The sequence below is a fragment of the Bufo bufo genome, chromosome 10 (assembly GCF_905171765.1).
Source record: "Bufo bufo chromosome 10, aBufBuf1.1, whole genome shotgun sequence".
In the NCBI taxonomy this organism is placed as follows: Eukaryota; Metazoa; Chordata; class Amphibia; order Anura; family Bufonidae; genus Bufo; species Bufo bufo.
The window spans coordinates 9761586-10009481 of record NC_053398.1 but is presented as its reverse complement, the minus strand read 5'-3'; the positions used below and the strand labels follow the sequence as shown (position 1 = coordinate 10009481).

The following is a 247896-nucleotide window of genomic DNA, read 5'->3' as shown; positions in this document are numbered from 1 at the left end:
TGTTCTATTGAATTAAGCTTTGCTTCCCTGCTGTCATGGGCGTGCACAGATCTTAGAGGGCCCCATAACAAAACTTGGTATCGCCCACTCAGTATCCCAGTACACGTGTGTCAATCAATCCCAGGCAATGCAGAATGTAAACTTCAACACCCCAGATTCCTGATGAATTTTCATATTTTTTATTTTTTTATTTTATTAAGTTTTATTAAGTTAAAGAAATTTTGATTTAAAACAACTTTATTCAGCTTTTATGTCACAAAGAGTGGAACAGGTGTTTCATAAATATAGCACTCAATTTGAACAGCATATTTACAGTGTATTCACTACAGACAACTGGCATAAAGACATTGATAAATATCCTGCTTCCCATCTATTGCAAAGCTGGATGCCTGATGCCACCACTAGGGGGAGCTCAGTGCATAGGAATTTATACAATTAGCTGTATGCAATGGGAGCAGTAATAATTTGCATTAGGCTCCTGCTAGTGGTGGCTGCATCATGAAAATGCAATTTTTTCATGTCCATAAGAAAAGAAGCAGTTCAGGGAGGGGATTATGATCTGATTACATTAGTTGTTGGTTGTAAAGCAGCTATTTGGTTAGCACTGGGGTCTAGGGGGTGCACATTCCAGCAGGGTAACATCTGCCCTAGTGGATGCTTTTCAGTAGGTAAACATGCATGAACAAATGTCTTGTGTCATTCTGTGCTGGTCAATATTGTTGGCCCCATTGTTTACAGTGCTGCGCATCTCCTGTGAAACTACAGGTTGCTTTATGCTAAACACATGTGTTAGGAGATCACAGCACATAGTGTGTGTACATGCAGGCCTGCAGCCGGGATACACACTTGTATATGATGAAGCTTTCTAAGGTCGGCCACGCTACCCATGCACATTCTTGATGCGTTATTGCACAGTTATCATGGATTATGTTACTGCTGCCTCCTGTGTGGGCCCGTCTCATATAATGATTACTTGAACAAAAAAGAACTGTCTGCTCAATGTCAGTGTGAGGCCCCTTCTAGGAAACAAAAGGTCACTGGTTGTAGCCATTCTTCTAATGTTAGTGAAACTGCGTGTTTGTTATGTGCCTGAGGTGTAGGTGTGCACATTCACCATCTCATCACTTCAGGCCGATATGGAGAACATTCACAGGGTTCCAGGAAGCTGAGATATGGGGAGGTGAGGAGTCGGTTAATAGCTCCTCATATTGCATAATACTCCAAAGTGAAAAAAGGGAGGATCCATCCAAGGCTTTAGTAAGTTACATCTAATAAAAGTACACCTTCTCAGCATAAAAACGCGCTGGTAGTAGTGTGAAATCATAACTGAGAAGTGGTACATTTATTGGATAGAACTTTAAAACAGCCTTGGATTTTACATGCACATTGAATCCTCCCCATTTTAGACTATGGATTATTGCTGAATCCATTCATGTGGGTGAGCTGTTTTTTTTCTTTGTTTCAGACATCCGATGATGATAAGCTGATCAAAGGATTTCCTTCGAACAGTACAGTAAGATTCAAGGTGATCAGCTTTAATCTGTGGCAGCAATGTGTAATTTCCCTACAGCACTCCCACAGGAGAAATGAAGTATTACACCTTTCCCTTTGTTAACTGAAACTTTTCTAATAGGGTGTATGCAAGTTGGTTAACTAAACCAGCCGATCCTTTTAAGGTTTGAAAAACAAGACAAATTGACCCTTTTCCCCAGAGCCACATCTGTACAATCTAACCTGGAAGGCACATACATTTTTTTCTCTTTTGGGTTATCCTAATGCCCTAGGGATGGCTAATCCTATACATATCCCTAATGTTATATCCTAGAGACGTGCGGCTTCAGCGCTTCTTCAGGTCACATGGTATCACTCAATTATGAGCGTGTGGTTTCACTTTGGTACTAGAAGGGCGGGGAAGGGGGTTGAGCAAAAAGTAATAAAAAATGCAAGTTTCTAGGCGACGTGTGCATCAGGTAGATACCCGTAGGGTTGTACCAGGAAGTGATGTGGACAGAATTTAGTCAGTAACCTCTGTGTGGTGACGGTGGGAACCAGTATTACCTTTGCTGGCACTGCTTGTGTTTGCAGCACATTCTTTTCAGCTGTAGGGGCTCAGATACAAACCTGTTCCTCTAGTGTTCCTCTTAGTGTACGGTTCATTTCTCAAAAGCCAGACTGTGTTTTCTGACTGAATCCCAATCTAAATATTTTTAAAGTTTTTTTTTTTTTTTCTTAATTCAAGTGATTTACAATGCGTTCAGAAAGTCTTCAGCTCTTTTCAGCTTTTTTTCCCATTTTGCTGACTGCAGGTGAGACTTTTATGGTATATCGACAGGAGTGCGGTACAGGCAGGTCCCACCACAGGTCCCTTTCTCCCATAGAAGTAAATCAAGAGAGCCACACGTGTGGAACCACCTCTCATACACTGCAGTAGGCAAATGAAGCCTTGTTCTCGTCTGACTGGGACACATTTACTGCAGTGTCTGCACCTGTTTTCAGGAGTAAAAAGCTGTTTTAGACAGTCTATTTTTTAAAGAGGACCTGTCGCCTCTCCAGACATGCCCTTTTTAATACCTATATGTGTTCCCCGTGTAATAACGATTCTGGAGCATCTGCTCTTATGACTCTGTGTTGTGCCATTCCTTTATTATTTCTGCTAGAAGCTATGAATGACTTGCTAGCAGTCTGTAGTAAGGGTACAGAGGGGTGTTACCAGTTTGGGGTGTCTCCCTGCACAGCCTGACAATGGCAGCACTGACTGGTTAGAGTCAGACTGTGCAGGGACACACCTCCAACTAGGTAACACCCCTCTGTACCCTTACTACAGACTGCTAGCAAGTCATTCATAACTTCTAGCAGAAATAATAAAGGAATGGCACAACATAGAGTCATAAGAGCAGATGCTCCAGAATTGTTATTAAATGGGAAACTCATGTAGCTAGTAAAACAGACGTGTCAGGAGTGGGAACAGGTCCAAGTTTCATTTACCAACTCATTTTGTGCCTATTTAGGAGGCATTTGTGCCTTGTTCGTTTAATTCTTATTTTGAGACAAATTTTGGAGTTGTCTTGTGCCTTCTCTCCGAAGTATTTATGTTGGTGCGCCTTTTTTTGCACCTGAATTGGCCGCATAAACAGTTTTATTTCTATTCCACCCCTGACCAGGCTTAGGGCTCATGCACACGAACATATTTTCTTTCCGTGCCCATTAAGTTTTTTTGACTTTTTTTCTGGTCATTTGCGCAATTTTTTCATGCACAAACCAACGAGACAAGTCTTAGCGAATATGAACATGTCTTACAAGAAAACGAGCACTAGAGGTTAGACTTAAACCAAATACAATTAAACTGATTTATTAAGGGATAATACATTTGGGGCAATTTAATAACAGGCATTTCAAATACACCAGTCTTTTTTTCCTCCTAAAAATGGCGAGCTTAATAAATGTGTCCCATGTGTGTCCATCTGACTTTTATGGCATAGAAAAGTCAGAGATGGGAATACCCCTTTAAATGATGGTTGCGTGATTTTGCAGGTTTACCCTATGGTTGCTTTATGGGAATGCACATGTCAGATTTGAAAAATTGGGCTCCAGCATTTGGTCCAAACTGGATGTCGCTTGAAGGGGTTAATGAGGTTGGCGCCTTTTTGTTTTGTTTTGTAAATCCCCCACCCTGGCCAGACCTGCAAAGAGAAGCACACTTACATGCTCAAAGCCACTGCTGGGTCCGGGCTCCTTCACTCCCCGGCCTACACCAGTCTTAATCCCCCTGCACCGAGCACCAGAAAGACCCTGCCTCTTTTCTCATCACTATTTTTTTTTGAAATGCAAGAAGTGCAAAGAGTTGCAAGTTTTGGCACAAATAGGACATGTGCCGTAAATTGCGTCCTTTTTATGTCACAATAGTGACGTGAAAGCTTTAATAAATCTACCCCAATGTGTTTCATGAGATGGCGTCTGTGAAAAATGACACAAAACAACTCTGTGATGACTGTAATGTAAAGTTGTGCTTGATATGACGATACTCTAACTGTAACACACTGCTTGTCCAGGTAAATGCAGTGCTAAAGAAACTGTAGCCTAAGTTACTGAGTGGATTAGTTTAGGTGTGCCCCTGGAGGTCAAGGTGTCTCATGTGAAGTGGGGTCACAGTAACCCCATGAGTATCTACTGTGCTAATAACAAACAACTTAGCTATGTGCTTGCAGATTCTGAAAACTGATTAGTCTGTCAATATTGTGGATGTTGTTGTATTATCACGTCCTGTAGATTTTTTGATTGCCAGACGGCAAATCTTGACGAGGAAGGTAAGTTGTAAGTGATAGCATATATAACTTTTATATCGATAATAGAACAAAGCTTACTATATAGATACAGTAGCAGAACCAAGCTTACTTTATAATTATGGTAGCAGAACCAAGCTTACTGTATAGATACTGTAGCAAAACCAAGCTTACTGTGTAGTTACAGTAGAAGAACCAAGCTTACTGTATAGATACTATAGAAGAACCAAGCTTACTGTATAGATACTGTAGCAAAACCAAGCTTTGTAGTTACAGTAGAAGAACCAAGCTTACTGTATAGATACTGTTGAAGAACCAAGCTTACTGTATAGATACTGTAGCAAAACCAAGCTTACTGTGTAGTTACAGTAGAAGAACCAAGCTTACTGTATAGATACTGTAGCAAAACCAAGCTTACTGTATAGATGCTATAGAAGAACCAAGCTTACTGTATAGATACTGTAGCAAAACCACACTTACTGTGTAGATACGGTAGAAGAACCAAGCTTACTGTATAGATACTGTAGCAAAACCAAGCTTTCTTTGTAGTTACAGTAGAAGAACCAAGCTTACTGTATAGATACTGTTGAAGAACCAAGCTTACTGTATAGATACTGTAGCAAAACCAAGCTTACTGTGTAGTTACAGTAGAAGAACCAAGCTTACTGTATAGATACTGTTGAAGAACCAGGCTTACTGTATAGATACTGTAGCAAAACCAAGCTTACTGTGTAGTTACAGTAGAAGAACCAAGCTTACTGTATAGATACTATAGAAGAACCAAGCTTACTGTATAGATACTGTAGCAAAACCAAGCTTACTGTATAGATGCTATAGAAGAACCAAGCTTACTGTATAGATACTGTAGCAAAACCACACTTACTGTGTAGATACGGTAGAAGAACCAAGCTTACTGTATAGATACTGTAGCAAAACCAAGCTTTGTGTAGTTACAGTAGAAGAACCAAGCTTACTGTATAGATACTATAGAAGAACCAAGCTTACTGTATAGATACTGTAGCAAAACCAAGCTTACTGTATAGATGCTATGGAAGAACCAAGCTTACTGTATAGATACTGTAGCAAAACCACACTTACTGTGTAGTTACAGTAGAAGAACCAAGCTTACTGTATAGATACTGTAGCAAAACCAAGCTTTGTGTAGTTACAGTAGAAGAACCAAGCTTACTGTATAGATACTATAGAAGAACCAAGCTTACTGTATAGATACTGTAGCAAAACCAAGCTTACTGTATAGATACTGTAGCAAAACCAAGCTTACTGTGTAGTAACAGTAGAAGAACCAAGCTTACTGTATAGATACTGTAGCAAAACCAAGCTTACTGTGTAGTTACAGTAGAAGAACCAAGCTTACTGTATAGATACTATAAAAGAACCAAGCTTACTGTATAGATACTATAGAAGAACCAAGCTTACTGTGTAGATACGGTAGAAGAACCAAGCTTACTGTGTAGATACGGTAGAAGAACCAAGCTTACTGTATAGATACTATAGAAGAACCAAGCTTACTGTGTAGATACGGTAGAAGAACCAAGCTTACTGTGTAGATACGGTAGAAGAACCAAGCTTACTGTGTAGATACGGTAGAAGAACCAAGCTTACTGTATAGATACTATAGAAGAACCAAGCTTACTGTGTAGATACGGTAGAAGAACCAAGCTTACTGTATAGATACACTGATGAGGAGCAACACCCCGAAACAGCTGTCTGTGGATGGATAACTGACTTAGGTCTTCCCCGTGACATCCTTAAAGCTTGTAAAAGAGCGGGATCTTGACATAGGGGCCACTTAATATGGTGGATTTGGTGATCTCTGTAATGGGGACACCCCTTTGCTTTGTTTTCCTTTCTTTGAGGGATATCTGGCTTTCACTGTGTTGAAGACCCATAACTGGGGCTCCATGGTTATTTTGCATATTACTGTATAGATACGGTAGAAGAACCAAGCTCCCTGTATAGATACTGTTGAAGAACCAAGCTTACTGTATAGATACGGTAGAAGAACCAAGCTTACTGTATAGATACGGTAGAAGAACCAAGCTTACTGTATAGATACGGTAGAAGAACCAAGCTTACTGAACAGATACAGTAGCAAAACCAAGCTTACTGTTAAAGTATCTACTTACACCCTCAGCCCATTTCTAATGGATATGGAGTCTTTTAAGATGGTGGGGTTGGCATATAGAGTAATTCACTGTTAAAGGGGTTGGCTCACTTCAGCAAATGGCATTAATCATGTAGATAAAGTTAATACAAGACACTTACTAACGTATTATCCATATTGCCTCCTTTGCTGGCTTCATTCATTTTTCCATCCATCATACACTTCTTGTTTCCATGGTTACGACCACCCTACAATCCAGCAGCGGTGGTTTTGCTTGGACACTATAAGAAAATGCGCCAGCATCTCTGGTGCCCGGGACTGTAGGAGCTTACATGGGCATGCATGCGCAGCAGCTCCTGTCCCGGCCTCCTCGTATCTGCGCTGCAGTGGTGGTCATAACCCCTGGAAACAAGCCATGTATAATGAGATGGAAAAATGTATCCAGCCAGCGAAGGAGGCAATATGGACAATCAAAATACATCTGTAAGTGCCTTGTATTAACAGTCTACATGATAAATGTCATTTGCTGAAGTGTGACAACCCCGTCAAGTCTGGATACATATTCTGAAAAACTCATTTCAGACGAGTCTGTAATGGAGATAGCAATGTAACAGCAGCCGGTTGGCCTGAATAATTCACTTGTACAACCTACAGGTTATTGTGAACATGTGACACTTAAAAGGGTCAATATGACGGAATGAGTATCGTTTGAATTTTCATATAATCATTGAATTTAAGAAATTATCATCACATGTAATAGCGTGCAGAGATCGAATGACGACCAATAAAAGTCGTTAGACAAATCTGCCTGACAGAGTAGTCAGTAGTCGTACCTACATCACCTCGTCTAATCGGAAATCTGCCAGTCATTAGCAGTGAAAATGCTCCAAAGATGAACGAGTGACAATCACAGTAACGAGCAAACAGGAAAAAATATGTAGTGATAATTGTTTTATGTGATCAGACATCTTTTGAAAGCTGACGACTCGCTGGATTGCCACACGTTAATGAAATATCTGCCCAGCTAATAGGGTAGCTGTAGCGGATAACTCATATGTCTCTATATTTGGGTAAGTCTAACATTTGGAAAAGGGTGTGGATTGTCGGAGTTGGGGGAGAAAAGGGTGGGCTTCCAACTCCACTTGCTCCAGTAAGCGTTTTGAGCTGACTCATTAGGAGCCACCTAGGTGAGCTCTTTAAAAGGGTTATCCAGGACTACAAAAAGATGGCTGCGTTCTTCCACAAACAGTACCACAGTTACCCTTAGGGTACTTTCACACTTGCGTTTTTCTTTTCCGGCATAGAGTTCCGTCCTAGGGGCTCTATACCGGAAAAGAACTGATCAGTTTTATCCCCATGCATTCTGAATGGAGAGCAATCCGTTCAGGATGCATCAGGACGTCTTCAGTTCAGTCTTTTTGACTGATCAGGCAAAAGATAAAACCGCAGCATGCTACGGTTTTATCCATGGCTCCATTTAGGAGCAGGAGAATTCGAAAGGACGGATTCGGCACATAACTGAGCCGAACGGAACTTAAGGACCCCATAGACTATAATGGGGTCCCTTAGGTTTTCGCTCATAAGAAGATTTTGGAGCAGAGACAAAAGTAGTGCATGCAGGACTTTTGTCTCCGCTCAAAAATCTTTCTCTGAGCGGAAACCTAACGGACTCCATTATAGTCTATGGGGTCCTTAGGTTCCGTTCTGCACAGTTATGTGCCGAATCTGTCCTTTCCGTTCTCCTGCTCCTAAAAGGCTAAACGATGATGTGAACAAAGTCTTAGATGGTGTGGCGCTGTTTTTGGAAGAAAGGAGCCATCTTTTTGTAGTCCTGGAGAACATCTTTGTGAGGTGTCAGCCTCTCGGACATGGCAGAAGAGCAGCACCGAGAGCCTGTGGAGGCCATCAACAGTTGTGGTGTGGACATGTGTCTGTGTGTTATATTGAGGGGCTAGATATTAGGCCTTCACCTGTATAGTTAATGGCCAGAAGGCCTAGGGTTTATTTAGTATGGCTGTTGTGATTTGCGTTTTCTGGCTGGGGTCTGTCTAAACCGAAATCCTATGTGGGTATGTAAATTCTTCATGTCTTAACCCAGATGATGGTGATCCCTGTGAGGAAATTAACCCCCAAGTTGTCACAACAAAAACTGAAAAAGTGGAAAAAGTACTTGTCATGAAAATAAGATGGGGACACAAGGAATTTCTGTTGTAGGTGGATGCTAATGTGACTATCCCCTTACAGCTCGCTCTAAGTAGATGGGTCCGCATCTGTGATGCAGAATGCCCACGGAATGGTGCTTGTGTATTGCGGATCCGCAAATGCGGTCCGCAATACGGCCACAATTTTAGATGTGACTTTGTAAACTGTGGTTTTGCCACAACTGTGAAAACAGCAGATTTGAGGGGTTTAGTTGCATTCACAGTATTTAACTTTTTCTGAGATTTTTTGGATTGTGAGATACAAAGAATAATTTCTGACTGAGCAAATATTTAAGGCATACAACAGAGCAGGTCTGGCAATGCAGTGAGTCCCCGTGGGAGCCGGTGTAGAGGATGGGAGTGGTAGTGGTACTGATGTAGTGTAGGTGTAGTGTCATGGTGTCCTACCTCAGGCCATCACTCCCTGGGACCTGTTGCAGTGAAAGTTGTACTGAAGAATGAGGCCAGAATTGAACCTAACAAAGTCCTTTTACTAAGTGCAACAAAGAACTTGCAAACACAAACAGTAGCAGCAGGCTTTAGTGCAATTCTCTTCTGGCTTCAGCAAGGATATTGAGGCAGATTGCTTGGTGGTGATTCAGCACTTAGATGATACTGGCTTAGTGGTAGTTTTGTGAGGAGGGTGTCTTTTTACTGTTTTTCCTCCTTTCACAGCAGGGTCAACAGAAGCTGAATGTAGCAGGTCCCTCTGCTGTCTTTGATTCCAAGACTCCACTTGAGTCCTACTTCAGTTCTGGGGAATGGGTGCTCTAGAAGCTGCTTTCCTCCCCGACAGTCGGCTGTTCGCTCAGTGAAGGAGACATGCTGCGTTCTCCTTCACAGTATGAGGACGAGGGATCGCTATTGCGATTACTCGTCCCTATACAGAATCAGAAGGGTGGGCTTCCAGCTTGTGCTGTCTAAACAGCGATCTGCTGCCCAGAAACGATGATTGGTGGTGCCTGCACGAACGACAGGGTCACTCGATGTACGAGGCTTTCACTTGTTCGTTGGGTGATCGGCAGCACATTTAGACGGGCAGATTGTCAGGAACGAGTATTCACAGGAACATTAATTCCCTATAATCTGCCCGATTGTTCAGCAATGTAAATCCACCTTTACTCTCCTCCCGACCAGCCCCACCCTTGGCAGGAAGTCAGACGAGCCCACTCCTACCAAAGGGAAGAGGAATGGAATTGTAAGTTCCATTCCTGTTAACGAACATTGCCAACCATACTCCATCTGTTGGTGTATCAAGTGTATAACATGTCATTACATTCATATTGCATAAGAAATATGTAAAACACAGTAAACAAGGACAAAATAGTAATTCCCTCCCCCATAACTCTGGGGTATTACAGAAAGATTCTGAGAACACAAGTTTATTTACTTTTTTGTCGTCCTGTGATGAGCTACATATCTCCAGAAACATGAAGAAAAAAAACAAAGCATTCGAGGAGCACCCTGAAAATTGTCAAGCGAGTTGGGCTTCCAGGTATGCTTTAAGGTGCATTCACACGACCGTAGTTTTGGTCTGCATCCAATCCACATTTTTTGCAGATTGCATGCGGACCCATTCATTTCAATGGGTCCACACAAAATGTGGACTGGACTGGACCGCACACCGTTCCATAGCCCGGCAAAAAAGATAGAACATGTTCTATTCTTGTCCATTTTGCGGGCAAGGATAGGCATTGTTACAATGGATGCAACACTGATATCATCCGTATTTTTTGACAATCCGTGTTTTGCGGACCGCAAAATACATATGGACGGACGTTTGAAAGAGGCCTTGTATGGTTAAGTGTGACAAACAGAAATATAAAACGGATCAGTTAAGAAACTTGAAGGCATTTGGGGGCATTTTTTATCATTGTATTTTACTCACTTTGGGCTAGAAATCATTATTGTTAACAGCTTTCACTTCAGTGTATCTGCAAATCATTGCTTTCTGCTTTATACTGTATCCATCAAGGAGCTGCTCTGACAGCACATTATGTAGCCCTTATCACTGGACTCCTGACAGGTTATAAATAGGGATGAGCGAACCCAGACCACACTGTTTAGGTTCGTACCGAACATTATGGTGTCCGGGTACCTGAACCTGGACTTTGGTGCGCAAATCCGTGTTCGTGTTTGGAGTTCAAATAAAGCTTGTTGAAATGCCACAGCGCCAATCAACAAGTGTTTAAGCTGTGGGCACTTGGAAGCCATCACAGTCATGCCTAGTATTGGCATGTCTGTGATTGGCCGGCGCACCATGTGATCCTGCATGCATAAATGCTGGATCACGTAGTGCGCCGCCATTCTGCTCTGGCAAGTGTAGGGACAGGACACTGCTGCACTGAGGGACAGTGTTTGGTTTTTATTTTTTTTTAAGAAGTCTGTGGGTGACCTGTAGGCATTTTTGGTTGGTGCAATACAAGACCTTTGCACCAGTGACACAGAAATACAATACTTAATCGTGCTTTTCAGTATGAGAGTGACCTGTAGTCATTTTTGGTTGGTGCAATATTACTCCTTTGCACCAGTAACGGGAAAAAACGGCCAGTAAACTGGGAAAAAAAAACGTCTGTGTGCAGGAGGCCTTACTGTAATAGGAGAGTTAATCAGTCTGATTCTTGTGTTGGGGACACACAGACATTTTTTTTGGGTTCCAAATTCCACCGTTGCATCCGTCTTACTGTAATAGGAGAGTTAATCAGTCTCTTAATTGTGTTGGTGACCTATAGCAATTTTTTGGGGTGCAAAACACTTCATTTGCACCCGTGACACAGAAATACAATTGTTCGTCTGTCAGCCTGGTGGTGTGCAACAACGGGCGAAATCTCGTAGCAGTTCTGGGCCTAGCCGGTTTAACACACATTCTTTGCCTGGAGCATGTGCTGAATTTGGTGGTGCAGAGGTTCCTGAAGAATTACCCCGATATGTCAGAGCTGCTGCAGAAAGTGCAGGCCGTTTGTGCACGCGTTCGGCATTCTCACCCTCTGCTGCTCGCCTGTCTGCGCTGCAGCGTAACTTCTGCCTTTCCGCTCACAGTCTCAAATGCGACCAATCCACCAGGTGGAACTCCACCTTGCACATGCTGGAAAGACTGTGCGAGCAGCAGCAGGCCATAGTGGAGTTTCAGCTGCAGCACGCACGGGTCAGTCGCTCTGCGGAACAGCACCACTTCACCACCAGCGAGTGGGCCTCCATGCGGGACATGTGTGCCGTGTTGCGCTTTTTCGAGCACCCCACCAACATGGCCAGCGCCGATGACACCGTCCTCAGCGTCTTAAAATCAGAGCGATTCAAGAAATTATAGAAAATTGAATTTTTCCAAGTTTTCTGTAATTTTGGGATTTTTTTTTAATAAATAAAGGTAAACATATTGACTCAAATTTTCCACTAACACGAGAAAACAATCTCAGAATCGCTTGGATAAGTAAAAGCGTTCCACAGTTATTACCATATAAAATTAAACATGTCAGATTTGCAAAATGTGGCTTGGTCCCTATGGTGAAAACTGACTTGGTCTTGAAAGGGTTAAAAAAAAATGCAGCATTTCAGTGAAAACATAGGGGGAGAGTTATCAAGGATGGCATTTCCTAGACCAGTCTTGATCCCCTGTGCGTTGGCAAGAAATGCGCCTGATCTGTGGCCCTCCATTCACCATACACTTAAAGAGGACCTTTCACTAGTTTAAAAACTAAAAACTAACTATATCAGTGGGCAGAGCGGCGCCCAGGGGTCCCCCTGCACTTACTATTATGTCTGGGCGCCGCTCCGTTCGCCCGGTATAGGCTCCGGTGTCTGCAGCTCCCTGGGACTCCCAGGCTATGAGCTGTGCGCTACGATTGGCCAGCGCTGCAGCAAGGGACAACCCTAATACAAAAACTCCGCCCCCAGTACAACAGAGGGATCTGCAGACACCGGAGCCTATACCGGGCGTACGGAGCGGCGCCCAGACATACTAGTAAGTGCAGGGGGACCCCTGGGCGCCGCTCTGCCCACTGATATAGTTCGTTTTTAGTTTTTAAACTAGTGAAAGGTCCTCTTTAAATCTGTGCCAGCTATGGGATGTTTTAGACTTGAGCTATAATTTATACCAGTTCCTGGCATAAATTATAGTAAATCCAGTGGGACGTTGAGGGTCTGCCCCTCCTGCTAAACCCTGCCCCTTTTATAGTCACTTTAAAAAAAGTGATGAGAAGCGCAAAAAGTTGTAAATATGGTGTGCTACATAATTTGTGACTTTTGTGGCGTAAAAGCCTTTATAAATCTCTCCCGTAGTTTAAAAATGTGCAAGGAATGAGCAGATGAATCCAGACACAGAGAATTCAGTGTGTGGCTTCTGCCCAATTTGACTTGATTGACATTTTTTTGCCTGCTCTGGATGTCCAGTTCTTGGGGTGGGGTACCTTAGGAAATGAGAGCACTGGGCAGTTTGCAATATATTGTTGAAAGCGTCGCAAAAGTGAGGTCAGCTGGACAGTAATGGCAGAGGACCACACTCAGCCCACTACTTTAAATGGGGCTTTCCAGTAATATATGTGGAGCACATGTCCTTAGGATTGGCCAAAAATGTGTGACCATATGGGGCGTGACCTCAGCCTCTTACCAATCAGCAGGACAATGGGGTTGTGCGCTTCTTAAATGTTACAGCAGGACATCTATACATGCAGCTGTGCCAACTAACTGCAGCACTGCATCACTAACCAGGTCATCCATGTGTTTTCCCACCTCCAATATTTAGCCTCTAATTAAAAGTGCCCAAATGTATGTCTCTATGTTTGCAATCTGTAAAACTCCATTTGTTGCAAAACTACCACTATCTGCATTCTCTAACAATCCGGTGACCTTAGTGGGTGATGAAAGCCATATTTTTTTTAAATCTGGGTGAAAGGACACATTGTAAGGGACGAGATCTTTGCAAAAAAAAAACTTTTACACCCGACTCTGTGGCACTCAGCCCTTGCAGGACAGAAATTGTTGATCTGACCAGTTTCACACGAGCATCATATTGGTGCATTTGTGCACCCATGTTACAGTGAGACTGCAATTCTAATGACCCGCAGCATAGGGATCTTTGGGTCATTATACCCGCAATCAGTCTGTGACTTGCAGCCAGAACACGAGTGCACGAATACGCCTATATTGTGCTCGTATGCAACTGGCCTAAGGGATATTGGGACTTGTTTGGGTCAGGACATAACTGCGTTCCCAGTATGAGACCAGTCTACAGTATCCCATTCAGTAGCAGAGCATGCTGAATATTATTAAATTAATCTTCTATATTCCACACATATAAATATACAAATGTTGTAGTCAAAACATGGCAAAGTCCATATAGAAAGTCCAATTCACGGAGGCAGAAGCACGTCACTGTGCTACCACAACGTTTGGGGCATGATCAATGTGCTTCTCAACGTGAATAAGCACAGTAACATGCTTTTGTCTGCCTCCGTGAACTGGACTTTGATATGTTTTAACTACAACACTTTTATATTTATATGTGTGGTATAATTTACTAATATCCAGCATGCTCTGCTACTGATTGGCATGTGTTGGAAGTTTTCAAGAGAACCTCTGAGCTACGCTATAGCCGATTATGGCGCACTATATGTGGAATCCTTTACCAGTACCATACCAGTATATCCGAAATTCCAGAATGTTACAGGAGCAGAAGGCAGAACCTCCATAGGCAATGATGAGACTCTTAGTTATAGCATCAAGTTAGCATTTTATGCAGAAAGTTTTCAGTGAATTCTATATTTTCTATGACCTTCTGATAATCCAGAACAGCCTGGAACCCTTCAAGCCCTGTTAGATGCTGACTAAAGGACATAGCAGAATAGACACACCACAGCTATAGGAGCACATAGATATATTTTATTATTGTAAGTATCTCTAAATACACAGAATGTGACAAATGCATACATATTAAGACAAGAGATTGTGAGAAAGACACTCCATTTTAGGCACCATGTGAATAACCAATGTACTAGTAATTCCTTTGAATCAGATTAAAAAGAGGAAAAATCAAAAAGGGAATAAAGGAAAGCAAAGGAAAATTAAAATGGTGCCCCCTGGTCTTCCTACCGTTACAAAACAAGACTGTGCCATTCCTCTTCTATTCACTGTAGTAGAAGGCTAGCATGACTTTCTGGCTGGATCCCACCCCCCACATTGCTGTAGTAAGACTAGCCATAACAGGGCCCCTCTCTGCTTATGGGCCCCATGATAGCTACATGAACATCCTCTCTAGCACCTTTGTAAGTAAGATTAGGTTTTTAATTGCAATGCAAATTTCTTGACACAGAAAATAAAAATATTCATTATGGATAATATAATAAGAGACACTTCATTACATAAACGTGACCAATAACCAGCTTAAAGTAAGACATTGCACGTCCTAAGGATCATGGGCATTAATACATTCAGCTGATTAGCAGGATTAGGTTGTTAGATCTGGGAGTTGTCCATTGCACCCTTCAGCTGCAAAGTATTATAACTGAAACAACAGCAATGTTGCCCTGTATCTTGTACTATAGACTCAAGGATTGTCCCAGTGATGTGTGCAGTGATATTTCATCGGGAAACTGCACATTTCAACGATTTCCTGAGATCTATATAGACTGTAAAACACGTTGTGTAAAGTGTAATCTGTATTTGCACAGCAAAAGTGAATGTTAGCTTTTGCATTTACCATTTCCACCACTAGGTGGAGCTTTTGAGTATTGTACTACTCTTACATGAATAAAAAGGCAGGACCTACTTCTGTTAATAGCACATCATGTGGCCAGTCTTGGTATTGCATGCAAAGTTTGTTACTTGTAATAGTAGAACGTTATCTCTACTTTTGTCAGTAGAAGTCTATGCATCTCAGTTCTATTAAAGTAAATCAAACTCTTGTCATAACAACATGTACAGTGGATATAAAAAGTCTACACACCCCTGTTAAAATGTCAGGTTTCTGTGATGTAAAAAAATGAGACAAAGATAAATAATTTCAGAACTTTTTCCACCTTTATTGTGACCTATAAACTGTACAACTCAATTGAAAAACAAACTGAAGTCTTTTAGGTAGAGGGAAGAAAAAATATAAAAATAAAATAATATGGTTGCATTAGTGTGCACACCCTTAAACTAATACTCAGGCCTCTTTCACACTTGCGTTGTCCGGTTCCGTTGTGTACTCCATTTGCCGGAAGTGCCCGCCGGATCCGTAACAACGCAAGTGAACTGAAAGCATTTGAAGACGGATCCGTCTTCAAAATGCGTTCAGTGTTACTATGGCAGCCAGGACGCTATTAAAGTCCTGGTTGCCATAGTAGTAGTGGGGAGCGGGGGAGCAGTATACTTACCGTCCGTGCGGCTCCTGGGGCGCTCCAGAATGACGTCAGAGCGCCCCATGCGATCACGTCATCCATGCGCGTGGGGCGCCCTGACGTCACTCTGAAGCGCCCCGGGAGCCGCACGGACGGTAAGTATACTGCTCCCCCGCTCCCCACTACACTTTACCATGGCAAACAGGACTTTAGCATCCTTGCAGCCATGGTAACCATTCAGAAAAAGCTAAACGTCGGATCCGGTAATGCGCCGAAATGACGTTTAGCTTAAGGCCGGATCCGGATTAATGCCTTTCAATGGGCATTAATTCCGGATCCGGCCTTGCGGCAAGTGTTCAGGATTTTTGGCCGGAGCAAAAAGCGCAGCATGCTGCGGTATTTTCTCCGGCCAAAAAACGTTCCGGTCCTGAACTGAAGACCTCCTGATGCATCCTGAACCGATTTCTCTCCATTCAGAATGCATGGGGATAATCCTGATCAGGATTCTTCCGGCATAGAGCCCCGACGACGGAACTCTATGCCGGAACAGAACAACGCAAGTGTGAAAGAGCCCTTAGTTGAAGCATCTTTTGATTTTATTCCAGCACTCAGTCTTTTTGGGTATGGGTCTATCAGCATGGCACATTTTTACTTGGCAGGTTTCGCCCACTCTTCTTTGCAAAAACCCTCCAAATCTGTCAGATTGCGAGGGCATCTCCTGGGCACAGCCCTCTTCAGATCACCCCACAGATTGTCAATCGGATTCAGGTCTGGGCTCTGGCTGGGCCATTCCAAAACTTTAATCTTCTGGTGAAGCCATTCCTTGGTTGATTTGGATGTATGCTTTGGGTCGTTGTCATGCTGAAAGATGAAGTTCCTCTTCATGTTCAGCTTTCTAGCAGAAGCCTGAAGGTTTTGTGCCAATATTGACTGGTATTTGGAACTGTTCAGAATTCCCTCTAAGGTTAACTAAGGCCCCAGTTCCAGCTGAAGAAGAACAGCCCCTTGGCACGATGCTGCCACCACCAGGCTTCACTGTGGGGATGGGGTTCTTTTGATGATGTGCAGTGTTGTTTTTGTGCCAAACATATCTTTTGGAATTATGGCCAAAAAGTTCCACCTTGGTTTCATCAGACCATAACACCTTTTCCCACATGCTTTTGGGAGACTTCAAATGTTTTTGCAGAATGTCGCCTGGCTTGGATGTTTTTCTTGGTAAGAATAGGCTTTCGTCTTGCCGCTCTACCCCATAGCCCAGACATATGAAGAATACAGGAGATTGTTGTCACATGGACCACACGGCCAGGACTTGCCAGATATTCCTGCAGCTCCTTTAATGTTGCTGTCGGCCTCTTGGTCGCCTCCCAGACCAGTTTTTTTCTCGTCTTTTCATCAGTTTTGGAGGGACGTCCAGTTCTTGGTGATGTCACTGTTGTGTCATATGTTCTCCACTTGATGATGACGGTCTCCACTGTGCTCCATGGTAGATCTAATGCCTTGGAGATTCTCTTGTCCCCTTCTCCTGACTGATACCTTCTAACAATGAGACCCCTCTGATGCTTTGGAAGCTCTCTGTGGACCGTGGCTTCTGCTGTGGGATGCGACTAAGAACATTTCAGGAAAGACCAACTAGAGCGGCTGAGCTTTATCTGGGGTTAATCAGAGGCACTTTACATGATGGCCGGTGTATGCTGACTCCTATCTAACAGGATTGTGAATGTGATTGCTTAATTCTGAACACAGCTACATCCCCAGTTATAAGAGGGTGTGCACACTTATGCAACCACATTATTTTTTTGTTTTGTTTTCTTCCCTCCATCTAAAAGATTTCAGTTTGTTTTTCCATTGAGTTGTACAGTTTATAGGTCACAATAAAGGTGGAAAAAGTTCTGAAATGATTTATCTTTGTCTCATTTCTTTTCAGCACAGAAACCTGACATTTTAACAGGGGTGTGTAGACTTTTTATATCCACTGTATATATGGAAATCTGTGAGCTAAGTTTGGAAAGTAAGTATCTTTACCTTTCATCCAACCAGTCACTGAGGATTTCGGATTAGGGTACTTTCACACTAGCGTTTTCCTTTTCCGGTATTGAGTTCCGTCTTAGGGGCTCAATACCGGGAAAAAACTGATAAGTTTTATCCTAATGCATTCTGAATGGAGAGCAGTCCGTTCAGTATGCATCAGGATGTCTTCAGTTCAGTCACTGTACGGTTTTTGGACAGAGAAAATACTGCAGCATGCATTAATGCCTAAGTGTTCCGAAAAAACGGATCCGGTTTTGCGGTCTGCGCATGCGCAGACCTTTAAAAATGGGAAAAACATAAATACTTTATCAGTTTTTTCTGGATGAAAACCGGAGAGACGGATCCGGTATTGCAATACATTGGTGAGATGTATCCGGATCTGTCTACAAATGGTATCCGTTTGCATACAGATTGCCGGATCCGGCATGCAGTTCCGGATTTCCTGCCGGAATCCAGCAACGCTAGTGTGAAAGTACCCGTAGGCACTACCATTTAATGTACCTGCCATAAAGACATGTTATATATGATTGTTGATAGAAGAGAGTCCATAAATGCTTCCCCCGACACTGTCATAGCAGCTATTGCAGCTACCATGGTTGAGTACTACCGTAGTTTTGTAAGTCCATATGTAGTTAGCTCCCTCTAGTGGTGGCTGTAGGTAGTCAGAATTATATGAATTATGCAGTAAGATAAACAGAGCTCCCTTACATAGATATTTTCTGGAATTATTCAATGCAGAATTTTGGGCCTAAAATCAGAATGGGGGGAGCTTGTACATTTACCACCTTTCTCAGTGGTGAAAGTCGGCCCCTCTGAGCTTTGGGTTGGGCCTTATCATTTCTGTGTCAGAAGATAGACAAAAGTGAAGGTTGAAGGATATCTAGTTCATGGCGCAACTCGCTCACCAAGTTGGTGATGCTCTGGGTGTATGGATTGTATTTCAGTCCAAATGGTCTCTTAATGGTCTTTAAGACGATACATGTTGTCAAGTTGAAAAAAATCCCCAAGTTGTTAAGTCCTTCTATATATACACACAGCAGCAGACCAACCGCTATGTAAGAGACAGCCTCGCCTGTGAAAATCTACGATATTTGCACATCTCGCATTCACTCTCCTATAGATAATCAATTCTGCTACCACTTATTCATTTACAAAAATAAATCTCTGGACAATTGTGTTACATTCAAGTGCTAGGATATACATAAATAATATTCCTTAAAGAAGCGTAAAGAACAAAACAGTTCTCTCAGATTGTCAGGCTTGACCTTCGGTTTCCAGGATCGTTCGGTCAGACACCAAGCTGCTTGTTCATCTTATTCAGAGCGTCGCTGACGATATCTAGTTCATGGCGCAACTCGCTCACCAAGTTGGTGATGCTCTGGGTGTCTTTAAGGATCTGCACACTTTGGGTGTATGGATTGTATTTCAGTCCAAATGGTCTCTTAATGGTCTTTGCAAACTCCCTGTTGGTAGAAAATAATAGGCATGTTATCTCCCTGTAGAAGGTACCATTCTCTGCTGTCTCACACATAGTGGTGTCAGAGACATTGGCTTGTCTTGAGCTTACCTCATTTTTTCTTTGGCTTCTTCAAAACTTTCAGAGTAAAAGTATACCTCCTGGAAGGAGGTAATGATACACTCCTGAGTGCAGGTTACCATAGGATCAAAAGGCTTTACATTGGCATTCCCTGAGACCGAGTGCTACAAAAAAAAAGTGCAAAACACAAATATATTTAATACATCTGCATATCATCTAACACTGGACATTATAAGCTAATGTATTTTCATATCTAAAGTATTAACAGGCACTCGATCATCATCAGGAATTGTACCAAAAACAGATATTTAATAAAATATAAATAAGTCCAATATCAGCACAATCATCCAGACATTGTATTATATTGTGTAAAATGCAACTTAAAAATACAAATTAAAAAATAGTAAAGTATAAAAAGAGAAATAAAAATATAATAAATTATACAGAGATCAGTTATGTGTTTACCCGTCCAACTCAATGACAAGCAGATGTGTCTGTCACCGAGGAAGCCAGGAACACACCCTGATCAGTGTATATACATGTATTAGAATCCAAGGAAAGGAAGTGTAGTATAAACCTAATCTGTGCCAGGAGTATACAGATCGAATTGAAAATGTCCTTTGTATCGCTAGAAAAATGTCACTTTATCATGATTTCATTCCATTTTCCTATTCATGTCCATGATTATATACGATGGATAATAACTTGATTCAAATGTTTATAAGTAATTTTATTTATGAGTCAATAATGAATCGTATTTTAGACGATATATAATGGGTCCAATTTCATTCATAAATCAACGCACGTGATTCTAATGTATTCTGTAGCGTTAAGAAAACACATCTCATTTGCAATTTGTAACTTATTAAATATAGACTGCATTAAACACTTTTACCAGTAGGTGGCAATGTAGCATATTACACTGTTGGTGTGTAACCGAAAGTGTTTTGCACTCTGCATGTCATGAATGTGTTCTATTTTAACAGCACTCCATGTGGCCAGGCATGGTATTGCAGGTCATATTTGTTCAGTGGTTTAGTATGATACAGTAATTATTCTTCTAGAATTATAGTGTGTCAGATATTACAATTTACTGCTGTCTAATCCCCTGGCTGCATCTCAACAAATAGTGTGCTTTGTTCTCCTTCCATTTTGAACATTGCATGGAAACTTACTTTGAGTTCACTTATGGAAGAGAGCAATCCAGCTCCGTACACCTTCAGCATTCCCTCTTGCTTGCACAAACCGAATTCCACTGTGAAAAAGTAGCACTACGAAAATAAAAAATCAATAAAAACGTGGTGAAGAAAACAGCCATTTATGTCGTTGGTCTCCCTTCTACACAGTGTGGCTGATCTTGCTACCTATTGAAATACACCAAAAGACCTGAGGATGGCATGCAATGTATTGATAGTCAATAGTCAATAATAATAATGTGTATACAATGTAACATGTAAGGATGTATATTGTTAGGTCAGCCAGAAATGATCACTGCTTTGGTTTGGACTTTTACAATATAGAATGATTCTATTAGATCCATATACTCACTGCTAGCATACCAATATCTAAAACATATATGCATTATATTTCTTGTGTGTCTAAATTTTCTGCCTTACATTTTTCGGTGTCTAAACTTTTTAAACGGAATGCATTAAATAGCTCTGTGAGTTATAAGTGCATGCCCCTTTAATTAGCAATATTCCCCCACCCAGAGGATCTAGTGGATCACTCATAGCAAAACTAAAATACTGTATTGTGTCCAGTGCAGGGCCTGCAGGCAATGCCAGACACATGGATTCAGAGAAAACCAAAGAGAGAATCCCTGCGGCACGATCATCCCCTATGGCCCTGCACTAGGCATGGCACAGTGTATCAGTTTTGCATTGAGTGTTTTTTAAAGGGAACCTGTCACCTCCAAAAACCATCCCAAGCCGCCAGCAGTACCTGACAGTAGCCAGCAGCGTGTTTCCGACGATAATTTTCTTCCTGAAGGCCAATGCGGCTAAAGCTCAGAAAACGTTCTTTTATCCCCTACCGGCGCGCTTCTCTAGTCATGCTTGAAGTCAAGGGGGGCAGCGGCCTCCTTGCTTCAAGTCAAGATAACCACGCCCCCTTCACTGTGACTGACAGCGCTTATGCAGAGAGTTCGGCAAAGCCAGCCAAACTGCCGGCTGTCAATCACAGCGTAGGGGCAGGGAAGGGGGTGTGGTTATCTTGACTACCATGACTAGAGAAGCGCGCCGGCAGGGGATAAAAGAACATTTTCTAAGCTTCAGCCGCATCGGCCTTCAGGAAGAAAGTTATCGTCGGAAACACGCTGCTGGCTACTGTCAGGTACTGCTGGCGGCTTGGGATGGTTTTTGGAGGTGACAGGTTCCCTTTAACCCCTTAAGGAACAGGCCATTTTTTGCAAATCTGACCACTGTCCCTTTAAGTGCTGATAACTTTAAAACGCTTTGACTTATCCAGGCCATTCTGAGATTGTTTTTTCGTCACATATTATACTTCATGACACTGGTAAAATGAAGTAAAAAAAAAATCTTTTTTATTTATAAAAAAATACAAAATTTACCCAAAATTTTTAAAATATTGCAAATTTCCAAGTTTCAATTTCTCTACTTCTATAATACATAGTAATACCTCCAAAAATAGTTATTACTTTACATTCCCCATATGTCTACTTCATGTTTGGATCATTTTGGGAATGATATTTTATTTTTTGGGGATGTTACAAGGCTTAGAAGTTTAGAAGCAAATCTTGAAATTTTTCAGAAATTTTCAAAAACCCAATTTTTATGGACCAGTTTAGGTCTGAAGTCACTTTGCGAGGCTTACATAATAGAAACCACCCAAAATGACCCCATTCTATAAACTACACCCCTCAAGGTATTCAAAACTGATTTTGCAAACTTTGTTAACCCTTTAGGTGTTCCACAACAATTAATGGAAAATAGAGATACAATTTCAAAATTTCACTTTTTTGGCAGATTTTCCATTTTAATAATTTTTTTACAGTTACAAAGCAAGGGTTAACAGCCAAACCAAACTCAATATTTATGTCCCTGATTCTGTACTTTACAGATACACCCCATATGTGGTTGTAAACCGCTGTACGGGCACACGGCAGGGGGCGCAGAAGGAAAGGAATGCCATACGGTTTTTGGAAGGCAGGTTTTGCTGGACTGTTTTTTTTTACATGTCCCATTTGAAGCCCCCCTGATGCAACCCTAGAGTAGAAACTCCAAAAAAGTGACCCCATTCTATAAACTACACCCCTCAAGGTATTCAAAACAGATTTTACAAACGTCGTTAACCCTTTAGGTGTTCCACAAGAGTTATTGGCAAATGGAGATGAAATTTCAGAATTTCAATTTTTGGGCAAATTTTCCATTTTAATCCATTTTTCCCAGTAACAAAGCAAGGGTTAACAGCCAAACAAAACTCAATATTTATGGCCCTAATTCTGTAGTTTACAGAAACACCCCATATGTGGTCGTAAACAGCTGTACGGGCACACGGCAGGGCGAAGAAGGAAAGGAATGCCATATGGTTTTTGGAAGGCAGATTTTGCAGGACTGGTTTTTTTGACACCATGTCCCATTTGAAGCCCCCCTGATGCACCCCTAGAGTAGAAACTCCAAAAAAGTGGCCCCATTTTAGAAACTACGGGATAGGGTGGCAGTATTGTTGGTACTAGTTTGGGGTACATATGATTTTTGGTTGCTCTATATTACACTTTTTTTGAGGCAAGATAACAAGAAATAGCTTTTTTGGCACCGTTTTTATTTTTTGTTATTTACAACATTCATCTGACAGGTTAGATCATGTGATATTTTTATAGACCAGGTTGTCACGGATGCGGCGGTACCTAATATGTATACTTTTTTTTATTTATGTAAGTTTTACACAATGATTTCATTTTTGAAGCAAAAAAAATCATGTTTTAGTGTTTCCATAGTCTGAGAGACATAATTTTTTCAGTTTTTGGGCGATTACCTTGGGTAGGGTAGGATTTTTGCGGAATGAGATGACGGTTTTATTGGCACTATTTTGGGGTGCGTGTGACTTTTTGATCGCTTGCTATTACACTTTTTGTGATGTAAGGTGACAAAAAATGGCTTATTTAGCACAGTTTTAAAAAATTTTTTTTTACAGAGTTCATCTGAGGGGTTAGGTCATGTGATATTTTTATAGAGCCGGTCGATACGGATGCGGCGATATTAATAATATGTATACTTTTTTTTAATTTATGTAAGTTTTACACAATAATATAATTTCTGAACCAAAAAAAAAATCATGTTTTAGTGTCTCCATATTTTGAGAGCCATAGTTTTTTCAGTTTTTGGGCGATTATCTTAAGTAGGGTCTCATTTTTTGCAGGATGAGATGACGGATTGATTGGCACTATTTTGGGGTGCATATGACTTTTTGATCGCTTGCTATTACATTTTTTGTGATGTAAGGTATGCTCAACCTGCAGCCCTCCAGCTGTTGCAAAACTACAACTCCCAGTATGCCAGAACAGCCTACAGTTATCAGCCTACAGCAGGGCATTGTGGGAGTTTTACAACAGCTGGAGGGCCGCAGGTTGAGCATGCCTGTTCTACATAGTAGTGGTGGTGGAGGGAATTACAGCTCCTTCTCCCTTTAAGAGAATGGGATGAAAAATTGCAGTTATTCTGCACAACCACTATGGATTTCTGGTTCCTTTTATGGCACATGCGCTAATTACGTCTCCTTATTATTGTGCTTTAATCTATACGTACGGTAGCCAGTTTCTGAACAGCTTCATCCGATGCCCCTAAAGATGCCAGGCCAATTTCTTGGGAAAACTGTGCAAAACTTGGTTCAGCCAGAAGAGGAACATGTCCAAGGAGCTCATGGCAAGTGTCACTAAAAGCAACATCAAAGACATCAAGGTTGATACATTGTGCATATTAATTGCAATATGTTTAGGTTTGATACATAGAAGTAAAAGAGGAGGTAGAGAATCCCTACTGAGCAGGTGGACACATGAAGGGGAGGGACACATATAAGACGTGGCCTACTGCTCTGTGAAACAGTACTGTCTACAGAGGGGTCTCTGGTTAGGCTGATATGCATATTTTTCCCATGGAGCATTGCTTGAAAATAAGGGTACTTTCACACTAGCGTTTTTCTTTTCCGGCACTGAGTTTCGTCATAGGGGCTCAATACCGGAAAAGAACTGATCAGTTTAGAAATCCGTTCAGGATGTCATCAGTTCAGCCACTGTACGGCATTTTGGACGGAGGAAATACCGCAGCATGTTGCGGTATTATCTCCGTCCAAAATTCCGGATCAGTTGCCGGCATTAATTTACATTGAAATGTATTAAAAATACCGCAATGCCGGATCCGTCTTTTGCAGACTGGAGAGACGGATCCGTTCTTGCAATGCATTTTTAAGACTAATCCGCATCCGGATCCGTCTACAAATGCTGTCCATTTGCATGCAGATTGCTGGATCCGGCGATGGAACTGCTTGCTGGATCACTCTGCCGCAAGTGTGAAAGTACCCTAAGTCTCCATACCCCGCTGATTCTCTTCAATGAGTCAGTACCCCCCTCTTCTAATCTTTTCTCCCATAGCTTCCCTTATTTCTTCCTGTCATCATGTACCGGTAATTGTGAGATAAAAAAACAAACATCTGTATATTTTCCAGAAACAGCGCCACTCTCGTACACTGGCAGAGTCTGGTATTGCAGTGTTTAAGTGCATGAAACCAAGCTGTATTTCCAAGCCATTTCTGGCAAAAGGAATGCAGATCCTTATTTCTTCTAAATATGTTTTTTTTGGGTTTTTTTTAATAATTATTTAGTCATTATTTTTAATATTGTTTTAACCCAAGGTGAATGGTAACTTGGGATCTTCAACTTTCTAATACACTTTGCTTGTCAATTCTTCTTAAATTTAAATTTCTCTGCTTTCTGGCAGAATGGAAACCGTTTTGTTCCAGTTTAGTAGCTGACCATATCAGTGTAGGTAAGTGCATTCAGCCCATATCCCAGGACTGGACAGAGATTTGTTTTGGAGGTAGGATTGTGTAGACTGTATAGGATCGTATGGCCAAGCTCACACTGTATAAATTCTACAACAAAATCCTTAAAGGGATTGTCCCATGAAAAAAAAGTGTTTATAATTAAATCCGGCCCATAAATTATGAACATTTTGTGTTTATACACACAGAATCTATGGCCAAATCAACATGTAACACTACCATATGTGAGTCTACTATGGATTTGTGGCCAAAGCAAAAAATAAAAGTAATGTCGGAACTTATCCTAACAGATCCATCAGCTGGACTAGGCCAGACAATCTAATCAATTCTGTTTCACTTTAAAAAACTCCCATTGTGCCAGAAAGCAAACATCTAAAAGTTGCATATTTTGCTGCACACCATGTTGTGCCATTCTCGCCACTTTCGACAGCGGGTGAGAGAATGGTTGCTGTGAGTAGGTGAAGATCAGAGTTATAAATAAAAAAAAGTTGCAAATTTTTGTGCCTGAACTTTAAAGGCCAGAAAACTGGTGGAAATGTTTTATAAATTATTACAGTGTTAGAAACTGCATATTTACTTACGGTTCTGGGGTATACAGGGGGTCAGAACTATGTCTCACATATTGGGTGCAGTGGAAGACCCGAAATGCTAAGCCAGCCAAGAAATCTCTAGGCGATAAATAGCCAGCAACAGGGCGGATTGTAAATCCCGAGTGCTCTGCAAAAAATAAATAAAAAAGATTGACCTAATGTCCCAATTCCCAAAGCTAGACTGACTGCATTACTATGGAGCACTGCAGGTGGTTCCTAGGCCCCTGACACGTTGGCCCCAGGCTGGTGCTGATTCCAAATAACCAACGACAAGCATTATTTGCACAACTTTAACTGCAAGGTAATTAGTGAGTGACCAGATAGCACACAAAATCCCTGTGTCAGTCTCTGTACCGCCTTATAGTGCACCATGAAGCCAAAATATTTTGACTTGCTGTACTGTGCCCACAACTAATATTTTAACTTGCTGTTACACCTGCTGTACACTAGGGGGAATATAACCATAAATATCATTCAGCTGCAAAACAGAAATGCGTTAATTATTCTAAAAACGTAATAACTGGTGACTGGCTCTGTTTATTACCCTAAAATCCTGATTAATTCTTTACCTTTAAGAAATCTTGAAACATCTTCTAGTTGGGGAATATTGTCTTCCCGGTATCCACAGTGTTTGACTAGTAGAGGAAGGTTCTTCAGATACTCTCGGCAGGCATGGGTTTGGTATAATTTATTCAGCTCTCGAAAAACCGTGCCCCAAGTCTTCACCTCCTCTTCAGTAAATTCAATATGAGGTATTGGATCCCCACTGTAAAAGATTGACAATTGCTATGTAAGTTGCTATCATAGAAACATTTATTTAATATAGATCCATATAGTGCACTGTAAAACAATGTTGGTGTCAGAAGGGGGACAATACTGCTGCCAGTGGTTCTGATGTTGGTGTCAGAAGGGGGACAATACTGCTGCCAGTGGTTCTGCTATGTGGTATTTGTTTGCTGCTTCTAAGAAGGGATGTTTTGACGCATTGTGGTATTTGACATTGCTAGGGCATATGATACCCACTGCAAGGGTGCATTTTGTTGGCGCTAGCTGCATGGTGGTATTTGATATCCTTCACTATGGATTGACTAATAAAGCTAAGTAGAAAACGTTTGAGAAGCCTTGATTTACTGGGTTTATAACCATGTCATACACCTGACCCAGTGCATACGATTACATATTTAAGGAAGCTGTCAGGGGCATGATTAAATGCAGAAAGATTTGCTGCAGCCTTCATTATTTTTCATTATCTTTCTGCAATATGGGGGGTGGGAGATGATATTGTATGAAGGCTGGTCAGGTTTATATGCCAAAGCTGCTTTTGAATCTGTCTGGCCCTGCAGTAAAGTCAGCCACAGCAATGGTAATTCATTTTCACGAATAAAGTAGAGACCCCCCTAAAGGTAGTCTGTCACCAGGGAATACACTGTCACACCAGGCACAACACCTTGTAGGGCTAGGTCAGCTGCATGCAGTGAAATCTTTCAATCAGCAATCTGTTGCTTCATTCTGGAGAAAACGTTCTTCTAATCCATATGCAAATGAGCAGTCAAGTGCGCCAAAGACAAACCTGAGCCACTCGGCGCACTCTTGCTCCTCCTGCTTTCTCTGACAGCCCCTCCCTCTCCATCTTGACTGGCAGAGTCAGGATCCTGTATGGTCATCTCACCGTCTCATCAATCATGAAGCAGAGGAGGGGGCTGGCAGAGGAAGCAGGAGGGGCAAGGGAGCACAGAGTGGTTTGTGCCCGCCCTTGGTGCACTTGACTGCTCATTTGCATATTGATTCAAAGTCCTTCTCTAGAATGACATAACAACTCAATAAGTGAAATATATCGTTATACTGTAGTTAGCTGAGCTAGCCCTCCAAGGCAGTGTGCCTGGTGTAACATTTGCTGGTGACAGATTCCCTTTAACCATTGTCTGGAGAGTGGGGTCAGCGTGCATAGAAAGCAGAGCATCGCCCTCCTCTCTGCCAGCACTAGCCCTGCACTTTGGCATCTGAGTTCTAGAAAACTGCCGCAAAACAGTGAGTGAAAGACCGCTGAAATTGGTGGTCCCTAGAGAGGGCGGCAGTATGGAGCAGACAGGTTGCCGTTGATAAGCAATCCGTTACGAGGCTGTGTACGTACTATCTGTAGTTCATTGCCACATCTGCAAAGTACTTCCTCCTCCTGCGATACACGTTGTCCTTGAAACCCTAAGAAGAAAAAATGTAAAGAATCTTTTAATGCATGATTCGCCGGCTCTACTTCTTCTCCTCTTCATCTTGGGGTTCCTCAGGGTTCAGTCCTAGGTCCCCTCCTGTTTTCTCTCTACATATCCCCTATTGGACAGACTATCAGCAGATTTGGTTTTCAGTACCATCTCTATACTGATGACAACCAACTATATACTTCATCCCGTGACATCACAGCCGCAGTACTGCAGAACAGTGATTGTCTGTCCGCTGTCTCTGACATCATGTCTTCTCTCTACTTGAAACTGGATCTCTTAAAAGCTGAACCCATTGTCTTTCCCCCATCTAGTAACCCATCTGAAACTGATAATTCAATCTTGGTCTGTGGTACTATCATAACTCCAGGGCAGCACACAAGTTGTCTCAGGGTTATGTTTGACTCAGATCTTCCCATTTTCAATCACCTGCACACTCGTGTCATCTGCACCTCAAGAACATCTCTAGAATCTGTCCTTGGAAACGGCCCAAACTCTTGTTGCTTTGATTCATTCTCGTCTTGACCACTCATTACTAATCGGTCTTCTCATTACTAAACTCTCCCCCTTCTGTCTGTCCTACATGCAGCAGCCATGGTCATCTATCTGTCCACCCAGTACACCGATGCCTCTATCCTGTGCCAGTCACTTCACTGGTTGCCCCTCCACCACAGAATACAGTTCCCACTCCTCACCCACAAAACTGTCCACACTGCTGCACCTCCGTACATCTCCCTCATTTCTATCTACCACATCACTCACACTCTCTACAGGGCTGCACCTCCGTACATCTCCCTCATTTCTGTCTATCACATCACTCACACTCTCTACAGTGCTGCACCTCCATACATCTCCTCCCTCATTTCTGTCTATCACATCACTCACACTCTCTACAGGGCTGCACCTCCGTACATCTCCCTCATTTCTGTCTACCACATCACTCACACTCTCTACAGGGCTGCACCTCCATACATCTCCCTCATTTCTGTCTATCACATCACTCACACTCTCTACAGGGCTGCACCTCCGTACATCTCCTCCCTCATTTCTGTCTATCACATCACTCACACCCTCTACAGGGCTGCACCTCCGTACATCTCTTGCCTCATTTCTGTCTATCACATCACTCACACTCTCTACAGGGCTGCACCTCCGTACATCTCCTCCTTCATTTCTGTCTATCACATTACTCACACTCTCTACAGGGCTGCACCTCCGTACATCTCCTCCTTCATTTCTGTCTATCACATCACTCACACTCACTACAGGGCTGCACCTCCATACATCTCCTCCCTCATTTCTGTCTATCACATCACTCACACTCTCTACAGTGCTGCACCTCTGTACATCTCCTCCCTCATTTCTGTCTATCACATCACTCACACTCTCTATAGTGCTGCACCTCTGTACATCTCCTCCCTCATTTCTGTCTACCACATCACTCACACTCTCTACAGGGCTGCACCTCCGTACATCTCCTCCCTCATTTCTGTCTATCACATCACTCACACTCTCTACAGTGCTGCACCTCCGTACATCTCCTCCTTCATTTCTGTCTATCACATCACTCACACTCTCTACAGTGCTGCACCTCCGTACATCTCCTCCCTCATTTCTGTCTATCACATCACTCACACTCTCTACAGGGCTGCACCTCCGTACATCTCCTCCCTCATTTCTGTCTATCACAATACTCACACTCTCTACAGTGCTGCACCTCCGTACATCTCCTCCCTCATTTCTGTCTATCACATCACTCACACTCTCTATAGTGCTGCACCTCCGTACATCTCCTCCCTCATTTCTGTCTACCACCTCACTCACACTCTCTATAGTGCTGCACCTCTGTACATCTCCTCCCTCATTTCTGTCTACCACATCACTCACACTCTCTACAGGGCTGCACCTCCGTACATCTCCTCCCTCATTTCTGTCTATCACATCACTCACACTCTCTACAGTGCTGCACCTCCGTACATCTCCTCCTTCATTTCTGTCTATCACATCACTCACACTCTCTACAGTGCTGCACCTCCGTACATCTCCTCCCTCATTTCTGTCTATCACATCACTCACACTCTCTACAGGGCTGCACCTCCGTACATCTCCTCCCTCATTTCTGTCTACCACATCACTCACACTCTCTACAGGGCTGCACCTCCGTACATCTCCTCCCTCATTTCTGTCTACCACATCACTCACACTCTCTACAGGGCTGCACCTCCGTACATCTCCTCCCTCATTTCTGTCTATCACAATACTCACACTCTACAGTGCTGCACCTCCGTACATCTCCTCCCTCATTTCTGTCTATCACATCACTCACACTCTCTACAGGGCTGCACCTCCGTACATCTCCTCCCTCATTTCTGTCTACCACATCACTCACACTCTCTACAGGGCTGCACCTCCGTACATCTCCTCCCTCATTTCTGTCTACCACATCACTCACACTCTCTACAGGGCTGCACCTCCGTACATCTCCTCCCTCATTTCTGTCTATCACAATACTCACACTCTCTACAGGGCTGCACCTCTGTACATCTCCTCCCTCATTTCTGTCTACCACCTCACTCACACTCTCTACAGGGCTGCACCTCTGTACATCTCCTCCCTCATTTCTGTCTACCACCTCACTCACACTCTCTACAGTGCTGCACCTCCGTACATCTCCTCCTTCATTTCTGTCTATCACATCACTCACACTCTCTACAGTGCTGCACCTCTGTACATCTCCTCCTTCATTTCTGTCTATCACATCACTCACACTCTCTACAGGGCTGCACCTCCGTACATCTCCTCCCTCATTTCTGTCTATCACATCACTCACACTCTCTATAGTGCTGCACCTCCGTACATCTCCTCCCTCATTTCTGTCTATCACATCACTCACACTCTCTACAGTGCTGCACCTCTGTACATCTCCTCCCTCATTTCTGTCTACCACATCACTCACACTCTCTACAGGGCTGCTCCTCCATACATCTCTTCCCTCATTTCTGTCTATCACATCACTCACACTCTCTACAGTGCTGCACCTCCGTACATCTCCTCCTTCATTTCTGTCTACCACATCACTCACACTCTCTACAGGGCTGCACCTCCATACATCTCCTCCCTCATTTCTGTCTACCACATCACTCTCACTCTCTACAGTGCTGCACCTCCGTACATCTCCTCCCTCATTTCTGTCTATCACAATACTCACACTCTCTACAGGGCTGCACCTCCGTACATCTCCTCCCTCATTTCTGTCTATCACATCACTCACACTCTCTACAGGGCTGCACCTCCGTACATCTCCTCCCTCATTTCTGTCTATCACATCACTCACACTCTCTATAGTGCTGCACCTCCGTACATCTCCTCCCTCATTTCTGTCTATCACATCACTCACACTCTCTACAGGGCTGCACCTCCGTACATCTCCTCCTTCATTTCTGTCTATCACATCACTCACACTCTCTATAGTGCTGCACCTCCGTACATCTCCTCCTTCATTTCTGTCTATCACATCACTCACACTCTCTACAGGGCTGCACCTCCGTACATCTCCTCCCTCATTTCTGTCTACCACATCACTCACACTCTCTATAGTGCTGCACCTCCGTACATCTCCTCCCTCATTTCTGTCTATCACATCACTCACACTCTCTACAGGGCTGCACCTCCGTACATCTCCTCCTTCATTTCTGTCTACCACATCACTCACACTCTCTACAGGGCTGCACCTCCGTACATCTCCTCCTTCATTTCTGTCTATCACATCACTCACACTCTCTACAGGGCTGCACCTCCGTACATCTCCTCCTTCATTTCTGTCTATCACATCACTCACACTCTCTACAGTGCTGCACCTCTGTACATCTCCTCCTTCATTTCTGTCTATCACATCACTCACACTCTCTACAGGGCTGCACCTCCGTACATCTCCTCCCTCATTTCTGTCTATCACATCACTCACACTCTCTATAGTGCTGCACCTCCGTACATCTCCTCCTTCATTTCTGTCTATCACATCACTCACACTCTCTACAGGGCTGCACCTCCGTACATCTCCTCCTTCATTTCTGTCTATCACATCACTCACACTCTCTACAGGGCTGCACCTCCGTACATCTCCTCCTTCATTTCTGTCTATCACATCACTCACACTCTCTACAGGGCTGCACCTCCGTACATCTCCTCCCTCATTTCTGTCTATCACATCACTCACACTCTCTATAGTGCTGCACCTCTGTACATCTCCTCCCTCATTTCTGTCTACCACATCACTCACACTCTCTACAGTGCTGCACCTCCGTACATCTCCTCCTTCATTTCTGTCTACCACATCACTCACACTCTCTACAGGGCTGCACCTCCATACATCTCTTCCCTCATTTCTGTCTATCACATCACTCACACTCTCTACAGTGCTGCACCTCCGTACATCTCCCTCATTTCTGTCTATCACATCACTCACACTCTCTACAGGGCTGCACCTCCGTACATCTCCTCCTTCATTTCTGTCTATCACATCACTCACACTCTCTACAGTGCTGCACCTCTGTACATCTCCTCCTTCATTTCTGTCTATCACATCACTCACACTCTCTACAGGGCTGCACCTCCGTACATCTCCTCCCTCATTTCTGTCTATCACATCACTCACACTCTCTATAGTGCTGCACCTCCGTACATCTCCTCCCTCATTTCTGTCTACCACATCACTCACACTCTCTATAGTGCTGCACCTCCGTACATCTCCTCCCTCATTTCTGTCTATCACATCACTCACACCCTCTACAGGGCTGCACCTCCGTACATCTCTTGCCTCATTTCTGTCTATCACATCACTCACACTCTCTACAGGGCTGCACCTCCGTACATCTCCTCCTTCATTTCTGTCTATCACATCACTCACACTCTCTACAGGGCTGCACCTCCGTACATCTCCTCCTTCATTTCTGTCTATCACATCACTCACACTCTCTACAGGGCTGCACCTCCGTACATCTCCTCCCTCATTTCTGTCTATCACATCACTCACACTCTCTATAGTGCTGCACCTCCGTACATCTCCTCCTTCATTTCTGTCTATCACATCACTCACACTCTCTACAGGGCTGCACCTCCGTACATCTCCTCCCTCATTTCTGTCTATCACATCACTCACACTCTCTACAGGGCTGCACCTCCGTACATCTCCTCCTTCATTTCTGTCTATCACATCACTCACACTCTCTACAGTGCTGCACCTCTGTACATCTCCTCCTTCATTTCTGTCTATCACATCACTCACACTCTCTACAGGGCTGCACCTCCGTACATCTCCTCCCTCATTTCTGTCTATCACATCACTCACACTCTCTACAGTGCTGCACCTCCGTACATCTCCTCCTTCATTTCTGTCTACCACATCACTCACACTCTCTACAGGGCTGCACCTCCATACATCTCTTCCCTCATTTCTGTCTATCACATCACTCACACTCTCTACAGGGCTGCACCTCCGTACATCTCCTCCCTCATTTCTGTCTACCACATCACTCACACTCTCTACAGTGCTGCACCTCTGTACATCTCCTCCCTCATTTCTGTCTAGCACATCACTCACACTCTCTACAGTGCTGCACCTCCGTACATCTCCTCCCTCATTTCTGTCTACCACATCACTCACACTCTCTACAGGGCTGCACCTCCATACATCTCCTCCCTCATTTCTGTCTATCACAATACTCACACTCTCTACAGTGCTGCACCTCCGTACATCTCCTCCCTCATTTCTGTCTACCACATCACTCTCACTCTCTACAGTGCTGCACCTCCGTACATCTCCTCCCTCATTTCTGTCTACCACATCACTCACACTCTCTACAGTGCTGCACCTCCGTACATCTCCTCCTTCATTTCTGTCTACCACATCACTCACACTCTCTACAGGGCTGCACCTCCATACATCTCCTCCCTCATTTCTGTCTATCACAATACTCACACTCTCTACAGTGCTGCACCTCCGTACATCTCCTCCCTCATTTCTGTCTACCACATCACTCTCACTCTCTACAGTGCTGCACCTCCGTACATCTCCTCCCTCATTTCTGTCTATCACATCACTCACACTCTCTACAGGGCTGCACCTCCGTACATCTCCTCCCTCATTTCTGTCTATCACATCACTCACACTCTCTACAGGGCTGCACCTCCGTACATCTCCTCCCTCATTTCTGTCTATCACATCACTCACACTCTCTATAGTGCTGCACCTCCGTACATCTCCTCCCTCATTTCTGTCTATCACATCACTCACACTCTCTACAGGGCTGCACCTCCGTACATCTCCTCCCTCATTTCTGTCTATCACATCACTCACACTCTCTATAGTGCTGCACCTCCGTACATCTCCTCCTTCATTTCTGTCTACCACATCACTCACACTCTCTACAGGGCTGCACCTCCGTACATCTCCTCCTTCATTTCTGTCTATCACATCACTCACACTCTCTACAGGGCTGCACCTCCGTACATCTCCTCCTTCATTTCTGTCTATCACATCACTCACACTCTCTACAGGGCTGCACCTCCATACATCTCCTCCCTCATTTCGGTCTATCACATCACTCACACTCTCTATAGTGCTGCACCTCCGTACATCTCCTCACTCATTTCTGTCTATCACATCACTCACACTCTCTACAGGGCTGCACCTCCGTACATCGCCTCACTCATTTCTGTGTACCACAATACTCTCACTTTCCGTTCTGGCAATGATCTAAGATTAACATCCTCCATAATTCAAACCTCTCACTTCCGTCTTCAAGACTTTTCTCAAGCTGCACCCGCTCTCTGGAATTTACTGAACGGACATTCAAGGTAATTCACAACTTTATTAGCCTTAAATGTTCCTTATTCAGGCAAACTTATCACATTCTTTAAACTGACTCTTGCCTGATTACCGCCCCCCCCCCCCATTCTTCAGCACTGAATGCCATCATCCATCAGTAATCCCCACACTTAATGCACTAGCTCATTCAGCTCCATTCGCACTGCTGTATTTAGTACAAAGATAGATGGACCACTATAGAATTTTTTTTTATCTGTTGTGACACTGTAGGGGTCAGCCCCTAGAATACTGTTCTTTGCACAGATATCTGCAATATTGTGTTTTGTGATGTCTTATTTCAGCCACTAGAGGCCGCTGTGAAGATGGATCTCCTCCTTTGAAGTTGGTTGTGAATGTTATTTGAAAATGATCATTATCAGTGACACAATTGTTCACTGTAAGTGATAGTATTATAACTTTATTAAACTTCCTCTGACTATAGGGTTAGTGGCCCTTTAAGAGTTGAAACATTGTTTCAGCACTGTTACTTACAGGGTGATCCGCATCCAGGTCGGATCCGTACATCAGCACTCTGTTTGCCGATTTATCCAGATCGGAGATTTTAATGGGAAACCAAGGAACACTTTCCATATCTGCAAAAAACAAAACTAGATTATTTCTTCAAAATAATATATTCGCTGCCAGTGATTGGCTGCAGTGGTCACATGTCCACATCAAAATACTAGAGAGACAGACGGGGACCCGAGAAGCAGCAGCACGCGGGTGGTGGGTACTATGAATAATACTCAACTTGTTATTTTACACCATTTTAAGCTTTTAGGATACAAAAATCATGGGACTGGACAACCCCTTCAAGGGGGGGGGGGAAGTGACATCACCCTCACCATATAAAGTTTTTAAGTTCTTTGTGGAGATACATATAAGTGTCAGGAGTTTAAAGGGAAGTATCACAAGGCAAACCTGATACAATGTGTTACACCTAGAACTGAGGGGGCGGAGCATGACATAGGGATTCAAAGCACACCCAAGAGAGAGTCGCTGCTTCCTCTCAGGCCTTGAACTAGACACAATTGCTTGGAGTTATCCTTTAACAAAAAAAGGAGGGATCACCGGAAATTATTTCCAGATTTTGCTACTTAAAGGGGCATGCACATATATATCACACAGGGGCAGCTGGCTCTGTAAATACAGTTGGCTTAGTCAGTGTGATGATTCCAGTTCTTTCTGACTAGGTCCCCCCCCCCCCCATGCTCTTACCATCCTCCTCAACACTGAAGTCCTCCTGCGGGTTCATGGTGATCAGATTGACATGTGGCCTGAGCAGCTGGAAGATCTCATTCAGCTGCTCTCGGTTACTGTCACAGTCCAGGAATATTTCAAACTCCGAATTTCTTTTTGATGTACGAGATTCAATGTGAATGAGATTAACATGTTTCTCCTAAGGAGGAAAACGACAAGTTGTATGACCGATGATATCAACTAGGTAATCGTTTACACTGGCCTAGTTCTTTAAGTGGATTTCTCAATGTTGGTTTTTTTTGGAAATGGACATAAGGCAGTGTATTGGTAATCTGTTCAATAATGAGGAGTCACCTTTCTAAATTGCTAGAGAGATAAAGATTAAAAATTTGTCTTTCTATGCCATGCTGTAACTATCTATCTATCAAAACCTTCCAAGGCAAATGATAAAGAAAAGAAAAAAAGTGAATAAGTAGTGTCTTTTATTTACCACCAATGTGTCCGTTTTCTGAACCGCTACTGCTTCTTTTTATCTAATCCGTCTATTTATCTAATCCCTCTATCTAATCCGTCTGTCTATTTAACTAACCCATCTTTTTATCTAATCCGTCTGTTTATTTTTATCTAATCCATCTATCTATCCATCTAACCAGTTTATCTATTTATCTAATCCGTCTATTTAGCTAATCTGTCTATCTTTTAATCTAATCTAAATAATAATGTAAAATCAATTTGATAAAACTGGACTGGTGAATAAAGAAGCCAGTAACAATCCACATACCTGAAAAAGTTTCAGTGCCTTCACAAGTCCTCCGACTTCATTTTTAATGGAAAATATCACAGTTACTCGGCCCTCCTGCACTGCGTTCTCATTATTCTCTTTGTTGTCTTCACTACTCATGTAATTTGACTTGTTGAGCTGGGAAACACAGAGAAATATGGTATATAATTTGCATATTATTGCATGGGCTGCAGAAATTCAGGAGAAAATGTTTAATTTAAATGCAATGTGCCCAGCTTCAGTGCTTCAGAACTATGGTGACTGGTGAGGGCCCCCTTCCCCTGTACCATGTATTGACGACTACCATGTAAACCATATATTGCAGTGTATACTGTATATTATACCGTCACATCTTTTGCCATCTATTGATGATACTGCTGTCCTCACACAAGGTGGGAGTCCTAGGGCCCACTCACAACAAACAAGCAGCACAGTAGAATTTTTGCAAACCTTTGTTAAATCAAAACCTTGAATATGACTGCAACATGTGAATAAAACACGAGCGCCTCCACAGACATCTAGAGAAAATAACCTGAATATTTGTAGCCCTAACCACCTGACTTTTGGGGTTAGTGGCGCCCTATATATCCACCATTGACTAGCACTCCTCAGTGGTCACTGCACAAATATGTCTAGACTCAGAGATTTACACATCAGACCCAAGTTTCCATCCAGTGCCCTTCTTAAGACGTCTGGAGATGAGGTTTCACTTAATCCCCCAATGGTGAAGGGTTCAGACCCCGCTCTGCCTGGTGGTGATGGCTTCTTCTTCAGTCATGTCGGGGGCTCCTGCATTGGTCTTCAGTTTGTCCAGTAGTCTGTATTCCTGCTCATAAAGGTCTTCTGAGTCTTGTAGTTCTGCCTCCTGACTCTCCAGCAATGAATAGGTCCTTGCATTGATTTCAGATTGTTCCATACCCAGTGGTTACAAGATGCAGCAATACCTGAAGGGCGATATTTATACAGTAGTACTCTGAAAGATGATGAGATTGGGGCGCGGGCCGGCACAATGGGCCCTAAGGGTTAGTATACACCCTGTACAGAATTATTATGCAAATGAGTATTTTGACCACATCATCCTCTTTATGCATGTTGTCTTACTCCAAGCTGTATAGGCTCGAAAGCCTACTACCAATTAAGCATATTAGGTGATGTGCATCTCTGTAATGAGAAGGGGTGTGGTCTAATGACATCAACACCCTATATTAGGTGTGCATAATTATTAGGCAACTTCCTTTCCTTTGGCAAAATGGGTCAAAAGAAGGACTTGACAGGCTCAGAAAAGTCAAAAATAGTGAGATATCTTGCAGAGGGATGCAGCACTCTTAAAATTGCAAAGCTTCTGAAGCGTGATCATCGAACAATCAAGCGTTTCATTCAAAATAGTCAACAGGGTCGCAAGAAGCGTGTGGAAAAATCAAGGCGCAAAATAACTGCCCATGAACTGAGAAAAGTCAAGCGTGCAGCTGCCAAGATGCCACTTGCCACCAGTTTGGCCATATTTCAGAGCTGCAACATCACTGGAGTGCCCAAAAGCACAAGGTGTGCAATACTCAGAGACATGGCCAAGATAAGAAAGGCTGAAAGATGACCACCACTGAACAAGACACACAAGCTGAAACGTCAAGACTGGGCCAAGAAATATCTCAAGACTGATTTTTCTAAGGTTTTATGGACTGATGAAATGAGAGTGAGTCTTGATGGGCCAGATGGATGGGCCCGTGGCTGGATTGGTAAAGGGCAGAGAGCTCCAGTCCGACTCAGACGCCAGCAAGGTGGAGGTGGAGTACTGGTTTGTGCTGGAATCATCAAAGATGAGCTTGTGGGGCCTTTTCGGGTTGAGGATGGAGTCAAGCTCAACTCCCAGTCCTACTGCCAGTTTCTGAAAGACACCTTCTTCAAGCAGTGGTACAGGAAGAAGTCTGCATCCTTCAAGAAAAACATGATTTTCATGCAGGACAATGCTCCATCACACGCGTCCAAGTACTCCACAGCGTGGCTGGCAAGAAAGGGTATAAAAGAAGAAAATCTAATGACATGGCCTCCTTGTTCACCTGATCTGAACCCCATTGAGAACCTGTGGTCCATCATCAAATGTGAGATTTACAAGGAGGGAAAACAGTACACCTCTCTGAACAGTGTCTGGGAGGCTGTGGTTGCTGCTGCACGCAATGTTGATGGTGAACAGATCAAAACACTGACAGAATCCATGGATGGCAGGCTTTTGAGTGTCCTTGCAAAGAAAGGTGGCTATATTGGTCACTGATTTGTTTTTGTTTTGTTTTTGAATGTCAGAAATGTATATTTGCGAATGTTGAGATGTTATATTGGTTTCACTGGTAAAAATAAATAATTGAAATGGGTATATATTTGTTTTTTGTTAAGTTGCGTAATAATTATGCACAGTAATAGTGACCTGCACACACAGATATCCCCCTAAAATAGCTAAAACTAAAAACAAACTAAAAACTACTTCCAAAAATATTCAGGTTTGATATTAATGAGTTTTTTGGGTTCATTTAGAGCATGGTTCTTGTTCAATAATAAAATTAATCCTCAAAAATACAACTTGCGTAATAATTCTGCACTCCCTGTAGTGAAAAACCTGGACCATAAGGTGGGCGAGTGTAATGTCATATAACACAGCAGTGCTTTCAGTGTGTCTGTGTAATGGGATATCTTCATTAATAGTGATGAGCGGCAGGGGCAATATTCAAATTCGTGATATTTCGCAAATTCGAGAATTCGTTATCTCCAGTCATTATTTTCTTGATTGCGTTAAACGGCAATAAAAAAATTCGCATTGCGAAAATTCGCAATCAACACTACTCCTAAAGTCAAAGATATTGCAGCCTTCTCATTGGCCCACAATCAAGAAGCAGGGAGGGATCATGGGTACTGATTAAAAAAAATCTGAAATTACAAATATATATCACTATATTCTAAATATTCTCGAAGTGCCGATATTCGCTATAAAAATTCGCTATTTGAATATTCGTGATCAACACTATTCATTAATAACCAGAGATGTATTATTACACTAATATGATAGACGGATATGAATTAGATGGATATCAGATACAGTAGAGAGATAGATATAAGCTAGATAGATATGAGATGGATGGATATATATGGGATAGATATGGATGGGTATGATATTGATGGATGGATATATGAGATGGATCAATAGATTTATGTATAGATATTAGATAGCTGGATGGAAATAAGAGGATAGATAGATAGATAGATACAACTTGTTTCCTATTCATATGGCCTTTTGTGTATAATTATGTGACCCTTCAGAGATTGTCTTATACCATACCCAATGAGGAGACCTGAGGAGTCTCCACAGAAGGCTTTTATAATTATTTCAGTTAACCGTTTAAAGGTATTAATGACAGAGAACTCTCAATTTTGTTCTTGTAAGGGCTCATTCATACAACCGCGCCATGTTTTTCGGTATGCAAAACGCAGATACCGGCTGTGTGCGTTCTGCATTTTTGCGGAACACACAGGGCCGGCACTAAATCGAAAATGCCTATTCTTGTCCATGATTGCGGGGCCGCGCAACTGAACTACGGATGCAGACATGAAATGAATGGGCCCGCACCAGTTCTGCAAAATTGCGGAATGGATGCGGCCCCATTCATACGATCGTGTTCTGTCTGCTAAACATCCTGTGCTCCAGGCTGATACATTGTAGCAGACTAGCAGAGAGCTGCTCACAGAGCATTGTCTAGACTGGATACTTCTAAGGCCTCATGCACATGACCGTTGTTTTATTCCGTGTCCGTTGCGCCGTTTTTTGTGATTTTCTGCGGACCCGTTGATTTTCAATGGGTCCGTTGAAAGCTCGGCTAATGCACCGTTTGCCATCCGCGTCCGTGATCCGTGGTTCCAGTCCGTCAAAAAAATATAACCTGTCCTATTATTTCTGCGGAACACGGTTCGCGGACCTGTCTTAGACCTTTTTTTTTTTTTCTTCATGTCTGGTGGTCCTCCAAAAATAAAGGAAGACGCACGGAAACAAAAATGGAAACGGATCACGGAACAACAGAACCCCATTTTGCGGAACGGAACACAACAACGGTCGTGTGCATGAGGCCTGAGGCTGAGTTCACATCAGCGTTCAGCCTTTCTGTTCTCCTGCTCCGTTATAGGAGCCGGAGAACGGAAAGGATGGATTTGGCACATAACTGAGCCGAACGGATCCTACGGACCCCATAGACTGTAATGGGATCCGTTAGGTTTCCGCTCAAAGGAAGATTTTTGAAGCGGAGACAAAAGTCCTGCGTGCAGGACTTTTGTCTCCGCCCCAAAATCATCCTCTGAGGCGGAAACATAACGGACCCCATTATAGTCTATGGCAGGGGTCTGCAACCTTTAAGACATAAAGAGCCACTTGGACCCGTTTCCGAAGGGAAAAAAAAACTGGGAGCCGCAAAACCATTGCGACATTTAAAACAAATATAACACTGCATATATTGTTTCTTACCTTAATGCTATATACAGGATCGTGCAGTCAGCTGTCAATCTGAAGAAAAAAAGGACTTTTTCACTTAACAATGTAAAATATATTTTTGCAAATTAATAGCTAATTAAAATATTTAATTTACCTTTACCAGACCACCCCCAATCATGTGCCAGTAATACCAGACCCCCCCAATCATGTGCCAGTAATACCAGACCCCCCTCCAATCATGTGCCAGTAATACCAGACCTCCCCAATCATGTGCCAGTAGTAATACCAGACCCCCCCCCCCCAATCATGTGCCAGTAGTAATACCAGACCCCCCCAAATCATGTGCCAGTAGTAATACCAGACCCCCCCACCCAATCATGTGCCAGTAATTCCAGGGGCCCCCCCAAATTCCCCAATCATGTGCTAGTATAATACCATTATGTGCCAGACTACCAGTTAAATAAATAAATAATTAACACTTATACTTACCTCTTTGGAGTGATGCGATGCAGGCCTCTTCCGGCCTGTGTCCCGACTCCAGCGATGTACGGCTCAGGTGGCGCGATGAAGTCATCGCGCCGCCTACGCCGGCCTCTGATAGGCTGCCGGCCTAGTAGTGCCGGCAGCCTATCAGAGGAACAGGAAAGGGACACACCTCCCTGCCCTGCTCATCCGCACAGCCTCCTTTTGTATCGCTGTCCTGAGGACGGCGATGCAAACAGATCACTATGGAGATGAGCGCTTCCACAATGGAAGCGCTCATCTCAGTGCCTGCCCAGCCGCTGCCGCACAGTGCCTGCCCCGCCGCCGCACACACACTGCTCATGCCCATGCCAGAGCGGCAAAGGTTCAAAAGAGCCGCATGCGGCTCCAGAGCCGCGGGTTGCTGACCACTGGTCTATGGGGTCCGTAGGCTCTGTTATGTGCTGAATCCGTCCTTTCCGTTCTCCTGCTTTTATAATGGAGCAGGAGAACGGAAAGGCTGAACGCTGATGTGCTGAGAGCAGGACTAGCGGGATTACTGCCTTTGAAGGAAAATTCGTGTTCTCATTCACTGAAAGCAAGCAGAGGTTGAGGAATTGAAATGCAATGTCTATTAGGAAGTTGTAGAACTTTTCATTTTACTATAATTCAGCTTTAGTTCCATTAAACCAATTAAAGAAAACCAACAAGTCACCTCTTGTGGAGTGCACGGTCACATCTGTGATAACAATAGCAAACTGAAATCTCTACGTCCTTCTCAGCGCCCGGCCCCTCGCTCTGTCTGTACACTTACAGGGTAATTATCTCCCTCTGATAACGGCTCGCAGTTTGCATTGTCACCGCTAATCATCATCTTGGTATTTATCTGTCATCTGTCCGATTATAGCAAAATATATTTAATAAAATCTCATGAACCATGACAGATGTGCCGGAATAGGATTCACTGTACCAAGCGATATGATCTGGGAATACATCTACAGATGGGTTAGCGGGGGTTAAAAATATGTAGAGATGTTGCAGAGCTGAATTTGTCATATAGCTCTTTGGGATGAGTTGTTCATACTTTGTGATATTGTGGTAAATTAGCTGCAGTCCTAGGCCCGGTGGCGGATGACAATAGGGGCGTTCAGGTTGGCAGCCCCTGGGCGCAGCACCGCTGTGGGGCCCAACACCGACCCGAACGCCCACATACTGCGGAGGGGGAACGGGAGTGCATCGTTTCCTGCCCCGCTGCTAATTACCGCTATAGGCTTCAGGCCTACTAGGCCTGAGGCCTATGCGGCAGTGAAATCCCGACACAGGTGGGCGTGATGACATTATCGCACGCATGTGCCGGGACGCAGCACTGTGACGTGTGCGCGCCTGCCTCTTCCTGCCTTCCTCTGCGAGCAAGCGCCTGGCCCTGGACATAGGTGAGTATTTAGCTTTTAATATTTTTTATTTTTTTATTTCATGTGCCTACTTTGAGGGACATGTGGGGACACACAGGAGGACATATTAGTAAAGAGGGATCGAATACATCGGGGGGAAATTACTATATTGGGGCTTCTGTATGGGGGCAAATTACTATGTGGGGGCAAATTACTATGTGGGACAAACTACCGTGTGGGGGCAAATTACTATGGGGGATTACTATGTGGGGGCAGTGTGGGGGAAATTACTATATTGGGGAGGCACCGTAGGGGCAATTCTATTATTTTTAGGGAAACTATACAGGGATTATTGCCTGGAGCACAATATAGGGTGTTATTACTGGGGGCACTCTAGAGGAAATTATAGCTGTTGTGGACACTATAGGGACATTTGGGGTCATTTATCAAACTGGTGTAAAGTAGAACTGGCTTAGTTGCCCATAGCAACCAATCAGGTTCCACCATTCATTTTGGACAGCTCCTTTGGAAAATGAAAGGTGGAATCAGATTGGTTGCTATGGGCAACTAAGCCAGTTCTACTTTACAGCAGCTTGATAAATGACCCTAATTATGTCTATTAGGGACACTATTTTTTTAGCGGTATAGTACCTGGGACATTGGGGAGCACCACGGGCACAGTATTGGGAGTGGCAGCAGGGTGACACTGTGGGGACACCAGGATGGGGAGGTTAATGGAAAAATTTAGAAATCTAACGTGTCTGTTTAACAAACTCTGTAGAGACGAGATGTGCCGGAAAGAATTTGTCATGGCGGTCTGGGTCTAACGGAGGAGAAGAGGAAAGAGAAGGTCTACATGACAGAAGATGTCACTGAATGTAGGAGGTATGTGGTGCTGTATTCTCCTCCATGTCCTTTTTATTATAATTAGGCCTCATGCACACGACCGTTGTTTTATTCCGTGTCCGTTGTTCCGTTTTTTATGATTTTCTGCGTACCCATTGACTTTCAATGGGTCCGTTGAAAACTCGGCTAATGCACCGTTTGTCATACGCGTCCGTGATCCGTGGTTCCAGTCCGTCAAAAAAATATAACCTGTCCTATTTTTTTCATGGAAAACGGTTCGCGGACCCATTCAAGTCAATGGGACTGTGAAAAAACACGGAGGCACACAAGATTGTCGTCCGCGTCCGTTTTTTCCTATCATTTGCATGGCAAACTTGACTTCGACTTTTCTTTACTTTCCTTCATGTCTCGTGATCCTCCAAAAATAAAGGAAGACAAACGGAAACGGATCACGGAACAACGGAACCCCATTTTGCGGAGCGGAACACAACGGTCGTGTGCATGAGGCCTTATATGTATTTTAAATTTGGCGATCAAATTTTTCTGTTTAGGACCCAATTTGGGGTATTTTTTTTAGTCTGAAGATGTCATATGGCCTAGGAAGAGAGTGTGGCGCTCACGAAGCACTGCAGCCTCTTCATACAAAAAAAAACTAAACTAAAATGGAGGGAGGGGCCCGAGTTGGGTGGACAGCCCTAGGCCTATCATGCACTTAATCCGCCCCTGCCTAGGCCAACCATCAGATTATGCATTGTGATATCAGTGCTGTGCCAAATGACTGACTGAGCCCTGCTACATCAGAAAAGTCAATAAAGCCCAGCAGACGCTGATCCCGTCAAGGAGGGTAAGCGATACTGTTACCAGTTGGATACAATATTGGAACTGGTAAGAGACATTGTTACTTACCTGATACCACTAGCAATACTGCTATCATCTGCCTGGAGCATTCACATGTGCCATATATGCAGCCGGTGTCCTAACTTGGGGTACTTTCACACTTGCGTTATTCTTTTCCGCACTGAGTTCCATCCTAGGGGCTCAATACCGGAAAATAACTTTTCAGTTTTATCCTAATGCATTCTGAATGGAGAGCAATCTGATCAGGATGTTTTCAGTTCAGTCTTTTTGCCTTTTTCAGGATGGAGATAATACCGCAGCATGCTGCAGTTTTATCTCTGTCCAAAATTCCAGAACACTTGCCGGAATGCCGGATCCGGCATTTTTTCCCATTGAAATGCATTAATGCCGGATCCGCCCCAGAGTGTTCTGGCAAAACGGATCCGGCATTGCGGTCTGCGCATGCTCAGGCCGCTAAAAATGTGAAGAAAATAAATGCCGGATCTGTTTTTCCGGATGACACCGGAGAGATGGATCCGGCATTTAAATGCATTTGTCATAAGGATCAGGATCCTTACTTGTCTGACAAATGCCATTAGTTTGCACGCGTTTTGACGGATCCAGCAGGCAGTTCTGGCGATGGAATCCTCTGCCGCAAGTGTGAAAGTAGCCGAAGTGCATTGTGTGCAAATGAATTGTAAATTGCTATACGGTAGTAGCAGGCTGTGCACCGGCATTTGGTAAAATTAGTGCGCATCCCTTCTGCAGTTTCGTATTTTATTTTTATAAGTACCTGATGCGCTTAACATTAATTAATGCTGAGAACACCAGATGGTTATGTACCTGGTCGGTGGCCATGAAGAAGGCTCAGACGGCCCTCTGGGCAATGGTCTACCTGGAGATTTCCCTGTATGGTATATGGCCAATTCACCCCTGCTCCCATCCTTTCTTCTACTGTGCAGACTCCACAACAAGCACTGGGTGTCTGCGCAGTATGAGCATTCCCCCCCTGGCTCCAGTGTCCCATCCTGTATGTGCAGCTGCCAAGTGAGGTGAGCGTGCGCACTGTGAAAGCGCTCGTTTGTCCAGTACAGGCTCAACTCAGACTCTGCACCTGGGGACGAATGGTGTGCACGCTCACTGCACATATAGGACGGGATACTGGAGTCAGGGGAGAATTGCTTATACTGCGCAGATGGAGTCTGCACAGTAGAAGAAAGTATGGGGCACGCAATGGTGGCTTGAAAAGGGAGACAACACTGCCATATCTCAGCGTCATATGTGTGAGCTGTAGCTGCAAAAAAACACCACAGCAAAGAGCAATAGAGCAGAATAGGACTACTTTCACACTCGCGTTTGGTGCGGATCCGTCATGGATCTGCACAGACGGCTCCATTCAGATAATACAACCGTCTGCATCTGTTCAGAACGGATACGTTTGTATTATCTTTAACATAGCCAAGACGGGTCTGTCATGAACACCATTGAAAGTCCATGGAGGACGGATCCGTTTTCTATTGTGCCAGATTGTGTAATAGAAAACGGATCCTCCCCATTGACTTACATTGTGTGCCAGGACGGATCCGTTTGGCTCAGTTTCATCATACGGACTCCAAAACGCCGCAAGCAGCGTTCTGGTGTCCGCCTCCAAAGCGGAACGGAGGCAAACTGATGCATTCTGAGCGGATCCTTTTCCATTCAAAATGCATTAGGCATAACTGATCCGTTTTGGACCGCCGAGCCCTGAACGGATCTCACAAACGGAAAGCCAAAACGCCAGTGTGAAAGTAGCGTAAACAGAATATGGATGGGAGCTACTGAACACATCAGCAACGGCGACTAAAATACAGTGAGGAAAAGAAAAACATTACAAAGTGGCCAACAATAATAAAAAAAAAAACAATGCTGAATTGGTGTTTTAGTTCTTTAACATATATATCTTTAGTTAAAAATTGCAATTTTTTAAAGTTTCCCTTGTTTTTGCATTTATATTTTCACCAGTAAAATACATTTAGCCAAGTGATCTCTAAATCTGTGCAGGGCATAGTAAAAGATACCTCGTAAATATCTGCATCATCGAAACAATTAAATTATAGAGGCAGCAAAGCAGAGTTTGTCATAAGGCATCAGGTAGGAATCGTGGTGATGTCTGTGGTTCTACAGGACTAAATCAGACCTACAGTGAGTTATCACCGTGAACAGAGGAAACAACACACAAGCACTGCTACATCTCCATTCTTCCTCGAGCTGCAATCACACATACAGTTATTTGGTGCAGCTTTTTTGAACCAAAGCCTGAAGTGGATTTGAAAGCAACTAGCAAATAACAAACTTTTTCAGCCTTATGGATCCACTAAAGGCATCATAAGCTCCGTGTGTGATTTTAGCCTTATAAATATTGCTAATAAGTAATACATCAATAATAAATAAAAGTAATACAAACCATGCTTATAAATATAAGGCTTTGAAAATATAGTTTGCAAAAATTCAAAGATTGTTTCTCCGCTTTTCCAGACTACAGGGTGTCTGCTGTGTTCTTACCTCATTATTTATTTGGCCATCCTCACAATTTACGCTCATGGAGTCAAAAGACTTAACTCTGCGAGGTCTGTCTGCTTGGCGGCTATACATGCCTCTGTGGATGCAGCAGAGGGCAGAGTGCTCTGGGCTGGTGTGTAGTGCACGGTCTGGTTAGCACTAGATCTTCTCGTCACACTGAGCCTGACACAAGTATTTATACTGAGAAGGGAGGGGGGATTTACTGTCATAATCTCTTCCAAAAGCAAATGGAAAAAATAGGAGAGATCAACATCAGATATATGACAGAGAGAAATATGAGAGAGACAGAGAGATAGATGTGAGAATAGATGGGACCCATATTATAGTAATTATATTCTTGTACATAAGAGGCGGTATTATAGTAGTTATATTCTTGTACATAGGAGCAGGATTATAGTAGTTATATTCTTGTACATAGGAGCAGTATTATAGTAGTTATATTCTTGTACATAGGAGGCAGTATTATAGTAGTTATATTCTTGTACATAGGAGCAGTACTATAGTAGTTATATTCTTGTACATATGAGCAGTATTATAGTAGTTATATTCTTGTACATAGGAGGCAGTAATATAGTAGTTATATTCTTGTACATAGGAGCAGTATTATAGTAGTTATATTCTTGTACATAGGAGGCAGTATTATAGTAGTTATATTCTTGTACATAGGAGGCAGTATTATAGTAGTTATATTCTTGTACATAGGAGCAGTATTATAGTAGTTATATTCTTGTACATAGGAGCAGTATTATAGTAGTTATATTCTTGTATATAGGAGGCAGTATTATAGTAGTTATATTCTTGTACATAGGAGCAGTATTATAGTAGTTATATTCTTGTACATAGGAGCAGTATTATAGTAGTTATATTCTTGTACATAGGAGGCAGTATTATAGTAGTTATATTCCTGTACATAGGAGCAGTATTATAGTAGTTATATTCTTGTACATAGGAGCAGTATTATAGTAGTTATATTCTTGTACACAGGAGCAGTATTATAGTAGTTATATTCTTGTACATAGGAGCAGTATTATAGTAGTTATATTCTTGTACATAGGAGCAGGATTATAGTAGTTATATACTTGTACATAGGAGCAGTATTATAGTAGTTATATTCTTGTACATAGGAGCAGTATTATAGTAGTTATATTCCTGTACATAGGAGCAGTACTATAGTAGTTATATTCTTGTACATATGAGCAGTATTATAGTAGTTATATTCTTGTACATAGGAGGCAGTATTATAGTAGTTATATTCTTGTACATAGGAGCAGTATTATAGTAGTTATATTCCTGTACATAGGAGCAGTATTATAGTAGTTATATTCTTGTACATAGGAGGCAGTATTATAGTAGTTATATTCTTGTACATAGGAGGCAGTATTATAGTAGTTATATTCTTGTACATAGGAGGCAGTATTATAGTAGTTATATTCTTGTACATAGGAGCAGTATTATAGTAGTTATATTCTTGTACATAGGAGCAGTATTATAGTAGTTATATTCTTGTACATAGGAGGCAGTATTATAGTAGTTATATTCCTGTACATAGGAGCAGTATTATAGTAGTTATATTCTTGTACATAGGAGCAGTATTATAGTAGTTATATTCTTGTACACAGGAGCAGTATTATAGTAGTTATATTCTTGTACATAGGAGGCAGTATTATAGTAGTTATATTCTTGTACATAGGAGCAGTATTATAGTAGTTATATTCTTGTACATAGGAGCAGTATTATAGTAGTTATATTCTTGTATATAGGAGGCAGTATTATAGTAGTTATATTCTTGTACATAGGAGCAGTATTATAGTAGTTATATTCTTGTACATAGGAGCAGTATTATAGTAGTTATATTCTTGTACATAGGAGGCAGTATTATAGTAGTTATATTCCTGTACATAGGAGCAGTACTATAGTAGTTATATTCTTGTACATATGAGCAGTATTATAGTAGTTATATTCTTGTACATAGGAGGCAGTATTATAGTAGTTATATTCTTGTACATAGGAGCAGTATTATAGTAGTTATATTCCTGTACATAGGAGCAGTATTATAGTAGTTATATTCTTGTACATAGGAGGCAGTATTATAGTAGTTATATTCTTGTACATAGGAGGCAGTATTATAGTAGTTATATTCTTGTACATAGGAGGCAGTATTATAGTAGTTATATTCTTGTACATAGGAGCAGTATTATAGTAGTTATATTCTTGTACATAGGAGCAGTATTATAGTAGTTATATTCTTGTACATAGGAGGCAGTATTATAGTAGTTATATTCCTGTACATAGGAGCAGTATTATAGTAGTTATATTCTTGTACATAGGAGCAGTATTATAGTAGTTATATTCTTGTACACAGGAGCAGTATTATAGTAGTTATATTCTTGTACATAGGAGGCAGTATTATAGTAGTTATATTCTTGTACATAGGAGCAGTATTATAGTAGTTATATTCTTGTACATAGGAGCAGTATTATAGTAGTTATATTCTTGTATATAGGAGGCAGTATTATAGTAGTTATATTCTTGTACATAGGAGCAGTATTATAGTAGTTATATTCTTGTACATAGGAGCAGTATTATAGTAGTTATATTCTTGTACATAGGAGGCAGTATTATAGTAGTTATATTCCTGTACTTAGGAGCAGTATTATAGTAGTTATATTCTTGTACATAGGAGCAGTATTATAGTAGTTATATTCTTGTACATAGGAGCAGTATTATAGTAGTTATATTCTTGTACATAGGAGTCAGTATTATAGTAGTTATATTCTTGTACATAGGGAGCAGTATTATAGTAGTTATATTCTTGTACAGAGGAGCAGTATTATAGTAGTTATATTCTTGTACAGAGGAGCAGTATTATAGTAGTTATATTCTTGTACAGAGGAGCAGTATTATAGTAGTTATATTCTTGTACATATGAGCAGTATTATAGTAGTTATATTCTTGTACATAGGAGGCAGTATTATAGTAGTTATATTCTTGTACATAGGAGCAGTATTATAGTAGTTATATTCCTGTACATAGGAGCAGTATTATAGTAGTTATATTCTTGTACATAGGAGGCAGTATTATAGTAGTTATATTCTTGTACATAGGAGGCAGTATTATAGTAGTTATATTCTTGTACATAGGAGGCAGTATTATAGTAGTTATATTCTTGTACATAGGAGCAGTATTATAGTAGTTATATTCTTGTACATAGGAGCAGTATTATAGTAGTTATATTCTTGTATATAGGAGGCAGTATTATAGTAGTTATATTCTTGTACATAGGAGCAGTATTATAGTAGTTATATTCTTGTACATAGGAGCAGTATTATAGTAGTTATATTCTTGTACATAGGAGGCAGTATTATAGTAGTTATATTCCTGTACTTAGGAGCAGTATTATAGTAGTTATATTCTTGTACATAGGAGCAGTATTATAGTAGTTATATTCTTGTACATAGGAGCAGTATTATAGTAGTTATATTCTTGTACATAGGAGGCAGTATTATAGTAGTTATATTCTTGTACATAGGGAGCAGTATTATAGTAGTTATATTCTTGTACAGAGGAGCAGTATTATAGTAGTTATATTCTTGTACAGAGGAGCAGTATTATAGTAGTTATATTCTTGTACAGAGGAGCAGTATTATAGTAGTTATATTCTTGTACAGAGGAGCAGTATTATAGTAGTTATATTCTTGTACATAGGAGGCAGTATTATAGTAGTTATATTCTTGTACATAGGAGGCAGTATTATAGTAGTTATATTCTTGTACATAGGAGCAGTATTATAGTAGTTATATTCTTGTACATAGGAGCAGTATTATAGTAGTTATATTCTTGTACATAGGAGCAGTATTATAGTAGTTATATTCTTGTACATAGGAGGCAGTATTATAGTAGTTATATTCTTGTACATAGGAGGCAGTATTATAGTAGTTATAGTCTTGTACATAGGAGCAGTATTATAGTAGATATATTCTTGTACATATGAGCAGTATTATAGTAGTTATATTCTTGTATATAGGAGCAGTATTATAGTAGTTATATTCTTTGAAAATTCTCTTTTTATTGAAAAGTATATTGAAAATACATACTACAACATTATGCAGTGACATATACAAAGTGGTTGATATCGTACATTGCTTTGAGTATACATAACAGCTTGAAGGACTGTAGATATGGACCTAAACAGAATTCCGTATATAAATAACAGGACAATACTAATTTCCCATTTTTCACATATAGACAGAATAATCATATCCCATTATACAAGTATTATGCAAAGGTTACAGATGCATCTTACCAGTATATAAAGGTCTTGTAGTATAACTGGTGAACATAATGACTCAGAAATAGAGGAAAAAGGGGAGGGGAAGGATATGGGGATAGGGACAAGGAGTAGGAGGGAGGGAAGGATAAAGAGGAATAACCAAAAACAACAATCCATCCATGACACTCGTTCGTATGCAGCATATTAGATATCTAAAGTGCATATTGAATGTATTCATATTCACAGGTATTATTTTGTCAGTGACTCAGACATGGTCTAGAACGTGTACCATTAATGCGCATATATACCCTCTACCCGTGAGCTCATAATGTACCACTACTAGCAGACCCGTGTGCCGTCTGACTATTCGGAGGGTCATCCCTAAACATGAGCCAGGGTGTCCAAAGCTTCACATATTTATTGTGATTCCTGTCCTCCCAACTCGCCAGTTCCTCCATACGACAGATATGGTCCACCTTGTTCAGCCATGCCTCCACAGTGGGGGGTTCTGTACTCAACCAGTGCTGCGGGATGAGCAGCCTTGCCGCCTGGAGTAATTGGGTGGTTAAGCATCTTTTTGAGGGAGAGAAAGAGGGTGTCGGGAGCCACAGGAGCACAAGAGTAGGGGGCACTTCCACAACTACATGTGTTATTTTCTGAATAGTAGATAAGACTCCTTCCCAGAATGGACGGATCCTAGGACAAGACCAGAAGATGTGAGACAGAGTACCTGTGTCTTCCATACACCTCCAGCATTTATCGTCCTGTCTCATACCCCTGATAAACATTTGCTTCGGCGTCATATACCACTGGGTAAGGACCTTGTATGTGTGTTCCTGTATCCTGGTACACCTTGAGAAACCGTGGGAGTGCGCATGTATCCTCATAATGTCAGTCTCATTCAGTTCCACCTCCAGTTCAGCAGCCCAATGCCTCAGATATTGCGGTGTTCCAGGGGAGCGGGGGTTAACCAAAGCCAAGTAACACAGAGAGATCAGTTTACGTGGGATGGACTCAAATGTTAAGAGTTTCTCAAACCAAGACTGTGTAGGTTTATGTCTATTACTCTCTATTAGTGGTCTGGAGACTGAGTTAAGTTCAATCAGTTCCAGAAAATTACACTTTTTTATAAGGTTGTGTAGTGGGTATTGGTCAGATAAGTCACCCGAGGTCGCCCCCAGGAATTCCTCTGTTGTGAACTTGCGTAGTCTATGCCAGGTCGTGGCTATTTGTTTGGCATTTGGCCGTATAGTGAAAGGAAGAAGGTCCGCTGGCATAGATGGAGAGGGGTTATTTAGAAGGTTAAGGCCATTTAACTGTTGAATTACTGAGGCGGTTCCCCTAAGCAGAACTTGCGACCTAAGATTAGAAGTAGTAAGACCCCAGAGGCCCGCCCTCTGGACAGATGAAAGTTGGGCGAGTTCTAAGTCGCATCCCCAAGTCTGGTATTTAGTGGCATGTAGCTGAATCCATCTTTTTAAATGAATCGCCTGATAGTATAGGTGTGCGTCTGGTAACCCAAACCCCCCCGTGCTCCTCCCCTGTATCAGCCTGCTATGGGCCAATCTAGCGGATTTCCCACCCCAAAGGAACGTTCTAAATAGCCTCCTGACCTGGCAAAAGAAGGACATAGGGATAAAAACGGGCAGCATTTGCATCACATAAAGGAGCCTGGGCATGATGAAGGCCTTCAGAAGGTTCTTTCTACCCATCCAAGAGACATATGGGATTTTAAGTGAGTGAAGCTGCTTCTGTATATCATTTAAGAGGGGTTTAAAGTTCAAACTGAAAGTTTGGTCCAAATCTGCTGGTAACTTAATCCCTAGATAGGAAATATGAGAACCCTGCCAGATAAACGGGGTTGTGCCTTTTAAAGAGGAGATCATTTTGCTTGGCGCTGAGACGTTCATCGCCTCTGACTTCGTATAATTAACTTTAAAGTTAGAGATCCTCCCATATAATTCGAAAAGGGATAGAAGATGCGGAAAGGCCTCGACAGGGTTTGTGAGCATGACCAGAAGATCATCCGCATAAGCGGCATTTATAAATTCTACAGAACTATCCCTAATTTTGAGACCCTTTATACCGGGGTGTTCTCTTATAGCTTGCAATAATGTCTCCATTACCATGACGTACAGTGTAGGTGACAGAGGACAGCCCTGACGAGTCCCATTTGTAATCGGGAACGATTGGGATAATGTACCATTTACCCTTATACGTGCACTAGGTTCATGGTAGAGGGACATGATGGCAGTTTGGAATTGCTCTGGAACGCCAAGTTTATGTAGGGTTTTCCTCATGTAGCTCCAGCTTACCCTGTCAAAGGCCTTTTCCGCATCCACACCCAAAAGGACCAGTGAGGCCTTCTCTTTCTTAGCCAATTGCATCGCTGAGAGAACCCTACAGGAGTTCTGATTTCCCTCTCGTCCAGGCACAAACCCGGCTTGGTCCAGGTGAATTAGTTTCGGCAGAAGGGGAGCAAGGCGGGAAGCCATCAACTTGGCCCATACTTTAACGTCTACGTTGAGAAGCGATATCGGCCTATAACTGCCGCATTGGTTAGGGTCTTTACCTGCTTTTGGGAGAATTGTGACCGTCGCTTCCAGGGATTGCCTATGGAGAACAGAACCATTTAATAGGGAATTACACCAAGTGGCCATACGAAGGGTTAGGACAGATGATAATTTTTTATAATACCCCACAGAAAACCCATCAGGTCCAGGGCATTTCCCCATTGGCATAGAGCTCAATATATTTGATATTTCTTCTATTGTGACTGGGGCAAGGAGTTGTTCCCTATCTTTGGTCTCCAGTTTGGGCAGATTGAGGTTCCCCAAGAACTTGTCAGCAGCCTCTTCTATATAAGCTTCTGTGTCGTCATCTGGGCATTTGAGCCCATAAAGCTGACTATAAAACTTATGGAATTCTCTCGCAATATCTGAAGTTTTATGTAATAGCCTGCCATCTTTATCTTTAATTCCAGCTATATAGGAAGCATCTTTTTTCTGTTTAAGGAGCGAAGCCATGAGCCTCGTCCCCTTGTCTCCATGAGCATAAAAACGGAACTGGGCATACTGGTAAGATTTGGCCTGGTGATAGTTAAGGTGATCTTTTAGTTTTTTCCTAGTTAGTGTTAGTTCTTGTTGGGCCTCTATAGTTCTGGATTTTTTGTGCAGAGATTCTAAAGCTGAGATCTTCTCTAGTAATGTATGGAATGTTTTTTGTCTTTCCTTCTTTTTCCGACTACCCAGGGCAATCAGCTCCCCTCTGATGACCGCCTTATGCGTCTCCCAGACAGTAGTGACAGAAACGTCATCCATGGTGCTCTCCTTAAAGAAGTGTTGTAATTTAGCTTCTATGTCTCTCATTCCCTCCACGTCGTCCAGCAGAGTTTCATTTAATCTCCATTGTCGAGATTGCTGAGGTAATTCAGAGAACACCATGGATGTCGTGACAGGAGCATGATCTGATACTGTCATAGGATCAATGGTGGAGTTACTCACCAGTTCAGCGTGAGCGTCAGAGATAAAAATATAGTCTAGCCTGGAATAGACCTTGTGCGGGGCTGAGAAGAACGTGTAATCTAAGTCAGTGGGGTGAGTCAGGCGCCAAGTGTCCAGTAAATGGGCCCCTGCTAGATGCTTATTAATCCTGCCAATAGCCGCTTGAGTCAACTGTGAGGAATGATCTGAAGCGTCTACCAGTGGGTTTAAAGCCACATTAAGATCCCCCCCTATTAAACAAATGCCCTCTGCAAAGGAAGTAAATTTAGTCAATGTAGTCTTCAACCATAGGCCCTGACCCCGGTTAGGACTGTATAGACTTGCTAGTGTTACCAGCACGGTCCCAATTTTACCTTTTACGAACATAAAGCGTCCCTCTGGGTCGGTCAAGGATGAGACAAGGGAGAAGGGAACCCTTTTGGATATGGCAATCCCCGCGCCCCTGGAAGCCTTGGCATGAGAGCTGATGAACCACTGATTAAAGTAGGACTGGGGGAGTTTAGGAACATGGCCGAGCTTAAGGTGCAGCTCTTGGAAAACAGACATCCGTGCGTCTCTTCTTTAGCAGTCTGATCACCTGTGAGCGCTTTTGGGGGGTATTAAAACCCCGTACATTAAATGTAGTGCAGTTAACTGCAGCCATCAGTGTAGTGATATACACATGTGCTTGCATATAATAACATACGTGAGCATGGACAGGGAAACAGGGGGAACAAACAGGGGAACGCCTTGTCTTGGACAAGGTCCTTTGATCCCTTTAGCCAGAATTTTGTTAATAAAAGCAAAATATGTAATCCTGCAAGAAAAAGGGGTTCAAAGGAAATAAGAGAACTCCGTGCGGGAGCACAGGAACCACCGGTGACAAGGTGGGAGCAGGCCGACATAGTGTCAGACAGTACTGCTCCTGGCCACAAATCAGGGTTCCCCACCCCCACAAAGTGTGCTGACATTAGTATACATGTGTGAACATAGCCACTCCTATAACTGCCTGAGAGAATCTGGCTATACATATCAGGGAATCACAGTATACTGTGTGCACCTACTAACTGACAACCTGAGAGAATGCATTACTTATATAACCTCTATGGTAGTCGCCCATAACAACATGAAGTGAATGCAGCTTCCACCCTCCACATAGGGAGCAATGACGTCCTCCATCTTAAATGTGCTCCTATAACATATTGAACATTAACTGAGGAGCTTGCAATCTAACAGCCCACATACAACCTGTGGAGAATGTTCAAGTAATTCTTTGCTTTGCTCCTTTTCTTGATGGCACCTTCGACCATCTGGAACTATCAGGGAGTTCTGGGAGCGGGACGCCAGTGTCCGCCGAGGGCAGCCATGATGGGATATCTTGTGGCGTGATGTTCAGCAGCTCCCATGCCGCCGGCAGATCACTGGGGGTCCAGATCGTGCACCTCTTTCCTTCCCTGGAGAATGTGAGGCCAAATGGAAAAAGCCACTTAAAGGGGATCTTTCTCTGGCGCAGAATCTCGGTGACAGGCCGCAGGATTCTTCTTTTATTCAGGGTTGAAGGCGCGAGATCCTGGAATAGCAGAATCTTGGCTCCATCATGCTTTAGATCTCCCTTCTCCCTGGCCGCTTTAAAAATCGCAGCGGTATCTACGTACCGCAAGAGACCGCAGACCACATCACGAGGGGGTTCTCCCTCCCTGGGTTTAGGTCGCAGAGAGCGATGAATGCGCTCAATTGTGACTGCAGATGCACCTTCAGGGCCCAGCAAGGAGGTGAAAATGGCGGATGCTGCTGCAGGAAGCTCTTCATGTGACACTGCTTCTGGCAAGCCTCTGAAGCGCACATTTTTGCGCCTGCTTCTATTTTCCTGATCTTCAATCAGGGCATATGCATGATCTAGAGAAGACAGGTAAGCAGAGCTGTTATCTCCAATCGCACGGGTGTAATCCAGGATGGCCCCCTGTGTATTTTCAAGCCTCTCCACTCTATGGCCGATGTGCTTAATGTCCTCCTTTATCTCAGTGAGCTCCTGCATAACTGGCTGTATCACTGACAGGAGCGCTTGTTGCAAGAACCTCTTTGAAATGGGTTCAGCAGCTTCAGCCTGCGACCCCTGGGAGCCCTCAGTGGACGGGCTGTCTGCTCTCTCAGCCTCCTCTATGCTGTCATCAGGGTCAGGAGGTGCCATCTTAGGTCTCTCTGTTACTGGAGCTGCAGACCGCTTGTTAAAGTATTTCTCCATCTCAGAGGGACCCCGATCTTGCTTGAGGGGTTCAGGTCTTTCTTTGGGCAGGTATTTGCCGATTTTCCCCATATTTGTGCAGTTAAGAAGCGAAATAAACCACTTTGTGAGGCAAAGAAGAGGAGAGCTCTCCTCACATGCAGCCGATCAGGAAGCTGGTCAAGCTCCGCCCCCTATAGTAGTTATATTCTTTGTCAATTGTCTTTTTATTGAAAAGCATATCAAAAGAGATGTTTACATACATTGATGCACAAATCAGAGTTATTACAGACAAGTCTAAAGCGTACTTTGACAGTATAGTGCATAGTATACATATGACATATATAAAGTGCATGTCTTCAGAGCAAGGTCATCTAGAACCAACTAATTGACATTTGGTGTGTGACCTGATGTAGGTAGGTCAAACAAACATATAAAAAGGGGGGGGAGGATGGGGGATGGGGGGGGGGTGTCCTTAGAACTGGACAGATACGGTCTGAAGCTGTTAAGATAACCTTTGATGATTCCAAAGGGAGAAAGAAGGTTTAGCACCCTCCATTCTCACTAATGTGTCGTTCCTGTCTGGGGGGACATTTTCAAAGTTGTTTGTCTGTTGAAAATTGTTTAAGATGTTGGTGTACCATTCGCATATCTATATGTAATCCAGGGGGCCCATAGCTTTTTGTGCTTCTCATGTGCCCTAAGTTCCCAGCCCGCTAGCTCTTCCATACGATGAACGTGATCTAGTTTGCTTAACCACTGAGAGGTGGTGGGGGGTTCTTTACTCAGCCACTTTTGGGGGATAAGTAGACGGGCAGCTTGAATCAAGTGTATAACAAGTTTGTTCCTTGATGGCGATAGTTCTTTTGTTGGAAGCCATAAAAGAACCAACTCTGGGGTTAATGTCAGGTTAGTGTTTAGAATTTCATTAATGGTCCGAGAGACGTCATCCCAGTATCCTCTTATTTTAGAACAGGACCAAAAAATGTGTAGAAGAGTGCCACTCTCTTCCCCACACCTCCAACACCTGTCATGATCACTGAGACCACTAAGAAATAGTTGTTTGGGGGTGAGGTACCACTGTGTGAGGACCTTATATGAGTGCTCTTGGATCTTCACGCAGCGGGAGAAGCCATGCGAGTGTGCGTGCATACGGAGAGTATCTGTCTCCGAAAAGTTAACCTTAAAGTCATTAGCCCAGGTGTGGACATATTGTGGAGTAATGCGACGTTGTGGTGAGATCAAGGCCAAATATATAGTGGATATCAATTTGCGTTGAGGAGAAGGGGGGGTTGCTAATTTTTCAAACCATGTCGGGGTCATTACACATGACTTCTGAGTAGTTAGTTGTTTCCCAGCAGATTTTATAGTTATTAGGTCTAGAAAGTTAAATGTACTCCAGGCTAAGCTAAGGGGATGTTGATCCGGTAAAGTGCCGTTTACCTTTCCTATAAAGTCAGCTGTGGAGAAATCTCTTAATCTGTGCCAAATCTGCGAGACCTGAGATCCTGGAGGCTGAATCGAGTGTGGTATGAGATCTGCTGGCATTATACTAGGGGGGTTCTGTAGGAGCCCATGTGTCTTGTTGAGCTGTTTAATGACTAGGCTAGTGCCCTTTAAGAGGACATGTGAATGGAGTGATGCATTTGCCTGACCCCATAGGGCTGCTTTCTGTGGTTGGGTGAGCTGCATTAGTTCCAGTTCCGTGCCCAATGTGCGGTAGGCAGGGGAATGAAGCTGCAACCACCTCCTCAGGTGAATAGCCCTGTAATATGTCTGGACGTCCGGCAGTGCTATACCTCCATGACCACGCCCCAGTATCAGCCTCTGGTGAGGAGCCCTAGCCTTCTTGCCGCCCCATAGGTAAGTCATAAAAAGCCTGCGAATCCTTGTAAAATATGAGTTAGGTAAAAATATTGGCAACATCTGTAGTACGTACATAATTTTTGGGAGGACAAACGCTTTTAGTATATTCTTCCTTCCCATCCAAGAGGAATAAGGGAGGCGTAGCGATTGGAGCAGGTTTTGGACCTCTGATATTAGGGGAGTATAATTAAGCCGGAATAAATCTTCCGTGCAGGCGGAAATCCTAACTCCTAGGTAGGAGACACAGGAGGACTGCCATTTAAATGGTGTATTTGATTTCAAAATGGCTATGGAGCTCGCCGGAGCATTAACGTTTAAAGCTTCTGACTTGGTATAATTCATTTTGTAGTTTGATAGCCTACCATACTCTTTAAACAGTGTCAAAAGATGCGGGAAGGCCTCGACCGGGTTAGAAACCATGATCAGTAGATCGTCAGCATATGCCACGTTAATGTATTCTATGGCGTCATTTTCTGTTTTCACACCACGTATATTTACATGGTCTCTAATGGCCTGAAGAAGGGTCTCCATGACCAATATATATAAGGCAGGAGATAGGGGGCAGCCCTGACGTGTCCCGTTGCGAATAGGGAAGGATGGGGACAATGTGCCATTGACCCTGATTCTAGCACTCGGATCCTTGTACAATGACATGACTGCCTCCTGAAATCTCGTCGGGATTCCAAACCTCAGTAGAGTCCTCCTCATAAAGTACCAGCTCACCCGGTCGAAGGCCTTCTCCGCATCCACACTGAGCAGCGCCAAGGGGAGGTTTTTCTTTTTGGCCCACTGTATTGCTGTGATCAACCTACAGGAATTATGATTCCCTTCCCTCCCTGGAACAAAGCCAGATTGGTCAGGGTGGATAAGTTTAGGAAGTAGATTTCCCAGACGTGTCGCCAGAAGTTTGGCCCATATTTTTATATCTACGTTAAGTAACGAGATTGGCCTAAAACTACCGCAGAGAAGGGGATCTTTCCCCGGTTTGGGGAGGATGGTTACCGTGGCCTCCAGTGATTGTTTATGAAGGGTTTCACCATTTAGGAGTGCATTGCACCACGTTACTAGGTGGGGTATTAATATATCTGAGAATTTTTTATAATAGCCCACTGGAAAGCCATCTGGGCCAGGACTTTTACCCATGGGCATAGAGGCTAGTAATTTTTTCACTTCTAGTTCGGTGACTGGCTCTAATAAGGTGTCCCTTTCTTGGGAGGTTATCTGGGGTAGATTGAGGCCTTTCAAAAACAAGTCTGTTGCTTCTGGTATTGATGGATCTGGGTGATTAGGGTCTGACAGGCCGTATAGTTGCTTATAGAATTTTTGAAATTCCTCTGCTATGTCTGCTGTTTTATGCAGCATATTTCCAGTACTGGATTTGATATTGGGTATGAACATGGACTCTTTCCTTTGTTTAATAAGGGAGGACGTCAGTTTAGAACCTTTATCCCCGTGTGAGTAGTGTTTAAATTGGGCATATTGATAGGCCTTTGCGTTTTGAATGTTTAAATGGTCTTTTAGTTGTGATCTTAGTTGGGTCAGTTCAGTCTGGACTTTTATTGCTCTAGACCGTTTATGGACCGCTTCTTTATCTGCTATCTGAACCAAGAGATCGTGTAGGATCTTTTGTTTCTCTTTTTTAACCCTACTACCTAAGGCTATTAACTCTCCCCGGATAACCACCTTGTGCGTCTCCCACAGTGTCGTCTGGGGCATACCTGGTGTCGCATTATCTATAAAGAAGTCCTTTAATTTTTGCTCCAGGATTGAGATATCTGATTGTCTATCTAGCAGCGTCTCGTTTAAGCGCCACTGTCTAACTGAGGCAGGCAAGCTGGAAAATCTGAGGGCAGCAGAGACTGGGGCGTGGTCAGAGACGGACACAACACCTATGTCGGCTGAGTCCACCATATCCACGGCATTACTGGACAGTAGGATATAGTCTAACCTCTTATGTGATTTGTGTGGGGCCGAGAAGAAGGTGAAGTCCCTAGTATCTGGGTGGGCTAGTCGCCAGACGTCCAGCAGATTCATGTCTGATATGTACCTATTGATGCACCCCAGTGCAGATTGGGTCAATTGGGAGGAGCCGTCAGAAGCGTCAATGATAGGATTCAGTGTGACATTGAGGTCTCCCCCAATCAATCCAATCCCCTCCGCAAACAGATCTAGTTTACTTAGTGTAACCTTGATCCATTGTTTCTGGCCACGGTTAGGGCTGTACAAACTAGCGAGTGTGACCTTTTGTGTACCTATGAGGCCTTTCACGAAAATGAAGCGGCCCTCAGGGTCCGTCAGGGTAGATATCAATGTAAATGGTACTTTTCTAGAAATTGCAATACCCACTCCTCTCTTTGCCTTCTCAAAGGCACTGAAATACCAGTGTTGGAAGTATGGGTTCTGAATTTTAGGTACATTTGTTTCTCTAAAATGCAGCTCCTGAAAGAAGCAAATATCTGTGTTGTTCTTTTTTAGCAGACGGATGACCTGAGAGCGCTTTTGTGGGGTATTAAAGCCCCTTACATTATACGTTGTACATTTAATTGACGACATCATTGAGAAAATGGGGTGACTTTGGAACCGGAGAACTCCAGTCAGTCACATCGACCGTATCTAGGGAGTGAACTAGTAACATCACAACTAAAGTTTCTGTCAACATGACAGATAGAACAGTGCAATGACTCCCATGCCAGCAACACTGCAGCAGGTCACTTAGCTGCAGTGAAGCGGGCATGAGCAGCCATTTAATCAGGCACATGTACCAGGTTTGTGCCAAGGTAACCCTGGTAGGTAGGGGGGGTACAAAGTGGAACCATATCTTTATAATGGTGTCCACATTGCGCCACCTGCTGAACTGGTGCGGGATAGCACCTTACATATTATGGTCTAGGTTGAATGCAGTAAAATAACATTGCAAAGCAGAATGTCTGCTCTGCAGATTACAACAAGAACGGGAACAATTCAGGACTCATGACAGACAGGTATACTTGCAGACTTAAGATGTGATATAATCAAGTAAGAACCTGTCCCTCTATGATGTCTGTGGAGAACTTCATCTGAGGTAAGATAACTCCTCTGTATAGTCTCTAGGACTTCAAGTGTCTCTTGATCTGTGCTGGTTCCTCTTCTTCTGTGAGGCTTTAAGCCATCCTGAGGCCTCTGGGAGATCTGGCAGCTGTGTTCCAATCTCTGCAGACGGCAGCCATGATGGCACATCTAGTGGATCTGTTTGCAGCAGCTCCCAGGCCGCCTGGAGATCTTGTGGCAGGCGAATGGTGCAGCACTTCCCATCTACAGCAAATGTGAGGCCGAAGGGGAATAGCCATTTATATGGCACCTTGTGATGGCGCAGATGGTCAGTGAGGGGCCGCAGCGCCCTCCTTTTATTCAATGTGGAGGATGCCAGGTCCTGATAGATGGAGATTTTAGCCCCCTCATATATGATCTCCTTCATATTTCTGGCAGCTTGCATTAAGGCAGCGGTGTCCACATACCTCAGGAGACCGCACACCACGTCCCTGGGGTTCTCTCTCTCTTTTGGCTTCGGCCTGAGCGCTCTGTGGATTCTTTCTATTTGAATCTCGGCCGCTCTGGAGCTTCCCAGGAGCAGGGAGAAGATGGCGCCGGCAGCTTCTGGTAAGCCTTCATGTGGGGTGCTTTCAGGCAGGCCGCGAATCCGGAGGTTTTTCCTCCTGTTCCTGTTCTCTTGATCCTCTATGAGGGAGTATGCAGTGTCCAGTGAGGCTGCCAGAGCCATGGTGTGATTGCTTGCAGCTCTGATGTAATTCGAGATGGACTCCTGGTTACTTTCCAGTGTTTCCACCCTCGTGCCGATATGCTTCAGGTCGGCTTTTATCTCCTGCAGATCTTGTATAACTGGGGCAAGAGCTGCTGATAAAGCCTGCTGCAGGAACTGCCTGGATATCGGGGCAGCACTTTGTGATGTGGGGCCTGCTGTGTGCTCTGCAGCAGCTTCATCTTCTCCCTCCGAATCCCTGCCCCAGTCATCTAGTTCCGGCAGCACCATCTTAGGACCGGCCGGCACAGGAGCTGTAGTTTTCTTGTTGAGATATTTATCCATATCTGAGGCACCGCGCTCCGGTTTGCTGACTTCAGGTTTCTCTCTGGGTATATATCTACCGACTTTTCCCATTCTTGAGCAAATTAGACCGCTGAATTTACCAGTTAGCAGAGTGGTAAGGAGGAGAGCTCTCCTACATGCGTCCTGCTGGGTCTGCCTAGTAGTTATATTCTTGTACATAGGAGCAGTATTATAGTAGTTATAATCTTGTACATAGGAGCAGTATTATAGTAGTTGTATTCTTGTACATAGGAGGCAGTATTATAGTAGTTATATTCTTGTACATAGGAGCAGTATTATAGTAGTTGTATTCTTGTACATAGGAGGCAGTATTATAGTAGTTATATTTTTGTACATAGGAGCAGTATTATAGTAGGTATATTCTTGTACATAGGAGCAGTATTATAGTAGTTATATTCTTGTACATAGGAGCAGTATTATAGCAGTTATATTCTTGTACATAGGAGGCAGTATTATAGTAGTTATATTCTTGTACATAGGAGCAGTATTATAGTAGTTATATTCTTGTACATAGGAGCAGTATTATAGTAGATATATTCTTGTACATAGGAGCAGTATTATAGTAGTTATATTCTTGTACATAGGAGACGGTATTATAGTAGTTATATTCTTGTACATAGGAGCAGTATTATAGTAGTTATATTCTTGTACATAGGAGCAGTATTATAGAAGTTATATTCTTGTACATAGGAGGCAGTATTATAGTAGTTATATTTTTTGTACATAGGAGCAGTATTATAGTAGTTATATTCTTGTACATAGGAGCAGTATTATAGTAGTTATATTCTTGTACATAGGAGCAGTATTATAGTAGTTATATTCTTGTACATAGGAGCAGTATTATAGTAGTTATATTCTTGTACATAGGAGCAGTATTATAGTAGTTATATTCTTGTACATAGGAGCAGTATTATAGTAGTTATATTCTTGTACATAGGAGCAGTATTATAGTAGGTATATTCTTGTACATAGGAGCAGTATTATTAGTAGTTATATACTTGTACATAGGGACAGTATTATAGTAGTTATATTCTTGTACATAGGAGCAGTATTATAGTAGTTATATTCTTGTACATAGGAGCAGTATTATAGTAGTTATATTCTTGTACATAGGAGCAGTATTATAGTAGTTATATTCTTGTACATAGGAGCAGTATTATAGTAGTTATATTCTTGTACATAGGAGCAGCATTATAGTAGTTATATTCTTGTACATAGGAGCAGTATTACAGTAGTTATATTCTTGTACATAGGAGGCAGTATTATAGTAGTTATATTCTTGTACATAGGAGCAGTATTATAGTAGTTATATTCTTGTACATAGGAGCAGTATTATAGTAGTTATATTCTTGTACATAGGAGCAGTATTATAGTAGTTATATTCTTGTACATAGGAGCAGCATTATAGTAGTTATATTCTTGTACATAGGAGCAGTATTACAGTAGTTATATTCTTGTACATAGGAGGCAGTATTATAGTAGTTATATTCTTCTACATAGGAGGCAGTATTATAGTAGTTATATTCTTGTACATAGGAGCAGTATTATAGTAGTTATATTCTTGTACATAGGAGTAGTATTTATAGTAGTTATATTCTTGTACATAGGAGCAGTATTATAGTAGTTATATTCTTGTACATAGGAGCAGTATTATAGTAGTTATATTCTTCTACATAGGAGGCAGTATTATAGTAGTTATATACTTGTACATAGGGACAGTATTATAGTAGTTATATTCTTGTACATAGGAGCAGTATTATAGTAGTTATAATCTTTTCTATAAAGGCCGTATCATAGTACTACTTCTGTTGTCATACAAAGTATATTTCTTAGTAGTGGAATGACTCTTATCTCAAAAGAATAGTAATATTGTAGAGAATATGAAGGATAATGATGGATACATGGTTTCCATTTCTTTGCTTGTGAAGCATTTACACCACACAGTGATATAAGCAGCACAACTGCTCAGCACCTTGTCATTCAGCCTTTACATCCATGTCAGCCGTAGCCCTGTTTCTGCACTCGGCTGTGGCGACCTGAATGGCAGCAGCTGCCTAGATGACAGATAGTCTGAATGCATGGAGCTGTCCCATCTGGGAGGTGCTGAAACCTTTGTAACCACCCACAGGACACAGTCCAGGTGAGCACAGCAGAGGCTGAAACATTTTACCTATATGGGCGAAAGCAGAAGTTTAATACTGGATGCTTATGATGTACTGTATATTAATTACTCTTTTTTAATATGTACTGCAATATTGTAACGGTCTCGTATTTTATTATAAGATCACGTTCCTTGTCCGAGCCACTCGGGTCTGTACATGGACCTCCTCAGCCCCAGTGTAGTGTGTTCAGCGACTGTGGTGGTGAGACAAGTCAAGGGGGGGGGGGGCAACATATGGAGCTGGGCGACTAAATAAAAAAAAACACAGCCAGAGAACCCCTTTAACTTGCAAATCTATAACTAGGATGTAAGTGTGGATTATGACGGCCTGTATTCTGTCCATGGAGCAGCAGGTGCATGTTTGTCACTTTATGGAGTAGTATAATTGTACTACTTATTGTTAAAATGCTAGGACAATCTCGTTCAGACATACTGTATCTGCTAAAATTTCTATTGCAGAGGTGGAAGATGTGGGTTGCAACACTCTAACCCTGCCCAGGGGCCATGCTAGAAGGCAGGAAGCACGCGCACCTGGAAGCATAAATGACAGGAAGCGGTTGGCGCGCCCTCTGATGGGACGCCAGCATGGGATGGAGCACGGAGGCAGTGTGGCCACATCTGGCGGAGAAAGCAGCGGGCAGCGAGGCAGGAGATGCTGGTGACGTGACAGGTGAGACAACGGGATGTAAGGCAGAAGGCCCAGGCCTAACAACCAGTTGTATCTAAGTAAGCTGAAAAGTTGACTATGAACACCAGCTCATTGATATGACTTTATATTAACGGTTTACTTCTATGAAGCAAAGGGATAAGCAATGATAGGCCATTGTACGTATGGTAACAAATGGGCAGTGCAGGGATGTACAATACTACATGAGCCCCTTTAATAGCGCAAGGTTCCTAGCATATAGGTGCCTGACAGCAAAAGCTATAAAAGAGAGGAGCTGCATGAACATGACAAGGGGAGGAATACTCCCAGCAGGACCTTTTCAATAAAGTTAATCAGACATTGTTTTGAAAATTGCCCCCTCAGAGAGGATGTATAAAGAATCAGCAAAACATAAAGAACAAGTATTTAAGACTTAAAAATAACACCCTGCGTGGACGTAGAATCGAAGGGAGTCGGTCAACTCCAAAAGCAATTTTAAAGTATGTATTCTGCCATGTAGAATAGGTGACCTGAAACATAACCATACTTTGTTAGTGAAAATCCGATCCCATAAACCCATGAAATGCTTCTTTTCATGCAGATAAGGTTTTTGGTGCACCTTTGGTCTGCCAGTAACGCAGGAACTCCCACTCTTGTTTGATTGACAGTTTCTTAGATTTCAGAGCAATATCACAGGGAAAACCCGGTGCACTTAAAGGGGTAGTCTCACTTCGGCAAGTAGCATTTATCATGTAGAAAAGGTAATGCCAGGTGCTTACTAATGTATTGGGATTGTCCATATTGCCTTCTTTGCTGGCTAGATTAATATTTCCATCACATTATAACACTGCTTGTATCCATGACCACCCTGCAATCAATCAGCGGTGGTCGTGCTTAAACACTATAGGAAAAATGCGCCAGGCTCTCTAGTGGCCGGGACCGTGGGAGCGCACATAGGCTGGTGCTTGTTCCTATAGAGTGCAAGCACGGCCATTGCTGCTGGATTGCAGGGTGGTTGTAACCATGGAAACTAGCAGTGTATAATGTGATGGAAAAATGAATCCAGCCAGGAAAGAAAGCAATATGGATAATAACAATACATTAGTAAGTGCCTTGTATTAACTTCCTTTACATGTTAAATGCTGTTTGCTGAAGTGAGACAACCCTTTAACAGAGAGAACATCCCCACTGTGCACTAAAAACCGTATTTGCATTCTTAGGAATAGTTATTGTTTGGGCCACGTACGCTACATGGCTGTATTCTTACTTTGGAACAGTTTGTGGCGATAACCAACATTTACAGCATTCAGTTTACCTAGTGCCACCACAAGGGGGAGCTCCCTGTATACTGTGTTCAATGTATAAAGGTATGCAGGTTTGAAGCTCAGCTTTTGGGTTGCCAGTACCCTTTTAATACAAGTCACTTTTTTTTCTGCTGTTATGTGCTGTCCCACTGTCATAATCCATGAGGCTTTCCTGGAAAGAATGACACTGAAGTGCTCAGACATTGTGAATAGTGTTGTATCAATGCACAGCTCTTTGTGACTATGTATCAGGTCAAACAGACGTCAGAGCCCTTTGTCCTGACAAGGAAATGTATCAGAGCAGGAACACAGAATATGTTTGCACACTGAGGTGAACGAACTGTCACTTTATGATCGACACACAATAACCGGGCTCATTTATAAAGGATGTTTTCAATAGTGAAGTTTATATGATGACGTTCGGTGGAACGTGCAGGATATGTTGGGGATGATAGTGATGGTAGTACTAATGTCATGGATAGGACCGGGCACCGATGAGGAGCTTATATTGTGGTATATTACTACAGATTATATATATATTAGTACAGATTTTCATAAACCTCAAATCTCTAATGGGCAACTATGATAAACGAGAATCACAGCGCTGAGGAATTAAAGCGGTTCTCCGATTATATAAAGCATCATTGCTGTGTAAATGAAAAGTTCTACAACTTTTTATTAAATGTTTCATTTCTTCATCATTTGCAAGATATGAGTTTGCTGTTAATGAATGAGAACACTTGTCTACTCAGCTGAAAAGTTGACACATTTGTATCCAGTCTAGATATTGTTTTGTGAGGTAAACACTTCTCTCTGATAGTTTGCAACAATGTATCAGTCTAGAGTCCTAGCTGTTGAAGGGTTTCTACCACCACATTTTCACCTATTTAGCTGTCAGACACTAGCGATCTGCTAGTGTCTGCTCTACCTAACCATGCTATTGTAATCCCTTTCTGTGCAGCGGTTACCCTAAAAAATGTTGTTTTATTGCTATGCTAATGAGCCTCTAGGTGCTATGGGGGCGTCTTTTCAGCACCTCGAGGCTCCGTCCACTCACTATTTCCGCCGCCCAGCGCGCTCCAGCCCGCTCCTCTCCTCTAGATTGACAGCCCACTCGCACCTAGAGGCTCATTAGCATAGCAATAAAACTACGTTTTTTAGGGTAACCGCTGCACAGAAAGAGATTACAATAGCATGGTTAGGTAGAGCAGACACTAGCAGATCGCTAGTGTCTGACAGCTAAATAGGTAAAAATGTGGTGGTAGAAACCCTTTAAGCCTAGTTTCACACTAGCGGCTAAGGGTACTTTCACACTAGCGGCAGGGGACTCCGGCAGGCTGTTCCGGCGGGTGAACAGCCTGTCGGATCCGTGCTGCCGCTAGTGCACTTGTGCCGCCGGAGGTACACTCCGTCCCCATTGACTCTAATGGGGGTGGGGTGGAGTTCCGGCGGCAGCATGGCAACGCACACTGAGAGGGGGTCGGAATAAAAGTACTACATGCAGGACTTTTATTCCGGCCCCTTCTCGGCATGCGCTGCCGTGCTGCCGCCGGAACTCCGCCCCCACCCTCATTATAGTCAATGGTGATGGAACAGCCTGCCGGAGTCCCCTGCCGCTAGTGTGAAAGTATCCTTAGCTCACAGTCTTCTAGATTGGATATACTTCTGAGCTGAGCTACTGCCTCTGAATGTAACACAAGAATGTCTTTATTCACTGATAGCAAATCCATATCTTGTCAATAGGGAAGAACTGAAACATAGAGTACGGTATATTAAAAAGTTGGAGGACTTTAAATGTATAAAGCAGTTAAGCTTTAGAATAGAGGAGTTACTTTCAGGAGGATTTACTTAGATATACCATTCAGTTTGCAGTGTTTTTGGGCAATGCCTCTGAATAGAATACTGTCGACTACACTAGTATATACAGCAAAAAGCAATAGGTACGTACACTGACGTACTGCAACCTAGCAGAGATGAATGAGGACCGATCATACACTGAACTAGATTGGCTCATCTTAGTCATTGGTCACATATTCCTAGAATATGCCACCAATGTTAAATAGGTGGCTAGGACCTCTGGGACCTGCGCCTATCTCCAGAAAGGGACCCCAGAAATGAGCAGAGAGCAGCAGCAAATGCCCGCGCCTCCCTCTATTCATCTCTCTGGAACTGACTGCCGTCCTATACAAGTAAATGGAGCCGTGGCCACGCTTGTGTGGTGTGCTCTCCATTAATTTCTATTGGATTTACGAAAATAGCCGAGCATGCTCGTTCTGCTATTCTCTGACCTCCCATAGAAATGAATGGAGAGCATGCTACACATGTGTGGTGCGCACTCCTTCACTTTGGGGGTCCTGTTATTGACATAGGTGCGGGTCCTACCTATAACTGACACTGGTGGCATATCCTAGCAATATGCCACCAAATGTCAAGATGAGACAACCCCTTTAAAGGGGTTTTCCAAGATTTATCCTCATCAGTATCAGATCTGTGGGGTCCAATTCCTTGTATCCCCATTCAGCTGTTTGAATGGGCTGTTACACTCCGATTAGCTTTGTGACCTCTTCATAGTATACCAAGCACAGCGCCGTGCATTGCATAGTGGATGTGCTTGGTATTGCACCTGAATCCCATTCACTTGAATAGGACTTAGCTGCAGAGACCATGTGACTGATGGGCATGAGGTCACAGCAATTACCTGAGCGCCACTTCAAGGATTTAGGGAAGTCAGACCACCACCAATTTGATACTGATGACCAATCCTGAGGCTAAGTGATCCATATTTAAGGCCCTAAAAAATCCAGTATATATATGTGTGTGTATATATATATATATATATATATATATATATATATATATATTGTAAAGAAAAATTGGGGGTCAGTCAGCACATCCGGTGCGCAGGGGCGCGTTGCCATGGCTGAAAGCACAAAGGCAAAAAAATATACAATGCAACAGCACTCTGCAAACCAAATAAAGTACAATGATGCCAAAATAATAGAAAGTATTTTGGTGCTAATGCTACGCTAATAAATTTGAGATGCTTGGCAAATCATTTTGTACAAAATTATTTGGGCCCGTCTGCCAAACGTCAAGGTGATCTCAGTAAGATGGGAACCTAACACTAAATACCACATTAACTGGTGCCATGCTGGCCTCCATTACATTCAGGGAATGCAGGTTTCTATATATATATATATATATATATATATATATATAATCTACGAATATCACAAACTATATGTCATCAGTTTATGGTGACCCAGTGGAACAGTCGGTCAAAGTATCTCTTTGATGGAGTAACCTGCTCTATGTAAACTATATATTGATGATTTCTTCATGCAATAAGGATACAGATTGTCAGTCCTTCAGTAATGATATCCATCACATTTGACATTCCCACCTTCCATGGCACGTCACGTCACATCTAGGGTTCTGCATTCTAGGAAGACAGGACCTTAAATGAGATTAATTACAGACAGTAAGGATAATCAGAAATGCTGCTCGTCTTATCCTCTGAAGGTCATGAGAAGACTGTAAGAAGCCTTGGTTTTGTAGGGTGAGCACTTTCTAGCCACTTGAAGGGGCAGATTGAAATTACAGTAAAATATATGAGAATAAATCCTTTTACAGACAGGATTAGATCAGTCTAATACTAAATCTGCTGAGCCCCATTCACTAAGTCACTCCTCGCTCTCATGCTGAGATTCTTAGGTATCTCTTAATCTTTTTTGACACAAGGGCAGGAGTGCAAAGAACTGGTCACTCACATTCGTATGAGGTAGTGATATAGCCAGCGGAAGGCCATTATATAGTTATTCTTGAAGACCCCCAGATGTACTGCATATAGCGTAATTACATAATTTTATATATAATGTACACTCAGAGACAAAATCTCTGGCGCTCCCTGGGATGTGCAATCATGGAAGGAGCACACCTTGGTCTAGAGTTTCCGGCCTGGCGGTAGGTGGGGTGCCTTTTGTGTCGGTGGATTTTGAGGTGCAAGGCAGGGTTTCCTTGATGTACTAGGAAAGGATACAATGATGAGGCAGTGACTGTAGACGATGCAAGGTAATGATGAGGTTGGTTGTGGGGTACTTTACTGTGTAATTTGGGCAGTTGGCGCACACAGGCACTTTCAAAAATGAGTTTCCAGGAGACTTTCCAGGTTTCATACACAATTTTCCCAAGGCTATATTTAGGGATGGCGGCCATACAATGAGTATCTCTCGGAGTCTCTTTTCATTTAATCTGATTAATCTTCCCAATTTGGCCAAAGGGGTGCAAATTCTCTCTGGCAATAATTTCTCTCACTCAATATAATACTACAATGTGGCCAGGGCACCCGAGGCAAATAACCTAGTCCACTTGCAGTGAAGTCCACCACCTACATACATGCATTTCCTTCGCTGACATTTTTGTACATGCACTGTCCCTTGCAGTGGCCCTCAACCTTCTGTAATAAGCATTGCTTCTCTCCCTCAGAAGGGTCACTTTTATAGCTGCTCTCAGTTGACAGGCTTGGTCTCTGTCTACTGCTTTTCCTTGCAACTCCGTACTCTGAGGACAGCGCCTTAGCCACCTCTCACAGGTTTTCTACTGCTCCCAAAAGAGTGGGTTGGGACCAGCCCACACCTGGCAACTGAATCTATGGCTGACAGATTAACCCTTTATCCCATATGCAGCTCTTAGGGTCACAGAATGCACAGCAAAATCACATGACCATATTAGATAACTGCTAACCCTTTTAGCAGTGAACCACCGGGTCACTGCAGGTTTTGCCAGAGGAGGGCATAAAAAATGCTTTCTCCCGCTGCCCTAAAAAGGATTGAGATCACTGACTGCTAGACGTGCCTCTTAGACGCACTTTAAGACATTCTGAGTATGAAGGGGCGCATTACTGGACTGAGAGGAGCAGGATGGTCATTTTGATGAATTGCCCACTATCTAGGCTGTTCTGCCCCAGCTGTTAGGAGGTATTGGGACTCGTAGTGGTTACGTTAGAGCACGCACACATGGAGAACAGGCGCCAGACAGACATCAGTAGAGAGGATTGTTTTATCCACTGACACGCACGAGCAGCTCCAACAGTTGTGTTGTCCACCATCCAGACACAGGTGGCACCTTCATCACACCCCTGTTTCTGCCCAGACCATTTACAGCGCTCTGGTGTGACTGCTCTGGTTGATGACCCTATGGAAGATGGAAGCAGAGAGTATAGGATTAAGACCTTTTTATGCTGGGTTCACATCATGTCTTTGCTCTACATTTATCATATAATTTTTTAATAAAGGACGCAAAAGAGTAATACACTATGCTTTTCTATCCTGTAAAAAACATATATACGCACTCTATATGATCCACACTATAATCCTAGATATATCCTATGGGAATACTCAATAGATTCATTTAATTATCACAAAAACAATGAGTAACATCAAGTCCCCTTTAAAAATTAAATCTTTATTTAGATAAATATTAAAATAGATATTCGTGAATAGTAGGGAAACAACAGAAAGGCGCTTACTAATCACTCCATATAACAGTCATCGTTATAAAAGTCCAGTGCTGCAGTATCTGTAATAACCAAGTACTAGTGTCTATATAAATGGCGCTCACCTTCAAACATATACACAAAATACATAGACCAGGCAGACATACTCTCAGGATACATGGATGCGGTGCTGGCTACGACTACCGAGTGCCAACTATGTCCCTCTCTGAATGAAACCCTGATGTCCGCCACTAAGCGGAGCGCATCTCGAACTAAGCCATATATGGTAAATAATTAATATGCAGAACTAAGTAAAAATACCTTTACCTGGTTGGAAGTGAAAAAGGCGCCTTCTATTTGCTTCCTTAGGAGGAGAGGCTTGTTAGGGGGAAAAGGGAATGTTTTAAGATCTAAGCTGACCAACCGGAATCCAATAGAAAGTCATGTGACCTACTTAATACTATTGCCATACATGTGGCGCATGGCCTATTACGATGGAATGCAAAACAGAATGCCTCTTAACCCCTTAAGGACCAGTGCCGTACATGTACGGTGGACGGGTGCAGGAGCTGTGCCCGCCCGATCAGCTGCAGGGGTCCGGCAGTCTCTGATAGCCGGACCCCTGCTGTATGCGGCATCTGTGAAAACACCTATGTCGGCGCATTAACCCTCGCACTGCCGCGGTCAGCACGCATGGCAGGGAAGGCAGCCCAATGCCTTTCTTCGGCATCCTGGCTGCCTTCTGTGACAGCCTGTGAGATCCAGCCCCCTCACATCCCACAAAAAATGAGCCCCTACTTAAGACAATCGCCCAAAAAATAAAAAAAAATATGGCTCTCAGATTATGGACATTCTGATATGTAGGGCCGGAAGAATGGTTATAAGGGAAAACAATAGCATTCTTAATACAGAATGCTCAGTAAAATGTCCATTGAGGGGTTAAAAATAATAAACAAATTTATTTCTCATCAACTTGATCGCGTAGCGGATTTCCTCTTCTTTCTTCAGCACCTGGGTAAAGGACCTTTGATGACGTCACAGCGCTCATCACATGGTCCATCACCATGGTGATGGACCATGTGATGAGCGCAGTGATGTCATCAAAGGTCCTTTACCCAGGTCCTGAAGAAAGGAGAACACACAACACCTAACCCAAACCCGAACTTCTGTGAAGAAGTCCGGGTTCGGGTCTGGGTATCAAACATGCCGATTTTTTTCACGCGCGTGCAAAGCGCATTAAAACGCTTTGCACTCGCGGGGGAAAAATCGTGCATTTTCCAGCAATGCACCCGCATCTTTTCCCGCATGTCACCCGCAACGCCCGTGTAAACCCAGCCTTAGACTCGGTCAACTACTTTTCAGACAATGATGGTCTGTCATCGGTCGGCTAAAATGATCGTCGTTACATTTTACCCGACAAACAATCATTTTCATCTTTAGATTGTGTATGGGTATCTTTTAGTCTATCCTATTCCAAATTGCTGCGTCCAAACAGAGTTCTGATACTACATATGTAAGTACCAAAATCCCTCTTTAAAACTTTCGTAAAGCCTCATGCACACATCCGTGGAACACGGACCGTGTGATACCGGCCTGGATATCTTCTGAGTGCAGGAGCGCACGGCGTCATTGGTTGCTATCACGCCGTGCGCTTCCTGCTGCCGCCGCAGTACAGGGATACTGGTATAGATCTCCTGCACTCAGAAGAAATCCAGGCCGGTATCACACGGTCCGTGTTCCACAGACGTGTGCATGAGGCTTAAATTTGAGCCGGTGTGTGCGTTCCCAAAACAAATTCACGTGTCTCTGGAGTCAGATGTCAACCACCTGATCATTGTCTCTGGGCAACTCTCTGGAATAGCAAACAGTGAAAAATGTAATATTGCAAAAGAAACCTCATTATATAAAAAAGAAAAGCTTGAGTCTGTTCAATGAGTAGTCCATGTTCTGGCCGTACAAATGTTGCAGGATAGTACATGGAATTTTAGACTGTGATATTAAAGGGATTTTCCAAGATTTTGTAATTGATGACCTGATAGGTCATCAGTATCTGATAAGTGAGGGTCCGAGACCTGGGACCCCAGCCGATTAGCTGTTTGAGAAGGCTTCAGCAATCGCAGTAGCACCACACTTTCTCTTCTCTCAGCTGGGCTTGGTATCGCATCTCGGACCCATTCACATCAATGGGGCTAAGCAGGGCCTAGGCCATGAGACTGATGAACATGACGTCCCATGGCCTGAGTAAAAGCGCAAGAAGGTTGTGGTGCTACTGAGAGCTTTGGAGCCTTTTCAACCAGCTGATTGGACGTCTGACCCCCACCAATCATATACCGATGACCTATCCAGAGGATAGGTCTTCAGTAAAAAAATCTGGGAAAACCCGTTTAATTATGCATTTACATTCCTCCATCATATTCTGAAGACTGCAGGACACCATTCCATTTGTAGATCAGGTTCTTTTCTAGCCCCATTCTGATCACCAGTTGCTTTGACCTTTTGGCTAGTGATGAGCGAACTGAGTTTGTGCTGCTTTGACGAATCCGGTTCAGTCATCTACATGACTCCCGATCCCTAGCTCCGTACATGTATAAAATATATTGCCTCTCATGAGGCTCTTTTAATGTGGCTGCCAGTAATGTGAGGCTTTATTTGTCTCATGCATGCGCCATTTCTGTAAGTAGCGGCACACGCATTAATGTATTACATTAAGAATCCGTTCGTTACTGTTCGTATCGCGCCACGAACCTGGTTAATGGTGCATGCATGAGACACATTTTGGGGTATTTACGTTCTTTTATATATAAGTACATCCATTCATCCTCTATTCTGGGTTGAAATTGCAGCCTGATATTACAGATTTTGGCGTGTTCACGTTTTTATACATGATTAAGGCTGCATTCACACGTCCGTGGAGCACGGACCGTGAGATACCGGACTGGCATCCTGCTTAGTGCAGGAGCGCACGGCGTCATTGGTTGCTATGACGCCGTGCGCTTCCTGCTGCAACCGCAGTACAGTGATGCACTCGTATGATCTATACCAGTGTATTACTGTACTGCGGCTGCAGCAGGAAGCGCACGGCGTCATAGCAACCAATGACGCCGTGCGCTCCTGCACTAAGCAGGATGCCAGTCCGGTATCTCACGGTCCGTGTTCGTAGCTGGCTGTGTAGGGCATACTGAAGGTATGTTATAGCGCTTACTATTTTTCCTATGCGCCACTCCGTTTGCCGGCTGTGCCTCCCGTTCTGGTTTCCCGTCTGGTATTTAAATTCATACCATCGGTACAGGGAGGAGGAGACGGCCCTGTTCCTGAAGGGGAGTCTCCTTCTCCTTGGCTGTCAGTTGCCTAATCGCAGAAGAGAGCGTCACAGCCAGGGCGAAGGAGAAACAGGGCCGTCTCCTCCTCCCTGTACCGATGGTATGAATTTAAATACCAGACGGGAAACCAGAACGGGAGGCACAGCCGGCGAACGGAATGGCGCATAGGAAAAATAGTAAGCGCTATAACATACCTTCAGTATGCCCTATACAGCCAGCTAGTTATATGATCGTGTCAGGACCGATGAAAGGTCCTCTTTAATTGTGTAATTGGAATGAAATTGCGGCCTGTAACTACAAATTTTAGGGTGTTCACGTTCTTTTTCACATAATTCAATCCTTTAATCCCTAATTGTGTAATTGGGGTAAAATTGTGGCCTGATACTACAGATTTTAGGGTGTTTACGTTCTATTATATATAAGTAAATCCGTTAATCCTTGTGTAATTGGGCTGAAATTGTGGCCTGATACTACAAATTTTGGGGTGCTAACGTTCTTTTATAAATAAGTACATCCACTCATCCTTGTTTCGGGCGTGAAATTGTGCCCTGGCACTACTGCTATTTTACAGTTACTGTTACAGTACACAGTTTGTCCGACAGACAGGTGCCAGGCCCTTCTAAGGGAACAGGCAGTGGCCAAAATGTTTATGGAGCCGGCAGAAGTAGCAGCAGAAAAAGGGGGTCGCAGCGACAAGCCGGAGCTGCCACTGTCATCCAGTGGTCGTTTTTTGACCAGCAACCAAGCTGTTTTTGAATGGTTGACTCGGTCTTCAACTTCATCTCAAGTGACATCAGACACCCCCAGATACCACGCTTAGTTGGCATGGCCTGGGAATAAGCTCTGTACCCCCACCTGACCTGAACCGGCCACTTTCATTTTCTGTTCCTTCTGCTCGAGAAGTATTGTATGCCGTCGGCTCGGCTCCACTATTCCGTGAGCACGAGCTAATCTAGAGGACAATCAGCAGCTACTGCCTAGCCAAGATGTATAGGAGAGATCCGCTGCTTCCTCCGGTAAGCAGGCAAGTAGAGACGATGAGTCGCGTGGGAGCAGGTGTTGCAAGCGGTCAGGTCCAGGGCCCTGAGACTAGTGAGGGTGACATCAGTGATGTGCAGACAGTAGTGTATGATGAGGTAACCGTTTGCATATGGGTGCCGGGTGAAGAGGGGGCTTCATCATGGCACCACGGCCCTGCATCAACACATGCAGCCTCACCATAAAGTTATCTGGGGAAACCGTGGCACTAATGTAGTGGTACAGGCTGATGCAGCAACCGCTGCATCTCCCAGTGGCCCACACCCCTTCTACAGCAGTCAAGGCTCCACCACCTCAGCAAAAGGGAGCTGTGTTTCATTCCCGTCAGCTACTGGTCCTGATGCTCCAGCTCCTCTTTCCCCTACTCCTTGTCACACATTTCACCAGCAATTGATCACCGAGGTGACTGCAAAAAGACAACAGTATGCGTGCACTCATCCAATGGCGCAGAAGCTGTACATGCTCCTGGCCAAGTTGCTGGTACTACAGTCAGTCCCTCCCTTTCCATGTGGTGGACTCTGCACCTTTCAGAGAACTGATGGCTTGTGCTAAGCCAAGGTGGAGAGTCCCAAGCCGTCATTACTTCTCCAAAAAAGCTGTACCAGCCCTGCACACGTATGTTGAACCGAAGGTGGGCCAGTCCTTGAGCTTGTCTATGTCTGCTAAAGTGCACGGCAGCAACGACGTGTGGAGCTGTAACTACAGTCAAGGACAATATATGCCCTTTACGGCCCACTGGGTAAACATGGTTACTGCCCAGCCTCACCAGCAACTTGGCCAGGTGATGGTGCCGCCACCTCCGCATTCTCAAGCTGTGAGTCCTGCACCAATGTCCTCCTCTGCCTCCTCTGCCTCCTCAGCCTCAACCTTGTCCTCAGCCTCCACTGCAGGCACAATTCTGAGTGCTCCTCCAGAATATATTGTTTACATTTCATCATAGACTACTGTTTGCCGTCTTTTAACATGCAGAGCATGGCGGTATCGCGCTTTTCTCCACCTGGTGTGTCTGCAGGGGCGTACCTAGAGCATTTGGCACCCGGGGCGAACCCTTTGTCCTGAGGAGGGCAATACAGTTGGATCTAGCTGGCATGCAGTACATTCAGGGCCTGGGACAAAACAGGGGAAATCAACAATAAAAAAAGTTAAGTTAATGTCCCCCAAAGGTCTTGTATGATCTTATGAGGGGCACAAAGTATAAAGGGCGACCACCTGATGAAGATCAACAAATCCATGTCTTATTCCACACACCCTATGGGGCAACCCACTGCGGTATGCCGCATTGATTAGTGACTAAAAAGCTATCTTTTGGGCTAATGCACATGAGTCTACAATATACGGGCACCAGCCGTGTGCGCTCCGTATCACAGATGCGGACCTATTCACTTGAACGGGTCCGAAATCCACAAGATACGGAGAGGTGCGGAGGCACGAAACAGAAGCACTACTATTTCTTTGCGGTCCACATCTGCAATCGGTGGCCACAGAGCTGGTACGGTGCATTGCGGACCGCAATTTTTGTGGTCTGCAGCACGGGGTGAACATGTTCATGTGCATGAGCCTTTACATAGAGTTTTTGGCATTTTGAAAGGCCCTGCCTCACACATTTTCTTTAATCCATTAAACTGTTCGGGACACATGACGTACCGGTCACCCCGCCCGCCCCCTCTCATTTCCAGGATGGCCGAGCGGTTTTAGCTGACACTCTGCTTGAAATGGCTGACATCTGTGCTGTGATGTCAGCCGTTTAACCCCTTCCATGCCGCGGTCCATAGTGACCGCTGTATGGAAGAGGTTAACAGTGAGGGAGCTCCCTCCCTCTCCCATCGGGGGCTGCTGTGCAGTTTCAGCCCCCGATTCTTGACGGGCCCCCCTCCCTCCCCATCTCTGTTGTGGCAGCGAGTGATGGTTACCATGGCAACCGGACGCTTTCACAGGCTTCCGGCTGTCCATGGTGCTGATCAGACTTCTGCTAAAGGCAGAAGTCTGATCAGACTAAGTAAAGTGGAAATACAGTACAGTATAGTACACTATATAGTGTACTGTATTATACAGACATCAGACCCACTGGATCTTCAAGAACCAAGTGGGTCTGGGTAAAAAAAAATGTGAAAAAAAGTAAAAATAATAAAACACATTTATCACTGATTAAAAATTAAAAAAATTAAATTCACTACACATATTAGGTATCGCCACGTCTGTAATACCCTGCTCTATAAATATATAACATGACCTAACCCCTCAGGTGAATACTGTAAAAAAAAAAAAAAAAAAACGCTGTAAAAAAAGCCATTTTTTGTCACCTTACATCACAAAAAGTGTAATGGCAAGCGATCAAAAAGTCATACACACCCCAAAATAGTGCCAATCAAACCGTCATCTCATCCCACAAAAATCATACCCTACCTAAGATAATCGCCCAAAAACTGAAAAAACTATGGCTCTCGGACTATACAGGGAGTGCAGAATTATTAGGCAAGTTGTATTTTTGAGGATTAATTTTATTATTGAACAACAACCATGTTCTCAATGAACCCAAAAAACTCATTAATATCAAAGCTGAATATTTTTGGAAGTAGTTTTTAGTTTGTTTTTAGTTTTAGCTACGTATTTTAGGGGGATATCTGTGTGTGCAGGTGACTATTACTGTGCATAATTATTAGGCAAATTAACAAAAAACAAATACCGTATTTTTCGTTTTATAAGACGCACTTTTTTCCCCTCCAAAGTGGAGGGGAAAAGTCACTGCGTCTTATAAAACGAATAGAACTAAAATTAGGTGGCTCAGGAGCTCTCACTAACAACTCCTGAGCCTGCCATTAAACTGTTGGGCGGGCTGGCGGCTTCACTAAAGGTTTCTGCCGCTAGCCCGCGCTTCCTTAACAAGACTGCACCAGGGATTGTCGGGCTGGCAGCTTCACTTATTGTGCTCCGCTGCTGCCAACCCGCCCGCTATTATAGTAAACCGAACTGAATTTTCTCCTGGTACAGAGATTTCAGAGACTTCCACTTCTGTTTTACCTCTTGAATCAGTAACTCTGGGCTTGTCTCCTCCCTTTTGACAATGTCCGCTTCTTGTATGAATTCAGGAAAGAAGTGCAGGACTTGCAGCTGGCTGCACAGCAGCTAATGCTTTCTGCGTCGCTCCATGGAATCATCCACCAGGACTGGCTGGGATCTCGCATCACCTTCTTTACACCGCACGTCCAGACTCCAGACAAGGGCGGTTAGAGAGGGAATCCAAAAGCCCTCCGCCATCCTGTCACTGCTTCCTGCTCCCGAACTACTTGTCTGGACGTGCGGTGTAAAGAAGAAGGTGATGGCGAGATCCCAGCCAAAGTCCTGGTGGATGATTCCATGGAGCGATGCAGAAAGCAGAAGATGCTGTGCAGCCAGCTGCAAGTCATGAGCTTCCTTCCTGAATTCAAGCAGACATTGTCAAAACGGAGGAGACAAGCCCAGAGTTACTGATTCAAGAGGTAGAAGAGGTAAAACACAAGTGGAAGTCTCTGAAATCTCCGAACCAGGAGAAGGTGAATGAAGTTAGAGATTATACAGTAAACCGTTGGGCGGGCTGGCAGCTTCAATGAATGTGCTCTGCTGCCGTCAGCCCGCACTTCTTTAGTCCTGCTGATTAGTGGTGAGCGCAGAGGTGCTGCCCTCACCTCCATCAGCTTCCTTCCACCTTCCCGCTGTACCAGCTCTGCTCCTGCTGTGTACAGCGGTTTTGTGTACCCAGTCCCCGGGTGAGTGGAGCTCAGGGCAATATAAAAATGACTGCAAATGTGTCATCTATGACTACAAACCCCCCCTTCCCCCCTCCCCCCTCATCCATAGGTATCCACCCAGATACTGCAGTATATGAGTGGATTCCTATGGATGAGGGGGGTTATAGTCATATTTAATATAAGCACTGTCCAGGGACTGTTCTGTAATTGTCATGTGTTTATATTAAATATGACTATAACCCCCCTCATCCATAGGAATCCACGCATGTGCTGCAGTATATGAGTGGATTTCTATGGATGAGGGGGGTCATAGTCATATTTAATATAAACACATGCCAATTACAGAACAGTCCCTGGATAGTGTTTCTATTTAATCTGACTATAACTCCCCTCATCCTTGAGAATACACCAATGTACAGTACCTACAGTACATCAGTGTATTCTCTAGGATGATGGGGGTATAATCACATAAGTGTCATCCATAGATCCCTCATAACAGTGCGTCATCCACAGATCACCCATAATAGTGTCATCCACAGACCACCATTAGTTCAAAAGCACACCTTTTGGTTAAAAATATTTATTTTCTCATTTTCCTCCTCAAAAACCTAGGTGCGTCTTATAAACAGGTGCGTCTTATAAAGCGAAAAATACGGTATATACCCATTTCAATTATTTATTTTTACCAGTGAAACCAATATAACATCTCAACATTCACAAATATACATTTCTGACATTCAAAAACCAAACAAAAACAAATTAGTGACCAATATAGCCACCTTTCTTTGCAAGGACACTCAAAAGCCTGCCATCCATGGATTCTGTCAGTGTTTTGATCTGTTCACCATCAACATTGCGTGCAGCAGCAACCACAGCCTCCCAGACACTGTTCAGAGAGGTGTACTGTTTTCCCTCCTTGTAAATCTCACATTTGATGATGGACCACAGGTTCTCAATGGGGTTCAGATCAGGTGAACAAGGAGGCCATGTCATTAGATTTTCTTCTTTTATACCCTTTCTTGCCAGCCACGCTGTGGAGTACTTGGACGCGTGTGATGGAGCATTGTCCTGCATGAAAATCATGTTTTTCTTGAAGGATGCAGACTTCTTCCTGTACCACTGCTTGAAGAAGGTGTCTTCCAGAAACTGGCAGTAGGACTGGGAGTTGAGCTTGACTCCATCCTCAACCCGAAAAGGCCCCACAAGCTCATCTTTGATGATACCAGCCCAAACCAGTACTCCACCTCCACCTTGCTGGCGTCTGAGTCGTCGGACTGGAGCTCTCTGCCCTTTACCAATCCAGCCACGGGCCCATCCATCTGGCCCATCAAGACTCGCTCTCATTTCATCAGTCCATAAAACCTTAGAAAAATCAGTCTTGAGATATTTCTTGGCCCAGTCTTGACGTTTCAGCTTGTGTGTCTTGTTCAGTGGTGGTCATCTTTCAGCCTTTCTTACCTTGGCCATGTCTCTGAGTATTTCACACCTTGTGCTTTTGGGCACTCCAGTGATGTTGCAGCTCTGAAATATGGCCAAACTGGTGGCAAGTGGCATCTTGGCAGCTGCACGCTTGACTTTTCTCAGTTCATGGGCAGTTATTTTGCGCCTTGGTTTTTCCACACGCTTCTTGCGACCCTGTTGACTATTTTGAATGAAACGCTTGATTGTTCGATGATCACGCTTCAGAAGCTTTGCAATTTTAAGAGTGCTGCATCCCTCTGCAAGATTTCTCACTATTTTTGACTTTTCTGAGCCTGTCAAGTCCTTCTTTTGACCCATTTTGCCAAAGGAAAGGAAGTTGCCTAATAATTATGCACACCTAATATAGGGTGTTGATGTCATTAGACCACACCCCTTCTCATTACAGAGATGCACATCACCTAATATGCTTAATTGGTAGTAGGCTTTCGAGCCTATACAGCTTGGAGTAAGACAACATGCATAAAGAGGATGATGTGGTCAAAATACTCATTTGCCTAATAATTCTGCACGCAGTGTAGAGACACTAAAACATGATTTTTTTTTTGTTTCAAAAATAAAATAATTGTGAAAAATTTACATAAATAAAAATTCACTACACATATTAGGTATCGCCACGTCCGTGATAACCTGCTCTATAAATATATAACATGACCTAACCCCTCAGGTGAATACTGTAAAAAAAAAAAAATGGTGTAAAAAAAAAGCTATTTTTTGTCACCTTACATCACAAAAAGTGTAATAGCAAGCGATCAAAATGTCATACGCACCCCAAAATAGTGCCAATCAAACAGTCATCTCATCCCGCAAAAAATCATACCCTACCCAAGATAATAGCCCAAAAACTGAAAAAACTATGGCTCTCGGACTATGAAGAAACTAAAAATAATTGCGTAAAACGTACATAAATAAATAAAAAGTAGACATATTAGTATCGTCGCAACCGTAATAACCTGCTATATAAAAATACCACATGATCCAACCTGTCAGATGAATGTTGTAAATAACAAAAAATAAAAACGGTGCCAAAACAGCTATTTCTTGTTACTTTGCCTCACAAAAAGTGTAATATAGAGCAACCAAAAATCATATGTACCCTAAAATAGTACCAACAAAACCACCCTGTCCTGTAGTTTCCAAAATGGGGTCACTTTTTTGGAGTTTCTATTCTAGGGATGCATCGGGGGGGCTTTAAATGGGACATTGTGTCAAAAAACCAGCCCAGCAAAATTTGCCGTCCAAAAACCGTATGGCATTCCTTTCCTTCTGCGCCCTGCTGTGTCCCCGTACAGCAGTTTACGACCACATATGGGGTGTTTCTGTAAACTACAGAATCAGGGCAATAAATATTGAGTTTTGTTTGGCTGTTAACTCTTGCTTTGTAACTGGAAAAAAATGTATTCAAATGGAAAATCTGCCAAAAAAGTGAAATTTTGAAATGTTATCTCTATTTTCCATTAATTCTTGTGGAAAACCTAAAGGGTTAACAAAGTTAGTAAAATCAGTTTTGAATACCTTGAGGGGTGTAGTTTGTAAAATGGGGTCATTTTTGGGTGGTTTCTATTATGTAAGCCTCACAAAGTGACTTCAGACCTAAACTGGTCCTGAAAAGGGGGTTTTAGAAATTTTCAGAAAAATTTCAAGATTTGCTTCTAAACTTCTAAGCCTTGTAACATCCCCAAAAAATAAAATCGCATTTCCAAAATGATCCAAACATGAAGTAGACATGTCGGGAATGTAAAGTAATAACTATTTTTGGAGGTATTACTATGTATTATAGTAGTAGAGAAATTGAAACTTGGAAATTTGCAAATTTTTCCAAATTCTTGGTAAATTTGGTATTTTTTTTTATGAATAAAAATGAAATTTTTTTACTCCATTTTACCAGTGTCATGAAGTACAATATGTGATGAAAAAAAAATATCAGAATGGCCTGGATAAGTAAAAGCGTTTTAAAGTTATTCACACATAAAGTGACACTGGTCAGATTTGCAAAAAATGGCCTGGTCCTTTAAGGTGAAATATGGCCATATCCTTAAGGGGTTAACGCATGATGCGTATATGTACAGCATTAGCATTAAATAGGTTATCTAATTCCTATAATAACCCCTCCCCCCAATGTCCGGGCACCTCATATAGGTTATACTTACCCCGCTCCCCGCCATCCGCGTCGCTCCTGATGCCCACACAGCCCCCACTGCATCAAAACATCCGGCGATGGGGGGGTGCAGCCAATAGCAGGTCAAGATGGGGATGAGCCTCCCTAGCATTGCGGGTGACGCTAGGGAGGCTCATTCCTGTCGCTGCCTGCCATTGGCTGAACCACCCCCCACCATCGTCGCCGGATGCTTTAATTCGAGCAACGGGGAGCAGGGTAAGTATAACCTATATCAGGAGCCCGGGAAATAGGGGGGGTCAGTATAGGGGTTGGATAACCCTTTTAAGGGAATGTATGGAGTCCGTACATGAACGGTGCCAGCTGTATAGTTCTGGGTATAATTCTTTGGGTTTTGACATAAGTAGGGGGCTCCCTCTGCCTTCCGTTTAGAGCCCTGTAGTGAAATTCTGGAGCTCCAGTCAGATGCTGTGGCAGCCTGGGGCCTTATGAAGGTTCCCATACCTGCCATAGTGAGATGTCTGAAAAGCTATGCCCGAGGCACTGCTTCACACACAGCCAATAAAAACCTCATTATGTCTGAAAAGCTATGCCCGAGGCACTGCTTCACACACAGCCAATAAAAACCTCATTGACTTTAGTAGTATTTAGATTGCATGTTCAAGTCCCCTAAAGGGCTGAAATATTACAGTTAAAAAAAAAATGTTTTTAAAATATAAAAAAAACTAATATTTAAAATTCAAATCCTCCCTTTCCCGATTTTACATATAAAAATAAACATAAGTTATTGCTGCATCTAAAAATTATTAAGCTATTGAAATTGCTAACTATTTTTCCTGAGCAGTGAACCCAAAAAAAAAAAATTCTTATCCACACATGGAAAAGGTGCAGGCAGCATTGTGGGTTTGAAATCCGCAGCATGTCCATTTATACAGCGGATTTCTCTTGCAGATTTCATCCTTTGCAATGAAGAGGGTGAAATCTAAGAACGCCACTCTATGAACCACGGTGCCATGTTTAAAACCACTTAGTACGTGTAGTTACTTAGTTACGCTAAGTACGCTTAGTTACTTCATTTGATTGACTTTTCTAGATAACGATATGTATATATGAAGCTACCCCGTATAATACCTTCAACATTTCTTTAGCAGGGTTGAACATATATCCCCTTCTTCCCCCACTCAGCCCCTCTGACATGAGCATTGGGCAAGGGCTTTTTGGTTTAAATTTTTACCCTGCTAGGCAGAGGCGTCTGCCTAGCAGTGTTCCCGGTGACATCACTGGGCTGACTTGCAAGGTGGAAGCCTCTGCCTAACTTACCCATGAAGACACCGGTATGTTACTGGATCTCTAGAAAAAGCCCTTGTCCTGCGCGATTCAGCACAATTCAACGCAGGGCAAGGGAGAGCACAGGAGCATGAAATGCTCCCATGCTCATGTTAGAGAGGCTGAGTCGGGGAATAAGGGGGTCACCTCTGAACTCAGACAACCCCTTTAAGAATGTCTTCTGTCTGCCATTGCTGTCCATAATTTTGCATGACTGTAATCCACAATCTGTTTTCTTTCTAACCAGATCCTCAACATTTAAATTATGGGGGAGATTTATCAAACTGGTGTAAAGTAGAACTGGCTTAGTTGCTCCTAGCAGCCAATCAGATGCCACCTTTCATTTTTGACAGCTCCTTTAGAAATGAAAGGTGGAGTCTAATTGGTTCCTATGGATAACTAAGCCAGTTCTACTTCAATTTGATAAAACTCCCCCTATGTCTCTTTGCAAATCTCAAAACCATTTCATGAATCTGTTGATATGACATGGGACCTGCCCAGTTTCTCGAACAATCCCACCAATCTCTAGTTTTGTGATCAGTTGCACCTTACTAGTATTATCAGGATTTAACCACCTCAGCCCCCAGTGCTTAAACACCCTGAAAGACCAGGCCACTTTTTACACTTCTGACCTACACTACTTTCACCGTTTATTGCTCGGTCATGCAACTTACCACCCAAATGAATTTTACCTCCTTTTCTTCTCACTAATAGAGCTTTCATTTGGTGGTATTTCATTGCTGCTGACATTTTTACTTTTTTTGTTATTAATCGAAATTTAACGATTTTTTTGCAAAAAAATGACATTTTTCACTTTCAGTAGTAAAATTTTGCAAAAAAATAAACGACATCCATATAGAAATTTTGCTCTAAATTTATAGTTCTACATGTCTTTGATAAAAAAAAAATGTTTGGGTAAAAAAAAAATGGTTGGGTAAAAGTTATAGCGTTTACAAACTATGGTACAAAAATGTGAATTTCCGCTTTTTGAAGCAGCTCTGACTTTCTGAGCACCTGTCATGTTTCCTGAGGTTCTACAATGCCCAGACAGTACAAACACCCCACAAATGACCCCATTTCTGAAAGTACACACCCTAAGGTATTCGCTGATGGGCATAGTGAGTTCATAGAACTTTTTATTTTTTGTCACAAGTTAGCGGAAAATTATGATTTTTTTTTTTTTTTTTTTTTTTCTTACAAAGTCTCATATTCCACTAACTTGTGACAAAAAATAAAAAGTTTTATGAACTTACTATGCCCATCAGCGAATACCTTGGGGTCTCTTCTTTCCAAAATGGGGTCACTTGTGGGGTAGTTATACTGCCCTGGCATTCTAGGGGCCCAAATGTGTGGTAAGGAGTTTGAAATCAAATTCTGTAAAAAATGACCTGTGAAATCCGAAAGGTGCTCTTTGGAATATGGGCCCCTTTGCCCACCTAGGCTGCAAAAAAGTGTCACACATCTGGTATCTCCGTACTCAGGAGAAGGTGGGGAATGTGTTTTGGGGTGTCATTTTATATATACCCATGCTGGGTGAGAGAAATATCTTGGCAAAAGACAACTTTTCCCATTTTTTTATACAAAGTTGTCATTTGACCAAGATATTTATCTCACCCAGCATGGGTATATGTAAAAAGACACCCCAAAACACATTCCTCAACTTCTCCTGAGTACGGGGATACCAGATGTGTGACACTTTTTTGCAGCCTAGGTGGGCAAAGGGGCCCATATTCCAAAGAGCACCTTTCGGATTTCACTCCTCATTTTTTCCTGAATTTGATTTCAAACTCCTTACCACACATTTGGGCCCCTAGAATACCAGGGCAGTATAACTACCCCACAAGTGACCCCATTTTGGAAAGAAGACACCCCAAGGTATTCCGTGAGGGGCATGGCGAGTTCCTAGAATTTTTTATTTTTTGTCACAAGTTAGTGGAAAATGATGATTTTTTTTTTAATTTTTTTTTCATACAAAGTCTCATATTCCACAAACTTGTGACAAAAAATAAAAACTTCCATGAACTCACTATGCCCATCAGCGAATACCTTGGGGTCTCTTCTTTCCAAAATGGGGTCACTTGTGGGGTAGTTATACTGCCCTGGCATTCTAGGGGCCCAAATGTGTGGTAAGTAGGTAAATGACCTGTGAAATCCGAAAGGTGCTCTTTGGAATGTGGGCCCCTTTGCCCACCTAGGCTGCAAAAAAGTGTCAAACATCTGGTATCTCTGTATTCAGGAGAAGTTGAGGAATGTGTTTTGGGGTGTCCTTTTTACATATACCCATGCTGGGTGAGATAAATATCTTGGTCAAATGCCAACTTTGTATAAAAAAATGGGAAAAGTTGTCTTTTGCCAAGATATTTCTCTCACCCAGCATGGGTATATGTAAAATGACACCCCAAAACACATTCCCCAACTTCTCCTGATTACGGAGATACCAGATGTGTGACACTTTTTTGCAGCCTAGGTGGGCAAAGGGGCCCATATTCAAAAGAGCACCTTCGGATTTCACAGGTCATTTTTTACAGAATTTGATTTCAAACTCCTTACCACACATTTGGGCCCCTAGAATGCCAGGGCAGTATAACTACCCCAAAAGTGACCCCATTTTGGAAAGAAGAGACCCCAAGGTATTCGCTGATGGGCATAGTGAGTTCATGGAACTTTTTATTTTTTGTCACAAGTTAGTGGAATATGAGACTTTGTATGAAAAAAAAAAAATAAAAAAAAAAATAAGCATTTTCCACTACCTTGTGACAAAAAATAAAAAATTCTAGGAACTCGCCATGCCCCTCACGGAATACCTTGGGGTGTCTTCTTTCCAAAATGGGGTCACTTGTGGGGTAGTTATACTGCCCTGGCATTTTCCAGGGGCCCTAATGTGTGGTAAGTAGGTAAATGACCTGTGAAATCCTAAAGGTGCTCTTTGGAATATTGGCCCCTTTGCCCACCTAGGCTGCAAAAAAGTGTCACACATGTGGTATCGCCGTATTCAGGAGAAGTTGGGGAATGTGTTTTGGGGTGTCATTTTACATATACCCATGCTGGGTGAGAGAGAAATATCTTGGCAAAAGACAACTTTTCCTCCATTTTTTTATACAAGTTGGCATTTGACCAAGATTTTCTCTCACCCAGCATGGGTATATGTAAAATGACACCCAAAACACATTCCCCCAACTTCTCTGAGTACGGCGATACCAGATGTGTGACACTTTTTTGCAGCCTAGATGCGCAAAGGTGCCCAAATTCCTTTTAGGAGGGCATTTTTAGACATTTGGATACCAGACTTCTTCTCACGCTTTGGGGGCCCCTAGAATGCCAGAGCAGTATAAATACCCCACATGTGACCCCATTTTGGAAAGAAGACACCCCAAGGTATTCAATGAGGGGCATGGCGAGTTCATAGAAATTTTTTTTTTTGGCACAAGTTAGCGGAAATTGATATTTTAACAAAGTCTCCCGTTCCGCTAACTTGGGACAAAAAATTCAATCTTTCATGGACTCAATATGCCCCTCACGGAATACCTGGGGGTGTCTTCTTTCCGAAATGGGTCACATGTGGGGTATTTATACTGCCCTGGCATTCTAGGGGCCCTAAAGCGTGAGAAGAAGTCTGGAATATAAATGTCTAAAAAATTTTACGCATTTGGATTCCGTGAGGGGTATGGTGAGTTCATGTGAGATTTTATTTTTTTGACACAAGTTAGTGGAATATGAGACTTTGTAAGAAAAAAAAAAAAAAATTCTGCTAACTTGGGCCAAAAAAATATCTGAATGGAGCCTTACAGAGGGGGGGGATCAATGACAGGGGGGTGATCAATGACAGGGGGGGTGATCAATGACAGGGGGGTTGATCAATGACAGGGGGGTTGATCAATGACAGGGGGGTGATCAGGGAGTCTATATGGGGGTGATCACCACAGTCATTGATCACGCCCCTGTAAGGCTTCATTCAGACGTCCGGATGCGTTTTTGCGGATCCGATCCATCTATCAGTGCATCCGTAAATATCATGCGGACATCTGAATGGAGCTTTACAGGGGGGTAATCAATGACAGGGGGGGGTGATCAGGGAGGTCTATATGGGGTGATCACCACAGTCATTGATCATGCCCTGTAAGGCTTCATTCAGACGTCCGGATGCGTTTTGCGGATCGGATCCATCTATCAGTGCATCCGTAAAAATCATGCGGACATCTGAATGGAGCTTTACAGGGGGGTGATCAGGGAGTCCTATATGGGGTGATCACCACAGTCATTGATCATGCCCCTGTAAGGCTTCAATTCAGACGTCCGGATGCGTTTTGAGGATCGGATCCATCTATCAGTGCATCCGTAAAAATCATGCGGACGTCTGAATGGGAGCTTTACAGGGGGTTGATCAATGACAGGGGTGTAATCAATGACAGGGGGGGTGATCAGGGAGTCTATATGGGGTGATAACCACAGTCATTGATCACGCCCCTGTAGAGGCTTCATTCAGACGTCCGGATGCGTTTTGCGGATCTGATTCCATCTATCATGGATCCGTAAAAATCATGCGGACATCTGAATGGAGCTTTACAAGGGGGTAATCAATGACAGGGGGGTGATCAATGACAGGGGGGTGATCAGGGAGTCTATATGGGGTGATCAGGGGCTAATAAGGGGTTAATAAGTGACGGGGGGGGGGGGTGTAGTGTAGTGTAGTGGTGCGTTGGTGGGACTTTACTGAGCTACCTGTGTCCTCTGGTGGTCGATCCAAAACAAATGGGACCACCAGAGGACCAGGTAGCAGGTATATTAGACGCTGTTATCAAAACAGCGTCTAATATACCTGTTAGGGGTTAAAAAAAAACACATCTCCAGCCTGCCAGCGAACGATCGCCGCTGGCAGGCTGGAGATCAACTCTCTTGCCTTCCGTTCCTGTGAGCGCGCGCGCCTGTGTGCGCGCGTTCACAGGAAATCTCGCCCATCGCGAGATGACGCATATATGCGTGACTCTGCGCAGGGCTGCCACCTCCGGAACGCGATCCTGCGTTAGGCGGTCCGGAGGTGGTTAAAAGGGTCCTCTCACTTCAGCAAATGGCATTTATCATGTAGACAGAGTTCATACAAGGCACTTACTAATGTATTGTGATTCTCCATATTGCTGGCTAGATTAATTTTTCTAACTGACTTCTCCTCATCGGAGGCTGTACATTTTAATGCTGTATGGAGTTGGTTATTCATACAGCATTATTCCGAAGTTTTGAGCGAAGCGACTTTGGATCTAGGATCCGACGCTCGCTTCGCTCATCACTAGTTACGACCACCCTGCAATCCATCAGTGGTGGTCCCGCTTGCACACTATTGGGGAAGGTGCTGGCTGAGTGGCTGAGACCGTGGGAGTGTGCATAGGCCAGCATTTTTTCCTATAGTGTGCAAGCACGACCACCGCTGCTGGATTGGAGGGTGGTCGTAACTAGGGATGAGCGAATCGACTTAGGATGAAACATCCAAAGTCGATTCTCATAAAACTTCATTCCAATAATGTACGGAGCTGTATTAGAATGTATTGGCTCCAATGAGCCGAAGTTATTGCACATGTGCGTGATTCCCCGATGTGTGAAAGTGGCAATTTCCAGAACACTTGGTACCGGATCCGGCATTAATACATCTCTATGGAAATTAATGCCGGATCTGGCAAGTGCGGTATGTTCCGGACAAGGGACGGAACAGAAGACGTCCTGATGCACACTGAATGGATTGCTTTCCATTCAGAATTGCATTAGGACAAAACTGATGCGTTTTTTTCCGTATTGAGACCCTTTACCAGATTTCAATACCGGAAAAAGAATAGCGCTAGAGTGAAAGTACCCTTAGACATTTGTCGCATGCAACCCGCAAACAGTATATACGTTGGAAACAAAACAATGGTTGTCCTTGAGGTAGCGCCATCATAGAAATTCATAAATGATTCCCTACAGCCAAGTAAGTTACATTTGCATGACAATCCCCTGGACTCAACCTATATCTAAGTTTTTGCATTTAATTTAAACAGAAAGACCTTATCCTTCCAGCTCACATCAAATAGGTGACATACAGTCCATACAAAGGCCTTATTGCACGCGATCGTATGTATTTTGTGGGCTGCAAATTACGGATACTTGACTTCATGGAGTCCATAGTCCGTATTTTGTGGCCAAGTATAGGACATGTTCTATCTTTTTGTGAAATGGACATATGGGTGTGGAATACGCATGGATCATCAGTGTGCTTTCTGCATCCGTATGTCTGGTCCGCAAAATGCAGTCCAAGGACTCATTGAAGTCAATGGCTACCTGTGGTTACTTGGAAAGATTGCAAAGAGTATTTAGAGTAAGATTCGTGGAGTACTACAACTATCATTGCCAATGCTTATACACAGCCATTGGGAATAGTCAGCTCTGTGATCAGGGCTGGTGCAAGGATTTTTGCCACCCTAGGCAAAAGCAAATTTTGCCGCCCCCTTGACCACACCCCTTTCCCCGCCACTTTCCCCGCCCCTTTTTCAGCCACCTATTGCATGCAACATTTAACTATGGTCGTGTACCCTGTGCCAGTCTATGGTCATGTACCCTGTGCCAGTCTGACTATGGTCGCGTGCCCTGTGCCAGTCTGACTATGGTCATGTGTATATATAATATCCAAAGAATGTGTAGAATAAGCCACGGCACTCCAAAGGGATCCAATCAATTTCTTTATTACACCTAGTGCAGCAACGTTTCAACCTGGTCTTTATCAAGCTCCCAATACACTGATAACAAAGTGAACTTTAAATACAATCCCATAGCCCCACATTGGCAGCCCTGCCCATTAACCCCCTCATTACTACCTAAAAACATTCTCAGATTGCCAACCCCATTGTCAATCCCTGATGACATACTTTTCTCACCGACATGCTGTAGGAGACTCCGTCAAGCCCTCATCGCTTCAGGTACATAGCGATGTTCCCCCGCTGTTCCATGAGGATTCGGCGTCCCTAGATCCAATATGCGCAGGCGCAACATCACTTCCGCCCTTTCAGACGCACTTCCACCAGGCTATGCCCTATTTTCCGACCACATGACCCGGTCGCTCCAGTGACGCGATGTCACATGATCGTGCATCGCTATCTTCATGTCACTATGCGCTGGGGCTCAATTATACTGAATATTTAAGCAAACCTATAGGCAGAGGCTCTCAGGTTGAAACGTTGCTGCACTAGGTGTAATAAAGAAATTGATTGGATCCCTTTGGAGTGCCGTGGCTTATTCTACACATTCTTTGGCTACTACGGGAATCCTAGGACCAGGATTCAACGCTACAGGCACCACCACGTATCAGAGTTATTGCAACAACAGTGAGTAGTGCTGGCCTGTTTTTCTATTTATATAATATCCAGCCATTGTCTGCCACCTAGTACCAACCCAGTGATGCCAATCACTCTGCGCTGTTCAGCAGGTTGGCACACCAAACACGAGCAGTGCCACCTATTCACTGCCAGGCGCCATTCAGCCACTGTCTGAAATCCTGTGCCACCAGGGCAACATAAAACAGTATGCTGCCTTGTGCCCTCTGCCAGTCTGGCACTGTCCTGCACCCTGAACCATTCATAGCCCTTTAGACAGTCTGTGCCACCTATTAGGCTCCATGTGCCAATGCTGGGCACCCTGTGCCAGTCAGAATCTATGGCCCCTAGTCAAGCAGCAGGTGTGCCCTGACCCCTGTACACAAGTGTGTGCCACCCTGCTGCCAGTCACTGTCCTGCAGCCTCTGACACCCTAGTGCAGCTTGTCAGTGCGGTTGCCAGGGGTGCTCACCAGGTTCTGCTCCTCGCTGTGCTCCAGGTCCACATTGCCTTGGCTCTTGCCAAGATCATGTGTCTTTGGCGCGTGATCCTGCGAGACCCACCTCTGGAGGTCACTGGTCTCGCGGGATTGCGCGCCCGAAGTCAGGGCCGGTGCAAGGATTTTCGTCAACAGAAGCAAATGTACATTTTGCCCCCCCCCCCATCATTTCACATTTCTGCCCCTCATGATTCATGTCCATTTCTTGCCCCCCCCCATGTGCTAATATCATAGTGCCATCCTCTCCCCCTGCCCCCTAATGTGCCATTATCAAGTGCCTCTCTCCTCCCCCCTCCATGTGCCAGTATCATGGCGCCAATAGCCCCCCCTCCCCGTGGCAGTAAAGTAACAGTCCGGTATTTAAAAAAAAAAAAAAAAACACTTTCAGAAAAGTTTCTCCTGGGATTCAAACTCACAACCTTTCACATCAGAGGCAAGGCATTTACCCTCACAGCTATGAGAGCTGTATAGGCAGTTACTTAAAAAAAAATATATATATATATAAGACTTCTACTGTAGATAACTTTGATACTTAGTGTACATCTATACACATGACAGCTGTCCCAGTACACTGTGTATGGATGTAGCAGAGCTGGGTGTGTTGGGGCAGCTGACATGTGTATGGATGTACACTGAGTATCAAAGTAACCTACAGTAGAAGTCTTTCTTCTTTTTTTTTTTTTTAAAAGCAACTGGTAATACAGCTTTCATAGCTGTGAGGGTAAATGCCTTACCTCTGATGTGAAAAGTTGTGAGTTCGAATTCCAGGAGAAACTTTTCTGAAAGAAAGCCTAAATGAGATTTAAATACACCAGGGTCTCGTAGCTGTGTGTCAGCTGCGTGCAGCTCTCTGCCCGAAGTGAACAAACTCATGCTCGCACTCATCGGAGCGCATCCGGCCGGCAAGTACAGGAACAGAAGGAGATGATGACAAGTAGGGGGCGGGGCGGGGCGCAGCTGCTGCTATTTGGACTACAACTCTCATCATCTACTCAGTATAGAAGACTTTTATTACTTCTAATTAAACTGGGTCTTTATATTGCCTCCATCGTCCGCCGGCCTCTGCTTCTGTACCCCACCATCTGTGCACCATCAAGGGCACCCCAACTACCACCAGGCAGGAGCCCCAGAAAGTCTGGGAGTGCCGCAAAGGAAGAGAGGGTGCACCCTCCATTCACAATGCTTGCCCCAGGGAGCCAAGGTTAGGATTGCCACCGTGAACTGTGAGGACTACTACCAGCATCTCTTCCTCTTTGGGTCGCAGCGCTGGCTGGCACCCCCTGTATCTCTCTCTAAATACAGCCCTTTACATAGAAAAGGGAAAATAACTAATAATTATCTGATGAGAGCAGATATATGTGACAAAAAGGTAACCGAGAGATGAGATCGATGACAGAGGGACTTTTCTTTGCAACGTAATTCTAGAGACGCTGCATCCGAAGGGCCTTAATGAGATGTGTAATTTCTGTTTATTTCTGTCTGTAAGGCCTGAAGCACACGACCATTGTGTGTTTTGCGGTCCGCAAACCGCGGATCCGCAAAACACGGATTGGCGTCTGTGTGCGTTCCGCAATTTGCAGAAGGACACGGACAGCCTTTAATATAACTGCCTATTATTGTCCGCAAAGCGTGAACAGAAATAGGACAGATTATATATTTTTTTTGTGGGGCTATGGAACGGAGCAACGGATGCGGGCAGGACACGGAGTGCTGTCCACATCTTTTGCGGCCTCATTGAAGTGAATGGGTCCGCATCCGAAACAACCAAAACAACGGCCGTGTGCATGAGGCCTAACTTGGAGAATAGCTGGTTGTAAAAAATTGGTTCAGGATCCTTAGAGGCGCTGCCTGGACTTAGACGAGTATAACATCAGGACTGATGCCAGTAATAAAGCTCAATCTGTTATTGTAGTAGAGTGAACGCATTTCGAGGGTTGAATTACCCTCTTCGTCAGGATATGCTATACATTCCTGACGAAGAGGGTAATTCAACCCTCGAAACGCGTTGACTATACTGCAATAAAAGATTGACCTTTTACTGGCATCAGTCCTGATGTTCTACTCGTCTAAGTCCAGGCAGCGCCTCTAAGGATCCTGAACCAATTTTCTACAACCAGCTATTTAACCTGTCGATTGCTCCAAGCATGGCAGAGGACCACGGCCACAGCCCCAGACAACTGCCTAATAGTCGGGTACTTAAAATAACCAGCAGTGCTATCTACAGGTGACTCCTCACATCACCATCTGGTAAGCATACTCCTGCCTTTTAAACTCACATTGAAACAACTAATACCATACATGTGGCGCCCTATTCTTCCTATTTTTATCTTTACATACATGTAACTTGGAGAAAGGTGTGTGTACGGCTTATGAACCTGGTTCTAATGTTTTATGATATATGTATATATATATATGTTTGATATGTTGTGATCATGTGAGCAGTAAAATATAAGGCTAAGGTGTGCTTGACCGAGGGGGTGTGACCCTTAAAACGTTGCGTGGCGTATTGAGGTATGGTACCCTAAGGTTAGTAAACTTTTGCTCTATGAACGGATTCCGCCTGAGTGCACGTGGAATTGTATGCATGATAACACAGAATTGAAAAAATGTTTATGAAATATTATGGACTAAGGTTTTTATGGCTGGTTATGTTATGATATGATGTGATTTTGCATGTTGTGAACCTCTATAATAAATGAGTAAATAATTACGGTAATATTAGTCCTTTAACACGGTAAGCCGATTGCAGAGTGGATCTACCCATGGTGAACACTTGCGAACGACACAAAGACTATAAAATATCCATCATAGAGAGAGAATGAGAGCAGCACAGAGAGCAAGTGAGAGGGTGTGCTGCGTTATGGTTTCCTAATTAACTGTGATACACAGTAGCTATTTATTCAGGTCTCGTCACAAAAGATCATCAAAGACAGCAGCACTCATTACTCTTTAATATGTCACTAAAGACACTCGCCCACGTAAATGAAAATCCACAGTACGTGCGTTCAGTCCCAGCATGACACAAACTCCTAGAAATATAACCTTTAGTACAACCAAAACTCCCCTGATGAAGCCACTGCGCCGGTGAAACATGTAGGGAGAGTTTTTTTTGACAGGGAACTGCTATTCTACCTCTGGCACAGGACAGTGCTTGCTAATTAACAGCCCTACAGACTCTACCTCCTGATGGAAGTGTGCGGGCAACTTGAGTGAACCTTCTCCCTCTTTTTACATCCCCCTCTCAGGGGTGTAAGAAGGGAACAAGGGGAGACCCCAGCAGTAGAAGTGGTCTCTCTCCACCTGGGTTCTGATAGGAGTATGTGTGATCTGAGCGTACCTTCTCCCCCTTCTCCTTCCCCCGTCTAAGGGTCTAAGAATGGAGCAAGGGGAGACCCTAGGAGTAGAAGCGGTCTCCCTCCACGCTATGTACGACTGATCATCAAAGCGATTATTCACAAAATCGAGTGTTCCTCTGCTATTTCGGGAGAATCCAATAGGTAGCCTGCAGCCAGACCACCCAGAGACCACTACACCTGGGACGTATTGGGCGATCAATGTACCTATAGATTCACCCTAAAATACCGGTGGATCAACCCCCCCACCAGAATTTCGTGTGCACTTTGAGCCAACACCTCACTCCAATATCCTATCAGATGATAGATGTGATTTGTACGCCCTAACATAATGGAGTCACAGCGGTCCCCCGACAGTTTTAATGGATCACAATTCTATTTTCTTTTAGCATAAATAGTAAAAGTTATGTTTTTTTTGGGTTATCGACCCTCTCATTCAGTTTTTGATAACCTCACTGCAGCCCCGATATGATCTGCAAACTGAAAAAATTTATGGGGGATCTCGGAAGAATAAAACGGATGGAGGGAGGAGAGAATGGACGGAGGGAGGCGAGTGAGAGAGATGGAAGGGGAGAGGGAAATAGAGAGAGGGCGAGAGAGAGATAGATGGAGGGAGAGGGTGAGAGATGGATGGAGAGAGATAGATGGACGGATGGATGGGAGGAGAGGGATACAGAGAGAGAAGGATGGATGGAGAGAGATAAGGAGGGAGGAATACTGTAGATATGAGATGGTTAGATCATACTTGCCAACTCTCCTGACATGCCTGGAAGGATTCCAGAAAAGGGGAAGAGTTGGCAAGTCTCCCACATATGGAGGGCTTCTTTTTCCTGGGAAGCAGTCCTTCATGAGCTCTAATTGTATGTGGTGTCAGGAATGCATCGCAGAAAGAGAAGTCAGGACGGTGGCTCAGTGGTCAGCCCTGGTGCCTTTCAGGGACAACATCTGCATGGAGTTAATATGGGTATTCTGGTTTCCTCCCACACTCCAAAAATATGCAAATAGGCTCCCTATGAAATTGACCCCAGTGCTGTGCGTTGGGGTCGGGTACTTATACGGCTGCCACTGGCTTCGCAGGGATTCATCCCGGCCACACAACTATCCCTGCGCTTTGAGTCCCTAGCAATACTCTGATTTCGGCCTACACTGTCAGACTTAAAAATGTTAATGCCTAGGCCCAGGACAGGTAATAAGGGGTAGGTACGATCCAGCTACACTGTGCCTTGGACAGGTAGGTAGCTGTACATAACCGAACTGGAGGCAGCAACTCAAATCCACAAATGGAATTATACAAAGTTAAACTGGAAACAATATGAAGTAAATGTGCAGGTGCCCGTGATGGCATCTACAGATAAACATGTCCCAATTTGCGGACCGCAATGCAGGCATGGCCGTGTGTATGAGCCCTTAGGAAAAGACAGATGACATTTAGTAAATTAGAGCCAGTGTTTCCCAACCAGTGTGCCTCCAGCTGTTGCAAAACTACAACTCCCAGCATGCCCGCACAGCTGGAGGCACACTGGTTGGGAAACGATGAATTAGACATATGATCCAGAACGCTCTCATGTAACCTGCTGATGAGATGCTTGCTATGCAGTGTAAACAGAATCGCACAACACGCTCCAGGATGCAATCCGTATAATATTTGCATGTCATTTCGACCTCCCATAATGAGATGCATAAATAATCTGGAGGAGAGCAGGATGTGAATATATGTATGCCGTATCATTCTGGGTACAATGGACAAAAGGCTGCAGGCTCTCTGTAAAGGATAATGAAATGATTGATTAACGCCGCCTCATAGTGTCATTGTCACAGACCTCTTCGCAGCCGCCGTCCCATTCATCCGTCTTTGTTGTTGCATGCATTTCAAAGTGGCGGCCGTACAGACGACTGCTCTGCAGATAAACCAAATATCCCATGTCACTGGTCGCATTTGAAGGGGAACTCCAACGAAATGGGGAATTTCTCGGTGATATTCTCATGTCTTATGTCTTAAATGCCAGTTTTGCCTGGCAGCTCCTCACAAGTTGAGCAGGCCTCAGTGAACCTTCATACTCATAGGCCGGGTTCAGACGACCGTAATAAAGATCATCCATGTTGTAGCCGCAACACGGGGACGATTTTTACCATAAATGTTCATGTTTAGACCCGGAAACTTCTGGAGACAATTGTCCACTTCCGTGAGACATGGACCAAAGTAGTGTGCGTCTCCTAGGGTCCATGCGGAGAAATGGAGGTGCTCATAGCACCATTATTACGTCAGTGGGTCTGTGTGCACAGCACATGGGCAAACAGTGCGGCTGTAGCCTATTGTAATTGAAGTCTTCCCGTCAATAAGCTGAATGGCATGGGTCTAAGGTGTCCATGCTTGGCTAGTCTCCCAGAAAGCAGCCGTTTACTAGAACTGTATGTGTCTTTGGGACTCTGCCGCCATTAGGCGTAGCCATGGCCAAAATGCCTTGAGGGGGTGAGATGCCATTCAAAAAGGTACAGGGTCAGTAATGGCGGAGCACTATGTGCAATGCAACCTTCTCCCAGATGCCAGCCTTCAGACGTTGGCATGTATGATGGAGTCTATATGCCCTGTGCAGTATGGCTTATTTATGACCCTAAAGTATTTGAGTGAAAGGGATTGTCTTACAAATAATAATCAACATTTTGCAAACCAGGATCTGAATAGTTTTGTAATTGCATGTCATTAAAAATGTATTATAACTAACTGCATATCTGTATAGTGCCACCTGCCCTTTTTCTAATTTCTCTCGCCTGCCCACTGAGAGAGACGCACATACTCCGTTCCATCCTTCAACCGCCAATAGCTGCAGCAGACAGGACACGACCTCTGAGTAAGGACACCCCCCCCCCCCCTAAGCTGCCAACTTGAAATAAATCTAGCAGAACAATAGGAGCAGTGAATGGTGGGGATCTTTGGATCGACGTGAGATACAGGGCTGGTTTTAGCTTTGATAGAAAGAGGTTCTCGTGTAGTAAATGAAGTATGATTTTCATTTTTTACATTAATCATAGGATAGCCCCTTTAAGTCTAAACCCAGAAAAGGGCCTGGATTGCCGTAGTTGGGGGAGAGGAGGGAGGGCTCCTGACTCCACTTTTTGCATCCACTCCACCTGTGTTTTGGGCTGATTACGCACCACTTAGAAGAGCTTTGAGAATGAATTGTGAGCTTCTCAGGCATGGCGGAAGAGCAGCATTGCCATCGAGTTCTGGTATGGACGTGTGTTAGGCTAGAGCAGTGATGGGCAAACTGCGGCTCTCCAGCTGTTGTAAAACTACAAATCCCATCATGCCCTGCTGTAGGCTGATAGCTGTAGGCAGACTGGGCATACTGGGAGTTGTAGTTTTACAACAGCTGGAGAGCCGCAGTTTGCCCATCCCTGGGCTAGAGAAAGCTAACCTGTATAGTTAATGGGCAGCCTTAACTCAGAAGAAGGAGATTCCTATGGTCGTATTCACCCCCAAGTTGTCGCAGTTGGTGGGCATGAAAATGGCGCATAAAGTTTGCTGCTGTGGAAATCAAAGGGCCAGAAGCCCATATAAAGAGACTGTGACCTCTGCTGCAGAAAAACAGACTGATTGGCTGAGTTAAGATTCTGATTTTTGATCCGATCCACGTGCTGGTTTTCCGGACGATAGGCCATCAATATCAAAATCCTTGACAACCCCTTCAATGGCAAACCTCTCCTGGTCAGACTTGCAAATGGAAGCATACTAATCTGCTCGCTGCTCGGCACCTTCGCTGCCGTGCTCAGGACCCCCGCTGTCAATATCAACCTGGACGCCACTGCAGCCAATGACTGGCCATAGCAGTGACCTGCCCACATGAAAAGTTGACATGATGCAAGGTGGTGGTGGGGGGGGGGGGGAGTCAAGTCACCAACTACAGCAGTGTCAAAGTGGATGGGGGGAAGCTCGAGCGAGACAACGAAGGAGCGGGGACTAGGTTAGTATGCTTCCCTTTGCAGGTCTGGCCAGAAGGGAGGGAGTTTTCCCCCAAAAAACTGTGTCCATTCCATTTAAAGGCAAAGGCCAGAGAATTCACATACAAAATTCTTTGAGTTGATGGTGGGCAGAACGTCACTGTCTGGTTGTCTGAACTGTGATCAGTTGAAAGATGCTGCCATGCTAGTAGGGTTGCCACCTTTTCCAACAAAAAATACCGGCAAAGTTAAGCCACACCCCAAAGGGGGTGGTTGTGGGGGCGTGGCTTAACACAGGTATTCATTCGCTGTCATACTGTGGCTCCCAGTAATATTAATGCTTCCATTAGTGCCGCCCAGAATTAATATTGCTCCCATTAGTGCCCCCCAGTATTAATAATGCCCCCAATAGCGCCCCACAGAATTAAGTGCCCATAGTAATAGTAGTACCCTAATAGTGCTCCCCAGAATTATTAGTGCCCCCAGAATTAATAATGCCCCCAATAGCGCCCCACAGAATTAAGTGCCCATAGTAATAGTAATGCCCCCATTAGTGCCCCTAGTAATAGTAATGCCCCGATAGTGCTCACCAGAATTATTAGTGCCCCCAGAATTAATAATGCCTTATTATTGCCCCCAGAATTAATAATGCCCCCATTAATGCCCCCACGTAAGAGTAATGCCCCCATTAGTACGCCCCAGAATTAATTGGGGCATTAATATTGCTGGTAGAAAAAAATTGCAGACACCGTCAGGGGCACTAAAATACCTGCTTGGCCAGTGAGATACCGCCCGGGTGGCAACCCTACATGCTAGGTAAAAAGAGAGCGTGGTGTAATTTTTGTCGAGACTGTGCAGCATGGACTAAAAAGAAATCTGAACCAAAGGGTAAAATCATGGAATAATGTCCGTGAATCTGGCATGCAACAGTTAACTGGTTTTCTGCATACTACTCCACAAATCATGACCGTCACATAGCCTGAGCAGATGAATTCAGTGTAAAAACTGCTAAAGCAGCTGACACTTCTCCCTTACAGGTGTTTGCACAAGAGGTTAACCCTTCCATGACCAAAGATTTTTTTTTTTCTACCAGTCTTCCCAGAGGGATAACTTTTTTTTATTCTTCCATTCATATAGCCGTATGAGGGCTTGTTTTTTTGCCGTACAAGTTATACTTTTTAATGGCACTATATACAGTTGCATTAATTTAGTGGGAAGTGGGGCAAAAAATCCAATTGGGGTGGTATTAAAAAAAATATATAAATTCCACCACAATTTTATGAATTTTTGGGGTCATTTATCAAACTGGTGTCAAGTAGAATTGGCTTAATTGCCCATAGCAACCAATCAGATTCCACATTTCATTTTCCAAAGGAGCTGTCCAAAATGAAAGGTGGAATCTAATTGGTTGCTATGGGCAACTAAGCCATTTGTACTTTACACTCTACTTTATATTCTGGGGGGCACTATTAAGGCTACTTTCACACTTGCGTTCAGAGCGGATCCGTCTGGTGTCTGCACAGACGGATCCGCTCCTATAATGCAGATGTTGGGATCCATTCAGAACGGATCCGTCTGCATTATAGTTCAGAAAAAATTCTAAGTGTGAAAGTTATTCAGACGGATCCGTCCAGACTTTACATTGAAAGTCAATGGGGGACGGATCCGTTTGAAATTGCACCAGAATGCATTGGGGCTCTACGGATACATTCGGGGCCGCTTGTGAGAGCCTTCAAACGGAGCTCACAAGCGGAACCCCGAACGCTAGTGTGAAAGTAGCCTAATACACATTATGACTTGGCGACACCCGTGTTAAGTCACGCCCCCCCACAACCACACTCCCTTTGGGGTGTGGCTTAACCTGGCTGGTATTTATTGTTGGGAAAGGTGGCAACTAGGGTGGCCACTAAGGCCACCTTCAAAAGACTGTAAAACACTGCCCCCGGCTCTGCTAAGCCACGCCCTGACCAAGTTAGGCCACGCCACCAGCCGACGGGGATTTAAAAAGTGCTGCTGTGTGAGCGTGAGCTGTTCAAAAGGACATCCCTGAATCTGTCCTGGCCGTGTGCCGGACGGAGGATAGGAAGTCTAAAATTGGACTGTCCGGCCTAAAACCGGACCTCTGGCCACCCTAGTGGCAAACCTAGACATATGTCAGACAAACAAATCCATTGATATTAAATAGAGCATGTCCGGAAGTGACATACCATATTTTTCGCCCTATAAGACGCAATTTTCCCCCCAAAAGTGGGGGGAAATGGGAGTGCGTCTTATGGGGCGAATGCTGCCATTTTTACTTTGCACTGATACATCGCCAGCGCAGCCTGCGATGTATCAGCGGGGAGGGAGGAGGGGCTGGAGGCCAGCAACTTGTGTTGGAATCGCAGCGGGGCCCGGTGCAGTCACTGTTCTCTATTACATCGGGTCCCGCTCACAGCAGTATTTATTAAGTGAAGTCATGGGTAAAGCTTTGTTAAGGTATAGAAATCCTCTGCAGCAGTAGCGCTTGTAGTACTCATTACGAACTCCCGTAGCAGGCAGGCTGGCCGGTCACTCACTATCTCACGCGCATGCTCCTCCTACTTTATGAATGAAGCATGCGGAGAAGGTGGGTGACGGAGTGAGTGACATTACGCTGCCGGCCGCCCTGCCTGCTACGGGAGCTTCATAGTGAGTACTACATGTGCTACAGCTGTAGAGGATTGCTATACCTTAATAAAGCTTAACCCATGACTTCACTTAATAAATACTGCTGTGAGCGGGGCCCGGTGTAATAGAGAACAGTGACTGCACCGCAGCCTGCCGCAATTCCAACACAAGTTGCCGGCCTCCACCCCCTGTATTGGGGGTCACTATTTACACAAGGACAGTGTTATAAGATGCTATATATGTGTCATCCACAGACCCCCCCATAGCAGTGTCATCCACAGATCCCCCATAACAGTGCATCATCCACAGATCCCCTCCATAACAGTGTCATCCACAGATCCCCTCCATAACAGTGTCATCCACAGACCACCATTAGTTCAAAACCCACCAAAAGCACACCTTTTGGTTCAATTTTTTTTCTCTTATTTTCCTCCTCAAAAACCTAGGTGCGTCTTATGGGCAGGTGCGTCTTATAGGGTGAAAAATATGGTAATTGAAAACACCAGATGAATAATTATGATTGGACATGATCAATGGTTTCATTTAACCCAAAGGGTACCAGACTGTCCAATTCAGAAGGATTCACGGTTTATGAGTGTATGAAATCTATCCTTAGTTGATTCACTGATTTGTTCCAAAATAATCAATAGAGGATCTGATGTTTCTTAATTGTGAACTGACAGGAAGTGTCTGGAGACGCTGTGATTTGTGACACCCTTCTGGATTAATTCATACGTAATTTCATGTGCTGTATCGTGCTGCCCACGTGCTGGATGCCGCAGGAACCTTGCAGGAGATAATTCACAAAGGTGCTAGTGCAGCAAAGTGGATGCGTAAGCCAGGGTCCCTTTAAGAGGTTAAAAGTGTTTTTCGTGACACCAGTTGCATTTCAGTAACGAGGGACAGGGTCCCCCTTTTAGTAGATATGGTGGTACCCAGGTTAGGAATGTCAGAGTGGTGTAAGGGTGGCCTAACGTCCCTTGGTGGTGTTGTGGCTGTGCACTTGTCACGGTGCTCCTACCTGGATATCTTGGAACCCCAAGCGTGGCCGTCCACTGCAGAAAAAGGGTGGTTGAATGGTGCTGAGGATTAAATAAATGAGTCCAGACCTTGTATATGGTTGATCGGTAGCTTTACTCGCCCCTTTACACGCCTTTCTCCTGTGATTGGTCACCCAGGCCAGCTCCCTCGCTCGGCTTCCCAGCGTATCCCTATTTATAGAGTAGGAACGGGCGGGCGCGCGAGGCCATATCAGCGCTGATGCTGCTGCACGGTTCATGTGCAGCGCTCTCTGCTTGTTTCCTATTTTAGGCAACCACTTATGGAACTAGTACCCGCTTAAACCCTTGCTCCTGAAGAAGTGCCCGCTACAAGGTTAACAGAAACGCGTTGAGCAGGGCTCGTTCCTATTAGGTAGCCTTATACAAGCGGCAGCAGGGGCTCTTCTGAATCTGCCCTGGTGTTAGTAACATAGACACTTCCGGGCAGCTCTGGAAATTAGGGATCGACCGATTATCTGTTTTACCGATATTATCGGCTGATATTGAGGATTTTGACAGTTATCGGTATCGGCATCTATTTTGCCGATATTCCGATAATATATGGGGAACCCAGATCGCGCTGCTCTCAGCGCTCTCCGTGTTCCCTCAGCAGCACAGGGGAGAAGGAAGCAGTGTCTCCTCCCCCTGTGATGCTGCTGCCGCCAATGAAGAGACAGATGAGAAGAGGAGGGGAGGGGCTGTGGCCACTGCGCCACCAATGATGTTGACTTACTCATTCATTCAAATTGAACAGGAGGCGGAAGCTGGCTGCAGAATCACATAGACTTCCGGGAACGCGCGACAATGGGCGTTCGCTTGTGCCGGAGCCACGTCTGTAAACGCGCGATACAATCGCGCATACAGAGCGCTCGTTCGGTACGCTGAGGTGTGAACCCAGCCTAAGTTTTGGCAGGCAAACACATCCAGCTCTGCTACATATATCACTCTTTGGCTCTGCTGTGTTGACAGGATTAAATAGAAAATTTTCCTTTCTGCTTAAAGGGAACCTGTCATCAACTTTATGCTACCCATACTAACGGCAGTATAAAGTACAGACAGGTGAGTGGATTTCCGCGGTCTGTCATTTATAAGTTAAAAGTAAGTGGTTGCCGAGAACCAACATCACAATCATTGCAGACTGGGTCTGGAAAAGAGTCCCGGTCTCCTGAGAAGAGTCCTGGTTATTCCTGCTCTCCCTGCTGATGACTGAGCGGCTTCTACCTAGTTTTCTCCCTTTATTTCTAGGAGAGAACTGCCAATCATCAGCAGATGGTCGGAGAGCAGGAGATTATGAATAACCAGGACTCTTCTCAGGTAGATTTGACTCTTTCCAAGGCCTGGGCTGCAATGATTATGATGCTGGTTCTCAGCAACCACTTACTTTTAGCTTCACACACCGCTGACATCAGCATTTCTGTCACTATTTTATGCTGCCCTCAGTGAGATCAGCATAACAGGTTCCCTTTAACTTAGCTTTCTGTAGTCTGACTCATCCAGGGAACTACACTTCCCGGCTCCTGGGGATCACAGCTTGGGCCTCCGGGTCCAACAGAACTGAAGAGGTTCTGCAGACTTAGGCAGGGATCTCCCGCAAGTGACGAGCTCCCTGCAGCACCCCCTCTCCCCAAGAAGAGGAAGGCTAGCCTGTCCGCACACAACCTCTCCCCAAGGAGGGGAAGGTTAGACTGACTTTCCTAACTAAAACTGAACTCCTCCCTCTCTAGAGAGGGCTGGACAAAAAGGTTCCATTCCAGAGAAAACTAGCTCTGCCAATGTTGCCCGCCATCTGCTGGTGAACCAGGCACATACATGAATACAACAGATGCATAGGAAATAAATACACATTTTGCAGGATATGAAATAAATCTCACAGAATGACATTAGATCAACCATAAGAGATAATGATGGGGCAAAAAGAGTGGTAATGCCCCCTAGCGGGGTGTTACATTAGCACAGTTTAAAAAAAACTGTATCTGAAAAATTTCACCTGTGAATAAAAGGAGGTGACACCATGGCTAGTATTAAAACCACACAGACGGTTACCTGCGTATTTGTTTTACGGATGGTTCCTCACACTATGTAGCGCCGCGCCACTCCTCTTTTCCATTATTCTGCAGTTCATTGCAGGTATTCAGGAGACGCTAGTGGTAATGACCTAGGAAGATGAGGCAAACATGGGGTATGTAAATGCTTTCTATGCTGTTGACATTGAGCGAGACGTAGGTCAGGGTGATCTGTGTTGTGAGGATTACTGATCCCTTGAGATTACAGCACACAAAACAGTATGTATTTTGCTGTCTACAAAACACAGATCCGCAAATAATATGGATTACGCATACCTCCCAACTTTGTGGACGGTCAAAGAGAGACACTTATGGTTCATTGTGTGAAGGCTCTATTCACTTCAGTAGTTTTCTCTTAAGAAATAGCGCAAAAATAATCTGAATAAACACATGTCTAAAATCCCAACTGCATTAAATGATTAAATAATATACAAGACAGGCTCTAATATACAGAGCGGAACCAGACAAAAACTTTCTGGGTCAATATTGTAAATGTAGTAATGCAAATCTATACCTCAGATCAAAAAGAGGGACATTTAAGAAGCAAAGAGGGACAGGGGGTCAGAAAGAGGGACACTTGGGAGGTCTGCCATTGTAACAATGCTTATGTTTGTCCGCAAAACGGACAAAGAATAGGACATGTTCTATCTTTTTTTGCGGAACGGCCGTGTGGACATACTGAAATGGAATGCACATGGAGTAATTTCCGCTTTTTTTGCGGACCCATTGAAGTGAATGGTTCTGCATACGGGCCGCAAAAAAAAAACTGAACGGGTGCGGAAGAAAAATAAGTTTGTGTGCATGAGCCCTGAGAGGAATCGGTCTGTTTTAAAGAGGTTTGTCCAAGAATAAACCTTGATCCCCTGCAGTGTCCAGGGAGTGAAATGACCCTAGCGGTGGGGTTCTCCCTCTCCCTGTCCTGGTCTTCCAAGTTGGAGGAGAGATGATGCATTAGATCAGTCGTCTGCAACCTTTGGCTTTCCAACTTACTACATGCTGGGAGTTGTAGTTCTGCAGCAGCTAGGTAGCCACAGGTTGCCGACCATTCTGTCTGCTCTGGTTCCTGCCTCATCTGCAATAATCTGGTGTCTTATACTCATTGATGAGGAAAGGACCAGCGGTGGTGAGGGTCGTACAAAGCGCCAGACATCATCTGATAAACGGAATCGTTATCTTAATATGGAATTGTCAGCAATTGAATCATTACGTGTAATTTATGTCTTGTACCCGACAGGCAAATTGCAAATCAGCTGTGCAGTCACTCCAAGATGGCTCCGCTCCAGCCGGAGGATCATTGCTCATGGCACGTAGGCAGCAGTAATTAAATCACCGGCTGACGTTAGGCCACCTTATAAGATCTGTTTCACTGTGTTAAGCTCAAAGCCAAGTGCTACCAGGATAAGGCCTCTTTCACACGGGCGAGATTTCCGCGCGGGTGCAATGCGTGAGGTGAACGCATTGCACCCGCACTGAATCCGGACCCATTCATTTCTATGGGGCTGTGCACATGAGCGGTGATTTTCACGCATCACTTTTGCGTTACGTGAAAATCGCAGCATGTTCTATATTGTGCGTTTTTTCAAGAAGTGAATGGGGCTGCGTGAAATCGCAAGCATCCGCAACAAAGTGCGGATGCGGTGCGATTTTCGCGCACGATTGCTAGAAGACGATCGGAATGGGGACCCGATCTTTATTATTTTCCCTTATAACATGGTTATAAGGGAAAATAATAGCATTCTGAATACAGAATGCATAGTACAATAGGGCTGGAGGGGTTAAAAAAATATTAAAAAATAATTTAACTCACCTTAATCCACTTGTTTGCGCAGCCGGCATCTCTTCTGTCTTCTTCTTTGAGGAATAGGACCTTTGATGACGTCACTACGCTTATCACATGGTCCGTCACATGATCCATCGACATGGTAAAAGATCATGTGATGGACCATGTGATGAGCGCAGTGACGTCACCACAGGTCCTTTACCTCACAGATGAAGACAGAAGAAATGCCGGCTGCGCGAACAAGTGGATTAAGGTGAGTTAAATTATTATATATATTTTTTTTAACCCCTCCAGCCCTATTTTACTAAGCATTCTGTATTCAGATTGTATTATTTCCCCTTATAACATGGTTATAAGGGAAAATAATAGCAATCTACACAACACCGAACCCAAACCTGAACCTCTGTGAAGAAGTTCGGGTCTGGGTACCACATTCAGTTTTTTATCACGCGTGTGCAAAACACATTGCACTCACGCGATAAAAACTGAACAACGGAACGCAATCGCAGTCAAAACTGACTGCAATTGGGTACCTACTCGCGCGGGTTTGCCGCAACGCATCCGGACCTTATCCGGACACGCTCGTGTGAAAGAGGCCTAAGGCTCCGATAGTGAATTAATAATTGGACCTCACGGTGCCCCCTGCTGGTGATTCCACTCAGAGTCCCGTTAGGAACAGAAAATAACTGTGGGAAAAATCACCGTTCTAGGGGTACCTGGGGGATATGATAGATGCAAAACACAACCCTTGGGGTTCCTCCTGATTGCAGGTATTTGGCGTCACTGCTGTATAGAAGAGGTGGGAGGAGAGGAGATGACAGATGATGATACTGTCCGCAATGCATCACGGAACCATCAAAGCTTCCTTTTGTCTTGCACCTGGAGAGACTAATTTTGTCCCCATCTTTCAGTGGCAGGATAACAGACTACTGCGTTGTCTGCATGTGTCATCCACGGGACGTAAAAAAGGCACTCGGGGCATCAAAACTGACTTGGTCTCGGGTTTATCGGATGTCAGGGTGGGCACTTACTGTGTGTGTGGACTGTAGAAAGCACTTGACAGACCCCTATAGCAGACAGCACTTTGTATTTCAGCAGATCTCCCTGCAGCTAGGCGGTCACCGCGTACCCCACAATTGCTGGGATCCTCGATATCTGCTTGTTGTTTCACATCATGAATCCTGTTCGTGAATTGGTGGAACAAATGCAGAATCCATCCCTGACGGTCCAGGACCTAGAGCAGGGATGGCCAACCTGCGGCTCTCCAGCTGTTGTAAAACTACAACTCCCATCATGCCCTGCTGTAGGCTGAAAGCTGTAGGCAGTGTGGGCATGCTGGGAGTTGTAGTTTTGCAACAGCTGGAGAGCCTCAGGTTGGCCATCCCTGACCTAGAGAAAAGGTTTCAGAAACAGGGAACAACTCAGGGGTCATTGGGCGGTAGTTTGGCTTCCATTGCTCCATGGTCCAGTTCTGATGCTCACATGCCCACTGTAAGTACTTTCGGTGGTGGACAGGGGTGAGCATTGGAACTCCGGTCCCATTAAAAAATAAATGGGCTCGTACCTGTTCCGCTAAGTTGTGGAACGGATGCGGACCCATTTTGCGGATGTGTGAATGGACCCTTACAGGATGTCATGGTTGCCACGGCCGGCACTGCCTCGATGCGGCAGTGGTGTCCGGTTGCCAGGGGAAACGACATTGTGATAAAGTCCTCTTAGCCTGGGGACAATGAAGTGTTATGATGTGTGGGAGTCTCCCTGTGTGTGCATGCCTCGATGCCGCCATATCCTGACATATTCACCGGCCTACAGAAAGTAGAAAGGAACCGCAACACTCCCAGGTCTTCAAGGAGTACACTTTATTAACCAAAATGTGCTCGGTATCTTCAACCCTTAAGTGCTGCTACAGTCCATATCTACACCTTGCGTGATACTCACCAGCCTATCGTAACTCTGCTTGTTGTTTCACGTCATGACTCCCCTCCGTGAATTGGTGGAACAAATGCAGAATCCATCCCTGACGGGACAGGACTTAGCCCAAAGGTTTCAGAAACAGGGAACAACACAGGGGTCATTGGGCAGTAGTTTGTCTTCTTCACTTATGGAACACAAACTTAAGCTGCCTAAGAAGTTTGCGAGCAATTGGAAGCCATTTTTTGCCTCCAAAGAGAGCTGCCGGCTTTATTTTAGACTGAGGCCCCTATCTTAAGGTTCAGAGCAGTAATGGGTTGGAATTATTTCCCTATTACAGGGGGATCCCCAGGAGTGGGCGTTCTCTCGCCCCACTGAAATCGCCTGTCTTAGCTTCCGTTGACAATTTTTTTCTCTACTCTAGGCCTGTTGTATGATGAGCCAGACAGAGTGGCGTAGGCGGAAAGTAAACTTGTTTAAAACAGGATACCCGGCCTGTGGAGGAGTACTGTGCGGAGTTCAGTAAGTGGTGTGTTTCTTCCAGTTGGAATGACCCCGCTTTACGGTGCCATTTCCGCTGGGGTCTGTCTGACAGTTTAAAATACTTATTGGTTAGCTACCCTACCCCCGATACCCTTGACAAGACCATGACGCTAGTAGTTCATTTGGATTGCCGGCTTAGGGAACGTAGTAGGGAATGTGCAGCTTCCCAGGTCTCCTCCTGATATGGTTTCCACTTCCAATACACCTCTTCCTGACGGCAGAGGCTCTGTTTTTTTTTATTGTGGTGCTGCTTGACCATTGGATCAAGTCATGTTCTAAGTGCCCACGGTATATGGTTATGGATTCTAGAGATATTGGGAAAAATTGTATCGTATTTTGCACCCTATAAGATGCACCTGCCCTAGGTTTTAGAGGGTGGAAAAAAAGGGAAAAAAAATATTTTGAACAAGAGGTGTTAACAGTAGTAACCAGCTGCATTAACAATAATTACTGACTTAAATGTCCAGGTACAGTACTTTATTCATCAGGGAACCCCAAAAATTCCTCATCACTACTGTCCAAGTTAATCACGCTCTGTGGCTCACTATCACTGCTATCGTTGCTCTCAGATTCTTCGTACATTTTGTCTGGAACCGTTTTCTGCGATTATGGTTTCCATCCTCGCCTGGGTTCTTTTAAGTCTTCTAATTTTGATAATCCTGAGGTTGAAGTTATGTCTGACAAACAGTCTGGGCCCAGGTTTACACAAACCTGAGGAATTCCCAGGAGCTTCAAAAGAAACCACTAACAGTGGTCTTGAGAAATTAATTTTGTGCTGGGAGACAAGGTGCGGTTATCCACTAAAACATTTATCTTAAGGTTCCGTAAAAAAAAAAAATTTATGTATGCTGGATTTTATTGGTCCGTATGAGATTATTGAAATTATCAACCCTGTGTCGTTCCGCCTGAAATTACCTGACTCGTTCAAAATCCATGATGGGTTTTATAAGTCTTTATTAAAAAGAGACATTACTCCCCTGAGTTCAAAAGAACCTTCTAGTGCGGTGGAGGTAGAAAGTGAGACGGAGTATGAAGCTGGTAGAATCCTGGATTCCAGAAGGATCCATAATAAACTATAGTATCTTGTTCACTGGAAAGGTTACGGTCCTGAGGAGAGGTCATGGGTGTCGGCCGAGGAGGTCCATGCGGATCGGTTTACAGATATTACATGATTCACATCCTGACAAACCAGCTTCTATTGAAGGTTCGGTGGGTCCTCCTGAAAGTAAGGGGGGGTGAAAGGGAGACAATGCTGATGTGAAAGTAGCCTAAGTCTGGCTCCTACGGTGCCAGGTGTCAGTTAATTTCTGTTCCCTTGTGGTATTGCATTTACTTTGGCTGCGATTATGTTTTCTAGCTTCTGCTGATTTGGTCTTGTATTGCTTTCCTTGTTTTTGACTTCCGGCATGTCTGGCTTTCTCGTTTGCATCTGGCATTCTTGTCACTTAGTTGACCAACTGACTTTTTGACCCTGGTATCGTACGACTACTCTTCTTGTGTCTGTTTGTTTATTCCCTGTTTTTGAGTTGAACCCTCACATATGTAGTATTGGCACCGTTGACCAGTTGTGGGGTCACTGTGTAGGGGAAATCCTCTGCCTTTCACAAAGCCATAGAGTCACACGAGAGAATTCTAACCGCCTGCAGCCACCACTAGGGGGAGCACACTGCATACAGAACTGTACATCTTTCATTGAACTTCTCAATGAATCCCTGTGCTGTGAGCTCCTCCTAGTGGTGGCTGCGCGCAGGTAGAATTTTAGCAAACAACTGCACAGCTGAGTAAAGCAAAGCGGAGGATTTGGAGAACTGTATAAGAAAAATGGAAATTTATCAGCACATTTTGCACCCATTTACATTTTGTGTGTTTATTTTTTAGATCCACATAATTTTTTTTTCCAAAGTCCCCGTTTTCCATGTCCGCAAATATAGAAGAACAAGTCAGTAACTGAGAAATTGACTTTACTTATGACTACTACATATGTAAACCTAATTATAGCTGTGCTTAACACTCATCCCATATAAATTAGCAAGATATCCTCTCGGCCCTATTAATACACGGCCTCAGAACACAAACTTTCAGCCTCTGCCAAATTCCATGATGTCAAATTAAACAAGATATTTTTAATAATTAAAAGCCTCGGCCGTCACATCCCCCACGCGTTTCATTAAGTTGCGTGGCCTCTTTGTTGAGCTGGACGTTGGATTTCAATATCCGCCTATTGACAGTAGATAGTAAAGCAGTGTCAGGAAATGATATGGCGGGTTTTATTGCAATAATTGACACGGTGCTTCCTCCTGGGCAGATGGGGCTTCACAGTTATGGCTTCTTGTTTAAACACTAGTGTCCTCTATGATATTGTGCGCAGCAACAAACATAATGTACAAGGCATTGGCTCCATAGACTGTTTACACAGTGTAACGCTGCTGTTTAGACAAGAGCCAGACAAGAGGGCCCGCAAAGTCCGGCAACACGTGTGACGTCCTTCACGTAGACATACATGTCGAACAATTCTACTACAGCGTGCATCCCAATTCTCTAATACGCACCATATCAGGAGGATAAAGACCACAGCCTCTCAATATTTTACAGATTGGGGTATCACCACTGTTTGCAGTACAGCTTTGTACTTCTCGTGGGATCCTGGAGCATTAGCTTAAAACTGCCGTAGGCTGTTGAAGTTCGTCCTAACCAATCTCACGTAGCCAGGAGACTTCAGATAGCCTTGTCCTCTTCTCCCACATTGTATTGTCAGGGAGGCAAATGGAGCTGCATGGGGGGCAAGAAACCTTAATCATGGCAGTGACCACTGGTATGTGGGCATAGGGCACCACCACACCCATAATATCAAGCTGTTGGCACTATAACCAGTACAAATTGCACACTACATAGGAGTGATACCCCAGTCCGTAAAGAACTACAACTCCCTGCATGCACACTTGCTGAACTGTTCTCAGGCATGCCCACAGAAGTGAAGGCCGCGTGTTGGGAGGTGTAGCTTCACAACAGCTGACCCTGCGTAATAGCAATCTTTTCTACGAGTTTTGCTTCTGTATATAGTGATATACGAGAAATAATGTGACAGCACGGTAAAAAAAGGACAATAGAGAAAAGCAAAATCTGTTCCAGCAGAGAGGGGGTTAAGCCGTGTTCTTCATCAGATTCCTTTAAGTAGTTATAATTTTAGGCACACTTCATCTGGGATTACTCAGACCTTTGAACTTCTGTATATAATTTATCAAAACACACCATTAATTTGTGCCTTTATCACAATCCACAACCTTGAAAATCATGCATTAAAAGCTCTCAGCTATACTGAAAAATATTGGAGCGCTCCAAAGGACTTTTTTCATTGTAAGTCAGACCGGCCCGATCGGAGCGGTGCACATAGCAAACCGCGTACAACGCCGAGAATCATGTGGGACGCCAGCGCATAGGACCTGAACAGGTAATCGGCTACTGAGATACGGAGGTAAGATATAATATTCTACCATCCGACCGAGGAATGGTCTCTCTACACTATACCACCAACAGTGAGTAACACGTGGATCGATACCAACTGTATATACAGCCATCAGAACTGAATGGAACGTTGAATAGATGTATAAAGCGGCCAAATCAATCGATACAACAATCGCTGTTCATTTGATTGACACATATTCCATTAAAAACATCTAACCGTATTCCTATATCAGAAAAAGACTTAAGGAGGTGAAACATCTATAGATATTTGATTTCCATAAAACTAACATAAAGACAAAGGCCTCGTGCACACGACCGTTGTGCGTATTGCGGATCCGCAAAACATGGATGGCGTCCGTGTGCTTTCCGCAATTTGCGTAATGGCACAGACAGCCATTAATATAACTGCCTATTCTTGTCCGCAAAACGCAGACAAGAATAGGACAGGTTATATTTTTTTTTACGGAGCAACAGGAGTGCTGTCCGCATATTTTGCGGCTCCATTGAAGTAAATGGGTCCGCAACCGAGCCGCCAAAACTGCGGCTCGGATGCGGACCAAAACAACGGCCGTGTGCATGAGGCCTTAATGAAACAGCTGTAAAAACGGACAGTCTTTAAAAATCGCTATAATGTTACAACATTGAGATAGAGTCGCCATCTAAGGCCCCTTTCACACGGGCGTTGCGGGAAAATGTGCGGGTGCGTTGCGGGAACATGCGCAATTTTTCCACGCGAGTGCAAAACATTGTAATGCGTTTTGCACTCGCGTGAGAAAAATCGCACGTGTTTGGTACCCAAACCCGAACTTCTTCACAGAAGTTCGGGCTTGGGATCGGTGTTCTGTAGATTGTATTATTTTCCCTTATAACATGGTTATAAGGGAAAATAATAGCATTCTGAATACAGAATGCATAGTACAATAGGGCTGGAGGGGTTAAAAAAATAAATAAATAATAATTTAACTCACCTTAGTCCACTTGATCTCGCTGCCCGGCTTCTCATCTGTCTCCTTTGTTGAACAGGACCTGTGGTGAGCATTCATTACAGGTCAAGGACCTGTGGTGACGTCACTCTGGTCATCACATGATCCATCACCATGGTAAAAGATCATGTGATGACCGGAGTGACGTCACCACAGGTCCTTGACCTGTAATGAATGCTCACCACAGGTCCTGTTCAACAAAGGAGACAGAAGATATGCCGGCTGCGCGATCAAGCGGACTAAGGTGAGTTAAATAATTTTAGAATTTTTTTTTTAACCCCTCCAGCGCTATTTTACTATGCATTCTGTATTCAGAATGCTATTATTTTCCCTTATAACCATGTTATAAGGGAAAACCAATAATGATCGGGTCTCCATCCCGATCGTCTCCTAGCAACCGTGCGTGAAAATCGCACCGCATCCGCACTTGCTTGCGATTTTCACGCAACCCCATTCATTTCTATGGGGCCTGCGTTACGTGAAAAACGCACAAAGAGGAGCATGCTGCGATTTTCACGCAATGCACAAGTGATGCGTGAAAATCACCGCTCATGTGAACAGTCCCATAGAAATGAATGGGTCGGGATTCAGTGCGGGTGCAATGCGTTTAACTCATGCATCGCATCCGCGCGGAATACTCGCCCCGTGTGAAAGGGGCCTAAGTGTCTGTCATATACACAATATACCATTTTTGTTACTATAGCAGTAGCAAAAATTGTGTGTTTGACAAACACTAGAACAACAGGATTTTGTTTCTACGATTATATTATTTTTACATTTTTTTTAAAGTTATTTTTGTTGTATATAAATGTAATTTTTTTTTTGTTTTATGCAAATATGTACTCAGCTGTGCTAAGGCACAAATTAATGGTGTGTTTTAATAAATTATATACAGGAGTTCAAAAGTCTCTGAATAATCCCAGATGAAGTGCGCCTATCTAAAATTATAACTATTTAAATCTATGTATCAGGGCGAATTCATATAATAGAGCACCTGACTTGATCCTGAGCCTTCACTTGACACAAGGAGCTCAGATGTTCTTATCCAGACTGTGAATAGTACAGCAGGTGTAATCGCATTAGTGAGCGCCACGTGCCGTCTACCTCCACATATACCAGAGTCGCACTAAAGATGACTGACCAGACAGCGGTTGCGATGTATACGTGTAAACTAACTATGACTCTGTAGAACAGCATACATACCTTTTCTCAAAGGCGTTGTCCAGGGTTAAAATAAACCATGGCTGCTTTCTTTCAGAAACAGCACCACACCTGCCCACAGGTTGCGACTGGTAATGCAGCTCAACTGTTAGAAAAGGAGTTGAAATGCAATACCACACCTAACCTGAAGAAAGGGGTGGAGCTGTTTTTGAATGTTTTTCCATACTGGACTACTCCTTTTTAAATTTGACCCCAGGGGGAAAGTAATAGCTGCAAAGTTTGCATATATAGATCTGACATATAACAACCATGATTATAAGAACATCCATTGCTTTGTTTAGGACTTACGGGTGTTCCAAAATAATGGAAAATAGGTATTTTTCTTACAAATTTTTATTTATTTTTTTAAAAATGTGCCATCCCTCTTCAAAGTTTGTGTCTAGTATAGCAGTATTCACTTAAAGAAGTTTTTCGGCCCCGTTATATTGACTGTCAGGATAGTCCATCAATATCTGACTGGCGGATGTCCGACATCCCGCACCCTCACCAATCAGCCGCTCCCACTGAACTCCTCTACCCATTGGACAGAGCTGTGGCTCCAGAGCTACTGCAGAACAGTGGATTGCCGGGGGTGTGGGGTGTCAGAAACCTGCCAATCATATATTGACAGCCTATCCTAAGGCTAGGCCATCAAAATAAAGGGACCGGAAGACCCCCTTTAAATGAGGCTGAAGTGCAATACCAACCACAATTCAAGGACAAGTGTGATGCTATTTCTGGTTAAACATCAGACCCTTTGAAGAAGGTCAAGGCAGCCAAAGAGCGTGCACCAGTAGTTCCCTCTGTCTGGTAGTACTAGCAGTCTCCGCTGGCGTACAGGAATAGACCAAACATATGGGGCACAAAGAGGATTTCGTTCCTGCACCCCAGTAATTAAAACTTCACAAAGAACTTGTAACAAGAACCGTAATCCGACCAGAGACTGTAGGAGGACTAATCTCCGAAATTAACAGATGAAACAAATCAAGTAAAAAGTCGCCTGACCCTGTGAGTAGGCGACTGGTCATACTAGGTGGAGTCTGAGCAGCGGCGCTCCCATGTCCTTTACTAGTGGGATGCAGGTTGTCAAAGGGACATATATCCAGAAAATAATGTCACTTCTTATTCCGTTTATAGATATCGGTTAAAAAATAATAATAATAATTTGTAAAGTGATAATCCCTGTGTTCTCTATGGTGTCGTGTAACTACTCCATAGAACTCAGCCATGTAATGAGGCAGGAGAGTCAAATTGTGTCTCTCCTGCCATATTGTGATCAGTTATATACAGTGTGTCCCCGACACATCAAAGCCAAAATCCATCGACCGCTGCACTGGGATAATAACGCTCAGCTCGTCTCATGTCCAGAAAACACAAAGCTGATCTACTGGGTTTGTTACAGTGTATCAGTGTAGCTAAAGGCCTCACTCACACAAGCACATTTTTAGCACAGTATGCTGACCCCATTCATTTCTATAAGGCCATGCACACATCCGTATATTTTGCAGATCCTTTTCTGTTCTGCAGATTATAGAACATGTCCTACTCTGGTCCGTATTGCGGAAGAGAAGTCATTTCTGTTGATTGGAGTGGGAAAATGCGCAGTGCACACGGAAGGTATCCGTATTGTGTGTCCTGAAGCGTGGATATGGTTGTGTGCATGGCTCCTGTGTCGCAATCTAAGCTGAAAGCCATTCCCTAGACCTGTGATGGCTAACCTCCGACACTCCAGCTGTGATAAAACTACGACTCCCAAGATGCACACTTGCTTGGCTGCTTTCTCGGAACTCCACAGAAAGGAATGGAGCATGCTGGGAGTCGTAGTTTCACCACAGCTGGAGTGCCGGAGGTTAGCCATCACTGACTGACCTAGACTGATACTTTGCAGCAGACCCTCAGCTTTATGAGCTAATGACATGTTTCACACAGGTTTTTAACACTTTAGTGTAAAGGAGGCGGCTTTCAATCACTGACAGCAAGATAGTGGTAAATGTTTCCCAAAGTGTATTGGAAAGCTGCAGAAGTTCAGTGATCAAATGGGGTTCCAACCACTGACCTGTAGGGAGGGGTAAAGCCCCTTTAAGACCAGAAAAAAAACATTGAATTGCCCCACCCTGAAGTGAGGGTGCCCAGGTGCCATTTAATGCAAGTAAAACAGCGAGTCAACGTGGATTTATTTCCATAGGTTTGAGCTGTAGGCCCTTCACATGAGCCCATCTTTACAAGCGATCTGGAACTTTCAGAACAAAAAAATATGCTTCTTACAAAATCAGAAAAATCTAGTTACAGAATATAATAAAAATACTAAAATTCTGAAAAGAAAAAAAACAACAGGTTTGGGGATTATATTCATATGTACAATGTATCAGAACAGGAGCTGTGCTGACCCTCCAGTGTTATAGGGGGTTGTCACACGACAAGCTATCCTCTATCCATAGGGATCAGCAGCAACCTTTGGCGCTCCAGATGTTGTGAAACTACAACTCCCAGCATGGTCCTTTTCACATGAGAAAACAATTGAGCAAGTGTGCATGCTGGGAGTTGTAATTTAACAACACCTGGAGTGCCAGAGGCTGCTGGTTGGATGACGTGTCATATGGGCTGGGGTCCGATCGTTGGGGGCTGTGTTCTCCCATTTGAATTGGGGGGGCCATTATTTCCTGTTGCTCCATTCAGCTTTATCAGACTGCCATAGATGGCAGAGTACAAGCCGCATAGAGCTGAATGGGGCTGAGACGCACATCATGGGTGTCCGCCACTCCATTCAAAAGAGGGAGCATGGGGCCATAAAGGTGCGTTTCCAGGATGCCATAAAAAGCAGCTGTATTCGGCCGCACTTCCTGGAGGATGATTTGCTATCAGTATTCTGGTCAGAACACGATATTAGGGAATTGCTACATATGCCATTTACTGAAGAGGGAATGTCAGGCAGAGAGACAAAGGGGCAAAGAGAAAAATGTGACGGATGCAAAGATTTATAATCCACAGAAAATATACTTCACTATATTATAATCCCAAACAATATGTACATGAGCAAAGAGGCTGTCTGCTCTAAGGAAAACGTCAGTATCACATCTTCTATAGCACAGAATCACCGTAACATTTCATTAAAGGGGTACTCCCATCTGATTAAGTGACAGCATAGCGCTAGGTTGTGACATCAATGTATGATCGGTAGAGGTCTGACCTCTGGGACCCTGAACAATCCTGAAAATGAAAGGATCTCAGGGCCGAATTAGTGCTACTTCCCATTTGCAATTTTTCCCTGTGCAGTGGATACCATTGACTTCAGGGAAACCTGTCACAATGAACACGGTGTCTGAGCTGCAGGCAGCATGTTATAGCGCAGGAGGAGCGGAGCAGATTGATATATAGTTTTATGGGAAAAGATTCAGTAAAACTTGTGTTTCATTAATTTAAATTCCTGCTCATTCTGGGCTTTGAAGTCAGGAGACCGTCCTATCAGTGACTGACAGCCTTCCCTCTATGAGGAGGAGGTCCTATAAGTGACTGACAGCCTTCCCTCTATGAGGAGGCGGTCCTATCAGTGACTGACAGCCTTCCCTCTATGAGGAGGAGGTCCTATCAGTGACTGACAGCCTTCCCTCTATGAGGAGGCGGTCCTATCAGTGACTGACAGCCTTCCCTCTATGAGGAGGAGGTCCTATCAGTGACTGACAGCCTTCCCTCTATGAGGAGGCGGTCCTATCAGTGACTGACAGCCTTCCTTCCCTCTATGAGGAGGAGGTCCTATCAGTGACTGACAGCCTTCTCTCTATGAGGAGACGGTCCTATCAGTGACTGACAGCCTTCCCTCTATGAGGAGACGGTCCTATCAGTGACTGACAGCCTTCCCTCTATGAGGAGGAGGTCCTATCAGTGATTGACAGCCTTCCCTCTATGAGGAGGAGGTCCTATCAGTGACTGACAGCCTTCCCTCTATGAGGAGGAGGTCCTATCAGTGACTGACAGCCTTCCCTCTATGAGGAGGCGGTCCTATCAGTGACTGACAGCCTTCCTTCCCTCTATGAGGAGGAGGTCCTATCAGTGACTGACAGCCTTCTCTCTATGAGGAGACGGTCCTATCAGTGACTGACAGCCTTCCCTCTATGAGGAGACGGTCCTATCAGTGACTGACAGCCTTCCCTCTATGAGGAGGAGGTCCTATCAGTGACTGACAGCCTTCCCTCTATGAGGAGGCGGTCCTATCAGTGACTGACAGCCTTCCTTCCCTCTATGAGGAGGAGGTCCTATCAGTGACTGACAGCCTTCTCTCTATGAGGAGACGGTCCTATCAGTGACTGACAGCCTTCCCTCTATGAGGAGACGGTCCTATCAGTGACTGACAGCCTTCCCTCTATGAGGAGGAGGTCCTATCAGTGATTGACAGTCTTCCCTCTATGAGGAGGAGGTCCTATCAGTGACTGACAGCCTTCCCTCTATGAGGAGGAGGTCCTATCAGTGACTGACAGCCTTCCCTCTATGAGGAGGAGGTCCTATCAGTGATTGACAGTCTTCCCTCTATGAGGAGGAGGTCCTATCAGTGACTGACAGCCTTCCCTCTATGAGGAGGAGGTCCTATCAGTGACTGACAGCCTTCTCTCTATGAGGAGACGGTCCTATCAGTGACTGACAGCCTTCCCTCTATGAGGAGACGGTCCTATCAGTGACTGACAGCCTTCCCTCTATGAGGAGGAGGTCCTATCAGTGATTGACAGTCTTCCCTCTATGAGGAGGAGGTCCTATCAGTGACTGACAGCCTTCCCTCTATGAGGAGGAGGTCCTATCAGTGACTGACAGCCTTCCCTCTATGAGGAGGAGGTCCTATCAGTGACTGACAGCCTTCCCTCTATGAGGAGGAGGTCCTATCAGTGATTGACAGTCTTCCCTCTATGAGGAGGAGGTCCTATCAGTGACTGACAGCCTTCCCTCTATGAGGAGGAAGTCCTGTCAGTCACTGATAGCCTTCTCTCTATGAGGAGGAGGTCCTATCAGTGACTGACAGCCTTCCCTCTCTGAGGAGGAGGTCCTATCAGTGACTGACAGCCTTCCTTCTATTAGGAGGCGGTCCCATCAGTGACTGACAGCCTTCCCTCTATGAGGAGGAGGTCCTATCAGTGATTGACATCCTTCTTTCTATGAGGAGGCGGTCCTATCAGTGACTGACAGCCTTCCCTCTATGAGGAGGAGGTCCCATCAGTGACTGACATCCTTCTTTCTATGAGGTGGTCCTATCAGTGATTGACAGGACCTCCTCCTCATAGAGGGAAGGCTGTCAAACAAACAGGTGGCTTTCTACTGAAAATTATATGTTGGCCCATCAGATACTGGATTAGAGGAGTTTTACCGTATACAGTCACTTGGGTTAATATGAGGAGGTTCTGGATATACTTGTAGACATTTGCTCTTTTAGTAGATGCTTTTCAATGAAGAACAAATATCCATGGCGCCCCCTGCTGGCTGACATATGGAAATGCAGCAATTGAAACGTCAAAAATGTCTATCAGTCCACACACTGTATAGTCGTCATGGAGGACGGGGGTGTCAAACACAAGTCACTGTCGAGGCGTGCTCAGCCCAGGAGATCAGCGGCGGTCTGGAAGGTGGAGGCTACATCTCATGAATCCTCTCCGAGAACAGAGACCTCTTTCTTTAGAGTTTTGTACAGAGTCTGGTCGGCTTCACCCAAAACCGCTATAAAGCTATTCACCTGCAAGTACAAGGAAGATGTCAGGTCATAACGCTGCACGATGGGTTACAGGGAATGGTTGGGGACCTGGAGACAATGACGCAGGAAAAGTTACACATTTCTATTAGGTGTGTTTTTTTCCCCACAATTTCAGGGGTCAGAAGACATAGTTCAAAAATTTAGAGCAAGAATGACTCACAGACACGGCATAGAGGGGGAGCAGGTTCCGCAGCGTACACAAGCTCTTCTCTTCTGTGATGTGACCTTCCGTAAGGGCCTGTAGTATGTTCTCCTGGAGAGAATAAAACATCCTCTCATTAAGGAACCACAGCTCAAAGATGCAGAGATACAATTAAAGGGGTTTTCCAGGAAAATGAGCTGTAATACCAGGTGCTACCTATAGACAAGTGTGGCGCTGTTTCAGGAAAAAATAAATAAACTTCACAACTGTACTACACATCCATAGGCCCTGTGCGTCCTGGTGCTCCATATGGCGCTGTATTATGTATGTTACAAGCTGTGCTAGGGGAGAATACCTCCATAATACGCCATATGTAGAGAGGTACAGAAGCGTCATAAAGGTCAACGGGTGCAACCTGAAGGTTGTATGGCGGTGTAATACTTGTGTGGGGTCCCAGCCACCAGCGACTTTTGGTGTAAAAGAACATTACTCCGAAAATTAAAAAAATGTCCTATTATGGCTGCTGCCCCCTCCACAGAACGTTTTTTCTTTCTTACCTTTGTTAGTTGAGACAAAATGTTAGAGAGAAATTCGCAGCAGACATCCTTCAGGATTTTTAAGTGAAAATCTTCCTCTGGCGGCTCGTCCTCCGCAGACAGCGGCCTCTCCTCATTCTTCTTCTCACACGTCTCCAGATTCTCCAGGATTCGGGTCAGGCTCCCGATGAGAGAAAGATCTAGAAAAAGAAACCAAGTTCAATCCCTTTCATATCGCTCATTTATTCGTCGCCCTCTACTGGTAATGTAGGAATCAGCAGGTTGCTGCATACATATAAGTGATAATTACTTTTCCACATCTCCGTGTACTTCTGCTCAGTTTGGGATGAGAAAACGACAGACATGACAGCCAGGACGGAGGATAAGATGGTTTTCTGCTCTTGTACGATCAGAGGAGGGTCATCCGACTGGCACAAGTCCCGACGCGTCAAATCAAACAAAAACTCCCATATTTGCTTCGCATCTTCAGGACATTGTACTGGGGGGAGAGTACAACAAAATTACTGAACATCCAAAATCAAAAAAATACCCGTCCTGTAATCTAATTCTCTCCTGTGTCATGTACCAAGAATCGATCATAGCTGGAGGCTGAGAAGATTGCTGTGTGTGCGCACTATAGAGGAGTCGTATGAGCACACAGCGGTATATACATTGATGGCATTCACCTATGGACTGGATGCCCTCATCCACCGTGGTCACCAGCTGCAGGATGTGCATATAGACATCAAGACCCTCAGGACTGTCATACCTGGAAACAGAACAGACATACCCGAATTATGTATTATCTAATGCAAGAGCATGAGACATGGAAGAAAAGCCAGGGTACAAGGATGGATGAAAGAGAGCAGCAGGGGCCAGACACAGAGAGGGAGAGGGCAAGAGCAGCAGAGAGAAAGGGGACAGCGCGGGTCAGACACAGACTGAGGGAGAGGGATGAGAAAGGGGACAGCGCGGGTCAGACACAGACTGAGGGAGAGGGACGAGAAAAGGGACAGCGCGGGTCAGACACAGACTGAGGGAGAGGGACGAGAAAAGGGACAGCACGCTTCAGACACAGACTGAGGGAGAGGGCAAGAGCAGCAGAGAGAGAAAGGGAACAGCGCGGGTCAGACACAGACTGAGGGAGAGGGACGAGAAAGGGGACAGCATGGGTCAGACACAGACTGAGGGAGAGGGCAAGAGCAGCAGATAGAAAGAAGACAGCGCGGGTCAGACACAGACTGAGGGAGAGGGACGAGAAAGGGGACAGCGCGGGCCAGACACAGACTGAGGGAGAGGGACGAGAAAGGGGACAGCGCGGGCCAGACACAGACAGAGGGAGAGGGCGAGGGCAAGAGCAGCAGGGATGAGAAAGGGGACAGCAGGGGCCAGACACAGAGAGGGAGAGGACAAGAGCAGCATAGAGAGAAAGGGGACAGCAGGGGACGGACACAGACTGAGGGAGAGGGCAAGAGCAGCAGAGAGAGAGAGAAAGGGGACGGCAGGGGACGGACACAGACTGAGGGAGAGGGAAAGAGCAGCAGAGAGAAAGGGGACAGCGCGGGTCAGACACAGACTGAGGGAGAGGGCAAGAGCAGCAGAGAAAGAAAGGGGACAGCAGGGGATGGACACAGACTGAGGGAGAGGGGAAAGCAGGGGACGGACACAGACTGAGGGAGAGGGATGAGAAAGGGGACAGCACGGGTCAGACACAGACTGGGGGAGAGGGCAAGAGCAGCAGAGAGAGAAACTGTATAGCAGGGGCCAGACAGAGACCAAGAGAGAGGGAGAGGGCAAGACCTGCAGAGAGAGGAGACAGCAGAGAGAGAGAGAGAGGGAGAGAGAGGAGACAGCAGGCACTAGACCCAAGCCAAGAGCAGCAGAGAGGGGAGACAGCAGAGGCCAGACAGAGACCGAGGGAGAGGGCAGTAGCAGCAGAGGCGACACAGAGAGGGCAGCAGGGTCTCACTTCAGCTGCTTTGCGGCCTCTAGTAGTGAGGGCACCAGTCCGAGCACCACAGGTTTCTCTTCAATATCATTCACTAGTGTTTCCGGCTGTTGACATCCAGCTTTTATCCAGTCGATCATCAAGTCTTCGTCCACATCAAACACCTTGTCCACCAGCTCCCCCACTTTAACAAGCAGGTCCCCTGGAGAGCAAACACAGAAAACAATGTAAAGACAAAGTCTCTTCATCCCTTCATATCTTGTGCAGAAGGATTTCATATGCCTTTAAAAGGGTATCCCAACGTTATTTAACTGATGACCTATCCTCTGGATAGGTCATCAATATCTGATGGGTGGAGGTCTGACCCCCGGGACCCCCGCTGATCAGCTATTTGAGAAGACACCCTTCTCCATGCTCGCCAAGCACAGCGCCATACATTGTATAGCCGTTGTGCTGGGTATCGCAGCTCAGTCCCATTCACTTGAATGGGGCTGAGTTGCGCCTAGGCCACGTGACCGATGAACGTGTCGCCACTGGCCTAGGGAAAGCAGCAAGAAGGCTGCGACACCACTGTCTTCTTGACTAGCTGATCGGCGGGGGTTGATGCTGATCCCAGATACTGACGCCATCAGTATTAAAATCTCAGAAGACCCCATTGAAGAATATCCGGTTATGTAACGTTTTTCAACTCATGTACTGTTGGTGTGTATTTGCTGCATGTAAACTAACCTGATACATATCAGCCGCAGAAGCAACTCCTTTTTAAAATGATGCACCCCACATCTTCCCGCTCTGCCCCCCTTTCCAGAAAGACACAGTGGAGAGCGCGTTCTCTGTTGTGTGACGTCATCTACCTGCTTTTTCCTATACTGTGCGCACTCACGAGAGGCTCTAATCCCTATCGGTTAATCAGAGGCTTGAGACGCACACATTTTCAGTAGGATCTCTCGCCGCTTTGACAGTACGGTCAGTATGAACGGAACCATGGATGCGGACAGCACACGGTGTGCTGTCCACATTTTTTGCGGCCCCATTAAAATGCATGCGTCTGCACCTGTTCCACAAAATTGTGTCTGAATGAGCCTTTAGGGTTAGTTCACACTGAGTTTTTTTGGCACCGATTTTGGAGTGTTTCTGCCTCAAAATAAGCTCTAAAAATTCTTCAAAACAGCCTCCCACTATTTTCAATGGAAAGCAGCACATGCTTCTTTCTTAAACATGTAAAAAAGAAGCAGCGTGTCCTATATTGGGGCAGAATCAGCGATAATTTTCCCTTTCAAATTAATGGGAAGCAGAAAAATCTGCACGTAAACAAGCAAAAAAACGCTCGAGGGAAAAGTATTATAGAATTTAATAATGTAAAAAACGTGCCAGAAAAAGACTTTACAAAAAACGTGTATAAAAAGTAAAAAAAAAGTGTGTGATTTTTAGGTGTAAAAATGTGCTTGGATTCAGCGCCAAATTTTTACACGTGTATTTTGAAAATCAGCCGTGTGAACTGACCCTTCTAGAGTAATCCATCTTCATGGATGCACAGCTTTGTTAGATGCCTTCTGGAACCAGCCCACAGAGTTGATGTACTAGACTGGCACAAAGGCGGCACAGAGAAACCGCTAAATGTGCAGGTGCTAGAAAATACGAGTTCATATAGTGTGGGTCTAAACACAGAGAAACTGTGATCAGCCAGCAGTAGAGGAGTGCAGAGAGGTGGTAATAAGGGGTGCAGCAATGCAAAAGGCTGAGGGAGACTAATCAAGAAGATATTATTAGAGAACAGTGCAAACCTAATTCGAGGAACAGGAAAACCCCTTTAATGAGGTTCTTTGGTTTAACATAAAAAAAAAAGCCTAATCATTGCATAAATGAAAAGTTCTACAACTTTTTAACAGCCTTTGTGTCTCAATTTCTCCAATTTCCGCAAACCGACTACATGCATGTGACCATTACCGTTGGTGGAGCTGCTCATGATGAAGCAGAGGTTATCTCTGACAGTCGGACGCTTCCGGATCCTTTCCACCCATGTGCTCCTCACATCAACCTGAGACAGGCAAGTCAACAGCAGCCTGGAACAGAGGATGACACAGGCGTCAGCATGATAAACCGCTGCTTCCATATCCTGAGCCTATCTCACACATTCTTGCTACTGATAGCTGGATCTCTAGCTGTGGAGCAGCTAGAAATATCAGCCAGGGTTTGTGTTAAGCCTTACATCTAAGCTTTACAGGCCTAAGTTGTCAGAGTGAGAACTGCATATACCTGCAGCTCTCACTCTCAAACTGATTTCTAAAGGCTTTATTTCTCGATGTTCAGCAGCCATCACTTTGATCCATGTTTTCTTTTCAAGCTTAGATTCACCTGACTCCTATTGCTATCTGCTACAAAGCCTGAGATATTCCAGGAGAAAGCAGCCCTCCCCATTCAGCAGGCTGTGATGTCATCCAGCCTGGAGGAGAAGGGGGGCCATGCTGATAGGCTGCAGGAGGAGAGGAGACACACAGATCCTCTTCTTTTCCTGTATACATGTAGATAACCGAGGGGGGAGGGGTAACATTGACTTCTGTGCATGTTTTCAATCCTCCTTCCCCTATAATCAGAGAGCATATATTGTTCCACAAAAGGAGTGAGAAGGTGTTTGCTCATCTAATCACCCCTCTGTGCCTAATTAGGCCGTTTATTGTCACCACAACCCAGATGTTTACCACCATCTGGATCATAAGTTGCACCAAACACAAACATCATACAGGGGCTTTTTCTGCCCATATTATGGACGCATTTCCCTGACCTCCCACAGTTTATTAGAATCAGAGTTATGGCTAGCTCACACGACCGTATGTATTTTTCGGTCCGCAAAAAATACGGATGATGTCCGTGTGCATTCCGTATTTTACGGAACAGCTGGCCCCTAATACAACAGTACTATCCTTGTCTGTAATGTGGACAATAATAGGACATGTTCTATTTTTTTGTGGAACGGAAATACGGACATACGGAAACAGAATGCACACGGAGTAACTTCAGTTTTTTTTGCAGACCCAATCTGCAGTATCTTTCTGTGTCCACTTATAATACATGGGGTGGTGATATATATGCGTCTTGTTGTGTCCATATAACGGTGGTCTATCTATATGGCATTTGTGGAATACCTTTTGATCATCTATTTATCTCTATATCTGTTCCAGACCTTTTTTTTATTTATTTTTTAAGTAAATTATAGTCCCCTGATGAGCCTTTGCAAACAATAGGCGAAACGCGTTGGAATAGTGTCATTCATAGCAAGGGACATTGTTGCCCTATGATCATATTACATCTACAATCAACGCTTTTCTCAATACGGAGGTCTGTTGTATATTATTCTCTTAGTATTCATCTACTATTTCACTATATATCGCTGTAACTTCTATACTCCAATACATATAGGATCTTGGCACATTTCCCATTTCATTATTATTTTGTGTTTAATTAATTTTTTACTTTTGGTGTATCTGCATCTACTGCCAATTGATACGGGTATGGCCATCTATCCCTCTATTAGGGCTTCCTAGGGCATATAGGAGGTTTCTGATACGGGATTCCTGATATCGGGGCGGCTATTCCGTTTATAGGCAGAGCACAGAGGGTGAGACGAAGGGCTAGACCTTCATTGGTTTACCCTTTATACCCATCCTTGCTTTTTTGTTCTTAGTTTTTTGGCACATAAGGGTAATTTTTATAGTATACAAAATAAAGGCTACGTTTTATATGGTGGTAGTCTGTGATTCTGCACTTCCCTTTTACCACTATTGTCAATTATACATACTGACAGGTTATTTGTCAGAGCTGTGAAACTATACCTGGGTCAAATTATTACCCACGAATATCAACTTTTTAGATCAAATTACATTTTGATGCAAAATTGCATAAAAATATGTGTGTGTGTATTTTAAAAATGTGCTGGGTATTTGCCTTCAGAAAATATATAGGTATGGGGGGGGGGGGGGGGGGTAGCATGATTTATTTTTATTTTTTTCCAGAATTTAGGTTTTATTTGTACATGTTCAAACTGCAAAAATTTTCCTGACTACCAGAAGTGCAAAAGTTCCAAACACCCCTGGCCGCAAAAGGGTTAAAGGGGTTATTTGCTTTGGACAATCCTTACCTGTTAGAAGGCGCCCTGGACAATAAACTGATCACAAGGTGCCCCCGCCCGGCTTAGCAGTCGGCTATAATTTGTGGATAAACCTGGTGCAAATGTACATTTTGCCTACAGAGCCACAACAGGGGAAAATGAAACATTGCACCGTGTCCATTTAAATCAATGAGTTGTCCGTGTAATGCAAGGCAGGACCTCCAGAGAGGTGCTCTTTGTTCCCATTAAAGCTATTGGGCAGTGCTGGATGACACCAACAGTGCCTGACAGACCCCGCTGATCTATAATACGGTCTGTCAGTTTCCATCATAGTGTCTGTCGTCTTGCCTGAAAAAACAGCACCGCATGCGGAAACCGCGTGTCACTCTGCGCATGCTATGCGGCTCCAGTGCTGACTTCATACATGCAGAAAATGGCACTAAACATCTGCAATCTCTGGGGGAAAAAAGCAGAGCACAGCCAGTAAATGCCGGCGCGCTCTCCTAGCGATATTCCAGCCATGTCTGTGCGGCGAGAATTCCTGTAAGTGCATCCACCTACCTGGTGGTTTCTAGCAGAGTCGGGGGGTCCGTGTCACACATCAGCATCAGCAGGACTTCTCTGCAAAAAGTCCCAGAGGAAATGAGAGTCATTTACTTGGCCAAAGCCGAAAACGTTGGTTTCTCAAAGTTATTCGCTTAAGGTGCCATTCACACACATCATATTTTGTAGAGGAAAAACTACAAATTACATGCAGATTCTGCTTCACATTTCGCCCCCTGCTTTGCAAATGGTGAAAAGAACAGTGAAAAAATGTCACCTGCGACGCCAGGGCTCTGAACAGAGTGACCGCTGCAAATCTGAAAGGGATTGTCTCATGAAGATAAATCCTGTGCATACACCCTAGGGATCATGTACATGACCGCATGTATTTTGCGGTTCGCAAAAAAAAAAAACGGGTGACATCTGTGTTACATTTTGCGGATCCATTGTAACAGTGCCTGTCCTTGTCCGTAAAACGGACAAGAATAGGACATGTTCTATTTTTTGTGGAACGGATTTGCGGACATACGGATACGAAATGCACACTGAGTCATTTTCATTTCCGTTTTTTTGCAGCCCCATAAGAAACAGACAAAAAATTTGTTTTTGTGCATGAGCCCTTATTTTGGGCATATGGACATCACAGAGGGGCAGTCCTCTGCTCAGGACTCTTTTGTACGAGCCAGAAGGGAGCGCTGCTCTGCAGTAGTTTCCACTGTATTACTACAGTTTCTCTGCTCAATGTCTGGCAAAGCCACAGCTGAGTTTTCCTGGGGTGCAAGAAGCAGAACTCCAGGTCATTAGCTGATCGTCCTGGGGACCACATTCTAAAATGGGCTGTCTCTGAATAAGATGCGTATGCTCTATATCTTTACATTACCTGTCCAGTAAGCTATAGAACCGCACGACTCCTGCTTCACATGGAATAAATGACAACCCACTGGTTTAAGGGATTTAAAACAAAGCTAAAAGTCCTTACCCCAAGTCCTTGTTGTTGCTGATGGCCACACATGTCTCCTGGAAGCAGGCCATGTTACCCAGGATCCCCACACAGATTTCCTGGCAGGAAGAGACATTTTGCAGGATGAATGTTAGACGAGGTCTAGTATTTTGTGGTTAAAGGGATTTTCCGGTTAGCCCTAGGTCACCTGAATAAAAAATTTTTTTTTTTTTTTCTCCTTCCCGATCCAAGGCTCCATTTGTCACACCAAAGCTCCACTCCTTCCAGTGCCCAGTCCGCGCATCTCACTTGGACCTGTGTTCTCACGCATGCGCAGTAGATTCCACCGGAATGCGCAGCAAAATTCCACCAGGCAAGTATCTGGGTTGTACTGTGCATGCGTCAATATCCAAAGCGACAAGGGCCAGGCAATATTACATCGCCACTTCCTGGGCATCAACCAAATTAGGTAGGAAATGGAGCTTCGGTGCAACGAGCGACACAGTGACACCCCCTGTTGCACCAAACAGATAATTTGCATATTACAAAAATTCTCATGTCTGGGATCGGTAAGTTTTATTCAGATGCTCTTGGTTTGATAGGGAGGTGCTGGTGATAGACTCTCTTTAAATGCCATTCTGTATGTATATTATTCTGATAATCCAGGACCTCTATTACTTACTGTTAACCGGTTGCTTTTGGATTTTGAGATGATGCCTAAAAAAATTTCAGGTGCATTGAACTCCTTTAGGAACAGCGCCACCTCCTGGAATATAATAAAAGTAACATTCAATTTATAGCAAGGCTAGAAACAGGTCCACTATTTTTTTACTTGTGGCATAGTATTAGCACTAGCATTATGCTGCTACTGATACAGTACTAGCAGTATGGCTTTTCTACAGTCCAGATCCTACAGTCTTCTAAGACTTAGGGCGCATTCACATGAATGTGGTTTGGTTCTGCATCCGAGCCACATTTTTTGCGGCTCGGATGCAGACCCATTCACTTCAGTGGGGCCGAAAAGATGCGGACAGCACTCCGCGTGCTGTCCGCATCCGTTGCTCCGTTCCGTGTCCACGCAAAAATTATAGATCATGTCCTATTGTCCGTTTTGCGGACGAGAATAGGCATTTCTATAATGGTCCGCCCATTCCGTTCTGCAAATTGCGGAAGGCACATGGGCGGCATTGCGGATCCGCAATTTGTGGACCGCAAAACACAGCACGTTCGTGTGCATGAGCTCTTACCTGGAAAACTCAGCTGTCACCACTAGGGGGTGTGATCTGTATACAGCGGGCACTGACATAAGTAGTGGTATATGGTTCTATACAGATCAGACTCCATAAAGCACTGGTCTCCAATCTGTGGCTCTCCAGATGTTCCGAATCTACAACTCCAATCATGGCGGAGAGTCACAGGTTGGGGAACACTAAAGTTAGGGGATTGGAGGATTGATGCTCTGCACTAAACACATGGCACACAAACCCTATAGAAGAATGATGATGTTGCTGATGAAGAGGAGTAGTAAATAAGTACTAGTAAGTAAATATCTCATCACAACTACACTAATTTGAACACTAGATGGCTCCACTGTATTACTATTTATGTGTGGATGAAGCCTCTGGTACAGAACCTTCCCCCCAACATTAACATAAAATCCGGGCGATGTGTGACCCCATCTCTGCAGACCCCAGAGAAGGATTTTACCACATGAATCGGGGGCGTGCCGACCGCGCTGAAGGCCAATTCTTATCACAATAACAATATATTCAATTCAATCCAAAAAGGTTAATCTCAATCTGACATTTACAAGTGTGTATTTAGAGATTGGCAGCAGAAAGATGTGACCTTTACAGGTGACCTTTACAGGTGAAATACTGAACCATCACCAGACATGGCGGAGCTGATACCATCATACATTCAGCCATGAGGACCCCGGCATCACTGCCTGCCCCAAGATCAGTGCACTCCTCTCCTGAAATACTCTGCGGCTGGGACACTGCTCCTTTCACTATGTAACAGTCTGTGACTTCCCACATGATCCACACACTGCTCTCCTGAAATCCTCTGTGCTGCTGGAGACTGTGCACCTTCCACAATATCAGCCCACTCCTCTCCTAAAATACTCTGTGCTCCCCTCAACCTGTGACCTCCCATGAGATCTGCACACTGTTCATCTGAAATACTCTGTGCTGCTGCTCCTCTCACTAGGTAATTTCTCTACGTGAAATGTGTGCGCGGCTGGGGGCTCCTTCCATTAGCGGTCTGTCACCTCCTGCGTCTCCATACCTCATTCATAGACATGTCCCAAACTTTACAAATGTCATTTTCCAGGTCTTCATCCAGCACCCCCGAGATCTCGTCTTCATCGTCCTCGGCCTGGGATTTGTCTTTCTTTGTGACGAACTGAAGGGAATACAATGGCGGTCATCTACCAATGTGTGGGTAGCATCTTACCAATCTCTACTTCCTGCAAAGACATTACTGTAGGTGTATTCGTAGGCGATGTCTATCGTAAGTTTGTGCAAAAAGTAAAATCACAAAACCCGTCTCTGACACGCCTGGTTTAATAGCTCCATGCATTCCCCATGTAATAACAATTCTGGAACATCTATTCTTAGGTCTGTATGTTTCACCATTACTTTAGTATTCCTGCTAGAAGTTATGAATGAATTGCTAGCAGTCTGCAGTAAGGGTACAGAGGGGTGTTACCAGTTGGGGGGGGGGGGTCCCTGCACAGACTCACTCTATCCAGTCAGTGCTCCCATTGTCAGACTGTGTTTTTACAGTGTTCCCTATGCAGTAAAAGTGACCCGTCCCCTTCTCCAGGTCAGTAACATAATGGCGATACCACATTGGTATAGTTTTTCTTAAATTTTAATACTAAATAAAAAAATAAAGACCTTTAAAAAAATATATATATATCTTTTCATTGCAATATTCCAGCGGTCAGCAACCTTCTGCACTCCAGCTGTGGTTAAACTACAACTCCCAGCATGCTCCATTCACTTCTATGGGAGTTCTGAAAAAACAGCTAGGCAAGTGTGCATGCTGGGAGTCGTAGTTTCACCACAGCTGGAGTGCCGAAGGTTGCCTATCCCTGCCATATTCTGACCCCCCCTATGACTTTTTTGTATTTATGTGTACAGAGCTGGGCGAGGGCTAATTTTTTGCGGGCCGATCTGCACTTTTCATCGATACTATTTTGGCGTATGTGTGGCTTTTTGATCACTTTTTATTCCATTTTATGTGGGAGGTGAAGCGAATCCGCCTTTCTTTTTTTTCCATTTTACCGTTTCTCACATGGAATAAATATTTTACATATTCACATGGCAATGCCTATGATTGTTTTGTTTTTTTGCTTTTTTATTTTACTTTTAGGGAAAGGGGGGTGATTTGAACTTTTATATTTTTTTTAATATTTTTTTTTTATTTTTTTTTACACATTTTAATAGTTTGCATGGGGAACTTGAACAAGCAATCATTAGATTGCGTCTCTCAGATTTCACTACGTGATCTCTGCCACTGGCAGGGTCTCCAAAGGAGCCTATGTGCGGCCGCCTCGGATCATTCAGGAGGACCGAGGCTGCCGCACACAACGTTGTCGATCGCATACATTAGCCCCGTGTGTTTGATGTTTAAATCAGCAGGCACCCAGGCGCCATCTTTAAATACCCAATATAAATTTACATTAGGCAGTCAGGAGAGCACCATCTTTTCTTAATGGTCGTGCTCGGTACAACTCAGTCTTATTTACTTCAATGAGACAGAGCTGCAGTACCACCCACAGCCATTAAGAAAAGTATGGCGCTATGCCGGGAAAACAGTGAATGAGACTCAGAGCATTGGAGCCCGCTCATTCAGCTGATTGGTGGGGGTTCTGGGAGTCAGACACCCGCTGATCTGATATTGATGTATAATCCTACGTATGGGTCAGCAATGTTCTAGCCCTTTAAAGTCACAGTTCACACTCTGCTGTTACATCACCTCGATGAGCCTGGTCAGCGTGCTGAAGAACCAGTGCTTGCTGTATACAGTGCTCCCTATGGAGTCTGCCTTCTGTCCCTCTTCATCGTCACTAGTCGGGGGTGAGGGGTTCCGATCCATATCGCACAGCGGTTCCAGGACATTCGGGCTGGAGTCAACCTTCTCTTTCTCTGGAGAGAGAAACACAAAGTTAAAGCTCCAACCGTTACCAACCCGACTGTACATCATATGAGCCTCAGCACCCCAAAAAAATGTATTGCAATAACTTATTACCCGCCAGTGGTCACAGATATAGCAGTCTACCTATTCCCATGACTTATTATCAGGCCACAGTAGTGAATTAAGTGCCATAAACCTCCCTCAGTACTATACTTCACAGCTGCAGTTATAATTCTGCACACTACTGGGAAGTATCAGTCTTTTGATTTAGTAGAAACGAAGCTCATAAGATGTTGAGGGTCATAAGGCTGTCTCTGATGAGGACCAGTACAAGTCATGTAATGTATGTACACAGTGACTGCACCAGCAGAATAGTGAGTGCAGCTCTGGAGTATAATACAGGATGTAACTCAGGATCAGTACAGGATAAGTAATGTATGTACACAGTGACTCCACCAGCAGAATAGTGAGTGCAGCTCTGGTGTATAATACAGGACCTAACTCGGGATCAGTGCAGGACAAGTAATATATGTACACAGTGACTGTACCAGCAGAATATTGAGTGCAGCTCTGGAGTATGATACAGGATATCAGGGGGAGAAACCCAGAACTGGATCGCACATCCACAATGCTATGCTTTGAGATAATTAAACTCGCTTCTCAGCGCTATATTAACCACTTACCGTCACGCTAACGCCGAAAGGCGTCATCTCTGCGGCGCTCCCAGGTCACACTAACGCCGATTGGCGTCATCTCGCGTGAGCCGAGATTTCCTGTGAACGCGCGCACACAGGCGCGCGCGCTCACAGGAACGGAAGGTAAGAGAGTGGATCTCCAGCCTGCCAGCGGCGATCGTTCGCTGGCAGGCTGGAGATGTGATTTTTTTAACCCCTAACAGGTATATTAGACGCTGTTTTGATAACAGCGTCTAATATACCTGCTACCTGGTCCTCTGGTGGTCTCCTTTGTTTGGATCGACCACCAGAGGACACAGGTAGCTCAGTAAAGTAGCACCAAGCACCACTACACTACACCACACCCCCCCCGTCACTTATTAACCCCTTATTAGCCCCTGATCACCCCATATAGACTCCCTGATCACCCCCCTGTCATTGATTACCCCCCTGTCATTGATCAACCCCCTGTAAAGCTCCATTCAGACGTCCGCATGATTTTTACGGATCCACTGATAGATGGATCGGATCCGCAAAACGCACACGGACGTCTGAATGGAGCCTTACAGGGGCGTGATCAATGACTGTGGTGATCACCCCATATAGACTCCCTGATCACCCCCCTGTCATTGATTACACCCCTGTCATTGATCACACCCCTGTAAAGCTCCATTCAGATGTCCGCATGATTTTTACGGATCCACTGATAGATGGATCGGATCCGCAAAACGCACACGGACGTCTGAATGGAGCCTTACAGGGGCATGATCAATGACTGTGGTGATCACCCCATATAGACTCCCTGATCACCCCCCTGTCATTGATACATGGATCAGATCCGCAAAACACATACGGACATCTGAATGGAGCCTTACAGGGGGGGGGTGATCAATGACAGGGGGGTGATCACCCCATATAGACTCCCTGATCACCCCCCCCCTGTCATTGATCACACCCCTGTAAAGCTCCATTCAGACGTCCGCATGATTTTTACGGATCCACTGATAGATGGATCGGATCCGCAAAACGCATACGGACGTCTGAATGGAGCCTTACAGGGGCGTGATCAATGACTGTGGTGATCACCCCATATAGGCTCCCTGATCACCCCCCTGTCATTGATTACCCCCCTGTCATTGATCACCCCCCTGTAAAGCTCCATTCAGACGTCCGCATGATTTTTACGGATCCACTGATAGATGGATCGGATCCGCAAAACACATACAGGCGTCTCCCTGGAGCCTTCCAGGGGGGGTGATCACCCCATATAGACTCCCTGATCACCCCCCTGTCATTGATCACCCCCCCCTGTCAGGCTGCATTCAGATGTCTGTATGATTTTTACGGATCCACGGATACATGGATCGGATCCGCAAAACACATACGGACATCTGAATGGAGCCTTATAGGGGGGTGATCAATGACAGGGGGGTGATCACCCCATATAGACTCCCTGATCACCCCCCTGTCATTGATCACCCCCCTGTCATTGATCACCCCCCTGTCATTGATCACCCTCTGTAAGGCTCCATTCAGACATTTTTTTGGCCCAAGTTAGCGGAATTTTTTTTTTTTTTTCTTACAAAGTCTCATATTCCACTAACTTGTGTCAAAAAATAATATCTCACATGAACTCACCATACCCCTCACGGAATCCAAATGCGTAAAATTTTTTAGACATTTATATTCCAGACTTCTTCTCACGCTTTAGGGCCCCTAGAATGCCAGGGCAGTATAAATACCCCAGATGTGACCCCATTTCGGAAAGAAGACACCCCCAGGTATTCCGTGAGGGGCATATTGAGTCCATGAAAGATTGAAATTTTTGTCCCAAGTTAGCGGAAAGGGAGACTTTGTGAGAAAAAAATAAAAAATATCAATTTCCGCTAACTTGTGCCAAAAAAAAATAATTTCTATGAACTCGCCATGCCCCTCATTGAATACCTTGGGGTGTCTTATTTCCAAAATGGGGTCACATGTGGGGTATTTATACTGCCCTGGCATTCTAGGGGCCCCAAAGCGTGAGAAGAAGTCTGGTATCCAAATGTCTAAAAATGCCCTCCTAAAAGGAATTTGGGCACCTTTGCGCATCTAGGCTGCAAAAATGTGTCACACATCTGGTATCGCCGTACTCAGGAGAAGTTGGGGAATGTGTTTTGGGGTGTCATTTTACATATACCCATGCTGGGTGAGAGAAATATCTTGGTCAAATGCCAACTTTGTATAAAAAAAATGGGAAAAGTTGTCTTTTGCCAAGATATTTCTCTCACCCAGCATGGGTATATGTAAAATGACACCCCAAAACACATTCCCCAACTTCTCCTGAGTACGGAGATACCAGATGTGTGACACTTTTTTGCAGCCTAGGTGGGCAAAGGGGCCCATATTCCAAAGAGCACCTTTTGGATTTCACAGGTCATTTACCTACTTACCACACATTAGGGCCCCTGGAAAATGCCAGGGCAGTATAACTACCCCACAAGTGACCCCATTTTGGAAAGAAGACACCCCAAGGTATTCCGTGAGGGGCATGGCGAGTTCCTAGAATTTTTTATTTTTTGTCACAAGTTAGTGGAAAATGATGATATTTTTTTTTTTTTTCATACAAAGTCTCATATTCCACTAACTTGTGACAAAAAATAAAAACTTCCATGAACTCACTATGCCCATCAGCGAATACCTTGGGGTCTCTTCTTTCCAAAATGGGGTCACTTGTGGGGTAGTTATACTGCCCTGGCATTCTAGGGGCCCAAATGTGTGGTAAGAAGTTTGAAATCAAATTCTGTAAAAAATGACCAGTGAAATCCGAAAGGTGCTCTTTGGAATATGGGCCCCTTTGCCCACCTAGGCTGCAAAAAAGTGTCACACATCTGGTATCTCCGTACTCAGGAGAAGTTGGGGAATGTGTTTTGGGGTGTCATTTTACATATACCCATGCTGGGTGAGAGAAATATCTTGGCAAATGACAACTTTTCCCATTTTTTTATACAAAGTTGGCATTTGACCAAGATATTTATCTCACCCAGCATGGGTATATGTAAAAAGACACCCCAAAACACATTCCTCAACTTCTCCTGAATACAGAGATACCAGATGTGTGACACTTTTTTGCAGCCTAGGTGGGCAAAGGGGCCCATATTCCAAAGAGCACCTTTCGGATTTCACTGGTCATTTTTTACAGAATTTGATTTCAAACTCCTTACCACACATTTGGGCCCCTAGAATGCCAGGGCAGTAGAACTACCCCACAAGTGACCCCATTTTGGAAAGAAGAGACCCTAAGGTATTTCGTGATGGGCATAGTGAGTTCATAGAACTTTTTATTTTTTGTCACAAGTTAGTGGAATATGAGACTTTGTAAGAAAAAAAAAAATCATCATTTTCCGCTAACTTGTGACAAAAAATAAAAAGTTCTATGAACTCACTATGCCCATCAGCGAATACCTTAGGGTGTGTACTTTCCGAAATAGGGTCATTTGTGGGGTGTTTGTACTGTCTGGCCATTGTAGAACCTCAGGAAACATGACAGGTGCTCAGAAAGTCAGAGCTGCTTCGAAAAGCGGAAATTCACATTTTTGTAGCATAGTTTGTAAACGCTATAACTTTTACCCAAACCATTTTTTTTTTACCCAAACATTTTTTTTTTTATCAAAGACATGTAGAACAATAAATTTAGAGCAAAATTTTTATATGGATCTCGTTTTTTTTGCAAAATTTTACAACTGAAAGTGAAAAATGTCATTTTTTTGCAAAAAAATCGTTAAATTTCGATTAATAACAAAAAAAGTAAAAATGTCAGCAGCAATGAAATACCACCAAATGAAAGCTCTATTAGTGAGAAGAAAAGGAGGTAAAATTCATTTGGGTGGTAAGTTGCATGACCGAGCAATAAACCGCTAAAGTTGTGGAGTGCCGATTTGTGAAAAAGGGCCTGGTCACTAGGAGGGTATAAACCTGTGGTCCTTAAGTGGTTAAAGTGTACAGCCCCCCCCATACTACATGCTAAATGAGGCATTAGTGTACATTTTGATCAAAAGGTATAAGCCCACTCACCACGCCAAGGTCGCCTCTTTGAGTAGGACCTACTCTGACAAAAAGGCGCAGCACAATGCGGTGACAAAGCGGCCCTGCCCTAGTAGGCGGCGGGACCCAGGAGTCCAACAGCAACCCTGCTGTCTGACAATGCCACCCATGGCCCTGTGTCCCACCAACCCACCAGCACAGCGCCACAAAAACAAAGGCCACCACACAGTACTGCACCATGTGAACAGTTGTCTAACACAACATGTCCATTGCCATCAGGAGCTGCAGGTCAATGACCACTTCTATGCAGACTTCTGCGAAATTAAAACCACCTGCGCCGAATGGGAGGAGTGCTGATACCAGTGGTAAAGAAGAAAGATTCAAACAACATATCAGGGGGAGACGAACAGAACTGGATCGCACATCCACAATGCTATGCTTTGTTCAAGTCTTCCTTCTTGACCACTGGTATCAGTACTCCTCCCATTCGGCACAGGTGGTTTACAAAACCATTTCCCCATGATCGCTACTTTGTCACATATCTCCAGCGCTGAGAATGTCTGAGGACATTTACATCCATATACTGTATGTGACTGATAATATATCTGCTCCTCTTATAATGCTACTATACCAGTGATGGGCAAACTACGGCCCGGCGAATCTTTTTATCCGGCCAGCAGAGCTGCTCATGCGACTGCGATGGGAAGTGACGGCGCCGGGGTGGAGTTCAGGCGGCGATTGAGGATTGCGGATTACAGGGCCGTTTCTACAGCTGGGCGAGGAGGACAGAAGAGGGAGACGCCATCAGCAGGGCCCAGCGCCGGAGGGGGGCCCTTTCTGTTCAGAGGTAGCAGGAGTGGAGAGGAGATCTTCCATTGTGGAAGCGCTCATCTTCATATTCATCTGTATCGCCGTCCTCAGGACAGTGATACAGATGAATGGTGCGGAGGAGCAGGGGAGAGGCGTCTCCCTTGCCCGTTCCTCTGATAGGCTACAGGCACTAGGCCTGCAGCCTATCAGAGGCCAGTGCAGGCGGCGCGATGACGTCATTTCACCGCCTGAGCCATACAGCGTGGGACACAGGCCATAAGGGGCCTGCATCGCATCACTGAATGCAGCATAAGGTAAGTATATGTGTTTATTGTTTTTATTATTTATAGTATACTGTGGCAAGAAGGGGGGTGGGGGCTCTATATACTAGCACAATATGGATTGGTACTATGGGGAAGAGGGGAAGCACTATGAGGGCCCTATATACTGGCACAATATGGGGGGGCACTATGGAGAAGAGGGGAAACACTATGAGGGCCCTATATACTGGCACAATATGGGGGGACACTATGGAGAAGAGGGGAAGGAGCACTATGGGGGCATCTACTGGGGGCCCTATATACTGGCACGCATTATTGGCGGGCTCTATGAAGAAGTGGGGGAGAAGGAGCACTATGGGGGCATCTACTGGGGGCCCTATATACTGGCACTCATTATGGGGGGCTCTATGCAACAACAAAGCTAACTCCAGACTTTTATGCCTTTGCAAAAAAGGGAGACCAACAACACTGTTCCCACTAAAATTGAAGGTCAGTTATACATACTATGTTATGAAAGAAATACATTGCATAAAAATGTTGTACAATAGCTTTTCTACCTTGAATTAAACTAAACCTTTAACATTACTAAATTTAAATTTATATTAATTCACACAAACGCCCCATCCATCTACTCTTAGTCCGACCCCCAGGTCCAATAATATGAACCCATTGTGGCCCACGAGTCAAAAAGTTTTCCCACCTTGGTACTATACTATTATAAGCTGTAATTTTAGGCTTCTGTCTCCTTTAATATATCTACATAAAACCTATTAAATCTTGGGTCAGCTCAGCTGATACTTAATACCTTCTGCTAATTACCTGACATTTCAGTCTGGCACAGAAAACGCCCAAAACACGAAAATCGCTGAATAACAGAAAAGAAAAACGACAACAAAGTAGAAGACGACATTCAGCGAAACACAACCCACCCGTCCCTCCTCATAGATTATATAATGCAGACATCTGACAAAGGCTTTACAAATGTGCTGGAGAAGACGCATCCCGTCATCCCACCAGTGACTCTCCTGCAACAGTAAGTTACTTCATACATGACATCAAGTATTGGACAAGATGCTGAAATTGTTTTTAAAAACCTTCCTGTCACTTTTTTTTATTTAAAATGATCAGTACAGGATAAGCAATATAATGTATGTACACAGAGACTCCGGAGCTGCACTCACTATTCTGCTGGTGGTGTATAATACAGGATGTAACTCAGGATCAGTAATGTATGTACACAGTGACTGCACCAGCAGAATAGTGAGTGCAGCTCTGGAGTGTAATACAGGATGTAACTCAGGATATGTAATGTATGTACACAGTGACTGCACCAGCAGAATAGTGAGTGCAGCTCTGGAGTGTAATACAGGATGTAACTTAGGATATGTAATGTATGTACACAGTACATACATTACTTATCCTGAGTTACATCCAGTACACAGTGACTGCACCAGCAGAATAGGGAGTGCAGCTCTGGAGTATAATACAGAATGTAACTCAGGATCAGTACAGGATAAGCAATGTATGTACACAGTGACTGCACCAGCAGAATAGTGAGTGCAGCTCTGGAGTATAATACAGGATTTAACTCAGGATCAGTACAGGATAAGTAATATAATGTATGTACACAGTGACTCCACCAGCAGAATAGTGAGTGCAGCTCTGGAGTATAATACAGGATGTAACTCAGGATAGGTAATGTAATATATAACGGTTTATGTAGTTTTATCTGTATATAGACTGTATACTAGTGGTCACATGGACACGTGTTAAATATTGAAACGTTTTATCCCAAAGAGATCCAAATTACAATGAAGCCCATATTCTGTGTGGTGCTGCTCATCATGATCCTACATCCTGCGGAGTGCAGACGCTATGCTCAGCAAAATGAGTATGGAGATGAAGGTGAGTGAAAAATTATGACAAAAGCAAATTGGTGCCCAAACAAGGATTCAGTGATGACGGGGCACTTTGGAGGGTGCTTCCTATACACACAATCAGATTTTTTTAAAACATATGGGGGGAGATGAAGACTGGCCTAAATGGGGTTGCCCGACCAAAATAACAAGAAAAATAATTACAGGCAAAAAAAATTATAAAAAAAAAAAAAAAAAAAGTGCCACTGTTCCAGTTCCGTAGTTCCCGTCCCCAACAGACCAGAAATGATGATGATGATGTCAGCAGTGAATGGCACATGACCACAGAGGCTCAACGGTCCCAGTTTATAATCAAGGTATAGGATATCATTTCTTCCAGTCTGGAAAAAACAGGAGCAGCGACATTGAAACAGCGGGATTAATTTATTTTTTTATGCCGTTTCCCACTGTCAATTTTGTATTTAGGAAGGACAACTCCTTTAAACTGAACAGCGCTGGAGTACAACATGCTGGGTGTCTGACGAAGAGGTGCACAGCTCCTAAAGGGGACCTTAACCGTTGGTGAAACCATGATCGTTCAGCACCGCTCCCCAGGGGTTCATCTGCTCCAGCACGCAGTTACAGATCCCACATACGTTGTGTGGTTGTACACTCTGCACGCTGGAAACCCCCGACCACAGCGATCCGAGAAGCGGGGCTGCATGGTCATGGTCTCACCTAAGGTATAGGTCTACTTTAATACATTTGGCACAGCTCCGGCTGCATTTCTGCTTCATTTTCTGTCACAGAACTTAATAAAAAAAAATTTAAAACGTTACATCGCCTCCTCAAAAATCCCAGTCACTTTTTGAACAGCAGCAGAAAGTGAAAATTCATAAATTATTGCGCAAATATGATATATATGAAATATTTGTTTGCCCCAAAACTAGTGCTAATCACTTTGATAGCTTCCTCTGTCCTGTCCCTTTAAGAGTGCTGCGTGAAACGCCCCTCGTCAGATCAGGGTATGAGTGCTATTAAAGGGGGTTTCCAGGATTCAGAGATTGATAACTATCTTCAGGATTGGCACTCAATCACCGGGAACTGTACCGAAAACCAGTACTTTATTATACCAAGTGTAAATAAATCAATACAAACAAAAATATATTTAAAAAAATGAATAAAAATAAATTGGCAGATATTTACATAAAAATAAAAAAAAAAGTTTAAAAAACAAGTACACGTCACAAATTAGCTGTCAATTGTAAGTTCTTCTATGTTACTCAGTCAAATACAAACGGACTGCCAGTGTTACATAGGACTGTGCTAGATGTAGGCCGGCACTTCTAGTGTAAGCAAGAGACACATCCTGAACCAATACACACAGGATAGCTACATCCAAAGACAAGAACACTAATCATAAAAATCATAAAAAGTGAAGAGAGTCATAAAAAACGAGCACTGTGTGTACCTAGTTCATCCAATAATCATGCCGATTTGGTTAAGGGTCCATTCACACGTCCGTTGTTTCTTTCCTGATCTGTTCCGTTTTTCGCGGAACAGATCTGGACCCATTCATTTTCAATGGGTCCTGAAAAAAATCGGACAGCTCAATGTCTGATTTTTTTTCAGGACCCATTGAAAATGAATGGGTCCAGATCTGTTCCGCAAAAAACGGAACAGATCAGGAAAGAAACAACGGACGTGTGAATGGACCCTAAGGCCACTTTCACACTAGCGTTTAAGTTTTCCGGTATATAGTGGTGGCTACAGGCCTGCAGGATGCTAGCCTCTAACTCAATGTCTATGCAGGGGATTGGCAACTCTAAGAGAGAGCTCAGACTGTTCCAGGTAAGATGCTTCTTGTGGGGACAGCACAGCTTATAGCGTCAGTTTATGAAGGTGCCCATTGGGACATGTAATGAAGAAGTAATTGTCAGAAACTGTGGTTTATATTTGATAATTACATGAAATGATTATTATTTTCTAAGTATATGGCAGTCTATCATATCACTGTTAACATGGCTTCTCAGGAGACTATGGTGGGCCGTCTGGAGGAGGAGGAGGAGGCTGCAGACATAAAAAAGGAGCGCAGGGTGGAATAATGGGTCATCTCGCTGAACTAACACAGTCATTAGGCCTACCAAACCAATTACAAGGTGGTTTTGTAGAGAAGCTCTTAGGCCTTGGCCAGAAGTTTGCTGGAGATCCAGGAAAACTCCAAGAACAGCTCTTCGGACTGGCCAAACAGTTTGGGTTATCGAGTGGACAACTACAAGATCTGCTCTCTGGTTTGGTCCAGAAGCTTGGCTCAGGTCCAGGCTCCGGGGACGGTACAAAGTGCCCATTAAAAGGTCTTGCAGAGAAGTTTTTAGGTAAAGGGCAGAGATTCGGCTCGTCATCAGGAGGAGGTGGAGGAACACGCAAGAAATTTGGTCAAGGAGCTGGATCAGGCAGAAATGGCTGTGGATCGGACTACGATGGAGAAGAGGAGGAATCGGGCAGAGGTGGTCAATATGGATCACAATACGGTGGAAGACGAGGCAGAAACTCTGGACAGCGAAGGTAAAGGAAAATATCACAGAGGCCCTACATACGATAGAGATGCATGTATAAGTCCCCCACCAACAGACAGCCTCCCCCCAAATACCTGTATGACTAAAAATGATCGTTCTACCCAAAAAGTTTGTCGTAATTGGACAAATGGCTAAGACATTTCCCATGAGGATGTAACTTTTTGGGTTGTTTCTACTGATATTGAGATTCTCACTGCCATAAAATAGATTGGTGCCTGAGGTGGCCTGACCCTGTCCTGTCTCATATTACACAACTGGGAGAAATGCACAAAAACTGTATTTTACATTCGCCTCTCCCTCTGTCACACAGACCTTAGCTCATACTTGTCTACAGGGCCGCTGATAGGCCAGTACAGCTGGCCCAGTTGTACCGGGCCCGGCTGGCAGGGGGGCCCGGGCTGCCGACTCCCGAGCCATTTTAATTTTTTTGCTGTCAGTGGGCTGGCTCCAGTAACAGCAGGCAGTGTGGGGGTGGCGCTCACTCACTGACGTCACACGCCTGCTCCTCCCACTAGGCGGCGCAGGCGCGTGACGTCAGTGAGTGAGCGCTGCCGCCCGCACTTGTTACTGGAGGCTGGAGGGTGGAGGGAGGAGCTGAATGTAAGGTAGTATTTTAGTAAAGAGATGAGCGCTGGGCCTGTGCTAAAATTAAAGTTACTGTCTGCAGCCTGCACGGCTGCACCGATTTATTAATGTATACTACTGTGAGTGGCGGGGGGGGATCTATATGGATGACGTCATGACGGCACTGTTATAGGGAGGGCGGGGGATCCGTGGATGGCACTGTTATGGGGGGGGGGGGTCTGTCATGTGGATGACACTTATGGGGGGGGCCGGGGGGTCTGTGGATGACACTTATGGGGGGGATCTGTGGATGGCACCATTATGGAGGGGGATCTGTGGATGACACTGTTATGGGGGGGATCTGTGGATGACACTGTTATGGGGGGATCTGTGGATGACACTGTTATGGGGGGATCTGTGGATGACTGTTATGGGGGGGATCTGTGGATGGCACTGTTATGGAGGGTATCTGTGAATGGCACTGTTATGGAGGGGTATCTGTGGATGACACATAGCATAAGATGCTATATACGGTATGTGTCATCCACAGATCCCCCTCTATAACAGTGCCATCCACAGATCCCCCCATAACAGTGCCATCCACAGATCCCCTCCATAACAGTGCCATCCACAGATCCCCTCCATAACAGTGCCATCCACAGATCCCCTTAATAACAGTGCCATCCACAGATCCCCTCCAAAAAAAAGTGCCATTCACAGATCCCCTCCATAACAGTGCCATTCACAGATCCCCTCCATAACAGCGCCATTCACAGACGACCCCCCAGCGCCATAAATATCACTTGTAGACAAATCTGCATGTTGTTTCAAGGCGGCGTCTGGGGAGGGGCCAAGGGCGGGGCCAGGGGTGTGGCTGAAGGAGGGATCAGGGGGTGGAGCTGAAGGGGGCCCCGTCATGTATGCTGTACGGGGCCCCATGATTTCTATCAGCGGCCCTGCTTGTCTATAAGGCCTCATGCACACGACCGATCCGTGCGGCGGCCGGGACGGATCGAGACCAATTCAACTTGAATGGGTCCGTGATTCGTCCACACCGCAAAAATAAATAAAAAAATAGAACATGTGAATGGGTCCGCATCCATGATGCGGGGAGCACACAGCCGGTGCCCGCATATTGAGGACCCGCTATTTGGGGCAACGGCCGTGTGCATGAGGCCTGAGGCAACTGGCTGCAGCAGGAGCCCTCCCCCGCTGCTCCATCTGTAATAAGAGACCAAAAGCTCTTAAAGGGGTTGTCTCTCACTTCAGCAAGTGGCATTTAATATCTAGAGAAAGTTAATACAAGAGACACTTACTAATGTATAGTTATTCTCCATATTGCCTCCTTTTCTGGCTGGATTCATTTTTTCATCACATAATACACTGCTCATTTCCATGGTTACGACCACCCTGCAATCCAGCAGTGGTGGTCGTGCTTATACACTATAGAAAAAATTGTGTCTGCCTCTCTGGTGGCCGGGACTATGGGAGTGTACATAGGTTGGTGTTTTTTTTAATATAGTCTATAATGTGTAAGCATGGCCACCGCTGCTGGATTTCAGGGTGGTCGTAACCATGGAAACGAGCAGTGTATAATGTGATGGAAAAATGAATCCAGCCAGCAATCACAATACATTAGTAAGTGTCTTGTATGAACTTTCTCTACATAATAAATGCCTGATCCTTCTGTTCTAAGGGGAGAAAAGGCAGGAAGAGAAGTAGCTGGAGCAGGACAGAGGGGGCAGGGGTGATTAGCGAAAGATGCGGACAGAGGCTTCTTTCCCAATTTCCCCATTGAAAAAAAAACATGCATATGCAGCCAAGCATGCATGTGTACTGGGGAGTCAGGAATCTCCAGTATAGGTCATGACAACTGACGCACGTCTTGACGTTTTTACGTATTTGCACACAATATGACACAAATCCATATATTGATCATTACAGGCGACAGCAAGAGCCTGAGGATTATTAGATGCATCCAAAAACTCGATGAATGAAGACGAGAATCAACCAAGAGGATCTTCTCCGACGTCGTGAAGCAAATAAAACCCAAAAGGCTGGCAGAGGCTCTGAACAAGCAAAAGCAGCAGCCAATTCCCGTAAAACCACAAAAGCCAGATAACGACTCTAAATAAAAAGTTATAATAACTGGAAATCAGATGTAGAGTATTTACTGTGACGAAATTTTATTTGTGTGACCGAAGGTCTCAATAAATGTCAACCAAATATCCAGTCCAACCAGTCCGGAGGGATCTGCGGCGCCCCGTGGCCTGCACAGACCAGCACCAGAGGCTATAGGTTGGAAGCAGTTCGTGCCACGTTTTACGATCGTTGGGGGTCTGACTGCAGGAACCCCAAACAATTACAAGCTCGGGGCCCGTCCCCTGCATGAATGGAGAGGCAGGCCACGCACACCCGCAGTCATCCACGTGTTCTCTATAAGACTGCTGGAGGTAACTGGGGACTGTGCTCATCAGCTATCTAAGCCAGTCCGATAGAGGATGAATAGAGCGGCTGTGCCCCCCCATTTATCGTAATCAGTGGGAGTCGCAGCAGTTGGACCCCCACCGATCTGACACTTATCCCATATGCACAGTTTTAAAAGCTGGGCAGAACCCCTTTAGAAGGAATGGCCCAATCACTAGGATTTGTCATCACTGGTTTAGTCCTGGACCTCCTTTACTGTTCTTCCGTGCACAGTGGCGCCCCCCAACTTCCTACTGGTCAAGGACCTGCAGTCCCCCGACGGCCGGTGCTGAGGAGCGCCACTGTGGAAGGGAAGCGGACAAAGATTAGTCAGATGACGTATTGCCAAGACGGCATAACCCGATGCGGCATTCACGTGACTGCTGCGACCCAACGCTGCCAGTAATGTTATATGGTCACCACAGCAGGCAGCAATTCGGCTGTCGTAGTCACATGACCACAGGCGCTGGGAAGCGCGCCAAACTTGGAAGGCGTTTTTTTCTATTGAAGTCAATATGTCTGTGTGTCGTGACAGAGGCCATGGTGTCCTGCCATGCTTCCCCCAGAGCAGCAGTCTGCAATCTGCGGGTATCCAGCAGTCATGTAACTCTCACCATGCTAGCAGTTGTTGTTCCACCTGGAGAGCCACAGAAAAGGCTTCTCCATGCATTTTAAGGGACAATATGCAGGAAGCGAGGGCATGCTGGGAGTTGTAGTTACACAACAGCTGGAGAGCCACAGTTTGTAGACTATGAAGTCTGCAGGAAGCATGGGTATATTGGGGGTCGTAGTTTCACAACAGCTGGCGGACCCTGCAGTGTTCTCCAACAGGGTCGGAGTGGAAATTCCCAGAGGATAATCGCATCACTCCCCCTAAGCCCCCTGCAAAATACGTCCCATCCCATATAGAGACCCCCTCACCCCACCCCACCCCACACACTGCAGCTCAATACAAGGTGAATGGAGACTTCCCAGAAGAAATTTCCACATATGCATACCAGATTACTGGAAATTCTGGCACCGGCCATCAGGAAAACAAAAAGGTGGATTTTCCAGGATTCCTATTGGTGCAATAATTAACCAGCAACTGAAATAAATAGCAGCAATAATGAGAGGAAGCAAATCCTGGAGCGAGGAGGAGACTCCACATCACTAACAAGGTGAGAAGCTGCACTACATACTTATACTTTATAGGAACAAGCAAAACTGCACTATACTCCAGAGCTGCATTTATAATTCTGCAGTTGAAAACTTCCAGAGTTTGTTATGGGGATCAACAGTAATGTATGTACACAGTGACTCCACCAGAATAGTGAGTGCAGCTCTGGAGTATAATACAGGATGTAACTCAGGATCAATACAGAATAAGTAATGTATGTACACAGTGACTGCACCAGCAGAATAGTGAGTGCAGCTCTGGAGTATAATACAGGATGTAACTCAGGATCAGTACAGGATAAGTAATGTATGTGCACAGTGACTGCACCAGCAGAATAGTGAGTGCAGCTCTGGAGTATAATACAGGATGTAACTCAGGATCAGTACAGGATAAGTAATGTAATGTACACAGTGACTGCACCAGCAGAATAGTGAGTGCAGCTCTGGAGTATAATACAGGATGTAACTCAGGATCAGTAATATATGTACACAGTGACTGCACCAGCAGAATAGTGAGTGCAGCTCTGGAGTATAATACAGGATGTAACTCAGGATCAGTAATATATGTACACACTACACAGTGAATGCACCAGCAGAATAGTGAGTGCAGCTCTGGAGTATAATACAGGATGTAACTCAGGATCAGTACAGGATAAGTAATGTATGTACACAGTGACTCCACCAGCAGAATAGTGAGTGCAGCTCTGGAGTATAATACAGGATGTAACTCAGGATCAGTACAGGATAAGTAATGTATGTACACAGTGACTAAACCAGCAGAATAGTGAGTGCAGCTCTGGAGTATAATACAGGATGCAACTCAGGATCCATAAAAAAAAACATGTAAATTAATATCTACGGGATAAACTGCAGCATCAACCACAGTCCATGGACAAAAGCAAAATAAGCAGATTTACTAAATTAGATTTTTGTCTACTTTATCTTTCTGCCAGAAAAGAACATCCCGGCAGATCCCAATGAAGGTCCCGCTGCTCCTTGTGCTGGTCCTGTCTATGGCTGTGGCTCATGCACAAGTCTTAGACTGGATAGCAGGCGCCGGCAGGAAAATCAAGGACGGTGCCAGATTTGTTAAAGAAGCCGGTCAAGGTAAGTTGTTCTGAGGAGGGGTCTTCAGTATGTAGTACGATACATCAACATGGCAGCTAATGGATGGCAACATTTGGACTTGTATTCTTTAATGTGTTGCAGGATCCTGGGACATGGCTCGAGCCTATAAAGATATGAGAGATGCCAACTGGAAGAATTCCGACAAGTATTTCCATGCCCGGGGGAATTACGATGCCGCACAGAGAGGGAGTGGTGGAGAGTGGGCAGCCAGGGTTATAAGGTAGGTGGCCCCATCTTTATAGAAACCTTCAAGGTCATTCTGGGACATGTGGTCTTCAGACCTTAAGAGTCATTAGTAACTACAACTCCCAGAAGGCACCACAACAAAGCATGCTCAGAAGTAGTGGTCTGCAGCGGTGCATGCCCACAGATTGCAAACCACTGTCTATACATTGTCTCACCAGGGAGATGTCCTGCAGCTAACAGTAAAACTAGCAACATTTTGAATGCAGCTTTGGCTGTGACAGGAGTAGACAATACTACTAAAGCAAAGTACTTGAAAAGTGACATATTAGAGTGTAAACCTTTACTCAGTCTGCAATTATTCCCATCTTTCCCTAGTGATGCAAGAGAATCCATCCAGACGTCAGGCAGCGGAAGAGGGGCCGAGGACAGCGCTGCAGATCAGAGAGCAAACGAGTGGGGGCGGAGCGGCCGGGACCCCAATCACTACAGGCCTAAAGATCTCCCTGACAAATACTAGACCTGGACGCGGCAATTCTATGGCGTGATAGTGTAATTAATGCCAATCGTCTCATCCACAAGTTGTAATTACTTCTGTATTCACTAATGAGAGCGCCCCCTATAGGAATAAAAGGTGCATTATTTTTAGATGCTTGAGTTTCTATACCGCTGTATGTACACACTTCGCAACTTTCAGACGACTCCCCACAAGGGGGGACACCAGCCTGCACATTGGAACACCCTCACAAAAGTCAGCACCTCGTATAATAGCATCACACATCTGCCCCTCCAACCCCAGGTCACAACCCCTCGCCCCCAATGTGAAATACCTCCTCTGGGCTCCTCCTGCAGTCCACTTCATAAGGCTACATTCATAAGGAGCTCGTAGATCCACAAAAAATAAGGATGACGTCCGCGTGACATCCGTGGTGCATCCGTTATTTTTGCGGATCCATTGTAACAATGCCTATTCTTGTCCACAAAACGGACAGAATAGGACATGCTCTATATTTTTTTGCAGGGCTACGTAACGGACAGAACACTGTGTGCTGTCCGCATTTTTTGCGGACCCATTGAAATAAATGGGTCCTCATCCAATCTGCAAAAAAATGCAATGGACACGGAAACAAAATACGTTTGTGTGAATGTAGCCTAAGCAGGAGGGTGCGTCGCAGAGTAATGCCGCCACCTGCTGGCAGCACTTAACAGAATTACATTTGTATTCACGCATCAAAGTCATATTGCAATTACTGCCGCCATTTATGTGAAATCTCAGAAAAATAAGAATGTATTACGCATGCCGGATTTTTCACCCTTTGCATAGTATAAAAGGCGCTGCAATGGTTTTGCCACAATAAGAGCAACAAAAAGTGAAAAAAAAAAGTTGCTTTGCAAAGTCACATTTGCAACGCTGATCGCCTAATAAAGCTATTGTCACCCAAGTCCTAGGCTTGGGCGGTGCCTCAACGCGTGTGACCCAAGTTGTACGGCGATATTGTGCAACTTCCAGCTAAGTTTCGGTCATGTAAACATTGGGCAACTGCAACCGATGGAAGACTCTGGATGGTCCTATGTTGCAGAATATATACCGGTAATATATAGAGCAATTTCGCCACCTAACCGCAGAAAGTGACTTTTACACGGCTCCATTTTACAAATTTCAAACATTTCTGGGAAAATGAGACCAAGACACAGAGAAGGGGCACGAGACGCTGCACAATACATAATAGGGAATCTGTCGGCACAAGCTTGGACTCTTATCAGCAGTAATACACAGATACTGCCTCCGCCGTCAGTGCTCAAAGCTGCACTGAAATACACAGCAAGGACTGCTGGGCTGACCTAACAGAGAGGACTCCTGTGCATGCGCTGAGCAGTCCTGACAAGCAGTGCAGCTTTGAGCGCTGACAGAGGGGGAAATGGGAGGCAGTAGGAAAATAACAAAACCCCTTATCTGCAACAGTCCAAGATCCTGGGGACAGGTGGCCTTTGATATCTGCCATCATTCTGCAACTTGGGATTTAACGGAATGTATATTTTATTTTAATATAAAAAGGCTAAAAATATATTTTAAATAAAAACTTTTACTGCAACACTTGATTTTTCCTAATCAGGTTTTATTTTCCGATTGTGTTTGATTCTACTTTCCCTCCACTTTATTATGGGGGCGGCTGTCTAGCTGGAGCAGCAGCTGTAGAGACACAACCAGGGCTGTATTTACAGGCCGTGCCGCTCCAGGTACTGGACCTGAATACGCCCCATTAAAGGCACATTACCACTTGCCGGTTATCGCCATGATCTACAAATTCGGATCATTTATCACGCCGTTAAAACTGCTACTGGGGGCACGACTGATAAATGCCGCTCAGTGATATTTACACAAAGCATTGCTGACAGGCGCATAACCGGAGCCCGGGGTTCAGTGATGTGGACTGTGAATTGTCTTAAAGGGGCTGTCAAAGCTCTAGATACTGACGACCTTTCTTTAAGATAAGTCATCAATATCAGATCCGTGGGGTCTGAAACCTTCCTTGAAGGGGAGCTGAGCTGCAGGAACCCAGCACACCCACTAGACCGTGGATGGAGCTTTCGGCTTCCCACTCCCTCCACTGTGGGTTTTCCGGTGGTGGCTGAATGGCAGGACTGAGGGGCAGGGTCTGTCTCATTAGTGGCAGTCACATTATAGGTAAGGTAAGGTCCTCATCGGATCCAGCACCACGACCTTACTTCTGCTGCCACACACAACGTGGGCCCATCTTAGGCTACTTTCCTATCTGCGTTTTCAATTCCGGTTTTGAGATCCGGCAGAGGATCTCAAAACCGGAATTAAACGGTTCAGTTTTGTCCCCATTCATTGTCAATGGGGACAAATCTGATCAGGTTAAGTATGTATCTGTTCCGTTTTGCTGCCGGACATAAAACCGCTGCAAGCTGCAGTTTTGTGTCCAGCTTGAGAAATTCAACAAACTGGACCAGGCATGAAAATCAATGTAAGTCAATGGTGTCAGATCCGTTTTATTTATTAATTTTCTTTATATAGTGAAATAACTGGATGTTCAGTTTTGATTTAATACAACCGCGTTCGAGTGGAACGGATGATTCCGGATGTAATAAGTGGCTCGGATCCGTTTAATTCTGGTTTTGAGATCCTCGGCCGGATCACACAGATGTGAAAGTAGCCTTACTGAGGGTTTGGACCTCTCGGAAGAGCTCACTCAGGGAGCGGTGTGGGCATGCTCTGTGACCTGCGCAGGAAAGCAAAAGAGGTGACCTGTGTCCATCACCTATTCTAATTGGTGGATCCTTTGTTATCTGCCCCCAGCTTTATAATAGAGATAACTCATCATAATCCTGCCTTAAGATAATGAAAGGACTGCTGACCAGATTATTTACTGCGGCACTTCACTGGTTTTACCGTTTTTTTCTCTCTATCCTAGCGCTGCGCCAACTCCACTCACCTTTTGTCTGTAAAGGGTGCCATTCGTTTCAGCTCATAATCCCAGTAAATTGTCGGGTGGGCAGCCCCAACACCCAGTCTTGATGGCTGCGGCGATGATTCATTGACACTCTAATGGAGACTGTCTGCACCCAGTTCTAGTTCTAAGGATGTGACAAACAGGCATTTTGTAACCCAGACATCGCTTTTAGCATAAGATTTCCCCGCCATTACCCCACTTCTGCTTCTACTACATAAACACCGATGTACACGTGTCCTGGTCTATTTCTTGTAGCATTTCAGATTCCCCCACAATAAATGACATATTTTTCTTATTATTAGCAAAGTCTAAGTGGAAATTCCAAGTGCCTAAAGCTTTCTCCTCCCAGCCAATGAAAGGGTAGAGATTCTGGGAAACCCAGAATAAACCGAAAGTAAGAAATTCTCAGATTGAGAAATGTCTAGAACAGAGGCTTTTACACTGTAAGGACATTAGTGACTTCCAGATTGCAGGATCTGATTGGAGCAGCCGGCGAGCAACTGGGATAAATAGCGCTGCCGCCGGACGGACCCCAGAGCCCGGCAAGGAGCAGACTGCAGATCCTGATACAGGTGAGGGCATGATTACTGCCTTAGGCCTACACAGATATCAGGTACAATGGAGAGATCTGCTCCTGTTCTGTGTTTAGAGCAGCACCTGGTTTTAGCGCAAAATAACTGATGGAAATAACTGACCAAATAACTGAAGTGTGAACTCAGCCTTACTGCTGCAGAGAGAGAGACACAATTCTGGAGAACTTAGCAACCAAGATGACTTTTTAGTAGCCTGGGAATAAGAAAAGAACCCAAAATGGCTCTCGACTTACGAGTTTATGGTAGGAATTAATTTGGATTAAATTATCCGAAACAGATTTTTTAGAGCAGAACAGCGCGATCCAGACCCAGAAGATACTGGGGCAGATTTTGTATTGGGTCACATGCAAAGGAAAAGGCTGAGCTTTGAAAGATAAGAGAATTGTGAGGATATACAATGTACTTACAAACAGTAAACAGAGCGATACATTGTTACATCGTGCACCAGTACTGATACTCTGTCAGTCTAATACCTGGTCTGCAGGATTTTGCTAGCTGTATATTTCAGCCTAGGATAGCCCTAGGTGGACAGATCGGTTTGTGATTAAAGGGGTTGTGTCACTTCAGCAAGTGGCACTTATCTTGTAGAGGAAGTTAATACAAGGCACTTACTAATGTATTGCTAGTATCCACATTGTCTCCTTGCTGGCTGAATTCATTTTTCCATCACATTATACACGGCTCGTTTCCATGGTTAGGACCACCCTGCATTCCATCAGTGGTGGTCATGCTTGCACACTATAGGAAAAAGCACCAGCCCATGTGCGCTCTCGGCTACCAGAGAGGCTGGCATTTTTAGCTATAGTGTGCAAACACGACCACCGCTGATGGATTGCAGGGTGGTCGTAACTATGGAAACAAGCAGTGTATAATGTGATGGAAAAATAAATAAATCTAGCCAGCAAGAGAAGCAGTATGGCCAATCACAATACATTAGTAAGCGCCTTGTATTAACTTTCTCTACAGGATCAATGCCATTTGCTGAAGTTGGACAACCCCTTTAAAGTGTAACTGCCATTTTACTACCAAAAATGAAATTCCTAACATATGTGATGCTGAAGGGCAGATATTCATGAAGCTGCATTTTTCAGCTAACTTTACCTTTCTGATGTCTGTATTCAGCCCTTAGCAACCATATTTCTCTGTGCCTCTATATCAGCAACTTCCTAAGATGGCCTCTGCTGCTCTTCCTGTGGTGATCTTTGCCCTTCCTTGAGGCCATCCTGTATTTCCCTCACTTCCCATAAGCCCTCGCTATCCTCACATGAACAAGCAGGACCAATCAGAAAGCAGATAACTTCCCACAGTACCCAGAGCAGTGTGTATCCTCACATACAGCTAACCAGAGACAAGCCTGGCAATTACATGAAATAAGTAAGCATTTCTTTTAACCTCTAAATAGCCAGCTGTCCCTCTTCCAGACTGACAGTGAGGGGGCTGCTTTGACTGCCTTTATCTCTGGCTTGGTACCAACTAGAAATATGGGAGTTGTATTTTCTCAAATCTGACATTCCAAGCTTTCAGACAATACCAGAATGACCTAAATCTGTTCAGTACAGGGGAAGATATCAATGATAGAAACCGGGATGCTGTAAATAAAGCTGAAAGTAAAAGCAGATTTTACCTGCAATTATTTCCGACTATTTCTAACAGTGATTTCTCCTCTGTTGCTTGGACTAGAGCTGTCATTCTGGTCTTGTATGAAAAAGCCTGGACTGTCAGCTTTCAAACAAGACCAGTTGCATATTTCTAGCTGCTACCATTAAGAAGATATCACCATCTACAGCAGCCCACCCCCTCCACTTTCTGCCTCAGCCCAGCTCCTGGCTGTCAGTGCTGCTCATCTGTCTCTTGTTATAATACTGAGAAGATGGACTGCACATGGCAGCGCTGTGTGATGAGAGCTGCTGAAAAGGAAAGTAGCATGCATTTGTGGGAGTTATTAGCAGGTAAAACTGAAAATGATCGAATTTTAAATCACAAAAGCACTTATACAGCAGGGTGTACTATACCATTAGGGAATAAAAAAATGATAACAGCAGTTACACTTTAACTTTGCTCCCTGTCATTGACCTAGTGACAAGAATGACAAGAATGACTGCTCATCGGGCTCATAATTCTCTCTCCGACAGATTTTCCTGAGATATGCACAGCCTGAATGGACTGCCTGCCTAATAAACACTGAATTGCCGACGGTCTAAAGGGCCCTTTACACAGGCCGAGAATCCTAAAGATAATTGTTCATAGGACCGCTCTTTAGCGACTGTCTGGCAGTGTAAATGTACGCTCGTTCATCGGTAATCCCATCATTTGTGCGCACACAAAAACACGTTTGCTGGTGGCAGATGATGAGCGATGGAATTAGCGATTACTGCTCCCCATACTGTGGAGGAGATCGCTGCATGTAAATGCCGCGCTCTCCTCCACCAGCGAGCAGCAGATTGTCGGGATCCCAAGTAAAGGGACCTTCAAGATCTTACATGGCTGATACACTCAATCCTGAATAATTCCTGTGCGATTTGTCACACTGTTTTTGTGCCTCATCAGGGGTCAGACCTGCTTCTAGTGATGGAATAAATGGGAGTAAGGCTCCTGGTTCTGAGCATTTCCCGGCATTAATACAAGTCTGGCTGCGCGCCCTGTACATATCTGCACATGTAGGGATAAGAGAGACAGTGAAGCGGGCCATATGTGAGATCTAAATCTAATGTGTTTGACATCCTCCCCGACGCTGATGTATCATACAGGACATTACTTATCCTGTACTGATCCTCAGCTATGTCCTGTATTATACTCCAGAGCTGCACTCACTATTATCCTGGTGCAGTCACTGTGTACATACATTACTTATCCTGTACTGATCCTGAGTTACATCCTATATTATACTCCAGAGCTGCACTCACTATTATAGTGAGCAGAATAGTGAGTGCAGCTCTGGAGTATAATACAGAATGTAACTCAGGATCAGTACAGGATAAGAAATGCATGTACACAGTGACTGCACCAGCAGAATAGTGAGTGCAGGTCTGGAGTATAATACAGGATGTAACTCAGGATCAGTACAGGATAAGTAATGTATGTACACAGTGACTGCACCAGCAGAATAGTGAGTGCAGCTCTGGAGTATAATACAGGCTGTATCTCAGGATCAGTACAGGATAAGTAATGTATGTATGTACACAGCGACTGCACCAGCAGAATAGTGAGTGCAGCTGTGGAGTATACCGTAATACAGGATGTAGCTCAGGATCCGTAAAAAAACAAAAAACAAAAAAAAACATGTAATTAATATCTACGGGATAAACTGCAGTATCAACCACAGTCCATGTACAAAAGCAAAATAAGCAGATTTACTAAATTAGATTTTTGTCTACTTTATTTTTCTGCCAGAAAAGAACATCCCGGCAGATCCCAATGAAGGTCCCGCTGCTCCTTGTGCTGGTCCTGTCTATGGCTGTGGCTCATGCACAAGTCTTAGACTGGCTAGAAGACACTGGCAGGAAAATCAAGGACGGCGCCAGATTTGTTAAAGAAGCCGGTCAAGGTAAGTTGTTCTGAGGAGGGGTCTTCAGTATGTAGCTCTTTGACTACTACTCCTAGTGTCTGCAGTCACACGCTGAGTACAATACATCAACATGGCAGCTAATGGATGGCAACAGTTGGACTTGTATTCTTTAATGTGTTGCAGGATCCTGGGACATGGCTCGAGCCTATAACGATATGAGAGATGCCAACTGGAAGAATTCCGACAAGTATTTCCATGCCCGGGGGAATTACGATGCCGCACAGAGAGGGTGTGGTGGAGAGTGGGCAGCCAGGTTTATAAGGTAGGTGGCCCCATCTTTATAGAAACCTTCAAGGTCATTCTGGGACATGTGGTCTTCAGACCTTAAGAGTCATTAGTAACTACAACTCCCAGAAGGCACCACAACAAAGCATGCTCAGAAGTAGTGGTCTGCAGCGGTGTATGCCCACAGATTGCAAACCACTGTCTATACATTGTCTCACCAGGGAGATGTCCTGCAGCTAACAGTAAAACTAGCAACATTTTTAATGCAGCTTTGGCTGTGACTGGAGTAGACAATACTACTAAAGCAAAGTACTTGAAAAGTGAAATTACAGTGTAAACCTCTACTCAGTCTGCAATTATTCCCATCTTTCCCTAGTGACGCAAGAGAATTCATCCAGACGTCAAGCAGCGGAGGAGGGGCCGAGGACAGCGCTGCAGATCAGAGAGCAAACGAGTGGGGGCGGAGCGGCCGGGACCCCAATCACTACAGGCCTAAAGGTCTCCCTGACAAATACTAGACCTGGACGCGGCAATTCTATGGCGTGATAGTGTAATTAATGCCAATCGTCTCATCCACAAGTTGTAACTATTTCAGTATTCACTAATGAGAGCGCCCCCTATAGGAATAAAAGGTGCATTATCTTTAGATGATTGAGTTTCTATACCGCTGTATGTACACACTTCACAACTTTCAGACTCCCCACAAGGGGGGACACCAGCCTGCACATTGGAACACCCTCACAAAAGTCAGCACCTCGTATAATAGCATCACACATCTGCCCCTCCAACCCCAGGTCACAACCCCTCGCCCCCAATGTGAAATACCTCCTCTGGGCTCCTCCTGCAGTCCACTTCATAAGGCTACATTCACACGACCATATGTATTTTGCGGTACACAAAATGAGGATCCATGAAAAATAAGGATGACGTCCGCGTGACATCAGTATTGCATCTGATTTTTTTGCGGATCCATTGTAACAATGCCTATTCTTGTCCGCAAAACAGACATGCTATATTTTTTGGCAGGGCTAGTTAACGGACAGAACACTGTGTGCTGTCCGCATTTTTTGCAGATCCATTGAAATGAATGAGTCCTCATCCAATCTGCAAAAAACAGAATGGACACAGAAACAAAATGCGTTCGTGTGAATGTAGCCTAAGCAGGAGGGTGCGTCGCAGAGTAATGCCGCCACCTGCTGGCAGCACTTAACAGAATTACATTTGTATTCACACATCAAAGTCATATTGCAATTACTGCCGCCATTTATGTGAAATCTCAGCAAAATAAGAATGTATTACGCATGCCGGATTTTTCACCCTTTGCATAGTATAAAAGGCGCTGCAATGGTTTTGCCACAATGAGAGCAACAAAAAGTGAGAAAAAAAAAGTTGCTTTGCAAAGTCAGATTTGCAACGCTGATCGCCTAATAAAGCTATTGTCACCCAAGTCCTAGGCTTGGACGGTGCCTCAACGCGTGTGACCCAAGTTGTACGGCGATATTGTGCAACTTCCAGCCAAGTTTCGGTCATGTAAACATTGGGCAACTGCAACCGATGGAGGACTCTGGATGGTCCTATGTTGCAGAATATATACCGGTAATATATAGAGCAATTTCGCCACCTAACCGCAGAAAGTGACTTTTACACGGCTCCATTTTACATATTTCACCATTTCTGGGAAAATGAGACCAAGACACAGAGAAGGGGCACGAGACGCTGCACAATACATAATAGGGAATCTGTCGGCACAAGCTTGGACTCTTATCAGCAGTAATACACAGATACTGCCTCCGCCGTCAGTGCTCAAAGCTGCACTGAAATACACAGCAAGGACTGCTGGGCTGACCTAACAGAGAGGACTCCTGTGCATGCGCTGAGCAGTCCTGACAAGCAGTGCAGCTTTGAGCGCTGACAGAGGGGGAAATGGGAGGCAGTAGGAAAATAACAAAACCCCTTATCTGCAACAGTCCAAGATCCTGGGGACAGGTGGCCTTTGATATCTGCCATCATTCTGCAACTTGGGATTTAACGGAATGTATATTTTATTTTAATATAAAAAGGCAAAAAATATATTTTAAATAAAAACTTTTACTGCAACACTTGATATTTCCTAATCAGGTTTTATTTTCCGATTGTGTTTGATTCTACTTTCCCTCCACTTTATTATGGGGGCGGCTGTCTAGCTGGAGCAGCAGCTGTAGAGACACAACCAGGGCTGTATTTACAGGCCGTGCCGCTCCAGGTACTGGACCTGAATACGCCCCATTAAAGGCACATTACCACTTGCCGGTTATCGCCATGATCTACAAATTCGGATCATTTATCACGCCGTTAAAACTGCTACTGGGGGCACGACTGATAAATGCCGCTCAGTGATATTTACACAAAGCATTGCTGACAGGCGCATAACCGGAGCCCGGGGTTCAGTGATGTGGACTGTGATTTGTCTTAAAGGGGCTGTCAAAGCTCTAGATACTGACGACCTTTCTTTAAGATAAGTCATCAATATCAGATCCGTGGGGTCTGAAACCTTCCTTGAAGGGGAGCTGAGCTGCAGGAACCCAGCACACCCACTAGACCGTGAATGGAGCTTTCGGCTTCCCACTCCCTCCACTGTGGGTTTTCCGGTGGTGGCTGAATGGCAGGAATGAGGGGCAGGGTCTGTCTCATTAGTGGCAGTCACATTATCAGAGGGGCAGGGTCCGTCTCATTAGCTGCAGTCCCATTATCAGAGGTGCAGGGTCCGTCTCATTAGCTGCAGTCCCATTATCAGAGGGGCAGGGTCCGTCTCATTAGCGGCAGTCACATTATCAGAGGGGCAGGGTCTGTCTCATTAGCGGAAGTCACATTATCAGAGGGGCAGGGTCCGTCTCATTAGCTGCAGTCACATTATCAGAGGGGCAGGGTCCGTCTCATTAGCTGCAGTCACATTATCAGAGGGGCAGGGTCTGTCTCATTAGCTGCAGTCACATTATCAGAGGGGCAGGGTCTGTCTCATTAGCTGCAGTCACATTATCAGAGGGGCAGGGTCTGTCTCATTAGCTGCAGTCACATTATCAGAGGGGCAGGGTCTGTCTCATTAGCTGCAGTCACATTATCAGAGGGGCAGGGTCTGTCTCATTAGCAGCAGTCACATTATCAGAGGGGCAGGGTCTGTCTCGTTAGCGGAAGTCACATTATCAGAGGGGCAGGGTCTGTCTCATTAGCTGCAGTCACATTATCAGAGGGGCAGGGTCTGTCTCATTAGCAGCAGTCACATTATCAGAGGGGCAGGGTCTGTCTCATTAGCGGCAGTCACATTATCAGAGGGGCAGGGTCTGTCTCATTAGCAGCAGTCACATTATCAGAGGGGCAGGGTCTGTCTCATTAGCTGCAGTCACATTATCAGAGGGGCAGGGTCTGTCTCATTAGCAGCAGTCACATTATCAGAGGGGCAGGGTCTGTCTCATTAGCTGCAGTCACATTATCAGAGGGGCAGGGTCTGTCTCATTAGCGGCAGTCACATTATCAGAGGGGCAGGGTCTGTCTCATTAGCGGCAGTCACATTATCAGAGGGGCAGGGTCTGTCTCATTAGCGGCAGTCACATTATCAGAGGGGCAGGGTCTGTCTCATTAGCGGCAGTCACATTATCAGAGGGGCAGGGTCTGTCTCATTAGCGGCAGTCACATTATCAGAGGGGCAGGGTCTGTCTCATTAGCGGCAGTCACATTATCAGAGGGGCAGGGTCTGTCTCATTAGCTGCAGTCACATTATCAGAGGGGCAGGGTCTGTCTCATTAGCGGCAGTCACATACCGCAGACTTCAGATACATTCGGCCTCCTTACACCTCTCCCTGCTCCTGCCTTCTCTGGGCCTCAGGGCGGGCAGCGCAGGTAAGGTCCTCATCGGATCCAGCACCACGACCTTACTTCTGCTGCCACACACAACGTGGGCCCATCTTAGGCTACTTTCCTATCTGCGTTTTCAAATCCGGTTTTGAGATCCGGCAGAGGGTCTCAAAACCGGAATTAAACGGTTCAGTTTTGTCCCCATTCATTGTCAATGGGGACAAATCTGATCAGGTTAAGTATGTATCTGTACCGTTTTGCTGCCGGACATAAAACCGCTGCACGCTGCAGTTTTGTGTCCAGTTTGCGAAATTGAACAAACTGGACCAGGCATGAAAATCAATGTAAGTCAATGGTGTTGGATCCGTTTTATTAATTTTCTTTATATAGTGAAATAACTGGATGTTCAGTTTTGATTTAATACAACCGCGTTCGAATGGAACGGATGATTCCGGATGTAATAAGTGGCTCGGATCCGTTTAATTCTGGTTTTGAGATCCTCGGCCGGATCACGCAGATGTGAAAGTAGCCTTACTGAGGGTTTGGACCTCTCGGAAGAGCTCACTCAGGGAGCGGTGTGGGCATGCTCTGTGACCTGCGCAGGAAAGCAAAAGAGGTGACCTGTGTCCATCACCTATTCTAATTGGTGGATCCTTTGTTATCTGCCCCCAGCTTTATAATAGAGATAACTCATCATAATCCTGCCTTAAGATAATGAAAGGACTGCTGACCAGATTATTTACTGCGGCACTTCACTGGTTTTACCGTTTTTTTCTCTCTATCCTAGCGCTGCGCCAACTCCACTCACCTTTTGTCTGTAAAGGGTGCCATTCGTTTCAGCTCATAATCCCAGTAAATTGTCGGGTGGGCAGCCCCAACACCCAGTCTTGATGGCTGCGGCGATGATTCATTGACACTCTAATGGAGACTGTCTGCACCCAGTTCTAGTTCTAAGGATGTGACAAACAGGCATTTTGTAACCCAGACATCGCTTTTAGCATAAGATTTCCCCGCCATTACCCCACTTCTGCTTCTACTACATAAACACCGATGTACACGTGTCCTGGTCTATTTCTTGTAGCATTTCAGATTCCCCCACAATAAATGACATATTTTTCTTATTATTAGCAAAGTCTAAGTGGAAATTCCAAGTGCATAAAGCTTTCTCCTCCCAGCCAATGAAAGGGTAGAGATTCTGGGAAACCCAGAATAAACCGAAAGTAAGAAATTCTCTGATTGAGAAATGTCTAGAACAGAGGCTTTTACACTGTAAGGACATTAGTGACTTCCAGATTGCAGGATCTGATTGGAGCAGCCGGCGAGCAACTGGGATAAATAGCGCTGCCGCCGGACGGACCCCAGAGCCCGGCAAGGAGCAGACTGCAGATCCTGATACAGGTGAGGGCATGATTACTGCCTTAGGCCTACACAGATATCAGGTATAATGGAGAGATCTGCTCCTGTTCTGTGTTTAGAGCAGCACCTGGTTTTAGCGCAAAATAACTGATGGAAATAACTGACCAAATAACTGAAGTGTGAACTCAGCCTTACTGCTGCAGAGAGAGAGACACAATTCTGGAGAACTTAGCAACCAAGATGACTTTTTAGTAGCCTGGGAATAAGAAAAGAACCCAAAATGGCTCTCGACTTACGAGTTTATGGTAGGAATTAATTTGGATTAAATTATCCGAAACAGATTTTTTAGAGCAGAACAGCGCGATCCAGACCCAGAAGATACTGGGGCAGATTTTGTATTGGGTCACATGCAAAGGAAAAGGCTGAGCTTTGAAAGATAAGAGAATTGTGAGGATATACAATGTACTTACAAACAGTAAACAGAGCGATACATTGTTACATCGTGCACCAGTACTGATACTCTGTCAGTCTAATACCTGGTCTGCAGGATTTTGCTAGCTGTGTATTTCAGCTTAGGATAGCCCTAGGTGGACAGATCGGTTTGTGATTAAAGGGGTTGTGTCACTTCAGCAAGTGGCACTTATCTTGTAGAGGAAGTTAATACAAGGCACTTACTAATGTATTGCTAGTATCCACATTGTCTCCTTGCTGGCTGAATTCATTTTTCCATCACATTATACACGGCTCGTTTCCATGGTTAGGACCACCCTGCATTCCATCAGTGGTGGTCATGCTTGCACACTATAGGAAAAAGCACCAGCCCATGTGCGCTCTCGGCTACCAGAGAGGCTGGCATTTTTAGCTATAGTGTGCAAACACGACCACCGCTGATGGATTGCAGGGTGGTCGTAACTATGGAAACAAGCAGTGTATAATGTGATGGAAAAATAAATAAATCTAGCCAGCAAGAGAAGCAGTATGGCCAATCACAATACATTAGTAAGCGCCTTGTATTAACTTTCTCTACAGGATCAATGCCATTTGCTGAAGTTGGACAACCCCTTTAAAGTGTAACTGCCATTTCACTACCAAAAATGAAATTCCTAACATATGTGATGCTGAAGGGCAGATATTCATGAAGCTGCATTTTTCAGCTAACTTTACCTTTCTGATGTCTGTATTCAGCCCTTAGCAACCATATTTCTCTGTGCCTCTATATCAGCAACTTCCTAAGATGGCCTCTGCTGCTCTTCCTGTGGTGATCTTTGCCCTTCCTTGAGGACATCCTGTATTTCCCTCACTTCCCATAAGCCCTCGCTCTCCTCACATGAACTAGCAGGACCAATCAGAAAGCAGATAACTTCCCACAGTACCCAGAGCAGTGTGTATCCTCACATACAGCTAACCAGAGACAAGCCTGGCAATTACATGAAATAAGTAAGCATTTCTTTTAACCTCTAAATAGCCAGCTGTCCCTCTTCCAGACTGACAGTGAGGGGGCTGCTTTGACTGCCTTTATCTCTGGCTTGGTACCAACTAGAAATATGGGAGTTGTATTGTCTCAAATCTGACATTCCAAGCTTTCAGACAATACCAGAATGACAAATCTGTTCAGTACAGGGGAAGATATCAATGATAGAAATCGGAATGCTGTAAATAAAGCTGAAAGTAAAAGCAGATTTTACCTGCAATTATTTCCGACTATTTCTAACAGTGATTTCTCCTCTGTTGCTTGGACTAGAGCTGTCATTCTGGTCTTGTATGAAAAAGCCTGGACTGTCAGCTTTCAAACAAGACCAGTTGCATATTTCTAGCTGCTACCATTAAGAAGATATCACCATCTACAGCAGCCCACCCCCTCCACTTTCTGCCTCAGCCCAGCTCCTGGCTGTCAGTGCTGCTCATCTGTCTCTTGTTATAATACTGAGAAGATGGACTGCACATGGCAGCGCTGTGTGATGAGAGCTGCTGAAAAGGAAAGTAGCATGCATCTGTGGGAGTTATTAGCAGGTAAAACTGAAAATGATCGAATTTTAAATCACAAAAGCACTTATACAGCAGGGTGTACTATACCATTAGGGAATAAAAAATGAAACGGCAGTTACACTTTAACTTTGCTCCCTGTCATTGACCTAGTGACAAGAATGACTGCTCATCGGGCTCATAATTCTCTCTCCGACATAGATTTTCCTGAGATATGCACAGCCTGAATGGACTGCCTGCCTAATGAACACTGAATTGCCGACGGTCTAAAGGGCCCTTTACACAGGCCGAGAATCCTAAAGATAATTGTTCATAGGACCGCTCTTTAGCGACTGTCTGGCAGTGTAAATGTACGCTCGTTCATCGGTAATCCCATCATTTGTGCGCACACAAAAACACGTTTGCTGGTGGCAGATGATGAGCGATGGAATTAGCGATTACTGCTCCCCATACTGTGGAGAAGATCGCTGCATGTAAATGCCGCGCTCCCCTCCACCAGCGAGCAGCAGATTGACGGGATCCCAAGTAAAGGGACCTTCAAGATCTTTCATGGCTGATACACTCAATCCTGAATAATTCCTGTGCGATTTGTCACATTGTTTTTGTGCCTCATCAGGGGCCAGACCTGCTTCTAGTGATGGAATAAATGGGAGTAAGGCTCCTGGTTCTGAGCATTTCCCGGCATTAATACAAGTCTGGCTGCGCGCCCTGTACATATCTGCACATGTAGGGATAAGAGAGACCGTGAAGCGGGCCATAGGTGAGATCTAAATCTAATGTGTTTGACATCCTCCCCGACGCTGATGTATCATACAGGACATTACTTATCCTGTACTGATCCTCAGCTATGTCCTGTATTATACTCCAGAGCTGCACTCACTATTATCCTGGTGCAGTCACTGTGTACATACATTACTTATCCTGTACTGATCCTGAGTTACATCCTGTATTATACTCCAGAGCTGCACTCACTATTCTGCTGGTGCAGTCACTGTGTACATACATTACTTATCCTGTACTGATCCTGAGTTATATGCTGTATTATACTCCAGAGCTGCACTCACTATTATCCTGGTGCAGTCACTGTGTACATACATTACTTATCCTGTACTGATCCTGAGTTAAATCCTATATTATACTCCAGAGCTGCACTCACTATTATAGTGAGCAGAATAGTGAGTGCAGCTCTGGAGTATAATACAGAATGTAACTCAGGGTCAGTACAGGATAAGTAATGTATGTACACAGTGACACCACCAGTAGAATAGTGAGTGCAGCTCTGGAGTATAATACAGGATGTAACTCAGGATCAGTACAGGATAAGTAATGTATGTACACAGTGACTGCACCAGCAGAATAGTGAGTGCAGCTCTGGAGTATAATACAGGATGTAGCTCAGGATCCGTAAAAAACAAACAAAAAAAAAAAACATGTAAATTATTATCTACGGGATAAACTGCAGTATCAACCACAGTCCATGTACAAAACAAAAATAAGCAGATTTACTAAATTAGATTTTTGTCTACTTTATTTTTCTGCCAGAAAAGAACATTCCGGCAGATCCCAATGAAGGTCCCGCTGCTCCTTGTGCTGGTCCTGTCTATGGCTGTGGCTCATGCACAAGTCTTAGACTGGCTAGAAGACACCGGCAGGAAAATCAAGGACGGCGCCAGATTTGTTAAAGAAGCCGGTCAAGGTAAGTTGTTCTGAGGAGGGGTCTTCAGTATGTAGCTCTTTGACTACTACTCCTAGTGTCTGCAGTCACACGCTGAGTACAATACATCAACATGGCAGCTAATGGATGGCAACAGTTGGACTTGTATTCTTTAATGTGTTGCAGGATCCTGGGACATGGCTCGAGCCTATAACGATATGAGAGATGCCAACTGGAAGAATTCCGACAAGTATTTCCATGCCCGGGGGAATTACGATGCCGCACAGAGAGGGTGTGGTGGAGAGTGGGCAGCCAGGGTTATAAGGTAGGTGGCCCCATCTTTATAGAAACCTTCAAGGTCATTCTGTGACATGTGGTCTTCAGACCTTAAGAGTAGTGTTGAGCGAACTTCTGTTTTAAGTTCGGAGTCTAAAGTTCGGCTTCCGGTTAGCGGAGGATCCCGATATTGATTCCGAATTCCGTTGTGGTCCGTGGTAGCGGAATCAATAATGGCCGATTATTGATTCCGCTACCACGGACCACAACGGAATTCGGAATCCATATCGGGATTCTCCGCTAACCGGAAGCCGAACTTTAGACGCCGAACTTAAAACAGAAGTTCGTTCAACACTACTTAAGAGTCATTAGTAACTACAACTCCCAGAAGGCACCACAACAAAGCATGCTCAGAAGTAGTGGTCTGCAGCGGTGCATGCCCACAGATTGCAAACCACTGTCTATACATTGTCTCACCAGGGAGATGTCCTGCAGCTAACAGTAATAAAACTAGCAACATTTTTAATGCAGCTTTGGCTGTGACAGGAGTAGACAATACTACTAAAGCAAAGTACTTGAAAAGTGACATATTACAGTGTAAACCTCTACTCAGTCTGCAATTATTCCCATCTTTCCCTAGTGATGCAAGAGAATCCATCCAGACGTCAAGCAGCGGAAGAGGGGCCGAGGACAGCGCTGCAGATCAGAGAGCAAACGAGTGGGGGCGGAGCGGCCGGGACCCCAATCACTACAGGCCTAAAGGTCTCCCTGACAAATACTAGACCTGGACGCGGCAATTCTATGGCGTGATAGTGTAATTAATGCCAATCGTCTCATCCACAAGTTGTAACTATTTCAGTATTCACTAATGAGAGCGCCCCCTATAGGAATAAAAGGTGCATTATCTTTAGATGATTGAGTTTCTATACCGCTGTATGTACACACTTCACAACTTTCAGACTCCCCACAAGGGGGGACACCAGCCTGCACATTGGAACACCCTCACAAAAGTCAGCACCTCGTATAATAGCATCACACATCTGCCCCTCCAACCCCAGGTCACAACCCCTCGCCCCCAATGTGAAATACCTCCTCTGGGCTCCTCCTGCAGTCCACTTCATAAGGCTACATTCACACGACCATATGTATTTTGCGGTACACAAAATGGGGATCCATGAAAAATAAGGATGACGTCCGCGTGACATCAGTATTGCATCAGATTTTTTTGCGGATCCATTGTAACAATGCCTATTCTTGTCCGCAAAACAGACATGCTATATTTTTTTGCAGGGCTAGTTAACGGACAGAACACTGTGTGCTGTCTGCATTTTTTTGCAGATCCATTGAAATGAATGGGTCCTCATCCAATCTGCAAAAAACAGAATGGACACAGAAACAAAATGCGTTCGTGTGAATGTAGCCTAAGCAGGAGGGTGCGTCGCAGAGTAATGCCGCCACCTGCTGGCAGCACTTAACAGAATTACATTTGTATTCACACATCAAAGTCATATTGCAATTACTGCCGCCATTTATGTGAAATCTCAGCAAAATAAGAATGTATTACGCATGCCGGATTTTTCACCCTTTGCATAGTATAAAAGGCGCTGCAATGGTTTTGCCACAATAAGAGCAACAAAAAGTGAGAAAGAAAAAGTTGCTTTGCAAAGTCAGATTTGCAACGCTGATCGCCTAATAAAGCTATTGTCACCCAAGTCCTAGGCTTGGACGGTGCCTCAACGCGTGTGACCCAAGTGGTACAGCGATATTGTGCAACTTCCAGCCAAGTTTCGGTCATGTAAACATTGGGCAACTGCAACCGATGGAGGACTCTGGATGGTCCTATGTTGCAGAATATATACCGGTAATATATAGAGCAATTTCGCCACCTAACCGCAGAAAGTGACTTTTACACGGCTCCATTTTACATATTTCACCATTTCTGGGAAAATGAGACCAAGACACAGAGAAGGGGCACGAGACGCTGCACAATACATAATAGGGAATCTGTCGGCACAAGCTTGGCCTCTTATCAGCAGTAATACACAGATACTGCCTCCGCCGTCAGTGCTCAAAGCTGCACTGAAATACACAGCAAGGACTGCTGGGCTGACCTAACAGAGAGGACTCCTGTGCATGCGCTGAGCAGTCCTGACAAGCAGTGCAGCTTTGAGCGCTGACAGAGGGGGAAATGGGAGGCAGTAGGAAAATAACAAAACCCCTTATCTGCAACAGTCCAAGATCCTGGGGACAGGTGGCCTTTGATATCTGCCATCATTCTGCAACTTGGGATTTAACGGAATGTAGATTTTATTTTAATATAAAAAGGCTACAAATATATTTTAAATAAAAACTTTTACTGCAACACTTGATATTTCCTAATCAGGTTTTATTTTCCGATTGTGTTTGATTCTACTTTCCCTCCACTTTATTATGGGGGCGGCTGTCTAGCTGGAGCAGCAGCTGTAGAGACACAACCAGGGCTGTATTTACAGGCCGTGCCGCTCCAGGTACTGGACCTGAATACGCCCCATTAAAGGCACATTACCACTTGCCGGTTATCGCCATGATCTACAAATTCGGATCATTTATCACGCCGTTAAAACTGCTACTGGGGGCACGACTGATAAATGCCGCTCAGTGATATTTACACAAAGCATTGCTGACGAGCGCATAACCGGAGCCCGGGGTTCAGTGATGTGGACTGGCCCCCCCACCCCACCCCAGAGTGTGACTGGATGACACACCAGAATTACCACCATACTAACACTGGATGCACAGACCATAGGAGAACCCCTTTAAATGCACTGAAGGTCAGGCCTCATGCACACAACTATATGCATTTTGCAGTCCGTAAACCATGGATCTTCCCACTGTCCCACTGTAAAAATGCCTATTATCTGCAAAACTGACTTTTTTAAATTTATTTTTGCTGGACGGTCACATGGATGTGGACAGAACATTTTTTGCGGTTCCATAGAAATGAACGGGTCCACGTCCAATCCCCAAAAAAGTGTGAACGGAAAACACAGTAGTGTGCATGAGGCCTCTGTGAGAGCTGAACAGTCACAAGTGGTATAGTAATACTATCTAATACTGGACCAGAACCAGTAAGATAACAGCAGGAGGGTAATCAGAAGCAACACGTAACTGGCACAGCCTCCTGACATTTGCTCGGGCCTGGATCCTACTGCCATGAATGGTACCTTTGTGGGTATCTTCTCAATGCTCCCTAGAAAGCGCTCTGTATAGCGGGACGTTACCTGTAACACAGATTTACCTCTCAGATCTCAAATCCTGAGCGTCTTGATCCAAGACTAAGGCCTCATGCACACGGCCGCGTTCCGCGGTAACCCGGCCGGGATTCCTGCTGACAGCAGGAGCGCACGGAGTCATTGGTTGCTATGACGCCGTGCGCTTCATGCCGCCGCTGCTGTACAGTGATACACTGGTATAGATCATACGAGTGTATCACTGTACAGCAGCGGCGGCATGAAGCGCACGGCGTCATAGCAACCAATGACGCCGTGCACTCCTGCTGTCAGAAGGAAGCCCGGCCGGGTTACCACGGACCGCTCTCGGCCGCGGAACACGGCCGTGTGCATGAGGCCTAATACAGAGAAGGTTAATACGACTGTGATTTGTCTTAACCCCTTAAGGACCGGGACATTTTTCACCTTAAAGGGAGTCGGTCACCACAATTTGCCCTTATAGACCACTTACATAGAACTGTAGCATAACTATAGATCAGTCAAATGGTACCTTTGTCTTTTTGTTTGGATGTTCACCAGGGGCAAAAACAGAGTTTTATTCATATGTAAATGAGGGCTCGCAAGTGCCCAGGGGCGGCGTTCGGGCTGCAAGTGCCCAGGGGCGGCGTTCGGGCTGCAAGTGCCCAGGGGCGGCGTTCGGGCTGCAAGTGCCCAGGGGCGGCGTTCGGGCTGCAAGTGCCCAGGGGCGGCGTTCGGGCTGCAAGTGCCCAGGGGCGGCGTTCGGGCTGCAAGTGCCCAGGGGCGGCGTTCGGGCTGCAAGTGCCCAGGGGCGGCGTTCGGGCTGCAAGTGCCCAGGGGCGGCGTTCGGGCTGCAAGTGCCCAGGGGCGGCGTTCGGGCTGCAAGTGCCCAGGGGCGGCGTTCGGGCTGCAAGTGCCCAGGGGCGGCGTTCGGGCTGCAAGTGCCCAGGGGCGGCGTTCGGGCTGCAAGTGCCCAGGGGCGGCGTTCGGGCTGCAAGTGCCCAGGGGCGGCGTTCGGGCTGCAAGTGCCCAGGGGCGGCGTTCGGGCTGCAAGTGCCCAGGGGCGGCGTTCGGGCTGCAAGTGCCCAGGGGCGGCGTTCGGGCTGCAAGTGCCCAGGGGCGGCGTTCGGGCTGCAAGTGCCCAGGGGCGGCGTTCGGGCTGCAAGTGCCCAGGGGCGGCGTTCGGGCTGCAAGTGCCCAGGGGCGGCGTTCGGGCTGCAAGTGCCCAGGGGCGGCGTTCGGGCTGCAAGTGCCCAGGGGCGGCGTTCGGGCTGCAAGTGCCCAGGGGCGGCGTTCGGGCTGCAAGTGCCCAGGGGCGGCGTTCGGGCTGCAAGTGCCCAGGGGCGGCGTTCGGGCTGCAAGTGCCCAGGGGCGGCGTTCGGGCTGCAAGTGCCCAGGGGCGGCGTTCGGGCTGCAAGTGCCCAGGGGCGGCGTTCGGGCTGCAAGTGCCCAGGGGCGGCGTTCGGGCTGCAAGTGCCCAGGGGCGGCGTTCGGGCTGCAAGTGCCCAGGGGCGGCGTTCGGGCTGCAAGTGCCCAGGGGCGGCGTTCGGGCTGCAAGTGCCCAGGGGCGGCGTTCGGGCTGCAAGTGCCCAGGGGCGGCGTTCGGGCTGCAAGTGCCCAGGGGCGGCGTTCGGGCTGCAAGTGCCCAGGGGCGGCGTTCGGGCTGCAAGTGCCCAGGGGCGGCGTTCGGGCTGCAAGTGCCCAGGGGCGGCGTTCGGGCTGCAAGTGCCCAGGGGCGGCGTTCGGGCTGCAAGTGCCCAGGGGCGGCGTTCGGGCTGCAAGTGCCCAGGGGCGGCGTTCGGGCTGCAAGTGCCCAGGGGCGGCGTTCGGGCTGCAAGTGCCCAGGGGCGGCGTTCGGGCTGCAAGTGCCCAGGGGCGGCGTTCGGGCTGCAAGTGCCCAGGGGCGGCGTTCGGGCTGCAAGTGCCCAGGGGCGGCGTTCGGGCTGCAAGTGCCCAGGGGCGGCGTTCGGGCTGCAAGTGCCCAGGGGCGGCGTTCGGGCTGCAAGTGCCCAGGGGCGGCGTTCGGGCTGCAAGTGCCCAGGGGCGGCGTTCGGGCTGCAAGTGCCCAGGGGCGGCGTTCGGGCTGCAAGTGCCCAGGGGCGGCGTTCGGGCTGCAAGTGCCCAGGGGCGGCGTTCGGGCTGCAAGTGCCCAGGGGCGGCGTTCGGGCTGCAAGTGCCCAGGGGCGGCGTTCGGGCTGCAAGTGCCCAGGGGCGGCGTTCGGGCTGCAAGTGCCCAGGGGCGGCGTTCGGGCTGCAAGTGCCCAGGGGCGGCGTTCGGGCTGCAAGTGCCCAGGGGCGGCGTTCGGGCTGCAAGTGCCCAGGGGCGGCGTTCGGGCTGCAAGTGCCCAGGGGCGGCGTTCGGGCTGCAAGTGCCCAGGGGCGGCGTTCGGGCTGCAAGTGCCCAGGGGCGGCGTTCGGGCTGCAAGTGCCCAGGGGCGGCGTTCGGGCTGCAAGTGCCCAGGGGCGGCGTTCGGGCTGCAAGTGCCCAGGGGCGGCGTTCGGGCTGCAAGTGCCCAGGGGCGGCGTTCGGGCTGCAAGTGCCCAGGGGCGGCGTTCGGGCTGCAAGTGCCCAGGGGCGGCGTTCGGGCTGCAAGTGCCCAGGGGCGGCGTTCGGGCTGCAAGTGCCCAGGGGCGGCGTTCGGGCTGCAAGTGCCCAGGGGCGGCGTTCGGGCTGCAAGTGCCCAGGGGCGGCGTTCGGGCTGCAAGTGCCCAGGGGCGGCGTTCGGGCTGCAAGTGCCCAGGGGCGGCGTTCGGGCTGCAAGTGCCCAGGGGCGGCGTTCGGGCTGCAAGTGCCCAGGGGCGGCGTTCGGGCTGCAAGTGCCCAGGGGCGGCGTTCGGGCTGCAAGTGCCCAGGGGCGGCGTTCGGGCTGCAAGTGCCCAGGGGCGGCGTTCGGGCTGCAAGTGCCCAGGGGCGGCGTTCGGGCTGCAAGTGCCCAGGGGCGGCGTTCGGGCTGCAAGTGCCCAGGGGCGGCGTTCGGGCTGCAAGTGCCCAGGGGCGGCGTTCGGGCTGCAAGTGCCCAGGGGCGGCGTTCGGGCTGCAAGTGCCCAGGGGCGGCGTTCGGGCTGCAAGTGCCCAGGGGCGGCGTTCGGGCTGCAAGTGCCCAGGGGCGGCGTTCGGGCTGCAAGTGCCCAGGGGCGGCGTTCGGGCTGCAAGTGCCCAGGGGCGGCGTTCGGGCTGCAAGTGCCCAGGGGCGGCGTTCGGGCTGCAAGTGCCCAGGGGCGGCGTTCGGGCTGCAAGTGCCCAGGGGCGGCGTTCGGGCTGCAAGTGCCCAGGGGCGGCGTTCGGGCTGCAAGTGCCCAGGGGCGGCGTTCGGGCTGTAAGTGCCCAGGGGCGGCGTTCGGGCTGTAAGTGCCCAGGGGCGGCGTTCGGGCTGCAAGTGCCCAGGGGCGGCGTTCGGGCTGCAAGTGCCCAGGGGCGGCGTTCGGGCTGCAAGTGCCCAGGGGCGGCGTTCGGGCTGCAAGTGCACTGCATGGAATGATGCTGCTGCCCACAATAGTCATCACAGTGCGCGTGCGCGGGCGGGATATCGGCCAGTACACTGGATGATGTAAGAGGCTTACAGGGCGGGCCAAGCAACAGGCTGGGGAGGGTTTATGTGAGAAGAAGGCAGAGCGGCCTGGGCACTTACAGCCCGAACGCCGCCCCTGGGCACTTGCGAGCCCTCATTTACATATGAATAAAACTCAGTTTTTGCCCCTGGTGAACATCCAAACAAAAAGACAAAGGTACCATTTGACTGATCTATAGTTCTGCTACAGTTCTATGTAAGTGGTCTATAAGGGCAAATTGTGGTGACAGACTCCCTTTAAGGACCGGGCTGATTTTTGCAAATCTGACCAGTGTCACTTTGTGTGGTAATAACTTTAAAACGCTTTTACTTATCCAGGCCATTCTGAGACTGTTTTCTCGTCACATATTGTACTTCATGACACCAGTAAAATGGAGTAAAAAACAACAACTCATTTTTATAAAAAAATACCAAATTTACCCAAATTTTGAAAAATTTGCAAATTTCAGTTTCTTTACTTCTATAATACATAGTAATACCTCCAAAAATAGTTATTAATTTACATTCCCCATATGTCTACTTCATGTTTGGATCATTTTGGGAATGCCATTTTATTTTTTTTGGGGACGTTACAAGGCTTAGAAGATTTATAAGCAAATGTTGAAATTTTTCGGAAAATTTCCAAAACCCACTTTTTAAGGGCCAGTTCAGGTCTGAAGTCACTTTGTAAGGCTTACATAATAGAAACCACCCAAAAATTACCCCATTTTAGAAACTACACCCCTCAAGATATTCAAAAATGATTTTTCAAACGTTGTTAACCCTTTAGGTGTTCCACAAGAATTAATGGAAAATGGAGATCAAATTTCAGAATTTCACTTTTTTGGCAGATTTTCCATTTTAGTCCATTTTTTCCAGTAACAAAGCAAGGGTTAACAGCCAAACCAAACAATATTTACTGCCTTGATTCTGTCGTTTACAGAAACACCCCATATATGGCCGTAAACTGCTGTACGGGCACACGGCAGGGCGCAGAAGGAAAGGAACGCCATATGGCTTTTGGAGGGCAAATTTCGCTGGAATAATTTTCAGGTGCCATGTCACATTTGAAGACACCCTGAGGTACCCCTACAGTGGAAAACCCCAAGAAGTGACCCCATTTTGGAAACTACACCCCCAAGGAATTTTTCAAGGCATGTAGTGACCCAACAAGCGATTCATAGAATTAAGAAATATTTGCCTGTGAAAACAAACATTTTTATTTTTTACAAGAAAATGTCTCTTTAGGCTCACATTATTTATTTTCACAAGGGGTAACAGAGTAAATTACACCCACAATTTGTTACCCATTCTCTCCTGAATATGGCAACACTTCATATAAGGCCGTAAACTGCTGTATGGGCACACTGTAAAGTTCAATGAACTGCTAAGCAACAGCTTATGTATTCGGTATCCTACAAATTATATATATATATATATATATATATATATATACACACACACACATACATATACACAGTACAGACCAAAAGTTTGGACACACCTTCTCATTCAAAGAGTTTTCTTTATTTTCATGACTATGAAAATTGTAGATTCACACTGAAGGCATCAAAACTATGAATTAACACATTTGGAATTCTATACATAACAAACAAGTGTGAAACAACTGAAAATATGTCATATTCTAGGTTCTTCAAAGTAGCCACCTTTTGCTTTGATTACTGCTTTGCACACTCTTGGCATTCTCTTGATGAGCTTCAAGAGGTAGTCCCCTGAAATGGTTTTCACTTCACAGGTGTGCCCTGTCAGGTTTAATAAGTGGGATTTCTTGCCTTATAAATGGGGTTGGGACCATCAGTTGCGTTGAGGAGAAGTCAGGTGGATACACAGCTGATAGTCCTACTGAATAGACTGTTAGAATTTGTATTATGGCAAGAAAAAAGCAGCTAAGTAAAGAAAAACGAGTGGCCATCATTACTTTAAGAAATGAAGGTCAGTCAGTCAGCCGAAAAATTGGGAAAACTTTGAAAGTAAGGGCTATTTGACCATGAAGGAGAGTGATGGGGTGCTGCGCCAGATGACCTGGCCTCCACAGTCACCGGACCTGAACCCAATCGAGATGGTTTGGGGTGAGCTGGACCGAAGAGTGAAGGCAAAAGGGCCAGCAAGTGCTAAGCATCTCTGGGAACTCCTTCAAGACTGTTGGAAGACCATTTCAGGGGACTACCTCTTGAAGCTCATCAAGAGAATGCCAAGAGTGTGCAAAGCAGTAATCAAAGCAAAAGGTGGCTACTTTGAAGAACCTAGAATATGACATATTTTCAGTTGTTTCACACTTGTTTGTTATGTATATAATTCCACATGTGTTAATTCATAGTTTTGATGCCTTCATAGTCATGAAAATAAAGAAAACTCTTTGAATGAGAAGGTGTGTCCAAACTTTTGGTCTGTACTGTGTATATGTATATATATCCTTTATATGGTAGGACATAGTCGCCAAATACAGCAGCTAAAAGAAACAAGTGTCTCAAATTATATATCAAAGAAATATGTTGTATAATATAGGTCATCACATTGCAGAGGCTCTGAGCTACCAGAACATACAAAGTTCTAGTCCCCTTTTATAAAACAACACCCGTCATCTAGGGGTGTAATGAGAATTTTTTGCTTTGTTATGGGTTTTATTAGAATGGCAATTGAAATGTGGAGAAAAGGGAAATTAGAATTTTTCCCAGCATACAGTTTCAAGTTTTCTTTTTAAATAAAATGATCAAAGGGGGTTTAGTTAAAAGTCAACAGAGGTGTGGTAGATTCTAAAACAATCTTATGCAAAGACCCGGCTTTGAGGGGCACGGCTCACAATGATGAATTGTGTCTTTCCCGATTCCATTTCTGGAGCATACCAGACACCTTTTTTGTGGCCTTCTCCGTCTCTCTGTGGGGAGGGGGGGGGGGGGGGCCTTCGCAGGGGGAAATGCTGTCCTCGTATTATTCTGCTCTCACTTCCTGTGGCCCTGCTCCCTTCGTGTTCCCCAAATAAAAATGTCTATTACTGTTTCTTGAAAGTGCAGGAATTTTCCTCTGTTTCCTTCACTTCTGTATATTATAAAAGCATTATAGAGGGCAATTTGCGTCAGGTGCAATGCCAATTTTTTATACCATGCCCGAGTTTTGCGGAGGGCAGTGTATGGTTGCAGTACCTGGTCTGACAGATCCACCCCTCCCATTAACTTATTATAGTCCTGGATGCACACAGGTTTGGGGACTGATTCTGTGGATCCACGAACTGGAACAGGGGTGGATCTGTCAGCATGTATGGTAGTAAGTACAAAGACGTCACCACGCTTGTCTTTGTACTTAACAAGCATAATGTTATCACTCAGGGGCGTAACTATAGGGGAAGCAGGGGAAGCGGATGCTTTGGGGCCCTGACCACGAAGGGGCCCATCCAGGAGGACTAAAAGATTTTGTCAGGGCCCCCTCAACAGTATTACACAATGAAATGATATCCAGTGACAGTATAGACAGTGTAGAAAACGGATGGAACAGCTGCCGGGCCTGGTCTGAGAGAGCGATCTTTACTAGCCACAGGAATGGGGGCGGCTTGAAAGGAAGGGGTTGCGAAAAAATTACTGGGGGAGGGGGGCCCCCATTCAAAAATATGCTGTGGGGCCCAGTCATTTCTGGCTACGCCATTGTTATCACTGCAAACTGCCCTGCTTTCCCTCACTCTTATTCTATGGTCTATAAAATTTTTAGGCAGATGTTTTTGGTTTCGTCTGAAAGTTCCGCATGCAACAGGGTCTCTGGAAAACAGGCATTTCAGTAGTGGGACACTTGTGTAGAAGTTGTCAAGGTACAAGTTGTACCCTTGACCTAGCAGGGGGTGAATCGAGTCCCATACTATTTTGCCTGCTATTCCAAGGAGACGGGGGCACTCTGCGGGTTCAATTTTTGAATCCTTTCCCTCGTAAACTCTAAATTTATGTGTTTAGCCACTTTGGCTTTCACGTAGTTTGTAGAGTTTGATGCCATATCTGGCCCGTTTGTTGGGCAGGTATTGGCGAAAATGCAGTCTGCCTTCGAAGTGGACAAGGGATTCATCAATGGACAGATGCTTTTGGGAGGGGTGTATACCTGGGCAAACTTGAGATTATAATGATCTATAATAGGCCGAATTTTGTATAAACGATCATATCCAGGATCATTGGGGGTGGACAATCTGCATTATTGTTATAATGTAGAAATTTCAGGGGACTTTTGAATCGGGTCCTGGACATAATGGTGCGGTATATTGGCGTGTGATGTAAAAGGTCTCTACTCCAATATGACCGTAGTGATGTTTTTTTTATTATCCCCATATTAAGTATTAGACCCCCAAAAAAAATCATATACAAAGGGGTCGTGGGAGTCCACTGAAGGGGTCTTGCATAGAATGAGTTGGGGTGGGCGGCTGAAAATTGATTGGCATAAAGATTAGTTTGCTCCACCATCATGTCTATCAATTCATCAGAAAAAGAAAAAAAAGGTGGAAAAAAAAAAATAATCAGCTTCCGTGAACCCTGCAGTGTTCACATCAATGCCTGCAGTGGCCGTAAAGTCCGGAAACTGAGGTACGAAGTTAGTAGCAGAAGTCCAGCTGGGGTCATTTTTAGAAGCTGATGCGCTTCTAACTCTACTGCGTCTGTGAGAGGGTTCGTCAACTGAGGAATCAGAAGAAGAGCTATACACCAGAAAAGAGTCTTCTTCTCCACTGTCAGAGTCAGACTCTGAGGCTAGTATGGCATAAGCCTCCTCGGCGCTGTACACCCGTTGAGACATTTTGCAAATTTGTATATATAAAAAAAAGTAGTGGAGCTTTATATCACTGGTGACAGAAATGTGTCACTGCTGGCAAATTCAGTGACAAGGACTGGTCACAGATGGAATATAGAGGTTCGGAGGTATGGGGGGGGGGGGGGGGTTTGAAACGGAGTCTTTATAATCTGAGACAAGTACTGACATCCCCAATATTTTTTTAATTTTTATATTTTTTTTTACAATAAACGTCTAACTTACCCTAAAACTAAAGCTCTAACCCCGATAACTCCCTAACGAACCCTAATGAATTGCCAAAAACAGGTTACTGACAGTATGGATGACAGGGACTGGTGTGCTGATGTACTGTCACTATTGGCAGACAGCACACAGTGACAGGCACAGGGGACAAATGAGGGTTGATGAGGGGCACAGGGGACAAATGAGGGGCACTTTTGGAGTATGTGTGTTTTTTTTCCCCACAGGTCTGTTTCACTGGCTCTGATCACTTCTCTCACTGAAATGAGAGGATCGAAGGTGAGAGATAGCGCTCTGTACATAACTCATTGTGATTGGTCCGTTTCTGACTGTGGGCCAATCACAATGAATTATGTACAGAAAGCTATTTCTCATCTCCGATCCTCTCATTTCAGTGAGAGTCGGATGCCAGAAGAGGAGGAGATGTGTGGGCGCATGCACACGCGCGCGCGAATACTCTTCGGTAGGAAATAATGTGTGGCGGTGATCTGCGGCCGGGACCACAGCTGATTGGTCCCAGGCAGTCAAGGGCAAGTTGTTCACTCCCCGACACAGTGGGGTAAGTTGCGCTTCAGGTGCGCGATCTTGGCAGGGGAGCATTTAAATGAACGCCGTGCAGTTCTGGCAGTTTTCCCTGCCGTACATGCACAGCGTTCTGCGCTAAGGGGTAAAAGGGGCTGACAAAGCTCTAGATACTGACGACCTTTCTTTAGGATAGGTCATAAATATTAGGTCAGTGGGGTCTAAAACCTTCCTTGAAGGGGAGCTGAGCTGCAGGAACCCAGCACACCCACTAGACAGTGGATGGAGCTTTCGGCTTCCCACTCCCTCCACTGTGGGTTTTCCGGTGGCGGCTGAGGACAGCTGAATGGCAGGACTGGCGTTTGTCAGACCACCCACTGATCTGATATTAATGACCTATTCAAAGGATAGGATGATCAGCAGCAACTCTGCACATATTTAGCATATTATAGGACTCCTCTCCACCCCATCTTTCCTTGTACAGTAGGATTAACACATGAAGACACCCATTATATCTGTATGAGAAGGGAGCTCACTATATACCAAGCCATGCTGGACCGGTTATCATTTACTTTACTGCCCCCTACAGGTTTGGCAGCTGTGAGGCAGGAAATCCATATGAAGTCATATATGGAAGATGTTCTCCCAGCTGCAGTCACATTATCAGAGGGGCAGGGTCTGTCTCATTAGCGGCAGTCACATTATCAGAGGGGCAGGGTCTGTCTCATTAGCGGCAGTCACATTATCAGAGGGTCATGGTCTGTCTCATTAGCGGCAGTCACATTATCAGAGGGGCAGGGTCTGTCTCATTAGCGGCAGTCACATTATCAGAGGGGCAGGGTCTGTCTCATTAACGGCAGTCACATTATCAGAGGGGCAGGGTCTGTCTCATTAGCAGCAGTCACATTATCAGAGGGGCAGGGTCTGTCTCATTAGCGGCAGTCACATTATCAGAGGGGCAGGGTCTGTCTCATTAGCGGCAGTCACATTATCAGAGGGGCAGGGTCTGTCTCATTAGCGGCAGTCACATTATCAGAGGGTCATGGTCTGTCTCATTAGCGGCAGTCACATTATCAGAGGGGCAGGGTCTGTCTCATTAGCGGCAGTCACATTATCAGAGGGGCAGGGTCTGTCTCATTAGCAGCAGTCACATACCGCAGACTTCAGATCAGATGGGAAAACATACATTCGGCCTCCTTACACCTCTCCAGGTTAAGTATGTATCTGTTCCGTTTTGCTGCCGGACATAAAACCGCTGCACGCTGCAGTTTTGTGTCCAGTTTGCAAAATTGAACAAACTGGACCAGGCATTAAAAGCAATGTAAGTCAATGGTGCCGGATCCATTTTTTTTATAGCAAAATAACTGGATGTTCAGTTTTGATTTAATACAACCGCGTTCGAATGGAACAGATGATTCCGGATGTAATAAGTGGCTCGGATCCGTTTAATTCTGGTTTTGAGATCCTCGGCCGGATCACACAGATGTGAAAGTAGCCTTACTGAGGGTTTGGACCTCTCGGAAGAGCTCACTCAGGGAGCGGTGTGGGCATGCTCTGTGACCTGCGCAGGAAAGCAAAAGAGGTGACCTGTGTCCATCACCTATTCTAATTGGTGGATCCTTTGTTATCTGCCCCAGCTTTATAATAGAGATAACTCATCATAATCCTGCCTTAAGATAATGAAAGGACTGCTGACCAGATTATTTACTGCGGCACTTCACTGGTTTTACCGTTTTTCTCTCTCTATCCTAGCGCCAACTCCACTCACCTTTTGTCTGTAAAGGGTGCCATTCGTTTCAGCTCATAATCCCAGTAAATTGTCGGGTGGGCAGCCCCAACACCCAGTCTTGATGGCTGCGGCGATGATTCATTGACACTCTGTAATGGAGACTGTCTGCACCCAGTTTTAGTTCTGAGGATGTGACAAACAGGCATTTTCTAACCCAGACATCGCTTTTAGCATAAGATTTCCCCGCCATTACCCCACTTCTGCTTCTACTACATAAACACCGATGTACACGTGTCCTGGTCTATTTCTTGTAGCATTTCAGATTCCCCCACAAAAAAATTACATATTTTTCTTATTATTAGCAAAGTCCAAGTGGAAATTCCAAGTGCATAAAGCTTTCTCCTCCCAGCCTGGCACTGGGCAGGGAGCTGCGAGGCCAATGCAAGGGGTAAAGATTCTCGTAAACCCAGAATAAACCGAAACTAAGAAATTCTCAGATTGAGAAATGTCTAGGACAGAGGCTTTTACACTGTAATGATATTAATGACTCACAGATTGCAGGATCTGATTGGAGCAGTCGGCGAGCAACTGGGATAAATAGCGCTGCCGCCGGACGGACCCCAGAGCCCGGCAAGGAGCAGACTGCAGATCCTGATACAGGTGAGGGCATGATTACTGTCTTACTGCTGCAGAGAGAGAGTCCATTCTGGAGAACTTAGCAACCAAGATGACTTTTTAGTAGCCTGGGAATAAGAAAAGAACCTAAAATGCCTCTCGATTTAAGAGTTTATGGTAGGAATTAATTTTGATTAAAATTTGCAGGAAAATTATCCGGAACTGATTTTTAGAGCAGAACAGCGCGATCCAGACCCAGAAGATACTGGGGCAGATTTTGTATTGGGTCACATGCAAAGGAAAAGGCTGAGCTTTGAAAGATAAGAGAATTGTGAGGATATACAATGTACTTACAAACAGTAAACAGAGCGATACATTGTTACATCGTGCACCAGTACTGATACTGCAGGATTTTGCTAGCTGTGTATTTCAGCCTAGGATAGCCCTAGGTGGACAGATCAGTTTGTGATTAAAGGGGTTGTGTCACTTCAGCAAGTGGCACTTATCTTGTAGAGGAAGTTAATACAAGGCACTTACTAATGTATTGTTATTATCCATATTGTCTCCTTGCTGGCTGAATTGATTTTTCCATCACATTATACACGGCTCGTTTCCATGGTTAGGACCACCCTGCAATCCATCAGTGGTGGTCATGCTTGCACACTATAGGAAAAAGCACCAGCCCATGTGCGCTTCCGGCCACCAGAGAGGCCGGCATTCTTATCTATAGTGTGCAAACACGACCACCGCTGATGGATTGCAGGGTGGTCGTAACTATGGAAACGAGCAGTGTATAATGTGATGGAAAAATAAATCCAGCCAGCAAGGGAAGCATTATTGCCAATCACAATACATTAGTAAGCGCCTTGTATTAACTTTCTCTACAGGATAAATGCCATTTGCTGAAGTGAGAGGACCCCTTTGTCATTGACCTAGTGACAAGAATGACTGCTCATCGGGCTCATAATTCTCCCTCCGATATAGATTTCCCTGAGATATGTTCAGCCTGAATGGTCTAAAGGGCCCTTTACACAGGCCGAGAATCCTAAAGATAATTGTTCATAGGACCGCTCTTCAGCGACTGTCTGGCAGTGTAAATGTACGCTCGTTCATCGGTAATCCCATCATTTGTGCGCACACAAAAACTCGTTTGCTGGTGGCAGATGATGCTGTGTAATCAGCGCTCAGCTGCCGGCAAATAATGATTCAGTATTGGGTTGAGCGATGGAATTAGCGATTACTGCTCCCCATACTGTGGAGGAGATCGCTGCATGTAAATGCCGCGCTCTCCTCCACCAGCGAGCAGCAGATTGTCGGGATCCCAAGTAAAGGGACCTTCAAGATCTTTCAATGCCGACACACTCAATCCTGAATAATTCCTGTGCGATTTGTCACATTGTTTTTGTGCCTCATCAGGGGCCAGACCTGCTTCTAGTGATGGAATAAATGGGAGTAAGGCTCCTGGTTCTGAGCATTTCCCGGCTGCGCGCCCTGTACATATCTGCACATGTAGGGATAAGAGAGAAAGTGAAGCGGGACATATGTGAGATCTAAATCTAATGTGTTTGACATCCTCCCCGACGCTGATGTCAGGGGGACATTAAAGTCTCTGTAAACAGGACGACAGGACTGCACTCCTTCCCGGCAATCTGCTGCCTGCTGGTGGAGGAGACCGCTGTTATTACAAGCAGCGATCTCCTCCACGGTATGGGGAGCAGGGATCGCTAATGCCATCATTTTTCTCCATACTGACTCGTCGTTTACCGGCAGCAGAACGTGATTACACCGCACCATCTGCTGCCGACAAAAGACATCGGAGATCAGCCGCTACCAGGTGCCCATACAGGACTGAGGTGTCTGGCAGCAGCTTTCTCCTCTCTCTCTCCATTCACTACATATACAAGCTCAGCCATGGCGGAAGAGATGGTTGTAGGCCAAAGGAGATAACAGTTATGAATTGTGAGCCACAGGAGCAATCATTCTGGTCACTAGGGCTAAGGGTACTTTCACACTAGCGTTTTTCTTTTCCGGTGCGGAGTTCCGTCCTAGGGGCTCAAATCCGGAAAAGAACTGATCAGTTTTATCCTAATGCATTATGAATGGAGAGTAATCCGTTCAGGATGCATCAGGATGTCTTCAGTTCAGTCTTTTTGACTGATCAGGCTTTTCAGAAAACTGTAGCATGTTGTATTTTTACCTCCGGCCAAAAATCCTGAACACTTTGACTGAAAGCCGGATCTGGCCTTTTTCCCATTGACTTGCATTAACGTCGGATCCGGCGCCGTGTGTGCCGTCAAACCGGATCCGGCTTTTGCATGTTAAACCCGAAAAATGTGGAAAAAAAAAAGTTAAAGTCCATAAATGGCGGATCCGTTTTTTCCAATGCATTTTTTCATTGTGATCAAAATCCTGATCCGGATTCAAAATGTAATCCGTTTTCACACATTTCTCCGGATCCGGCGGGCAGTTCCGGTGTCGGAATTGAACGCCGGATTCAAACAACGCTAGTGTGAAAGTAGCCTAAGACAGGAGACTTATTAGCCATCCGATCTGTCCATTTCATAATAGGGCTATCCAGGCTGAAATAGACACATTCACATGACCGTATGGATTTTGTGGTCCTCAAAATGCAGATGCACAAACATGTCCTATACTTGACCGCAAAATGCAGACCACGGACCCACTGAAGTCAATAAGTCCAAAACAATGGGAATGCAACACGGACGCCATCTGTATTTTGCGGATTGCAAAGTACATACGGTCGTGTAAATGCTCAAATCCTGCAGACAGACAGGGCGTTATCTGGTGATGTCACAATGTATCCGTCTGTTCACTGTTCGTTAATACATTGTATATCCGTAAAGTGAAACATTTTTTGGACTCTCCAGGAACACAGAATATTTTATAATCCGACTGCTGGATTTAAACACTTTAGTGCCTTTTTACAAATATAATATTTTAAGTCACAAAAAATAAATAAAATATATATATTATATATTTTATTTTTATTTTTAAATGGAGGAACCCCTACAAAATTGATGGATGGGTCATCAATATGAGATTGCCCCTGGCATGCAGCACTACCTTTCTGATATCGATGACCATACTAAGTATAGGTCAATTCTGTCAAGATGCAGAAACAAACAAGGTGTGCCCCCATGTGCCACTGCAGGTAATGCCCAGGGAGTCGACCTCCACACTTCACCCGTCCTCAGAGTACAGGTAACATCTCTGTTTTATTAGACACCTAATGTAAGGAAGACTGCCTCCATGGTCTTCCTTATAGTGTTAGGGAATGGCATAAATATTCTCATTACACTTGTCTGGAGAGTGGGATTCAGAGTAGTCCCATCTAACCTGAGGCTCTCCAAACAGGGCATGCTGGGAGTTGTAGTATACAGTCTAGGTAAAGGACATGAGGTCATAATTTGCAAAATCACAGTTTTCTCCTGTGCTGGAACCCAGGAGCTGCTGGTTCATAATTTCAATGCTAGAGCTCTCCTGTAATCTGTGTCTATCCTGTCCCGCAGGCAAGAGCGCCCCCTGCTGATTCCCAATGAGGCCGTCAGTGCTTCTCCTGCTGCTGCTGTCGCTGGCGGTGGCTCAGGCGCAGTTGCAATGGTTAAAAAACAAAGGCAGACAAGTCAAGAACAACGTTAGAGACGCTGCCAGGTTTTCCAAGCAGGCCGCTCAAGGTAGGTGCCAACCGAGGTGGCATGGCGAAACAATCCAATTCCATTCTGTGCCCACTAGGGGGAGCTGCTACTGGTAAATAAGTCATTTGTATTACTGAGTGATCAAAGCTCTATAAAGGGTATGCTCACTTCTGCAACTTATTTTTACTGCTCCTCTGCATTTCCATTATGTTGATTTACCCCCCCCCCCCCAAAAAAAAAAAAATGCCGTTTTCTATCAGCAGCTCCCGTGCCCATCTATGTGCCTCCATGGTTGCAGATTTGTGTAATCTCATCAAGCAGTCTTGTGCTACTCCACTTTAATAGACATAGGAGCTGTAAGAGCACATAGGTGTATACACAAAACCGTAGACTTTCAGGGAGATTTTGATGATCTCTCGGTTTCCTTGCTACCCCCATCACTAGATCTTTAGGACAAGACAAGGAAAGTGTGAAATTCCCTACGTTGTAGATCACAATAGTGTAAGTGTGCCCAGCTATTGTGTTATCGGAATTGCTCCCCTGTTGGATACATCTGGTAACTGCAGACTCACAGATTTATCCAACAGGGGAGCAATCCCAATAATATATTTTCAGTTCTAATGAAATATTAAGAAGGTGGGGGGGGGCACTTATTTTAGGGTAACACTGACTCATGATGTCCTGCAGGATCCTGGGACATGGCTCGAGCCTATAAAGATATGAGAGCAGCCAACTGGAAGGATGACGACAAGTATTTCCATGCCCGGGGGAATTACGATGCTGCAAAGAGAGGAAAGGGTGGCGCCTGGGCGGCCAGGGTTATAAGGTAAGTGTCCCTATAGACCTGGGAACACCTTAGGAAACCTAATCATCAGGATGTGATGTACGGACCTAATAATGTTACTCACCCTTCACTACACAATATTCATAGAATGATGATTCGTTAAATTTTTTTAAACATATTTTCAACTTGTACTCTGGTCACACCCAAAGCTGCATTCAGAATTGTGGTGGTTGCGGCTTGGAACGAAGAAGAAGTCGCCTTGCGCTTGCAGCCCTACCAGCTAAGCAGACTGCCTCCCCCAGGCACTGTGGCCCCTGTGTGCTGGGGGTGGAATCTCCAATAGGGAACCATTTACTAACGAGATTGGAAGATTATATCTGGTTGTCAGCAATGGGCGACCCGATCACCACCACAATGAGTTCATAGCCCTGTCAATAGCTCAGCACAGAACTGAACCAGCAGAGGCTGCAGCGAGTTAACAGGATGCCAGTAGGATTTTGAAGGCAGTTTTGGGTGTGACACAGCAACATTATCCTGAGACGGTGCCCATTTCTGTCTTTCCCCAGTAATGGAAGAGAACGCGTCCAGACCATCGGAGGCAGAGGACTTGCAGACAGCGCTGCAGATCAGAGGGCGAACAAGTGGGGGCGAAGCGGCCGTGACCCCAATCACTTCAGACCTAAAGGGCTCCCTAAGAAATACTAGAGCCGTGCCCTATGCCAACACATCGGCGTGAACCATGACCTGCAGCAGCTGGATGTGATCAGCGTTACCCCGTATGGTCATTCTCTGTACATGCACATTCATGGAAGCAATAAAGCTGTTCTGTTACTTTTACAGATCCTCGTATTGACTGTAATGTATTATAAAATATCACTGCTGCGTACACATGATGACGGGACTCTAATATATAATGCTATTAGACCATAACCAAATCTTCTCCACCTTGCCCAGACCGCCATGATGACTTCCAGCCATAACTTACATCTGCATAGTTTGCTGCACAGACATCTTTGGTAACTTACTTCACCTGCAGGTCCCCTCACTCTTCACAAACCGCCATCCTGCTGCCCTCTTTAATGGTGCCATGCTGCTGCTGCCGACCCCAATAATGTCTCAGCACCCGAAATATTGGAGAACAGTAAAAGACAGTGCCCCACAGTAGACAGCCCATACATAGATAGGGCACAGTCTCAAACTGTAAGATAATATAACCCTAACTGCCCCATATGAAGTTGCCCTATAAGCAGTGCAGACAGCATTCAGACCCCAGACCAGACCTCTAAACTAAATCAGACTCCAGTTGAGACCCTCTAAATGAATGCTGACCCCAGACCAGAACTCCTAAGCCAATTCATACTGACACACTAAATGAATACAAATCGGTACGGAGAGCCGAGGCTTTTCTCAGGGAACGTCTCCCTCTCCCTGGTTGCAGTGCGGTCCGATCGTGGCCGAGCACCTCACAGCCAGGGAAAGGGGGAGCTGTTTTTTCTCCCTGGCTGTGACGGGGTCTGCTCCTCCTTAAATAAATCAGGCCAGCTTCACTGTGGCACAGTATCAGGGCCTAGCCCGCTGTGCTGTGACAGACAACATCCTGACGCTGGCCATCACCAGGTCCTTGTACAATGAGCTCCTCTTACTGAGAGCCACCCTAGGCACCGACACTGAACCTTAAGTTCCTAGGGCAAAATATAGCCCGGAAGATAAGAATGTGGTTTGCAAACACTGTTCTTAATGGGACATCCCCTCTATTGATGTAGCAAATGTATGTACAATGTACTAATGTAACAGGATTCCCCAATATTCAGATATGACTAAACCACACAACATACTCCCCTCCCCTTTAATGTGCGCAAGGTGGGGGGGGGGGGGGGAGAACTGAGATTACGACTACAGGAAGGAAACCTGATTGAGCAATATCTTCTATACTATGGAGACATTAACGACTCCGTTAAAAAAAAAAAAAAAAAAAAAAAAATGATTACCGAGTCCAATCACATCAACCACTATACACAGACTGTGCACATTTCTATTTTTCCCCACTAATGCAGGAGAACGCATCCAGACCGTCGGAGGCAGAGGGCGAACAAGTGGGGGCGAAGTGACCGTGAGCTCAATCACTTCAGACCTAAAGGGCTCCCTAAAAAACACTAGAGCCGTGCCCCGAGTATCAGCAATAACAATGACAGCTGCAACAGGGGGCGCTCTGCGTGTGATATAGGGGCGTTCTCTGTACATGCACAATATTCATGGAAATAGATCTGCTACATTTACAGATTCTCGTACCAAGCCACATTATACACCCCAAAAGGGGCAAACAACGTCACGGCTATTTACAATGTATCTTAATTACAGTTTACCAATGCTCTCCATCTGGCCCTGACAGCCATGATGACTCCTTCCAGCCATAACGCGCCTCTGCATAGTTTGCTGCACAGACATCTTTAGTCACATGCTTCCCCAGCAGGTCCCTTCCATCTGCACAGAGTCCCATCCTGCTGCTGCCCCTGAAAATGTGTCGGCGGTGCTGCTCAGCACTAGGGATGAGCGAACTTCCTATTTTGAGTTGGGGTATATGCTGAATTGCGTTATGGATTCCGTTACCACGGACCATAGCACAATTCCATAACGAAAGGCCTTTAGAGGCATTCTGTTATAACAGAAGTCTATGTCCTGCATAACGGATCCGTCTGGTTTCCTTTATGCAGGAGAGGACGCCAGCTTAACGAAAACCGGACGGATCCATTATGCAGGCCATAGACTTCTAAAGGCATTCTGTTATGCATTCCGTCATGGAATTGCGTTATGGTCCGTGGTAACGGAATCCATGACGCAATTCACCTTTTACCACCAAACGAAGTGTGAACGAATTTCATAAGCAGACATTCGCTCATCTGTAGCTGCTTACAGAAACCACTAGGGGGAGCTCACTACATACAGATTATACAGCCACCACTAGAGGGAGCTCACTACATATAGATTATACAGCGACCACTAGAGGGAGCTCACTACATACAAATCATACAGCCACCACTAGAGGGAGCTCACTACATACAGATCATACAGCGACCACTAGAGGGAGCTCACTGCATACAGATTATACAGCCACCATTAGAGGGAGCTCACTACATACAGATCATACAGCCACCACTAGGGGGAGCTCACTAAATACAGATTAAACAGCCACCATTAGAGGGAGCTCACTACATACAGATCATACAGCCACCACTAGGGAGAGCTCACTACATAGAGATCATACAGCCACCATTAGTGGGAGCTCAATACATAGAGATTATACAGCCACCACTAGGGGAGCTCACTACATACAGGTTATGCAGCCAACACTAGGGGGAGCTCAATGTATACAGATTATACAGCCACCACTAGGGGCAGTTCACTGCATACAGATCATACAGCCACCACTAGGGGGAGCTCACTACATAGAGATTATACAGCCACCACTAGGGGAGCTCACTACATACAGATCATACAGCCACCACTAGGGGGAGCTCACTACATACAGATTATACAGCCACATGTCACCTACTGAGACAGCAACAATCCCTCCACTCTCACGGGCAGCAGGATAAAAAGCAGCTATAAAAGCACAAACTATAAAGCTCCTGTACTGTGCATCAGTGAGTATCATCCCAGTTTATACACCCTAAAAGGGGAGAGAAACCTAATGGCTACCGCAAAGTGTACATTTCAGATGGGAAGTGAGTTTATCATCTGTGACAAGATTGTAATAATATCACCCCCCACATGTACAGGGGAATGAGAGGATTATAATAACACCGCCCCCCCCATCTATAGGGGAATGACATTAGTATAACACTGCCTCAATCTATAGGGGAATGACAGGAGTATAATAACACCGCCTCCATCTATAGGGGAATGGCAGGAATATAATAACACTGCCTCCATCTATAGGGGAATGACAGGAGTATAATAACACCACCTCCATCTATAGGGGAATGAGAGGAGTATAATAACACCGCCTGCATCTATAGGGGAATGACAGGAGTATAATAACACCGCCTCCATCTATAGGGGAATGAGAGGAGTATAATAACACCGCCTCCATCTATAGGGGAATGACAGGAGTATACTAACACCACCTCCATCTATAGAGGAATGAGAGGAATATAATAACACCGCCTCCATCTATAGGGGAATGAGCGGAGTATAATAACACCTCCTCCATCTATAGAGGAATGAGCGGAATATAACACCGCTTCCATCTATAGGGGAATGGCAGGAATATAATAATACCACCTCCATCTATAGGGGAATGGCAGGAGTATAATAACACCGCCTCCATCTATAGGGGAATGACAGGAGTATAATAACACCGCCTCCATCTATAGGGGAATGACAGGAGTATAATAACACCGCCTCCATCTATAGGGGAATGACAGGAGTATAATAACACCGCCTCCATCTATAGGGGAATGACAGGAGTATAATAACACCGCCTCCATCTATAGGGGAATGACAGGAGTATAATAACACCGCCTCCATCTATAGGGGAATGAGAGGAGTATAATAACACCACCTCCATCTATAGGGGAATGAGAGGAGTATAATAACACCGCCTCCATCTATAGGGGAATGACAGGAATATAATAACACCGCCTCCATCTATAGGGGAATGGCAGGAATATAATAACACCTCCATCTATAGGGGAATGACAGGAGTATAATAACACCTACATCTATAGGGGAATGACAGGAGTATAATAACACCTCCATCTATAGGGGAATGAGAGGAGTATAACACCACCTCCATCTATAGGGAAATGGCAGGAGTATAATAACACCGCCTCCATCTATAGGGGAATGAGCGGAGTATAATAACACCGCCTCCATCTATAGAGGAATGAGCAGAATATAATAACACCGCCTCCATCTATAGGGGAATGACAGGAGTATAATAACACCTCCTCCATCTATAGAGGAATGACAGGAGTATAATAACACCGCCTCCATCTATAGAGGAATGAGCGGAATATAATAACACCGCCTCCATCTATAGAGGAATGAGAGGAGTATAATAACACCGCCTCCATCTATAGAGGAATGAGAGGAGTATAATAACACCGCCTCCATCTATAGAGGAATGACAGGAGTATACTAACACCGCCTCCATCTATAGAGGAATGAGAGGAGTATAATAACACCGCCTCCATCTATAGGGGAATGAGAGGAGTATAATAACACCGCCTCCATCTATAGGGGAATGAGAGGAGTATAATAACACCGCCTCCATCTATAGGGGAATGACAGGAATATAATAACACCGCCTCCATCTATAGGGGAATGGCAGGAATATAATAACACCTCCATCTATAGGGGAATGACAGGAGTATAATAACACCTCCATCTATAGGGGAATGACAGGAGTATAATAACACCTCCATCTATAGGGGAATGACAGGAGTATAATAACACCTCCATCTATAGGGGAATGACAGGAGTATAATAACACCGCCTCCATCTATAGAGGAATGGCAGGAGTATAATAACACCGCCTCCATCTATAGAGGAATGGCAGGAGTATAATAACACCACCTCCATCTATAGGGGAATGACAGGAGTATAATAACACCACCTCCATCTATAGAGGAATGACAGGAGTATAATAACACTACCTCCATCTATAGGGGAATGACAGGAGTATAATAACACCGCCTCCATCTATAGAGGAATGGCAGGAGTATAATAACACCGCCTCCATCTATAGAGGAATGGCAGGAGTATAATAATACCATCTCCATCTATAGGGGAATGGCAGGAATATAATAATACCACCTCCATCTATAGGGGAATGACAGGAGTATAATAACACCTCGTCCATCTATAGAGGAATGACAGGAGTATAATAACACCGCCTCCATCTATAGAGGAATGAGAGGAGTATAATAACACCGCCTCCATCTATAGAGGAATGAGAGGAGTATAATAACACCACCTCCATCTATAGGGGAATGACAGGAGTATAATAACACCACCTCCATCTATAGAGGAATGACAGGAGTATAATAACACCACCTCCATCTATAGGGGAATGACAGGAGTATAATAACACCGCCTCCATCTATAGAGGAATGAGCGGAATATAATAACACCACCTCCATCTATAGAGGAATGACAGGAGTATAATAACACCACCTCCATCTATAGAGGAATGACAGGAGAATAATAACACCGCCTCCATCTATAGAGGAATGAGCGGAATATAATAACACCGCCTCCATCTATAGGGGAATGGCAGGAGTATAATAACACCGCCTCCATCTATAGAGGAATGGCAGGAGTATAATAACACCGCCTCCATCTATAGAGGAATGGCAGGAGTATAATAACACCGCCTCCATCTATAGGGGAATGGCAGGAGTATAATAACACCGCCTCCATCTATAGAGGAATGGCAGGAGTATAATAATACCACCTCCATCTATAGAGGAATGAGAGGAGTATAATAACACTGCCTCCATCTATAGAGGAATGAGAGGAGTATAATAACACCGCCTCCATCTATAGGGGAATGGCAGGAGTATAATAACACCGCCTCCATCTATAGAGGAATGACAGGAGTATAATAATACCTCCTCCATCTATAGGGGAATGGCAGGAGTATAATAACACCGCCTCCATCTATAGGGGAATGGCAGGAATATAATAATACCGCCTCCATCTATAGAGGAATGACAGGAGTATAATAACACCTCGGTCCTCGTCCATCTATAGGGGAATGGCAGGAGTATAATAACACCTCCATCTATAGGGGAATGAGAGGAGTATAATAACACCGCCTCCATCTATAGAGGAATGACAGGAGTATAATAATACCTCCTCCATCTATAGGGGAATGGCAGGAGTATAATAACACCGCCTCCATCTATAGGGGAATGAGAGGAGTATAATAACACCGCCTCCATCTATAGGGGAATGAGAGAAGTATAATAACACCGCCTCCATCTATAGGGGAATGAGAGGAGTATAATAACACCGCCTCCATCTATAGGGGAATGAGAGAAGTATAATAACACCGCCTCCATCTATAGGGGAATGAGAGGAGTATAATAACACCGCCTCCATCTATAGGGGAATGAGAGAAGTATAATAATACTGCCTCCATCTTCTTATAGCATTGGGTTATACTTGTGTTTTGTGTGGAAACTCCTGCAGCAGGAACAATCCCATTCAGAGGTACTGGTTCTGCCCAGTGTGAACATCCCCTAACAGAGACCCTGCGGTCCTGGGGGCCCCCAGTCAGCGCCTCCCCTACAACCTGCTCCGCACTCATGTAAGAGCAAGGTAAAATGGAAAACCCATCAAAGGAGGAGAAGCTCTATCACAGCAAACTATCCACGGAGTCGTGTGAGCTCGGGCCCTCAAGGGCCACAAACGTCCGGCACAAATCCTCAGAGACAGATTAGTGACGCGGAATAGTCCATTTGCGACAGCGCGGGGGGGAAGGGGGGGCTGATTATCAGTTACAACAGCGAACTTCTCAACAAGACGGACATAAACGGAGACGGAGCACCGCTCGGCAGGCGGCCGCAGACCGGGGCTTCACAGGGCGATCAACGGGGGTTTGAATTTCCCTCCTCCCCGGTGACTGCGGCCATCGGCTGCTCCGAGCAGTCACTCACAACTCACCCATACTGCTCCTCGGCCTCGACGTCACAAGCCCCGCCCCGTCACGTGACCCAGCAAAGTAAAGGCGCTACTGAGCATGTGACCTACTACAAACAGGGGTGCAGGTGCTACGGAAGTTCGCGAGGCTCAAACAATCTCAGTCGCTTCCCATTGACTTGCACTGAAGGAGGTCCTGCTGCTTCCTGCTGAATGCAGAAATCTCTATAACGGAATTCACGCTTCCTCGAATAGTGAAATGACCTCGCAAACCCCTAAATTCACTTCGGCATTGATTTTATCTGGTCTTTTTCTCCATCCCGTCAGCTGCAGGTTATCAGACCCGTCAGCGCTCAGAGCACAGGGTGAATGGGATCTGAGCGCCTGCCAGAAAAGCAAAATAATTTCAATAGCAGCTTTGGATGTGAACAGAGTATAAACAGGATTGCATTTATTTAGAATTTACTTTGCGCATCATTTTCCCCTATTTTCAACATCTCTGCTTGTTGTCAGTTAATGGGAGAATTCTTCCTGGAATGAAAGCATGCTCTGCTGCAGGGGCGGACTGGGAACTGAAAGTGGCCCTGGAAAAAATACTAAGAATGGCCCCGTTTTGTAGTTGGGTCCAAAATGATGGAAGGCAGGGCCGGCAATACCATATTGTGGCACATTATACCGCCCCCAACAGAGCCAAACACCACAGTGCATCACAAGACACGTCCCCAAAAACTTCCGCAGGCGGCTGTGAGGAGGGCTCAGGCGGCCCCCTGGGCAATTTCCCTGTAAGGTCTGTGGCCCTTAGGCCTCCTGCACACGACCGTTGTTCTGGTCCGCATCCGAGCCGCAGTTTTTACTTCAATGGGGCCGCAAAATATGCGGATAGCACTCAGTGTGATGTCCGCATCCGTTGCTCTGTTCCGTGGCCCCGCAAAAAAAATATAGCATGTCCTATTCTTGTCCGTTTTGCGGACAAGAATAGGCATTTCTACAATGGGCCGCCTGTTCCGTTCCGCAAATTGCGGAGGGCACACGGGCGGCTTCAGTGTTTTGCGGATCCGCAAAAAACGGAACGGTCGTGTGCACGAGGCCTTACCCCCATGTATTTGAAGGGAGACAGTCCTGCGCATGTGTGATCGCCTCAGCAGGAAGGTTTCGGGGGGGGGGGGGGGAGAGACAGGTGTGGCTCCACATGAATCAGATATTTATGACGCATGCTACGCGATCCGGAACGGGAAAAACGTGACATTAGCATCTAACCAAAGGAGGGGCTCCCTTCTCCCTCCCCCACCGCCAATGACACAATTACCAAGGGTTTATCATGACAGCACCTGCTAATATTGGACTAAAACAGTTACAAATGTTCTTATATTAAGTTATAATAAACAATCTGTATTTCCAAGTGAAAAAAATTATTGGAACTTTTAAAATTGTCACATGTAAAAAATAATAATAAAATGCAGAGTTGCTGTTTTTGGTCATTTCACCTGCAAAATATATTTTATTGCAACTCAACCAGGACACATAAGCTCATGTGCACCAGGCAGACCAGAAGGGGACATGCACAATATTTTTTCATAAACTTTTTTTATTGTATTTTTTTTATTTATTTTTTCAGGAAAAGCTAAAAGTAAAATACATTTTTCCTATAAAATTAGGATTTCAGTTAAATAACCCTGCCATGTCTTACTGATGACAAGTGTTCTCCTCTGCCGTCTTCCGAGGCCGTGTGACCCTTAGGCTGCCTTCTTGATTTGCCAGTTTACTATTGCTTTGCTTGGCCCCCTTGGGGGAGGAGCATCCTAGTTTGGCCACACCCCTGAGCACTGTGAATCTTTAGTGCACTGGAACGGCAGCTGTATAGAAGCCACAGGGGCCATTTTATGGTCTATTGCAGATTGATTTTTCTTCAATGTGCGTAAGGAGAAGTGATCTTAGCATTCAACAGCCAAATATCACAGCCAGTTCACGTAGACGCCCTCCAGTGACTGCACATTATTATTATTGGACACATTAAGAACATTTAGCACATGCATAAAAAATCCTATTGCTGTGCTCTGTACACAGAATTCTTTCAAAAGGTACCAATAACGAGAATGGACCTTGAGGTCCCGGCTTGTGGTGCCGAAGATGCGCTCTGCCTCCAGCCACCAATAGGGGGAGCTTACTGCATACAATTGATATATTATTGTATAGAACAACCCGGTCTTCAGTGAGCTCCCTCTAGTGGTGGATGCAGGCAGCCTAAATTTGATCATCCGACTGTACCAAGGAAAGCAGAGGATTTGGAGCTCTGTGTCAGGAAGAAAAACAAACGCTGGCCTCCTCCATTAGGGCTCATGCACACAAACGTATTTATTGTCCACATCTGATCCACGTTTTTTGCAGGTCGGATGCAGAACCATACACTTCAATGGGGCCTTGTGCCGTCGCATCGGTTTGTCCGTTACGTGGCCCCGCTAAACTATAGAACGTGTACTATTCTTGTTCACATTATTGACAGGGATAGGACTGTTCCGTTATGGGTCGGACGTTCTGTAAAATGCGTGGCGTAGAAAGCTGGTATCCGTGTTTTGCAGATCTGCAATTTGTGGACCGCCAAACAGGCTACGGTCGTGTGCATGAGCCCTAAAAGATATATAGTGCTAGTGACCCAGCTTTCCCAGAAGCTGATATAAATGAGAAACGGCTGAATACTATTTATTAGCTCAGGGAATGTGGGTCCAATGTGTCTTGCACCGCTCCTCAGTCGCCTTGAAGATAACATGATCCATTTTGGCCGTAATGTCGTCTTTAGTTCCATGTGAACCCCATAGGCACAGTGAAGTATGCATCTCTTGGCATATGGGTTATATAACCTGCTCATCTATAAGTAACAGTCAGACGGACGCTTCATGACGTCATCCCCAGAAGAAGCATTAGAAAGTCAGCTGCCATTTATTGTCAGGACTGTGTTACTGTAGCTGGTGTCATTACACTTGCTGGGACCATAGAAATCTCTCACATCTTTCCAGCATAGACTGAATCAGAGCCCTGCAAAGACATCACAATGTCGTCATCAGTACTATCATAGTAGTTATATTCTTGTACATAGGAGCAGTATCATAGTAGTTATATTCTTGGACATAGGAGGCAGTATTATAGTAGTTATATTCTTGTACATAGGAGCAGTATTATAGTAGTTATATTCTTGTACATAGGAGCAGTATTATAGTAGTTATATCCTTGTACATAGGAGCAGAATTATAGTAGTTATATTCTTGTACATAGGAGGTAGTATTATAGTAGTTATATTCTTGTACATAGGAGCAGTATTATAGTAGTTATATTCTTGTACATAGGAGGCAGTATTATAGTAGCTATATTTTTGTACATAGGAGGCAGTATTATAGTAGTTATATTCTTGTACATAGGAGCAGTATTATAGTAGTTATATTCTTGTACATAGGAGGCAGTATTATAGTAGTTATATTCTTGTACAGAGGAGCAGTATTATAGTAGTTATATTCTTGTACAGAGGAGCAGTATTATAGTAGTTATATTCTTGTACAGAGGAGCAGTATTATAGTAGTTATATTCTTGTACATAGGAGGTAGTATTATAGTAGTTATATTCTTGCACATAGGAGCAGTATTATAGTAGTTATATTCCTGTACATAGGAGGCAGTATTATAGTAGTTATATTCCTGTACATAGGAGGCAGTATTATAGTAGTTATATTCTTGTACATAGGAGGCAGTATTACAGTAGTTATATTCTTGCACATAGGAGCAGTATTACAGTAGTTATATTCTTGCACATAGGAGCAGTATTACAGTAGTTATATTCTTGTACATAGGAGCAGTATTACAGTAGTTATATTCTTGTACGTAGGAGCAGTATTATAGTAGTTATATTCTTGTACGTAGGAGCAGTATTATAGTAGTTATATTCTTGTACGTAGGAGCAGTATTATAGTAGTTATATTCTTGTACGTAGGAGCAGTATTATAGTAGTTATATTCTTGTACGTAGGAGCAGTATTATAGTAGTTATATTCTTGTACGTAGGAGCAGTATTATAGTAGTTATATTCTTGTACGTAGGAGCAGTATTATAGTAGTTATATTCTTGTACGTAGGAGCAGTATTATAGTAGTTATATTCTTGTACATAGGAGGCAGTATTATAGTAGTTATATTCTTGTACATAGGAGGCAGTATTATAGTAGTTATATTCATGTACATAGGAGCAGTATTATAGTAGTTATATTCCTGTACATAGGAGGCAGTATTATAGTAGTTATATTCTTGCACATAGGAGGCAGTATTATAGTAGTTATATTCTTGTACATAGGAGGCAGTATTATAGTAGTTATATTCTTGTACATAGGGGCAGTATTATAGTAGTTATATTCCTGTACATAGGAGGCAGTATTATAGTAGTTATATTCTTGTACATAGGAGCAGTATTATAGTAGTTATATTCTTGTACATAGGAGGCAGTATTATAGTAGTTATATTCATGTACATAGGAGCAGTATTATAGTAGTTATATTCTTGTACATAGGAGGCAGTATTATAGTAGTTATATTCATGTACATAGGAGCAGTATTATAGTAGTTATATTCCTGTACATAGGAGGCAGTATTATAGTAGTTATATTCTTGCACATAGGAGGCAGTATTATAGTAGTTATATTCTTGTACATAGGAGGCAGTATTATAGTAGTTATATTCTTGTACATAGGGGCAGTATTATAGTAGTTATATTCCTGTACATAGGAGGCAGTATTATAGTAGTTATATTCTTGTACATAGGAGCAGTATTATAGTAGTTATATTCTTGTACATAGGAGGCAGTATTATAGTAGTTATATTCATGTACATAGGAGCAGTATTATAGTAGTTATATTCTTGTACATAGGAGGCAGTATTATAGTAGTTATATTCTTGTACATAGTAGCAGTATTATAGTAGTTATATTCTTGTACATAGGAGCAGTATTATAGTAGTTATATTCTTGTACATAGGAGGCAGTATTATAGTAGTTATATTCATGTACATAGGAGCAGTATTATAGTAGTTATATTCTTGTCAATTATCTTTTTATTGAAAAAGGTCAAGATCAAAGATACAAAGTTGACATTCTATACTCGTAGGTATATGGATATAGATCGTATAACAACATATCTGAGGATAAGCATATCCTCTTTTAAGTTTGCAATACAAATATGTACATACCATATAACCACATGGCTGACATGTATATTACATAGTTAAGGCATTTAGTAGATGGTCAGATGGTATGCTTAATACATTGTTGTAATACCACACATTGGTTAAGCTTTAATAAAGTGCAAGTACTACTTGTATATGGTCTACAAGGACCTCTGGGATTGAGGGCAACCGACGCTAAGGACATATAAAACCAATAAAACGATAAACAAAACAACTCTCTAGTTATTCAAGTCGAAAAGGCATTTTGTGACATTCAATCAGGTATACAGTATAATGAGCTATGTCTGGGTCAATGGACCTTTATTAGTCTGCTAATAGTGTTAATTCCCTAAATTGTAACCATGGTCTCCACATCTTAGCATGCTTCTCATGAGATCTGGATTCCCAACTAGCTAGTTCCTCTAAGCGCTGGATGAGATCTACCTTATGTATCCAATGAGAAATGGTAGGGGGTTCAGTACTTAGCCATCTCTGAGGGATTAGCAGTCTTGCTGCCTGAATTAGTTGGGTGGCGAGACAGCCTCTAGATGGGGATAGCGCCTTTGTAGGTAGCCACAAAAGGACCAGATCAGGTGTTAGTGTTATATCAGTATGAAAAATTGATTTCAGAGCATTGGAGATATCATCCCAGAATGGTCTTATCCCTGCACAATACCATAGGATGTGTGAGAGGTTGCCCTCTTCTGAATTGCACCTCCAACACCGATCAGTGGGACAAAGCCCTCTTGAAAACATCTGTTTGGGCGTCATGTACCACTGTGTTAGTACCTTGAAGGAGTGTTCTTGCACTTTGACGCATCTAGAAAAGCCATGTGAATGTGCGTATAGCCTGAGGACGTCTGTTTCAGAGAAGGTTCTATTCAATTCAGTTTCCCATGTTTTCAGAAACTGTGGGCGAACATTGGATCCTGGTGTGTTCAGTGCTAGGTAGAGCAATGAGATTAATCTCTTATGTGGAGAATTAGAAGATATGATCTTCTCGAACCAAGTTTGGTCCAGGTCATAAGCTTTTTTATCTACTAGGGCCTTACCAACAGAATCAAAATCTGCAACGTCTAGGAAGTTGCATGCTTTTATGGTGTTCTTAATAGTGTGTTCGTTAGGTAATTTGCCTAAGGCATTTTCTAGGAATTCCTTTGTTGAGAAATTTCTCAGAGAGCCCCACCCCGGGGGAATATGTGTTGCTGTTGGCCTGACTGAGTAAGGGATCAGGTCTGCTGGCATAACTGAGGAAGGGTTACGTAATAAGTCATGATCTCTGTTGAGTTGTTTGACCACCTGACCTGTGCCCCTGAGTAGCGTCTGTGTATGTAATGAAGATGAACTCAGACCCCACAACGCAGCCCTCTGAGATTGAGATAACTGGAACAGTTCTAACTCATTACCGAGTGTTGAGCAACTAGTTACATGAAGCTGCATCCATCTTCTGAGCTGAATTGCCCTGTAGTAGAGCTGGACATCCGGTAAGGCGAAACCCCCTTGATTCCTCCGTAAAATCAGTCTGCTATGTGAAATCCTAACACTCTTACCACCCCACAGGTAGCTAGAGAAAAGTCTGCGTATCTGCGTGAAAAAGGAGGCAGGGAGGAGAACAGGTAACATCTGCATGACGTATAGTACTTTAGGAAGTATAAAAGCTTTTAACAAGTTTTTCCTCCCCATCCAAGAAGCAAATGGAATGCGGAGGGAACCAAGTTGGCTCTGTATCTCGGTAATCAGGGGTTTATAGTTCAGGTGAAAAATATTCCTTAGGTCTGACGGAATTTTGATTCCTAAGTAGGAGATATGAGAGGATTGCCAGATGAAAGGTGTCGTGGTTTTAAGGGAGAGAACGCTTCTTGAGGGAGCTGATATATTCATAACTTCAGATTTAGAGTAATTTACCTTATAGTTGGAGATCTTACCATACAAGTCAAACAGAGAGAGAAGATGCGGGAAGGCCTCAACCGGGTTGGAAATTAGCACCAAAAGGTCGTCAGCATAGGCGACATTGGTGTATTCAATCATGTCATTTTTGGCTCTGACCCCTCTAATATCAGGATGTATTCTAATGGCTTGAAGGAGAGTCTCCATTACCAAGATATAGAGAGCTGGTGATAAGGGGCAGCCCTGTCGGGTGCCGTTATGAATAGGGAACGAAGGTGACAGAGTGCCATTAACTCTAATTTTAGCACTCGGATTGGTATATAGGGACATAATAGCATCCTGAAATTGTGGTGGAATACCAAAACTGTGTAACGTCCTCTTCATAAAGCTCCAATTTACCCGGTCGAAGGCCTTCTCCGCATCCACGCTCAAGCAGACCAAGGGAATACCCTGTCTTTTTGCCCATTGAATGGCCGTAACTACTCTGCAGGAGTTATGGTTCCCCTCTCTTCCTGGCACGAAACCAGCTTGGTCAGGATGTATAAGCTTAGGGAGGAACAAGCTGAGACGAGAGGCCAAGAGCTTAGCCCAGACCTTAATATCAACGTTTAAGAGAGATATGGGCCTGTAACTCCCGCAGAGTGTAGGGTCCTTCCCTGGCTTAGGCAAAATGGTTACTGTAGCTTCTAGGGATTGACTATGCAGCTGCCCCCCTGTAAGAAGAGCATTGCACCAATTCGTAAGATGTGGGCATAAAATGTCCGCGAATTTTCTGTAATAGCCCACCGGAAATCCATCTGGACCGGGGCACTTTCCTAGGGGCATGGATTTCAGGATCTTCATTATCTCCGGGCCAGTAACAGGTACAGTCAGAGAACTTCCCTCCTCACTACTAAGCCGGGGTAGTTTTAGGCGGTGTAGAAAGTTGGTTACCACTAAGTCCACAGTTGGATCTAGGTGGGAGGTTCGATTATCCAGCCCGTATAGATCCTGATAAAATTTTTGAAATTCTCTGGCTATGTCTGCCGTCTTGTGTAACTGCTTACCATCAGAGGACTTGATACTGGAGATGTACATAGAGTTTTTCCTCTGCTTAATGAGGGAGGACATTAGCTTCGTTCCTTTATCACCATGAGAGAAAAAGCGAAACTGAGCATACTGATATGCCCTGGCGTGGCATGCATTGAGGTGATCTTTCAGTTTTGCTCTCAGGAGAAAAAGTTCTTGCTGTGTCTTCAAGGCTTTCGACCTCTTATGTATAGTCTCCAGATCAACAATCTGTTTAAGAAGAGAATGGAGCAACTTTTGTCTCTCTTTCTTAACTCTACTCCCCAAGGAAATTAATTCTCCTCTCATTACTGATTTGTGTGTTTCCCACACCGTCTCTAGTGAGACATCTGGCGTTAAATTCTCCCCAAAAAACCACGACAGCTTCCGCGACAGTGATTCAACTGCTTCCTTTTTATCTAGCAAAGTCTCATTCAGTCTCCACTGTTTATTCTGGGGGGGTAAACTGGCCAAATGTATCACCATCGATACCGGGGCATGATCCGAAATTGTGATGGGATCTATAACTGCCTGTTCAATCATATCTATACAGGTGTTTGAGACTAGGAGATAGTCCAGTCTCTTATAAACATTGTGGGCCGCAGAAAAAAAAGTATAGTCTCTACCATTTGGGTGTACTAGGCGCCATGCATCTGTCAGTCTCGCCTCTGCTAAGCGGGCATTTATGTGACCCAGTGTCGTCTGAGTTTGCTGAGTGCAACCATCTGATGTGTCCACGAAGGGGTTCAGAGGCACGTTTAGATCTCCCCCAACCAGGCATATCCCTTCTGCAAATATTGTGAATTTTTGTAAAGTTTGGGAAATCCATAACTTTTGTCCCCTGTTGGGGCTATATAAACTGGCTAAAGTTATCCGCTGCGTGCCAATGAAGCCCTTCACGAACACATATCTGCCCTCAGAATCCAGCTGTGAATCTGACATTTTGAAGGGAACTCTTTTGGCGATAGCTATTCCTACTCCTCTTTTGGCCTTATCGAATGTGCTGAGGAACCAAGTATTGAAGTAGCTCTTTTGGAGGGTAGGAACACTTTTAGTTTTAAAATGTAGTTCCTGAAAGAAACATATATCGGTATGGGATTTTTTCAATAGGCGTAGAACTTGGGATCTCTTTTGAGGAGTGTTAAAACCCCTAACATTGAAAGAGGTACACTTTAACCTAGACATCCTGCATAACTAAGAGCATCAGTATAGAGCAGCCTGATTAGCCTTTTCACTAGAGATTTTGTGAAACATAAAACACTAACATAGTGCACAATCCAACTAAAACCTGGGACTGTGACCAAGTAACATAAGAGAGGGTTAACACGACTGAGCAAACCCCTAACAAGCAGTATGAACAGCCTGTATGCCTCTCCAAAAATGTGCTTGCACCAGGGCTGCACAGGTAGTCCCCTGATGTAAGGCATGTAGGGGGGAAAAACAAGAACCACACAAGGGATCCTGCAAGTCCAGCTCACCCCGACAAACCTGGTGCAGCACAAAATGCAGTCTGGTGAAACCCAGCATGTCTGACAATATAGCTGTGGTACTACCAGACAACCTCAAACTGAGCCAACTAACTGTCATATATAGCTAGCATACTACAGATATCTATCTAAATAGCTGAAAACGGCATGTTATAACACAAACATTGTGATTGCTTAGATGCAGCAGTTCCATATTACAGGGCGACATGAATACTCAACTGTGCCCCTGTTCAATAAGCTGATAACTTTGCAACCGAAGGCGCTCAAGTGTCCCTGAATCTGGAACCCGTCTTCCTCCTTGGCGCTGCTGTATTCCACCTCTGGGCCTCCGGTAATTCTGGTAGAGGGACCCCTGTCTCCGCCGAGGGCAGCCATGATAGGATGTCCATAGGTGTGGTCTGGAGTAGTTCCCACGCAGCTGCAAGATCCCCTGGTACTCTTATGGTGCATCTTCTGCCCCCTATGGCAAACGTTAGGCCGAAAGGAAAGAGCCACTTATAAGGGGTCTTAATGTGCCTCAGATGATCAGTGATGGGTCGGAGGGCCCTCCGCTTATTCAGCGTTGATGGCGCCAAATCTTGGAACATGAGGATCTTTGCCTCCTTGTAGGTGAGCTCCTTCTGTTCTCTTGCAGCTCTCAATATCGCCGCTGTGTCTGAATATTTCAGAAGGCCACACACCACGTCTCTTGGATTTTCATTCTCCTTCGGTTTTGGCCGGAGTGAACGGTGAATGCGTTCAATTTCTATGGCGCCAGTGTTCTCAGCACCCAAAAGGCTTTCAAAGATGGCGGCCGCCACTTCAGGTAACTCCTCGTGTGTGACTTGTTCAGGGAGACCGCGCAGACGTATATTTTTCCGCCTGCTGCGGTTCTCCTGGTCTTCGATTAGGGAGAAAGCAGTGTCCAGGGAGACCATACATGCTGCCGCGTTCGCACCCAGGGTATGTGCGTGTGTTAAGATGGCCGCTTGGTTGCCCTCCAGCGTCTCCACTCTGTGACCGATCTGTTTTAAGTCCGATTTGATCTCTTGTAGATCATGTAGTACAGGAGCTATGGCCATGGAGAGGGCCTGTTGGAGGAATTTCCTCGATATTGGGGCTGCACCTGGCTGCAAAGATCCATCTTCTAGGTCAGTGTTCACTCCTGAAGCCCCTTCTGAATCCACTGACCAGTCGTCCGGTGCAGACGGCGCCATTTTAGCTTCACCGCTGGTGCTGCTGGATGACTTCTTATTAAGATAACGCTCCATGTCTGTAGCCCCACGAACAGATTTTGGGGAGTCTGTCTTGTCTGTGGGGATGAATCTGCCAACTTTCCCCATATTTTGCTGGGTTAAAGTGCAAAATTAACCAGGTTGCAGGATTGCTGGGAGAGGAGCTCTCCTACATGCGACTATCCAGGTTGGCAGTCAGACTCCGCCCCATAGTCATAGTAGTTATATTCTTGTACATAGGAGCAGTATTATAGTAGTTATATTCCTGTACATAGGAGCAGTATTATAGTAGTTATATTCTTGTACATAGGAGCAGTATTATAGTAGTTATATTCTTGTACATAGGAGCAGTATTATAGTAGTTATATTCCTGTACATAGGAGCAGTATTATAGTAGTTATATTCTTGTACATAGGAGCAGTATTATAGTAGTTATATTCTTGTACATAGGAGCAGTATTATAGTAGTTATATTCTTGTACATAGGAGGCAGTATTATAGTAGTTATATTCTTGTACATAGGAGCAGTATTATAGTAGTTATATTCTTGTACATAGGAGCAGTATTATAGTAGTTATATTCTTGTACATAGGAGCAGTATTATAGTAGTTATATTCTTGTACATAGGAGCAGTATTATAGTAGTTATATTCTTGCACATAGGAGGCAGTATTATAGTAGTTATATTCTTGCACATAGGAGCAGTATTATAGTAGTTATATTCCTGTACATAGGAGGCAGTATTATAGTAGTTATATTCTTGTACATAGGAGGCAGTATTACAGTAGTTATATTCTTGCACATAGGAGGCAGTATTATAGTAGTTATATTCTTGTACATAGGAGGCAGTATTATAGTAGTTATATTCTTGTACATAGGAGGCAGTATTATAGCAGTTATATTCTTGTACATAGGAGCAGTATTATAGTAGTTATATTCTTGTACATAGGAGGCAGTATTATAGTAGTTATATTCTTGCACATAGGAGCAGTATTATAGTAGTTATATTCTTGTACATAGGAGGCAGTATTATAGTAGTTATATTCTTGTACATAGGAGCAGTATTATAGTAGTTATATTCCTGTACATAGGAGGCAGTATTATTGTAGTTATATTCTTGTACATAGGAGGCAGTATTATAGTAGTTATATTCTTCTACATAGGAGGAGTATTATAGTAGTTATATTCCTGTACATAGGAGGCAGTATTATTGTAGTTATATTCTTGTACATAGGAGGCAGTATTATAGTAGTTATATTCTTCTACATAGGAGGCAGTATTATAGTAGTTATATTCTTCTACATAGGAGGCAGTATTATAGTAGTTATATTCTTCTACATAGGAGGCAGTATTATAGTAGTTATATTCTTGTACATAGGGGCAGTATTATAGTAGTTATATTCTTCTACATAGGAGGCAGTATTATAGTAGTTATATTCTTGTACATAGGAGGCAGTATTATAGTAGTTATATTCTTGGACATAGGAGGCAGTATTATAGTAGTTATATTCTTGGACATAGGAGGCGGTATTATGGTTTGGTAATTATAGGTGTTCTGTGCTTATCAATGACAATATTTTAATGTAATATGACATTATACCTCTGTCTTTTCTCTGCCACTCTCATAACATCACAGATCTTGCAGTATCTGTCAGAGAATCTCTCAGTCACACCCCAGTCTTGTAAATATGGCAGTGCACGATCGGGACCAATCACTTTTGCTAGGAGAAGCGCCACATTCTCCACTGTGATGCAATTGGTCCAGTCAGAATACCCAGCACCTGAGGCCTCTCCATTCATGGTGCTGTTGTGCTGGTGATGGTTTTGGGCCAAGTGCATTACATATTTCCATTCTTCCATTGTCTCTGGTAATAAACCTAATGAAAAATAATATTTTACAGGAATAATATAAAACATAAATACAAGATCGGATAAAAACATATAGTGATACAAATTAACTATAGTGTAACTATATATTAGCAAAGGAATAACAGCGTGACATAACAGACATAAGTAATCTGAAGTTCTGCCCCTTCACCATACTTTACAGTGCAGCTTTTCCTGTTCAGATTGACTGCTATGTATAAGCTCAGCAGGCAGTCTTTACATGAGAGACCATTTCCATTACAGCAAGAACAGGATCAAATACTGCTGCACGAAGACTGAAGGAAAAGGTTTTACCAAGGCCGGGGGAGGGCGGCTTTTAGTAAATGTGATAAATGATTGATTTACTGACCATTTTTCTCATCAATCAGTTGCATGTCATCGAGACAGACTACGTTAGTCAGGGCTTCAAGTCTTTTCTCCAGCTGCAAACAAAGTGTGATATAACCCGGCCAATATCTGAGAGATGAACAAAGCGATATTACAAGAACGTAGAAATCTACTAATACTATATATAAATTATGTATCCGCACACATAGAATTCTGTTCAGCGTCTTACCCAAATGTCTTACAAATCTCCAACATCTTCTCCTTGGTTGTGAAGTCGGACGGCAGCTTAATTAATAGGGCTATGAGCTGCCCGTATCCCCAGGTGAACAAGTGTGACCGCGGCCTGGGAAGGGTCATAGGGTGTAGAATTACATATAGGGGTCACATATAACACGACACTACAGCACGAACACAGTAAGGCTTTGTGCACACATAGCAGAAATGCTGTCAATGTTCAACATTTACAAAAGAAGCGAAGCGGATGGGATTTCAATACATTTCATCCACATGCTGCCGAAAAAAACTGCTGCTCATAAGTTAATACGCGGTGCGGATTTCAAATCTGCAGCATTCAATTCCTTTCCCTGGATTTTCATTGGGCGACGCATGCGACAACTGTGCGAGAAAATCCCCGACAAAATCTGCATCTAAAACAAGGATTTTGTGGCGACGTCTACAATAGTTCCGCTCTGTCCCGGGTGGATGCACCCTAAAAGCAGGAAGGTATAGGGGACACAGGTGACTATAAATGGCACGTGAGGGTTGTGGGGCCCTGGAGCCAAATATAAACCTTAGGACACATGGTGCCAGGTGGGTAAACAGGTCACCAGGTGAGAACACCACACACATGATGCCAGGTAAAGCAACTGCAGGCTTAGCCCTAGTGTTGAGCGAATCGAAGTCCAGATTTCCCGCAAAGCCGAATTTCCTCGTGCTTCGTGACAAATTTCCTGACCAATTAGTTAGTCACGAGGCGCGTTTATTTGCAAGTAGTGGGTGAAATAATAATAATAATAATTCTATAGAGCCACTATATTCCGCTGCTTTACAAATTCAGAGGGTTCATGTACAAAACAAAAGACATTACAACGTATCTGGCGGATATACAAACTGAAACACTAAGAGTGAGAGCCCTGCTCGCAAGAGCTTACAATCTATGAGACAATTGCCATCCCGTCATTGTACCTCTCAGATGCCAAAGTTCATACAGGATATAAATGAGTCTAAAATAAGAAGAAAAAAAAATAATTATACTACCTGCTCCACTTGTTCACGACAGGCCGGCCGCCGCCATCTTGTTTGCAGATCTCGCACAAAATCCTGCAGATGTATGATGTCACCATGCCGGCCGGCGTGATGACGTCATTGCGGACGGCGCAAGATTTTGCACCAGATCTTCAAGCAAGATGGAGACGGCCGGCCTGTCGTGAGCAAATGGAGCAAGTATGATTAAAAAAAATTCATATCAGATGCTGCGATTATGTATAAACGTTGCATCTCAGGGGTACAATGAGGGGACGGCAATTTCCTCATAGATTGTAAGCTCTTGCGAGCAGGGCCCTCACTCCTAGTGTTTCAGTTTGTATATCCGCCAGTTACATTGTAATGTCTTTTGTTTTGTACATGAACCCTCTGAACTTGTAGAGCAGCAGAATATAGTGGCTCTATAGAAATATTCATATTATTGCTGCACCCACTACTTACAAAGAAACGAGCTTTGTGATGAAGTAATTCATCACAAAGCGGATTTTATATATATTTTTTATTTGGCAAAGTACCTGAATGAAACTATTCATAAATTTGCTCATCTCTACTTCGCACCTAGTAAGCAGCGGGTGTGTTACTGGGCAAAAACTAGTGTCTATAGAGAAGGACAAGGAATGCAAAAATATGATTTCAAGACAGAATTGAAAGAAAAGTAACAACAAAATAAATCACTTTGGGTTTCCATCAGGGTCCACGGTGTTGGATGGGTGCGGTGCATCATGGGAAAGAGCCAGAAGGAGCCAGTCCAGCTTTAAGGATTCAGGCTGCACAAGGGACTGCAGCAGAGATAATCTGTAACACCAGAACACAGGTAACATCAATACGACGCTGCAAGAGACACCCCATAAAAGATACACTCTGTGCAAAACTGATACAATGTTAGGCCTCTTGCACACGAACATGTGCGCCCCATGGCCATGCTGCGGCTCGCAAATTGCACGAATACCCACCGTGGGGCAGCTGCAGAAGAACGCGGACCCATTCACTTTAATAGGTCCGTGATCCGGCCGTTCGGCAAAAAGATAGAACATGTCCTATCTTTTTGCGGAACGGAAGTACGGGACGAAACCCTACGGAAGCACTCCGTAGTGCTTCCGTTGGGTTCCGTTCCGCACCATTCTGCATCTCCGGATTTGCGGACCCATTGAAGTGAATGGGTCCGCATCCGTGATGCGGAATGCACACGGAACAGTGCCCGTGTATTGCGGGTCCGCAATACGACCACGGGGCGCACACGTTCGTGTGCAATAAGCCTTACTCCTAGAGGGGAGGGGGGCATGATACAGAGAGGCCTGAGGGAACAGGGTATGTTACTGGATTCAATGATTCCTGTGTCCTGAACCCCCTCCCCCCCCCCCCCCCCCCCGATCCTGCAAAGATTACATACAGTATCAGTTCTGGAGTATCCCTTTAAGAAGAACTGTCCCTTTTATTTAAACCAGTTACCTCTGTTCCTCAGGCTTTGATTTGACAAGATTATCCAGATATGCCAAGAAGTGTCCGGGGTTGTCGCCGCAGATCCGTACGACGTCGGCGGGCAACACCGACGGGTAAAACTTGATGAGAGCCCTCGCCGCTGCTTCACCAAACTTTTCATAAATCCTGCAAGAAGCCAAAGAAGAGAAGTTGGATTCACGTGCAGATCATCCTCTGTACAGTGGCGTCCGATAGTCCAGACGTGCGTATGGGAAATACCTGGACACGTGTGCCAGCAGCAAGGGGCTGTCCCAAGGCTCCATATTATTCAACGCTTCTATCGACCTCACCAGATCCCCGTTTTCTATGGCCTGGGCCTCGGGTCCTGAACTTGTCAGCTCTGAAATCAGCCCATCATTAGATCGTCAGTGGTCAGGATTTATCAAAGTGCTTCAAAAGTGATTGCAAGAACCTGAACAAGTCTGTGCAGCATGGAGTGTCAGTCCACTGTACAGCAGATAGAACTACCTGCAGGGATGTAACTAAAGGCTCATGCAAAAGCTCCGCTTGTGGAGAGAAGCTTCAGGTTCACATCATGGGGTCAACCTGAGAAGGGGCCCCTACAGTGTCCTAAGGACCCATGGCAGCTAGGCTCTCTAGTCTTACAAGTTTTATTGAACTTCTCTATGACCATCAAAGAATCCAGAACATCTGATATTCTGGCAGCTGTCATTGATGCCGAATTAAAGGAATTTTCCACAACAATAAGAATAATTTCACATTACCTTTCAGCCCCTCCATGTAGGTGCTCCAGACCCCGGGGGAATCTGTATAATTGAGCACAATGCAGCGTTTTATTCTCTTAAGTTCCAGGAGGTAAAAGTAGTTCTGTATGAAGTGACAAGCACTCGCATCCAGCTCTGAAGGAGCCTGATCAGTAAATGCTTTGAACTCCAGGCACATCATGGCGAGGTCGGACACATCCTTGTGTAGGGGCTCTTCTAGAAAGAAAGGGGCTTCAAGTCGGAAGCCCAGATGATCCTGTGGCTTTGGGTGGACTGTGGTCCTCTCCTCCAGGCTCTCTTGGTCGTCTGTGGTGTCCACATGGAGGACGCCTTCTTCTCCAGATGACTGTAGGGTGCCGTGAGGAGACTCGCTTGGGCATCGGTTGGGATGATCTCGCAACCCTAATGCTTTTTCCAGGTGCCCAAGCCAAACTCTTAAGATCTTCCTCATGGCTTCCAAGTTAAATAACACCTGAGGATCTTGACTTTTATGTCTAGGAATAAAAGCAGGAGATAAATTCATATGGTGTGGATGTTCGCTCTTCCCTTAGGTCAGCAGTGATGAGACCCCCAACTTTAAAAAAAAGTGACCCCTTATTAGGGATTAGAACAGTCCATCAGTAAATTGAGCACTTTGGTAAGTAAAATGACACTCCAGAGCTGCATTCACAATTCTGCCGAATCTATTATTGGAAATGTTTGCCACCATTGTCTAAAGGACACCCTTTAATAGCTAAGCTAATGTGGGGGAAGTTATTTTTTTTTTTATATATATATATATATATATATATATATATATATAAATATAATTTTATTTTTATTATCATATCTAAGTTACAATCACATCTGTAACAAAAGAAACAAATGATATTGCAATCATCATGAACCTTCAAGACTTGTATATGGTACATACCAAGATTTTGACTAAAACTCAACATTAAGTCAAAACATTTTTCTGACACAAGAAATAACACTGATACAAAAGCAATGAATTATTCAGAGAAGTTGGCTGCTCGACAGGGGTTAAGCATGACATCATTCATACACGAATCGATCTTCGGACGGTAAATTGGATCAGAATTTCCCATTTAGACATTAGTTCTGACCATTTATTTTTTTTAAAATCAAATCGTTTTTATTAAACAATAAATACATAATTAAACATAATACAATACGTTGCATTTTTCTTTTCTTTACATTATCCACCGTGTGGATTCAGTGAACAACAGTACTCATAAGTATATCACCACTCAGTTTATCATGAATCCGTACAATACGTGAACACTTGCTAAAACAAATATTTTGGACATAAAATTACCAAGAACTTAACCTTCCCAACCTCCCTCCCCCCCTTACCCTACCCTAACCCCCCAACCCTAACATCTGGTCTTGACCGTCACAAGCCTATATAACCACATGGGTATGAGATAACCATTCACTCCACATTTTATCGAACTTCTGAGGGCACCCTCTCTTCACATACACCCCTTTTTCGAGTATCAGCATGTCATGCACCCCCCGTTCAAACTCACTCAGTGTGGGCGGACTCCCCTGGATCCACCTCATAGCGATCAGTTTCCTGGCCACATATAGCAATCTCCCCACAGCAACCCTAACCGGTTCATTCCCTCCAATTTCAGACACATACCCCAGAATACACACCTTAGGATATTTTTGAATTTTCAATGTCAGTTCTGACCATTTATTAGTTCGGAGAGCGTATCATTTTTCCAACTCAATATTCGCCTGTACAGAAGTGATTAGCTCACGAATAGTTAATGGGGAGCTAGATTTCCATTTCCATCATCGCTCTGGATGCTGAGATGATCTGACCTGTATCGGCAAGATTTCCAATCCCACAAAACACAGGGCCAAGGACGCCGTGATCTGCTCACCCACAACTCTCTTGAGAAGAAGGAACGTAGCTTCCCAGAAAGTGGACACAATGGGACATTCCCACCAGACATGTTTAGAAGCGCCACAATGTCTCCAGCAAGTTGGGGAGTATGTATGGTGGATTTAGTGAATATGGGCAGGTGTAAGATACCATCTTAATCTCCCAGTGAGAAGCGCTCTTGGATACTGGTTTCACTATAGGGAAGGCCGAGAACCATTCCTCCATAGTATGTGTAACCCCTAATTCTTCTTCCCATTTAAGTACAAAAGAAGGTTTTATTGATGCCTTGGGCGATAAAAAAAATGTTGTAAAAAAAAAGCAATACCTTTTATGGAAGGTCTATTTGCTTGGGAAATTCTAATAAATGATTATTAGGATTAATTAATGCATGTCTTCTAGAAATCTCTTTGTGAGATATCATATTGATTAGTTATATATTCAAAGGTATGCAATACTGTGTCATCAAAGAGATGTTGAATTGTTGATATACCAGCTGTCACCCAGTTATCTAGGTGGAGATCAGGGATCCATACATTTATATAATGCAAAGGGAGGTTCCTTATTGAGGTTTTGGCTAGAACGCTCATATAAGGCAGTCGCTTTTTCCAACAAGCTGTAACCGGGGCGGGGGTGGGGGGGGGGGCAGTTAGTTTTTCATACATGAGATGACCATACAGTGTCTGGTGTAAAGATGCAAATTATTAGTGCAGACACTGAACAAGCAAGGAGTGCTGGGAGAAATCAGCTCTGAAGCTACATAATATAATACATACATACTATAACGCATACATACGATAATACAAGCAACGCATGATACAGGCTATAATTTAGATTAAAGGGGTATTCCCATCTCAGACAATGGGGGGCATATCGCTAGGATACAGTCCCAGAAGTTTGTATGTGGCAATAAACAATTGATGCAAACAGACTACCAGTGAGTGCTGGTCCTTTACTATTATTGTCCACCAGCAGAATAGTGAGTTCAGCTCTGGAGTATAATACAGGATGTAACTCAGGATCAGTACAGGATAAGTAATGTATGTACACAGTGACTGCACCAGCAGAATAGTGAGTGCAGCTCTGGAGTATAATACAGGATGTAACTCAGGATCAGTACAGGATACGTAATGTATGTACACAGTGACTGCACCAGCAGAATATTGAGTGGAGCTCTGGAGTATAATACAGGATGTAACTCAGGATCAGTACAGGATAAGTAATGTATGTACACAGTGACTGCACCAGCAGAATAGTGAGTGCAGCTCTGGAGTATAATACAGGATGTAACTCAGGATCAGTACAGGATACGTAATGTATGTACACAGTGACTGCACCAGCAGAATATTGAGTGCAGCTCTGGAGTATAATACAGGATGTAACTCAGGATCAGTACAGGATAAGTAATGTATGTACACAGTGACTGCACCAGCAGAATAGTGAGTGCAGCTCTGGAGTATAATACAAGATGTAACTCAGGATCAGTACAGGATAAGTAATGTATGTACACAGTGACTGCACCAGCAGAATAGTGAGTGCAGCTCTGGGGTATACTGCAGGGAACCAATGTTCTGATAAAAAGACAGATTTCCCTTAGGGTGAAATGGCCATTTTGTTACAGACATATAACAGCCTTACATGCTTATATTCATTACTTACAGGGTCTCCAAAGTTGCAGATTTCAGTTCGCCTAGTAGGATTTCTTCTGCCGTGGGCTCTGGAGGCTGCAGATCATCCACCCTGTAATTCAAAAGTGTAAAGTTTGTAATAATGATAGTCGCTGCATCAACTTCAATGGACCAAGAGAGTTCCACCTAGTGGCAGAAGCTGGTAAGTACAGCAGCAGTGCAGAATAATCCTAATCCACAGACTCTCTGGATAATACATCACCGGAGACTGATTGATATAAACTAATATCTAAAAAATGACATTTATAAAACACAAAAATAAAACTACAACCCCTTCCTTCCCCACATTACCCCTCATCCTCCTTTGTCATAAAGGACTCACTCAAACTTCTCCTCCTCTGGTTGGGTCACCCCACCGGCAGACACTTCTAAGGGACGTTCTTCCGGGGGCTCCTGCTTTCTCCTGATTTCAGGGCTCATATGAAGGGTCCCAATTTTCTCTGTGGTTTTTCGAACAAAACTGGAGACACTAGAGCCAACAAAGTAGGGAGGAGGGCGCAGGTTACTATAGAAAACCATTCCAGTGCACAGCAACCTTAAAATGGAACTGAACTTTAGAAACCCCCCTTCAGTAAGACCCTGCAAATCTTCCATTCCTGCGTGCCCATGATAACACTTCCTGCGTTCCCTTGGACTTTATTCCGCTTTGTGTTAGGGACCTCGAGGCACATTTAGCAAAGGTGTACGCCTCTTTTCTGGTGTGAAAAAGTCTCAAATGTGTATTATTTATTGGTATATAGGATTCCTACCCAGTATAAACTCCCAATTATATTACTGCTATGATACTTTGAGACACCCAGTGGTTATAAATGGTACTGCAAACTTTTTTTAAAAAAAAAATCTTTTCGTTCATTTGCTTGTTCAATTATTTTTAACACTGCAGATTCGGGACCAGATTTACTATTTTTGTGTGAACAACCAACGTCATGTGATTAACCCTTACATTACCTTTCTTTTACTGCTTGGAGAGACACAAGGGGTGATGTGGAGCGGAATGGTAATGAGATGGTAAATGGTAGGAGGGGCTCGCTCCGATCGCTCTCCATATTCACAGAGGCATGAGAAACCGTGTCTGATGAGGAGAACATGCATGACAAAATAAAAGGCCAAAATAAGTTAAATAAAAAAAAAATATATATATATATATATATATATATATATATATATATATATGTCAACGACTGTGAGGTGCTTCTCTGAACTCTTCATAATAATACAGTATAACATGATGACAGCAATGCTCCCACTTAGGATATTGAGTTACATCATATCTTATACTCCAGTCACATCCAGAGCTGCATTCACAATCTTGATGGCATTGTGTCTCCTGCTGGATACATTGTACATCTACTACACAATTTACCAAGCTCTGCCTGTTCTTCATCCGGATGGACAGAAAGCTCCCGCAGCCTCTCGTCCTCCGACAGTGTCTGACTGTGCAACGACCCAGAGTCTTCATCAGACTGACTGTTCCTGCGGCTGATCACCCGATAGATCCCACAGTCCAACACATTAAAGCTCTCCTGCAAAGCAAATATGACGGATGTGAGATCACAGAGACCCCCTATACCCAAATAACCATTACCCGTCACCCCCCAATGTGTGTGAGAGACAGAGACATGGGCCGCTTTTATTCAGTCTTCACTTGCAAGCATTTGTTTATTTCTCTGATGAAACAATGTTGCAACAGCTCCCATGCAGAGCTGTGAATCTCTATGGTTACAGACTACAAACAAACCTTGTGTAGTCTGAACCTACAGTCCAGTACTTTACCCTTTTTGCCTTTTAAGGAGGCCGCAATCTCTGGGGGCCTCCAGTAACATTAAGGAACCCGATGCTTACATGAGACGAGATGCTGCTCCTTCTGCTGCTGCAGGCAGAGTCCATGGGCTCCGCTCTGGACAGAACATCCTCCATCTGAGCGATCAGGTCTTGTTGGATCACCAGATCTAGCTGAGCCTTTAAGTGTTCCAGCTTATCGATAGGTAACGCCTTGCGGGCCTAGGCGATAAAACACGGCAGCGGGTTACACATGGCTCATTTACAGACCTGATTGTATGTATGGGCATCACCGATCGCTCACTTTGCTGGTAATGATGGAATTTGGAAATATTTGGCAGACTTTGGCCGCTAAACCCCACAGGTTGCGTTTGATTATTCGTTCCACACATCTGTCCACAGGGAGCAGGGAGAGGTGCGAGATCTTCCCGTCCACGTGGAGGCAGAAGAGCTCATTCTTGTATATGGATATATCCTGGATACCTGCAGAGGAAGGGGTTCGATTAAATTTCTGTTTGTGGGAAAGCTGGGTGACGGGACAACATCCAGATCTCCTCAATGGCACATCTACCTAGTGATGCATGAGCAATGCCATAGCTATAAGTGTCGTCAGTCTGGGGCCTGCAGGCCGACCTGTCACATCTCCCCGATGCTGGCCAGGGGGAGCAAGGAGAAGTAAAGAGAGGGGTCTGGTATCGGACCTCATTTTGGGTTCTGGCCTAGGGTATGAATTTTTGGGTTTGGTCTGGGTTCTGAATTTATTAGGCGGTGTGCTCCCTGGTTTGAATTTATTTTGGGGTCTAGTATGAAATCTGAATTTATTCGGGGTCTGAGGTCTAAATTGGTCGTATTTTGTGATCTGGGGTCTAAATTAGTGTTGGTGTTTGTTCTGAAATCTTAGTTTATTTAGAGATCTGAGCTCCTTTTGGGTTCTGGTCTGGGGTCTGAACTTATATTTGGGTCTGGGGGGGTTAAACTTATTTTGTAGTTTGGTCTGTTTTGAAATCTGAATTTATTTAGGGGTCTGGATTTATTTTGGGATTTGACCTGGTGTTCAGTTAATTAACCATTAGTTGTGCGCCCTCACCCTAATTTTCCCTTAGCTCTGATAAATGCTGAAGGAGGAGAGGGCCCATTCAAACATTTGCTATGGGATTGGGGCCAGCACTTTCTAGTTACACCCCTGTGCATTAGAGAAGGGAATGCACCCCTACATAACATGAATGTACATTTTACATATTTCCTAAACCTTGTTAAGCTGGGTGACCATCTACGTTGCATTGTCATCAGCTGCCACCCAGCTTTCTCAGAAATAGAAAGGAGCGACAATACATGCCTTTCACTCGACTCCAGAGCAGAACCTGAACATTTTGAGGGATGAACACATAAATCCCCCGCTCTGTCCACGTCAGGACGCTGTGATCACTGTGAGGAGGAAGACCACACAACATTAGCCCAGCTTCGTCTTATCCCACTGCACAGGAAGACAACCCTCATCATCTCTCTCACCTGATGAACAGGAGCTTAGCAAAAGCTAAAGACTGAGGAGGACCAGGGGTAGCATCGTACTGAGGGTCCGACCTGAGGACAAAGAAATATATATTTTCTTAAAATAGGAAACCACCACTTGTGGATATAGATCCATTGCCAGTAGGGTGCCCCCATAAACAGTCCCAGAATACCACTTCCCCTTATAAAGTCATAGAACAAAGAGGAACAATCCTGGTTTCTAGGTGCCACCACAAGGGGGAGCTCTATGTGTATATATTTATATAGCTCCCATTTAAGTCAATAGGAGCAATCTAAATATATATGTGCAGTAAGCTCCCCCTGGTGGTGGCTGCCAACATCTAGAATTCTTCCCTGCAGACTTGCCATTAAGGACTTTAATTACCGCATGTTAATGATCGGCAGGGGTGCTGCAGACAGGAGCTGCTTGAACTGATGAGTACTTTGCACTTCTCCTTCATAGTCCACCTCCCACATCCTGGATCCAGGACGAGCGCAGTATATGAGTGGCTGCTGAAACCCCGAGCTGCGTCCTCCAGGGAAAAAACAGGCCCCGTACTCCCCATCTCTTTCCTTGTTCCCAATTTTCCAGAACTTCTCCCTTGATGATGACAGATAAGCATTGCATCAACGTCGTCACATATACACCCATATCTGCCACTATTCAGCCCGTCCATAAGGGGGCGCCCTAGAACACACAGGGATTCACATGGGGGGGGGGGGGAGCATCTCACCTCTCAGTGTCACACAAATAGGAGCGGGTCATGGAGGAGATGAGCAGGCGGCCGTCTGTGTAATCCAACTGCACGACGCGCGAGTCAACGCTGGTGATTATCTGAACCGGGAACATCACAAAAGCAGCCTGGGCAGGAAAGAGTTAAGGCAGCATTAAAGGGGATGCCAGGCTCTCCCTTATTTGCAGTCCCTGCTGTAATAGAAATTCTCTCTCCATGCACTGACTTGCTGCTGAGCTTCTGCTTATACATAGCAGCCAATCTGAAAAAGCATGGCTGCAGTGTAAAGCATAGGGGACAGATAGTAAGAGAGCAGCAGTAACCTCAGAAGTGGATTTCTGACTACTGCAGACTCCGACAGGCAGCTTAGGTGAACTGCAGTCATTGATAATAGCAGCCAGCTCAGCCAGAATCTATATAGCGGGAAAATAGATCTCCCCTTGTATGCACAGAAATGATAGTACGGTGGACTTCCATATGACCAGGCCGCTTTGTACTCACCTTTCCTTGCTTGGAAGAGTTTAACTTGATGGCAGACACTTTGCCCACATGGTCACCGACAAACACCCGCAGTACCGCAGAGTCCCAGCAGAGGGTGGTCACCTTGCGACCCTTGTGCTCAGAAGAGACATAGATCCTTTCTGGTTTCCCACGACGTTCCTGGTTCAATTCCCAGACGACCACGATTCCCTGACTGCAGGAACAGGGTCAAGCGTCAAAGTGGAAAGATGACGTACGAACCCCTTAAAGGGACATTAATCCCCGGGCAATTTTATGTTCCGGTTTCCGCCATTTCAGACTAAGGAGAAGCTGAGCTATATATCATAAACCCACAATCTCCATAGTGCTTCATGTCTTAGGCAGAAAGCTGCCCCCTCCAAGCTGAAAACCTAATGTGTCATTTATCAAACACCTAGCGACAAAAACACCAGGCTGATACAATGTAACAAACCATCAGTACAGGAAAGAAATGTGCTCTTTACATCACAGAGGCTGAAGGCAACTGTAACGAATCCTCAGCTGTGAGAAGTATTAGATCTGGACGTAAATGAGAATATTGTATTCACTGACAGCAAGCACTAAAAATGCTCAGGAATGGAAAGGGACTTTATAATAGACAATTAGAGGACACTTCATTATACAATGGGCGCTCCTTTGTTTCTTGCAGCGAGAACTTAGAGCAAAGTCCATACCTGGTGGCAACAGCCACAAAGTCGTCATCGTGGGGGCAGCAGGCGACCCTGGAGATGGCGCCCTCCTGCAACCACAACAAAAAAATATAAATATTACTGGGGCAACATCGGGGCTTTGTAATGGCAAAAATGGAGACATGATGGACATGACTGCGCCCCAAAATACAGCCCCCCCCCCCACGTACCTTGTGGCTAAGGAATAGCCTCTGTTTCCAGCCGTCCCTCTGGATGAGGTTCAAACCTCCCCCCGAGCTCCCAAGAGCCAGCCATCTCCTGGACACGGACAGGCATGTACACTGCGAACACATGTATGGAGGACTGAAGCTTAATACGCATCACGTATCGCTCGGATGACACAAAAATGACAGACCTTAAAAAATGCTGCTCGCCATTTCTAAGCTTATGCATCCTATAATGGAATACTTCTCAACTCTCCAATATCGTTTAGTTTGCATTTCTATTCACTGCCATTTTTTAAGATCTCTGTTTGCCGTCACTGAGACCTGATACATTGCAACAAGCAATGCAGCTGTGAAAATCTGTCCACACCGAATACTTCTCACAATCTACTCTCCGGTCCTGAGAGTTTGTTACAATGTATCAGTGTATGCCTCTGCATCTAACCCAGAAGGTTTCCATTCACTGACGGGATGCAGAGATTAAAGAATGCATAACCTATATTACAGATCTAGACTGTTCTATAGCAATAAAACTTAAAAGAAAACAAAAAAAAAAAAAGACTGGTACCTTCAATCTGCTGGAATCTAAGCGCAGGGCTGACAGCAAAGGGTCAAGGGAGTCAAATTCTGCCAGGACATGGCTGGGGGTTTCTGGCACCAGGACACTCATATCTTTTGCTGCACATCACATTTCCTAAAAGGAGTGTAAACACATATTGCAGTACCATGTCTGACCACAAGATGGAGCAAAATGTCTCTCGTATCATAAAATTATAGATTGTAGACTGTTCTACATAACAGGATTCACTTGTACCATGTACTGATGGGATGCTTTATGATACCTGCTGTCACTATACACAATACTACCGCTAAATATCTGCAGTCAGCCGGCTGTACCATGTGAAAATAAGCAGCAGATTTCTACTGCGTCAGGATGATACCCCAAAGTCTCAATCTTCTAACCCACCCACCACAATGTATCAGTCACTTCCTTATTATGAAATAAAAACGACTCCCCTCTCCTGACACGCCTGTCTTAATAGCCTCATGCATTTCCCATGTAATAACAGTTCTGGAGCATCTATTCTTATGAATCTGAGTTGTGCCATTCCTTTATTATTTCTACTAGAAATTATGAATGAATAGTCCTTAGCTTGCAGTAAGGGTGCAGAGGGGTGTTAACAAGTTTGGGGGTGTCTCTGCACAGTCTGAAAATGGCAGCAGTGATTGGATAGAGCGAGTCTGTGCAGGGACACACCCAACTGGTAACTCCCCTCTGTACCCTTACTGCAGACTGCTAACAATTCATTCATAACTTGTAGTAGAAATAATAAGGGACACAACATAGAGCCATAAGAATAGATGCTCCAGAATAGTTATTACATGGGGAATTCATGAAGGTATTAAAAAACAGGTCAAGAGCAGGGACAGGTCCTATTTAAAGAACTACTATAATACCGGCTCCTATGTACAAGAATATAACTACTATAATACTGGCTCCTATGTACAAGAATATAACTACTATAATACCGCCTCCTATGTACAAGAATATAACTACTATAATACCGCCTCCTATGTACAAGAATATAACTACTATAATACTGCCTCCTATGTATAAGAATATAACTACTATAATACTGCCTCCTATGTATAAGAATATAACTACTATAATACTGCTCCTATGTACAAGAATATAACTACTATAATACTGCCTCCTATGTACAAGAATATAACTACTATAATACTGCCTCCTATGTACAAGAATATAACTACTATAATACTGCCTCCTATGTACAAGAATATAACTACTATAATACTGCTCCTAGGTACAAGAATATAACTACTATAATACTGCTCCTATGTACAAGAATATAACTACTATAATACTGCCTCCTATGTACAAGAATATGACTACTATAATACTGCTCCTGTGTACAAGAATATAACTACTATAATACTGCCTCCTATGTACAAGAATATAACTACTATAATACTGCTCCTATGTACAAGAATATAACTACTATAATACTGCCTCCTATGTACAAGAATATAACTACTATAATACTGCTCCTGTGTACAAGAATATAACTACTATAATACTGCCTCCTATGTACAAGAATATAACTACTATAATACTGCTCCTATGTACAAGAATATAACTACTATAATACTGCTCCTATGTACAAGAATATAACTACTATAATACTGCCTCCTATGTACAAGAATATAACTACTATAATACTGCCTCCTATGTACAAGAATATAACTACTATAATACTGCTCCTATGTACAAGAATATAACTACTATAATACTGCTCCTATGTACAAGAATATAACTACTATAATACTGCCTCCTATGTACAAGAATATAACTACTATAATACTGCCTCCTATGTACAAGAATATAACTACTATAATACTGCTCCTATGTACAAGAATATAACTACTATAATACTGCTCCTATGTACAAGAATATAACTACTATAATACTGCCTCCTATGTACAAGAATATAACTACTATAATACTGCTCCTATGTACAAGAATATAACTACTATAATACTGCCTCCTATGTACAAGAATATAACTACTATAATACTGCTCCTATGTACAGGAATATAACTACTATAATACTGCTCCTATGTACAAGAATATAACTACTATAATACTGCCTCCTATGTACAAGAATATAACTACTATAATACTGCTCCTATGTACAGGAATATAACTACTATAATACTGCTCCTATGTACAAGAATATAACTACTATAATACTGCTCCTATGTATAAGAATATAACTACTATAATACTGCCTCCTATGTACAAGAATATAACTACTATAATACTGCTCCTATGTACAAGAATATAACTACAATAATACTGCCTCCTATGTACAAGAATATAACTACTATAATACTGCTCCTATGTACAAGAATATAACTACTATAATACTGCCTCCTATGTACAGGAATATAACTACTATAATACTGCCTCCTATGTACAAGAATATAACTACTATAATACTGCCCCCTGGGTATTTTTCTCTGCAGTGAGCAGTAATTATGTGCCGTTTCGGCCGTTGTGCTCTACAATGCTCTGCTTTGTGCTCCTGGAGCTTCACATTACTGGTCTCTAGAGATCCGGATCCTGGGCCGATCGCACAGTAATGCTCCCGACCGCTACCTGCTCAGTATTGATCATATTTCAAGGCTTCGTCCTCCTCAGAAGGTCATTACAGCAGTGATGGAAAAGAGAGAACATGGCGCCGCTGATCTCATCCCTTATTCTGTTTTCCTATGGGATGACGATACATTTATAGGACACATTGTTGCGATTGGAGTCTGGCGCCATATCTCCTCAGCCCTTACGGTTTTTCACATTGTTGCATCTTTAGCAAATTGCAACTTGAACCCGACACATGAATAAATCCTTACAGCCCAGGATCTGCCATCTCATAGCCACATGTGCTCGTACTGCAGGCGTCCTATCCCTCGGAATTAATGACAGATTATCAGATATTCTGGATTATTGGAATTTGTGCTGTAATATATTTTACACACTATTATCGCTCCTCCCCCAGCCTAACCGGTCAGAGGGTTATGTAATCTCTACCAGGAGACTAAATGGTTAATGGAAGTCATGAGATTCCTCTTTCCGGCAGCTGTGGACCCTGAATGGGGGCAGATGAGCGGAGATCCGTCCGGCCCTGCGACTCGCTGCACATAATCATTGTAAGATGAGGAAATTATTACAAGACCAGTCGGTGAGATGGATGATGAGAGCAGATCTTGGTGCAGAATGGGTTAAAAAATATCAATTTCTCCATTGCTTTGGGGGGAGGCAACACACACACACAACAAAGCCGTCAATCCTACCACGGGCAGAGGAGATTGACGGTTCAGCTCAGAGCTTTGACGCCGCGATGTTGGCAGACAGTCGGAGACTGGCATAATACATGGCGGTGACTTACCAGTGAACGCGGGTGACAGCTGGGCGTCACAAGTGCTGAAAACTGTCAGGAAGAGATTTCACTTTGCAGACAAGAATCTGAATGTGATGGGGGAGAGGGGGGGGGGGCGGCATGGTCACCGCCGGGATCAGTTTTTTTTGCGGATCGCAAAAAACGTAGCGCCTTGTGCATGAGGCCTAAGGCTATGTTCACATGCGGTGGATACGCTGAAGATTTTCTGTTGCAGAAAAGTGGGGATCTCATCCGAGCGGTGTGAAAAGGAAAAAAAAAAAAAAAAAAACTCTGCACAGAAACCACGTGAAAAGCCGACCTGCGATGCAAATTTTAATGTTTCGCTGCCGCCTTCCACCTCAAATTTCATTCTTTCTAATGCACAGGATGAAATCTGTAGAAAAATCTGCACCCAAGGCCTCATGCACACGATCGTATTTTGTTTCTGTGTCCGATCCGTTTTTTTTACGGATAGGATGCGGACCCATTCATTTCAATGGGTCCGCAAAAAACGCGGACAGCACACCGTGTGCTGTCCGCATCAGTATGTCCGTTCCGTTGCTCCGCCAAAAAAATAGTGCATGTCCTATTTTTTTCTAGTTTGCGGACAAGGATAGGCATTATTACAATGGATTCGCAAAAAAAAACGGATGCCATACGGAACGTCATCCATTTTTTTTTTGCGGATCCGCAATTTGCATGTAACTCAGATTCTGCCGGTGGATTTGTCATTGGAATGAAAAGTATATAACTTTCTAAATGACTGTGGCCCAGATTTACTATTGTCACTGCGCAGAAGCAGACTTTGCAGAAGTGGGCAGGCCTAACGCGCGCCATTTTTGCACCACAATACTGGTGTAAAAATCTGTCTCAAAGTAAGCCAACCGATAGTCGGTATAGTCAGAGAAGAGCATCTCTCGCTGCTTCAGACTCAGCGATAAATCTGGAGCCGGTCTAAAATGACACCGGTGGGTACTTTCGCACTAGCGTTAGAGGAATCCGTGTGCAAAAGCATGCCACTTGTTTCCGGATCAGTCTGACAAATGCATTGAAATACCGGATCCGTCTCTCCGTCTGGTATTTCTTTTTTTTCACATTTTTAAAGGTCTGCGCATGCGCAGACCAGGAAACCGGATCAGTTTTTCCAGAACACTTGGTACCGGATCCGGCAATCAGGCAAGTGTTCCGGAATTTTGGCTGGAGAAAATACCGCAGTACGCTGCAGTATTTTCTCCGGCCAAATACCGTAAAAGTGATTGAACTGAAGACATCCTGAACGGATTGCTCTCCATTCAGAATGCATTAGGACAAAACAGAAGAGTTTTTTTTCCGGTATTGATCCCCTAGGACGGAACTCCATACCGGAAAACTTTAACGCTAGTGTGAAAGTACCCAATTCCCCACCATTTGCTTGCTGTCAGTGAATGAGAACACTTCTGCTAACATTCAGTATTTCTGTACATCTCAGCTGAGAAGTGGATACAATTGTATCCAGTCTGTGAGAGCTTGGACTCTAGACTGATACATTGTAGCAAACCACCAGCGAGATTAGTGCAGCTGCTGATGATGTGCTTTGTCTAGACTGGATTCAGTTGCATCCATTCCTTATCTGAGAGCAGGACTAGTGACGTCCATGTTTACTGCCTCTGGATGTGAGAGCGGTCTCATTCACTGACAGCAATCATTCTGAAAACAAACTGAAACAGAAAGTATATCAGAGAGTTTCATTATACACTGCTGAAATGAACATCGACAGGATCCGCCATAAATGTCTGATAGGCGCCTATCCCGAGAACGGAGAGGTGAGGGGGGCGACTGCTGCAAATGCACGGCTCTCTCCATTGGAGTTCTAAACTATAGCAGAGGATAGGTAGGTCATCAGTAAAAAAAAATAAAAAATCTCAGAAAACCCCTTTAAGTAGGCATGATCAGATATTTTCTGGCGTCCCATAGACGTGAACGGAGAGACACAGTCTCAGCCAGATGTGAGATGGGTGTCAGGAAACCCCTATTCTCCAGATAGGGTTTCTAACAGATTTCATGTCTAAGTCTCCATGCCGGTCATTTTACCATAGATCGGATTGACCTATCGCCACTAGAAAAGGCATGAAATCACAGCGGTAAAGGCTCTTTCATGCACACGCCATTTTGCCCCCATAAGTTAACCCTAGAGATGATCACGTGCGAGATCTCAATGCGATTGGACAGTCCGGTGACCACCATAGATCCTAGTGACAAATACCAGAAACACCCTTTATGTCCCTGCACAAGGTATATACAGTAATTAACCATTAATAATCAGCTATAACAAAGCAAAACGCCTCGTCACCTTCTGTAATAGCCCAAAAGTAAACAATGTACGAGAAATTCTGATACATTGTAACCCATAGGTTTACTTTTAGGTTATTCCAGAGGTTGACAAGGTTCTGGTTCAGAAGTGATCTAATCCAGAAACATGCACAATGTATCAGATGAGTATTGAGCCCCACTTACAGTCTCCTGTGGCCACAGAGCTTACAATCTAACAGCTCGGTACTTACTATGAAGCTTCTTCCTGGAAGTCACAAGTGTTGTGCGAGTGCTACAATCTGATCAGATGGGAGAGTTGGTTTGAAGAGGGAGGATGAGCCGGGCCTGGTGATTGGCCGCCTCTGGCAGCTGCTCCTGTAATGAGGATTGTGATTGGCTGTAGGTTTGGAGAGGGGGGGGGGGTGCACTGCGCTGGTCTCACTGCTGTGTCACATGCCTCTCATTAGTGATGGCCTCATCTGCAGTCAGAGCAATTACTGCGCTCAGGAATGCAAAGTGTCACTTGTCCTGAGCCACCGCAGAGACCATGCTGGCAAACTGCTAGAAATGCAATTCCCTTGTACATGGAGACAGATCTGTGCTGGTGTCACATGAAGCATTTAGTTTTTTTGCAAATGTCTGCAAAAAGCCAATAGGAAGCTAGGAATAGCACTATAAACAGCATGTTTTTATTTGTTCCATTTTTTTCTTCTTCTATTTTTATTGCATTTTTAAGGGCTGGAATCATACATACAGACAGCGGCGGTGGCGGTGTATCCCATAAAGAAGGAACCGACTGAGGTGCGGACATTGACCTGTGATGCAGATTTTGAAAATATGCGAAATGTCAATTGTTTGTGTAGATTTCACCGTTTGCAATGCATTAAAATCTGGATGTGTATTTTAGTGCGTAAAAAAAGTGAAAGTGAAAATCTGCATAAACGACACCGCCTCATGCACACGACCCTATTTTCCGACCCGCAAAATGAATCATGGAGAGGAGGAGCCCCACCCCCCCGCAAAGGAAGAATAATTCTGTAGCCACATGATCTCTGTCTTATAACTCACATGGTCTTCTTCCCGATCCAGCGTCACGATCTTCTACGGAATAAAAAGGAGAGAAAAAAAAACAAAAAAACAATAAGATGTGATGGGCTCCCCAAAAATGGCCGCTGTACTTACTCTTGGTGTCGGTCGGGGCCTCTTCTATCTCCTCAGTCTCTTCTTTGTCCTCACTGTCAGTCACATTAGACTGTAGATAATATCCCAGAAAAAAAAAGCTAAAAAGATTTATGGAGCCTCCGACCTGGGACCCCCATAATAACCCCTCTTACAAAGTGGTGTCCAGATAGATGAAGGCTCCCAAGTCCCAGGGGCCCCCTGAATACATTCCTCTCCACACCATAGTGTACATGGATAGTACATCCTGCTGCATGGCTGGCGCCTCCTAGTGGCTGGTGTAGTTGGAGCCTGACACTTACATCTTCTCTTTTTCCCTGAGATATAATATAGAACATAAATCTAGAAATATTGTATTCACCCTGTGTCCAGTGCGGAGAGCCCCTTTAATTATTTCTGGAAATTTATTAAATGTTCTACTCCAGAAATTTGCACATTCTCGCATAAGTCCCAGTTTGCACAAAAATGTGTGACTTTATGTGCTGCACTTTAAAAATAAAAATAAAAATGGGTCTGGGGAAAGGGGCAGGACCCATGTGGCCTGACATATTGAGAAATAAGCCAATCGTCTGGTTCATGTTTCACTCAAAATGGATTTCATATTCTGGTGCCAGGACCTGCCCGAATGCACCAACATTATTAAGAGAAAGGCGCTTCTTAATAAAATTACTGCAAGTCACTAAGTAGATGGAGACTGGAGTTAGAATACCTGATTCCCTCCACTGACTCATATGAAGCAAATTTTGTATCCACTAGGGGGAGCTCTCTGCCTACTGATTATTATTGAGTTCAGTGGGAGTTTTATCCCTGTACTGTGACATCACTGTGTGTATTATCCCAGTACTGTGACATCACTGCGTGTATTATCCCTGTACTGTGACATCACTGCGTGTATTATCCCTGTACAGTGACATCACTGTGTGTATTATCCCAGTACTGTGACATCACTGCGTGTATTATCCCTGTACTGTGACATCACTGTGTCTATTATCCCTGTACTGTGACATCACTGTGTCTATTATCCCTGTACAGTGACATCACTGTGTGTATTATCCCTGTACTGTGACATCACTGTGTGTATTATCCCTGTACTGTGACATCACTGTGTCTATTATCCCTGTACTGTGACATCACTGTGTCTATTATCCCTGTACAGTGACATCACTGTGTGTATTATCCCTGTACTGTGACATCACTGTGTCTATTATCCCTGTACTGTGACATCACTGTGTCTATTATCCCTGTACAGTGACATCACTGTGTGTATTATCCATGTACTGTGACATCACTGCGTGTATTATCCCTGTACTGTGACATCACTGTTTATTATCCCTGTACTGTGACATCACTGTGTGCATTATCCCTGTACTGTGACATCACTGTGTACATTATCCCTGTACTGTGACATCACTGTGTTTATTATCTCTGTACTGTGACATCACTGTTTATTATCCCTGTACTGTGACATCACTGTGTGTATTATCTCTGTACTGTGACATCACTGTTTGTATTATCCCTGTACTGTGACATCACTGTGTCTATTATCCCTGTACTGTGACATCACTGTGTGTATTATCCCTGTACTGTGACATCACTGTGTGCATTATCTCTGTACTGTGACATCACTGTGTGCTTTATCCCTGTACTGTGACATCAATGTGTCTATTATCCCTGTACTGTGACATCACTGTGTTTATTATCTCTGTACTGTGACATCGCTGTGTTTATTATCCCTGTACTGTGACATCACTGTGTGTATTATCCTGTACTGTGACATCACTGTGTTTATTATCCCTGTACTGTGACATCGCTGTGTTTATTATCCCTGTACTGTGACATCACTGTGTGTATTATCCCTGTACTGTGACATCACTGTGTGTATTATCCTGTACTGTGACATCACTGTGTGTATTATCCCTGTACTGTGACATCACTGTGTGTATTATCCCTGTACTGTGACATCACTGTTTATTATCCCTGTACTGTGACATCACTGTGTTTATTATCCCTGTACTGTGACATCACTGTGTCTATTATCCCTGTACTGTGACATCACTGTGTTTATTATCCCTGTACTGTGACATCACTGTGTTTATTATCCCTGTACTGTGACATCACTGTGTTTATTATCCCTGTACTGTGACATCGCTGTGTTTATTATCCCTGTACTGTGACATCACTGTGTTTATTATCCCTGTACTGTGACATCGCTGTGTTTATTATCCCTGTACTGTGACATCGCTGTGTGTATTATCCCTGTACTGTGACATCACTGTGTTTATTATCTCTGTACTGTGACATCACTGTGTTTATTATCCCTGTACTGTGACATCACTGTGTTTATTATCCCTGTACTGTGACATCACTGTGTACATTATCCCTGTACTGTGACATCACTGTGTTTATTATCTCTGTACTGTGACATCACTGTGTTTATTATCCCTGTACTGTGACATCACTGTGTACATTATCTCTGTACTGTGACATCACTGTGTTTATTATCCCTGTACTGTGACATCACTGTGTACATTATCCCTGTACTGTGACATCACTGTGTTTATTATCCCTGTACTGTGACATCACTGTGTGTATTATCCCTGTACTGTGACATCACTGTGTTTATTATCCCTGTACTGTGACATCGCTGTGTGTATTATCCCTGTACTGTGACATCACTGTGTTTATTATCCCTGTACTGTGACATCACTGTGTATTATCCCTGTACTGTGACATCACTGTGTTTATTATCTCTGTACTGTGACATCACTGTGTGCATTATCCCTGTACTATGACATCACTGTGTATTATCCCTGTACTGTGACATCACTGTGTTTATTATCTCTGTACTGCAGTGCTTCTCAAATAGTGGGGCGCCAGGCTCCGTAAAGGGGGGCTCCTTCAGGGCCGGCCTTTGGGGTGTGCAAATTTCTTCTGTATAATGCTGGCAGGCAGGCCGGGCGGCCGGTGCGTCCCTCAGTGATGTCACGTGCCTGCGCCGCCTACTTTATGAATGAAGCAGGCGGCGCAGACAAGTGACGTCACTGAGGGGCCCGCCTGCCGGCATTATACAGAAGAAATTCGGATAAACGGTACTATTAGGAGTGAGGGGGGCATGCTTAATAACTTTAAACGGCGGCGGCGGGCACACGGAATCTGTGGATGGCACAGTTAAGGGGTGGGGGTCTGTGGATGGCACTGTTATGGGCTGGGGGGGGCACTGTGGATGGCACTGTTATGGGGTGGGGGGTCTGTGGATGGCACATATATAACAGTGCCAGCCACAGATCCCCCCATAAGTGTCCGTCATCCACAGATCCCCCCATAAGTGTCCGTCATCCACAGATCCCCCCATAAGTGTGTGTCCGATCCACATTTCTTTCTTTTTTTATTCTCTTATACGTTAATAAGCATACAGTGTTATGCAGAGGTGTACTTATAACAATTTTATAGACAAATGATACTATTTACAGTCGCGCGGGGGGGGGGGGGGGGGGCGCGAAATGTTTTCTTCTTCCTAGGGGGGGCATGACATAAAATAATTGAGAAGCACTGCTGTACTGTGACATCACTGTGTCTATTATCCCTGTACAATCAGTTCTGCTCTTTCTACACTCACCTAAAGAATTATTAGTGCCCCCATACTAATACGGTGTTGGACCCCCTTTTGCCTTCAGAACTGCCTTAATTCTACGTGGCATTGATTCCACAAGGTGCTGATAGCATTCATTAGAAATGTTGGCCCATATTGATAGGATAGCATCTTGCAGTTGATGAAGATTTGAGGGATGCACATCCAGGGCACGAAGCTCCCGTTCCACCACATCCCAAAGATGCTCTATTGGGTTGAGATCTGGTGACTGTGGGGCCATTTTAGTACAGTGAACTCATTGTCATGTTCAAGAAACCAATGTGAAATGATTGGAGCTTTGTGACATGGTGCATTATCCTGCTGGAAGTAGCCATCAGAGGATGGGTACATGTTCTCATTCTGTTTACCCCAAATTCGGACTCTACCATTTGAATGTCGCAACAGAAATCGAGACTCATCAGACCAGGCAACATTTTTCCAGTCTTCAACAGTCCAATTTTGGTGAGCTCGTGCAAATTGTAGCCTCTTTTTCCTATTTGTAGTGGAGATGAGTGGTACCCGGTGGGGTCTTCTGCTGTTGTAGCCCATCCGCCTCCAGGTTGTGCGTGTTGTGGCTTCACAAATGCTTTGCTGCAGACCTCGGTTGTAACGAGTGGTTATTTCAGTCAACGTTGCTCTTCTATCAGCTTGAATCAGTCGGCCCATTCTCCTCTGACCTCCAGCATCCACAAGGCATTTTTGCCCACAGGACGGCCGCATACTGGATGTTTTTCCCTTTTCACACCATTCTTTGTAAACCCTAGAAATGGTTGTGCGTGAAAATCCCAGTAACTGAGCAGATTGTGAAATACTCAGACCGGCCCGTCTGGCACCAACAACCATGCCACGCTCAAAATGGCTTAAATCACCTTTCTTTCCCATTCAGTTTGGAGTTCAGGAGATTGTCTTGACCAGGAGCACCCCCCTAAATGCATTGAACCAACTGCCATGTGATTGGTTGACTAGATAATTGCATTAATGAGAAATAGAACAGGTGTTCCTAATAATTCTTTAGGTGAGTGTAGTACATGGCTATCTCTTTCTAACAAAGCTAGAACCAGGCCTGTACCTCATATGGATCCAGAGATCTCCCCATTCATTGCTCTGCAAGATTTATATCAAGCTGACAGCTCAGGGGGCGTGTCTTTTCTGCTGCTGCAGCTCAGGGGGCGTGGCCATTCTGCTGTAGCTCTCTCCCCATCAAAGCTCAGGGGGAGTTGCTTATTCTGCTGCAGCTCTCTCCCTATTACAGCTCAGGAGGCAGTTGAAGGATGAAACTGAGCATGTGCGGCCTTCTCAGTGCGCAGGACAAAGGAATAAGAAAGAAAAAACAGCAGGTGGCGCTATACAGATAGATTTCAGTGAATAACTCAGTATTAAACAATTTTTTATTACATGCAATTACAAAAGTATTTGAGATCCAGGTGCTGGTTTGAAAACTGTAGAATATATTTTGTGGGACAGCCCCTTTAATACAAGGCACTCACTAATGTATTGTGATTGTCCATATTGCTTCCTTTGATGGCTGATTCATTTTTTCATGGATGAGGTAAAGGAGTAAACACCACACCGACAACCAGGGGGGTAGGGAAAAGCCACTAGGCCTCAACGCTAGGGAAGGAAAAGGGTCACCACCTAAAGAACCCTACTCCTGGACCTGACTCCTAACCAGATGGGCACCCCTTTAAGGTAGAAATGCCCATACACAGGAACCTGGAAGACCATGAGACCCTGAGGAGCCCTAAAGAGATTGGCAGGGCTGAGACAACCCGTTCCTTCCAAGGTGAAGGAACAAGCGTCTGTCTCCCTGAGGCCTAGTAACCACAACCAAGGGGAAAAGACAAAATACAAACAAGCAAGACACTTCGCTTCTGTTGTAGAAGGATGAGCAGGAACTCCGGGAGAACCACACTCCAGCTCTTTCCAAAACCAAATGAAGCAATGTACCGCATAGTCAGGATGGAGGGGTCAGACTTTAAAGGGTAGAAGTGATGACCACTGAGCAACAGCTGAGACAAGGTAAGTGGTCATTAACCCTATCAACACTGAATCAAGAGAAATCAAGGAGGCTGTTAGATTCCTCCACGCTCAGCCAGTCTCCTTGATCCCCTGACATCAGTCACCTGAGGGACCGTGACAATTAAACACTGCTCGTTTCAAGGGGTTACGACCACTGTTGCAGCGCAGATGCAAGGTGGCCAGGACGGGAGCTGCTGCGCATGCGTGCCTATGCACGGTCTCACAGTCTCTGCCAAAGAGGCCGGCACCTTTTCCTATAGTGTGCAAGCACGACCACTGCTGTTGGATTGCAGGGTGGTCGTAACCCTTGGATAAGAGCAGTGTATAATGTGATGGAAAAAGGAATCCAGCCAGCAAAGGAGGCAATATGGAGAATCACAATACATTAGTAAGTGCCTTGTATTAACTGTCTACATGATAAATGCCATTTTCTGAAGTCAGACAACCCCTTTAAAACAGACGACCACACTAGTAGAAATTAGGAATTTATTTTTTTAATTTTATATATAAAAAACAAAAAAAGAAAAGAAAACGAAGGAGATCTGTTTAAAGTTGGCTGCATAACAAGGAATCCATTTGCAACACTTCAAGTGACAGATCCTGGCTCAAAACTGTCCAGTGACACAATGCTCATTTCATACGCACCCACAATAATAAAAAAAAAAAAATTATAATCATCCTGGTAAGGTCCAATATCTGGCGAGGGGGTGGAAACAACATGCCGAAATCTGAATACACTTTGCTCTAAGCAAAATGACAAACCAAAAAAAGCTTGACCTCCCGCGTCATCGTCCCATCTGCATAGATAATAAAGTCGCCAGAGAGGAGAGAACGACATAGAAACTGCATTTAGAAAACTTCTATAATACAACGCGCTGTCTGAGGATGAGCGAATTCCAAAAAAGTGAAATGACGTCTTATGGCACAGGCTTGGCGTTAAACGCGGACTTGCTGACTCTGCGGGTCACGTTCCTCAGTGCTCAATGATTATCAAGTCGCCAACTGTACGGTAACAGTCAAGAGGAGAGGACGGAGCCTCCCTAATCTATCGGGAATGGTGAGAAAAATCTGAAATTTTTTATTTATTTTTTTCCTCCCCCTCGGCCTTTCCGACTATTACGGACAGTATAATATACTTTGCATATATAAATTGCGTCATTTGGGCATTTTATGACACAAAACTCTAACCCAGCAGTGCAAGTGATCCTCTTGTCTTTACAACTATGGGGAGGGGAAAGTAAAAACTGCTTTCCTCAAGTTTTTGAAAAAAAAAATCTTTTCTAAAACTATAATCAGGTACAAATCTTAGCTAAAACCTAAGTAAGTCCAAGACACATATCTCCTGCGCCGCTATAAACGGGATATACAAAGTAGCAAGAATAGTGGATAGAATAATTAGGAACGGAAAAAGGGACTTTTCCAGAGCAGCTTCTTACGGAGAGGGTCCAGGTCGCGTCTTCCTGAGTGACCGCACAGAACAGATGTCCTCTCTCCTTTTTTTTTCCTTTTTGGCCATTTGTATACAAAACTTTTGGTTCCTTTAGGAATCCATTTTATCATTTCTCCAGCGCCAAGGACCACGAGAGACTTCTGACCACCACAGCAAACACCGCAGCGCCCCACGCACGTCTGCCAGGTGTCATGTTTTGTATATTTTCTATATGGGTTTGCCCGTCGCAATCTGCAAGTTGTGTGGGATTTATTGTTTTTCTTCTTTTTTTTTTCCCCCCCATGTCTGGGACAGAAAAACCTCACGTTTTCTTCAACATGCGGCGAGACTGCCACATCTGAAACTTGTTGTACGCTGTTTGAAGCATTTCTTCTAAGTGACTCGTGAGCTGCAAGAGAAAACACAGATGATACATTCTAGACCTGAGCACCAAGGAAATCCTGTACGGATGATGAATTACATTCCAGAGCTGCACTCTGCTGGTGCAGTCACTGTGTACATACATTACTTATCCTGTACTGACCCTGAGTTACATCCTGTATTATACTCCAGAGCTGCACTCACTATTCTGCTGGTGCAGTCACTGTGTACATACATTACTTATCCTGTACTGATCCTGAGTTACATACTGTATTATACTCCAGAGCTGCACTCACTATTCTGCTGGTGCAGTCACTGTGTACATACATTACTTATCCTGTACTGATCCTGAGTTACATCCTGTGTTATACTCCAGAGCTGCACTCACTATTCTGCTGGTGCAGTCACTGTGTACATACATTACTTATCCTGTACTGACCCTGAGTTACATCCTGTATTATACTCCAGAGCTGCACTCACTATTCTGCTGGTGCAGTCACTGTGTACATACATTACTTATCCTGTACTGATCCTGAGTTACATCCTGTATTATACTCCAGAGCTGCACTTACTATTCTGCTGGTGCAGTCACTGTGTATATACATTACTTATCCTGTCCTGACCCTGAGTTACATCCTGTATTATACTCCAGAGCTGCACTCACTATTCTGCTGGTGCAGTCACTGTGTACATACATTACTTATCCTGTACTGATCCTGAGTTACATCCTGTATTATACTCCAGAGCTGCACTCACTATTCTGCTGGTGCAGTCACTGTGTACACACATTACTTATCCTGTACTGATCCTGAGTTCCATCCTGTATTATACTCCAGAGCTGCACTTACTATTCTGCTGGTGCAGTCACTGTGTACATACATTACTTATCCTGTACTGATCCTGAGTTACATCCTGTATTATACTCCAGAGCTGCACTCACTATGAGCATACATTACACTACTTATCCTGTTACTGGTCCTGAATTGCATCCTGTATTATACTCCAGAGCTGCACTCACCATTCTGCTGGTGGAATCACTGTGTACATACATCACATTACTTATGCACAAGACTGTATGCATTTTGTGCACATCACCATGAGAAGGCCATGTGGGGATAGGTCATCAATATATTTTCATTGCGCATCCCCTTTTAGGGGAAATCCACTGCACATCATCTAAGCTGGCGATGCAGCCGCCCTCTTAACTAGAAGTACACTAAGTAATAAACAAGAAGTTTCTATTGTGATGCTTCCAATTTCTTGTGGATTAATGGGGGCAGCATCGCTTCCTCTTAAAAGATGGACGGACAAAGTACTGATCCTCGGACAGGACTCACGTTTGTGCTAAGGTAGAGTTTCTTCACCTTCTCCTGGAATGGACACAGTTTAGTAACCTGGAACCTTTCCAAGTTATTCCTCATCTTAATAAGCTGAAAAAGAAACAACATGGTCACCGACTACACAAACGGCTTACAATAAGGAATTAAAGGGGTTGTAAAGGTTCAGATCGGCACTGCTGGCTTTGTCGAGAAGCCATACTGCCTTGGTAATATGTAACCCTAGTTAAAGGCCAAATCAGCAATACAAACCGATATTGTGATGTTTAAAGTTCACAGGGGGTCACAATGTATAAAAAAAAATAATAAGCAGATGAATATAATAAAATAGAAAAACCGTTACAATCCTGCCCCCGGGCACCCCAAACCATACTAAAATATATATATATATATATATATATTATATATACACACATATATACACACACACACACACACACACACACTACTCACCAAAATGTAGAGATATTTGGCTTTCGGGTGAAATTTATGGAAAACTTAAAAAGTTCCAGCTCCAGTGATATTAGATCATGAAAGTCCGGCATTTAAGTAGAAGCAGCGATGGCGATTTCCTCCTCTCAGACAATTTATTGAAACAAAAGCCGACCCCAGTGCTGGGTATACCGCCACAAAATGTCAGTGTCTCAAGAACCTGTCCTGTGGCCTTCAGCATCAATTACAGCTTGAGAACGACGTCTCCTGCTGTTCACAAGGCGACTTATCGTCCGCTGAGGCATGGCATACCACTCTTCTGGAAGGGCGGCCCTCAGGTCATTGAGGTTCTGGGGTATGGAGTTACAAGCCTCTGCACGGCGACTCAGCTGATCTCACAGGTTGTCAATAGGATTCAGGTCTGGAGAAAGTGCAGGCCACTGCATGTGAGGTCCTCCAGTCTCCTGCAGCCGTTCCTTAATGATGCGACCTCGATGAGCTGGTGCATTGTCCTCCATGAAGGTGACATTAGGCCGGTGTTGTTCATGCAGAGGCACAATGACTGGATTAATGATGTTCTTGAAGTAGTATGGGCATGTCACTGCACCCTTCACAAAGTGTAGGGCGGTTCTGTAATGACTAGACACACCTGCCCACACTAACACCACCACCACCACAGGCTCGTCTGGTGACAACAGTGGCTGATGCATAGCGCTCTACTTTATGTCTCCAACATCGCTGGCGGCCATCATTTCTGCTCTGCGTGAATAGACTTTCATCAGTGAACAGCACTGAGGCCCACTGGTCTTATGATGTCAAAATGTGAACAGCATGATGAGGAGGACTGTTTAAATACCAATTCTAATTGAACTAGGAAATTTATTGGGCGATTCATGGATCAAACAATTGTTAATTCTGCCTTTAAGCTCCTTGTTAGAGAACAGAAAGTTGTGCAAAAAGTACTGAAACATTTAACAGTTGGACATGTGCATTTAAAAGTTTAGAGAAGGTCACCTGTAAAGGTTAGAGGTAATTTTAGGTTCTTCCTGAAATGTCACCCACAAGCCAAATATCCCGAACTTTTTGTGAGTAGTGCATATACATATTTTTTTTAGGCTTCTCCAGAAACCTGAATATAAAAATACTGGTTAACAAATGTAAGGTTATGCACATGGGAAGGAATAATGCAAGTCACCCGTACATACTAAATGGTAAAACACTGGGTAACACTGACATGGAAAAGGATCTAGGAATTTTAATAAACAGCGAACTAAGCTGTAAAACCAGTGTCAGGCAGCTGCTGCCAAGGCCAATAAGATAATGGGTTGCATCAAAAGGGGCATAGATGGCGGTGATGAGAACATAGTCCTACCACTTTACAGATCACTGGTCAGACCACACATGGAGGACTGTGTACAGTTGTGGGCTCCTGTGAACAAGGCAGACATAGCAGAGCTGGAGAGGGTTCAGAGGAGGGCAACTAAAGTAATAACTGGAATGGGGCAACTACAGTACCCTGAAAGATTATTAAAATTAGGGTTATTCACTTTAGAAAAAAGACGACTGAGGGGAGATCTAATTACTATGTATAAACATATCAGGGGTCAGTACAGAGATCACTCCCATCATCTATTTATCCCCAGAACTGTGACGAGGGGACATCCTCTGCGTTTGGAGGAAAGAAGGTTTGTACACAAACATAGAAGAGGATTCTTTACGGTAAGAGCAGTGAGACAATGGAACTCTCTGCCTGAGGAGGTGGTGATGGTGAGTACAATAAAGGAATTCAAGAGGGGCCTGGATGTATTTCTGGAGTGTAATAATATTACAGGCTATAGCTACTAGAGAGGGGTCGTTGGTCCAGGGAGTTATTCTGATGCCTGAATGGAGTCGGGAAGGAATTTTTTTCCCCTTAAGTGGGGAAAATTGGCTTCTACCTCACAGGGTTTTAGTTTTTTTTTTTGCCTTCCTCTGGATCAACCTGCAGTATAACAGGCAGAACTGGATGGAGAGATGGCCTTATATACTATGTAACAATATACTCTAATATCAATGTATTATGGAATCCGAGAGAAGCAGGCAGTACACGATGACTTACCTTTTCCTCTAAGAAGGGAGTATTAACGGGGAAACAGGACCAGAAATGACGGAGCAGCTCACCCACCGCCACGTACAAGTGCTTCAGCTCAGACTGGACATCGTTTGGCACCATCTCTAAAAGGGACAGGGGAACATTATTCAGCTCATGCAATGATTACAACCCTCCACAGGTTGGGTCCTCCTGGCACCATGGAGTCACTAAAGAAATGCTGCACAAAATGCTGCTAAGGAGCAAAGTGACCGATCGATGAAAATCCCAAATATAAAAAGATCTTTATTATCCGTTTTATGGTTTACAGGGTTTTCAAATATTTAGCAGTGATGGTCTCTCCTTAAGATGGACCTTTGATGTGTAATTGCTGGGGGTCAAATCCTCAAGCACCCCTAAACTTTAGCAGAGCTGAGAGTGCTTGCGTAAGTGCCACCACAGACCCTTAAAGTGGTTGTTCCAAGTAGTTGATCCAATCCTAAGAACAGGTGATTCAAGAGTCCAAAATAAAAAGGAGCGCCAGTCGAGCCATGTATACTGCTGCTCCATTCATTCTCTGCCGGAGATAGGCGAGTAAAGTGCTCCGCCGTTTCCTGCAGTCCCATGGAGAATGAATGGAGCGGAAATACACCTACTCACCTGGGAAACTCAGGACCTCAGTTCTGGTGATTGGTGGGAATGGTCTGACACCAACCCCCCCCAAATCATATACTTATCCCATATCTGGTGGCGGGGATTTTATAGGATACCTAAGCAGTGTATCTAAATGATGAGGTTGTAAATATGATGGCTTGGCCAGGATGTTGCCATCATCCATGTACTGTGGAAAGGAGCTCAGAACTTACGGTTTATGGCTTGCTGGGTCCCTCCTTGCATCAAAGCACCTCCAGGGGACAAAGCAGAAATTGTACTACTAGCAGCGCTGTTTGAAAGAACCTAAATAAGAATAGAGAAAGATGCAATGGAGATAAAGGCCATATTTGTAACAAGCTGATTCTTCTGTACACCTCCTATAATAGTCAGAAAAGCTAAACGTAAAAATTAAAATTTCTTTTAAACTGCAGCTTTAGATGGGACTAGAGGAAAAAGCACCAGGTATCTCAAGATCAGTACAACATATTCACAGAAAGGGCAATGCAGAGAAAAAAAGCCAACTACGACACAAAGAATCCATGTGGGAATGTAAAAGTTTTTTTCCTCTCTTCCCAATGTAATGGGAAGCTGAAAAAAAAAAAAAGCAATTCCGCCATAGTTATATTGGTTTTACCGCGTTCCCTATGCGGTAAAACTGTCCTGTTACCTTCATTCTCTGGACCAGTACGATTACAGCGATACCACATTTGGTGGATTTTTTTTTTGCGTTTTAATACTAAAAATGAAATTAAAACTTTGGAAATAATGTATTCTTTTCTTCTCCATAATTTTTTATATTTTTTTTAGTTAAGTCTACGGAGCTCATTTTTTTGTTGGGCGATCTGTACGAATAAATAGAGAATCAGCCATTTAGATTTTTTCTTATTTTCACCTTACGGGATAAATACATTTAGATTTTAATAGTATAGGTGTTTTGGGACATGACCGTGCAAATGATCCTTATATTTTTTTTATTTATTCTTATTTATAATATGGGAAAAAAGGTTGATTTGATTTTTTTTCCAATTTTTATTAAAATTTTTTTTACTTTTTTTCTCACCAAAGTCCCACAAGGGCACTTTAACATGCGATCTTAAGATCACTACTCCTATAGACTGTATTTATGTAAGAATTGAATAACTTCTAATGGAGCACTGCCCCCTGCAGGCCTCCACAGAAATATACCTGTGGCAGGCATGATAATCTAGGAAGTGAGGAGAGCACAGACAATGTGCAGAGTTGCAGGCATGATGGGACTAAGCTGCGCATAGGCCATGTGACTGAAGACCATGATGTCAAAAGGCCTAGGATAAGCTATGAGAAGGCCATGGCGCTGGTGTCTTCTCAAACAGCTGATCGTCCGAGGTCCCAGATGTTGGTCTGATCAGACACTGATGACCTATCCATAGGATAGGTCATCAGTTAAAAAAAAAAAAAAAAAACTCAGCACACCTCTTTAAATATCTGCAAACGGCATTATCGCCGATCGCAGACATTAGCCCTTTGTGTCTGCTGTTTAAAACAGCAGAAACCTGGTGGCTATGGCGCTTGCGAGCAGGCGTCATCTTTAAAGACCCGAGCAGCGCAATACACGTACGGCGGTGGTCGGGAAAAGGGTTAAAGGACTGCTCCAGCTGAAACAAAACACTGACATGCAGGGTCTGGGGGGCAGGGCATGACTCAGGGAAGCTCTCTGAATCTCTTGGTCATGCTGCGTCCTCTCAGGTCCTGCATTAGGAATATGACAGCACATCAGTGTTGGTTGCGGGGCTCCTTTAAGACTCAACTTTACGTGGTTTAGAATTGTTCACATCATTTGTAACAGTGTCACCTGCACAGATACCCGTCACCCACCTGAGTTAGTCTTGGTACATAGCTTTCCATTTGTTGTTTAATACTATTGAAGGAGTTAATAATATCCTGACTGGTTGTATATTGCTGGGATTGGACCGGAGTTGGACCATGATAATACCTGCAGAAACACCAGATAATAAACCAGTAAACATGACCATCAGATGCACAGAGTGCTGGTTTTAAAGGGGTTGTCCACAATTTAAAAAAAAAAAAAAAACACACATTTTCGGGATTCATGGGGGTGGGCCCCAGCGTTTAATCCCGCAGCGATCAGCTACTTATTATCCTCTATCTGTGGATAGGGGATAACGTCTTGGCACAACCCCTTTAACATCGTCCGTGGGTTTACAACTTACCTATCTGATTTCTTGAGGTTTAGTGCTATTGGTTTGATACGGGTACGTTCTTCTAAGTCTTCATAGTCTATGGCCTCCTGCAACTTCACCTACAGCAATCAACAATACAGTAGTCCTGATACATATGGCAGATCTGGAGCAATTCAATGGCAAGAAAATAACACAGGCAGAAGACCAATAATCTACTCTACAGCTCATGCAACAGCTGCCCCTCGCTCACACCAAGTGGGTGAAGTGCCGTCCTTATTACCTTCTTTACAGGGGGCTGGAAGAAGTCGGAGTCCCGGGAATTGCCATCTGTGCTACTCGTCTCACTGTATTGGTCATTTTGTGCTTCTCTGGAGGGGAAAAAAAATCTCAGTCAGTCATTCTGCACTGTAGTAAACTTGCAGTGGAGCTCATCTACCAGTGTGTGGCGCTGTCAAACACAGAGAAGAGGCTACAGTTTCTATCTGTAAAGATTTGGAATAAAAAAAATGAAAAAAATCTTTTTTTAAATACATCTTTATAATGGTTGGAGAATGTTTTTTTCCCTGTTACAGAGCTCCAAATCCCCTGCATAGTCACAGATAATTATTATTGTATTATTATTGAGTGCAATGTATAATCAGCGTGGAGAAAGCTGGGAGAGTCTTTAAACATGGTGCCCGCAGTGGATGCAGTAGCTGGCGGGACTCTGCCGTTTCAAACAGCAGAGGCCCGCAGCTAATGTCTACGACTGGCAATAATGCCGATCGCAGGCATTTAACCCTTTAGATGTTGCGGTCAAGCTCGATCATGGGATCTAAATGGCGAAAAACCCAGAAGCGCACACTTCCGGGTTAAGATTAGCTCTCCCATGCGGCGATCAGGGAAGCTGGTCCTTCGTTCTAATGTGCTTAGGCTACTTTCACTCTGGCGTTTTGGTTTCCGTTTTTGAGATCCGTTGAGGGCTCGGCGGTCCAAAACGGATCAGTTTTGCCCCAATGCATTCTGAATGGATAAGGATCCGCTCAGAATGCATCAGTTTGCCTTCGTTCCGCCTCCATTCTGATCTGGAGGCCGCCTGCAGCGTTTTGGTGTCCGCCTGACGATGCAGAGGCAAACGGATCCTGACACACAATGTAAGTCAATGGGGACGGATCCGTTTTCACTGACACAATAGAAAACGGATCCGTCCCCCATTGACTTTCAATGGTGTTCAAGACGGATCTGTTTTGGCTATGTTACAGATAATACAAACGGATCCGTTCTGAACGGAGGCATGCGGTTGTATTATCTGAACGGAAGCGTTTGTGCAGATCCATGACGGATCCGCACCAAACGCGAGTGTGAAAGTAGCCCAAGTCTCTCTGAAGAGACCCAGCGTATTAGAGCTGCAGTTCCTATGTCGGTCTGCAGGTGGCAGGCTAACATAGGATAATAGTCAGCTTATACTGTAGTTCTACGGAACTACAGTATAAGTTCAAAATAAATCTGACTAGTCAGTATTGTAGACTCCTAGAGGGCATCATGGGCATTGCTGTGTCCAAAAATGCCTGTACTATTAAAGTATAAAAATATTTATCCCATACGGCGAATGGCGTAATGTAAAAAGAAAAAAAAATCTAAATGGCCTATTTGCAAACACTCCAAAATCATATCAATAAAACCTACAGATCGTCCCGCAAAAAGTAAGCCCCCACACAGCTCAGTAGACTGGGGGGTCATTATACGGCGATATAAGAAAAAAAGCGGCTTCCGGAAGCAACCGCTTCTCCTCTGGGCCACATAGGAAATTGCCCAAGGTGCGCATCTATGCCACCAAGCAACATTCCCCCATAACGCTCCAGAGCCCCCCATACTGGCTACCGCGTCTCTGCTGCCCCCCCCCAACGCATAAGAACGTGCCGCCAATTCACAGAACAGGGAAACCGCAGGTAAAAGAGGGCACCCAAGGGAGAAGCCACACAGTGCCACAGGCTTCCCTCAGAGACCGGAAACCATACTGAAGTGGGAGGAGAGCCTCCGCCTTTTTATACTTCAGGTTTCCTGTCCATGGGCGCGGAGCCTCTATCTCGTGGTGCTGTCGTGGGTGAAGGGAAAAAAATGCCATCTGCTGAAGTGAGACAACCCTTTAAGACATTCACTTTAAGGCCTCATACACAAGGCCGTTGCCCAGCCGTGCCCATACTGTGGCCTGCAAACAGCGGGTCCATAATATACGGGCACCAGCCGTGTGCACACCCTACCACGGATGCGGACCCATTCACTTGAATGAAACGGAGGCACGGATCGCAAGCCCATGGAATCACTACAGAGTGGGTTTTCTGCCTGTGCATGCACTCCATTTTTGCAGTCCAGACCCCATTCAAGTGAAAGGGTCCTCGTCCACAGAGGTTGGGCACACGGTTGGTGCCCGTGCATTGCGGACTGCAATTTGCAGTCCACAGCATGGGCCCGGCGGGCACGCGTTTGTGTGCATGAGCCCTAAAGCCAACCATAGACATTTCTTTGGACACTCCCGAGAAGCTGACAGCTATGTAATGTATATGGGCGAGAAGGAGATAAACCTCACTCTTTTCGGAGTCCCGCTGCCAGCACCATGGCACTGTGGTGGTTGAATCGTTTGATGATGGCAGCATTGCTGTTCTCTTTCACAGATTTTGCATTTGAAGTTGATGGCACAGACGACATCCCATATCCCTGAAACACAAAGACAGATCATGGTCACCTACTTAGAACAACACAGCGGCCGGGAGGAGCACAGAGAACCACAGGTCACATAAGGGACGAAACCCTCCAGGACGACCAGCACGGGACATCTTCTATCATCTTACCTCATCAAGACACTTGTCCTCCAGAGACAACAAGTCTAACATTGGATTCTTTACCCCTTGGGAGACCAAAGACTTCAGACCTAGAAACAGATCAGCAGACAAGTTCATTATCTGGAAGTAGAAGGATTCCCAGAACAGTCTCTTTAGGAAAGGACATCAATACCAGGTCGGTCGGGGTCCGACAATCAGCTGTTTACAAGTGACAGTCCCAAGTGTTAGCAAAGGCCACGCCTGGTATTGCAGCTTTCTGCAGCTCGCCCCCATCCAAGCGAATACCAGACGCGGCCCCTACATAATACACGGTGCTGTACCTGTAAACGAAGGGGACAGGACGCGACCACTACATAATACACGGTGCTGTACCTGTAAACAAAGGGGACGGGACACGGCCCCTACATAATGCACAGTGCTGTACCTGTAAACAATAAAGGGGACGGGACACGGCCCCTACATAATGCACGGTGCTGTACCTGTAAACATTAAGGGGACGGGACGCAGCCACTACATAATGCACGGTGCTGTACCTGTAAACAATAAGGGGACGGGACGCGACCACTACATAATACACAGTGCTGTACCTGTAAACAATAAAGGGGACGGGACACGGCCCCTACATAATACACAGTGCTGTACCTGTAAACAATAAAGGGGACGAGACACGGCCCCTACATAATACACGGTGCTGTACCTGTAAACAATAAAGGGGACGGGACACGGCCCCTACATAATACACAGTGCTGTACCTGTAAACAATAAAGGGGACGGGACACGGCCCCTACATAATACAAGGGGACGGGACGCAGCCACTACATAATGCACGGTGCTGTACCTGTAAACATTAAAGGGGACAGGATGCGGCCCCTACATAATGCACGGTGCTGTACCTGTAAACAATAAAGGGGACGAGACACGGCCCCTACATAATGCACGGTGCTGTACCTGTAAACAATAAAGGGGACAGGACGTGGCCCCTACATAATGCACGGTGCTGTACCTGTAAACAATAAAGGGGACAGGACGCGACCACTACATAATACACAGTGCTGTACCTGTAAACAATAAAGGGGACGGGACACGGCCCCTACATAATACACAGTGCTGTACCTGTAAACAATAAAGGGGACGAGACACGGCCCCTACATAATACACGGTGCTGTACCTGTAAACAATAAAGGGGACGGGACACGGCCCCTACATAATACAAGGGGACGGGACGCAGCCACTACATAATGCACGGTGCTGTACCTGTAAACATTAAAGGGGACAGGATGCGGCCCCTACATAATGCACGGTGCTGTACCTGTAAACAATAAAGGGGACGAGACACGGCCCCTACATAATGCACGGTGCTGTACCTGTAAACAATAAAGGGGACGGGACACGGCCCCTACATAATGCACGGTGCTGTACCTGTAAACAATAAAGGGGACGGGATGCGGCCACTACATAATGCACGGTGCTGTACCTGTAAACAATAAAGGGGACGGGATGCGGCCCCTACATAATGCACGGTGCTGTACCTGTAAACAATAAAGGGGACAGGATGCGGCCCCTACATAATGCACGGTGCTGTACCTGTAAACAATAAAGGGGACAGGATGCGGCCACTACATAATGCACGGTGCTGTACCTATAAACAATAAAAGGGAGGGGACACGGCCCCTACATAATACACGGTGCTGTACCTGTAAACAAAGGGGACGGGATGCGGCCCCTACATAATGCACGGTGCTGTACCTGTAAACAATAAGGGGACGGGATGCGGCCCCTACATAATGCACGGTGCTGTACCTGTAAACAATAAGGGGACGGGATGCGGCCACTACATAATGCACAGTGCTGTACCAGTAAACAATAAAAGGGAGGGGACACGGCCCCTACATAATACACGGTGCTGTACCTGTAAACAATAAAGGGGACGGGATGCGGCCACTACATAATGCACGGTGCTGTACCTGTAAACAATAAAGGGGACGGGATGCGGCCACTACATATATATAATGCACGGCGTCCCTACATACATATAAAAATTTCTGTCTGTCTGTCCTTTATGCGCAGCCAAATGACTGGAGCGATCGGCACCAAATTTGGCATATAGGTTCAATAGGTGTCCAAGAAGGTTTTAGGTCTCAGCTAACTATGACTTACAGTTCTTGAGTTATTCCCAAAACATGCAAATATTGCACCATCACATGACCTGTATTAGCCAATAGGAGATTGCAGGCCCTTCAATCTTGACATACACACAGTTTTACATCAGGTCTCCATGACTCAGCCATTTTTCTTCACTGTAGGTCACAGTTAAGGGGATGGGCTGCTCTAGCGGTCATAATTAAGGGGTGGGGCGCTGTGGCTATTAAGGGGTCAGGCCACAGTGGAGGTCACATTAGGGTAGCGGGGTGCTGTGGAGGCCACATTTTAAGAGGACAGGGCACTGTGCAGGTTACTGTTAAGGGGGCGAGCCACTGTGGAGGTCACTGTTAAGGGGGTGGGGCACTGTAGAGGTCACTGTTAAGGGGGTGGGGCACATGATACCAGCGCATGAGTCTGAATCTGTCACCTTAGCGCTAGGGAGAGATTCAGACTCATACATGTGCTGCGGGTTCTGGGCTAGGATCACGTGCCCAATGTACGGCACATGATCCCGGAAGTGACCGCCGCGTGGGATCTCAGCGCAACCAAAATAACCCCTTTAAGTTGTGTGTGCATCAAGGATGGAGAAAATACACTGTGAGCCCTGTGTACAGCACTGCAGAATAGGTTGGCATTATATAAAGCAGCAATGACCTTTCTCATCCATCTTGGCGCACTCCGCAAACAAGTCTTTAGATCCAGTGTTGAGCCGGTCTCGATGAAAATAATGTGACTGAAAAAAGCGAGTCCAGAACTCCTTCTCCGTCATGTTGTGGGGAACGTTCTCATCGTATTTCAGCTTTACTGCAAAAAAAAAAAAAAAAAAGGAGAGGTTATTAGTCTCACGACAGCCGGGAATCCTGACTGTGTGTTCAGAAAAATGTGAAAAAATTATGCAGTTCTGAGTCGGATACAAGCACCGAACTAATGGAATTTTCTGAACTACCTGATGCTGGATTAATGGATTTGTATTGTACTTTGAAAATGATTGGCACTGCCCCTGCTCTAAAGAATTTAAAGCAGGCAGAGCTAAACTTCCATGGGCGGCACTATAGTTCAGTCATACACATTAGATTAGCATGGGCCAAACATCTAATGGGTATGGGGGTTGAGTTTCTAGACTCTGCCCTCTTGGTAGAAGGTGGGGATAAGAATGATTGGTCATGTTGGATTTCAACATGCACAATCATTTTGTTCTTTAGGCCTCATGTACACGACCGTATGTAAAAAACGCAAAGAAAGGATCCGCAAAAGATACGGATGACATCAGTGTGCATTCCGTATTTTGCGGAACGGAACATCTAATAGAACAGTGCTATCCTTGTCCGTAATGCAGACAAAAGCACAGTACGCCACACTTTTCTATCCTGCAGAGTCCAGT

At 44.6% G+C, this 247896-nt stretch overlaps 8 protein-coding genes across 17 annotated transcripts in view; 4 read left to right on the top strand and 4 right to left on the bottom strand.

The window, feature by feature from the left end:
* Positions 1 to 18304: 18304 nt before the first annotated feature.
* Positions 18305 to 47869, bottom strand: TPH1 (tryptophan hydroxylase 1). Of its 2 annotated transcripts, XM_040409783.1 has the most exons (12): positions 47691 to 47869; positions 37152 to 37289; positions 36389 to 36569; positions 35663 to 35763; positions 28224 to 28291; positions 26662 to 26858; positions 26084 to 26219; positions 24251 to 24377; positions 20660 to 20755; positions 19515 to 19648; positions 19311 to 19410; positions 18305 to 18852 (listed from the first exon to the last, which is right to left on the bottom strand). In XM_040409783.1, the coding sequence occupies exons 1-12, from the start codon at positions 47778 to 47780 to the stop codon at positions 18793 to 18795; spliced, it is 1428 nt and encodes a 475-aa protein (XP_040265717.1). In that variant the 5' UTR covers positions 47781 to 47869; the 3' UTR covers positions 18305 to 18792. The 2 variants fall into 2 exon arrangements, with proteins under 2 accessions (XP_040265717.1, XP_040265716.1); XM_040409782.1 differs by lacking the exon at positions 18305 to 18852 and having other exon boundaries at positions 18872 to 19410.
* LOC120980605 (keratin, type I cytoskeletal 9-like) lies at positions 35877 to 148029 on the top strand. 5 transcript variants are annotated; one of them, XM_040409785.1, is made up of 5 exons: positions 35877 to 35896; positions 66270 to 66480; positions 142685 to 142792; positions 144777 to 145308; positions 147828 to 148029. In XM_040409785.1, exons 2-5 carry the CDS (start codon positions 66396 to 66398, stop codon positions 147853 to 147855), a joined length of 753 nt encoding a protein of 250 aa, XP_040265719.1. In that variant the 5' UTR covers positions 35877 to 35896; positions 66270 to 66395; the 3' UTR covers positions 147856 to 148029. The 5 variants fall into 5 exon arrangements, with proteins under 5 accessions (XP_040265719.1, XP_040265718.1, XP_040265723.1 ...); XM_040409784.1 differs by lacking the exon at positions 35877 to 35896 and adding an exon at positions 65670 to 65789; XM_040409788.1 differs by lacking the exon at positions 35877 to 35896 and adding an exon at positions 141719 to 141920 and having other exon boundaries at positions 66407 to 66480.
* Positions 122290 to 194673, bottom strand: SAAL1 (serum amyloid A like 1). 2 transcript variants are annotated; one of them, XM_040409780.1, is made up of 13 exons: positions 194543 to 194673; positions 134941 to 135110; positions 133243 to 133359; positions 131636 to 131719; positions 130993 to 131072; positions 130032 to 130091; positions 127313 to 127428; positions 125387 to 125567; positions 124104 to 124186; positions 123728 to 123916; positions 123439 to 123617; positions 122900 to 122992; positions 122290 to 122721 (listed from the first exon to the last, which is right to left on the bottom strand). In XM_040409780.1, exons 1-13 carry the CDS (start codon positions 194544 to 194546, stop codon positions 122629 to 122631), a joined length of 1449 nt encoding a protein of 482 aa, XP_040265714.1. In that variant the 5' UTR covers positions 194547 to 194673; the 3' UTR covers positions 122290 to 122628. The 2 variants fall into 2 exon arrangements, with proteins under 2 accessions (XP_040265714.1, XP_040265715.1); XM_040409781.1 differs by lacking the exon at positions 194543 to 194673 and adding an exon at positions 154277 to 154372.
* Positions 149352 to 159323, top strand: LOC120980340. Its single transcript, XM_040409384.1, has 7 exons — positions 149352 to 149509; positions 150461 to 150614; positions 150717 to 150855; positions 151197 to 151335; positions 158278 to 158431; positions 158576 to 158714; positions 159054 to 159323. The coding sequence occupies exons 2-7, from the start codon at positions 150485 to 150487 to the stop codon at positions 159193 to 159195; spliced, it is 843 nt and encodes a 280-aa protein (XP_040265318.1). The 5' UTR covers positions 149352 to 149509; positions 150461 to 150484; the 3' UTR covers positions 159196 to 159323.
* LOC120980607 (serum amyloid A-5 protein-like) lies at positions 163842 to 168684 on the top strand. Of its 2 annotated transcripts, none has more exons than XM_040409791.1 (4): positions 163842 to 163903; positions 167387 to 167540; positions 167685 to 167823; positions 168415 to 168684. In XM_040409791.1, exons 2-4 carry the CDS (start codon positions 167411 to 167413, stop codon positions 168554 to 168556), a joined length of 411 nt encoding a protein of 136 aa, XP_040265725.1. In that variant the 5' UTR covers positions 163842 to 163903; positions 167387 to 167410; the 3' UTR covers positions 168557 to 168684. The 2 variants fall into 2 exon arrangements, with proteins under 2 accessions (XP_040265725.1, XP_040265726.1); XM_040409792.1 differs by having other exon boundaries at positions 163882 to 163903; positions 167392 to 167540.
* LOC120980606 (serum amyloid A-5 protein-like) lies at positions 182321 to 187710 on the top strand. The gene is made up of 4 exons (XM_040409790.1): positions 182321 to 182476; positions 185962 to 186126; positions 186775 to 186913; positions 187438 to 187710. Exons 2-4 carry the CDS (start codon positions 185988 to 185990, stop codon positions 187574 to 187576), a joined length of 417 nt encoding a protein of 138 aa, XP_040265724.1. The 5' UTR covers positions 182321 to 182476; positions 185962 to 185987; the 3' UTR covers positions 187577 to 187710.
* A 1793-nt stretch (positions 194674 to 196466) lies between the features above and the next one.
* Positions 196467 to 226581, bottom strand: HPS5 (HPS5 biogenesis of lysosomal organelles complex 2 subunit 2). Of its 3 annotated transcripts, none has more exons than XM_040409776.1 (23): positions 226499 to 226581; positions 220568 to 220693; positions 220006 to 220116; positions 219821 to 219885; positions 219129 to 219321; positions 218628 to 218755; positions 218279 to 218494; positions 217894 to 217965; positions 217721 to 217809; positions 216689 to 216867; positions 216448 to 216606; positions 215969 to 216128; positions 215554 to 215677; positions 214928 to 215074; positions 214577 to 214657; positions 211024 to 211517; positions 210518 to 210638; positions 210269 to 210424; positions 209495 to 209614; positions 207786 to 207899; positions 207579 to 207685; positions 206943 to 207219; positions 196467 to 197548 (listed from the first exon to the last, which is right to left on the bottom strand). In XM_040409776.1, the coding sequence occupies exons 2-23, from the start codon at positions 220667 to 220669 to the stop codon at positions 197488 to 197490; spliced, it is 3276 nt and encodes a 1091-aa protein (XP_040265710.1). In that variant the 5' UTR covers positions 220670 to 220693; positions 226499 to 226581; the 3' UTR covers positions 196467 to 197487. The 3 variants fall into 3 exon arrangements, with proteins under 3 accessions (XP_040265710.1, XP_040265713.1, XP_040265712.1); XM_040409779.1 differs by lacking the exon at positions 226499 to 226581 and adding an exon at positions 226029 to 226154; XM_040409778.1 differs by lacking the exon at positions 226499 to 226581 and adding an exon at positions 223181 to 223264.
* Positions 226582 to 234784: 8203 nt separating this feature from the next.
* Positions 234785 to 247896, bottom strand: part of GTF2H1 (general transcription factor IIH subunit 1) — an 18725-nt gene continuing 5613 nt past the window's right edge. The window contains exons 6-15 of the mRNA XM_040409775.1: positions 247170 to 247319; positions 244383 to 244462; positions 244121 to 244248; positions 241835 to 241922; positions 241585 to 241673; positions 241229 to 241346; positions 239587 to 239677; positions 238751 to 238866; positions 236221 to 236313; positions 234785 to 234911 (exon numbers count right to left, since the gene is read on the bottom strand). Of these exons, the coding sequence (XP_040265709.1) occupies positions 234825 to 234911; positions 236221 to 236313; positions 238751 to 238866; positions 239587 to 239677; positions 241229 to 241346; positions 241585 to 241673; positions 241835 to 241922; positions 244121 to 244248; positions 244383 to 244462; positions 247170 to 247319 (1040 nt within the window). The 3' untranslated portion in view covers positions 234785 to 234824. The remainder of the gene's footprint in view (positions 234912 to 236220; positions 236314 to 238750; positions 238867 to 239586; positions 239678 to 241228; positions 241347 to 241584; positions 241674 to 241834; positions 241923 to 244120; positions 244249 to 244382; positions 244463 to 247169; positions 247320 to 247896) is intronic.

What these genes read in the sequence shown, in the direction of transcription:
- TPH1 (XM_040409782.1), bottom strand. Translation starts at nt 47,780, where the DNA reads ATGTATAGCCGCCAAGCAGACAGACCTCGCAGAGTTAAGTCTTTTGAC. An exon ending in ACCTGGATGCGGATCACCCT is followed by an intron (nt 28,292 to 35,662) that starts GTAAGTAACAGT and finishes TTTTCTTCTTAG; the next exon opens with GGTTTCAAGGACAACGTGTA. An exon ending in CTGTTCAGAAACTGGCTACC is followed by an intron (nt 20,756 to 24,250) that starts GTACGTATAGAT and finishes TTATTTTCGTAG; the next exon opens with TGCTACTTTTTCACAGTGGA.
- LOC120980605 (XM_040409785.1), top strand. Translation starts at nt 66,396, where the DNA reads ATGGGATGGAGCACGGAGGCAGTGTGGCCACATCTGGCGGAGAAAGCA. An exon ending in AGATGCTGGTGACGTGACAG is followed by an intron (nt 66,481 to 142,684) that starts GTGAGACAACGG and finishes TTTATCCCAAAG; the next exon opens with AGATCCAAATTACAATGAAG. An exon ending in AAATGAGTATGGAGATGAAG is followed by an intron (nt 142,793 to 144,776) that starts GTGAGTGAAAAA and finishes ATGGCTTCTCAG; the next exon opens with GAGACTATGGTGGGCCGTCT.
- LOC120980340 (XM_040409384.1), top strand. Translation starts at nt 150,485, where the DNA reads ATGAAGGTCCCGCTGCTCCTTGTGCTGGTCCTGTCTATGGCTGTGGCT. An exon ending in TGGGCAGCCAGGGTTATAAG is followed by an intron (nt 150,856 to 151,196) that starts GTAGGTGGCCCC and finishes ATCTTTCCCTAG; the next exon opens with TGATGCAAGAGAATCCATCC. An exon ending in TGTTAAAGAAGCCGGTCAAG is followed by an intron (nt 158,432 to 158,575) that starts GTAAGTTGTTCT and finishes AATGTGTTGCAG; the next exon opens with GATCCTGGGACATGGCTCGA.
- LOC120980607 (XM_040409791.1), top strand. Translation starts at nt 167,411, where the DNA reads ATGAAGGTCCCGCTGCTCCTTGTGCTGGTCCTGTCTATGGCTGTGGCT. An exon ending in TGTTAAAGAAGCCGGTCAAG is followed by an intron (nt 167,541 to 167,684) that starts GTAAGTTGTTCT and finishes AATGTGTTGCAG; the next exon opens with GATCCTGGGACATGGCTCGA. An exon ending in TGGGCAGCCAGGGTTATAAG is followed by an intron (nt 167,824 to 168,414) that starts GTAGGTGGCCCC and finishes ATCTTTCCCTAG; the next exon opens with TGATGCAAGAGAATCCATCC.
- LOC120980606 (XM_040409790.1), top strand. Translation starts at nt 185,988, where the DNA reads ATGAGGCCGTCAGTGCTTCTCCTGCTGCTGCTGTCGCTGGCGGTGGCT. An exon ending in TTCCAAGCAGGCCGCTCAAG is followed by an intron (nt 186,127 to 186,774) that starts GTAGGTGCCAAC and finishes GATGTCCTGCAG; the next exon opens with GATCCTGGGACATGGCTCGA. An exon ending in TGGGCGGCCAGGGTTATAAG is followed by an intron (nt 186,914 to 187,437) that starts GTAAGTGTCCCT and finishes GTCTTTCCCCAG; the next exon opens with TAATGGAAGAGAACGCGTCC.
- SAAL1 (XM_040409780.1), bottom strand. An exon ending in GGGACATGTCTATGAATGAG is followed by an intron (nt 131,720 to 133,242) that starts GTATGGAGACGC and finishes ATTATATTCCAG; the next exon opens with GAGGTGGCGCTGTTCCTAAA. An exon ending in GAGGCCGCAAAGCAGCTGAA is followed by an intron (nt 124,187 to 125,386) that starts GTGAGACCCTGC and finishes TTCTGTTTCCAG; the next exon opens with GTATGACAGTCCTGAGGGTC.
- HPS5 (XM_040409776.1), bottom strand. Translation starts at nt 220,669, where the DNA reads ATGAGTGTCCTGGTGCCAGAAACCCCCAGCCATGTCCTGGCAGAATTT. An exon ending in ATTCCATCATTACCAGCAAA is followed by an intron (nt 216,607 to 216,688) that starts GTGAGCGATCGG and finishes TTTATCGCCTAG; the next exon opens with GCCCGCAAGGCGTTACCTAT. An exon ending in ACTGATTGATGAGAAAAATG is followed by an intron (nt 207,220 to 207,578) that starts GTCAGTAAATCA and finishes ATTTTTCATTAG; the next exon opens with GTTTATTACCAGAGACAATG.